We start from the raw sequence: 288,358 nt of genomic DNA on the forward strand, positions 1-288,358 counted from the left end.
TAATTGTGGTTGTCACCCATTTAGCGAGTTTTCCCCTCACTCCTGGCTCTCTCTTCTCCTGTAGCTCTAAGGCATAGCGATTGGTCTCCTCAACTATCTCTCCCACCAGCTCCTCTGTCAGAAACAACTTGAAGCACTCTGCCTCAGTTGGAAATGGCAAGGGGCGTTGCACTCCAGACTGGGACTCGTCAAAGCAGACAGCAGGGCCAGGTGGGGTGAAATGACTGGTGGCCTTCCAGCTACCACAGAACTCCTGTACTTCATCCACTGTCCGTCTGCCTCCATCACCACCAGCATCTTCAAAGGGACCTGGTACTTCCTCAGTTGACAAGGGAAATTCAGATTCAGGGTTCTCAATGGCTACAAGGTTGAGGGGCAGCTCCTCACTGTCACTGTCAGAATCTGATTCCTGACTTTCATACTCAGACTCATTGTCAGAATTTTAAAAAATCTCCAGAATTTCCACATTTGTGAGTTGTCTCCTTTTGAAAGACATTGTTAATGCTACAGTTTAGCTCACTAGCTACATACATAAACAACAACACTGAATGGCGCAGAGTGGGAGGTTACGTGGTTGACTGCCGGCACGCGCCACTTGTATCAATAAATCACTATCAGAAAATGTTTTGCGTGGTAATTATTTGTGTATTTACGATTTTATTCACATGTTTTCAATTCTAGGTGACAACTCATGCATTCCGATTCAAGCACAGATTGTAATGTGCACATATTATGTGTGTAAAATACTTTTTTGAAGGTTGTACTGATTATGATGAGCTAAGCTAATTCCAGCTGTGTAGCCATGTTTGTTGACATACAATGCATTCTGGGATTCACGTCTGTTTGACCAAATATGTTATAACAAAATGAGGCGAGTAAGAGTTCACAAATTTTTTGAGGACTTCCGGGAAATTAATGGTGGGATGTGAACGACGGTAGATGACACACCCCTTCAACATGCAATACTACAAACAGACCAAACTCATCTCCTCTTCTCTTATTATCTTCGGTTTCTGTGAGGAAAAAATGCATGGCTGCGCGCTGAAACTAATCGTTGGATTACTTTCGATTTCTATAAAGTGTTTTACCTAGTTATTTCGATCAATGGTGAGCTCACCCGTGATGTGATTAATTATATATAGTAATTGCTATTAGCTAATTCATATTGTAGTTTGTAGTCAGCTGAGAGTTAGAAAATATGACTGCTTGTGTTGGGTCAATCTTTCCTCAGCGCTAGGACAAATGTAGCCTACATTTTTTCCGGTTAGGATGATTGTGTTATGCTATATTTACTTCTGTGAATATCTGAACAATGCATCCAAAAATAAACTGCTGACATTCTGGACATAACTTTGTAAGGACTGTGTTTGTGTAAATAGTTTCTGAAAAAAGTGGCCAGCTCAAACGCTGATTGTTGCGTCATTCGAAACTGCCGTTCTAAACGAGCATTCTAAATGAGTGTTCTAAACACATGGGTGTGATCGTACGCTTCAGGGACCACTGTAGAACGATCACACCCGTGTGATGGTACGTGTGAAAGGGTTAATTCCATGTATAACACTTGTATTTTCATCAACATTTACGATGAGTATTTCTGTAAATTGATTTGGCTCTCTGCAAAATCACCAGATGTTTTGAAAGCAAAACATTACTTAACGCGCCAATGTAAACTGAGATGTTTAGATATAAATATGAACTTTATCAAAACATACATGTATTGTGTAACATGAAGTCCTATGAGTGTCATCTGATGAAGATCATCAAAGGTTGGTAATTACTTTTATCTCTATTTCTGCTTTTTGTGACTCCTCTCTTTGGCTGGAAAAATGGCTGTGTTTTTCTGTGATTAGGTGCTGACCTAACATAATCGCATGGTATGCTTTCATCGTAAAGCCTTTTTGAAATCGGACACTGTGGTGGGATTAACAACAAGTTTATCTTTAAAATGGTGTATAACACTTGTATGTTTGAGGAATTTTAATTATGAGATTTCTGTTGTTTGAATTTGGCGCCCTGCACTTTCACTGGTTGTTGTCAAATCGATCCCGTTAACGGGATTTCAGCCGTAAGAAGTTAATGGTTTGAACAATTGAATATGGCAACTTTTAGAATGAATCAAACTGTAATTTGTTTTATTCAGGAATATATTTTGTGTGTAAGGCTCTCCAAACCTGTTTCTTTATGATTCATAACTACTTTGCTAACCCTAAATGATCTACAAGATGAGAGTATTTTTTACATCTACCAATTGCTACTGAAACAAAAATGAATATACAAATATTTAGATGGTTTTCTTTCATTGATCCCTAATATTCGGAACCTGTTCTCTCTATATGTTATATTGAGTCTGTTGGGAAAATTCTAATTAATAAGCTACACAGTATTTAAAGTGATGGCTTTAGATAAATGTTCTGAAAACACCCATAAGAAAGGCATACATTTCCTATGTCTGAATCGGGCCCCAAAAGCATAGATGGAAATAAAATGTGTTCTGATGACTGAAGAAGCATCTTCAATGCTCTTAAACAATAACTTCATAATATAATATTCGGAATCCTGTACTGTGTTGCGGGTAATACATTACAAAAGCTAATGCTAAGTAGTCAGATCACTCTTATGAGTAACAGAGTAAATTAACTCATTACTTTTCCAAATTGGGTAATAATATTACCCCTCGATCACACCTACAAATGTTATTGCGTTTTGGTACACCAGAAATAAATTAATTTCCAATGGAACTCTTGCGTTTACCTTGCAGCGTTGCAGAGGCAGTTGCAGTGTGTTCTGTGTGGTGCATTCTTGGATATATGGAACATATGCATCAAATTGCATTCGTAGGCGGTTTGACAGAAATGGTAGCAGAAGGCGAATTTTGAGCTTTTGTTGCACACATATCCAGATGATGCTGCGTACTATTTTGTGCAATGACACTGTACAGTAGGTGTGTTCGAGGCATTACAGTTTTTTGTCAATCAACGTGTGGGTTTCTTTCAGAATCATATCTCTACCGGGTGCGTGTTTCCATGATCTGATCTCAACTTGTTTCCTCATTAGTTGTCAAGCGAGCGGAGAAAGGCTAGAAATGTCATGACCGCTTCTGTCCATATAAAATGTATAGTGGGCACACCTCTGATATTTTCCATTGATCACTTCTGTGATAGCAAAGCCCATGGAGCGATTTTCCGTCTAGTGGCAAGTGTGCCCTCTATACATCTCTCGGGGTCCGTGTACGTGTAGTCTATCACCAGAACTGCCGGCTCGAGAGAAAGATTTTGAATGAAAAGATAGGAAATCTGTACATATGTTTGGCTTACAGTACATATGGCTAATTAAGCTGCCCATATGATAGCGCAGCACTTGTAGACGAGCACAGAAGAGCACAGCTACAGATGGAAGGAGAGACTTGTTATCAAACCTTTATCTTCTGCAGATTTTATATGGCGGTTGCAACCAACTATAAGGTGCATTACCACCATCAACTGGACTTGAGTGTGGATGTGAGACAGGGAAGGTCTAAGTCCTACCCATTATTTTTGTCTCCCTAAGGAAACAAAATACATAATTAAATCCTGAAGATTCTTTTTGCAGTTCTCTTGAGCTTGGCTCTTCAAAACCATCACTCATTAAATCTAATAACAATCTCTCACGTTCTCTCCCATATTGCAGGCACTGAAATAGAACGTGTTCCACAGTCTCAATCTCCTCCTGACTGGTACAGTCAGTATCTGGATAACATGTGTGAAATGTTTGATAATGTATGGGATATCAACAGAGAGGTATATTTTCTGGGTGATTTAAATATTGACTGGCTTTCATCAAGCTGCCCACTCAAAAAAAGCTTCAAACTGTAACCAGTGCCTGCAACCAGCTTCAGATTATCCGTCAACCTACCAGGGTAGTTACAAACATCGCAGGAATTAAATCATCAACATGTATTGATCACATCTTTACTAATGCTGCATAAATGAGCTTGAAAGCAGTATCCAGCTCCATTGTGTGACATGGTGAGGTTGGACCCAGGCGCAGAGAAGAGACCAGACAAGGAATCAGTGGTTAAGGATAAACTTTGTCTTTGACATTTAGTCTGGCAGTCTTTATCCCAGTCTAGAAGGTGTCCCATGGACCAGGAGAATTGTGGGTTATGTAGTGCTAGCCACGGGTACCCTAGTATAAGGGAGTTCTCCCCGGGAGCAGTGATCAAAAGAAAACTAATAGTCTCAGTGGTTCAGCCCAACCTGCAGTAGAATGGGCTTGGTCCGATATTCCACCCAACCGATGCCAATGTGCCGTCCATTGAGGCCTTGAATCTGCAGAGGAATGGGACATTTCACGCAGTGATCTGAAATTCTCTGGCTAAGTCCTGATCAATTATATGTTCTGCTGCCCCGGAGTCCACCGAAGGCTTGAATCTTGTGCTGACGTTTGTCCCAGTGGAGGGTTGCAGGTAGTGACAGACGGTGACTGGGTTGCCGGGAGGTAACTGCACAGCTCGTCAGGGTCTCCCCTTGTCCTGGCGAGCCCTGGCGTTTCCCGTCAGCTCTGGGCATGTAACACGGAGATGGCCGAGACCTCCGCAGTAGAGGCAGCAGCCTTCGCTCATGCGCCTGTCATGCTCCTGTGGGCTCACATGTGTGCATCCCATCTGCTTGGGCTTCAGGGGCTTGGGGTGCTCAGGCAACAGGGATACTGGGGTGGTGTCAAAAAGGCCATTGTCAATCCTGATTGCCAGCGTTATCAAGGACTCAAGGTCCTCTCCCAGTTCCTGAGAGGCTAGTTCATCCTTGATGGAGTTAGATAAACCCTGGTGGAAAGCGGTGACCAGGGCCTGCATATGCCACCCACTCTCGACGGCAAGGGTGCTGAACTCAATGGCGAAGTCAGCCACTGGTCCGTTTCCTTGGCTGGTGTTGAACAGTCGGTTGGCCGCTTCTCGTCCGCCAACTAGGGGGTTGAAGACTCGTCGCAGCTCGGCAGTGAAGGCTAATATGGAGATGCAGGATGGTGGCTGTTGTCAAAACCCTTGATTGTAAAATGTCATGGTCAAACTATATTGATACAACAGTAGCAAAGATGGGGAGAAGTCTGTCCATAATATAGGGCTAGTCTACCTTCTTAACAGCTCTATCAAAAAGGCAGGTCCTACAGGCAGGTCCTAGTTTTGTCGCCCCTGGACTACTGTTCAGTCATGTGGAGAAGTGTCACAAAAAGGGACTTAGGAAAATTGCAATTGTCACAGAACAGGGCAGTACGGCTGGCCCTTGGATGTACACAGAGAGCTAACGTTAATAATATGCATGTCAATCTCTCCTGGCTCAAAGTGGAGGAGAGATTGACTTAATCACTACTTGTGAAGTCTCGTTTACATAAAGAACCACCCTAAATGAACATTTATGGTCACAAACCTTCTCTTTAAAGCTGCAAGAAATGTCCCAAATTTCTGTCCGCCAACATGGAGAAATCATGGAAGACAAAGAAAAAAAAACATTTCGAACACAGAAATAGAACTTTTGCAAAACAAGCCCTACTTTTTGGAGCCCTCAGCAATGGCTTGACAAATAAGAGAAATAAATATTGCTTGGGAGCAGGTTAGAGCTGTGGTAAATTCTGCCTCATCTGCAGAACAGCGTATTGGCAACGCATTGGCAGCATAATTGGAGAGACCTCTCTCCCAGACCCTGAAGGAATACCAGACACACCAACTGATGGTAAGTCAAGCTTTATTTTCGCAACCATATTCAGACATGGGTGTGTGTGTGTGTGTGCGTGTGTGTGTGACAAAATGAATATAACAAAATATGAAATCTTCACAGATGTCGGTGATTTGCCTGACCCCTCAGCCATCCCCAAGCCTACCAGAAGGGTGTCCCTCTTTGGCGAAGCGCTTCAGCTGCGCCACATGTTTTGACTGACGCAGTCCTGAAACAACAAGAAGAGATCAACACATCAATTCTTGGACTCAAACAGCAGCTGGGGGATGTATGCAATGGCCTGAGAGAGAGAGAGAAATCAATCATTGAAAGAACTTGTTGATTGTGTCAACATGTGAGACAATAAATTCTTGTGCAATGTAAATGTGTTTTCCTTGTTGATTTGATTACAATATTTGGAAGAACAGATACCTAAAACAGTAGTATGATATTGACTCTTGTCCTCAGTGCCAGAGCCATAGGTGGTGGGAAACACACCCTGTCAGGCATGGGCTCATCGGGTCTGGGTAGATCATTCAGTGGAATGCCATTTTTGATTGCAATGTTGTGGAGCACATTGCAAGCCTTGACAATGTAGCAAACCTAAAAAGGAATTTGCACATTGTATTACATTCACGTAACGGCATTTAAAGTAATGTCATTTCAGAGGCAAACCTTGCTAGGCTGATATTGCAATGTGCCTCCTGTCCCAGACAAGCACAGCCAATGGGGATCTTGTGCTTGCGTGGGCTTGGTTGTACCTTGCCTCTTGTTGGTTTGAGGGGTTTGTGAGTGGAGTCATCAGCCATGTTTTTAATGGGTAGCCCCGGTCTCCTGCAGTTATGAACACAATTCAGATATTGTTTCCCAGTAGAGGTCTAACATGGCAAATAAACCTTGCAAATAAAACAAGTCACTTACCAATAAGCCATCCATCCTCAACAGCTCCTTCCTGGAGGTTAAGGCCGACTGAACGGTTCTGCACAATGAATGAATCGTGTGTCCCACCTGGCCGTTTGGCCGCTACATTCAACAAAGCCAAATGTGAATCACAGATGACCTGCACATTGCCAGAATGGAAACATTTTCTGTTGAATTTGTTAAATGATAGTGTTTTTATTGTGATGTGGGTGCAGTCACTTGCTCCTGCGACATTGTGAAATCCAGCTATGGTATGGAAATCTCTTTTCACTCTGGCCTGTTGCACAGCAGTGTACGGAAACTGTATGTATTGTGGGGTCAATGAAATAATGCCATGAAGGACTGCAGGCAATATTCGGCTCATGGTTGGTTGTGAAATGCCAGACCGATCCGCAATCTCGCATGGAATGTTCCAGTGGCCAAAAATCCCAGGGTGGAAACGACTTGGGTATGCACTGGGATGGCATTGCTGCATTTCATCTCCCTTACTCATACAGGAGAGAGTTGGTTGCAGAGATACAATAAAATATGCCTTGGAAAATGAAATATACTAATAAGCCCAGCGTCGCTCTCAGCAAAGAAATCTGCACGCTCATTGAAAACATGCTCCCCGCTAGATGCAGCTTGTGCCAGATGCTCCAGCAATGCAAGATTTGCCATTTTGGACAAGTCACAATGCCTCTGTGTTGCCTTTTAATATTATTCAACTGGTTTAACTAAATTGCCTCCAAACTTACATTCCGCTCTCTTTCAGATTGACTTTATTATTCAATTAGGCATAAATGGTTTCACGTTTATAAATCCAACAGCACCATGAGAAAACTTTAAGTAGCTTAAGTGTCTATAAAAGAAATACATGAATAGACTGTGAATGTATTATCTTTTTTCTTTCATGGTTTATGATTTTGTCTAGTATGTCAAACCTTTCTCCATTTGGTGGATGATAATTTCACTAGCAGTTTGACTTTTCTACAGGTGCTGTGTGTACGCAGGGTCAGAGGTGTGCTAAATTTACACACATTCTCAGTACAAATGGATAAATCCCACACTTTGCTTAGAAATGATCGCACGTATGGTTTACGAACATTTCTGTTCATACGCAACATTGAGAAATGAGGGCCCTGAATTATATATGCCACACAATACTTTAACTGGACCCTGTCTCCACATTCCCCATATTCATCTTCTCACCCACATCACGCTGCCACATGCGCAAACCTTTGACAGTTATAGCCACGCAATGGTTTCGGAAACATAAATTCGCACATAGTAACTCATATACCCAATCCTAACTTTTTCTGGCAGTACCAGATCCTCAAAGTTTAGTAGCACTGACAGGCTATCCATCTCGTGTCATCTGGAGGCGCTTTGCCTCAATAAGAAAGCCTCCCTTCAAGTGGTCCTTTATTTACTTCACGTTGAGATTTTCTGGAACTCCCGTAATAACTCCCTTTACCCAATTCCATCCGGTTTGATCAACCACACGTTTACATACCTGTTTGAGTTTGAGAGCCTATTCATGCTGTTTATCATCGATACACAACACTACTAAACTTCCATCACAAAGACTTTAATAGACACAACCTCCCCGAATTTACTCTTCAAAACACTGGTCAACGCGATCGGACTCACTTCACCAACACTTAGAACACTCATCACCACTCTCCCCTGACGAGACCTGCAAAAGATCATCCATATTCCTCTTCTTCACATCTACTCGCACAACCCTTTCTCCACCTTTTCCCCCTCCATCGCTACACTCCATCCAATCCTCCTCAACCCCTAACCCCTCTACCTTTCCATCCATCTCTGCTCCAGTCCCAGCCTAGCGTTGCTCAACCACCTCTACTTCAACACTACGCCTTCCCTTTCTAAACTTTTGCTCACCGAATAGCGGTGATCAAAACTGATTTAGTTAGTGTCCTGTCTGTGGTAGAGCACATGCAGCTCGCCTTGCTCCCTATAACAGCCAAACCAACGGTCAGATTTAGAGATTCATTTTTTTGATGAAAGTAACGCAAAGAGATCTCACTAGTAATATAACGCATTTATTTTGTTCAATGCAATGAGTAGTATGTAATATATTACTTTTCCAAGTAACTCATCCCAACACTGATCTTCTAACTCATGACATATGGCTAGTGGCTTGTGTGGATATTTTTGTATATGGTGGTTAGACTACCTGTGTTGCTGCTGGCCTGACATACGTGCACCTCCCAACTGAAGAACAAATGGAGTTAGGTCGGAGATGCAGCCCCTCCTCTCTCTTTCTGCCGCTCTCTGCCATGTGCAGGCTATCAGCCAATCAAACTGAATATTGATGATGATGTAAATGATGCCAGTCTTATCAAGTGTTAATAAAATGTTATGCTGCTGTGGCAGTACTGTTGATACAGTGAGCTCCAAAAGTATTAGGGACAGGGACAAATGTTTTGTTGTTTTGGCTCTATACTCCAGTACTTTGGATTTGAAATGATACAATGACTACGAGGTTAAAGTGCAGACTGTCAGCATTAATTTGACTGTGTTTTCATCCATATTCATAGTACCCAATGATTACATCAAGCTTGTGACTCTACAAACTTGTTGGATACATTTACTGTTTGAGATTATTTTGTGCCCAATAGAAATTAATGGTGAACAATGTATTGTGTCATTTTGAAGTCACTTTTATTGTAAAGACGAATAGAATGTTTCTAAACAATTCTACATTAATGCGGATGCTAACATGATTATGGATATAACTGAATGAATCGTGAATAATGATGAGTGAGAAAGTTACAGACGCACAAATATCATACCCCCAAGACAACCTCTCACCATTACAAAAAAAACGATTCATTCAGGATTATCTGTAATCATTATAGCATCCACATTAACGTATAAGTGTTTAGAAAAGTATTATACTCTGCATGATCAAAGATTTTATATAATGGACTTTGGCCAAAACAAAGAGGGAAATGTGGACTAAACTAGATATGAACTGGTTAATGACTTGGCAGAGACTCTTTATCCACATTATCTTTTAAACTCAGCAAAAAAGAAACATCCTCTCACTGTCAACTGCGTTTATTTTCAGCAAATATTTGTGTGAACATAACCAGATTCAACAACTGAGACATAAACTGAACAAGTTTCACAGACATGTGACTAATAGAAATGGAATATTGTGTCCCTGAGCAAAGGGGGGGTCGAAATCAAAAGTAACAGTCAGTATCTGGTGTGGCCACCAGCTGCATTAAGTACTGCAGTGCATCTCCTCATGGACTGCACCAGATTTTCCAGTTCTTGCTGTGAGATGTTACCCCACTCTTCCACCAAGGCACCTGCAAGTTCTTTGACATTTCTCAGGGGAATGGCCCTAGCCCTCACCCTCCGATCCAACAGGTCCCAGATGTGCTCAATGGGATTGAGATCCGGGCTCTTCACTGGCCATGGTAGAACACTGACATTCCTGTCTTGCAGGAGTTCACGCACAGAATGGGCAGTATGGCTGGTGGCATTATCATGCTGGAGGGTCATGTCAGGATGAGCCTGCAGGAAGGGTACCACATGAGGGAGGAGGATGTCTTCCCTGTAACGCACAGCGTTGAGATTGCCTGCAATGACATCAAGCTCAGTCTGATGATGCTGTGACACACCGCCCCAGACCATGACGGACTCTCCACCTCAAAATCGATCCCGCTCCAGAGTACAGGCCTCGGTGTAACGCTCATTCCTTCGACAATAAACGCGAATCCGACCATCACCCCTGGTGAGACAAAACCTGACTCGTCAGTGAAGAGCACGTTTTGCCAGTTCTGTCTGGTCCAGCGACGGTGGGTTTGTGCCCGTTGTTGCCTGTGATGTCTAGTGAGGAACTGCCTTACAACAGGCCTACAAGCCCTCAGTCCAGTCTCTCTCAACCTATTGCGGACAGTCTGAGCACTGTTGGAGAGATTGTGCATTCTTGGTGTAACTCGGGCAGTTGTTGTTGCCATCCTGTACCTGTCCCGCAGGTGTGATGTTCGGATGTACCGATCCTGTGCAGGTGTTGTTACACGTGGTCTGCCACTGCGAGGATGATCAGCTGTCCGTCCTGTCTCCCTGTAGCTCTGCCTTAGGCATCTCACAGTACGGACATTGCAATTTAATGCCCTGGTAACATCTACAGTCCTCATGCCTCTTTGCAGCATGCCTAAGGCATGTTCATGCAGATGAGCAGGGACCCTGGGCATCTTTCTTTTGGTGTTTTTCAGAGTCAGTAGAAAGGCCTCTTTAGTGTCCTAAGTTTTCAAAACTGTGACCTTAATTGCCTACCGTCTGTAAGCTGTTAGTGTTGCCTACCGTCTGTAAGCTGTTAGTGTCTTAACGACCGTTCCACAGGTGCATGTTCATTACTTGTTTGTTTCATTGAACAGGCATGGTGTTCATTGTAGTGTTTAAACCCTTTACAATGAAGGTCTGTGAAGTTATTTTGATTTTTACTAATTATCTTTGAAAGACAGGGTCCTGAAGAAGGGACGTTTCTTTTTTTGCTGAGTTTACATACACATCTGGTACATAGAGTAGAACATTTCGAACACACACGTCTTACGGTAATAGGCCTATACTTTAGGCTGAAAACACAGTAGGTGCTCAGCCTAATTCTTGAGTTGTTGTTTGTTTCCACAAAGTGATAGGCTAATTCAGATTCCTTGAACAAATTACAGTCTCTGCCACCCATTAGTGAACAGGATTGGCTTGTAACTCTGGATGTCTCTTCTCTACATGTCTATACCTCACAAAGGAATCCTTTTAAAATCTTAATAGGATCTGTGTGTCTTCAAAGCTTACTGAGTGAAACACATGATCGATCAGAGGAGATTGTTTTGAAATAAGAGGATTGAAAAATACATCAAGAAGCTCTTACTTTGACAGCTTAACCTTTGTGCCAATATGTTTAACCGGCTAGCCACTCTTTCACAGATGAAAAAGGCATAGATCTGAAAATTGAAATAAAACTAACATTCACGTTAGCCTAAAAGCCACAGACACAATATTGTCTGGGATCTATGTACAATGAGTGTACAAAACATTAGGAACACCTTCCTATTGTTGAGTTGCACCGCCTTTGGCCCTCAGAACAGCCTCAGTTCGACTGGCCATGGACTCTACAAGGTGTCGAAAGCGTTCCACAGGGATGCTGGCCCATGTTGATTCCAATGCTTCCAACAGTTGTGTCAAGTTGGCTGGATGTCCTTTGGTTGGGTGGACCATTCTTTATACACACAGGAAACTTTTGAGCATGACAAACCCAGCAGCGTTGCAATTCTTGACACACTCAAACTGGTGCGCCTTGCAGGTACTACCATACCCCATTCAAAGGCACTTAAATCTTTTGTCTTGCCAATTAAACCTTCTGAATGGTAAGCATACACAATCCATGTCTTAAATGTCTCAATTGCTTAAAAATCATTCTTTAACCTGTCTCAATCTCTTCATCTACACTGATAACAGCTTCTTGTCACACCTGCTTCCGCTCCCCCTCGTAATGAAGGGCAACAGGCTGCCCTTCATTACGCACACCTGTCACCATCATTACACACATCAGTGCTCATTGGACTCACCTGGACCCCTCTATCTGTCAGTTCCTCAGTTTTGTTTCCCGTGTCAGCATTATTGTCATGATGTTGTTTGGTTCCCTCTGTCCAGACGCTGTTCTTATTTTGTTTGATGTTCAATCCCTGTACTTGCTTCTCGTCTCCAGCATCGGCCCTTACACTTCTACCCCCAAACTATAAGAATGCTGAACAATTGATCAAATCCCCCTTTGTTTTTACACTGCTGCTACTCGCTTTCCCAGTGTGTGAACCCGTGAATCTATCACAGCTCATCCGAGCTGAGTTTTTTTCATTCCATGGCCATGTAATGACCGTTACTCCCATGAAGCCCCCTCATGGTCCTGTCAGTCAATATATCTACAGTGACAGACACTGATTCTGTCTTCTCCCCAATTGAAATAGATATGTCGTTGTCTGCCAATTTTTTGCAGAACGCAGACGTTCTAGAACACTTTTCAGCCCTCTGTATTAAACTACTTGCTCCATGTTATCTGACAGAATGCACAACAAACACTGACTTGCCCAGTACTGACTTGCATTGTTCACAAATCTCTCATCTAGAGTCCAAGTCAAGTCTCAAGTCAATTAATCACGAGTCTAAGTCAAGTCGCATGTCATTTTCTTTGCGACTTCAGTGTGACTCGAGTCCGACTCTCAGACTCGAGTTTCCATCTCTGGTTTACATATTACAGCATATCAAATGTATATGAATGTGTTTTCTTTAAAATCACTTGCACTTCTAGAGGCCTTAACAAAGGCTTCAAAACCTGCAGTGACTACAGGGTAAAACAGACCAAGGGTTGCTGCCCCTCCAATATGTCCCCTATACACATGTAACTGTTGGGACACTACTACCAAGTCTGGCTGCACAACTGATTGGCAAATAAAAAGAAGAAGAAACTACACTATGAAACAAAGATAAATTGCATAAAGAATGATAGTAAAAAACTTTGGAGCTCCATCATTCTGTCACAGGTGACAGAGGTGTCACTACAGACATCTGTTTCACCTGTCTTTGTTCTTGTCTCCACCCCCCTCCAGGTGTTGCCAATCTTCCCCATTATCCCCAGTGTATTTATACCTGTGTTCTTTGTTTGTCTGTTGCCAGTTCGTTTTGTTTTGTAAAACCTACCAGCGTTTTTCCCCTTGCGCCTGTCTGTTCTAGTTCCTGTTTTGCCTGCCCCGGCCCTGAGCCTGCCTGCCGTTCTGTACCTTGCCCCACCACATTGGATTATTGACCACTGCCTGCTCTGACCCTAAGACTGCCTGCCGTTCTGGACCTTTGCACCCTATCTGGATTACTGACCTCTGCCTGCCCTTGACCTGTCATTTTGCCTGCCCCTGTATTAGTAATACACTTTTGTTACTTCAACACTGTCTGCATCTTGGTCTTACCTGAAACGTGATACATTCATTGAATCAGATGGCACATTCATCACAAAACCCACTGATATTGCCAACTACTTTAATGATTTTTTCATTGGCAAGATGTGCAAACTTAGGCCTGACATGCCAACAACAAACGTTGACAGTACACATTCAAGTATATCTAACCAAAATATGAAAGACAAGCATTATCTTGGGCTCCCGAGTGGCTCAGCGGTTTAAAGCACTGCATCTCAGTGTTTGAGGTGTCACTACAGACCCTGGTTTGATTCCAGGCTGTCTCACAACTGGCCGTGATTGGGAGTCCCATAGATTGGCACACAATTGGCCCAGTGTCGTCCGGGTTAGATACAAGGGATGCATGTCTAGATACAATGCCATTTTACAATAAACATATTGACAACAGACTTTTAGCACACATAGGGAAGGACATTCAACAAGCACAGCACTTACACAAATTACTGATGATTGGCTGAGAGAAATTGATGATAAAAATATTGTGGTGGCTGTTTTGTTAGACTTCAGTGTGTTTTTTTACATTAGCATCAAAGTCTGCTGCTGGAAAAATACATATGTGTTATGGCTTTACACCACCTGCTATATTGTGGATAACAAGTTACCTGTCTAACAGAACACAGCTGGTGTTCTTTAATGGAAGCCTATCCAACATAATCCAGGTAGAATCAGGAATTCCCCAGGGCAGCTATCTAGGCCCCTTACTTTTTTCAATCTTTACTAACAACATGCTTTGAGTAAAGCCAGTGTGTCTATGTACACAGATGACTCAACACTATACACATCAGCTTCTACAGCAACTGAAATAACTGCAAAACTTAACGAAGAGTTGCAGTTAGTTTCAGAATGGGTGGCAAGGAATAAGTCAGACCTACATTTTTCTAAAACTAAAAGCATTGTATTTGGGACAAATCATTCACTAAACCCAAAACCTCAACTACATATTGTAATGAATAATGTTGGAGGGACAAAACTGCTTGGCGTAACCCTGGATTTTCAACTGTCATGGTCAAAACATACTGATACAATAGTAGCTAAGATGGACAGGCACAGATACATGCATACAAACACACAATAACTATGCACACAGGTACATGTGGATTTTGTGTTGTAAATATGTGGTAGTAGTGTAGGGGGCACACTGAGGGCACACACTTAATGTGTTGTGAAATCTGTTGTGAATGTATTGTAATGTTTTAAAAATAGTATAACTGTTCTTCCTGGATCCCAGGAAGAGCAGCTGCTGCCTTGGCAGCAGCAAATGGGGATCCATATCAAATACAAATACCACCTTAATGGAAAATGTTTATGTACAAATCGGTCTATGGGGGAAACTAGTGCATAGCCAGCTGAATAGATTCCCTTTGGACAGTAAGATGACACGACTCAATATCGTCATCTGCCGGCCTTTGGGCTAAGTCAACACTGACTCCTGTTACAGTGCAACGGTATCCCAGATTTTAGGGCTAGATTCAATCAGTTCTGCCTTAACCCGCGATAACCAGCAGTTGCATAGCAGTTTCATTGTTTTTATTTAGACGATGTCAGAGGTGTAACTGTGTTGGAGCTATCAAATCGGCAAAAGCTCCCGGTGTTATACCTATACTGGAATGTGTATGGCTTAGTGACAACCACAGGAGCAGCTGCTCACCGATTTGACAGCTCTAATGCAGTTACAACCCCGACACAGCCAAAACCCCCGGCTGTGGAGATGTCGGCTACCGCCGGTTAACTGATTTGAATCTAGGCCTTAATAAGTGTGTAGTCTATGGTGAGACTAATAGACAGGGATCAATAAAAGTGTAAACTCCATTTACACTCAGGGTAGCCGTTGATGACTATCCAGCAGTCTGGCCAAAATACATAAAAATAGCCCCAGGGACGTCCTTTACCGAAACAAATGGCACCCTATTCCATATTAAGTGCACTACATTTGACCGGGACTGATAGGTCTCCGGTGAAAAATAGCACACTATATAGGGAATAGGGTGCCATTTGAGTTGCACACCAAGACTGAAGAGCAGAGGTTTCACTGAAGGTAACTTCAATCTGCAATAAAAGTACTTTAACATTTTAAGGGGTCCATTAATTATTGTCGAGCACCAGAGAGAGCCGTATATAAAGATGGCTCTGGCTGAGGCCCAAATGGCACCCTATTCCCTATATAGTGCACTACAGACACCAGTCATATGTAAGGCACAATCCATTCTGAGGAACTCCCAGCATCCCTTGTTTGATGAATTTATGTTGCTTCCCCCAGGGCGCAGCTACAGTACACACTCCCCAAGTTTAAAATGGCTCAAAACTCTCCTTCATGCCAGCTGCTATCAGCTTTCTCAATAAGCTGAAGGACTACTGTTAGTTGTGTACATATTGCTGTATTTATTTGTCTGTGTTCAATGTGTTTTTACTATGTGCTGCAAAATGAATTGCCCCATGGGTTAATAAAGACTCTACACTACTCTACACTACACTACTCTGCTCTACTCTAGTCTACTTTACTTTTGACCAGGGCCGATACGTCCCCCGTCAAAAGTAGTGCACTATATAGGGAATAGGGTACGATTTGGGATGCAGCCTCTGTCTAGCATTCGGGTTTGACAGGTGAAGTGGGTCATAAAGGGAACCAACATTAATAGCAACTGGTTTGGCAAGTTACAACATGATGTGCTTAGTGGAAGCCGCTCAAATCAGTTCCGTCTGACAGGGAGAAGAGCCCATCTTCTAGGACACAACATATGATACCATTAGATGATGCTATTATAGGTCAAAGTCGAAGCCAGACAAACACCCTGACAGAGAGCAGACCAGTAGTACCCCATCTCATTATAAACTGTGAGGGAGAGGAGAGCAAGTTATCCCCACATCACTGAGAGGAAGGGGATTTGTGTCACCAGGCCAAGCCATGATAAATCCTGGGATATACAGCCATTTTCAGGACGAAGGAGCTGCAAGTCTCAGTGAGAGAAGATTGGGTTTTTACAATGGAACAGTAGTTCATTATTTAATGCAGCCAACACATACTTGTGCATAAAATACTATACCTATGGGAAAATTTTACATTACAGCACATAATAAAATGGTAATAACATGGTAATTGTATAGTAACAAGTGATAGTTACTCAAAAAGAAAGAAAGCCCATGAAGCGACAGGCACACTCACCTGCCTGCTGTCTGTGTGAATGTGAAGGAGTTCTGGCGATGCTCTGTGCTGCACGTTGCCACCAGTCTAAATTATCTCCGTGACTCACACAAGAGCAGATCATTAGCTCTGAAAAAAGTTCCGTAAACACTAATTATAATGGCAGTCGTCTGGTGAGGCTATCTCTGTCTGTCTCCATCTCGCTCTCTTTGATCTCAGTCTCTCTTTTCCAGCCCTCTTACTCTCTTCCCCTCTGCCTGCTTCACTCCCCCGCTCTGACTCTCCTCACCAAGGTGTCACTGTGTCTGCACATACACTGCTTCTCATTTGTTGTCAGTTTTTCCCTCTCCTGACTCTCCTCCCCCTTCCAGACGTTTGGTCTTAAAGTGACAACACATTGTAATGCATCCCTCAGCCTCAACTCGTGGCTCGAGATACCCATCTGTCAGTTAGACTGAGAGATTTAAACCAATCCAAAAAATACGGCCTAAGAGCATACTAAGGTCATAAGAGGCAATCAGCAGTTGTTACATCCATTCATGGACTTAATGATTAATTAAATGGATGATATGTACCCATTTATTCTTGAAGAATATAACCTGTAAATACCTCACGAGCTTAGTTTAACTGTCGTATCCCATCAGAACCCAAGATATAAGCCTCGATACATGGTTAAAACTATAATTTTTATATTATGGATGGTCAGTCCTTGCATCCATAGCTCTGTCTATGAATTTGAGAGTATTTACATTTCTCTAGGCCCATTCCTCAACGTTTTACCGGAACAGTGGTGGGGAAGATGCTTTGTTATTGTGACAACTGCTGATTGGCCCTTTAAGGCTGCAATCCCATTACCGGGATGATATGACAACAGCCACTGAAAGTATGTATGTATTCTTGTTGTTAATCGCACCACAGTGTCCGATTTCAAATAGGATTTACGGCAAAAGAACCACAAACGATTAAGTTAGGTCAGCACCTAGTGACAATAAAACACAGCCATTTTTCCAGCCAAAGAGATGAGTCACAAAAACCACAAATAGAGATAAAATGAATCACTAACCTTTGATGATCTTCATCAGATGACAATCATGGGACTTCATGTTACACAATACATTTATGTTTTGTTTGATAAAGTTCATATTTATATAAAAAAATCGGAGTTGACATTGGCACGTTACATTCACTAGTTCCAAACACATCCAGTGATTTTGCATAGCCACATTGATTCAACAGAAATACTCATCCTAAATGTAGATGATAATACAAGTTATACACATGGAATTATAGATATACTTGTCCTTAATGCAACCGCTGTGTCAGATTTAAAAAATACTTTACTGAAAAAGCAAACCATGCAATAATCTGAGATGGCGCTCAAAACAATCAAGTCAAAATAGCTGCCATGTTGTAGTCAACATAAACCATAAATTACATGCTAAATATTCCCTTACCTTTGATCTTCATCAGAATGCACTCCAAGGAATCCCAGGTCCACAATAAATGCTTGATTTGTTCGATAATGTCCGTTATTTATGTCCAATTAGCTACTTTTGGTAGCGCGTTTGGTATACATATCCAAACGCTCGTTCTGGTCAGCGTTAAGTCAGACAAAAACTTCAAAAAGTTTTAATACAGGTCGAAGAAACATTTCAAACTAAGTACAGAATCAATCATTAGGATGTTTTTAACTTTCCTCTTCAATAAAGTTCCAACCAGAGTATTCCTTTGTGTTTTCGGGAGCCATGGAACACAAGTCGCTATCATGTGCAATGCGCTTGACCAGAATGGCTGACTGCCAGACACCTGATTCATTCTGCTGTCATTCAGTCCCACAACACAGTAGAAGCCTCATTCAAATTTCTATAGACGGTTGACATCTAGTGGAAGCCCTAAGAAGTGCAACATCATTAATATCTCAAGCGGATTTCAATGGGAACTGTGTTGAGTACATACCAGCCTCAGATTTCTCACTTCCTGTTTTGATTTCTCCTCAGGTTTTTGCCTGCCATATGATTTCTGTTATACTAACAGACATCATTCAAACAGTTTTAGAAACATTACAGTGTTTGCTGTCCAATACTAATAATAATATGCATATATTAGCAACTGAGACTGAGGAACAAGCCGTTTACTTTGGGCACCTTATTCATCCAAGCTACTCAATACTGCCCCCCCAGCCAAGGACAGATTTCAGTAAGTGTTGATCCTCTCTCAAAGAGAGTGGGTACAAAGTGTACTGGTCCATTAGTGAAAACAAGGGGGCCAAGAGTCATGGACCCCCTGTATTTATTTGCAATTAAATGAGACTTGCTGCATCTGAAAATGTAGATACATACAGTACATAGTATACTGTGCCCTTCATGGTGCTCTCTTTCATGCAATATTTCTAATGCCTAGACATGAATCATAAATTAATTAATGAATAATAACATTGCCAGTGGTGGAGCTTTGTGGTGTGAAGTGCTTGGTGCCCTGCATACTTGTGATGTTAATAAAGCATTTCAAGGGTGGCTGCTGCAGTTTAAATGGAACACTCTAAATCATCTACACCAACACATCACTTCATCTTGGTGTGTTGGGGTTCACTGTTCACTGTTGTAAGCATGAACTCAATTCAACTGTGCTCCATTTGATCTGCACAAGAGACCAATAGACCATTCCTACAACTAGGAACATGCCTTTCCCATCGTTGTGTAAAGAATACTCACTGATAAAATCCAACCCAGAGATGACCGACACAAGTTCGAAAACATCCTGAGTTAAAACACCAGGTTGAGCCTAGGGGCAACTCACCCTGGCGTGAAATTGCCAGCAGAGTCAAAAAATTATACTTTGTCTGCACTCTGCAGCAATGTCACCCTCCTCTACAGTAGCAAACAAGCTCCAAACAATTCCCATCTCTGATTTTTAGAGACATTCTGCTCTGAGGTTAATCTGAAGTTAAGTTGTAGTTAAATTGGTTAAACTGGGGCTCTATGTGTACTTTAGATATTCACATGTACTGTACTTTGGAAATGAGCTTGCCTAAATTAATGAATATTAATAAAAATGTATGTTGTGATATCAAGTGCTCTTCCAAGGATAGCTTCTCCCTTATCTTTCACCAACAACGTCATATGGTAAAGGATGGAGGAGGAGAGAAACACTGACAATAAAGGATGGCTTGGCCAACAAACATGAAACGACTATGAAAAAATCTGTACTTCACTGACCTGTGAAGTGCCTTATTATGAGGGTCATTTATGATTTTGACAATTCTTACAATGCATTTATAACAGCATCATAATGCATTACACATGCAGCCTAAGCAAAGCCTTACCAAACACATTGATTTGATTGCTTGACAACACTGAGTGAACCTTAGCCTTCTCGGCAAACAGGTGGTAGATTATAGGTATAGAGGGTCAGACATTAAAAAGTTGGAGGTATCGGAGAGATTACAAATGCCTCAACTTCTCCACGACACCTGCCTCTGTTGTTCCTGGAATATATTAGTAATTCCTGGAATGTATTATTCATTCCTGGAATGCATGAATAATTCCTGGAATGCATGAATAATTCCTCAGTCAGACACAAGCAGTCTGACAACCTCGAGTCAACCCAATCATTCTCATAGTGTGGAGGGATGTAAACTAATTTACACACCATTCTCTCTGCCCGAAAGTCTTGCATATCAGCGTGTACAGCAATGTGATAACCATGGCCACTATCAAATGACAGGTAATAGTCACTCCTAGATGAAAATTGCCATGTAGAGGATCAGAGAACAGCTTCAGAGGGCACCCAGGTTGACAGAACAGATTGACAGGTCCTTAAATCTTACTGGCAGAATCATGCAGCATTGTAGGGCCATTCAACTTTTCAGAAAGAGACAAGTTTGTCAGATGAAATGTTTAAAAAAATCGTCCTGCTTCATCCATGTTTCATGAACTGAAATTAAAGATCCCCAAAATGTTCCATATGCACAACAAGCTTATTTCGCTCAAATGTTGTGCACAAATTTGTTTACATCCCTGTTAGTGAGCATTTTATCCTTTGTCAAGATAATCCATCCACCTGACAGGTGCAAAAAAAATTGAAGCGGATTAAACAGCATTATCATTACACAGGTGCACCTTGTGCTGGGGACAATAAAAGGCCACTCTAAAATGTGAAGTTTTGTCACACAACATAATGCCACCGATGTCTTAAGTTCTGAGGGAGCTAGCAATTGCCATGCTGACTGCAGGAATATCCACCAGAGCTGCTGCCAGGGAATTTAATGTTAATTTCTCTACCATAAGCCACCAATTGTATTTATATCTGTAACAATGCCCTTGTGTGGGTAAAAACTCATTCTGATTGACTGGGACTGGCTCCCCAGTGGGTCACCTTGACTCCCAAGTGTGTGGGCCACCCATGGTTGATGGCTGCACTCCTGCCCAGTCATGTGAAATACATAGATTAGGGCCTAATGAATTTATTTAAATGTACTGATTTCCTTATATGCACTGTAATGTACACAAAGTCAAGGTTATGCTTCGCTGATGCTAATTACTGTCTATTTGCATGCTCTGTGATTACATGCTTGGCTTGACAGGCATCAATGTTATCATTTAGTGAGGTTCGTCAAAGGTGAATGTGCGTGTGTGTGTGTGTGTGTGTGCGCGTGCAATTTATTGAGAGCAAAGGACTTCTTCTTTCATAGGTTGTCACTCAAATCAGCCTGCCAACCTGCCATGTAGGCTCAGGCTGGCTATCCCCGTGGGGTTGGAAGAGTCTGAATTTTTCATATCCTCTAATTTGAGGTGTTGTGGGGAATCCCAGTTTCACTGAAAATTCAATGAACCAGTGTGGCACCCAGATTCAGATTTCACCCAAGTGGAACAAGAAGGGCAGACAAGGAAGAGCAGATGCTAAAGAGAAAGAGAAGGCATGAGCTACATGATCCTCTCAACTGTTATCGCACAGATCAGATGCCCTCAGTGTGGGGGGTCTGATTCACAGAAATACGGTGAAATATACAATACATAGCACTGATGAGCTAAAACAGTGAGAGTGAATGGGGCACCATCCCAAATCACCGCAAAGAAAGTGGCAGCAAACCAGGTCGTTAAGCAACACAAGCACCTTGGGACCTGATTGTGTGTGTAATAGGAAAGCATACAATTTCCTTTTCTTGAACCTCATTTCGAAGACAAAACAACACTGCCAAAACTAAATGACTTGGCTTGACTTTAGCTTATTTAGCAGGAATATGTACATTCGATTCAGAGCATGGCTGAACCATCTAGTTGTAGAGGTTTGAGGTTGAGCTCAAAAAGGTTACTTGAGGCACTATTCAACCAGAACCCCTTACCCAGTTTCAGCTGTTTTTTTTGCAATTATGCAAAATCTGTCTGTTGCATAATTCCATTAATTATTTCTTCCATTCAAATGCAGATTATTACTCAGTTGTATTATTTAAATAGGTGTATTACTTAGTTTTAGGAGCAGCATTTCCCTCTTAAACAGCCATTCATGGTCGATGCAAGTTCACATCGTGTTGGTTTGAACACGATGTCAACTTGCATCGACCCACGAATAGCTGTTTAAGAGGGAAATGTTGCTCCTAAAACTAAGTAATACAACTGTATAAATCATAAAACTGAGTAATAATCTGCATTTGAAATAATGAATATTCCAAATCAGGCTTTGTTCAATAGAGCACGCTCCAACTGCAAGTGCTTCAACGTCATTATGGTCGCATTACATTAAGTTGTTCCTCCTACCCATATTTTGGGTGTTGTTCTCACTGATGTATTCAAGTCCATCTAAATCCAATTTCTGTGTTAATTATGAATAATAAGGGCAGAGCCCAGTGACAAGTTCATTCTGAAGTGGGGTCAGTAAACGCTCACGACTTCAACTTATGTTATTACAGGGTCAGAATAACCTATATATCAAGACAAACATGACAATCACGTCTGACAGGATGGGCTGCTATTGGCAACACAAAACATATTTTTGTTGTAACACATTGTCTTTTTCATGTATTAATATAGCATATAAAAAAAGTAGAGCTTGGCCTACCATGTGCATGGTTTTGGAAAAATGTTATACTAAAGTAGGCTATTCGATATGTTCTGGTCTTAATAAAACTGACTCAATATTGTCCTGCATTATGTTCAAAATCTAGTAAAAAAAGGTAGACTTTTATTTATCAAAACTATTCCGTATCACAAGAAGACTTCAGGGGCACTACAGTATTTGAACATCAGAGATGACTGACCTCCAGTAGAAAAACTCCTGGGGGCTTGACTGACTCCGTTGTCTTGGTGAATAACACAAAGAGACTCTGCCAGACATGAGTCCTGTCATGTGGAGCTTCTTCCACTCTCCTACAGTAAAGTGATAGTTCATGCACTGAATTCAGCCTAACATGACCTTCACAGAAAAGAGCAGTGGTGTAGTGGAGTTTATCGTCTCCACCTCATGTTGAGATTCAAAGTTCAGACCACTTTAAACGTGCAGCTGCAGCTTAACACTTTTCTAGTCCAATGTGTTTTTTTTCTTAACCTATCATTTATACAATTTGTTCGAAAGGGGCTGTTCCGGCAGGCTGGCACACTCCCTGACCTCACGGCAGGTAGCCTAGTGGTTAGAGCATTGGGCCAGTAACCGAAAGGTTGCTGGATCGAATTCCCGAACTGACAAGGTAAAAATCTGTCATTCTGCCTCTGAGCAAGGCAGTTAACCCACTGTTCTCCGAGCGCTGTAGATGTCGATTATGGCAGCCCCCTAGACCTCTCTGATTCAGAGGGGTTGGGTTAAATGCGGAAGACACATTTCAGTTGAATACATTCAGTTGGACAACTGACTAGGTATCCCCCTTTCCCTAACTACTCACTGTGCAAAGTTAGGTAAAACTCGTATAGCTTCTCAAATCACATCCCTCTCTTAACAAAAACATGGAAACTTCATACATACAGTGGGTATACTTCCAAGTTACAGTATTTCCTTTATAAAATGTTTCATGATATTAGTGTTCTATAGCTCGCCTCTGACCATTCCCCACGTTCTGTGTTAGAAATATTGAACGTGTTCGTTTCAGCGGGAAAAAGTAAGTTGAAACAAAGCACATTCCTTTGGTGAATCTTGAGAGCGCATGCCTGAATCTTCTCCCTTGATTTACAACAGGGCGTGAGTTGCTAACCCCCACTAGTTACTTCCTTCCCCCTCTAGGGTGAGAGGGGGTCTGATTGAAGTTATTCATTGCAAACCTGATCTGACCTATTTGGATTCTCGTGGACAGTCATGACAATGTCTTGGGTGTATGATATTTGTGACATGGTGACATGCAAGTAGAAATTAGGTAAAATGGATTTCAGTTTCTCTGCATTAAAATCACCAGCCACTAGGAGCGTCACCTCTGGATGAGCATGTTCTTGTTTGCTTATGGCCCTATACAGCTGGTTGAGTGCGGTCTTAGCTCCAGCACCAGTTTATGGTGGTAAATAGACAGCTACAAAAAATATATATGAAAACTATAGTATGATCTACAGTTTATCATGAGGTATTCTAACTTCCTTAATATTAGAGATGGTGCACAATCTGTTGATAACAAAGACACACCCCTTCTCCCTAACTTTACACAATGCTGCCGTACAGTCTTGACGATGCATTGAAAAACCAGCTAGATGTATATTTTCAATGTTCTTGTTCAGTCACGACTCTGAGAAACATAGGATATTACAGTTCTTCAGGTCCCGTTGATAGGATAATCTCAAACAGACCCTGTCCAGTTTCCTCTCCAGGGGTTGTACGTTCACCAGTACAACGGCGGGTAGAGACTGATTATTTATTTGCCAACGTAGTTTTGTCAGGGTCAAGATATATAACCTTTGAGTTAATAAAGCCGGAAACAAACTTGGTCTCTTTTTTTGCTTTCTTGAGTAAGTCAGCCCCAAAATGCAGGTGTTTCAGTCTAGCTCAGTGCTTTCTGTGGCGGTGGGGCAGCCAGTGGAAAATACAGAGCGTAGCGGTTGGTAATGTTCTCTAGTTGCGCCGTGATTGGCTCAGTGTTCTGTCACTCATGGGGACACTACGTCACTGCCAAATCTAAAAAATTCAAGCCCCTTGGGTGCTGCCATAGAGTTACATTAGAGGTTACCATCCAAGAAGGCTCAAGGTCATTGGCCACATATAAAATTACATCAAATCATGTTATATTTACAGCAGCTTTGATTGGACTGATATCAACATCATGCTTTCAAAATCTTAGCTTCCAAGCGAGCAGTCATCATCATGAATCAAGTCAACAATCTACTGGCAAATCTTTTTTAATCCTTGTCATATGAAGAGAAATAATGAAGAAAAATTATAGATAAAACGTATTGGTGCTCAACGGCCATTGGACATAAACATTACACAACATTGAGTGGTTTGGAAGGAATCTGTGGCTAACTGCAAGCATTGCAAAGCAATCACTAGCCTGCTATTCAGTGGAGTGGGTGTGTGGTCCCAAGTCTGGGTTTAAGGGTTTCTTTTCCAAGCGTAAAAGGATAAACATTCAACATTGGCCATGGTGTCAATACAGCATGACTTCTGCCTTGCTCAAAACAACTGGGAGCTCTGAATTGGGAAATCTGATTTCAGTGAGTTCAAGACAACTGGGAACTCGGGAAAAAACGAGATCCGACTGGGAAAATACATTTTGAACGGTCATCCAACTTGGAAATGCAAGTCGGGAAATCTGGCCTCTTTCTAGAGTTCCGACCTGAAGATTACTGACGTCATCATGAGTCAACCTTGTTTTTTTTTCCGAGTTCCCAGTTGTCTTGAAAGCACAATAAATCCAGAGAATGCCAGACTTTGATGACGAAGTTTGATGAAAAAAATTGCCCACAAAAGGACCGCCGCACCACCTTCCTATTCAAGTGAGAACAGCACAAGGTGAGTCCAAAAATGTCTTGTATGCTGCTGCATAAACAATGTAATATGCCAGGGAGATATGTACACTGTAGCTAAGAAAGTAATACTAAGTGTTAGTAGCCCATGTGCCTCACCCTGATAATTTAGTCCTGTTTCCCCTCCTAAATTCACCTACTGTTCTGACTTGGTGGTGCATGTGTAGCCTGTTTTAGAGAAATGTAATCGAATATTGTAAGAGCTTTCATTGTCTGCTTATATGACCCCTTTATTATCATATGGTTCTGACTTGGTGTAAATAAAATACTGTAAAAACGGCCCATGTTCTGAATTCTGTCGCTGTACATTTCAAAAGTGCTGAATAAGTAGTTATATTGACTACGTCCATCCTAGCTCACTCATTAATGTCTTAATCGAAATTACACATTGTCTCTTATCCGCTCATCGTCCCCTTATGCCATAGTTTGTACATCTCAATTGTCAGTAGAAACCACTTTGTTTAAACAAGTCAGCCATATCAGCAATGTTTTTTAAAAAGGCAGTAAATGAGGCTGAATGAACTGTTTCGCTGCCAGACAAGGCTCCGCTGATAGCCAGGTGGAGCAGTGGTAAGGTGTTGGGACTGCTGTTGGGACTCTGCTGTAGGGACAGCTTTATGTAGACCCTAATAGTGTGTGGGCACCGTTTGTCACTGTTATAGTGCAATTAATGTATTGTTTAGTGTTGTGTTTTTTTTTGCCCCACCAAGATTTACATGCTAATATTGCCACTGGTCAGGGTGCCCGCACGTCAGTCTCTCTTACACCGTCTTTTCCTAACAATTTAGACAAAAAGTTAGACGGTATGACATCTTGGTCTACTTCTCTGCTATTCAAATCTGAAATAATAACAGAAATATCCATTACGGATCTAACAATATGGCTGTTTTAGTTACCGCATCAACAACATTTTCTGTAACTTTTTCCGCAAACAGCTCCCGTTTTGACCACTACCCCGACAAGTTAGACAAAAGAAGTTAGAGGGTATGACATCTTCCTCTACTTCTCTGCTATTCATATGTTTGTGGGACCAACATTTTCACTTCAGATCAGTACAGCTGTTTTAGTAACTGCATTCCCACATTTTCCACAAACTTGTTACAAACAACTGCCATTTTTTTTTTACCACTAACCCAACAAGTCAGACAAAGACATAGAGGTTATGAAATCTTCCCCTATTTTTCTTCTTGTCAAATTAGGAATAACGTTTACCAATCTGTAGATGGAGCCGTTTTAGTAACCCATCAACTGCTCTCTTTCTTGATGCAGTAAATCATGTCAAAAGCTAGCAGATTAATTATTTACCAACAGCTGTTAATTCCAATAAAACTACATCACGTTTTGAAGTTAACTTTCCTTGCTTTGTCTAACACTATCACGCATCTAGCAAATCCATTTTGTGGCTCAGAGTGCAGTATTTAGTTAATATTAAAAGCACAAACTTACTGTATGTAACCATGCTTCTCACACTTGCTTTAGCCAAAAGGGAGCAGTGTTGCCAAGGCTACTGTTACCTAGCAACGCTTGACTCACAGGAATGAATGACTTCATAGCTCTTCAAATTCCCATGATTTGTCAGTCTTTTTCAGACCGAACAGCTAGTGCTAAGATTTAGACTACCTTCCCAGTCTGGACGACCTGGAATGAGAAAGATAAGATTTCTAATGCTTACTAGCTTCGTCCTCCTTTTCCAGGATCATGCTCCGTTCTCTAAATACCTTAACTGTCTCTAAAGAGAAGGGTGGGCTGTACCCCACTGATTGGATAGAGTTTCTACCAATAAAAACGTTTTGGCTGTTTGTTGAAGTTGAGTGACAAAACGTGGCTAGCTAACATCTACTAACAGCTCTCTGCGTCATCATTGAGAAGCCCAAACAAAGCAATTCTCAGGTCTAACCATGCCACGTGTGTATCAAGCCATTTTTTGTGACAGTGCTTCCTCTTATTTGACACACAGTCTTATTCTCCAACTGAAACCCATACAGTCGATAGGCCTACTACGGGCACAGTTGTCTGATGTTTCATTCCTCTTCTAGAAATGAATTGCAACCCAATACATAAGACAGAACATGAAGGTACAGCCTGTTCAGAGAAACATTGAATACTTATCCATTCTGAAATTATAATCATAACCACAAGGTAGTTGATTTAGAACGCTTCTCTACAACAGCAGAGTTTTCAGGCAGCTAATAGCTCTGCTCATTAGTATGCACCTAGTCAGGCCTCAGAGAAAGAATCAGGATTCTGTACTTTACAGCAGGACATTTCAACAGATGAGAATCTCCTCCCACTCACTGTCCTAGCTATGGATCGATTCGGAATACAGAAACAAAAAAGAAAAGTATAAAAACTGTCCCTTTGATTTATATTCAAAAGAGCAGTAGGCCTATGTGTGGAAATTGGATTTCTCAGAAATGAATTTCCTGATGGCAAATTGTATTGGATCATCTTGCTGTATTAATATCCAGGCTATGAGGATCATCAGCCTAGGCCTATTCTTCATTTCACAGTACAAAGGTAGGTTGAATTAGAACCCTCCAACCACAAAGGAGCTCTGCACAAGAATTAACATTAGCTCTCTGTCTGTGTGCAGACTGACTCACATTTCCATTCCAGTTTCCATGTTCAAACAATTCCCCCTAAGCAATTTTGGGGATTTCGTCCTTGTTCATTTACATGTGAAAGGCGATCATATTTCAAGTCCCAACATTAGAATTCAAAAGGCGCATACATTGAAAGTTACAGAGGCGAGGGAGAGAACTTTTCTCCACAATGCTAATGAAGTATTTACGCTGAGATTGAAATTCAATGGCCACATCCTCACTGAATAAGTGAAAACTAAAATGATTGGCACCCTCCCGATAAAGATGAGCTAAAAAATACTTTAAAATAAATCATACAAATTCTGCACTATATTGTATGAAAATATACACAGTACCAGTCAATAGTTTGGACACACCTACTCATTCCAAGGTTTTTCTTTATTTAAAAAAAAAAAATTCACATTGTAGAATAATAGTGAAGACATGAAACTGTGAAATAACCAGTGGTGTAAAGTACTTCACTAAATACTTTAAAGTACTACTTTAGTAGTTTTTTGGGGGTATCTGTACTTTACTTAACTTTTATTTCACTACATTCCTAAAGAAAAAAATGTACTTTTTACTCCATATATTTTCCATGACACCCAAAAGTACTTAAATTTTGACAGGAAAATGGTCCAATTCACACAACTATCAAGAAAACATCCCTAATGCCTCTGATCTGGTGGACTCACTAAACACATGCTTTGTTTGGAAATGAATGTCAGGGTGTTGTAGTGTACCCCTGGTTATCCATAAATAGAAAGAAAAAAGAAAAAAAGATAGTTGTGATGTCTGGTATGACTTTTGAGTACTTTTTCCACCACTGGAAATAACACATATGGAATCATATATTAAACAACAAAGTCTTAAACAAACAAAGAAAAACATTTGTATATTTTTTGTGAGACGCAAAGTAGGTAAACAGAGGATCTCCGCATGTGTGGTTCCCTGTTGGAAAAGCATTCCAGGTGAAGCTGGTTGAGAGAATGCCAAGAGTGTGCAAAGCTGTCACCAAGGCAAAGGGTGGCTACTTTGAAGAATTTAAATATATTTTGATTTGTTTAACACTTTTTTGGTAACTACGTGATTCCATATGTGTTATTTCATAGTTCTGATGTCTTCACTATTATTCCACAATGTAGAACATAATAAAAAGAAAAGAAAAACCCTGGAATGAGTAGGTGTGTCCAATCTTTTGACTGGTACTGTATATATTATTTTATACTAATACAATGGCTCAGAGAAAGAGATATTGTTTAAAGCGGCACTCAGCACTTGAAACAATATCAAAGCGTTCTCCCCACCACTATTTATTCTTCAAGAATCAATGGGTACATATCATTAGTTTAAGTCCAAACATGGATTTAGCAACTACTGATTGCCCCTTTAACAAGTAATAATAGTACAAATTATTCACACCCCTGTTTCAATATACCTGCAAAAATGATTGGTACCCCTGTTTTCAATACTACTGCAGCCTCCCCTTGCGAGGATAACGACACAGCCTTTTCCTAAAATGTTTTATGAAATTGGAAAACACATTGTGAGGGATTTTAAGCCATTCCTTCAAACAGAATCTTTCCAGATCCTTGATATCCTTCATCTTTGCTTATGGACTGTCCTCTACATTTCAAAACACAGTCCGGCCATTGCAATTTATGGCCATTGCAATTCATTTATTTTGTGGTCAATTAAACATCTCTTTGTGAATTTTCTTGTATGCTTTGGGTTATTGTCTTGCTGGAAGATCCATTTGCAGCCAAGTTTCAGCCTCCAGGCAGAGGCAACCATGTTTTTGGCAAAAATGTCCAGATACTTGGTAATGTTCATGATGCTGTTGACCTTAAAAGGACCAATATATCTGTTTTTATCTCCATATCAAATCATTTCTGAGTACCTTACTGTGAATTGTTCAATTAAAATGGTCAAAAATAAATAAAAATAACCTCTTAGCAAAGAGCAATTTCTCAAGCAAAGAGTTTTGCTAGGACTGTCTGGGAATGGCCTGAGTGGGGAGCAGAACAATTAAAACTAGCTGTTATTGGCAGAGAACTTTGGAACTCACTTTCTTATTGTTTTACTACTGGTGATATCATATCACCAGGCAAGCCAAAACTCCTTCCCACTAAAAGAGGCTGATATTTCAGGCAGTTTGTTCAAACAGCTCTTACACTAAAATCACATTTTTGACCACACTGGGCCTTAAACAAGAACAGTGGAAGCAAAATAGCCTCATGACATCAAAGATTCACCATCATATTTAAAATAGCCTCATGACATCAAAGATTCACCATCATATTTATTTTCCTGCTGATGCCTCCATTTTATTTTAAAAAATTAACCTCTTTGGCCATGCAGGCCTGGTTCCACAAGGGGGCAAAGGGGGGCTTAGCCCCCTCAGTTTTAATTTTATGTCCCTATATAAAAATAGCAAAAATATTCAAAGGATATGTGAAAGGTGGCGCAAAATATGTATCTCCTCTGCGCTGTCAGGCCAATGGACAGAGCGTACCGCAGTGTGTAGGGTGGCTATGGAAAGCAAATGAGGTGGTTAGGTATGGCTCCTTTGGGTTTCCATAAAAATAATGAAAAAAACACTTCTCATCTGTGATAGGATAAGTGAATAACGTGATACGATTCTGTGTTGCACAGATTTGGATTTAGAAGGGCGGGATCAAGTTTACTGCTTCACTCAACTCTGCCTCACACCCCACCACTGAGCTAGCTGTAGAACAGTGTTAGTGTTATTAGCCTTAGCATATTTAGCTAGCTCGAACCAGCTAATCTGCCATGATGGTTATCAGAAATAGGCTTCGCTAAAGTAACAAAACAAAGCCAAAAGGAGGAAAGCAATGAGCAGCAGGAGCATCAAACCATGAGGCCGACATCAAGCCCAGCAGCGATGATGCTGACGGGCTCCAGCTAGCGCCAAGTGCAGAGCCTACCCACCCTTCCACAAGCTCTGCCAGGATAATGGCTCTACAGCCCTCTCCACCTCCGACTGTTTCTGACGAGGAGCCAGCCCAGGTTAGCCTAGAATCTTAACCTAGCTGCAGGTTCTGTTCAAAAACATTAATTTAATAGCAACTGGTTCATAGAAGAGTGGGTGGAATATTTGATTACTGCAGAATTCAATATAATTCCAATGCAAAAATCCAAATGACGCCCCTGGGTATAGCTACATATCGGTATGTTTCATCATAGAAATATAATGATCAAAAAATGTAAATGCAACATGCAACAATTTCAATGATTTTAATTAGTTAATTGAAGGAAATTAATGAATTAGTCCCTAATCTATGGTTTTCACATGACTGGGCAGCCATGGTTGGGCCTGGGAGGGCATAGGCCCACCCACTGGGGAGCCAGGCACAGCAAATCAGAATTAGTTTTCCCCCACAAAAAGGGCTTTATTACAGACAGAAATACTCCTCCTTCATCAGCTGTCCAGGTGGCTGGTCTCCAACGATTCCGCAAGTGAAGAAACCGGATGTGGAGGTCCTGGGCTGACGTGGTTACACGTTGACTGTGGTTGTGAGGCTGGTTGGACGTACTGTTAAATTCTCTAAAACAATGTTGGAGGCGGCTTATGGTAGAAATTAACATTAAATTATCTGGCAACCGCTTTGCTGGAAATTCCTGCAGTCAGCATGCCAATTGCACGCTCCCTCAAAACGTGGCATATCTGTGGCATTGTGTTGTGTGACAAAATGAAGGTTACGTATATAACCACAGTTATGTGAGCTATATGGATCACTCCAATATATTGGTATCACTCCACGGCGGTGGGATACATCCGAGGTGTGGATTTACAGATTTACTCCCTTGTACACCTGTGTCACGGCTGGGGTCCGCCCCTATATATAGACCCCATGGCCATGACACACGTTCTCTATATAATTTCTGAGGCGCCTCTAACACCGTAGAGGATTGGAGTGATCCATACAGCTCACATAACCGTGGTTACATATGTAACCTTCTTTATGTTTCACTCCAATATATTGGTTTACCCATACCAGATTTAGCCGGTGCTAGAGGGACCTGGCCAGCAAGCGGTGAAGTCCCAGCGCGGGACCGAGACGCGGGGGCCGTCAATGTGGAAGGGGGGTCCTGGCACATTCCCCGGAAGGAGAGGCGACGCCCAGGACCATTAAATCAACCGCAGAGGGAGGTGCCACATTTACCCAATAGTACCTAGCAAGGGTGCAAGAGGAAGCCCAGCTGGCCACAGCACAGATATCAGCGAGGGGCACTCCACTCAGTAGAGCCAAGGACGCAGCCACACCTCGTGTTGAATGTGCCACCACAGATCCCAGCACTGGCCTGCCAGCCAGGTAGTTTTTTTATTTTTTTATTTCACCTTTATTTAACCAGGTAGGCTAGTTGAGAACAAGTTCTCATTTGCAACTGCGACCTGGCCAAGATAAAGCATAGCAGTGTGAACAGACAACACAGAGTTACACATGGAGTAAACAATTAACAAGTCAATAACACAGTAGAAAAAAAGGGGAGTCTATATACATTGTGTGCAAAAGGCATGAGGAGGTAGGCGAATAATTACAATTTTGCAGATTAACACTGGAGTGATAAATGATCAGATGGTCATGTACAGGTAGAGATATTGGTGTGCAAAAGAGCAGAAAAGTAAATGAATAAAAACAGTATGGGGATGAGGTAGGTAAAATGGGTGGGCTATTTACCGATAGACTATGTACAGCTGCAGCGATCGGTTAGCTGCTCAGATAGCAGATGTTTGAAGTTGGTGCGGGAGATAAAGGTCTCCAACTTCCGCGATTTTTGCAATTCGTTCCAGTCACAGGCAGCAGAGAACTGGAACGAAAGGCGGCCAAATGAGGTGTTGGCTTTAGGGATGATCAGTGAGATACACCTGCTGGAGCGCGTGCTACGGATGGGTGTTGCCATCGTGACCAGTGAACTGAGATAAGGCGGAGCTTTACCTAGCATGGACTTGTAGATAACCTGGAGCCAGTGGGTCTGGCGACGAATATGTAGCGAGGGCCAGCTGACTAGAGCATACAGGTCGCAGTGGTGGGTGGTATAAGGTGCTTTAGTGACAAAACGGATGGCACTGTGATAAACTGCATCCAGTTTGCTGAGTAGTATGGCATTGAAGCTCGTTTGGAGGTTAGATAGCACAGTGTCCAAGGACGGGCCGGAAGTATATAGAATGGTGTTGTCTGCGTAGAGGTGAATCAGGGAATCGCCCGCAGCAAGAGCAACATCATTGATATATACAGAGAAAAGAGTCGGCCCGAGGATTGAACCCTGTGGCACCCCCATAGAGACTGCCAGAGGACCGGACAGCATGCCCTCCGATTTGACACACTGAACTCTGTCTGCAAAGTAGTTGGTGAACCAGGCAAGGCAGTCATCTGAAAAACCGAGGCTACTGAGTCTGCCGATAAGAATATGGTGATTGACAGAGTCGAAAGCCTTGGCAAGGTTGATGAAGACGGCTGCACAGTACTGTCTTTTATCGATGGCGGTTATGATATCGTTTATGATATCATTTAGTATGCTGTTGTAATCTTGTACACGATCCAGAGAGAGCCTCTGCTTTGATAACCCAGCCCCCAGGACTCTTTCTCACTCACTGTGTCCACTCCACATAGGCAGTCAGTGCCCGCATGCCGGAGGGAGACATGACATAAGCAGACATGTCGGTCAGACAGAACCTTTGGGAGGAATGAAAGGTTGGGGCTGAGAGATATACTACTCCCACCTGGGTTCTTCCGGTAGCACTCAGAACTTTCCCGGAAGAGCATGGAGCTCACCCACCCTCTTCATGGAAGTAATCGCTACCAAGAAAGCCACCTGTATATAGAGGAGTTTCAGGGAGGCAGACTCCAATGGTTCGAAAGGCGGCTTTGCCAAAGCTGCTAAGAACGCATCCAGATCCCAGCTCGCCATTGAGTGGGTCGTAGCTAGACGAAGGCGACGAACCCCCTTCATAAACCTGGAGACCAAGGGATGGTGCTCTTCTGGCCTGTCCATCCACCCCACACGGCAGGCAGATATAGCGGCCAAATACCCTCTCAGTGTACAGGCTGCGAAGCCTTCATCCAAGTGAGACTGCAGGTATTGGAGGACATACTGCAAGACAAGGGGCTGGCCATGTCGCCAGCTGTAAACAGCCAGTGAGAATACTTCCACGCAAGATATTCCACTTACCAGTGACTTACCAAGCGAACTTCAGAAAGTTTGTACCTCAAACCATAATGAAAGAGAACGTGTGCTGCGGCCATGGGGTCTATATATAGGGGTGGACCCCAACCGTGACACAGGTGTACACGAGAGTAAATCTGCAAATCCTCACCTTGGATGTATCCCTCCGCCGTGGAGTGATACCAATATATTGGAGTGATCCAACATAGTGAAACATAACTGCACACTTTAGAGTGGCCTATTATTGTCCCCAGCATATCGTGTACCTGTGTAATGATCATGCTGTTTAATAAGCTTATTGATATGCCACATGTCAGGAGGATGGATTATCTTGGCAAAGGAGACATGTTCACTAACAGGGATGTAACCCAAGTTGTGCACAAAAGTTGAGAGAAATAAGATTTTTGTGCATTTGGAAAAATTCTGGGATCTTTTATTTCAGCTCATGAAACATCGGATGAACACTTTACATGTTGCGTTTATATTTTTGTTCACTATAGATACGTCCTATTATGTTTTTTTGTGGATGTAAATGAAACTGTACTTATTGGAAACATGTTTATGGTAGGCTGGCATTGCATAATTGATTACGTGGATGATCCGAATTTGATCCGTGTTGCTGTACTCGTGGTACGCATGGTTTTTCATGTTTGAAGCAGGCCTATAGGCCTATTTGTTTGACAAGACAACTGTGCATGGCTGCATCTCACTATAGAAGCCTGTTTTGGTTATTTTTATATTTTTACTGCGTTTGTTTATTGTTATTGTAACGAGCTTAAATACAGATTGTATCATGCCACTGGCTGTTTTGTTCTGTTCATTCATTCGTTTCTTATTCACAGTTGTGTCGGTATTCTAAACCAAACTGCTATTCAGTATTTTGGTTTGCATGCATTAATTACTAGGCTTCAACTTTCAGCATTTAGTTGCATTATTTTGGGAAGACAGCTGTATTCACATAGTGTTATTCACCTATTATAAACAACCTATCTTGTGCCCTATATTCATTACCAACACAGCCTTGCTTTAATGTGTAGGGCGCTGTTCATTGTGCTGATACAACAGAGCGCAGATAGCCTATTGATTTCGCACCAATAATCCCAAACTCACAACAAAATCCACAATTTTTTTAATTTTTTTTTTTATTGAAAACAAAACTCTCAGTCTCCGGACTTGAACCCTATTGAAAATCTGTTGTTTGAATTGAAGAGGGAAGTCCATAAGAGCAGATGAAGCATATCAAGGATCTGGAATGATTCTTTATGGAGGAATGGTTTAAGATCTCTCCCAATGTGTTCTTCAATCTCGTTAAAAAAATAGACAAAAAGGCTCAGTGCCGTTATCCTCGCAAGGGGAGGGTGCTAGAGTACTGACACAATCTCTTTCTCCGAGCAATTTATCAAGGGTGCCAATAAATTTGGACCTGACTATGTGATAACACCCAATGTCAATATCCTATAACCAAACATCACATCCAATTGAGAGGGTAAGTATCTAAACAGAACAGTATAAGCACCTTTATACATTTTGCAAGAAATTCAAATGATTCAAATTCCTTTCCTAAATACACATCTTTGTTATGTAAACCATTTGAAACTCTCAGAGAAGCCAAAATATTCAAGCATCTAACACTCATACCTTTCACAAAATTCAAGCAGATTACTATCGATGGTTTGAAGTGATATCCATAGATTATCTTCCACAAAGCTGTAGCTATGTGTAGGCCTAATTTGCACAATATGCCAAATTTGAAACTACTAGGTTTCTCACATGCTGCACAGTGCAACACAGAATCTATAGGTCTGTTGCAAGATCTGAATAATAAGCTAAAGTTTATTAGCTAATAAGTTAGTTCCTTTTACGAGAGTCTTCTGAGCTCATCTTTGACCAATATTACTTCTAGTGATGAAGTCATTTTTGGAAGTCATTTTGTCACCACACTTCGAGTGGTGTCTTCAAAGTACCAGTAGTCCAAGAAGGTTCCCTTCAGTGCATCATCATGTAAAATTCTGTTTTGCAGTCTTCCAATTCAGTGACTGAAGATGGTTAACACTCACTGACATGTAAACCCCAGTGTGGGGTGCAGCTGTCCCTGTACCCCACTGCTTCTGCTGGATGGGGTGGGAAGTGTTTATGGCTTATGGTGAGGGGCTGAGCTGTGAGTTGTGGACGTGAAGGGTTCAGGATGGCTTGGGGAGCTGGTGGGGCAGCATTCTTTCTTTTGCTCACTCCCTCCCTCCCTCTCTCTCTCTCTCTCTCTCTCTCTCTCTCTAAATGGTTCAATAAAGAGCTTTCAGAAGTCTCTCTGGAGTGGTGATTGGCAGGGGCATGGGAGGTAAGACTAGAGGTCCATGACAGTGAGTGTATCAGCGTACCCCGGCAATGCTGCTGCTGCTACTACTATTACTTGGCTGCAGCGTCCCCCTCCGGCCTCATGCTGAAGGGCTCCAGGCGTTCGCTCTCCGGCAGCAGGTTGTTGAGCCTCTCCATCAGAGGGATGGTCTGGTTGATGCCCATCTGGATACGCCGCAAGATCATGGACATCTCGTTCACCTTCTGGATCTGCTCAGCGTACTTAGAGTAGCGCTTCTGACGGTCCTGCATGATGCTGAACAAAGTCTCCACCGATATGTCCATCTGGGAGGAAGAGTGAGGAAAGAATATGCCTTTCGGGCTGTGGTACACAAGTGACAAACGTTGTGGTGATATGGCATGTATTTCAATAGCCTAAAGTGCCTTCCTCTCCTCCTTTCCTACATCTGTGAGTTCAGTGCAGATGAAGGAAACGAGACAAGGAGAGGAGGCCACTTTCGTCTATCTATAGGGATGCAGACAGTTAATTACGGCATTAGTTACCTATTTGATCCCCTTGACCAGGGCGTTCTGGTCGAAGGCCATGGCCTCAGAACACTGGTGTAGGTGGTCCTGGTAGCGGATGCAGAGCTGCAGCACCTGGGCATAGTCCAGCCGCTCCAGACACACACTGCTGGGGGATGTCTGGCCACTCAGCACACCTAGAGACATGGACAGACTGACCCTCAAAACACTGGACATTATCAGTCTTGCTTTAGACTTCATGGTCATAAAGGAATGTCTAGACCTATTCATACTTTTACACATTCTCCCAATATGATTTTCCTGGACTATTATGTAGCGTATTCAAACTTGTCTACTTTCTTCTCCGAATCTCTGCAATACTGTAAAGGCAGAGAAGAGGTCTAGATCCAGGTTAGAGGCCGTTGAGCTTACCTTTCAACAATGGCTGAAAAGTTGGGATTTCCCAAAGCTTGATGACATCAGGGTCATTGTGGATGTTGCGCAATGACTGTGTCCCCTGGGCCACCACCACAATGTCATCCATTTTAGCCTTCTGCTTTGCTGGTGAGGGCACCACTGCAACAACAAAGCAATACATTTTTTTTAAATGGCCAACTATAAGTAATACAAATCAAAAGTATTTGTCACATGCTCCGAATACAACAAGTACCGTGAAATGCTTACTTACGAGCCCTTTCCCAACAATGCTAAGTTAAAAAGAATAATTTCAACAAAAAAAAAAAATGGGAATAGTAACACAATAAAATAACAATAATGGAGTTAGAAAGATGGCTGTCAGAAGTTTTACAATGTAACAACTTTTAATCTACATAGTGTATTTCAAAACACGGCATGTCAGGGTGCGGTGAGATACACAATGGGTTGGACCATGCTTATCTCAGTCATTCTGAAAAAAACTTTTTACTTCAAAAATTGAAATCAAATGATCCTCCATCATTAAGACAGCGCATGAATCAAATACATTATTATTTAAAATATAGAAAAAATGTTGGCTACAGAGAGAAACAAAAGAGTGCAATTTGTGTTGCAAGCACTGGAGATATCCAAAAGATGAAAAAAGGACAGGGATGTTATTGTGAGACGGACGGGATGGGTATGGATACGGTGTGAGCATGTGGGTCTAAGCAAGTGTGATGTCATTAATATTTGTTGAGATTTATGTACGTCTGAGTTGGTGTTTTTTGTATTTTTTTTTCTTTATGTTGAAGGTTTGCGCATTGAGTCCCAGTCAACGTCATGTCTATTTAGTGGATCTGTTTGTGGAATGTTAAATTGTCTTTGTACACCGAGTGTACAAAACATTAGGAACATTTGCTCTTTCCTTGACAGACTGACCAGGTGAAAGCTATGATCCCTTATTGATTTCACCTGCTAAATCCACTTCAATCAGTCTAGATGAAGGGGAGGAGACTGCTTAAAGAATCCTTTTTAAGCCATGAGACAATTGAGACATTGATTGTGTGTGCTGTTCAGAGGGTGAACAGGCAAGACAAAAGATTTGTGCCTTTGAATGGGGTATGGTAGCATGTGCTAGTTTCACTCAATAGTTTCCCGTGTGCATCAAGAATGGTCCACCACTCAAAGGACATCCAGCCAATTTGACACAACCGTAGGAAGCATTGGAGTCAACATGTGCCAGCGTCCCTGTGGAACGCTTTCGACACCTTGTAGAGTCCATGCCCAGATGAATTGAGGCTGTTCTGAGGGCAGAAAGTGGTGCAACTCAATATTAGGAAGGTGTTCCTAATGTTTTATACACTCAGTGTATATGTATATTTGTGTATTGTCTAAAATCCAAAATAAATGACAGAAAAAAAAACATTTAAATAACAAGGCTATATACAAGGAGTACCGGTACCGAGTCAACGTGCAGGGGCATGAGGTAGTTGAGGTAGAATGTACATGTAGATAGGAGTAAAAGTGACTAGGCAATAAGGATAGATAATAAAACAGAGTAGAAGAGTGTAAAATAGTGTATAAAGTGTGAGTGTGTTTGTGTGGTGTCAATATGCATGAGGCTGGCTAGCCATGTGATTAACTAGAGGACCGAATGGCGCAGCGGTCTAAGGCACTGCGTTGCAGTGCTAAAGGCTTCACTACAGACTCGGGTTTGATCCCGGGCTGTATCACAACCGGCCGTGATTGGCAGTACCATAGGGCAATTGGCCCAGGATCGTCTGGGTTAGGGGAGGGTTTGGCCGTCATTGTAAATAACAATTTGTTCGTAACTGACTTGCCTAGTTACATTTTAAAAATGTACTGTTCACCAGTCTCATGGCTTGGGGGTTGAAGCCTTTTGGTACCAGACTTGGCGCTCAGGTCCAAACACACCAACACATTTGTGAAGAGGGCTCGACAATGCCCTCTTCCCCCTCAGGAGATTGAAAATATTTGGCATTTGGTACCACAGTACCACTTGCTGTACGGTAGCAGAGAGAACAGTCTATGACTTGGGTGGCTGGAGTCTTTTGACCATTTTTAGGGCCTTCCTCTGACACTGCCTGGTATAGAGGTCCTGGATGCCAGGGAGCTCGGCTCCTGTGATGCATTGGGCCATATACACTACCCTCTGTAGCGCCTTGCGGTCAGATGCTAAGCAGTTGCCATACCAAGTGGTGCTGCAGGCAGTCAAGATGCACTCTACTTTGAGGATCTGAGGTGACATGCCAAATCTGTTCAGCCTCCTGAAGGGGAAGAGGCATTGTCGTGCCCTCTTCTTGACTGTGTTGGTGTGTTTGGACCATGATAGGTCCTTAATGTGGACACAGAGAAAATTAAACCTCTCAACCCTCTCCACGACTGCCCCGTCATGCCCGTCGATGTGAATTAAGGTGTGCTCGGTCCTTCGTTAACTGTAGCCCACGATCAGCTCCCTTGTCTCCTTTTGTAATTGTTTTATGTTGAACGATTGCCAACTAGAGAGCTCCTAAACAATGACCTATGACTATGGGCCCTGGTCAAACGTAATGGTCTATATAGCAAAATAGGGTCATTTGGGACACATCATAGGTCACCCTGCTAATATGAAACACTGTCGTTTTGTAGTTTACATCCTGCAACCACCATTTTTTTCAGTATCCTATGTGTAAAAGAGGGCAAGGAATAATGTAGGGTAGGAACTTTGCGAGTCACCTACTAGACCGACAATGCGTGTCCTCCCTTACCCGAGGTGCTGTAGTCAGAGTGCTTGTGCTCAGAATCACCACTTTGCTCGGCCCCCATCGTGTCGGTTATCCTATGGCTTCAATTCACCACCTCAGGAGACCTAAACCCAAACAGTTAAGTTATCAAGCTAACGTTAGCTGTACCACGCAAACAGACGGTTGAATGATAAACAAGCTCCGCTAGCTAACTTAGCTAGCACATCTCTTAGCTTAGTTTGCTTTTTCTTGCTCTATTAGACCGCATCTGTTCGATTTCTATGAGATCTTTACCGTCATGATGCTGTCATGATGTAGCAAAACAATATTTAACTTAAGTAAATGATGCTAACAAACTTTAAAGACAGCTAGCGTTTCCCGAGCTAGCTACTTCTGTAAACAAACGTTCTCTTCTTCACTAGTAGTCTGCCAGCAGCACAAACAATGTTTCTTCTGTGGGTTTTATGGCGGACCAAAAAAGGTGTATTGCCGCCACCATCTGGACGGGTTGAAACCAAAACAAGGTAAAAAGAAAATCCATACGTGATAGGGACACTAAAATAATCAGACAAAATAAAACTCACACTTTTCCCAAGTGTCCATATCTCCCTTCTCAAGAGGGTGATACGGCTTGTGACAATATTCCATGTAACTCCGTCGCGAAAAATCTTTCAGCCCCAGGAACCGCTCCACCGATTCCACATTGATTTCTATCTTCCTGGACCTTCTCTCCACCTTGGCAGTGCCATTTATCACCATAGCTATAAAAGGCCACCAAGTCCACCTTCCTAACCTTTAAAATGTCAGGATCCTGCTGGTGAAAAGCAACCCCTGCAGCCTGCAGTAAAGGCCTATCCACCACCATTGCCTCTTCAAGTGCACCATTCAAACCCTCAACCCTTTTAACAGTTGCTGCATATGATATGCTCTGGATAGCCCTGACTTTGTCCACCTCATTCTCTTTCATCCATGTTGGGGAATCAAAACACGTAGCTTCATGGTTCCCACCACAATCGCAAAATGTCACATTTCCCCCACTTTTAAAACACATTACATGATATTTTCCACAACTTGGACATCTCCTTTCTACAAACACTTGAAACATGACAACTTTACAATGATCACACTGCATTGGTCTTAGTTTATATACCCCAACTGCACTTGAGTAGAGAGACTCCATATCAAAAAACAAATGAACAGATACTCTTCACGTTTTCACCATTCACCACACGATTCATTCGACGTGCATCAATCGCTCCAGAAATATTTTTAATCTCTTCACAATCGACTTCCAAGGAGACGCACACGACTCATCAAATCGGGGGAGACGCAACGCACGTTCCTTCTGTTCCTCAGAAGCAGAAAACAATCCAAACATGCCAGCCTTCACTTTACCCAGCACGCTCTCCTTCTTCTTTGGTTGGGTTTATCGGCGGTTGGCATCCAACGTTTTGGTGCATTACCGCCACCTACTGTACTGGCGTGAGGGCCAGAGACAGGGAGAAACGAAATCCTACCTGCCAGCCCCGTTGCTCTTTAAAAAGATAACACAATATTTGAGACTATATCTAATGAAGTTCTACTCAATATACTTTTAAAACCAATTTCCTGTGTACCCTTCTCCCTCATACTATATCTCAGCCTCTCTCTTTCCCTCTGATACTGCTTACACTGTAGCAATACAGTACATGCTCCATGGTCTGTTTCCTGGCAATAATCACACTTTCCTGTTGGATGCTTTCCTATCACATTTAAAGTCTTATTCAACTGGCTGTGTCCCACCCTTAATTTGGTAAAAAATACCCTCCTCTCTTCTGTCCCTTCCTACCGTCCTCCCCAACTTTCCTCTGGACTTGAAATAAATGCCTGCCCTTAGTACCTCTATTCCACTGCCTCTGCCATCTCTGTCCATATCAGGCTTTTCGCCTCTGCCTTGCTCATTGAAACTATATACTATATAACAATATCAACATCGCCACTACTAAGTGGTTGTTTAGCCAGTACATCAACTGCCTCGTTCCCCTCCACCAGCACTCTCTCCACCAGTTTGGATATCTCAAATGTTTTTTTCAAGATTGGTAATCTGCTCAACTGCTGCTCACTAACAAACCGTACTCCTATTAGATACGGAGGGGCATTATCTTCACTGTACACTACTTTGCTCCATTTTCCATTATTTTGGACAATACTCAAATTCTCCTTGATTCTACCGCCATTTAGATTCAGAATCCTCTTCATCGTCCTCTTCCGCCATCTTTTTCCTTTCACCGGGAAACACAACTCAGCTTCCCACAAATGAAAGAATACCATGTTAAGACTGGTATGTTGAGAATATTGGGCTGTAGAGAGAACCTTTCTACCTGTCTAAACTAAACTGGGGTTGAAAGTACTCAGTAGGTTCTCTAATAACCAAATGTGTGTATTTTTGGAGGGGGGGGGGGTGTGTCGTACATACCCAGCAAAGCTTTGTTCTCCACCATCTCCATAGTCCCCAATGCAATACACTGTAATAGACTGTACATGGGACACATATTGGCTTGCAGACAGAAAACGTTGCAACCTTTCTCAGCTAAAGTAGGATGGGAAATACTCAGGATGGTCGCCCGAGTGGCACAGCGGTCTAAGGCACTGCATCTCACTGCTAGAGGCATCACTACAGACCCCGGTTTATTTCCAGGCTGTATCACAACCGGCCGTGATTGGGAGTCCCATAGGGCGGTGCACAATTGCGCCAGCGTCGTCCGGGTTAGGGTTTGGCCAGGGTAGGCCGTCATTGTAAATAAGAATTTGTTCTTAACTGACTTACCTAGTTAACAAAGGTGACATTTTTAAAACAAATATATGTGTAGTTTTGGAGGGGGACTGTGGCGCACATATCCAGCAACAAAGCTTTAAATGGCTGGGTACTATCCATGGTCCTGAAATAAATACACAGTCATAAAAAGCTAACCTTTAAAAAAAATCTAAAACAAAATCTAATTTGAAATGTAAATGAAAATTAACCAGCCTATTTGGACACAGTATAATCACACTTTCTGAACAGCCACAGAGAAAATTATTCACAAGTTGTAGGCCGATATATGCTTCTTATCTATCAAGGTTTGCAGTATACAGTAAAGGCATAGGCCTTGTTACCTAGTTTGAAAGAATAATAACAGAGAAAAGATTATTTACAAGCTATATTGTCATGATTTATCAATCAAGGTCAGCCAAGACACTTTTGTAGAGTTAGAAATGGCTTACAACAGGCAACAAAGCTACAAGGCTAACAGTACACAGCGTAATCAAGCTTTCAGAACAATAATGGAGAACATTATTTAGAAGTTATAGGCCTCTATGTGTTGCTTTTCCATCCAAGGTTAGCAGTATACTGTAAAGTCATATTAACCAAGTTTTCAAAACCAATAACAGAGACAAGATTGAAAGATAATAAACACGTCTCTGTATTATCTACCATGGTCAGCAAAGGCATTTTCTGTAGAGTTTCAAATGTATTACATAGTATTTTTCTCTCTGATCACTCATATAAAACCTACTCTCGCATGCCATTGTGACAAAGCGTATTCACATTGCCCTCCAACAAGACTGCTTTAGTGAATAAGCACACAAACTTACCTCAACTACTACCATCTGACTGTTTTCTAAAATGAGGGCACCAATGAGAAAATTCATAGTTTAGTGTCACATCTACCACAAATCCATGAACTGCCAGATTCTGTCATGCCAGGTATTTCTTAAGTGGAAGTAGTGTATCCTTTAATTCTCTTTCAAACAGACTTAAGGAATCCATAATTGTTAGATTTCATCTAGAACTGTCCAATGTGACTTTAAGTTCACAGGAACTGTCACATGCTCAAAACCCCATCAATTGTGCACCCGTTCCAGGCACATTTGGCATGACCTCTTTGTTTTGTCACAGCAGACTCTGTAATTCCTGACTCGCAAAAGACGCAGGAGACGTTAACACAAATTGTTCATTCAGATGTGACTTCAAAAGAGCATTATACCTGTCAATTATTCGGTCACTGAACCACTTGTCGTCATTGCTTAATATGTTATAATCATCTTAAGTAAGTGAAGATGGAAGAGTTTTGGTTGTATTTAGAATTTGAAGTTTAGACCCAGATGAGTCATTCCTTGTGCATTTGTCAGAGCACAGATGGCTTTTGTCTTTCTGAAGAAAATGTAGTACCTTTTCACAGTATTTATTTTCGTATGATACCATATAGAACACAGCTTGATTCAATAATTATTGGACCTTCTCTAAGGTAAAGCCCACACTTGATTTTGATACTTGAGTGCAGTCGATATAAACAGAGCTTGCTATGTCGTGTGTACAATTTGACAAATAGGTAATTGTTTGAAAATTCTAAAATACTAGATAATTCTTAGAGGTGTATGTAATACTGTATATGTAGGATAGTTTCAAGCGCTTGGGTAAACAGCTGTCTACCTTCACAAGGAATGTCTCTGGAGCATGAAAGACATTAAAGCTTGACCTCTGAAAGTTGTTAGCATTATTACATGTTTTACTAATCTTGTTTTCTTGAGATGCGTGCTGTGAAAATAATTATTTAATGGCTCTTTCTGAAATGTCACTTGGTTCAAATATGATTTTTTCCCCTGGCTATACATGGCTTTTTGCTTTGGCTGCTATTTTGACAGCAAGAAATTTGTAGGTAGCATTTCCTTCACAGAAGATTCTAGAAGGTCACACATCGCTGTTTTGAAGCCTCTGTTGAAGCAATGGTTGTGTAGCCTGTCCTGTTTTCACTGCATCCAACTGTGAAACGACTTTGCTGATTTGGACTCCTGATATTTGTTCCATGTAATCTTTTGTGACATTCTTTGAAAGTGGATGTTTTCTTCCGAAATGTCAAAACAGGAAAGGCTTTAACCTCAAGATGATTGGGGAAATAGTAACATGTTGGAATAACATCAATATCGTAATCTGGCTCACAGGGATGTACTTGCTCACTGATATCAGAGATTCTGTGAAGTCCCATTTTTGGCAGGCCAAGCAATTGACCTGATGCATTTTTGGGACACGTCAAGGCTGGCCCCTTTGTGCTGATTTAAATGTTACCGTCACCATTAGGGTAATCTAGGTCGTTAACAGGTATGCCAGTCCATCATTGTGTCTTTGTCTTTGTTTACATTTTATTTCACACTAAAAGGTAAACACGGTAAGCAAAAAAATAAAAAAAATAAAGTTAAATTGTTTTGTCTTTACAACTGATATTCAACACATAACTACACATATTTGGTGAGTAGAGACCCTACTGAGTATTTCAAACCCCAGTTTATAAGACAGGTGGAAAAGGTTACTCTCAACAAGCCAATATATATCCCATGTACAGTCTATTAAAGCGTATTACATTGGGCGCTAAGCACATAGTGCTGCTGGATATGTACGACACAGTCTCCTTCCAAAACTAACCATATTTGGTTGGGAGAGACCCTACTGAGTTTTTCCCACCCCACTTTAGCTGAGACAGGTAGAACAGTTCTCTCTACAAGCCAATATGTATCCCATATACATACCGTGTATTGCATTGCAGTGAATGAAGTGTGTGGAGTAAGGAGTCACCAGTACTCTGTATTAAACATGTTGCCTAACAAGAGACCCATTTAAGTATTGAGAAATTCCAAAAACATATATTTGTATTTTCTTTTAAAAAGGGAATTTCTTTAAATATAGCTGACACAATAGCTTTCAACATACCAGTATTTGTGTAAACTTTCCAAATAAATGCTGGTATAAATAATACAATATTAGATATAAAATATGTCAAATTATGCATTGCTGTGGAAAACAGTTGTGCTAAAACAAATATTCCCACAGTTCAGCATATCTATTTCTCTTATTTAAAAAATAAAAAGCAAATGCGGAAGTGCAACGTCAGCGGATGCGGTTGATTGAGACGCATCACATGCAAAACAAAACTGATATCTCTCGTTAAACTCACCGAATTTTACTGGGATTGTTCATTTTAATAATTTTACTGTGAATGTTTGACCAGCATAGGAAAACCATCTTCTTCAATTGCATTTTGGCGGTCCGCAAACATGAATTAGACAGAAAAGCAGAGAGGAATAAGGGAAGAGGTTTTACTCCACCCAAAATCTGTCCACGAAAATAAGACCACGAAGTGAGGGATATTTGTATGGAGGACAACAAGAGTGTCATTTGGTCAACAAAAACATTTAATTGGTCACTTGCTACGCAAGGCTTATTTTATGAAATAAGAGTTTCGTAATGGTTAGGTTGTTTACGAATGCACTGATATAGGTGAACCACTTGGCATCTCGGCAACTTACCCCAAGTATTTACTAAAATAAACTGAAGTAAAACAATATATATATATATATATATATATATATATATATATATATATGTAAACATAAAAAATAAGACATATAAAAATAACAAATTATTAAGGAGCAACAATAAAATAACAGTAGCGAGGCTATATACAGGGGGTCGAGGTAATATGTACATGTCAGTAGAGGTAAAGTCACGATGCATGGATAATAAAAAGAGAGTAGCAGCGGTGTAAAAAACGGGTGGGAGGGACAATACAAATAGCCTTTTGGACCTAGACTTGGCGCTCCGGTACCGCTTGCCGTGCGGTTGCAGAGCGAACAGTCCATGACTTGGGTGGCTGGAGTCGTTGGCAATATTTGGGCCTTCCTCTGACATTGCCTGGTATATAGCTTCTGGATGTCAGGAAGCTTGGCCCCAGTGATGTACTGGGCCGTACAAACAACTCTCTGTAGCGCCTTGAGGTTGGAGGCCGAGCAGTTGCCATACCAGGCGGTAATGCTCTCGATGGTGTAGCTGTAGAACGTTTTGAGGATCTGAAGACACATGCCAAATCTTTTCAGTCTCCTGAGGGGGACTAGGTGTGGTCGTGCTCTCTTCACGACTGTCTTGGTGTGTTTGGACGATGATAGTTTGTTGGTGATGTGGTACCCACGGAACTTGAACCTCTCAATCTGCTCCACTATAGCCCTGTCGATGAGAATAGGGGCGTGCTCGGTCCTCCTTTTCCTACAGTCCACAATCATGTCCTTTGTTTTGATCATGTTGAGGAAGAGGTTGTTATCCTGGCACCACACTGCCAGATCTCTGACCTCCTCCCTATAGGCTGTCTCATCGTTGTCAGTGATCAGACCTACCACAGTTGAGTCGTTGGCAAACTTAATGATGGTTTTGGAGTCGTGCTTCGCCATGCAGTCATGGGTGAACAGGGAGTACTGGAGGGGACTGAGCATGCACCCCTGAGGTCCCCTGTGTTGAGGATCAGCGAGGCAGACGTGTTGTTACCTACCCTTACCACCTGGGGGCGGCCCGTGAGTAAGTCCAGGATCCAGTTGCAGATGGAGGTGTTTAGTGTTTAGTCCCAGGGTCCTTAGCTTATTTATGAGCTTTGAGAGCAGTATGGTGTTGAACGCTGAGCTGTAGTCAATGAATAACATTCTCACGTAGGTGTTCCTTTTGTCCAGGTGGGAAAGGGCAGTGTGGAGTGCATTAGAGATTGCATCATCTGTGGATCTGTTGGGGCGGTATGCTAATTGGAGTGGGTCTAGGGTTTCTGGGATAATGGTGTTGATGTGAGCCATGAGCAGCCTTTCAAAGCACATCATGGCTACAGACGTGAGTGCTGAGTCGGTAGTCATTTAGGCAGGTTACCTTCGTGTTCTTGGGCATAGGGACTATGGTAGTCTGCTTGAAACATGTTGTTATTACAGACCCTGAAAATTTCAGTGAAGGCACTTGACAGTTGGTCAGTGCATGCTTGGAGTACACGTCCTGGTAATCCATCTGGCCCTGCAGCCTTGTGAATGTTGACCTGTTTAAAGGTCTTACTCACATCGTCTATGGAGAGCGTGATCACACAGTCGTCCGGAACAGCTGATGCTCTTATGCACGCTTCGGTGTTGCATGCTTCAAAGCGAGCATAGAAGTTATTTAGCTCGTCTAGTAGGCTCGTGTAACTTGGCAGCTCACGGCTGTGCTTGTAGACCGTAATAGTTTGCAAACCCTGCCACATCCGACGAGCCTCAGAGCCGGTGTAGTACGATTCAATCTTAGTCCCGAATTGACGCTTTGCCTGTTTGATGGTTCGTCAGAGGGCATAGCGGGACTTCTTATAAGTGTCCAGGTAAGAGTCCCACTTTAGCTCAGTGCAGATGCTGTCTGTAATCCATGGCTTCTGGTTGGGGTATGTACGTACAGTCACTGTGGGGACGACGTCATCAATGCACTTATTGATGAAGCCAGTGATTGATGTGGTGAAAATCCCAGAACTTATTCCAGTCTGTGCTAGCAAAACAATCCTGTAGCTTAGCATCTGCGTCATGACCACTTCCTTATTGAGCGAGTCACTGGTACTTCCTGCTTTAGTTTTTGCTTGTAAGCAGGAATCAGAATTATGGTCAGATTTGCCAAAAGGGAGAGGGAGAGTTTTGTACAAGTCTCTGTGTGTGGAGTAAAAGTGGTCTAGTGTTTTTTTTCTTCACATATAACATGCTGGTAGAAATTAGGTAAAAAATATTTTCGGTCATAAGAGACTGTGGCAGAAACATTACATACAAAGTAAGTTACAAATAACATTAAAAAAACACACACAATGGCACAATTGGTTAGGAGCCAGTAAAACAGCACCCATCTCTTCCGGCGCCATCATCAGGACTCATCATGGATATAACCCATTTTAGCATGAACATTGCCATTGAGGGCTTCCACCATTTTAAAGTCGTCAACTGGGTGGGGATTCCTATAAGTTGGGAGCAAGCAGTCAATGAAGAAGAAAATTGATTACTTTCAATGGCGCTGCCCATGCTGTCACAGGCGCGATAATGGCAAAGATGTGTCCCCTATACATCTCTTTCACAGGAGGTTGGTGGCACCTTAAGGAGGACAGGTTTGTGGTAATAGCTGGAGAGGAATTTGTGGAATGGTATCAAATAATGGCTGGAACGGAGCTAATGGAATGGAACGCATGTGTTCAATGCCATTCCATTTACTCCGTTCCAGCCATTATAATGAGCCATCCTCCCCTCAGCGCCTCCACTGATCTCCATGCCGGTTGTACACACGCATATCTGCCCTTTTATTGTCTAGAAAGGTTCCACTTGATCTTGTTTCCTCCCGCCTGCCTTCTATATTGAAGAACATGTATTTCCATTGTTAGAGCGGTCACTCGAATTTCTTGTCAACATAGTCTTTGAGAAAACGCAGGCCGATAGGAAGTAAAACGGAAGCGCGTCACTGCTGAGCTTCTTCTTCTTCGGTGGGGTTCAACGACGGTTGGCATCCAATGTTAATGGTGCACTACTGCCACCAATTGGACGGGTTACTGCTGATCTGACCAATCGACAAGGAGTTATACATTTGGTAGCCAATCACACACGACAACACAGTGTCTTTAAAACATTGGCGGTCGAAGCAGACGACAGTGTAACGTTTGCTTTCAGAATTATCGTAATAACGTTTTGCTTTATGTCACATACATCAGTATGATGCAGGTACGAGTTTAATTGTTCATTTATCAAGGTTCTTCCCACATTGCTGTTGTCTCTAGCTAATAGCTAGCTATCCAGCGTTGTTTGAGAATGCTTTGGCTAGCTAAAATTAGCTTAATGGTGGAGCTAACTTGAAGTACTTGATAAACTATTAAATCTCTTTGCAGAATAAGGAGAATTGTGATCCTAAAGGGCTACATAGACCGGTAGGTTTTGCTACAAATATGTTTTCTCTATTTTTGCTTCCATCCTTTCCATCTGAAATTTGAGCGCGTTGTGTCTAATGTTGGCTAGTTAACGCTAATGTCCGTTTTAGCTGTCTAGCTAGTTAGCTACCATTTTAATTAATTTATTACATTCAAATGACAATTCAGAACGTTGTACCAGTACTGGGGAGTTTGGGGCAATTGGGTTTAATCTAGGATCTTTTTTTCTATACGATAGATGGCAACTCCAATGGTTTCTTTGGGTCCTCAGCGAGTTCAGATGCCCTCTGCACCAGACGCTACAGACAAAAAAGCAATTACAGGTACATTTCTGTAGCTACTATTTTTGCCTGCGGTGTTTCTATAACTTTTCAGATGCCACATCACACCACCTCAATATAATACACCACTTTTGTTGCAAAATTCTGTATCCCTATCTCCTTAGGTCCTGGGAGAGAGCTTGCCACGTCTTCATCCAGTGCAGCTCTAGCAAAGTAAATATTATATCAAAACACATCACCTGACACTAAATGTGTTTAATCTAAAATACCCATTTTCTTATGTAAAATATTTGTACATTCAAGTTGTGGTTTAGCAGCATCTGTTTCTTTTAAGCAGGAAATTCACCATCGATGACTTTGACATTGGGCGGCCACTCGGAAAAGGCAAGTTTGGGAACGTTTACCTGGCCCGGGATAAGAAGCTGGACTTCATCGTGGCGCTGAAGGTGCTCTTCAAGTCTCAGATGGAGAAAGAGGGTGTGGAGCACCAGCTCAGGAGGGAGATCGAGATTCAGTCCCACCTTAGGTCAATAGTTTTGTTTTAGACTTTTATTCCATTTTTGAAGGGGTGGTTTCTGAGTCACAGGTTGAAACATAATACTGGAATGAAATGTATTTTCAATGGATATTTTGTGGAAAACCAGCCCTTTTGAATGTAGTGGTATGGGTTGATGTTGCCTTACTATTCTGTTTCTGCAGGCAATGTTGTGGCATGTTGATTACTACCAACATTATGTCTGGAACAATACCTGTATTGTGATTCTCGTTAGTTTTGTGGCAAGGAAACAAAACAAGAAGGGGATTTAACTTCTTTAGGAAAACTGCCCTGATGTTGGAAACAAACATCATTATGTTGTCATCCACAGTCAAATTTATTTTCTGAGCTACAGCACACTATTTTACATGTGTGGTCTGCTTTGTGTTTTCATTTTTGCCATGAAAGAAAAAAAGTGCGTCCAAGCCCTAACCAATATCATGCAATGTACTTAATTTGGTTCACTTTTGAAACTGACCATAAATTCCTTTAGTTCATTGTGTTAAATTGTTCCGATTATGGGAAAACTGAGATTAAATCCTTGCTCTCTCCGCCCTCCTTTAGACACCCCAACATCCTGCACTTCTACAACTACTTTCATGACCGCACCAGGGTCTTCCTGATCCTGGAGTACGCGCCGCGGGGGGAGATGTACAAAGAGCTGCAGAAATGTGGTCGCTTTGATGACCAGCGCACTGCTACAGTAAGACCGGGATCAGTGTTGCGGGCTATTTATAATTAATCTATTCTTACTAATCCTTTGTTTTATTTCACTCTGTATTTGCCCAAGAACCCCTCCAATCATAACATTTTGTAACTGAAAGGTGTTTTTTGGTTTATAGATGCTAAAATAATTAACTTGATATGAATATTCCTACAATGGACTAGTTTTGGCAGGTAGATTCATGAGGCTGACATGACTTTCTTAGCATTTTAAATCCATTGTAATAATCAAATATGTGTCAAATGTTCTTTGTCAGTACATGGAGGAGTTGTCTGATGCGCTGTTGTACTGCCATGAGAGAAAGGTGATCCATCGGGACATCAAGCCCGAGAACCTGCTGCTGGGATTCCGGGGGGAGCTGAAGATAGCAGACTTTGGCTGGTCTGTCCACGCACCATCCCTAAGGTGAGGGAACACTGAACAGAACCCTCTCCAGCCTAATATGTTTGCCTTCACAGCATTTACTTTTGGTACAATGTGTGTTTTATGTTGTAGGCAGATTGTGCAGAATTGCTAATCGACAAATCACCTTGTGTTCCAAATACCTACTCATTATGAGATCAGGCGATTAGTGATGTGATTCTTAGCCTCGTCTTGCTCAAACGGATCCCAGCAAAACAAACTGAATGTGACCGTACTCAATATGGCTGTCCCTGACAAATCTTGGTCGACTGAAAGTCGCCTGATTTGCCACTTTTAAAATGTGTATTTTTCTATAGACAAACTGTTTGTAATAAAAATCAACTAAACTCAGCAACAACAAAAAGTCCTCGCTGTCAACTGTTTATTTTCAGCAAACTTAACGTGTAAATATTTATGAACAGATTCAACAGACAAACTGAACAAGTTCCACAGAAATGGAATAATGTGTCCCTGAACAGGGGGGGGGGTGTCAAAATAAAAAATAAGTCAGTATCTGGTGTGGCCACCAGTTGCATTAAGTACTGCAGTGTGTCTCCTCATGGGCTGCACCAGATTTGCCAGTTCGTGCTGTGAGATGTTACCCCACTCTTCCTCCAAGGCACCTGCAAGTTCCCGGATGTTTCTAGGGGGGGGGGGGGGTGTGTCTTCCCTGTAACGCACAGCATTGATTGCCTGCAATGACGACGAGCTCAGTCCGATGATGCTGTGACACACCGCCCCAGACCATGACGGACCCTCCACCTCGATCCTGCTCCAGAGTACAGGCCTCGGTGTAACGCTCATTCCTTCGACGATAAACGCGACTCCGACCATCACCCCTGTTGAGACACAACCTTGACTTGACTTATCAGTGAAGAGCACTTTTTACCAGTCCTGTCTGGTCCAGCAACGGTGGGTTTGTGCCCATAGGTGACGTTGTTGCCGGTGATGTCTGGTGAGGACCTGCCTTACAACAGGCCTACAGGCCTACAAGCCCTCAGTCCAGCCTCTCTCAGCCTATTGTGGACAGTCTGAGTACTGATGGGGGGATTGTGTGTTCCTGATGTAACTAGGGCAGTTCCCTTGCAGGGTCTGCCACTGCGAGGACGATCAGCTGTCCTTCCTGTCTCCCTGTAGCACTGTCTTAGGCGTCTCATAGTACGGACATTTCAATGCATTTCCCTGGCCACATCTGCAGTCTTCATGCCTCCTTGCAGCATACCAAATGCACGTTCACGCAGATGAGCAGGGACCCTGGGCATCTTTCCTTTTGGTGTGTTTCAGTAGAAAGGCCTCTTTAGTGTCCTAAGTTTTCATAACTGTGACCTTAAGACACTAACAGATGGTAGGAAACCTTTCCACAGATGCATGTACATTGTTTATGGTTCATTGAACAAGCATGGGAAATGGTGTTTAAACCCTTTACAATGAAGATCTGAAGTTATTTGGATTTTTAAGAGTTGTGTTTGAAAGATGGGGTCCTGAAAAATGGGGCCCCCCCCCTTTTTTTCATTTTTTGTTGTTGCTGGGTTTATATATTTGCTACTGCCTGACAAAAAAATCTTCCTCCACCAACATCAACCAGTCAAATAATTAGGGTCAGCCTTTGTATTCATTAATTCACTGAGACATGTTTTTCCTTCATCTTGACAGTCTCTTTTGTACATATGGGTCAGTCTAAAAACCCTATCACTTATGTAATTTGTTGATTTGCCCCTCTAGGCGCCATACAATGTGTGGAACACTGGACTACCTGCCCCCAGAGATGATTGAGGGAAAGCCCCACGATGAGAAGGTGGACTTGTGGTGCATCGGGGTGCTCTGCTATGAGTGCCTAGTTGGAAACCCCCCTTTTGAAACCGCCAGCAACTCTGAAACGTACAAGCGCATCACAAAGGTTTGCATTTTTAGATGGTCGTTAACTTGTTGGCAGAGGCTGTGGATCTGACTTTTCCTGACCCCTCTTCCTAACAGCTAAAGATCCGGACGCTTCTGTGCATGTGCGAGATTCTCTACTTTACACACAATCTCTGCTCTACTCTGTCAAGAACCTGCCATCACATTTCTCACTGTCAATCGTGAATGCTAATTTAAATTTTACCGGTGACTAGTCCATGCAGCATCTGCATACCAACCATTTGATCTTAATCAATTTCGTGGGGATATATATGCATTTAGATCTTGAGTTAGTGTTTTTGAAGTAGCCTACAGGGTTTTGACTGATGTGCAGCGAGCAACCATAGAGTAGCCTGTTCTCTACAAGTAGAGCAGAGACTGCGTAAAGAATCATGCACAGAAGCTTCAGGGCCTTTAGCGGTCTAAATCGCTGTGACCATATATTTTTCATTAACAAAAAATATAGTTTTTACTGCTGTTTGACACTGGTGGACCAAAAATAGACATGGATGATATTAATCAATGAACTAAATGCAGTGAGTGAACAGAGATCTAAATCAAATCCATATTTGGTGTGACCACCCGTTGCCTTCAAAACAGCATAAATTCTTCTAGGTACACTTGCACAAAGTCGGGTTTTGTAGGCATATTGTCAGGCGTATGATTTAAACAATTATACCAAACCGGTGCTAATGATCATCAATTCAATATGTAGGTTGAAACACGATCATTAACAGAAACAGCTGTGTAGGAGGAATAAAACTGGTTGAGGAACAGCCAAACTCTGCTAACAAGGTGAGGTTGCTGTAGACGGATTACTGTCAAAAATCATACACCACGGCAAGACTGAGCCCAGCAACAAGACACAAGGTAGTTATCAGAAATGTCAAGGCAGAATGCTTTCCAGATGTGATGTCCAAGCTCTTTTGAAGAAGCACAAAGGAAACCGGCAACGTTGAGGGCCGTAGACACAGTGGTCGGCCAAGGAAACATACTGCAGCAGATGAGACCTCATGCTTACTTCCCTTCGCAATCAGAAGATGTCCAGCAGTGCCATCAGCTCAGAATTGACAGAAAACCGTGGGACCCTGGTACACCCATCTACTGTCCAGAGAAGTCTGGTCAGAAGTGGCCTTCATGGAAGACATGCGGCCAAAAAGTCATACCTCCAATGTGGAAACGAGGCCAATTGACTCAACTATGCAAGAAAACACAGGCACGGGGATGCAGAAAAATGGCAACATGTGCTCTTGCCTGATGAGTCCATTTGAAACCGTTCAGCAAATAAACTGCCTTCTGCTACAGCCAAAGGGCTGGACAACGGTACACGAATGAGTGTCTGCGGGTAACAGTGACTCGTGGTGGAGGCTCTTTGCAAGTTTGGGGCTGCATTTCTGTTTACATACACCTTAGCCAAATACATTTAAACTCTGTTTTTCACAGTTCCTGACATTTTAATTCTAGTAAAACTCCCCTGTCTTAGGTCAGTTAGGATCACCACTTTTATTTTAAGACTGTGAAATGTCAGAATAAGTGATTTATTTCAGCTTTCTATTTCTTAATCACATTCCCAGTGTGTCAGTCATTTTAAATGCACTCAATTAGTATTTGGTAGCATTGCCTTTAAATAGTTTAACTTGGGTCAAATGTTTCGCATAGCCTTCCACAAGCTTCCCACAATAAGTTGGGTGAATTTTGGCCCATTCCTCCTGACAGAGCTGGTGTAACTTAGTGAGGTTTGTAGACCTTGCTCGCAAACGCTTTTTCAGTTCTGCCCACAAATCGTCTATGGGATTGAGATCAGGGCTTTGTTGTGGCCACTCCAATACATTAAATGTGTTGTCCTTACGCCATTTTGCCACAACTTTGGAAGTATGCTTGGGGTCATTGTCCATTTGGAAGACCCATTTGCGACCAAGCTTTGACTTCCTGACTGTCTCGATGTTACTTCAATTATATCCACAGTTTCTCCCTCATGATGCCATCTATTTTGAAGTGCACCAGTCCCTCCTGCAGCAAAGCACCCCCACCACATGATGCTGCCACCCCCCATGCTTCACGGTTGGGATGGTGTTCTTCAGCTTGCAAGCATCCCCCATTTTCCTCCAAACATAACGATGGTCATTAAGGCCAAACAATTCTATTTTTGTTTCATCAGACCAGAGGATATTTCACCAGAAAGTATGATCTTTGTCCCCATGTGCAGTTGCAAACCGTATTCTGGCTTTTTTTTATGGTGGTTTTGAAGCATTGGTTTCTTCCTTGCTGAGTGGCCTTTCAGGTTATGTGGATATAGATACTTTTGTACCTGTTTCCTCCAGCATCTTCACAAGGTCCTTTGCTGCTGTTCTGGGATTGATTTGCACTTTTCGCACCAAGTACGTTCATCTCTAGGAGAAAGAACCCATCTCCTTCCTGAGCGGTATGACAGCTGCGTGGTCCCATAGTGTTTGTACTTGCATACTATTGTTTGTTCAAATGAATGTGGTACCTTCAGGCATTTGGAAATTGCTCCCAAGGATGAACCAGACTTGTGGAGGTCTACAATTATTTTTCTGATGTCTTGGCTGATTTATTTTGATTTTCCCATGATGTCAAGCAAAGATGCATAGTTTGAAGGTAGGCCTTGAAATACATCCACAGGTACACCAATTGACTCATTATGCCAATTAGCCTAACGGAAGCTTCTAAAGCCATGACAACATTTCTGGGGAATTTTCCAAGCTCTTTAAAGGCAGTCAACTTAGTGTATGTAATCTTCTGACCCACTGGAATTGTGGTACAGTGAAATAATCTGTCTATAAACAATTGTTGGAAAAATTACTTGTGTCATGCACAAAGTAGATGTCCTAACCGTCTTTCCAAAACTATAGTTTCTTAACAAGAAATGTGTGGGGTGGTTGAGAACTAATATTAATGACGACAACTTAAAGTGTATGTAAACTTCTGACTTCAACTGTATGTACGAAAGATAGTTAATGGTACAATGATTCCTACACTAGCAATTTAGCAACCAGGAAATGACAGCAATTTCCACTAAGGGAAACCGCCACAGTCAGAACAGCTTTCCCAGTTTGACAACCGATACCTTGAGAGAAATCAATAGCCGAATATCACCGCCAGTCACAACACTGGAGGATAAGCTATACTATGAAACACCATCATTCCACTGTTAGTGCCAGAGATGGACATTTTCTGAAATCACAATGCAAAAAATGTGTAGCAACTTTTTTAAGTATCTGCTATATAGAAAATGCTTTTATGAAACCTAGTTGTAATTTATTCAGAGAATGATTGATCAATTCATCCAGTAACCAATGCATAGGTATGAACGGTGATTAAGGACATCTCCCTCAATGTCTCAGGTGGACCTGCAGTTCCCCGAAGTGGTGTCCGACGGGGCTAGGGACCTGATCTCTAAGCTGCTCCGCCACAGCCCCTCCAAGCGGCTGCCGCTGCGGAATGTAATTGACCACCCATGGGTGAAAAACAACTCACGGCGGGTCCTACCTCCTGTCTTTCCTCTCAAGAAACCCTAACGTCAGTTGTTCCAGCCTGTTACAAACTGCTAAGAAACCCTAAAAGCACCAAAGAGACAAATCTATTTACGGTTCCAGTCTACCTTCTACCTGAGTGAGGGACTATGTCTTGCACTGTTGATTGGGAGGGACTATGGTGATATGTTTTGTTTATTTTTTTCCTTCTCCACTTTCAAGGGTTTCACATTTTTGTTACCCGGGAAATCTTCATCCACAGGGTTTAGAGTGGTCTTAACTTCAAATATTTTTTTTTGTTTTTTTTTTATGGATCTGAGAGGGTCAGGGGGGGAGTTTGGGAAAACCTGAACTAGATTACTGTCATTTATATTTCAATTTACACCAAGAACAGGTTAAGGCTGCTCTCTACTGGTAGAAATGAGGAAGGCCATTGAGAATAAGGATGATTCCTTTATAATTCTTAAATGGATTTCAAGAAGAGGATGTCTGTCTACTAACTAAAGTCTTTTCAGTTTTTGTACAGCATGTGTATATAACGGCATCTACAAGCAAAGTTTATGTATCTGAAATTTCCTTGTGCAACTGTTTTGAAATAAAAATCATCCCAACTGTGAGGGAACCTTAAACTCTCCTGCCTGATGTTTGCGCCACAAATAAATACCGTGAAGTCAGTGTTTTGAGATGGCGCAAAAGTGTGTCATGGTTTAATTGAAGTTATGCAATTTTACCTGCCAAAATGCATATCTTACCACCTTGGAAAGGCTGGTCATGGATCACATCAACAGCATCGTCCCGGATACCCTAGACCCACTCCAACTCGCATACTGCGCCAACAGATCCAAAAATGAATCAATCGCACTGCCCTTTCCCACCTGGACAAAAGGAACATCTATGTGAGAACCTCCCTCTGCAACTGGATCCTGGACTTCCTGACGCGTCCGCCCCGAGGTGGTAAGGGTAGGCATCAACATGTCTGCCACGCTTTACTCCTTAATCACCCGCGACTGGCTAAACACGACACCCAACACCTTCATTATGTTTGCTGACGACACAACTATTTGCATGCCGCTGCTCTTATCTATGCATAGTCCCTTTAATAACTACCTACATGGACATATTATGTCAATTACCTCGACACCGATGCCCCTTTTCACACCAAGTACGTTCATCTCTAGGAGAAAGAACCCATCTCCTTCCTGAGCGGTATGACAGCTGCGTGGTCCCATGGTGTTTATACTTGCATACTATTGTTTGTTCAGATGAATGTGGTACCTTCAGGCGTTTGGAAATTGCTCCCAAGGATGAACCAGACTTGTGGAGGTCTACAATTATTTTTCTGATGGCTTGGCTGATTTCTTTTGATTTTCCCATGATGTCAAGCAAAGATGCACAGAGTTTGAAGGTAGGCCTTAAAATACACCCACAGGTAAACCAATTGACTCAAATTATGCCAATTAGCCTAACAGAAGCTTCTAAAGCCATGACAACATTTCGGTGGAATTTCCCAAGCTGTTTAAAGGCAGTCAACTTATGTATGTAATCTTCTGACCCACTACATATTACGTCAATTACCTCGACACCGGTGCCCCCTGTATATAGCCCCGTTATTTTACTTAATTATTTATGTCTTTTTTACATATTTGTGGTATTTTCTTAACTGCATTGTTGGATAAGGGCTTGTAAAGTAACCATTTCACTGTAAGGTATACTACACCTGTTGCATACGATTAGATTTTTTTAAATAATGAACGGGAGCATTACATTGCAGTTTTTCAAAGCACCCATACATATTGCGGACAAGTTTGTACCGGCGTGCAGATCAGTAGATTGCAGTTTGTAGGAGGGTCGAAGAACCCCAGGATTTTGTGGGTCATGTTAGCAATAAACAATGAAGCCCAGCTCTCACTGCTTTCAATAAGCCTGTGGCCTCAAATCTCACATCTGTGCCATATGCACGAGAAAATTTCACCGAGCATCTGTGATGGGACTTGATTTCATGACTGACAGTAGCGAGGTGGCCAGTCCATCGCTGATCAAGAAGTATTTTCAGTTTTTCCCCAGTGTACTGTGCCGCCACCATGGGCTTTCTACATTTATTATACAGGGAGCTACACGCACTGAAAAAGTCCTCTCAGTTCCTCAGACATAGCGTGCACCACAACCAAATGCAGACCTTCAACCAGGCGTTACAAAGGGCCTGCTTTCTCCCACTTAAAATGAGGCTCAGGTAAATGTCAAGACAAGCCTGCGCTGGCTCCTTCCTCCAACACCAATGTTGTCAGGCGCTAGGGGCTGGCTGTGATGTTACCCTCGTGCTTAGCCAACTAGCTATAAATTATTCAGTGCGCCAGGACCACAATTTAAAGAAGCTAGCTGTCTGCAAAAGTGAACCTCTGTGAGGGGAGGGGGGGGGGGGGGGGGGGAACAGTTTGACCCCGTCCTGGGATCCAATGAGCTTCCTAAATAAGGTAAGGAAGGCAATACCGAATGACATTGCATGGCTAGGTGCCCAATCAGAATGCCTTTTGGGATTTGAACCACTACATTTTACATTATTACATCACCCTTTCTCCCCACTCTTCAGATCATGAGCACACACCGGCATATAGCCTTTGTCCCGGTCTGCGCTACTGGCCACCAGGCATGGTAATTAATATACCAATTGTTATGTTTATGGGAAACAAACCTGGGGGTGGGCACAAATTCTAGCTGGGGATCCATACCTGGCTTTGCCACCCGTAGAGCCGGTGTTGTGCCGAAAATCTCCCCCCTGCCAGAACCCCCCCCCCCCTTCGCGTGAACGCGTACACACACACAATTCTTCATCATGCAGTTTTCGGTTTGGCTATTTGTTTCAAGTGTATTAGTCTATAAATAAATCTCTTTGCCAAAATTCGTCATCTCTCCCATGTCCTATTCGACTAGTAGATGTCCTGAAATGTTTATTTGCTTGCCTACATTTTACTCCCTCTATGTTTAATATAACACACATACATTAGTTATTCAATTCGGTTGCCAATCCTGATGTGAAGTTTGTTCTATAGAAAGTATTTGACTCTGATGTGTGCCACAGAAAGTATTTGAATCTAGACACAAAATTAAGGATATTAGAAGGGGGGTATTTCGGCAAGGCTATTTTCTTGCCTGCTGAAATCCCCCCCACCCCCCTTCTCTTGGTACTGTTGACCAGTACTGTGTGCTACAGAAAGCAAAAGTAGAGGATAAAGAAACATAAACACTTATTTTAGAAACATATTGTAATGTTTAAGATAATAAAGATAATACACAAATCACACAGTAACATAAAAACATCACATGAAGTTAAGTTAGTTAATAAACATTAAATAGGAAATACACATTTTGATCTTTGCACAATAAGATATAAAATGACAAATCAAATATAAAAAGACAAATAACAAACAAATACTGGAAAGCTGCAACAGCTCGACTGAACATTTAGTCCACTTTTTATGGAAAGATTTCAGGTGATGCCGTCGCCTGGAACTCAAGCCTAACCTAGTCCTGACAGGCAGCGCATACAGAATCATCCAATGATGGGATGGTTTTCATACAGGACTGGTGGAACCATCGTGGGCAGAGTGGTCAGAACCACTCTGAAATGTATGATGAAAAATGTTAAGATATTTTAAACATTGAATACATTTTCTTGAATTACAATTATTTCATTATCAGACAAAGCAGATAATACTACCTCTAGAAATATTACTGCTTATACAAATTCGTACTTGTAAAAATGTGCCTTTTAGAAGTGTACAAGCAATTACCCAGTAAGTGTTTTCCTCATTATTGTCCACCTCCCCACAGAAGTGGCACAGTTGGCTCAGGTCATCTAGCAAAACATAATGTCAAGTAGTCTATACATCTTTACATGTATTTTTCAGAGCAAACAGGGAACAAGGGAATAGTATAGGTTTCTAGTAACACAATTATTTAAATACATGTGTTTTAGTGGCCATCTAGTCAGAAGTTGGATCAAAGGTAACCTTGAAAGATCCATATAAATGTTTTTTTTATTTTATCTACAATTATATTAAATTAGAAATTGAACATACCAGTGTTTTGGAGGAGAGTGACTGCTATTTCTTTTTTCATGATGTTAACATCTTTGTCTGTATTTGAAAAGACAATCGACTCCTCCTTCAGAACACATTCAGCAAACTGGGGAAAAATTTGATGGGCATTTCAGTCTTCCCCAACGAAATTATGTTTACACTTAAGATTCTAATTCGTAAGTATACAACGACACAGCTATAATATAATTTGACAGTTCTGTTTTGCCTTTTTAGTCAGTATACTTTCAGTAGGTTAATTGTGCATTACTTATACTCTCATTCTTACTTTCAAGGCAAAGACCCCACAAGAAGTAACATCTTGTTTCCATGGGTGAGGAAGGGTACCACACACCCATCTGGAGATATTACCCCCCTTCTCTCTCTCAGGAATGATCTGAACATCTATGTTAATAAAAGTACAGCATTTTGACACTTTATTGATTACAATATAGAGATTAATAGTATAGCATTTCAAAGACTTTATTGATTCCATTGTAAAAAATTATATTAAAAGCAGTTTTTACCTTGTCACCCCTTGGCATCTTTTTATCTTTCTGGCACTTTCCTCCATTGGGTTGAGGAACAGAGCCCTCTTTTGGGATGGCAGCATAACCTTTCAAGTTTAGACAGACACACAGATCACATATTACATTCACACATATTACACACACATAAATATACACATATGGCACACACACATTTTACACACGTGTATTATTTCACATGTGTTCCGTATTATGTATGTATTTCTTAGTTCTTAGTACTGCCTTAGCGGCTCTTATCGTCACAGTCCGGTGGTTGTGTTCATTGATGATGGCAATAATGTACTTGTACATCATTGGATCAATCTGAATTTTAAAAGAGCAGTTGCTTGAGTTCAAAATATTCTCATATTATGAGAATAATCCAACCAACCTTAAGTTTTGATTTCTTGCTCACCCAAATGCCAGTCATTTCAAAGGTGTCAATGTAGAAAGCTTGCTCGGTTGACTGCCTGTTAAAATTCCGCATCAGATGGAACATGTAGGCATTGATGGTCTGACAGAAATAAAGAAAGACAATGAAGGTAAATCTGTTACATGGAAAAACAACTATTTAGGTTTTCCTTATAAATACACAGATTAATCACATACATACAGTGTTTACATATACTGTATGTGCAACACAGTCTTACCTCACTTTCCAGCTCCATATTTGGACCAGTTCTGTGGAGATCCTGATAAAAGATTTATATGGGCCGATTCTAGACAACAGCACATATACATATTTTCCTCCCCAAGCCTCTGCAACACCTGGAAAAATATACATGTAAGTGTACTGAGATATATAAATGGATCAACCTGACGAGTACATACATGCATTTGTTTTTATCAGTAGCTGCTGCTGCTGCTGCTGCTGCTGCTGGTGAGGTGTCTGAGGAGGTGGAGGCCGCTGGTTTGGTGGCTGTGGAGGCAGCACCTGCTGATGTGGTGGGCTGTGGAGGTGGAGGCTGTTGGTGTAGTGGCTGTGGAGGCTGCACCTGCTGGTGTGGTTAAATAAAGGTGAAATAAAACCTGCTGGTGTGGTGGTTGTTGGGGTGGAGGCCGCTGGTGTGGTGGCTGTGGAGGCTGCACCTGCTGGTGTGGTGGTTTTGGTGGTGGAGGCTGTTGGTATGGTGGCTGTAGAGGCTGTACCTGCTGGTGTGGTGTTTGTGGAGGCCATTGGTGTGGTGGCTGTGGAGGCTGCACCTGCTGGTGTGGTGGTTTTGGAGGTGGAGGCTGTGGTGGTTCTGGTGTGGTGGTTCTGTGGTGGTTCTGGAGGCTGCTGATTTAATTTTATGAGGGATCTGACGAGTCTCCTCTACATGAGGTCTCAGGTGACCCATGCTTATTTTAGGGAAGATAAACCCCTAGTCATCTTCCAAGTCCACACTTTTCCCTTCGAGACCTCTAATCGTATATGGGCCAAGATAGTTGGGATCTAGTTTAACCCCGTTCCTCTGCTGGCTTCAGATATTTACCCTCCACACTCTGTCACCCACATTAAGTTTTGGCACTGTGCCTCTAGTTTTTTTGGAGGATTTCCTCTGGACCTCAGCAGTCCATGTCCATGGCAGTCTGGAGAACCTCATTGAGCTTCAGCATATCTTCATTTAAGTCTTCCACTGCTAAGACCTTCTCGACACTGCTGTCAATCTATAACATACATATCTGATATGAATTTAAACTTACAAGGACAGTCTGCACTTCTCAAATCAACTAGAATGTAAAATGATGTACACCAACCCTGTAATGTTCTGGAACGAGCCTCTCTACCGAACATCAGGTAGAAGGGGGAGTATTTTGTTGACATTTGATTCTTGGTTCTTAAACCATACATTACGGCATCAAGGTGCTTGTCCCACTCTTTTGGTTTTTGGCCCACTAATTTAGAGATGGATCTGAAAATGTGATTGAATAGAAAATGTTATGCCACAAGTTATGATATTATGAGAATAATCCAACCAACCTTAAGTTTTGATTTCTTGCACACCCAGATGCCAGTCATTTTAAAGGTGTCAATGTAGAAAGCTTGCTTGGTTGACTGGCTGTTGGTCTGGCAGAAAAAAAGAAAGACAATGATGTTAAATCTGACACAAGTTATTCTTAGAATGTGATTTTATTTTATAACATTGTAGTTGATGAACTCAGTCTACAGATGTTGCTTATACCTCTGTATTGTCCCGTTCATCCTTTCTACCAATCCATTCATCTGGGGATGGTACGGTGAGCAGAGACTTCTTCGGGTCGCCAGACATTTTTTGTTGATATTTTATTATAAAAGGGGAAAAAAACTTTTAGAAAGCTGAAGACATTTAAATAAATATTAAAGTTGAGTAACACAGTTACTATTTACTTAATTGACAAACTCCTTCCCTTGGTCTGTGAGTATACGTTTGGGTGCCTCAAACTGACAGAAAAATTTGATTAATGCAGACTGACCACCTTAGCAGACTTTGTGTGGGGGGGTTATGCCTGTGGCCATTTAGTGAGGTAGTCAATCATAACACAGATATACTGGTGTCCGCTGTCTGTCTGTGTCAGTTTGCCGATAAGGTCCATCCCAAGTAGTTCAAATGGCTGCGTGACCTTGAGGAAACATTGAACACACTTTACATTAAGTGTGTATTAGCTATGCTGTAGGTATATATCAACACCTGTAGTAACAACATTGTAGATTGAATTGCTATGTAATTAACCTATCTGTTATGTTAGGGTCACCTACATCACATGCGCTAAGACACACACAAACTTAAATGCACCAAGTTATGTGAAAATTTGCTAGCAACAGCAAGCTAGCTAAATAGGACAAATTAGCTAGCAACTGCAAACTAGCTAGCTCGATTGCCATAAATGTTTAATGCTTTTTGACCTGTCCACAAATTAATATAATTGGTTCAGAGTTTGTTTTTATATTTCAACCTGCGTGTCGTGATCACGTTTGGTGTGGGGGGACAAAATCAATTTGCGTAGCAAGAGATGGAAATAGAAATCAATCCTAATTCAGGCAACTGACTGTATGCAATATTCAATCAGTGAGCAGAACAGTTTACATGACTCTTCATAGCTTTCTGTTTGGAAATCAGACCCAGTTGTCATGTCAGCACAGCTGTAAGTACTGCTGCATACCACAACAAAAAAGACATGCCGAGGGGGCCAGGCTTCCAGTCTGGAAACACGTTTTCTACGCTCGTTGGCTTAAAGATTTGAAGACAGAAATCTGTGGAAAGCTTGATATACTGCCATTAAATGTTCAATTTGATCAATGTTTTCCTGCATGTGTATGCCACATCTTCCATTATCCATTGGCCTTTTTAGAATATTGCATGGAATAGAAAAATAGCTTGTCAAATGTCTAAAATGTTGTGTGTCCTTTTGGCACTTTATCATTGAGACACTACCGCAGATTGTATATTTATGTACACAAATGCAATTTATGTATATTTGCCTTTATTGTAACTTATGAACCAATGAGCTGAAGTTCTGAAATGCGTTAATATAAATGTATATCACTCAACATGTGGTGCAGTGATGTGTTCAATCGAGCAAGAATAAAATGCAAAACGTATACACATTAGGTAGTTTGTTAAAAAAAAAAAACTTTATTGCCATTTCACTATCGATTATACACTTAAAACCCAGAAGAGCAACAATTTAAGACTACTTCCATTTGAATTAAATACAAAAACAATGCATCAGAATTATCGACATTCTGCTACAGAACGCAAGATGGGAGTATTATTAAACCAATGACTTAAACATATTTTAGTAATGCAAACTTTATTACAAAAACAATTACTTCATGCCATGCTCCTTGCTTTACTTCGAGAACAGAATCAATCCTTCAAGTTTTACAAGTCTTAACTTCATAGATGGAAAAGCAAAATAGCAAGTTTAGCAAACAGTCGTATGAACTGACAGGGCCTGAAAACAGGGTCGGGGTCAATTCCAGAAGTAAACTGACATTCCAATTCCTACTCAGATTTTCCTAAATGCTTCTCTATGAGGAAACATTTGTTTTTTTGTTTACTTCCAGAAATAACTGAATTAAAATGGAATTGACCCCAACCCTGCTTGGAGGCCCAGAGAAGAGACATGTCATGGTTTGACTATGAAATTCAAAACCTTCCAAAAAAAAATGAAAAAAGCTAGATTAAGTAACACATATTACAGCATTCTGCACATGGAAACTGTACACTGTAACCCTAACTTGACACTTAAAAGCATTGAGTGGTTAGCATCCATGAGTATATACACACACAATTGTGCCACGATACTCAACAAAAAAAATTGTCCACTTACAGAATATTATACAATGAGACAGGTGCTTTTTCAATTTACACAGAAGAGGGGGTTACCCAGAAAAAGAAAGCCAGGATAAGAGCAGGGTTTTGGGGTGGGTAAAGCCAAGGCTGGGTGGGTATCGGGTCGAGGCTGGCTAACACATTGGATAGACTGGGTATAGAGATGAGCTTGGGGGTCAGGGGTCGTTTATTGGCGGTTGCTCTTTATCCGTTCCAGCCTCTTCTTGAGGTCGTCGAGGTTGGCGGAGGGGGACGAGCATCGAGTGGGGCTGTGGGAGTGGGACTGCTCCTGCTGGAAGTGGGACTCGCGGGACTCTTTGAGCTGAGACAGTTTGCTTTGGAGCATGTCTGTAGAGGAGGCCACCGAGGGCTTGGACAGAAGGGACGTGATGGGACGCATCGGTCCACTGTCCCCCTCCTCCTGCTGCAACAGCTGAGCCTGCTATTAGGGTGGAGATGAGAGAGGAGAGAGAAGAGAAAATGAGGGACGGGAAAGAGAAGGAGAGAAAGGAGGGGAAAGAGAACAGGTGATCAGCTTTCAAATTTAAAGTAAGCAAGCCAAGAAACGATGCTACATTACTGTGGGTATGACAAGCTATAATATAATGGGGACACTCATTAATACAGCAAGTATTCAATTTCTACATCATCATAATATGAAATTGTAAACTGAGTGGCACCAATGTGATCGACATTAAACTAACCCTGGAGTTGTTCTCCAGTCCTTGTCTCTGTCTCAGAATCTTCAGTCTCTCGTAGTACACTGCAGGTTTCATCTCCTCTCCGTTCAGAGGCACTGAGCCAGAGTCTAGGCCATGTTGGGGAATCACTGGAACAGAGAAACATTTAACTTCAACAGAACTCGTCACAGCAACTGAAGCGCTTTTCAAGCAGTCCAGCACATGCATATACAGTAATATCAATGAATGCATTCGTCAAGTATTCAAACACCTTGACTTTTCCCACTTCAATCAAATAATATTTTATTGGTCACATACACATGGTTAGCAGATGTTAATGCGAGTGTAGCGAAATGCTTGTGCTTCTTTTGGTTACTAGCCTAACGCTTTAACCACTAGGTTTCCTGCCGCCCATATATTAAAGTGTCCAGTGATTGGGTCTCAATGTAGGCGGCAGCCTCTCTAAGTTAGTGATTGCTGTTTAGCAGTTTTACGGCCTTGAGGTTGAAAAACAGCTTCTATCTCTTGGTCCCAGCTTTGATGCACCTGTACGGACCTCGCCTTCTGGATGATAGCGGGGTAAATAGGCAGTTTGTTGTCCTTGATGATCTTTTTGGCCTTCCTGTGACATCAAGTGCTGTAGGTGTCATGGACGGCAGGTAGTGTGCCCCCGGTGATGCTCACCCTGCGGAGAGCCTTGCGGTTGAGGGCGGTGCAGTTGCCGTACCAGGCTATGATACAGCCCGACAGCATGCTCTCGATTGTGCATCTGTAAAAGTTTGTAAGGGTTTTGGGTGACAAGCCAAATTCCTTCAGCCTCCTGAGGTTGAAGAGGCGCTGTTGCGCCTTCTTCACCACACTGTTTGTGTGGATGGACCATTTCAGTTTGTCTGATGTGTATGCCTAGGAGCTTGAAATTTTGTTTTCCTGACACCACACTCCGAGTGCTCACCTCCTCCCTGTAGGCTGTCTTGTCGTTGTTGGTTATCAAGCCAACTACTGTTGTCGTCTGCAAACTTGATGATTGAGTTGCATGGCCACGCAGTTGTGGGTAAACAGGGAGTACAGGAGAGGGCTGAGCACACAGTCTTGTGGGGCCCGAGTGTTGAGGGTCAGCGAAGTAGAGATGTTGTTTCCTACCTTCACCACCTGGGGGTGGCCCATCAGAAAGTCCAGGACTCAGTTGCATAGGGTGGGGTTGGAGGGTACTATGGTGTTGAATGCTGAGCTGTAGTCGATGAACAACATTCTTATAGGTATTATTTTTGTCCAGATGGGATAGGGCAGTATGCAGTGTGATGGCGATTATGTCGTCTGTGGACCTGTTGGGGCGGTGGGAATAAATATATCTGAATGACAGTATGAGGACTGGTCTTAATAAATCAATCCGATTTTTCTGGCAATGTAAGGATTATTTTGCTCTTCACTCGCAGTCAGTAGCCTAGACCTCCGCCTGACTGGTCAGGTTGTACAGCGCCATATTTTCCTAACAGAAACCCTTAATTAAAATTGCTTTAGCCGTGATAATTTTTTTAATCAATGCTCCCTTTGTCATTTAGTTTTATAACTAAAATGCTTGACTGCATTTAAAGACATAGATGACTTGTATGCTATTTGATGACGTGCACAAATTAATTGATTGATGTACTGTATATTTAAGTAGGCCTTTATGCCAATAAGTAAGTTACACTAAAACAGCTACAGTAACAAATGCACTTTTGTTTTCTTGGAATAGAAACACGTTGTATAGTGCCATATCTTCCTAACGGAAACCCTTAGGCCCACAGTACACGGCTACAGTAAGAAATGCATTTGTTTTTTTGGAAATAGAAAAACCACAATATTCATTCATTTAATTAAGCTACATTTTAAAATTGTATAAAAGCCCCTTAGATATTAATTTAGAATCCTCTGAATTGAATTAGATCTACAAGGACATTTTATTGATATGCCAGTATTTTCATTTAGAGATTCTGGTAAACTCTGATGTTTCCTTTTATGTGTCCTACCAACTATTATTGGATTATTCACCATGGCAACCAACAAAATGTATTTCTTAGTTAGTTTGGCTTTTGTGCAGATCAGACCGTTTATTTGCGCTTTTTTGACAAATGTAAGTAAAAACAAATACTTTTCACTTTCATAATATTCCTGTTGCTATTGTTATTTGTAAATACAAGAAATGTGCATGTAGTGGGTTAACTTCACCAGTTCTCTTACCATTCTGTAACTATGTTAATTCTCTTGAGATGAATTATGGTGTGTTATTTCTCTTGTCAATTGTGTATAGAGATTGTTGACATTAGTGCTTAATGTAATATTGTTTATTTGATTTACATTGTAGTAATGTTATATTTCTTTTATTCGGTTTCTCTCTGTACACAGACCACATGTATACTCTGCTTCATCATTAAACACCTAGACTGGGCTTCTGTCTGTCATCACTCTTTGACCAGAGTGCAGTCCGGTATCCGTTTACTCCCAGTGGCCTATCCACACAGAGAGCACCAGACTCCGTTTTAATAATATACAGTGGCAAGAAAAAGTATCTCAAATCAGGTTGAGGTCAGGACTCTGACTGGGCCACTCCAGAAGGCGTATTTTCTTCTGTTGAACCATTCCATTGTTGATTTACTTCTGTATTTTGAGTCGTTGTCCTATTGCATCACCAAACTTCTGTTGAGCTTCAATTGGCGGACAGATTGCAGGAGAATGTTAAGCTAAATGTCTTGATAAACTCCGTAGATGATAGCAAGCTGTTCAGGCCCTGAGGCAGAAAAAAAACTTTACAGTTGGGATGAGGTTGATGTTGGTGTGCCTTTTTTTCCCCACACAGTGTTGTGTTCCTGTGCTGTGTTCCAATGTTTTGTTTGGACAGCAGTGGCTTCTTCCGTGGTGTCCTCCCATGAACAACATTCTTGTTTAGTGTTTTACGTATCATAGACTTGTCAACAGAGATGTTATCATGTTCCAGAGATTTGTATAAGGCTTTAGCTGACACTCTAGGATTCTTCTTAACCTCATTGAGCATTCTGCACTCTTGCAGTCATCTTTGCAAGATGGCTATTCCTAGGGAGAGTAGCAACCATGCTGAACTTTCTCCATTTATAGACAATTTGTCTTACTGTATACTATTGAACATAAAGGCTTTTAGAGATACTTTTGTAACCATTTCCAGCTTTATGCAAGTGAACAATTCTTAATCTTAGGTCTTCTGAGATCTCTTTTGTTTGAGGCATAGTTCACATCAGGCAGTGCTTCTTGTGAATTGCAAACTCAAATTTTGTGAGTTATTTTTATAGGGCATGGCAGCTCTAAACAACATATCCAATCTCATCTCATTGATTGGAGTCTAGGTTAGCTGACTCCTGACTCCAATTAGCTTTTGGAGAAGTCATTAGCCTAGGGGTTCACATACTTTCCCCCAACCTACACTGTGAATGTTTAAATTATGTATTCAATATAGACAAGAAAAATACAAGAATGTATGTGTTATAAGTTTAAGTACACTATGTTTGTCTATTGCTTGTGATGAAGATCAGATCACATTTGATGACCAATTTATGCAGAATTCCAGGTAATTCCAAAGTGTTCACATACTTGCCAAACTTATTTTGAACAAAAGCCAGCAATGAGAAAGTCACTCAGCCCTATTCTGTTCCTGCTTCTGTTGCCTATTCTCATTGTCTTGTTGGTTTTGTCAGACTACACAGTAGCCTAATAAACATATACATAAAATAAAAAAATAAAAAAATCTAATTCAATACAGTTCCCGGTTTACAGTAGTGATGGACAGCAGGAGGCATTTTGAAAACATGTTTTCAAACACTTGTTTTTCACACAAGTGTGGCAGGTTGTAAAATTCTGCAAACAATGTTTCCACTCCGAGAATGAGAATGGTAAATGACTGTAATTAATACATTCATTCATTCAAGACATTGGAATACGAAAGAAGCCATCTACCTATGATGGGCTATTAGCAGGACAATATGAAAGGAGGGTTGGGGGAGCATTGTATTTAAAGACACTGCACATTAGCCTAATAAACCTGCATTTTTTAAATAGTAAAAATAAAACTAATCAAATTCAATAACATATATTTCTACCACAGTAGATGCTGTGTTTCTGGTTGCTGGCCAATATTAAAAACAGTCAAATGCATTCGTGAATTCAATCGCTTTAGCTGACATGTTGCGGTTTATTAATCGTTTAATTATTTAAAGGCTCCTTTCTCTTCTCTGTGCTAGTTCGTTTAAGAATACAAAAGAAGCATCCCACCCTTGATGGACTATCAGCAGGACAATAGACTCTTGCCGAGTTTAGGGACTTTAAATGTATTCATGGGTGTTTGCGAGGCATGTCACTTCTCTCACACTATTGCATAGCCCACCACATGCACTGTTTTCGAACCACATCTGGATGTATCCATAACGAATTACTATGGGAATAAACATCACTGAATAACATAAAATATTGGAATAAAGTAGGCTAACGATGGCAACAAATTGTTGCTTACTGAAACTCCCAAAGTCATCAATTGTTATAGTGGGATTTGAAGCAATAGCCTACCCGCATGTGGTCAACTATTTCAGCACCGTTTTGTGCTGCTCTGAGACAAGCATGGTCTTGATAAATCAATGAGATTTTTATTTTCACTGAATCTCAATTTGGATATTGGTTAGTCTACAATTAGGGTGTGGAAAGTTAGGATTATTTTGATCTTCACTCGCAGTCACTTAGTAGCCTAGGCCTACTCCCGACTGGGCACATTGTTTTAATATGAGGAAAATATGCCGCTGTACAGTCAAATGCATTCCTGAAATCAATCGCTTTAGCCGACATTCATTTTTTAAATATTCAAGGCTCCCTTTGTTATTTCATTTTATAACTAAAATGCTTGAATAGATTTAAAATACATTTAAAGACATCAATCATTCAGTCATTTGTGCATATACTGTATATTGAAGTAGGCCTGTATTACAATAAGTAAGTTATGCAAAAACCGCTACAGTAAATAGGATTCTTAAGTCTACAGCTCCATGTCATTTCAATAACTTAACTTCTCAAAGACGCTTCCTGGTGGTCAAACTAGCATTAATTGTAACAATGGCTAACATGTAAATAACGTGCCATAGAATTCTGCGGCACCACGCAAGCTGCGCTGCAGTATGACGCAACTTTTAAAGGAAGAACCACTGTAGGTGTCCAAACTTTTGACTGGTACTGTAAGTATTCAGACCATTTACTCAGTACTTTGTTGAAGCACCTTTGGCAGCGATTACAGCCTTGAGTCTTCTTGGGTATGACGCTACAAGCTTGGCACATCTGTATTTGGGGAGTTTCTCCCATTCTTCTCTGCAGATCCTCTCAAGCTCTGTCAGGTTGGATGTGGAGTGTCGCTGCACAGCTATTTCCAGGTCTCTCCAGAGATGTTAAATTGGGTTCAAGTCCGGGCTCTGGCTGGGCCACTCAAAGACATTCATAGACTTGTCCCGAAGCCACTCCTGTATTGTCTTTGCTGTGTGCTTAGGGTCGTTGTCCTGTTGGAAAGTAAACCTTCACCCCAGTCTGAGGTCCTGAGCTCAGTCTCCCATTCCCTGCCGCTGAAAAACATCTCCACAGCATGCTGGCACCACCATGCTTCACCGTAGTGATGGTGCCAGGTTTCCTCCAGATGTGACTCTTGGCATTCAGGCCAAAGAGTTCAATCTTGGTTTCATCAGAACAGAAAATCTTGTTTCTCATGATCTGAGAGTCCTTTTAGGTGCCTTTTGGCAAACTCCAAGCTGTCATGTGCTTTTTACTGAGGAGTGGCTTCAGTCTGGTCACTACCAAAAAAGCCTGATTGGTGAAGTGCTGCAGAGATGGGAGAACCTGCCAGAAGGACAACCATCTCCACAGACGAACTCTGGAGTTCTGTCAGAGTGACCATTGGGTTCTTGGTCACCTTCTTGACCAAGGCCCTTCTCCCCCTATTGCTCAGTTTGGCCAGGCAGCCAGCTCTAGGAAGAGTCTTGGTGACTACACACTTCTTCCATTTAAGAATGATGGAGGCCATTGTGTTCTTGGGGACCTTCAATGCTGCAGAAATATTTTGGTACCTTTTCCCAGATCTGTGCCTCAACACAATCCTGTCTTTGAGCACATGGCTTTGTTTTTGATTTGACATGCACTGTCAATTGTGGGACCTTATGTAGACAGGTGTGTGCCTTTCCAAATCATGTCCAATCAATTGAATTTACCACGGGTGGACTCTAATTAAGTTGTAGAAACATTAAGGATGATCAATGGAAACAGGATGCACCTGAGCTCAATTTCGAGTCTCATCGTAAAGTGTCTGAATACTTAAAAAAGGTATTGCTGTATTTCTTTTTTATAAATGTGCATAAATGTCTAAAAATGATGGCGTATTATGTGTAGATTGATGAGGAACATTATTTAATCAATTTTAGAATAAGGCTGTAACGTAACAAAATGTGGAAAAGGGGAAGGGGCCTGAATACTTTCCGAATGCACTGTACATACAGTAGTTAGCTACTCGTAATCCTCAATAGTAATTCAAACAATACTAACACGGCTTATACCAAAGCACTAGAGCTGATGTCAGGATTGCATTTCCTATTACTCTGCTACAGATTTGTACAATCTCTGGGTTAGACACATGGTAGACAGTCATATCAGATCAAATATTACAAGGCATAGAACAAAACTTAACATTTAAACTTTTGAGTGGAATTCCCCTTTAATCGTTCAGGGTTTAGTACCTGTGCTAGAAGGCTGGATCCTGCCTTTGCCCTCTCTCTCAGACTCGATCACGCGGAGGCCTCTCTCCACGTAGCTCTGAAAGAACTGAGACGTGTTCCTCAGGAAGGGCTCCAGGTCAGCGTCGGAGTACTTCTGCTTATACTCATACAGCTCCGTCAGGCCCTGGGGGAAACAACAAATAGTTAACTCACTCAATTCTGGATTGGTACTGTAAATTAGTTTAGCCAGTCACTGAGAACACCATCTTTTACAATTACGACCTTGACAAGAGGGTGCACACCGTAAAATTAAAGGTGTGACTACATTAACGACCAAGGAAATAAAGAAAAATAAATCACCTCTTTTGTGTTTTCCTTGGAGCCAATCTTCTTGAATATCTCAGAGAGGATATCGCTCACTTTAGCTTTCGACATCCTGTCATCCTGGAAGCGTCAAGAACACATTAGAAGTGGACTCACGTTGCACTACAGACATGTTTGTAATAACTTTGTGTTATCCACAACTATTTTAAAAGCAGTGTATTCACTTGAATGAAGTTAAATAAATCAAGTAATTAGAGGTTAGGTTAACAACGCACCTGGCCTTTCTCTGTGCCCCGGTCAGACTTCATGCCCGAGAAGTTTCCAGAGTGTTTGACCACTCGTCTCAGGTGGGCCTCCAGCTCAGAATCATTCTTGTTCTCTATCATGGACATGTGGTCCAGGATCTAGACACGGCAAAGCAACAGGGTCAAAACAACAACAGCCTAGTAGCCTCACTATGGTCTACTTAAATCAAAACCACAGACAACAATCACTCAACTATTGGATGTGAATGTGCTTTGGGTATGTATAGTACGTACCTTGGCTCCAGTGAGTTTACACAGTGTGTGCAGCAGTGTCTTGAGTGTCCTGTGGGGCACGTCAGACTTCAGCTGCTTCAGCTTCTCCTTGGGGAACACCTTCATAAAGTTGTGGACATCCAACAGGATGCGGTCCAGGTTGATGCTGTTGATGGTCTCTGGCAGGAACCGGATCATACGCCACAGGCACTAAAGAGACAGCGAGAACCAGAGGGTTAAATATATTACATTTCAAATTTGTTCATTGAGCCTTAAAATAATTATTCATAATGATTTTGATTGGAAATAGGTCATCATTTGTTTTAGGAGCTAAAAATAATTTAAAAAGAAGGTAAAATGTCCCAAAGAACAGGGAATACACATTTGACTAGCTCATGTGCAAACACCATACATATCATGCATAGACAAAAGTAAACAGTCCCATAACAAATTAAATAGCAATACCTTCATGACCAGTTCAGAGAACATAGGAGACCCTGATGAGGTGGTAAGGCTGTCCTGTAGCAGTACTAGAAGAGCACTGGGGGAAGAGAAAAAGACAGACAGAAAATACTAGATACACTATTCTGGAAATACCTTTAGCTGTATCACCCTTAACCAGGGTGCATTCTACTTCTCAGAGGTTCTCTGAAGTACACGAGCCATCATCGCTAACATTCCTCAGGACAAGGCATTTAGAGTAATGTTAGTTTAATGTGCACTGTCCCAGTAAAACTAAATGTAATTTAAAAAAAATTTAAGTCAATGTTCTGAGTTCTGACCTGAGGATGTTGGTCTGGTCAGACTTCTCCAGTACTCTGACCACCAGCAGGTTGACGGAGCGAATGAGCTGCTGTCCGTCCTCGATGTCCTCCACCCGGGCATCCAGCATCAGGGTGATCAGACCGTGCATCAGGTCCTTTAGAACCCCCATAGATGCCTCTCGCGCCAGGCTCTCCATAGAGAACAACTGCAGTACACAGGTGACACACAAACACAGCTGTGGCACAGATGTCCACACCAGTCCACTACGCCTACTCGGGTGTGATTTTAGATGTTAAAACAAAACCTCTTTAGAGACTGAGCCGACTCTTTGAAACAACAGACCAGTATCACCCCTTAGTGGTGTGAATGTGTAGTCGCTACTCACCGAGAGCATGTTGCCGATGATACAGCTGTAGAGCTTGAAGATGTCCTTCTTGTCGAGGCGGTCGTCGGCCATGTGTGTGTTGTAGATGAGGCGCAGCTGCATGAAGGTGGCGATGAGGAACTGGTCGATATGACCTGACATGGCCTCCGCCTTGTCCTCCTGCCTCAACACCTCATCAATCTTGGGGGAAGGGGAGAGACAGAGGTTAATACACACAGAGACACTGTCCACTGCTTGCGCTCTTCTCGTTTCTAACTAGAGCAGAGTACTGCAGGTAGATAGGTCGAAGTTCGATGTTCCCTAGTCTCCCATTTCCAGACTCCCAAGTACCCTTCACTCAACTATTGGAAGACGGCAATCGAGGTTTGATGTTCCCTAACCTCTTTTTCAATAAAAGACTACGTACAGGAGAGCCTGCTATTGCACCATGGTGTACCTGAGCCTATACTACAGTGATGTACCAACCTGTGCCAGCGCCTGGATGCTGGTGTTGATGTCTCCACTGGCCACCTGGGAGATGACAAAGTTGATGGTGGAAGCGGTGCTGTTGTGAAGATCATCAAAGTGGGGCGAGACAGAACGGATCCTGGGGAAACACACACAACTAATTACATAACCACTCACTGTCATTAGTCTTGGGATGCCACAAGTCTCTTGGATCTTAGAAATTCTAAAAAAGAACTTCTACAGTAGATCAATGCACATCCCTCCCAGCCAGTTGGTATAATGCTCAGACAGTTTAACCATGTATCCATACTTTAAAGATCATCCCTCTACTGTTCATCCCAACGCTATTTCAGAACTACTGTTGAAATGGAAGTTCAGGCCAGCCAGGCCAGCGTTGGTCTAAGACTTGGGACAAGTCGGTATGAAGTTTGGCTCCGTTCAAACAGACACTCACTTGGGCTCTGGCATCATGATGGGCTCCAGCAGTTCGTCCAGTTTGTGTTGGACCAGGTCGGGCAGCTCACTGACCCGTGTGTGGTCGTTCTCAATCATGTCCAGGTCCAGCTGAAACTCCTTGGGGATGGACGGGTGTGAGTGTTCCCGTACAGCGTTCTGAGCCCGCGCTTGGCTGGGGGAGAACAGAAGAGGATCATTCAGAACAAATGTCATCGAAACCAACACAGACAGACAGGTTGGGGTCACATCTCCGTTCCAATATACCCGCACCGGCATACTATTTGGAATGGCTGTGGAATACATTGCTTCACCCTAAGTGGTTTGCTAGTATGGAAGGTTGCCATTAACACAGTACGACAAGGAAGGGGGGGGGGGGGGGGCACACCAACTGAACTATTTAGTTTAGACTGGTGAGTGTTACGTTTAGATTCATCTACATTACATCCCAATTCTGAGTGCTTCTGGAGGAGAGCAGAGTGCACACTGTGTCTGGGAGAGGCACGGCGGTACTCACATCCTATAAGTGCGATACATTATTCTGTCCATGGAGAGCAGAGCAGCGATAAGAGAAGAGCAATTATAAAGGAGAAGAGAGGCTCAGGATTAAGAGACCACACACACACACACACACACACACACACACACACACACACACACACCATGCAATGAAACCAAACAGAATAGGAGAAGGAAAGAACATGCAAATACTCTTTTCACACCCTCGTGCCAACCCAAACCGTGCAAACCAATTTCCCGATTTTTTTAAATGATCATCTCACTGTGCCGGCTCAGATATTTTTCTTTCAAATTGTTGTTTAAGCGCGTATGATGGATGCGAAACCTGGCCAGTGCAGTAGAGCTCGGCACGGTTCGGCTCATCTCGTCAGTGTGAGAAGAGTAAAAGACGGACATTGAGGTCCGTATAAAGAGGCATAAAAGAGGCCTTAACCTTACGAGGGTTTTGTAGGTAAGGTCTTAAGACATGGACAGAATGTTTACAGCGGCACTTGTAACTGCTCAATCACCAGACTAAAAGTTAAAAACCCCCATAGATCCGTTAGAATAGAGAGCCATGCTTTGGTAGGTAGGTAGTTGAGGAGGCACTAGGTCAGGGATTTTGACCCATCCCATACTTGAGCTTGTTGGGCACATCCTCCTGAGGTTGCTGAGCAGGCTTCCTCATGAAGGTAGCGTTGGGGTTGGAGGGGTGCTCTCTCTGGGGCCTCTCCCTCTCTGCAGCCTGTCTGGCAGGTGGTGGGGCTGCTGCAGGGGTCTTCTTAGCAGAGCGCTTGACCCTCTCCTCTAACATACTCATCTCCTTCTCAGACAGCTGCAGAAGAAAGACCGACAGGGTGTTTGAGATAAACACCGGAGATGACATCTCCAGAGATGTATACTCTAAAGCAGGATACTAAGTTAGCTAACTTTAAGAAACATTCACATTTTCTGGTTCGTTAATAAAGTGAATGTTGACTACGGGTTGTTGGTTGAAACAGTCCATGGCCATTTCAAGCATATTAAAAAAAATATATATATATATTAATTTCTGAACATTTAAGCAAGTTTGCTGGCTAACTCATTGATCCTGCTTTGTGACATAACCTCTATTGCAGTATATTGTAGTAGTATCTTACATTGCCAATGAGTTTGTAGACTTGGTCCCCACAGACATTGTACACAGCCAACACTGTGTTGAGGGCAGCGTTGCGTACTGAATTGTCCCTGTCTCCGATGTGAACAGCGATCTCTTTCATGGATTTGGCCGGTGTTGGCTGACAGACGTTCATTCCATAGTTCTCTATCAGACAGCCCAGCTCCTCAAGACATTCTAGGGGAATACAGGGAGAGAATGGTTAGTTCGTGCCACAACGAGGAGATACAAATAAGGATATTGAAGCACAGGAAGTTTACACTCAAGAGAAGGTTCTTACTCTCCCCCTGCTTACTGTTGCTTGGCGATATTAATATTCACGTGGACTCACTAAAAACCTGTCTCAGATTTAATTGGTGTTCTATTTCAATATTACCCAACATGTACATTTTTCCACTCTCATCAAGGGACACCTCGTCTGCTCTTTTGGCCTCAACCTAACTCATATTTCCCCCTCCCTGTTCTCACTCTGACAACAAGATCCTTAATTTCTCTCTTCCCGCATACTCACCCCACAACACTGACAAGCTTGAGTTTAAGTTTATTTTTATTTTTACAGGGACAGTGCACATTAATCAACATTTCAGTAAAAGTGCCGGTTTTAGCCAACCGGCTAATTTTCAACCGCAGTCCCTGGGCAGGTTATTAAAAACAATTACAATATAGACAATAGCAACATAGAACAAGCAAGACATAGCAACATAGGACAAGCAAGACATAGCATACAGACAGAGCAACATAGGACAAGCAAGACGTAGCATACAGACAGAGCAACATAGGACAAGCAAGACGTAGCATACAGACAGAGCAACATAGGACAAGCAAGACGTAGCATACAGACAGAGCAGCATAAAACAAAAAGCAGCAAGAAAAAATTCATAAAAGCAACAAAGTGTTTCCACACCTCACAAGCTACAGACAACAGACAACATGGAGAGCGGCAACAAGCGCCTCATCTCCTTCCGCAACATCAAAGCTGTCAATCCCCTCCAACGCTCTGATGCCATTTGCTCTGCCCCTTGACCATGCCCACCAATTCACCTGATGAACTAGCTGCCCAATTCAACACAGTTCGGTTTCCCTCAACTCTCTGGCCTGTCTCCAAACTAAACTCTGCAATTCATTCCTTCAGTTTGTCAAGGACAAGTTCACCAAAATAGACTCATCACGGACTGATCAATCTCCCTCAGCTGCCCATCCCAGTCAACCACCACCCCTGAAACCCGGCTCTATGAATTCACCCCCCCCCATTGACCATCCCTTTATCTGTCATCCAAGACTACAACTTGCACCCTGGATCCTCTCCCCATTGTTCTCATCAAAGCCTGCCTGCATGCTCTCTGTCCATATATCACACACAACGTCAACAGGAACGGTTCCCTCCAGCTACAGCTGCAGTCACCCCCCATAACTTCCACCCCATTTCCAACCTCTCCTTCCTTGCCAAGGAATGGACTGTTGCCTCCCAATTACAAACCCACCTGCTACGACAACAACATATTCGAGCCCCTTCAGTCTGGTTTCCTCCCCTCCACAGTAATGAAACTGCACTCGAAGTTGTCAATGACCTTCTCACCTATGCTGATTCCCTCTACATCCATATTCTCCTTGACCGGAGGGCTACTTTTGACACAGCGAGCCATCAGATCCTCCTCACCAGACATGAGGGTCTGGGTGTTGAGGACTCTGCACTCTCCTGGCTACACTCATACCTCACAAATCGGACCCCCTACATCTGCCTCAATGGCCACACCTCAGACTAAGCTGCAGTTACACAGGCTGTCCCCCAATGCTCTGTACTGGGTCCCTTACTCATAATCTACATCCTCCCCCTTTGGTCAGATCCTCAGGTCACTTCAACCGAGACTCACACTGCTATGCAGATGACACCCAGATCTACCGCAGTGCTAAAACGCTACTCCTCATTAGGTATCAAATCCACCCTACCAAAGCTCGCAACTTTACCGTTCACCATTGACGACAACTGTCTCTTCCTTGGCATCACCCTGGATTCCACTCTCTCCTTTTATCACCACTAGAGACAGACGGTCAAATCCTCTTCCCACCTCGCAACATCAGGTCCTCAAGCCCTGCCACTGAAACCCTCATACATGCATTCATCTCCTCCAGTCTTGACTACTGCAACTCACTACTCAAGCTCTCTCCATAAGCTCCAAATGGTTCAAAACTCTGCAGCCCGACTCCTCACGCACACTAAGTCCTGGCAGCACACCCCTCGTGTCCTCCGTGAACTCCACTGGTTCCCTGTCTCCCAGCGCATTGACTACAAGATCCTGCATCTGACCTACAAAGCACTTCACCACCTGGACCCCCCCTTACCTCTCAGACCTTCTCCCCTACCAACCCACACGCTCACTCCATTCTACCACAGCAGGCCACCTTGTCATCCCCAGGTCGAAGCTCCAGAGCTTCGGTGACAGGGCCTTCTCCAGGGTTGCTCCTAGGCTCTGGAACACCCTCCTTCCAGCTATCCGAGTCCTTCACCCTCTTTCAGTCCCTCCTAAAGCCCCACCTCTTTGACAAGGCCTACCCTTAAAGGAGAATTTTACCCAAAATCCGGAAACTCCCAAGTGATCCCATACACTGAAACTAGTTCAGTGGAGTTGGCCCTCTCCCCCTCCTTGGATTGCAGAACTGAGATAGCCGCAAAAATGGGTCATGTGACATTGCTGGATGCAGGCCTCACTCTGCATGATTCACAAATAGTGTGTTACTAAAAAGAGTACGGACGAATTAGCTAAGTTTGAGTTAGGAAATGTGCCACAGCAGCAGAGACGGGTAACAACTGAGCATGTGCGCCCTCGTGGGGGAAACGCTGCTCATGATATGCCCTTATATGAGGGTTGAAGTCAACGCATACGAGCGAGATATGCAATCTGAAATTACGGGGGCAGAAAACTAAGGGATGATAAAAGGTACAACTGCTGCTACTGTAATTCCATGGACTGGATCTGGCGCAGTGCGTTTCGAAAGAGAAAGCGACAAAGAAAGCATGCGGCGGTATCGTATGTGGCCTAAGCTGATCCTTGAAGTGCAGTGTGTTCTTATTACCATTGCACCATATCATGCAGACATAGGCCTAGGTGCTCGACAGGTTAGCATACAGTGTACTCGGGGAAAGTATTCAGACCCCTTGAATTTTTCCACGTTTTGTTACGTTACAGGCTTATTCTGAAATTAATTAAACAAAACATTTCCTTATCAATCTACACACAATACCGTATAATGACAAAGCGAAAACAGATTTGCCACCTGTGATAAATTCAACTGATTAGACATAACTTGGCACACACACACACACCTGTCTATTTAAGGTCACACAATTGACAGTGTATGTCAGAGCAAAAAGCAAGCCAGGAGGTTGAAGGAATTGTCCGTGGAGCTCCAAGACAAGATTGTGTCTGGACACAGATCTGGGGAAGGGTACCAAAAAATGTCTGCAGCATTTAAGGTCCCCAAGAACACAGTGGCCTCCACCAGAGTTACAAAGAAAAAGCCATCTCTCAGACTGGCCAATATAAAGAAAAGATTAAGATGGGCAAAGGAACACAGACACTGGACAGCGGAAGATTGGGAAAAAAGTGTTAAAGATACATCTGTCCAAGTTTGAGGTGTTTGGATCACAAAGAACAACATTGGTGAGACGCAGAAAAAATGAAAAGATGCTAGAGTGCTTGACAATGTGATGGTCTGGGGGTGCTTTGGTGGTGGTAAAGTGGGAGATTTGTACAAGGTAAAAGGGATCTTGAAGAAGGAAGGCTCTCACTCCAAATTGCAATGCCATGCCCCGTGGATGGCGCTTAATCGGAGCCAATTTCCTCCTAAAACAGCACAATGACCCAAAGCACAGCTCCAAACTATGCAAGAACTATTTCAAGAAGAAGCAGTCAGCTGGTATTCTGTCTATAATGGAGTGGCCAGCACAGTCACCGGATCTCAACCCTATTGAGCTGTTCTGGGAGCAGCCCATCAAGCCAATCCAACTTGTGGGAGGTACTTCAGGAAGCATGGGGTGAAATCTCTTCAGATTGATAACTAGAATGCCAAAGGTCTGCAAGGTTGTAATTGCTGCAAATGGAGGATTCTTTGACAAAAGCAAAGTTTGAAAGACACAATTATTATCTCAATTAAAAATCATTATTTATAACCTTGTCAATATCTTGACTATATTCCTATTCATTTTGCAACACATTTCATGCATGTTTTCATGGAAAACAAGGACATTTCTAAGTGACCCCAAACTTTTGAACAGTAGTGTACATTTCCGGAGTCAAAATTCAGCCTTATGCTTTCAATAAAACAATGAATGTCACAGTTAGCAGATTTGTGAATCATGCATTCACTGACAACGGAGCGGAGTGAAGCCTGCATCTAGCAACGTCACAAGTGACATGACCCGTTTTTGCAGCATTCTCAGTTCTGCACTCCAGAGAAAGAGAGGGCAAACTCAACTAGTTTCAATGAATGGAATCACTTGTGAGTTTCTGGATTTTGGGTAAATTTCTCTTTTAAAAGAAACTTTGGGTCGTTGAAAAATGACTATATAAGTCCCATGTATTAGTATTATTACAATGAACATAAGATTTGACAATGCAATAAATGATATTGTCTCGTTCTTTATTCTAGCCTTGGTCCACTTGGTCTTACCAGCTCTTTGTTTGGAGTTCTTGGACTTGGTCCCGTCCATGAGGAAAGGGAAGACTTTGCTTGCAGGGTAGACCTTACACAGCATGGTGAGGATGGCACGCACGTCTTTACGCACCACATCCTTTGATTCCCCAACCTGTCAGGTGAAAAGAGGATGTTAAAAAAAATTATGGTTAGTCACACAAACAATAGCTTCTATAAAACAAAGACCACACCACATGGAGAAAGTGTGTGGTGGTCCCAGACCTAGGTTCAAATAGTATTTGAAATATTTGTAATACTTTGAATATTTGCTTAAGTCTACCCTGAGTGCCAGATAGGTTGTACTCAAAATGTGGGACTTTCCTACTTCGCCAAGGGAGCTCAATCAAGCAGAGTTTAAGTATTTGAAAGACTTCAAACATAATTTTAACACTGGTCGGGGTGGTGGAAGAGGTGACTTATGTTGAGGTAGGGGATGAAGGATAAGATGACTTAGTTTGAGGATGAGGTAGGAGATGGAGGTGACTAACTTTTTTGTATACAGTGGGGCAAAAAAGTATTTAGTCAGCCACCAATTGTGCAAGTTCTCCCACTTAAAAAGATGAGAGGCCTGTAATTTTCATCATAGGTACACTTCAACTATGACAGACAAAATGAGAAGGAAAAAAATCCAGAAAATCACATTGTAGGATTTTTAATGAATTTATTTGCAAATTATGGTGGAAAATAAGTATTTGGTCAATAACAAAAATGTATCTCAATACTTTGTTATATACCCTTTGTTGGCAATGACAGAGGTCAAACGTTTTCTGTAAGTCTTCACAAGGTTTGATCTTGCGTGGAGCCCCAGATCGAGGGAGATTATCAGTGGTCTTGTATGTCTTCCATTTCCTAATAATTGCTCCCCCAGTTGATTTCTTCAAACCAAGCTGCTTACCTATTGCAGATTCAGTCTTCCCAGCCTGGTGCAGGTCTACAATTTTGTTTCTGGTATCCTCTGACAGCTCTTTGGTCTTGGCCATAGTGGAGTTTGGAGTGTGGCTGTTTGAGGTTGTGGACAGGTGTCTTTTATACTGATAACAAGTTCAAACAGGTGCCATTAATACAGGTAACGAGTGGAGGACAGAGGAGCCTCTTAAAGAAGAAGTTACAGGTCTGTGAGAGCCAGAAATCTTGCTTGTTTGTAGGTGACCAAATACTTATTTTCCACCATAATTTGCAAATAAATTCATTAGAATCCTACAACGTGATTTTCTGGATTTTTTCCCCCTCATTTTGTCTGTCATAGTTGAAGTGTACCCATGATGAAAATTACAGGCCTCTCTCATCTTTTTAAGTGGGAGAACTTGCACAATTGGTGGCTGACTAAATACTTTTTTGCCCCACTGTATGTATGTATGTATGTGTATATCTATCTATCTATCTATAGTGTATGTGGACACCACTTCAAATTTGTGGTTTCGGCTATTTCAGGCACACCTGTTGCTGACATGCATATAAAATCGAGCACACATCCATGCAGTCTCCATAGACACACTTTGGCAGTAGAATGTCCTTACTGAAGAGTTCAGTGACTTTCAACGTGGCTCTGTCATAGGATGCCACCTTTCAAACAAGTTAGTTCATCATATTTCTGCCTTGGTCAACTCTAAGTGCTCTTATTGTGAAGTGTAAACGTCTAGGAACAACAACAGCTCAACCGCGAAGCGGTAGGCCACACAAGCTCACAGAACCGGACCACCAAGGGCTGAAGTGTGTAAAATGTGTGTCCTCGATTGCAACACTCACTAACGAGTTCCAAACTGCCTCTGGAAGCAACGCCAGCACAAGAACTGTTCGTTGGGAGCTTCATGAAAATAGTTTCCATGGCCGAGCAGTCGCACACAAGCCTAAGATCACCATGTGTAATGCCAAGCGTCGGCTGGAGGGGTGTAAAGCTTGGAGAAGTGGAAACGCTATCCTAGAAATGATGTATCACGCTTCACCATCTGGCAGTCCGACGGACGAATCTGGGTTTGGTGGATGCCAGGAGAACGCTACCTGCCCCAATGCATAGTGCCAACTGTAAAGTTTGGTGGAGGAGGAATAATGGCCTGGGGCTGTTTTTCATGGTTCGAGCAAGGCCCATTATTCCAGTGAAGGGAAATCTTAATGCTACAGCATACAATGACATCCTAGATGATTCTGTACTTCCAACTTTGTGGCAACAGTTTGGGAAAGGACCATGCCTGTTTCAGCATGACAATTCCCCAGTGCAAAAAGCGAGGTCCATACAGAAATGTTTTGTCGAGATCGGTGTGGAAGAACTTGACTGGCCTGCACAGAGCCCTGACCTCAACCCCATCAAACACCTTTGGGATGAATTAGAACGCTGACTGCGAGCCAGGCCTAATTGCCCAACATCGGTGCCCGACCTCACTAATGCTCATGGCTGAATGGAAGCAAGTCCCCGCAGCAATGTTCCAACATCTAGTAGGAAGCCTTCAAAGAAGAGTGGAGGTTGTTATAGCAGCAAAGGGAGGACCAGCTCCATATTGATGGCCATTATTTTGGAATGGCATGTTCGATGAGCAGGTGTTCACATACTTTTGGTAATGTAGTGTACTTTGAGGACGAGATAGGTGACTTACTTTGAGTATGAGGTAGGGGATGAAGGAGGAAGCCTCGTATTCGTTGAGGTGGTAGTTCTCTCTGCTCAGTGTGGGGAAGAGCAGCTTGAGGTACTCCAGAACCTTCATCAACACAGTGCTGTTGGTCTCAAAGAAACGCAGTGTGAACCACTTCAGGATCAGGTCCAAGCAGCTGACTGTGCCCTCAAGCTCATCCTCCATCCGCTAATGAGTGGAAACATAACATCGTAGTCAGTCAAGTAAACAAACGCCCTTACGTTTCAAAGAAACACTAAATGGTTTTAGTCTAAATTAAACATGTATATAATAGGCAGAATCTACCACACGGCCTTGGCTGATTTGTGAAGGTGCTGGAGGCAAAAAGGCAATACTGGAGAAACAGGAGACTTTCTCCTGTTACTCCCGTCTAAAATAAACTAAAAATAAGATTGTATATTTGAATCCTTTTCACTCTTCTGAGTATAGTTCTCTATTGCAAAAAATATATATAATCTCAATAACACAAGCCTGTATGAATAAGAAAGAGCCCTTGGTGAGTCTATCATAAATGTGTTTCGCCGTCTCCTGCGGGGTTCTTACCTCTCCCATGACCCCAATAGCCTTGACCTGGCGTTGGAAGTCAGAAGCGTGGAAGAGTTCGTCCTGGAGCCATCTGGCGAAGCAGGTGGACATCTGAGTCTTCAACTGGTCCACATACTCATCTCGCGGGGTGTTGAAATTCCATTTCAACACCTGCATCACAAGTGAGATGATTATTCAAGCACTATATCAGCGTTATTTGCTCACATTACCGGGGGGGGGGGGGTATATGTTTTAAGATGGTCATACCAAGGATCATTTAGATATGACATTTTTTACTTTTAGAACCACTTTAGGTATCCCAAAAATAATAATCATTGCTGAAACAAAGGAGTTTTTAAAAATGTATTATGCCAATTCGAGTTTCCGCAAATTTACTCGGTTTAACTGACTCGCCAGGTTAAACAAAGGATAAAATAAAACAATATTTCTTCCTCAGCAAACAGTCTCATCTTGGACATCCAAAATGACACAAAAAAATATATAAAACTGTCAGGGAGCAGATGAAACACATGACATGACTCATTTTGATACTGTCCTTTTGATCAACCTTGAGTTTCCTTCAACACTGCACAACCTCCCCTGACAACAAAGAGACACCTCAGCCACTCCTTTTATCAAAGTGAAAAGCTGCAAGTTGACAAACTGAATAGCTAAAAAGGTGAAGTGACTTCTCTGTAGCTCAGTTGGTAGAGCATGGAGATTGCCACGTCAAGATATAGGTTTGATTGCCGGGACCACCCATAAATGAAATGCATGCATGATTAAGTCGCTTATATTATTATATATTACTTGCCTTCAGACCTTTTTCCTCCTTTATCCTCTGTTCCTTGCCGTTGGGTACCAGAATAAAGATAACACCAGACCTGTCCTCCTCATCCTTGGCAGTGGCCTTAGTGACCGGGGCCTTCTTCCCAAGCACACCCTGACAATGGGACAGAGGAGAGAAATGGGGAGGTTTACAAGACAGCACAGAGACATTATCAGAACAAGATACAAAGCTACAGGTAACTGCCAAAATAAAGGAAACACCAACATAAAGTGTCTTAATAGGGCGTTGGGCCACCACGAGCCAGAACAGCTTCAATGCACATTGGTACAGACTCTACAAGTGTCTGGAACTCTATTGGAGGGATGCAACTACATTTTTCCACAATCAATTCCATCATTCTGTGTTTTGTTGATGGTGGTTTCAGGCGCCACTCCAGAATCTCCCATAAGTGTTCATTTGGGTTGATATCTGGTGACGTGAGACATCCATGGCATATGGTTTACATCGTTTTCATGCTCATCAAATGATTCAGTGACAACTTGTGCCCTGTGGATGGCGGCATTGTCATAGGATGACAATGCCGCCATCCAGGCATAGCCACGGTAACCAAAATAATGGCCTGCCCAGCATTTTTGTACATGACCTTAAGCATAATGGGATGTCAATGGCTTAATTATCTAAGGAACCACACCTGTGTGGAAGCACTTGCTTTCATTTACGCAAATGTTTCCATCATTTTGGCAATTTCCTGTATATAAACACTAGAGATCTATATTGCGCTCAGAATATGTGGTAGAGAAACGGGGAGGTTTAAAAAGACAGTTCGGAAACATAAGACATAAAAGCTATACACAAAAGTTGTAAAACTCATTTATAGCATGGTCAGACAAACACAGAAAGGTTTAAAAGACTACATTATAAACCTGTGTTTATAATGTAAAGAACTCAGATTTCAGCCTGTAAATGAGAATAAGTCAAGGGGTATGAGAAGCTAGACAAAATATTACAGCAAGATAATACGAAATATAAAAGCAAAAACATACATCAGTTCGATATTGTGTTCAGCCTCACACAGTGTGTGGGGGTGTGCGTTAATACCCACAAAACATGCTTTAAAAAAATAATTTAAAAAAAAACATAGTTTTAGAGACAGACACACGTGCAGTGTCTCAACAACAGCCGGTGCAAGGCTCAGTCCACCCACCCAGTTAGTAATTCCCGAGTCACATATTAGCAACACAGTGGTGGTCGACTCCAACCATGTACCTGCTGGCTGCTAGGCTTCCCCTTTGTAAGTCTTTTAGGACTACTGACACTATCTTTATCCGAGCTCGCAACAGATTCCTGGGGGGTGTTCTATTAAATGCAGAATGAAATATCCAGTTCACAGAGAGAAAAGCTGGCACATAGTAGTAGCTTAGTGTGCCAAGTGCCAAATGAGATTGTCATGAAAAATCTAATTCGGTACAGTGGCAGGTAAGATTCCCAGGGACTGGAGCTGAGCATTATCGGTCTAGCCACAGAGCCTTCAAAAAGCATTACACCCCTTTACTTTTTCCACATTTTGTTGTGTTACAGCTTGAATTTAAAAATTGAGATTGTGTATAGGCCAGTGACAAACAATACCCCATAATGTCAAAGGGGAATTATGTTTTTAGAAAATTTTACTAATAAATTTAAAAAAAGCTGAAATGTCTTGAGTCAATAAGTATTCAACCCCTTTGTTATGGCAAACCTAATTAAGTTCAGGAGTAAACATGTGCTTAACAAGTCACATAAGTTGCATGGACTCACTGTGTGCAATAATAGTGTTTTTGAATGACTACCTCATCTCTGTACCCCACTCACAATTATATGCAAGGTCCCTCAGTCGCACAGTGAATTTCAAACACAGATTCAACCACAAAGACCTGGGAGGTTTTCCAATGCCTAGCAAATACTGGCATTGTTAGATGGGTAAAAATAAAAAAGCAGACATTGAATATCTCTGAGCATGGTGAAGTTGTTAATTACACTTTGGATGGTGTATCAATATGCCCAGTCACTACAAAGATACAGGCGTCCTTCCTAACTCAGTTGCCGGAGAGGAAGGAAACCACTCAGGGATTTCACCATGAGGCCAATGGTGACATTGAAACAGTTACAGATATTTGTAATGGCTGTGATAGGAGAAAACTGAGGATGGATCAACAGCATTGTAGTTACTCCACAATACCAAGTGCAAAGCAATTAACTTTTTGTCATGTTTGGGGCAAATCCAATAATCTCCATATTTTCAAGCAGAGTGGTGGCTGCATCATGTTATGGATATGCTTGTAATCCTTAAGGACTGGGGAGATTTTCAGGATAAAAAAATTAAAACAGAATGGAGCTAAGCACAGGAAGAATCCTAGAGGAAAACCTGTTTCATTCTGCTTTCCACTAGACACTGGGAGATGAACTCACCATTCATCAGGACCAATAACCTAAAACACAAGGCCAAATCTACACTGGAGTTGCTTACCAAGATGCCAGTGAATGTTCCCGAGTGGCTGAGTTCCTGTTTGACTTAAATCTACAGCAAGACCTGAAAATGGTTGTCTAGCAATGATCAAAAACCAATTTGACAGAGCTTGAAGAATTAAATAAATATTTATATATTTTTTTAAATGGGCAAATGTTGTACAAGCCAAGCGTGTAAAGTTCTTAAACTTAACCAGAAAGACTCTCAGCTGTCATTGCTGCCAAAGGTGCTTCTACAAAGTATTGACTCAGGCATGTGAATACTTAAGTAAATTAGATATCTTTATTTCACTTTCAATACATTTGCTAACATTTCTAAAAACATGTTGTTTTCACTTTGTCATTATGGGGCATTGCATGTAGATGAGTGAGAAAAAAAAAACCTAGTATATTTTGAATTCAGGCTGTAACAACAAAATGTAGAATAAGTCAAGGGGTATGAATACTTTCTGAAGGCACTGTATATCTGGAAAAATGCATAAAATGTATGTTTTAATTGTACATGGTGCCAGACAAATAAACACTTAAGATGAATAAATGCATACCTTTTTAGCAGCTCCAGGCTTAACCACTTTCTTAGTCTTCGTTTCGGGCTCAGGCTCGTCGTCGTCATCATCATCATCATCATAGTCATCAATAACAGGTTTAGGTTTAGGTTTAGATGAAGCTGCACAACACCAACAGAGTGGTTAGGAAGTTCTGGGATGAACACAGCTTATATAAACAATACTCTATTATAGAAGACATTTTTATATAGATTTACAGACAAAGTCGACATTTTACAAAACAGGCTACCCGTCCAAGGGAGGTAGAGAAATGTTTGCTTGCTCAAGATGATGGGTTGAGAATCTGAAATATACTTATTCATGTCACTGAGGGAGTGCTGAGGTTTAGAGGGTCTACACCAGAAGTGAATGGTTATAGGAAGAAGGTATATAGTGTGTGCAATTAAGCTTGGAATGTGTTGAGTGCAGGGAAGTGATTACATGTGGCAGGCATTGATAAGGGGAGAGAGTCATGGATTAGTGATGGAGGGGTGGGGTTGAGGTCAGGTCACCTTAAGGGAGAAATAAAAGTTTATGGCCCATATCACTAGGGTCCTGCCTAGCAGTAAAGAACGATGTTTGTACAGATAGGTAGGAGGAGACTCAGCCTATGGGGATACGTTAAATATCTGTGCTTGTGTGAAAATGTTTGTCTAATGCAGCTGTATTGATCCTCTGGGCAGAATAAACTTGGTTTCATAGTGTCCGTAGAGTTTTTTACTCTGAGAATTAGAACCTAACAAAGATAAGACGATTGGAAAAGATATAGCCACATGAAAAGGCGCATACTACTGAACCTGGTCAAAAGTACTGCGTATTTAATTAGGTAATAGGGTGCCATTTGGGATGCACACTCATAGTTCTACAGCTGCACCATCGAGAGCATCCTGAACGGTTGCATCACCGCCTGTTACGGCAACTGCTCGGCATCAGACAGTAAGGCGCTACAGAGTGTAGTGCGCACGGTCCAGTATATCACTGGGACCAAACTTCCTGCCATCCAGGACCTATATAATATAGGCGATATCAGGCTCCCCCAAAAATTCTTAAAGACTCCAGTAACCCATGTCATAGACTTATCTCTGCTACCGCATGGCAAGCGGTACCGGAGTGCCAGGTCTACGTTCAAAAGGCTAATTATGAGCTTCTACCGTGCTGTATGATCAAATCGTATGTCACATGCATCAAATACAACAGGTGTAGACCTTACCATGAAATGCTTACTTACAAGCCCTTAAACAATGCAGAGTTAAGAAAATAATAAAGTAACTAATGTAATAAAAAGTAACACAAAATAACAATAACGAGGCTACATACACAGAGTGTACTGGTACCAAGCTCCAGGTGGTATCCGATTTTAAGTACCTTGGCATCATACTTGATTCCAACCTCTCTTTTAAAAAGCATGTGAAAAAGGTCATTCAAATAACCAAATTCAACCTAGCTAATTTCCGATTTATACGAAATTGTTTGACTACAGAGGTAGCAAAACTGTACTTCAAATCTATGATACTCCCCCACTTAACATACTGCTTGACTAGTTGGGCCCAAGCTTGCTGTACAACATTAAAACCGATTCAGTCTGTCTACAAACAGGCTCTCAAAGTGCTTGATAGGAAGCCCAATAGCCATCATCATTGTCACATCCTTAGAAAGCATGAGCTCGAGTTGGGAAAATCTTGTGCAATACACCGACGCATGTCTTGTATTCAAGATCCTCAATGGCCTGGCTCCCCCTCCACTCAATATTTTTGTTAAACAGAAAACCCAGACATATGGCAGCAGATCCACAAGGTCTGCCATGAGAGGTGACTGTATAGTTCCCCTAAGGAAAAGCACCTTTAGTAAATCTGCATTCTCTGTGAGAGCTTCCCATGTCTGGAATACACTGCCATCAGACACACATAACTGCACCACATATCACACTTTCACAAAATGCTTGAAGACATGGCTAAAGGTCAATCAGATTTGTGAACATGGTCCCTAGCTGTGTGTTGCCACTCCATGTTGTCTGTTGTCTGTAGCTTGTGAGGTGTGGAAACACTTTGTTGCTTTTATGAATTTTGTCTTGCTGCTTTTTGTTTTATGCTGCTCTGTCTGTATGCTACGTCTTGCTTGTCCTATGTTGCTCTGTCTGTATGCTGTGTCTTGCTTGTCCTATGTTGCTATGTCTTGCTTGTTCTATGTTGCTATTGTCTATATTGTAATTGTTTTTAATAACCTGCCCAGGGACTGCGGTTGAAAATTAGCCGGTTGGCTAAAACCGGCACTTTTACTGAAATGTTGATTAATGTGCACTGTCCCTGTAAAAATAAAAATAAACTCTAACTCAAACTCAAACCAAGTCAAAGTGCGGGGTACAGGTTAGTCGAGGGGGGCGGGGGTTCAATGTAAATAGTCCGGGTGACCATTTGACTAATTGTTCAGCAGTCTTACTTACGGCTTAGAAGACTGCTGAACAATTAATCAAATGGGAGCGACCATTTGTGTATTCGGCGCATGTGACAAGTACAATTTGATCACCCATCATTCAGACAGTAACTGAGAAGGAAGCCAACCTGACTTTGCAGCAGGGGCACCGCCACTGACAGACTTGGCTGCGCCAGCTTTGCCAGGAGGTGGAGCGAGCTTGGCTGGCATCACTGCCCGGGCCTTCTCCAGCAGGGCAGACACAGGCTCCTTGGAGGAGGGCTGCAGGGAGAGTGGGACACAGAGTCACGACAGAACAACAATACAAGCCCATTGGTTTCCGAAAATTAAGACAATGTTCTCTAGCCTGGGAATCCAGCTCCATTTCACTTTCTTTCACTCCACTATCAAGTACTCATTCAGTCATCTTTTATATCTTTACATTTAGCCTGTCCAAGTCATCTCCTCCGTGGCAGGGCGTACCTTGAGTTTGCCAGTGGCCTTTAACATCTTCTCGTAGCCCAGGTGCATCATAAAGATGGGCAGGGCGTCCTGGGCCTTCTTCCTCACATCTCCGTTGCGGTCCTCCAGACAGGAGTACAGGTAGGGCACACACAGCATCAGGTCAGAGGGCACCGTACGCATGGCGGGGAGCTTCTCTGCCAGCCAGCCCAGCACCTGGGGGGGGGGGCATGTTATAGGGGTCTTTCTCAATCAAATGCATTTATAAAGCCCTTTTTACGTCAGCGGATGTCACAAAGTCCTTATACAGAGACACAGCCTAAAACCCCAAACAGCAAGCAATGCAGAAGCACAGTGGCGAGGGAAAAACTCCCTAGAAAGGCAGAAACCTAGAGGAACCAGGCTCTAAGGGGTGGCCAGTCCTCTTCTGGCTGTGCCGGGGGGAGATTCTAAACGTACATGGCCATCAAACATGGTTGGGAGGTATTACGCTTCCCATTCCAGATGCCCCCAATGTTTCAACCTTGTGCTCAGATTCCACACAATACCAGCACCTAACCACATCCTTATTACACATTACTGCCAGCTACAAGAGGCAGGCTTTAAGAGATGGGCTGTGTTTATACCTCCTGCCTAAGGAAGGGGTTCTCTCTCTTGAGCTCTTCAGACAGGTCCTCTCCCTCCAGCCAGTCCTTCATGCCGGTCTGTTCTACCCAGGCCTGCAGGGTTGTCATGGCAGCAGCACGCACGTTGGTCTACAGGGAAGAGGGGGTTACACAGAGTCAGTCAACACCAATTATTCACTCAATACAATACTGAGTGACAACTGATACTGAGAACAACAAACAGTCATTCAGTCTATCACTTGTACGAGATTGTTATGCTCATCATATGTGTGTACTATGCGTACAGTATAATATTCTCTATCACACTAATCATAATAACTACCTATGCCTTTGTGCATGCATGTCAGAGTATGATAGTCTTTACCTTGCCGTCTCCCAGTACAGTGATGATGGGCATGCCCAGGTTCTTGACATGTTGCTTCAGAGCTGGGCCCATCGCTACGGCGATCTGCTGAAGAATGGTCAGGGTTTGCTGGACCTGGGGAGAGAAGAGATACTTTGGTGTCAGAAAAAGCTACAATAATCATATAACATTCTACTATCAGACAGAAGAAAATATACTTTAGACTTAACATACTAGAGTGCCTGGCAAAATATTTGAAGACTTTGTCGTAAAATAACTGCCTTTAAAACAATCCACGTCTTCATCATGCTTTATATTGAATTTGAAACTGAAAAAATTAAAATAAAATTTAAAAAAAAAAAAGACAGGTAGCTCTTCAGTCAGAGCCCAGCACACTTCTTACCAGGATCTTGTTGGAGTCGTTGAGGCGTCCCTTCAGTGCCATGGGTAGCTCTCCGATGCTGGGCTGGATAAACTTGGCCTCAGAGATGACCGCTGCCACCTCGTCCAGACCCTCCTTACGAATCTTCCAATTCTTGTCACCTACCTTATCCACTATGTCTTGTGTGATCTTATCACTGCACAGGACGGAAGAATGGAGTGGATTAATGAGGTGGAAACAGAGCGGGAAAAAACATCTAAATAGCCAAAGTAGTACAGGGTTTCTTCACACTACTGAGCTGAACAGAGCTGGCCTGATTACGCATCCATCATAGTTGCTGAAAATACGGAACAGCACCGACAAGGTAGTGTGAAAAAGGGTATGAGCGTAAAGTCAAACCTGATGTCGGTTCTAGGTAGCAGATCCATGACGTCAGGTGCTCCTCCCCCATCCTCCTCCTGCTCGTCTGCCTCCTCTCCATCCTCCTCCGCTCCTCCTTTCCTTGCTCCTCTGAACGCAGTTGGAGGAGACTGGCCTTGCATCTGAAGCAGCAATTTCATCAGTCCCATTGAAAATATATACATGTACATACAATATATACATTTCTTATATGCCTTCCTGACAATCTTATGTAGAGCGGAAAGATAGCAGATGAAATCAACCTGTAGCTAGCGATTTCAAAAAGAGAGCCAGAGAGGCCATTCATTAGAAAATACAAATACACAATTGTATACATACTACACATATTAGATACGGCCATATTGCCGGGTTCTTCAAAATCAACCTATTCCTCACCCATGTTTTTCTTACCTTTTCAAACTCATCGTCTATCTGTTTCAGCAGGGCAGGTTTCTCATCCTCGAAGAACATGCGCAGAGGAGCTCCCATGTACAGGTACATGACTCCTAGGAGGGTGATGGCTGCGGTCCGCACCGCAGGGTTGGTCGCTCCCAACGCCGTCTTGACGTTGTTAATGAAACCCTTCACATTGATGCTGCAGGGGATAAACATGCACATTATCATACATATTTAGAACAAGTTATAAAGCATTATACTGGCAGACTTGTGTTACCATGATGGTTGCGTGAATTAGAACATCTTATCATAGGACACCGAATGCTTTGATATGGTCATTGGTGAATGAATACACCGACAATAATGGGAAGTAAGACACTTACCCAGCAAATCCAAATTCCTTCATGGCATTAGCTAACCAGTTGAGGGTTTCAGCTTGATTTTTAGGATTCTTCTGTGCAAAAACCATGGAAACCACCTGAGGGATGAAGAACGCTTGTGAACAACTGATATTTCTTACCTGTGTTTAATTCAAAGACACAGGAGGAAAAAAATGGAATAGCAGAACCACAGTGTCAATTAGAAATGTCGTCAGAAAGACAACAGACCTGTTCAGCAGTCCAGGGTAGGGAGCAGGCTTCAGCAGTAGCAGTCAGGCCCTCCTTGGCTTTGCCGCCACACTTCACGTCTCCTATTTTATCCACCAGGCCGTCCAACACCACGAAGGCTGACGTCTTGGAGAATGATCCCTTCTGGGCTATCAGACCCACAATGTGAAGCTTCATCTGCATCACCTGAACCATGACCCAACCCCAGAACCAAAAGTCAGTTGTGACGACAGAGCAAGGTGGATCCATCTAGTGAAAATAGTTTTTTTATTTTACACAATCCACAATAATGACAGGCACTGGACAAATAGAAGGTCCAATGCATAGGTCTAAGCCGTAAAAAAAAAAAAAACTCAGGTGATATAATTAACATTTGTATCTATGCATCCATTTTAGAGCTTGTTGTTGCAGTAAGTGTTTTAAAACTTTGGTATGATGTACCTGGAAGTTGGTCTCTTTCCAGCCTGGTTTCTTGGCAAGCATCCTAACCAGAGCCTGGCAAGGCATCTCACTCTTGTCCATCTGCTCCACAGCCTGATGACAATCATGTGACAAGAATTTAACATAAAAGTACCTAACTCCACTAATGAATCTATTTACAGGTTCGCAATACGAGCAAGACCACAGAATTAAATAGAACACAAACGGGTTCCATTTAATGAGATACGAGTAAGACAATACTAAAGAAGTCAGATTATACAGTCAAAACTAGTCACCTTCTGAAACTCCTCCATGCTGGCCAGTCTCTCCTTCCAGTTAGCAGAGTCCAGCAGCTGCATGCAGGAGGCAGGGAGCACCGCGGCGGACCTCTCCTCACACACCTCAATCTAGTGGACACAAACAGAAGGGAGATTAAAGAGTTCACTGCACAAAAAACTGGTTCGCTCATTCAAATCAGACCCATAAAGCATGAGTATTCCTACGGTTAAAACGCTGCACATAGCAGTCCTCTTAAACAGTCGACTCACTGATAGCTCGGTCTCTACAAATTCCTTCGTTTCAGGACATTTCTTTCCTTTCGCACTCGGAGCGGAGGCAGGTTTCCCTTTCTTAGGAGGTCCACCCAACTGCAAAATAACGAACACAAATACAAATTTTTAGTAGTTTCTTTACATACGCCTACAATGGTTACAGTTTGTCATCGGGGACAGTGCAGCGAGCCTGGTGAATAAGACTGACAGCCTGGGCACCTCGTCTCAGGCGGAAGTGGCTTTAATATGCATTTTAACTGCCAAATCAATTAAATCAATCAAACCTTAGCTGCTGGGGCCTTCTTGGGCGGTCCAGAGGATCTAGCTGGAGCCACAGCAGGCGGTGCTGCCTTTGCAGCAGGTGCCTTCTTCTCTGCCCCAACACCACCACCTTTCTTTCCAGGCAGCTCCACTTTATCGGCACTTTCTTTAATCTGTTCATTTAGAGATGGATGGTCAGGTCATTTCATTTGTTGTCTACTCTTCCAAATGGGTCAACTTTAAAGTATACATTCTCATTTACTCATAATAATACAACCCTGTATCCGATAAAGAACTCATCTACATTGGCATTAGATCACCTTTAGTTTCAAGAGATAAACTAGTTTTACACAGGATACACAATATAACACGGCACACAAGATCGACTGATACCAACGATAAGGTAATGCTGTATATTGACGATAGACTAACACACTGATATTAATGATAAGATATACTGATAGCAATCCTCACCTTGTCAAGCTTGAGTTTGTCCAGATCAGCCAGGAATGGGTTGACAGCCTTCTCCCCCACCACCTTCATGGCTGTCCCCAAAGCTTCATACGCAGCGTCTCTCACCTCTGGGGCCGAATCATTCACTTGCTGAGAGGGTTAATCAAGAGATGGGGAAGTAGGAGTATAATTCCACACGCATTCACAAAATGGCAGACAAAACATTAGCACTTGTGAACACAGAGGGACGTTTTCCCCAGGCACAGATGAAGCCTAGTCCTGGACTAAAAAGTACTTTCAATCCAGATTCTCAACTAAGCATGCTTTTTTTAGTCTAGGGGGCTAGGCTTAATCTGTGTCTGGGAAACCAGCCTGTTGCCCATTTATGAATATGAAATGTTTTCGGGAACCTTGAGAAATGCAGGACAGAAAGCTTTGAGCATGCTCTTTGGCAACGTGGCTTGGGTGCAGTGGCGGAAGCTTCTGGCCAGGAACAGAGAGGCCTGCTGTTTGATGGAAGGGTTCTTGTTGTCCATCACACCCAACACATCCTCACTAATATTCTGGAGAGTTGTCTGCAAAACAATAAGAAGACATGGAAAATATTAATGTTAGGCCCAGAAAATATAGGCAGTCCCTTGACCAAGTCAAAGAATATCTGAAAACAGTACCGACATTCCAGATCTCACAAAATCAGCTTGATATGAATCACATAGCAACAAAGCCCAAACTATTACCAGTGAATCCACATAGTACAGTTCACTCACAGTAAGGAAGATTGCATCAATAGCCTCTTGCAGGGCCTGGACCACTTGGGGTTTCTTCTCTTTAAACTTTTCTAAAATTGTTGGCACCACCTTGAAACACAGAGCATAATATAAGCACAGTGTTTCTGGCACAGTAAATCAGGATGTACAAGGACATGTTGCCACTGCTCCCTACTGTTAACCCACTCAGCTTGTTCATGCATCAGCTCCCACATTCACTGCTCTTGGCTTAGCATAACTGTTGTGAACACAATTCTATACCACTGCCTTGAAGGTAACTTACATGTCCTGCGTACGTTCCAAACTTCTTCCGAAGCCCAGCTGCTAGTCCAGCCACACATTTGGCAGCTAGGGTCACCAACATAACATTTGCATCTTTACCAATAACCTGAGAAACAAGAAATCATTCTTTACAGGACGTTTATCATTGTCCTACTTCCTGGAGACACATTCCATTACCCGGTATCCCCATTAGTGGTGTTCCCATGAAGCATAAATGTTACAGTACCTTTCTTAGTGCTCTGACTAAGTCACCAAAGTCCCCATTCTCCAATTTAGGGTTTTTAGCCAAGGTCTCCACTGCTTCCAGGGCCTCTTTCCTCTCCTGCCATTTTTTGGCCTCCTAAGGACAGATATGATGATAGATGGTTTGCCTTATGACATGGATTCCACACAATACAAGAAACAGATAATAGCTCAACTTTTACTTTCAAAAAATAATACTACACATGTTTAGCAATATATTAATTCAATAGATACACTTAAGGCCTTTTTAGTTTAAGGGTCATGTCCCTTAAAAGAGTGGTGCCCAAACGTACAATTTTGTCGTAGAAGTCTTTAGGTAGTTTCGAGAGGATCTCCACTGCTTCCAGCAGCTCGTAAGGGTCTACCTGAGGTGCAGGTTCATCATCCTTATCTCCTGAAAGAGAGAGTTTACAGTGTTAGACCTTCAATTAGATAATGTAGGCCGGCCTACCCATCTCATCATCAACATGATTATAGAAAAAAAACAAGACTATACAGTACCAGTCAAACGTTTGGACACACCTACTCATTCAAGGGTTTTTCTTTATTTTTTACTATTTTCTACATTGTAGAATATTAGCGAAGACATCAAAACTATGAAATAACATAACCAGCTTCATGAGGTAGTCACCTGGAATGCATTTCAACTAACAGGTGTGCATTCTTAAAAGTTCATTTGTGGAATTTCTTTCCCTCCTAATGCGTTTGAGCTAATCCCTTGTGTTGCGACAAGGTAACACTTTTAACACTTTTTTGGTTACTACATGATTCCATGTGTTGTTATTTCATAGTTTTGATGTCTTCACCATTATTCTAGAATGTAGAAAATAGTAAAAATAAAGAAAAATCCTTGTGTCCAAACTTTTGACTGGTACTGTATGCTTAAGACTTTGTGATGACGACGCTTCAGCAAAGGTTTTTCACAAGACCAGTTTCCATCAACAAGATAACATGGCACATTTACATGCATCTTCCACAAAGACATAAAGCGTTGCGCAAATTCAAAAAAAAAAAACCATTGACGAAGATCAATTGTTTCACAAATGGAATTAAGCTGCTGAGGAGAAGCCTAGTCACAGATCTGTTGGTGCCATCTCGTCAACAACTCCTTAAGGAGTTCCATAAGACAGCGCAAAGACTACCATCCAGGCTAGGGGGGGGGAAGAAAATAGGTAAAGTGCCTTAAAATGTGAACTTCAAAACTATAGGCTAAATCCGATAAAGTATACCATCCGCCTCGTCTCCTCCAGCTGCCTGCTGCTGTTCAAACTTGGCCTTGAGGGCCTGCTGTGAGCGGAGGAAGCGGCTCTGTTTGGGGGCTGCAGTCGGCAGCTTCACCCACTCTTCCTCCAGTTCCTTCAACTGTGAAAGAAAGAAGAGGAAAGACCGCTGTTAGACATCCCACTCATCAGTTGTTCCAGCATTTACAGAGACCCATGTTGCATATGAGCATAAGCAAACTCTGGCTGCATCTCAATTGGTCTTTTGAAGATTCCATGCATCAATCCTATTATTGAAGAAGATCCAAAGTCCCTCCCCTCAGACCTACTTATCCTATGTGTTTTGAGAAGGTAGCGAGGATGTAAGAAATCGAGGAAAGATGAACTGAAAAAGAGCCTCTGTATCAACTTTTTCAGAAGCCTCATCTCACCTGAACAGAGTTGATGCCCTGGAGAGGAGGTCGAAGAGCATCCCGGATCCATTTATAGATCTCTACTGCTAGTAGTTTGGCCTCATCTCGAACTGCCTTTTCTCTCGACTCAAACTGTTTGGGCAAGACTTTCACCACTGGCTTCAGAGTAATAATTTTGGAGCCAAACTCACTGGAAATTGGAAAAAAAAGTGTTACATTTCAGGATTTAGGCCTATGTAATGACATAATAGCTATGGTAAAAAAGTGGCTGAATTAATTGGTTGGAGAAATCTTTAGGAAAACTATGAAGTAGAAAAACTCACCTAAGTGCTTTCCTTAAAGTTTCAATACAGGTGACAACAATCTTGGGGTTTTTGTTATCGAGGCCTTTGATGAGCTCGTCCTGAACCACCTCAGCCCTCTCAATCTCCATGTACATGAGGCAGATGTCTGAGCCCAGCTCTTTGGCCCGAGCTTTAGGCTGGTTGAACACTTTACTGACCACTCCCGACACCACCTCTCCTGATGTTCTGGAACACATGCAAAACACTTAAGCCGAAACCACACAGAAAGATACCGTCAAAATGTCCGTGCGAGAGTAGATGATCAATTCACAGACACTGCGTAGCGTATACCAACTTAATTGTCATTAACAGTCCATAATAAACAGTTGAATGATAAGTTTGCTACGTAGCCCTTACGAATTATTGTTGCGTGTTCCTTTTGACTCACCTTATATGTCCTACGGGAGCCACTGTACCTGCCTTCTGTTATGTTAGCTCACAAACGTGAGGAGAGTTATAGCTAATACAACCTAGCCGTTTATTTTTTTTTCCGCTAGTCTCGTTCTTTCCACATAACAGTATTCTCTCTTGAACGGAGTTCCCCAGACGTAGGCTATATGCCTGTGCTCGAAATCAACAAAGGCAGGCATAAAGTTATTGTTTTCAAATATGTATTATTGGCACTGGCATCTACACAAACACTAAATAGACGCGTTTTAACTATACATGTCACAACTACAGACTTTTTATCCGCTCACTTTACCAGCATTGCTTCGGATAGACACGAGGAAAATAGACTTGCTTTCCAATTTGAAACGCATAACCCCGTTGATGCTCGCGGCCGTCTTCTCTCATTCACTACCGGGTAGTCTAATTCCAGCATGTTCACACACGTAAAAAAAAAAAGAGCTTTTTGTTTGACTTCAAATATAGGTTAGGCTTTGATATCTTGTACAACGTGCAAATATCAACCTAGACTAATCACCACATAGTAGACATCATCCGGGTGGAATCTTGAAGTGTCAACTCTGAGATAGACTCAAAGTCCCTACTAGTCATTCAATAGTGTAATCCTTGCTTGATAGGCTGCACACAATATACAGCTCTGATGTCAGACTGTCTCTTTCCATAAATAAATATCAGGCAGGCTTAAAATGTATCCTGACGGCGTTGCAGCTCACTGGAGCTTCCACAACTAGCCCAGTTTCACACAGAGAGCAGCACTTAAAACAGACAAAGCTTTCATTGGGAGATGTAGATGTATTAATCCATCTAATTACAATGAGTCTCTTGTATTACAATTGTATGCATTCACCTAACCTGTTAACCAAGGCTATGAGTTAGGCCTTTTCATGACTTATTTTCAACTAGCCTAAAGATCTAGGCAATGAGTTACTATTACATCTTCTTGTATTCACAAAGTTCAGTTTGTGTCGTCAGATGAGATCTAGGTCTAATACTTACTTGCCAGCCACATGAGCATTCTCGATGTAGGCAAGTGCTGCCTCAAGGCCCTTAAGCTGGGCCACTGCGTTTGAGTCTGTCACAAACTTCTTAAGCAGGCCCAGGTATTTGCCCCATTCTGGGCTCTTCTCATCCTCTATCCTCTTGAAGAGCTTCAGGGCTTCTTCATAGCCATTTAGTCTGGCTTTCCATACCTTGGTTGGGATGAAGCAGGAGAATAGTGAGCCTTGTGATGAGAGGGAGTCATTGTACATTTTAGTTCATAACTAAGGGATTTGATGTGACCCAGATTCTAGTTGTACAGCCAGAGTAAGAAACAAATTTATAATGGGCCTTCTTTTGATGTTACGTACAGAGGGCAGTTGTTTGGCCTAGCATATCTTCCATTGTGATTGAAGCAGTCAGTGAGTGTAAATCATTTGAGAGAGACTGAAGACAGGGATAGGAAACTTTAAAATCATAAGCTTCACTGCATGTTAGGCTATCCTTTTGGAAAATCCATTGAGTAGTCTTCAGTCTAGCTCTTTGCTGTGGGAAACGTAGTCCAAATGAGCTGTTTTTGTGGGGGAAACGGTGTTCAAGAAAAGCTGCTCCTTAAATGAGCTTACCAGTGTTTTTCACAAGTACACAGAGTAGCCACCAAAGACAAACATTTGCCAGCCAGGCACCCCCGGGCCAGTAGTGCGAAATGATTGAATTGGCTACTTTATAGAGTTTACCTCCAAGATCGGAAAAATGTATTGTGTAGAAAGACATGACAATTTAAATGACTGAAAATGTATGAATTCAGTGCATTGGTAGTAGTTCTGGATTTTGTCTAGGTCTATATGATAAGGGCTATTTTCTAAGTATAAGAATATGAAACATTTCATATTTAACCTGTATTCGAGATTAAAGTCTTATTTCGTTTTACTGCAAAATATGCATTGCCACGTTTCTTTTTCAAATGATGTATTTTCTTAGAATAGAAAAATTAAGTAAATAGCCCACAATATCTTGAAAAATAAATTAAAAGGGTTCAACGGAAAACATCAAAGGCTTACGTCAGTCTTAAGTATTATACCCGACACAAAATAAAAAAAAACTCAACATGTTTCATACGAACCATGCAAATTAGGGAGCCAAATTAATGGCTCCCTCACCTATGCGATAGGCTACACTGACTGATGAGACCAGAGTCACTCACTTTAGCGCCACTGTCTGGCAAGCCCGGACATCCTAGGAAAGGAAAACCTTTGGTTTAGTTGTCCCGATGCGATACCATGTACATAACCACGCTGCATGATTTATGAATGGCAAAGGGATATAGGACATCGACTTTATTCAGTCGGTTCGACACCTTTTATAACAAGTCAACACTTGCTTTTCAGTTGTCCAATAAAGCACAGTAAATAGTTTATGCGTCACGACTCTGTGTCGCTGGCTATGTGAAAGACGCGAAAGAAAATGCATTGTTGCAGAAAATAATAATTAGGCTAAGTGGATTTCAACTCATTGTTACAACTTACATTACATGGGCTGTACAAACCCACGAGCATCATGCTCTCTCCCTCCTCCATGTAAAGAAATTCAACTGCAACCAACCACAGCGCACACAAATTATACAGGGGATGGGACAGACGGCGCTTCCGTCGTCGCTCGCTTTGTGTATAATAGGCGCCTATCCTATCAATAGATTGCTAGAAACTGCATGTCATTCATTCTAGTGGGAGAGGGCTCGAGGGACTAGCCAATTTAAACTTTTAAATGAAAAGTAGCCTTGTTAATAGGAAGTGGAAAAGGTAACCGGCTGATTAGCCGACGGCTGGCACTAATGGAAAACACTGGCTTATAATGCGAGTTCAGGGTGTGCTATTGGATAACATTTTCTGAAACAAAACCACAGCTGCTGAAACACATCCAGCTAGGATTCAACACTGTGGAAAGTCAGATTTGTCTTCAGTGTGTGTGTGTGTGTGTGTGTGTGTGTAAGGGGTAATCACCTTGTGTTCACACTTCTGGTCGATGGGCAACTTCATCCACTCACTGTCATCACCCATGATGACCTCTGTTTTCGCCTTACAAATTCAACTGTAACAACAATATCAAAACAAAGTGGGAGTCACCAGTTTTGCTATCCATTCTCAGAACATCCAGTTGGAATGAGTGCTGGTATGTCAATAGTACAGTCATAACATACAATGCCTTCAGGAAGTAGTCATACCCCTTGACTTATTCCACATTTTGTTGTTAAAAGCCTGAATTCAAATATTACTGCACACTGAGTGAGTCCGTGCAACTTATGTGATTTGTAAAGCAGATTTTTACCCCTGAACTTATTTAGGCTTGCCATAACAAAGGGGTTGAATACTTAAGACATTTCAGCTTTTCATTTGTAAAAATGTTGAAAAACATATGGCCTATTGTGTGTAGACCAGTGACAAAATCTCCATTTTAAGTTCAGGCTGTAAGAACAAAATACGGAAAAAGTCAAGGGGTGCGAATACTTTATGAAGGCACTGTACATTTCCGATTCAATTAAATGTGTATTTCACTTCCTTTCATCCAAGACACATAACCTACTATGCATGCATCAAAAGATTGAGAAGATCATTCCAATAGTGAATTTAGAAAACAACAAGGCACTCACAAAAGCATCAGTGTGAGATGCTCTGGCCTGCACCAATAACACTTGTGTGGAGAGTGCCGACATAATTCAGTTAAACAATTAGCTTGTCGAATGCACTGTGGGTGGAGAACTGAAGACAAAACTTGCCGTTACAATATAGCCAGCTAGTTAAGTAGTTAAAAACGGCCGTACTAGGTGCTACAGCTCTATTTGAACGGACAAGCATGTCATTCCCTCCTAATGCCCGTCAGATTTCATATTGACCAATGCACGTTGGGGTAAACAGCTTTCAGAAATTACATTTACCGGTACCACTATCATGTCATGTGTAACGGTATTCCTCAACATGTTAGCTATCCATCTATCTAGCTAGGCAAATTAACTACTTGCAAATAGCTGAGCGATATGTAAAGATTTGCCAAAAAGCATGGCAACAGATTCTGGCAAGCTACATCAAGTACATTACTGGGGGCTGTGTTCCCACCCATCCAGAACAGCTACTTGAAACGGTGCCTGAGGAAGTCCTGCAGCATAATCAAAAGGACCCCACACCCCAGTTCACTCCCTTACCGTCTGGCAGACGCATCTGAGCATGAGGTCTGATACCAACAGGCTCAGAGACAGTTTATATCTACAAGCCATCAAGCTGCTGGACTGACCACCTGCACCGACTCCCCACACCCACACAATGTAAATACTTGGCCCCCAATTCCCCCCTTTCGTCGATACATGTCTAGCGTTAGCTTAAATATTGTACTACAAATTGTGCCTTCCTGTATTATACAAAAATGTTTATTCTACTTCCATTCACTTGTTCCTATTTTTATATTGTATTATATTTGATTGTTGTTGCATTGTCGAAAGGGAGCATGCAAGTACGAATGTCGTTGTATCCTGTACATACGACCGAATACAACTTGAAACGTATGTGTGACTGGCTGGGACGAGTTCAGTATCTTGGCTGGGCAGAATGAACTAGCGAGCTACATTACAACCTAACGTTAGGTTGCTAGTTACAGTAACATGATGAACATTGCTGGCAGAGCCCCGCTCGCAACTAGTTAGCGCGCTAATATTTCGAGAGAGAAAAAAAACTGTTAGTTATGAAACTAGATTTGGTTGGAATCAAATAACGATACAAATGTGTGGCACACGTCTTAAACGTCAACGCAGTCAGCTTGCTAAAACTGATGCCGTTGCAAGCTGCAGCTGACAGCGTCAAGCTAACCTGGCTAGTAACCGTAACGTTAGCTAGTAACTGCTAGCTGGACCTGTCAACACCACCAAAACCCAACAACCACGTTAACTATTTACAACGATGCTTTCTCACCAACCGATGTAACGTAGAGCAAATATAGAAGTTACGACATTGCATTAAGCTGGGATGTGTACAAAATAAGACTTGTCTAACGTTACCTGACATTTAAAAAAAACAGCTATTTCATCTCCACCACAGCCAGGCCCAGACAACGCAGCAGTGAGCGAAATGAATGAGGTCTGTCTGAGTGAACATCAAAGCGCGAACTCTCCTTTCATTAGCTAGCTAAGAAGCAGAACAATGAATAGTGGCTTTTTAAAAATTACCTGTGGTCTTTCTGTTAGGCAAAATGGTGTTATCTATTTTGATGGAGCCGATATTCGATCATTACTTTCTCCAGTCCAAGCTTTGAAAACGCCTCCAAGGGCGGGGAACCAGAGGGAGGGTCATAACTAGAGTAACGTACCACAGCCACAAATGGCCACAAACCCCGCCTTTTTCTACAATTCTCTTCGTTCAAATCGTAACCCTAACCTTAACCACACTACTGACATTATGCCCAAACCTTAAATTAAGCAGTCCCCCTAGGTAACTGTCAATCAAAATATATTGACTTTTAGACCTCAACAATACATATTGTATTGCCAATATGGCAAACGACATATCTGCACATGGCATATGGAATGAAAACATGTGTGAGCCCTGAAATTATAAAGTTATAGAGTCAGCATGAGCATGGTCTCAACTCTCTTCTGTCTATTTCATCGCCAGTATTTCCCCTTACTGTCCCTACCTGCCCTGAGGTCAGCTTGGTGCTCTACTGTCTCCAGTCCTCCCCTGCCCCTTCCTTCCTTTTCTCTGCCTGCCTCCTGTTGCTTGCCCTGGCTTGCTCCAGCCTTAATCTTTGGCACATGATGCCCTCTTTCTGGGGCTATACCTGACACAGGACATACTGCCTTGTCTTCACAATTTGGATTATTGTTTGACCTGGTTGGCCTACACTGTTTATTCTATTCGTGTTAAAGGGATACTTCATGACTTTGGAAATGCATGCTAGCAGTTACCATAGATCTCCAGACATTGCGCTAACGCTAGTTAGCAATTACGCTAACTCTAGTTAGCAACTTCTTTCAAACTGAACCTAAAATGGTACAGTATCCACAAATTCATCTGACTCTGGGGAAGTAGATAAAGGGCTTCATTACCAAAATAGTATCCCTTTAATGTATTTGACTAGGGACAGATACAATAAAAACATGTACACATTGAATAACAGTCAGATACCTTGCACCATCACACTTTAGGTTGAACTCATTTCCAGTGGTGTGCAGGGAGTAATATTCTAGTGATTATGCTATTTCCAAGGATGATGACATTCTGAGTTCTTGTAGAATTCTGTGACAAATGAACTTAAATGTAGAAAGGATTACAGTACATAAAGTTGAGGATTCCACTGATTTATTTATACAGCATAGACTAGAATATATTCCTATGGTATGCTCTATGTCCGCAGCAAGGATGAACAGAGAGCAGTGGAGGATCTGCTGCGGCGCAGCGACCTGCCCTCCCTCACCCCCCCACTGTGGCTGGGCCTTCGCAGGTATTTACAGATTTGATGAGAACCTATTTGCCACACCCTGATGAAGGCTTTTAGGAAATGTTGGCAATAAATCCACAAGCAAGGAGAGATGAGTGTGTGACTTTTGTTATTCATTCTATGACAGGTACATCATCACAGACAGGTGGTGCTGGATGACCGGGGACCACATGGACTACAGACACTGGGAGGGAGTCACACCACCTAAGAAGGACTTCTCCAACCCCTGTGGAGCATTAACCAACAGGTGAGGCTTCCTATGGGTGGAGCTGCGCTATGATGACCATCACCCCTTCCTCTGCTACTCAGGTGAAGATGACAGAAATGCACTGCCTTACTGCCCCATGGTCACTCAGTGAACCTCAACAAACCTCTTTTCATCCTGTGTTTCATATGACTTACTGTACCTCCAATACTTTAACTATGTGTTATGATGCTGTGTCTGAATGTTTAGTACCAAGATACCACGATTCCAAAATCCCTGTCTCACCTTCCTCCTGAGTAACATCTCTCCTTTTCACTCCCTCTCTCAGATGCAGCACATACAGATGCCTCATACAGATGCTTCAAAATGTAGATAATAGAGAGATAATAATAGAGAGAGATCAAATCCAATGTATTTATAAAGCCCTTTTTACATCAGCAGATGTCACATAGTGCTAATACAGAAACCCAGCCTAAAACCCCAAAGATCAAGCCTTTTTGTCAATCCTTTGTCTCTCTCTCTCCCTCAGGTGCTGAGGAAGGGGTCTAAAGAGTGTGGTTCTACAGCACCTACAGAGACAAACGGCCAGAGACAGGGTCTGTGGAAAGATAGTCCATCCATTGATTCAACCGGCAGTGGAGTAGTAGTGTTTGATAAAGATCTGTTGATAGATGCAGACAAGAGTGATTTATTATCTTTTTTAATGTACTTAGATGTTTTGTGTTGTCTTTAACTAAACATGGCCCTTAATTTAAATGTTAATATGACAAGCGGCAAAGGACGGTTTTAATAAAGTGATTGAAATTAGACGATTGAGGCTACTCAGGCCAACATACTTCATAGCTTGATGTATTGCATATACGGACTGCTTTAATAAATGTGTAATAAGCTATTTGAATTATTGTCCATTACATTAATAGTTCATCAATCACTTATTGTCCATTACATCAATAGACCCATGATTGTTGCCTTCTGTTTGTGGGTTACACTAGGAACCTTTCAGTGAATACCGATGTTCCATGGGGGTTTAGTTGATAAAACGCAAAACATCCGGTACTGTTTCCCATGGAAACGAAGTCTGTGCCGAAACCTACCAAGGCTAGATCGCCACAGTAACATGAACATGCAATGTCAGCTATAAAATTCAAGTAGTGAATACATTAAAATATAAATATATAACCTTATAATTACGGACGCAGCAATGTGCACGAAAATGAATCCTGATCGTTTCAACCCTACCCTCTCAGTTGATGAGTACCTTGGTGAGTAGCTAACGTTAGCTAAACCAGGCAGCAGAGCCGTTAGGCCTATGGGTAGAGATATGCTGCTCTGCATTACACTTCTTTGTTAGCTAGCAACACCTGCATAAAAGGGCACCAATATTGGTTGGCCCAATGTTAAAAAATTGTTTGTAGCTACTCACCCTCTCTCCTCTGGCAGCTGAGACCAACGTGCTTTTCTACCTGAACGATGCTGTGACCCAGCTTCTGGAGCACAAGGAGGAATACACCCAGTTTGGCATCGTCCGTTACTTTGCAGAATAGTACGTTTCTATTCTATTCTACCAGTCTTGTTTCTTCAGAGCAGATCATGTTGTTGGTGGAATACGTTTCCCTGCTACTTTCCTCAAATCAATTCATCTTATTTCAAAGTTACTACATTGTAGCTACAGTGTAGCTATGTAGGTAGATATACATTCTTACATTAAACTGCTTATAGCCATCTCCTGTTTATGGAATATTATTATGTTTTTGTCAAATAATTGGACCTTATGTTGTATTTCACTTCCTTTGTGATTGGTTGACAGCTTTAGCAGTGTGAAGAACGGAAACCACGTACTGTTCAGAGAGTTCGGCTACATCAAGGCCACAGCTCATAACAGGGCCTCCTTCATTCGTGTCCTCTGGAGGTGCTTCCGACAGATCGGGAAGAATGGAGGTAGGTAATGAGTGTGTGTGGGTGTCTGTCTGTATGTGTGATGAGGTAACACTGTCTTTGAACATTTGGAAACTGTGAAAACAATTGAGTGAAAAAGTTACGATTAAAAACACAATGCTTATGGAATTATACTCGAGCTTCAGCTTCCTGCAAGGACCTCCTGTGTGTGTGTCAAATCAAAATCAAATCAAATTTATTTGTCACATGCGCTGAGTACAACAGGTGTAGATCTTACGGTGAAATGCTTACTTACAAGCCCTTAACCAACAATGCAGTTTTAAGAAAAATAAGTTTGAAGTAAAAAATTAAATACCAAAAAATAAAAGCAGCAGTAAAATACCAGTAGCGAGGCTATATACAGGGTTACCGTTACAGAGTCGATGTGAGGAGCACCGGTTAGTTGAGGTAATTGAGGTAATACGTACATGTAGGTAGAATTAAAGTGACTATGCATAGATAATAAACAGAGAGTTGCAGCAGCGTGGGGGGCAATGCAAATAGTCTGGGTAGCAATTTGATTAGCTGTTCAGAAGTTATGGCTTTGGGGGTAGAAGCTGTTAAGAAGTCTTTTGGACCAAGACTTGGAGCTCCGGTACCGCTTGCTGTGCGGTAGTAGAGAGAACAGTCTATGAATAGGGTGGCTGGAGTCTTGACAATTTTTGGGGCCTTCCACTGACACCGCCTGGTATAGTGGTCCTGAATGGCAGGAATCTTGGCCCCAGTGATGTACAGGGCCGTACGCACTACCCTCTGTAAGTGCCTTGCGGTCGTGCCTTGCCATACCAGGCAGTGATGCAACCAGTCATGCTCTTGATGGTGCAGCGTTAGTACTTTTTGAGGATCTGAGGACCCATGCCAAATCTTTTCAGTCTCCTGAGAAAGAATAGGTTTTGTGCCCACTTCACGACTGTCTTGCTGTGTTTGGACCATGATAGTTTGTTGGTGATATGGACACCAAGGAACTTGAAGCTCTCAACCTGCTCCACTATAGCCCCGTCGATGAGAATGGGGGCGTGCTCGGTCCTCCTTTTCCTGTAGTCCACGATCATCTCCTTTGTCTTGATCACATTGAGGGAGAGGCTGTTATCCTGGCACGACACGGCCAGGTCTCTGACCTCCTCCCTATAGTAGCCTAGTGGTAAGAGTGTTGGGCCAGTAACCAAAACGGTTGCTTGATCAAATCCCTGAGCTGACAAGGTAAAAATCAGTTGTTCTGCCCCTGAGCAAGGCAGTTAACCCACTGTTCCCGGGGCGCCAAAGACATGGATGTTGATTAAGGCAGCCTCCCGCACTTCTCAGATTCAGAGGGATTGGGTTAAATGAGGAAGACACATTTCAGTTGAAGGCATTCAGTTGTACAACTGACTAGGTATCCCCCTTTCCCTTTATATTGTTGTCGGTGATCAGGCCTACCACTGTTGTGTCGTCGGCAAACTTAATGATGGTGTTGGAGTCGTGCCTGGCCATGCAGTCCTGAGTGAACAGGGAGTACAGGAGGGGACTGAGCACACACCCCTGAGGGGCCCACGTTTTGAGGATCAGGGTGGTGGATGTGTTGTTACCTACTCTTACCACTTGGGGGCGGCCCGTCAGGAAGTCCTGGATCCAATTGCAGAGGGAGGTGTTTTGTCCCAGGGTCCTTAGCTTAGTGATGAACTTTAAGGGTACTATGTTGTTGAATGCTGAGCTGTAGTCAATGAATAGCATTCTCACATAGGTGTTCCTTTTGTCCAAGTGGGAAAGGGTAGTGTGGAGTTGCAATAGAGATTACATCATCTGTGGATCTGTTGGGGCGGTATGCAAATTGGAGTGGGTCTAGGGTTTCTGGCATAATGTTGTTGATGTGAGCCATTACCAGCCTTTCAAAACATGGCTACAGAAGTGAGTTCTACGGGTTGGTAGTCATTTAGGCAGGTTACCTTAGTGTTCTTGGGCACAGGGACTATGGTGGTCTGCTTGAAGCATGTTGGTATTACAGACTCAGTCAGGGACAGGTTGAAAATGTCAGTGAAGACACTTGCCACTTGGTCAGCGCATGCTCGGAGTACACATCCTGGTAATGTGAGTGTTGACCTGTATAAAAGGTCTTACTCATCGGCTACGGAGAGCGTGATCACACAGTCTTCCGGAACAGCTGATGCTCTCAAGCATGTTTCAGTGTTGCTTGCCTCGAAGCGAGCATAGAAGTAATTTAGGTGGTCTAGTAGGCTCGTGTCACTGGGCAGCTTGCGGCTGTGCTTCCCTTTGTAGTCTGCAATAGTTTGCAAGCTCTGCCACATCCAACGAGCTTTGGAGCCGGTGTTGTACAATTCGATTTTAGTCCTGTATTGACGCTTTGCCTGTTTGAGGGTATAGTGCGATTTCTAATAAGCTTCTGGGTTAGAGTCCCGCTCCTTGAAGCGGCAGCTCTACCCTTTACCTCAGTGTGGATGTTGCCTGTAATACATGGCTTCTGGTTGGGGTATGTACAGTCACTGTGGGGACGACGTCATCGATTCACTTATTGATGAAGCCAGTGACTGATGTGGTGTACTCCTCATTGCCATTGGTAGAATCCTGGAACATATTCCAGTCTTTGGCCACTAGGAGTGCCGCCTCTGGATGAGCTTTTTCCTGTTTGCTTATGGGCGTATACAGCTCATTGATGCGGTCTTAGTGCCAGCATCGGTTTGTGGTGCTAAATAGACAGCTACAAAGAATATAGATTAAAACTCTCTTGGTATAAATAGTGTGGTCTACAGCTTATCATGAGATACTCTACCTCAGGTGAGCAAAACCTTGTCATTGAGTTATATAGATTAATGAATACCTCTGGTGTTGCTTGTCAGTGTTTATATATTTTATGTGCTTTTGTATGCTTGCTATAGACCTCCTGGCCATGTTGGAGTACAGCTCCCTTCTGCAGCTCCTCTGTCCAGACTTCCCAGTGGAGATGGTACAACATGCAGCAAGGTCTGATTTGGCATAATTTATTGATATTGTACAATATGTTAATTTAGCTACATTTAAGTTACATTATGTTCAGTTTGTTTCCATCTCTGTGAAATGGAATGCCAACACATGATTGTAAGTATTTAAAGTATACACTATTTGTATTTGTATTTATTATGGATCACTTTTCGCTGCTGCCAAGGCACTTATACAATTTTAAAAACATTACAGTACATTCACAGATTTCACAACGCACTGTGTGCCCCTCAGGCCACTACTCCACTCCACATATCTACAGTACAAAATCCATGTGTACCTGTTGTGGTAAACCGTGGAGTGTTGGGTTGAGCGTGCAGAGATTGACACAGAGACAGGGAGGCTTTAGTCTGGAAAAACAACTTTACTTAAGACAGAAAATTAATATAGCAAAGAAATAACTCAGGTTTGCGCGGTCTTCCATCTCTCTCTTCTCTGGTGTCCGTCTCTCTCCCTTCTCTCCCGCGGTGTGCCATCGTGCTCCTTTTATTTAGCCTCCACGGCTGGTTGGCACTTTCATCTAATTACCTCCACTTAGCTGTCAGTGTCGGGGAGCTCAGCTCCCGTATTCCCAGCAGAGGGAGCCAACGTCGCCTCACGTACCTCCCCTCTATTACCATCCCCCGGGGTAGACCTCCTGGGATACCACAGTGTGTGTTTAGTGCGTATGTTATCGTGAGTGCGTGTAAAATCAAATCAAATCCAAGTTTATTTGTCACGTGCGCCGAATACAACAGGTGTAAACCTTACAGTGAAATCCTTACAGTGAAAAAAAGGCATGTGTGTGTGTGTGTAGGTAAGTAACGAAATAAAACAACAGTAAAAAGACATTTGAAAAAAGAGTAGCAAGGCTATATACAGACACCTGTTAGTCAGACTTATTGAGGTAGTATGTACATGTAGGTATCGTTAAAGTGACTATGCATATATGATGAACAGAGAGTAGCAGAAGCGTAAAAAGAGGGGTTGGTGGGTGGTGGGACACAATGCAGATAGCCCGGTTAGCCAATGTGTGGGAGCACTGGTTGGTCGGGCCAATTTAGGGAGTATGTACATGAATGTATAGTTAAAGTGACTATGCATATAAGATAAACAGAGAGTAGCAGCAGCGTAAAAGAGGGGTTGGGGGGGCAGACAATGCAAATAGTCCGGGTAACCATTTGGTTACCTGTTCAGGAGTCTTATGGCTTGGGGGTAAAAACTGTTGAGAAGCCTTTTTGTCCTAGACTTGGCACTCCGGTACCGCTTGCCATGCGGTAGTAGAGAGAACAGTCTGTGGCTGGGGTCTTTGACAATTTTTAGGGCCTTCCTCTGACACCGCCTGGTGTAGAGGTCCTGGATGGCAGGCAGCTTTGCCACAGTGATGTACTGGGCCGTACGCACTACTCTCAGAAGTGCCTTGCGGTTGGAGGCCGAGCAATTGCCGTACCAGGCAGTGATGCAACCGGTCAGGATGCTCTCGATGTTGCAGCTGTAGAACCTTTTGAGGATTTCAGGTCCCATGCCAAATCTTTTTAGTTTCCTGAGGGGGAATAGGCTTTGTCGTGCCCTCTTCATGACTGTTTTGGTGTGTTTGGACCAATCTAGTTTGTTGTTGATGTGGACACCAAGGAATTTGAAGCTCTCAACCTGCTCCACTACTGCCCTGTCGATGAGAATGGGGACGTGCTCGGTGCTCCTTTTCCTGTAGTCCACAATCATCTCCTTAGTCTTGGTTATGTTGAGGGATAGGTTGTTATTCTGGCAACAACCGGTCTGACCTCCTCCCTATAGGCTGTCTCGTCATTGTTGGTGATCAGGCCTACCACTGTTGTGTCGTCAGCAAACTTAATGATGGTGTTGGAGTCGTGCCTGGCCATGCAGTCGTGGGTGAACAGGGAGTACAGGAGGGGACTGAGCACGCACCCCTGGGGAGCTCCAGTGTTGAGGATCAGCGTGGCAGATGTGTTGCTACCTACCCTCACCACCTGGGGGCGGCCTGTCAGGAAGTCCAGGATCCAGTTGCAGAGGGAGGTGCTTAGTCCCAGGATCCTTAGCTTGGTGATGAGCTTTGAGGGTACTATGGTGTTGAACGCTGAGCTGTAGTCAATGAACAGCATTCTCAGTGTTCATTTTGTCCAGATGGGAAAGAGCAGTGTGGAGTGCAATAGAGATTGCATCATCTGTGGATCTGTTTGGGCGGTATGCAAATTGGAGTGGGTCTAGGGTTTCTGGGATAATGGGGTTGATGTGAGCCATTACCAGCCTTTCAAAGCACTTCATGGTCTGTAGTCATTGAAGCAGGTTGTCTTTGTGTTCTTGGGCACTGCTTGAAGGATGTTGGTATTACAGACTCAATCAGGGACATGTTGAAAATGTCAGTGAAGACACCTGCCAGTTGGTCAGCACATGCCCGTAGCACATGTCCTGGTAATCCTTCTGGCCCCGCAGCCTTGTGTATGTTGACCTGTTTAAAGGTCTTACTCACGTCGGCTACGGAGAGCATGATCACACAGTCGTCCGGAACAGCTGATGCTCTCATGCATGCCTCAGTGTTGCTTGCCTCAAAGCGAGCATAGAAGTGATTTAGCTCGTCTGGTAGGCTCGTGTCACAGCTTGCGGCTGTGCTTCCCTTTGTAGTCTGTAATAGCCCTGCCACAGCATACGAGTGTCGGAGCCGGTGTAGTATGATTCAATCTTAGCCCTGTATTGACGCTTTGCCTGTTTGATGGTTCGTCGCAGGGCATAGCGGGATTTCTTGTAAGCGTCCGGGTTAGAGTCCCGCACCTTGAAAACATTAGCTCTACCCTTTAGCTCAGTGCGAATGTTGCCTGTAGTCCATAGCTTCTGGTTGGGGTATGTACGTACAGTCACTGTGGGGATGACGTCCTGCACTTATTGATAAAGCCAGTGACTGATGTGGTGTATTCCTCAATGTCATCGGAAGAATTCCGGAACATGTTCCAGTCTGTGATAGCAAAGCAGTCCTGTAGTTTAGCATCTGCTTCATCTGACCATTTTTTTATAGACCGAGTCACTGGTGCTTCCTGCTTTAATTTTTGCTTGTAAGCAGGAATCAGGAGGATAGAGTTGTGGTCGGATTTACCAAATGGAGGGCGAGGGAGAGCTTTGTACGCGTCTCTGTGTGTGGAGTACAGTTGATCTAGAATTGTTTCCTCCTCTGGTTGCACATTTAACATGTTGATAGAGATTTGGTAGAACTGATTTAAGTTTCCCTGCATTAAAGTCTCCGGCCACTAGGAGCGCCGCCTCTGTGTGAGTGGTTTTCTGTTTGCTTATTTCCTTATACAGCTGACTTAGTGTGGTCTTAGTGCCAGCATCTGTCTGTGGTGGTAAATAAACAGCCACGAAAAGTATAGCTGAGAACTCTTTAGGCAAGTAGTGTGGCCTGCAGTTTATCACAATATACTCAACTTCAGGCGAGCAAAATCTAGAGACTTCCTTAGATTTTGTGCACCAGCTGTTGTTTACAAATATGCACAGCTGTCTTCTGCGGGTCCGGACGAGGCATTCGGCTCTTCGTCCTCTGCGTCGCTTCCTTTTGCGAATAATTGGGATGTCTGCCCTGTGGGGTGTTTGGAGAATATCGTGTGAGTCCTGCTGTTGAAGAAATCTTCGTCTAATCCGAGGTGAGTGATCGCTGTCCTGATATCCAGAAGCTCTTTTCTTCTGTAAGATACGGTTGCAGAAACATTATGTACAAAATCATTTACAAATATTGCGGAAAAAACCCCCACATAACAGCACAATTGGTTAGGAGACCGTAAAATGGCGGCCAACTCTTCGGTGGCCATCTCCTCCGGCGCCATTTTTTATGTGTGTGTGTGTGTGTATACATATGTCTGTGCCTATGTTTGTGTTGCTTCACAGTCCCTGCTGTTCCATAATGTGTTTATTTCATCTGTTTTTGAAATCTAATTGTACTGCTTGTGTCAGTTACTTGATGGGGAATAGAGTTACTGTACATGTAGTCATGGCTCTATGTAGTACTGTGCGCCTCCCATAGTCTGTTCTGGACTTGGGGACTGTGAAGACACCTCTTGTGGCATGTGTTGTGGGGTATGCATGGGTGTCCGAGCTGTGCGCCAGTAGTTCAAACAGACAGCTCGGGTGCATTCAACATTCAACACCTCTCATAAATACAAGTAGTGATGAAGCCAATCTCTCCTCCACTTTGAGCCAGGAGAGATTGACATGGATATTATTAATATTAGCTCTCTGTGTACATCCAAGGGCCAGCCGTGCTGCCCTGTTCTGAACCAATTGCAATTTTCCTAATTCCTTTTTTTGTGGCCCCTGACTACACGACTGAACAGTAGTCCAGGTGCGACAAAACTAAGGCCTGTAGGAGCTTAACTCTTTGTTAAGTGTTGCAGTAATTTCAGTTGCTGTAGTAGCTGACATGTATTGTTGAGTCATCTTCATACATAGACACGCTGGCTTTACTCAAAGCCAGTGGCATGTCATTAGTAAAGATTGAAAAAAGTAATGAGCCTAGACAGTTGCCCTGGGGAATTCCTGATTCTACCTGGATTATGTTGGAGGCTTCCATTAAAGAACACCCTCTGTGTTCTGTTAGGCAGGTAACTCTTTATCCACAATATAGCAGGGGGTGTAAAGCCATAACACATACGTTTTTCCAGCAGCAGACTATGATCGATAATGTCAAAAGCCGCACTGAAGTCTAACAAAACAGCCCCCACAATCATCTTTTTATCATCAACACTATGACTATATCCAACTGATATCTCTTTCAACATAGGATAGTGCTAATGGATGATGCCATGGACTGCCTCATGTCCTTCTCGGATTTCCTCTTCTCTTTCCAAATCCAGTTCTACTTCGAAGGTAAGTACATCTGTACAAACCAATGACGAGAGAACTTGGTTTACCACTCTGTACCTGACATGATGATCAAATCAAACTTTATTTGTCACATACAACAGGTGTAGACCTTACCGTGAAATGCTTACTTACAAGTCCTTAACCAACAGTGCAGTTCAAGAAAGAGGGACGAAAATATTTACCAAATAAACTAAAGTAAAAAAGAATAACAAGTAACACAATGTATATAGTCCGGTGGCCATTTGATTAATTGTTCAGCAGCCTTATGGCTTGGGGGTAGAAGCTGTTAAGAAGCCTTTTGGTCCTAGACTTGGCGCTCCGGTACCGCTTGCCGTGCGGTAGCAGAGAGAACAGTCTTATGACTTCGGTGACTGGAGTCTTTGACAATTTTTGGGGCTTTCCTCTGACACCGCCTAGTATATAGGTCCTGGATGGCAGGAATCTTGGCCCCAGTGATGTACTGGGCTGTACGCACTACTCTCTGCAGCGCCTTATAGTCCGATGCAGAGAGCAGTTGCCATACCAGGCGGTGCTGCAACCGGTTACATAAACTCTAATGCTAGAGCACTAGATCCTTTTCAGACTTTAACTGGGTAGACTCTAGGTTGTACTGTGTCACCTGAAATCCTGTATTCCTTTTACTTTCCACTAACAGAGTTCCTGGAGAGTATTGCTGTGATCTACCAGGACCTGCTGTCAGGGAAAAGCCCCAACACTGTGATCGTCCCAACCTCTACCTCAGTGGAACAGCTCCCCCAGGTGGCCACAGAGGAAACTGAAGCCCAGGAAGGAGTGGACTCCTCTGTCTTTGGAGAGTGCATCGAGGTGCTTTGTGAAAGGTTCAAACACAAGTATGAAATAGTTCCATGATTACAATACATCTAAATAAATATTGTGACTAGCCTACAATGACAATATAAACAAACATTCAATGATTCTCAGGTAACACCAGCACTCGGGAGAAGATCATACCGGGGGGTCAAATTAAGTTATATTGAACTACTAGGGTACATAACTCCTGATTAGAGATGCTCTATGTTGAAATCACTCCACCATTTCCTGGTTGCTAAAAATCTAATAGTTTGCCTAATATCAGTTTATGTGATAAAACAAGCAAGTATAGTGTAGAGAATCATTGTACCATCTAAACAGCTTTTAAATATATTTTCCAAACCCAAAAATGTTGTAATTTCAGCTGTTTGAAGCTTTTGTACAAAACTGAAAGTAAAGGACGCAAAAACTAAACTTAAAAACAGGAAGTATAGAAATAGTGCTCATAGAACAGATCTACTGCATCTTAGACTTTCTTTCATTTGGGAATGACAGATCTATAACACACATTTCTATGTGAATTTGGTCAGGTCACCGAAAAAGTTACATATTGCCGCTTTAAGTTAGAGTGATTTATTGATCTTGTGTATTTCTCCATAGCCATCCTTCTACATCTGCCATTAGAGAGGTTCTGGAGCTAACACAGAGAGTGACATTCTATGGCTTTGTGATGGCTCTGGTCAGACATGAGGGCATCAACCAGGACATTGGTGAGAACTAGCCTACTGTGTCGTTATCTATTGATAACAAAGACTATTGTTCCAATAATGAAATAGAACTACAATGCATTACAATAAATGTACCCAAAAAGGCTTTTCATTTAATCACTGTTTATCTAGTGTTTGTAATTGAGTTGACCTTGCTAGGTGCCCTACCAAACAAGTCAGAGCTTCTCATTGACCCTGAGATGGACCAGGAAGTGGAAAAACTGTGAGTAAACTGGAGCACATAATGTACCATAATCAAAACCTAAATTTGCCCATGTTTCTACTACACTGTTAAAAATGGCTAATAGATCATGTTGCATGCCTTCATTGCCTTGACACAACTTGACTATGAACCTTCAGTCACCCTCTGGTTGGAAGCTCAGTCAGTTCCGTAATACTGTGTATCCTCTCCTCTCAACAGGATTAAATAATATTATATTGTAATATGTTATTATATCTCTATGCCCTCTACAGCATTGCCCAGATCGCTATCAGTCCTACGTCCAACAGCAGCAGCAGTGTACCAGGACACAAGGAGCCCCCAAGGAAGGCCTCCCCACGCAAGTCCCTTCACCACCGCAAGAGGATCGAGATGGAGAGTGACGGATCCACCGAGGAGACTGACTCCTCAGAGAACTGAGCCTGGACTGAGGCTGACCTCCCAATGGCCCCTTGGCCTCCCATTAACACACTTATACTTCCACTGGCAGACTAAACTTGTCATTAACCCTGTTACAACTATAGTGTCTGTGTTACAACGGTGTAGGCTTATTACTCTAGGCGAATTTCTGTAGAACTGATATATATTTAGTACTACGAGAACCTGTCTGTCTGAGAAGTGTGAAAGTTTTATTTTACGATAACATCTCTTCAGGTTGGAACTGTAATTCAGTGTTCCCTACCTGGTAACACTCATTCTTGTATGTAGTTATTTATGATGTGATATATCTGTATGTAATTTATGATTACCAACCCTGTATCACCTAATATAAAAATTGTTGCTGTGTGTCACAATGTCGCCCATGGCAATAATGTCTCACTGCATGGCCAGGAAGTTTTTACACCTCAGGCTACCTCTTAGAGGGTTGTTTAGAGATGGAATCATCAAGGAAAATATAAATCATAAAGTTCAGAGAGGATGTAAACACCTTCACATTTAATGACAAGAATTGACATCCTGTGTTTTTTTCTTTACAACGTTTTGTTTGACATTGATATCATGCAATACACACCCGGTTTGATCAAACTAACTGTAGGACATTTCATTTACAAACAGCATATTTATATTGTACAGGTATTACATCTGTCCCACAGTGCCAGGATAACCTTCTTAAATAAAAAGGAAATACATCATGTATACAGTAACCACAATAATTAGAAAATAGGCACTACTTGTGGTTTGAAAACATGATTTTAGAACACATGCCTTCTGGGTGACTTTTAAAGTGGAAAGACCACAGTGATTCCAAGATCATATTTATTAAAGTATTTTCCTTATACAGGAATTCCACCTTACAATTTGGGCCAAAAATATTGTTTCCAAGTTAAAGTTAAAGTAGGAGTATGGGCTCTATTAAATCATATCCGCTTTGGCCGACATCCACATAGCAGTTGTTTTGGAGGTGTCAGAGGTGGAACTGCGTTAAGAGTTGTCAAATCCACAAGCCTAAAGCGGACATGGCCATTGGCTGTACGGAGTCACATTAAGAGAAAAATAAAAGTGAATTCACCTTTTTGGTATTGGAAGATAGATGACAGGCCCTAGTCAGAGTTCATTGGTGAGAATGATGAACGGGACTTCATTTAAAGCCTGTTATGATGTGATGGGGACCATTAATCCATTAATACACTTTCCCATCCAACATACATACTAACTGATTCTGAAATCAAACACAGTGTGATTTTAAAAACAGTCCAGGGACACATACGGACAGATTGAAATCACTGCCTCTCTGTCTTCCTCTGTGCAAAGACAAGGTTTCCAGGTGACTTGATATCGTGATCTCATATCATTTGGAATTGCTCGTGAAGCCACACACATAGAAACATATTCTATCTTGATTTTGAGTGATATTGAATTAGATCTGAAATCTGTAACTACTTTTGGGATTTTCTGTACTGTAGTGCCGGTACTTAAATTTGGCTGCACACTTTACATTTAAAAGTACTGTACTTTTGGCCAATTACCTTCTTTTTTTTTTTTAAGGAAGATACATGTTTGCTCTTTTGGATAGGATTGGTAATGCTTTAGTTTGGGTATTTCTGTTTGTGCTGTGGAAACACGACAGTGAATAGGAAGACCGCACCAAGTAGACCTGTGTGACAGATCAATATTACTATAAGTTAGTTACCATTCAATGCAGTAATCCACCAATGCAAGTTGTTTCATCATGACACAACATTGGAGAAATGTACTATAGCGAGAAGAAAGCTACTCAATGAAGATGTCCTCCGTTGGGCATGAGTAGCCCACCGTTTCCTTGTAGTACAATTGGAAGGCTTTCCTATAGGTAGGAACAACAAAAGAGGGGTTAGGTACAAATAGTGAGTAGCAGTTTGTGACTAGAAAGATGTATTATTATAAACAGTATGATATTCATATTCATGAGCGTATTTGGATAGCAAGAAGAGATGAGTGGTAGAGAGAAAGGAGGAGAGAGAAACGCTAGAGAGCTTACCCAACAGACTGAGCCAGAGGCATCATGGAGTCGTCTGACATAAACACATGGCAAGCAAACCTCTGGTGATCAGGATGTTTGGTGATGAATCCAAAATACCTGGAATCAATGGGAGAGATGTGGTACAACCTGCTCCAGATACAGTAGCTGCTACTTGCTAGTCTTTCTGCCCTTGAGAAACAGCTCTTTTAATTTTTGTTAAAATAAGTTACCCACTGGGCACAGACGTCAGTTTTGATTTACATTTGGTTGAGTTGTCAACGAACATGGATTCAACATGGAATCAACAAAAAATTGAACCATGTCATTGGATTTAGGTTCAAAGTTAAAAGTGAAAAAGAAGAAATTCCCTTTCGTTGATGACTGCAAATTCAATCAGTTTCCCACATTGATTCAACGTCATCACATCATTTCGGGGGGGGGGGGGGGGGGGGGGGGAAATGACATGGAAAGTTGATTGAACCAGTTTTTGCCAAGTGGGTGAGGTTGCCATCAATCTGATGTGGTATTTATAGGCCTGTAGCCTGGAGTTGAATGACTTCCTTAGTTAAGTACGTGTCATTTACTCACTTGTTATGTTTTGGGTGACAGCCGCAAAAGGAGATGTTCTTAAGCTGAAAAAAGTGAAAGCACTTATCCCCCTGTGAAAATATACATAGAGATGAGAGATAGTCACGGTGAGTTCCTGCACTAGCATGTGATGTCATAGAATTAGAGAGTACTTATAGAATGTGCTAATTCTATTTCTATGGGTACAGTAGTTGTTGGGCCTGAGTGAATGCATCATACTAGCGTAGCCTGGGTCCCAGCCTGTTTCCGCTCATGCTTGCCATGGCAATTCAATAAAGAGTTGTCAAGAGAGCAGAAACAGACTGACTCTCAGGCCACACCACACCATACACCACACCTCGGTAAGAACAGAACATAATGTTAGGCTCAGACCCTATCGTCTGTGTCTGAGAGTGTACTCATACAGTAAGCCAGTCCAATGGGACACACGGGTGGAACCACGAGTGAGGAGGATTAAAAAGTCTTAAGACTAAGTGGTCATTATGCAAGAGGGGTTATGCCACCGACCACAGGACCACAGTATCCCATGAGGGAAATGTCCACCCTGCTAAATGACTGCTGCTTTCCACCCAAGACTGTTTTGAAAAGATCTAGTCATACTTAACCTCGTTTTGAACCTTGTTTGAACCCTGCTTTAAAAAGGTCTAGTTATACTGTATTTTCCATGCCTACAGAAATACTCCAGACTTGTATTTTCCAATGTATGACAAACGCATTAGGGACTATGACTAATGTATGACTTACAGGATTAACTTTGGTCTGACTGGAACATTCCTTATCACAACCTGTATCTAGCTAATCGAAATGAGAATCTACATACGCCTTGAACACGGATGCATAAACTAATAAGAGTGAGGCATTGTGAACACGGATATCAATAAAAAGGGCATTTGAGTGTGTAAGAGAGGACATACTCTTTCCGAGGTCCTACATTCATCTTGCACAATGATTTTCACCCCCTTCAGGTTGATTTCCAGAATACATGCAGAGGGGGGCTGCATGGTCATCCGGCGGTTGTTAGCAACCTGTTGACGAAAACAATAGCACAGCTTGATTGCTTACATGTGCACGTCAGCATATCCACTCAGGTTTTAAAGAAGCCAGTCCGTTCTCAGACTTTGCTGTAAGTACAATAGGCATTCTAATCCCCTTCCGTCTGTGTTGTTCTTCCAATTGAGGATTGTGAAATTATGGTTTAGATTACCAACCCCAACACACCACCTTGGGGGGGCGGATACTGTACCTTTTGCATAGCAGCACAAAGCACATCGTTGCCTTTGTGGTAGGGTACGTTAACAGAACCCAGGAACTTCACTCGGAACCTGTCTACCCAGTCATCTTTGTTATCTAACGGAGATAGGGTAAGACAAAGGCAAGGGCAAAGACACACTTAGAGTTCTATTTGTCAGCATATTATTCAGTAGAGGTTCATTCAAAGCCAAATCAGGCTATTTAAAGAGCCTATCCATCCTATACTGTTTGAACTCTCTTGCCAAAATGCCTACTCCTATGGGCAAACATGTTTGGCATGACAATAAGGGACAAGGAGTTGGCAAGAGGGCACAGACTTGCACTCAGGCTAATGAATTGAATGCATTTCATAGAACGTCTATATTGATCCTATAACCAAACACTGATGCCCAAAGTGTATTGATGACAGTACCCTTGCTGTGTTCAAAGCCTGTCTAATGGATTAAATAAACGATCATAAACAGTGTAAACCATATTTAATACCTTTGATGGGTTCCTGGGTGACCTTGGCAGCGTAGTAGGCAGGGAAGATGCCGCAGGCCCCAGTTCTCATGTTGTAGGCCTTACACCACAGATCATCAGCCTGAACCACCATAAGCAGAGGGTCATCCACTTCTAGCTCCAGCTCATCGCTATGGCGAGGGACAAACCTGTTAATCACACAGACAGCATGGTTAATCATTCAATCAATAAATCAATCAAATGTATTTACAAAGTGTGTTTTGCAATATCTTGCTTAAAGAGGTGTTAATCACACTGACCACTATGATGTTATGTTTGATATTAGTCCATGTAATGAATCTCTAATGTGTTTGTTCGGTACTTGAAGGAGGACCCTATGTAAGATTGCTTCAAGCATTTATAAATATTTATATCACAGCGTTGTTGAGTACTCGTCTTTGATTGGCTAGAAGTCCATTCTAGGGCTTGAGCCGGTGTTTGGAGGGGATATATTGGCACGGTATTGTTAGGCCCAAGACAAAGTAATTCCAATAATTTTTTACCATAGCATTGTTGAATAGTCGTTTATGATTGGCTGGAAGGGCATTCTAGAGTGGACATTTAAACCAGATGGGACAGTTGGAAAATATATCGGGACAGTTGGAAAAGATGTTGGGACACCTTGCAATCATGGCACAATAAGCGCAGATACATTCGGACCGTACTTGCTACAAACAACCACTCAAACTGAAGTTGGAAACATTGTAAACGCGGGTCCAACAGGGAAAAAACATAGCTAGCTAGCATTGATTTCTTTTTGCAGAGACACATTTTTGGGTACATCTCATGACCTAACGTGGTGAGTGATAAACATGAATTTACATTTTTTGGGTACATCTCATGATGTGGTGAGTGATAAACATGAATTCCTCTGGTCCCGGCTACTGTTGCACGCAAGTGCTGTCAAATCCTCCCACGTTTCAAGTTTGACCAGCTGTTTTCAGCAACTGATATTTTTAGAATTTGGTTGTCATATTGGCAGGTTTGCTAGCAACAAACTATTTAGCTAGCTTCTAGCTTAGTGTTTGATGCAATCCGATCTCCTTGTAATGAACAGCGTCGAGTGTCCTGACGAGAAGGCAAACTTTCCTAGCTATATGCCAGGCAAAATTGGTCATTATCAGCTCATTGTTATGGATGTATCCAAATGAATGTCAATAGAAAACAGCTACTTTGCTGTTATTCTGGCTGCAGAGGTCATGACTGTGTTAGCGGGATAAGAACGCTGCCAGCAGCAGGATGGCAACGGAACATAAAGAATGAATGAACTAATCGAATGAACGACTGGATGGCGTCTCTAGCAACCAAAAAAATAGAAAGTTTGCTTATATAAATGAAGATATCAACGGAAAAATGTATTTACTTGTTACTCCCAAACTTTGGGATATCTAATTGGTAGTTACAGTCTTGTCCCATTGCTGCAACTTCCGTATGGACTCGGGAGAGGCAAAGGTCGAGAGCCATGCGTCCTCCGAAACACGACCCTGCCAAGCTGCACTGCTTACCCAACCCGGAAGCCAGCTGCACCAATGTGTCGGAGGAAACACCGTACAACATGCGACCATGTCAGCATGCATGCGCCCAGCAAACCACAGGAGTCGCTAGAGCACGATGGGACAAGGATATCCCTGCCGGCCAAACCCTCCCCTAAACCAGAAACAATTGTGCAATTGACCCCATGGGTCTCCCGGTCGTGGCCAGCTGTGACAGAGCCTGGACTCAAACCCAGAATCTCTAGTGGTACAGCTAGCACTGCGATGCAGTGCCTTAGACCACTACACTATCCCTTGCTTGCTAGCTAGCTACAGCTAACACAGTCACGACCTCTTCAGCCAGAATAACAGCAAAGTAGCTGTTTTCTATTGACATTCATTTGGATACATCCATGACAATGAGCTGAAAACGCTAGATTTTGCCTGGCATAGCTAGGAAAGTTTGCCTTCTTCTCAGGACATTTGGCACTGGTCATTACAAGTAGATCTCAATACATATCAAACACTAGGCTAGAAGCTAGCTAAATTAGAAGCTAGCTAAATTAGAAGCTAGCTAAATCGTTTTTTGCTACAAACCTGCCAATATGACAACCAAATAAAAAAATATAATTTGCTGAAAACAACTGGTCAAATTAGTCTAGAACTGTGGGAGTATTTGACAGCATACAGTTGAAGTAGGGACGTTTACATACACTTATGTTGGAGTCATTAAAACTCATTTTTCAAACACTCCATAAATTTCTTGTTAGCAAACTATAGTTTTGGCAAGTTGGTTAGGACATCTACTTTGTGCGTTATGCACAATGTCCTGATTATGCACAAGTCATTTTTACAACAATTGTTTACAGACAGATTATTTCACTTATAATTCACTGTATCACAATTCCAGTGGGCCAAAAGTGTACACACGCTAAGTTGACTGTGCCTATAAACAGCTTGGAAAATTCCAGAAAATGATGTTATGGCTTTAGAAGCTTCTGATAGGCTAATTGATATAATTTGAGTCAATTGGAGTTGTACCTGTGGATGTATTTCAAGGCCTACCTTCAAACTCAGTGCCTCTTTGCTTGACATCATGGGAAAATCAAAAGAAATCAGCCAAGATCTCAGAAAAGAATGTGCAGACCTCCACAAGTCTGGTTCATCCTTGGGAGCAATTTCCAAATGCCTGAAGATACCATCTGTGCAAACAATAGTACGCAAGTATAAACACCATGGGACCAAGCAGTCATTATACCGCTCAGGAAGGAGATGCGTTCTGTCTCCTAGAGATGAACGTACTTTGGTGCGAAAAGTGCAAATCAATCCCAGAACAACAGCAAAGGACCTTGTGAAGATGCTGGAGGAAACATGTACAGAAGTATCTATATCCACAGTAAAACGAGTCCTATATCGACATAACCTGAAAGGCCGCTCAGCAGAAGCCACTGCTCCAAAACCGCCATAAAAAAGCCAGACTACGGCTCGCAACTGCACATGGGGACAAAGATCATACTTTTTGGAGAAATGTTCTCTAGTCTGATGAAACAAAAATATAACTGTTTGGCCATAATGACCATCGTTATGTTTGGAGGAAAAAGGGGGAGGCTTGCAAGCCGAAGAACACTATCCCAACCATGAAGCACGGGAGTCGCAGCATCATGTTGTGGGGGTGCTTTGCTGCAGGAGGGACTGGTGCACTTCACAAAATAGATGGCATCATGAGGAAATAAAATTATGTGTGTATATTGAAGCAACATCTCAAGACATCAGTCAGGAATTTAAAGCTTGGTCGCAAATGGGTCTTCCAAATGGACAATGACCCCAAGCATACTTACAAAGTTCTGGCAAAATGGTTTAAAGACAACAAAGTCAAGGTATTGGAGTGGCCATCACAACGCTCTGACCTCAATCCAATAGAACATTTGTGGGCAGAACTGAAAAAGCGTGTGCGAGCAAGGAGGCCTACAAACCTGACTCAGTTACACCAGCTCTGTCAGGAGGAATGGGCCAAAGTTCACCCAACTTACTGTGGGAAGCTTGTGGAACGGCTACCCGAAACATTTGACCCAAGTTTAACTATTTAAATGCAATGCTACCAAATACTAATATAGCGTATGTAAACTTCTGACCCACTGGGAATGTGATGAAAGAAATAAAAGCTGAAATAAATGATTCTCTCTAATATTATTCTAACATTTCACATTCTTAAAATAGAGTGGTGATCCTAACTGACCTAAGACAGGGAATATTTACTAGGATTAAATGTCAGGAATTGTGAAAAACGTCCGATTTCAACTGTAGCTCCACATGCCTCAAGACTGCAACAGTAGGATTCGTGTTCATCACTCACCACGATAAGGTGATCAGATGCTCCCTGCAAAACAAATCAATGCTAGCTAGTTAGCTAAGTTTTTTCCTCGTTGGACCTGCTTTTACATTGTATCCAATTTCGGTTTGTTCGGTTGTTGGTTTAGCTTTCTGTAACTTTGTACGGTTTGCATGTGTAGGTGCTTATTGTGTCGTGATTGCAAGGTGTCCTGATATCTTTTCCAACTGTTCCGTTATATGGTTAAATATGCTTTTATTGTCCATTCTATAATGCTCTTCTAACTAATCAGAGCCAGTATTCATCAACGCTGTGGTATAAATATATATACATGTCATTTACCAGACGATCTTATCCTAAACGACCTGCAGGAGCAATTATGGTTATGTGCCTTGCTCAAGGGCACATCGATAGATTTTTCACGTAGTCAGCTTGGGGATTCAAATCAGTGAAGTTTCAGTTACTGGACCAATGCTCTTAACCACTAGGCTAGCTGCCGTGGCTCTATGCACTCTCTGGCAAATAATGTAACTTTTTCCATAGAACGCTCATCGTTGATTATCACTTACGTATAACTCATTTATAATGGCTTGTTCATGAGTTTTTATATAAACCAAGTTTTTATAAAGAGTAAAACCGTACAACGTCTCACCTAAACACAGCTCTGTGGCTCTGCTCTTGCTCTACTCCATCCAACACACAGGAGAACAGGCCAAAGGACTCCGCACCTGGAGGACACAAGGCAGGAGAGGAGCTTTAGGTCATTGTGATAAAAATGGAATAACAAAGTGCCAAAACAAGATTACCATACAGGAGTAACTTTGCTGAATTTAGTGCCTTTCAATCATCTTAAATGGGGCATTCTAACTTCTGTAATTCCTTTGAATTAAGAAAGTAAGTTCAGCTCTTTGTCTTCAGAAAGGTAAACATGGTTTCAATGAATTTACAACACAATTGAGTATGAGCATTATCCTGAGCCAGGTCTGCCTCAGGAGGAAAAGAGGGTAATTGGCAGCAGCCAGCCACACAAAACTCACCAGAAGAGTGTAAATGTCTGTTCACAAACACATTGCGGAACTTGCGTGTTCGAGGTCCCCCGCCAACTCCTGCCTCAGAGGACGAAGAAGCCCTCGACAGACGTGATGACTTCCTTTCTCTCTTCAGCTCGTTGTGATCCACCTCATAGTCCTCTTCCTCGTTGGCTGACTCATATACCGTCTCTGTGTCGCTTTCATCACTGTAGCTCTGGTAGCACTGCTTCAAGCTCACCAGTTCTAACTTGGCGTGCTCGTCCACCACTAGGGTGTACTTAACAGAGTCATAGGAGAGGCCGTCGGCCTCGGAGCTCTGAGCGTGTGCAGTCCGCAGGGCCCCCAATCCCCCCGACTCACCCTTAGAGCTAGACTTAGAGCCCCTGTCCCACAACCCCCTTTCCCGCTCCCCTCCCTCACTGTCAGATGGCCTAAAGCATGAGGAGATGGAGAAGGAACGTGGAGGAGGTGCAGGGGGGTGCAGGTAGACCTCGTCCTCCTCGCTGATAGAGGGGTTTGTTCGGTTGGGGAGGGCAGTGTTTGTGTACGCTGGGGGTCCCTCCGCGTCAGAGCTGATTGACATGCGATTGCCCTCGCTGCTCTGAGACAGGAAGGGACGGTCAGAGTCTGGACGGTCAGTGTCTGTGTTCTTCTGGTGTACCGGTGTCAGGTAGATCTCCTCCGTGGCTTCCGGCTGGCGCTCCTCCTCACTGCAGCACCCCCGCCCATGCCCCTGTCCTCCTCGCCCCCTGCTCCCATCCCTATCCCCATCCACAGCTTTGTCTCTCACGCTGTCTGCTTTCGGCTTTGCTGCTGTCGTCCGGTTGTGTGGAGCAGTGGAGGACTTCTTCTCCCGCTGCTTTGCATCACGCCGCCTGCCCCGTGATTCTGTCGGTCCATGTGAGATGAACGTGGAGTAGTCCTTGCTGTATGTCTTGACTGCCTTCTCTGGTACTCTACCTCTGTGTTGGGGTTGTTTGGCCACAGAGCCATCGTTGTGCTGCTGGACTTTAGACTCATCATTGACCTGCTCATTAGTGGGTGTCAGATCGCCTTTTTTAACACACACAAACAAAACAACAACACAAGCAAAAACAAAAGATGATTAACTAGGCCTCAAACTGCTGAAGGATCATAAGGGATGTAGCTACAGTAACAGTATCCGTGCTGCATGGGAAAGAGTTACAGGATGAGAGCCATTTGTTGGGTTTCCGGGCCAACATGTTCTTATTGTATGTATCATACTGAACGCCGAAGATGTTGGGCTTTTAATATTTTCTATTTCTTGAACATTTGAAGGATTGTGACTGTGAGTGTTCATGTCAGGGTCACCTTATGAAGGGATTAGCAGATTGGAGTTGAATAAAATACTGTACTGTAGTGTTGACATATGTGCAATTACATTGTGCACATTGACACAAATGAAATAAAAATATTGAGAAAAATGCCACTGAAAGTTGTCATTTTCTAAACGCTTCCACTTCTGCCGGTCAGAAACGTTGATGCCTTGTTCAAAGTTAATGTTGGTATTACTCTCACAAGAAAGTACAGTAAATGGTTTAAACCAGTGAATATCCCATTCTCACCTGTTATGTGGGGGGAGGAGGAGTTTGAGTTTGACAGATTCTCCTTCCATGTGTCCTTCTTTCCAAATGAGTTGTTGTTAATTGTATCCTTGTCCTACAACGATATTACAGACAGAGAGAGGTAAAGATCGAGAGATAGGAAGAGCGAGAGAGGAGAGAAAGATAGTTAGATGTAACTTTTATTTGATCAACTTTACATCACCCTTTAAGAGTGTGTGTACACACACAGTCTGTACAGCTAACCTTGTAGGGACACACAATTCAGTCACATTCAAAATCCTATTTTCCCAAACCCCTAACCCTAAACCTAATCTGTACTCTCACCCTTACCCTAACCCCAACCTTAACCCTAACCTAAAAACCTAACCCTCAAATGAACCCTAGCTCCTAACCCTAAACATAATTCTAACCCTAATTCTAACCTTAACCCTAAACCCCATAGAAATAGCATTAGACTTCTGGTCCCCACAAGAATAGTTAGACACGTCCACACACACACACACACACACACACACACACACACACACACACACACACACACACACACACACACACACACACACACACACACACACACACACACACACACACACACACACACACACACACACACACACACACACACACACACACACACACACACACAAAGGAGTGGCTGTTAAAACGCATGAGTGGTTGTTCTGCCTAAGAAGACGGCTGTTCTCTATTCTCTATTATTACCACACAGTCCAGCCCAGTCAGTCCACAGCCCTTTTCTAGCCAAGCAGGCTCTATGATCAACAACTTGTCTCAGCTGTCAATCACATCTACCCAGTCCTAGCCTCTGTTCCAGGCTTCCTGCAGCCAAGTGATGAACGAGGCTTTGGACTACGGTTAACGCAAGATCACAGCCATCTAAATATATGGTTGCTGGCTTCACCAAGCCCCGATGACATCATCTCACATACCATCACAATTTGATCCGGCTGCCAGGAAGAGGAATCAGGAGCTAGCCAATAAAGAGGAAATCAAGACTGTTACACTACACAGCAGCACACTGTCATAGAGACCATTCACAGTGATGATGCTGACTCACAGTCGTGATGCAGCTGCTGCTGGGCACTGGAACGGGCTCTGTTACCATGGTTACCGTGGCCAGGAACTGGAGGAGAGCGAAACTGTGTGTAGGTGTGTGTGTGTGTGTTTCTTTGGTGCGTCGGGTTTGTGTTGATAGAACGGTTTGATGTTGAAATGCTCCAAGTTCTATTTATGAAATGAAAATAAGACATTTTGGAATTCATGGGACTGACTGTTTATCAAGACTGTGTTATCATTTTGGTAGCTGTTATCCCTTTGGTTGAAGTCTTCAGGTCTCAGGTAAGGTTACTCCTCATGTAGCTTCACAAACTTTGGTACACTTCACCCTCCCCCTTGGCCTCCTGTCCACAGTAACCAACCCCGGCAACTGATAACCATCCACTGTGTAATCCGATTCACGACACCACCATAATCAGTCATATTGCTCTGAGAGATTCAGGTCTCTTCAGGCCTCAGGCAACATGGCACCGGCATAGTTTAGAGTAGTATCATCACGTCTAATAGCCTAATTGTCAGAAAAGTGTTCAGCCCAAATAAACAACCGTGATGACTGTAATGATAATTGAACTGCCGTGTGCGCCATAAGCTGCATGTGGCCAATGCAGCTTACATACATACTCAAGCATACACACACACACACACACACACACACGGCTCAACCCATCCATCACAACAGCGTGATGTAACAAGGTGGGACACATAGTGACAGCAACAGCCATGGTGACATATGGCTGGCAAATGTTGTTCACAATCAAACTAATCAGTTTTTTTTGTCTCAACAAAGGGGCTAAAGTTTCTAAGTAATCGTTCACCTTGATCACATTAGAAACCTGAGTGGGTGTGATATAGTATAGAGCAGGGCTCTACAACCCTGTTGCTGGAGAGCTAGCCTCCTGTTGGTTTTCACTCCGCCCCAGTTGTAACTAACCTGATTCAGTTTATCAACCAGCTAACTATTACTAGAATCAGGGGCGCTAGACTAGGTTTGGAGCTAAAACCTACAGAAACAGGGTTGGAGAGCCCTGCTATAGTCACTTGATCTTGAGGGGGGATGTAATCTCAAGGACTGTGAAAATAGGCCTTGCTACAGCACAAACAGATCTGGGACCAGAATATCTGAATCAAGCTTTCACTACCTGTTTCCCCAGTCCTTGAGCTCAAGTGTCTCTGTCATCTGTACCAGGCTAACACTCAGACAGAGTAGGAGCGAGACATCAAACATAGTTCGCCTAATCCTTCCCAACACAGTGTGAGACCACGAGCAGCAGCAGGGCTCTGAGGTCAGGTCGTGTTGTGGTGCCATACACAGAGACGTTAGTCACGTGATCATGTCTGACATGTCCAGAAGTAGGAATTACACCTCCTAGAGGGGAATAACATCCCGGGCCTCCCTCTTTCCTCCGCAGGCCACACCTGGGTTCAAAAACACATACTTTCAAAATCCTTTGAATACTTTTTAGCATTTGCTTTAGTCTGCCTAGAGTGCCAGACGGACAGAGTCTGAGTCTAAAGTGGATGTGGTGTTAGGTTATTTGATGGGAAGGGACCTTGACAGGGTAAGGATTAACCAGTCAGTGTAGCAGTTTATCCAAACCGACATCTGGTCACACACCTTATCCTGATCTTCTTTGAATTGAATCAGAAGTCTGCCATAAAGACATTGTGCTCATCATTCGTGAATGTCCTTGTGAAACAGATTCTCTGAAACATTTCCTTGTTTAGCATCTTGATGTTTTGGTGACAACTGATTATAAGCGGTTATGTCTGATTATCACCGGTTTCAACTGGTTCCACCTGATTTGAACTAGTTATAACTGGGTGGAGTTGTTTGGGTGGGTACATATATCATACATACAGTACATACACTACAATAATCCTACCAATGGCTTAGGTTAAAAGATGAAATCGTCAAACATTCAAACTGCAGTCTGCACTCTACTACTAGAGACTGTAGAGTATTTGGTCGTGCAGAGCATTGTGGGCAATTACTAAGATCATTCCAAATCTCCTCCAGAGAAATGACAGCCCTCTCCCCGTCGCATACGTCTTCAATGAAGACAGGTCTGAAGCTCACTGGACTGTATCAAAGCATCCAAGCAATAATAAACCCTTTTTTTTATTTTACTACAAAATAATAACCTACAAAATCTAATTCTGGCAAGAGGTCTATTCTGAGGGAAAGATCAAAGACGTTTCATAAAGATCAACATGAGGATGCAATGGATGAAAGATGAGTGAACAGATCCTCACTCGTTTAGACACTCTACATAGGATTGCCATTGTAAACGGCCCTATCCTTGGACTGACACTGATGTACCTGTCCTTTCCATCGTAATCCCTAGTCAGCAGAGCACACACACCCTTCCTTCCCTGTCTGATGCCATTCAGCTGGCGGGGAAGCCGACAGACTCACAGAGGGACAGAAGGGTGCGCTGTTTACAGACAGCAAAGATCCAGGACAGCAGTCACACGGAGCACATGCCACAAACACAGTCGTAAGCATGGGCTTCGTCGAGAGAGAAAGAGCACATTCATTATCACACGCATTAACATTTCCTCTACTGTTACAATGCTTCGATCGAGAACCACAACCGTCCCAGCTTTATGATTTTCTGATATACAGTGGCTGCAAATGTGAAAGGAAAATATTTCCATTTAACGACACAAATACACACTGTAGACATATTGCTTACATTACATTAAAAGGGAATCCATATTTATATTGGTGCCTGGGTAAGGCATGCTGCCTCGACATAGATACCATTCTATACCGATTCAATTCTATCTGGTCTCCCATTAATTATTTAAACCAAACAGACGATCTGTAAAAACAGAGGAGAAAATAAGCAGGATCTTTACTGTAAATTGGTGCTGCGTGTAAGCTACCAGCTTCTATACTGCTCTTATACAGATCCCATCCTATCGAATCTCATATTTCAAACAAACCTAATATGATCTATGATACAGTACATGATCTGCCTGTCATCCCAGGGAAGATATAGAAGCAGCCCCTTTAATGCCTCTTTACAGATCCCATTCTATAGCTAATCCAATATTATATGAACCAAACAGATGATGTGATGATGTCGTGTCATCACAGAGGGTAGAAATAAACAGTCCCCACCTGAGTCCTGGGAGGCTGAGGAGGCTGAGGCTGCACCTGTGGAAACAGCGCTAGTGTGGTGGGTCTCTTGGGCCTGTACGTATCCATAGCGACTGGATATTCAGCAGATTTGAATTCTATCACATTGGGCTGCTGCTGTCTGACAGGAGTTAGAACGACGGCCCCTCTCTCTTCCTGGTTGAGTCTGTGGTCGCCGAGGGAACCATGGATCAGGCCCCAGTGCTCCTCTTCCTCCTGGATCTCCCCCTCAGCATCGATCAGGTCCAAGTGGAGCATCTCCGCCTGCACTTCCCTGAACCCCCGCCCGTCTGCCTTCCCCGCCTCGCTACTGGCTGGCCACGTCACATGGTCCTGGGAAGAGCCAAGCAGCAGTGTTGCAGCAGATAGAGAGAGAATAATTCAGTGAGGTCGAGGGGGAGAGGGATGGAGGCGGAGAAAGCAAGAATGAGAGCGAGTGGAGAGAGAGAGAGAGAAAAGGATTCAGTGAGGAGAAAAGGAAGGGAGGGGAAGAGGAGGAGGAGAGCAGAGAGGGAGCTAGTCAATCACGGCCTGGCAATGACATCAGCAGCCTGAGCCCGTGGCTCGTTCTCTGCTCATGCTCACTGTAATGCCATTCTAATTCAATCATACTGTAGTAGGATAAACCTCCCTGAAAACAAACACAGGCAAAGCTAGGCTACTGTTCTGTTCTGTGAGGTATACAACAGCAGCATGTAACACCCTTACTGTCTTTACACTGACGTCAAATCTAAAGATAATGTTAATACGGAATCATTTCTTTAACCACAAAATACTAAGATGCACACAGACCTGCTGTACGGTACATCAACGTCATACAACCTTCCCCTGAGCTAATGTATGGTCTGACGTTCTCCGTTTGACTCATACTAAAATGACAGTTCACCCTAGCAGCTAGTTGAGTAGAATACCTGCAGGGCTGAAGGCGGAGGCCAGTGATGCGATGACCAGGCTTTAATGGCATGTGGCATGTTAGATCTACTCGGCTCTGGAACACATGTGTACCAAGACCATCCCCACCTGCAGTCATTAATCTGATTAGTGACTTTGGACTACTAACTCTGGATTCTACTGCCTCTTCTGTTTCTGCTGCGGCTACTATCTCATAGCGACAGCCCCAAAATAACATCAAGCATACAAATGGGGAGCGACATTTATCTCAATATCTCAACCTTCTGTTATGAATATTCATATTATGAAAAACAGGACTGCAACAGAGTGAAGTCAGGCAGTGTGTTGTCCGAGAAGGGAGGGAGGAGTTTGTTGAGGGGAAACTGGTGCAGAGGAGCTTACTTGGTCATTCCGGTTGTCGTAGTTGAGGCTGGCACCCCGCTGTGCACTGGGTTCATATACTATTCAAAATCATTTCAAATACTTGATCTGTGCTTGATTGAGCTTGCCTGGCTTAATGGACCAATAGAAAAGTCGCAAAATTGCGATCCGAGCACATTTGACACTTTGAAACTGTGTGTGTACATGTAGATTAGCTTACTTGAGAGTCAAGGTCGTCGAAGTTAAGGCTGGCTCCAGCCTCATCAGTGATCTCTGTGACCTGAGAAAGGTCCTCGTCCTCAAACTCCTCCAGGCTGATGTCATGGGTCAGCCTGAGGACACGACATACACACCGCATCACACCACACTACAGAAAACAAACCACGCCGTCACTCAACATCTCTGAGAGCCGAGGGCAGAGCACACGGTTTTACACACATCAATGAGAGAGTAAACACATGGGTGTCGCTCTCTGCAGACAAACGACTTGGTCACACTTTCACCTTAGTGAGGTACTGCTTGATACTCCTGATGGTAGGTGGCAGTTGCACAACCAGGTGGACAACCATCTGTGCTGACATCAAAAAGCTCTAAACCCTTTAATAAAAAGGCGTGCATTGGGGTTTGCATGAAGGCCCGAGAGAGACAGGAAAAAGTGTGCTCTCTTACATTAGCATTACTGTACGTCACTGCCAGGAAGTCTAGACCTTTATGGCAAATAAACGCTTGTCTGGTAAACACTTGTTTTAGTTATCCTTTGAAAAACATTTAGTTACTTTTTACCCTAATGAATGTGACCCTGGTTTAACTCTACAGTATATAAATACTACTGTACCATTTCTCCCACTGGTCCTCCATCCACTTCTCTCCATTCTCCTCCTCCCTCCAATTCTCCCCATCCTCGTTGGACTCCATGGCCAGACTGAGGTAGAGCAACATCAGCTGGGCTGGGCAGGGTAGGCAGATGGACCAGGAACTGGTCGATTCAACAGGCAATTACAGCACTTCCGCCTTTCAACAGAGCATCATTCACAGTCCTGACTTTTCAATCTCCATCCGCTCTGGCCCACACGTCAGCAACAGCATCAGCAACAAAAAACAACAACAACACCACCACACCACTGATAGAGAGGGACCCTGAAGCTAAAGACAGCTTATTTTTCCTTTTCCCCACACACAGTATAGAGCTCTCTTCTCTTCACCACGGGCTCCACCCAGGCACTTATCTCCTCTCTGTGTATTTGTACTCCCCCTCTGGTCCAGAATAATGACTGGAGGAGGATGGGAGGATGGGGGGAGGTGCAGGCTGCAGGTGGACAGTAAAGAGACTGGCGATAGGGTGACTCAATCACTCGCTCAAGCCCCAGCCCATCAGCCCTAGCTGGGTAGGTTCTCCTCCTGTAAGTCCCTGCCTCCTGTATGATGGGTGGCTTGAATCGATGCAGCTCTACTCCGTTTGCCTGCCTCCTCCTCCGCAGGCCAGGCAGCCGTATACAGGGAGGGCCAGACTGAGGGAAGGGAAGTGGTGACTGCTAGGATCAATGGAGCCGCTGTAGTGCTGAACTAGAACCTTCTTCCCTTTTATCCCTGGTCTGAGGGAGGGAGGATTTGGAAGGTCCCTGGCCCTGCTTAGAACATCATGGCTTCCATTGTGTTGTTGTTTAGGTTGGTTCTCACGCCATGGAATGACCCACGCCTTCTTCTCTTCACTCTGAACAGACTGTGACGTGATGTGTGAGCCGGTGCAGCAGAGAGAATTAACAGCTTACGTATGTCGGCGGTATAATTTTTTTAAATGGCGGAGGAGGTCAAGTGTGCTAAGCGGTCATTACATTATTACCTCTAATGTGATTTGCTGTCCCTGTGGACATGTCCACACATTACACACTAAAATACTGTTTAAGACATGATATGCACACACATTTTACACACTACAACCCTGGCCACTAACACGCATACCACGCCAGGGGTGGGTGTGTACATCACAGTTCATTTATAACTGGACACACCAAAAAGAAAGGAGGGCAAAATCTCAGTAAGAAGTTTGACAACCCGGGCCTGTGTACATTCATAGACACAATATCCTATTCTTGGTATCCTAATCCTGTCCTCACTTTATCAAGTTACAAACCAGGATAATTATACTGTACGGGAAAGCTAGAATGTCACTTTCACTGGGCCAGGTCTGTATCAGATAGCTTAAAGACAGCCAGGTCTGTATCAGATAGCTTAAAGACAGCCAGGTCTGTATCAGATAGCTTAAAGACAGCCAGGTCTGTATCAGATAGCTTAAAGACAGCCAGGTCTGTATCAGATAGCTTAAAGACAGCCTTTAGCTCGTTTCTCCCTCCTCATCCTTCTATTCTTTACTGTTCACCGCAACAGACGGGTCGTCAGAACCATTCAGGAATTTGTTTCTATCAGAGTTGATATCAGGGAGCGAGGCGAGAGAGTGTGAGATGGAGAGACAGACACAGAGAGGAGGGAGAGACACACACACACAGACAGAGAGAGAGACGGAGAGAGAGAAAGAGAGAGAGAGAGAGAGAGAGAGAGAGAGAGAGAGAGAGAGAGAGAGAGAGAGAGAGAGAGAGAGAGAGAAATAGATAAGAGAGAGGGAGAGAGAGGACTCAGACCATTAGCAGTGATCCCTGAGGAGATGGCATAAGGGTTACTGCTGGTCAACAAAGCACTGTTAAACTTTATCCTTCTCATCCTCCTCCCAGACTACAACCTGTACAGTATTACATAACAAGCCTCTATTGCTATAACTGACCTGAGATTACCACTTCAATAAACCAAAGTTTGGCCCTAAAGTGTTGATGGATTGTTGATTAATTGAGTCTATTAATTAGTCTATTAATGATACATAACCATTGATGAGCCACAATCATTTTCAGAAAATAAGGGTTGTTCGAGTGAAGTGCAGATGACCTGCGGTCCAAGTTCAGTTCCAGACCTCCTGCACTGTACAAAGCTTTCAGCACATTCTGTGCTAAGAACCTACTGCATGTGGCCCTCCAGTGGTGAAACACAGTACTGAAAAAGTGGTACTGTAACTACCTACTACCAATTATAAACTGGGTGGTTCGAGCCCTGAATGTTGATTGGCTGACAGCTGTGGTATATCAGACCATGGGTATGAAAAAACAGTTATTTTTACTTCTCTAATTACGTTGGTAAACCGTTTATAGTAGCATTAAGGCACCTCGGAGGTTTGTGAAATATGGCCAATATACCACGGCTAAGGGCTGTATCCAGGCACTCCGCGTTGTGTCGTGTGTAAGAATAGCCCTTAGCCGTGGTATATTAGCCATATACCATACCTCCTCGGGCCTTATTGCTTAAATACAATGCTATGAATTAACTATATTTATTACCATCGACAGTGAAGTCCAGCATCAGGTATAGAGGTTCATATACAGATACAATCACGAAGACTGAGTGGATCACTATTCTATCAGCGCTTTAATGAAAATAAAACTATTTTGTACTATACAAAACAAATAAATACAACTACATACACGTTTCACAAAGCTCATCATGGGATTTTTTTATTTATTATAGTGAATGTACTCTTTTTTGGCATGGAATGTACAATATTTGGTGACTGACAAATAATGACAAGCTTTAGATGTTAACGGGAAATATAAATGAAGTTGACCTCTGTCAGTATATCCTAAAGACTTATTTATAGCCAATTTAAGTATGCAACGCAAGAATGCAAAATGGCTGTCCTGATGTACTTAATACATTAGGCAAAACTCATCCCTTTCTGGGCAGATCCACAGACAGAACAGTGCAAACAAAGAAAACGTGTATTATGGTAATATATACAGTATAATATACACACAGGGCTGATAGATGTGCAAATATAAACAGAATATAGCGGGAATTAATACAAATCTTTTATACACATGGTACTTTGCGGAACTAGTTCTTATTGTATTAGTATAGACACTATTATCATTACGGGATCTTTCGGCAAAATATTTGTTTCTAAACCAACGACATGGTTGTGATCGAAGTCAAAATATCATACAGAGGACAAACAGATGAATGACAGTAGAAGCTCAGATCACGAATGGAGGTTGTTAGAAACACTGAAATTTATAGAACATATGAATTGCGTATTTTACATGAATGTGTTATTGTTTTAATGTGTTTTTTTTATGGGGGGGTGGGGGGGGGGGGGGATAACAAAAAAAACATCCATGTTAATATTGCCTGCTCGCTTGACCGGTCAGTTGGTAAATCTAAGGTTTGTATCTTTGAGGTTTTACTGTAGTCCTAAGGCAGTTTTTCACTCACGAATCAAAGTGTCTGGTGGTGCAAAAAACTATAGCCAAAAAAAAACGTGGAATATGGCACCACAACAAACATGCCAAGAGAGGGTCGCCCACCAAAACTCACAGACCAGGCAAGGAGGGGATTAATCAGAGAGGCAACAAAGAGACCAAAGATAACCCTGGAGGAGCTGCAAAGCTCCACAGCGGAGATTGTAGTATCTGTCCATAGGACCACTTTAAGCCTTACACTCCACAGAGCTGGGCTTTATGGAAGAGTGGCCAGAAAAAAGCCATTGTTTAAAGAAAAAGAATAAGCAAACACATTTGGTGTTCATCAAAAGGCCTGTGGGAGACTCCCCAAACATATTGATGAAGGTACTCTGGTCAGATGAGACTAAAATGTAGCTTTTTGGTCATCAAGGAAAACGCTATGTCTGGTGCAAACTCAACACCTCTCATCACCCGAGAACACCATGTTTTTCATCGGCAGGGACTGGGAAACTGGTCAGAATTGAAGGAATGATGGATGGCGCTAAATACAGGGAAATTCGTTAAGGAAACCTGTTTCAGTCTTCCAGAGATTTGAGACTGGGATGGAGGGTCCACCTTCCAGCAGGACAATGACCCTAAGCATACTGCTAAAGCAACACTCAAGTGGTTTAAGGGGAAACATTTAAATGTCTTGGAATGGCCTAGTCAAAGCCCAGACCTCAATCCAATTGAGAATCTGTGGTATGACTTAAAGATTGCTGTACACTAGCGGATCCCATCCAACTCGAAGGAGCTGGAGCAGTTTTGCCTTGAAGAATGGACACAAATCCCAGTGGCTAGATGTGCCAAGCTTATAGAGACATGCCACAAGAGACTTTCAGCGATAATTGCTGCAAAAGGTGGCTCTACTAAGTATTGACTTAGGGGGGGGGGGGGGGGGGGGGGGGTGAATAGTTATGCACGCTCAAGCACATTTTTTTTGCCTTATTTCTTGTTTGTTTCACAATGACAAATATTTTGCATCTTCAAAGTCGTAGGTATGTTGTGTAAATCAAATGATACAACCCCCCCCAAAAATCTATTTTAATTCCAGGTTGTAAGGCAGCAAAATAGGAAAAATGCCAAGGGGGGTGAATACTTTTGCAAGCCACTGTATTTGTTTGGGCTTTTTGCGGTCAATTTGCAGCCTACAAATGATTTGTAATTATGTTCCGGCCCCCCAACCATCCACTCAAGACAAAAATTGGCACATGGCTGAATCTCGTTGATGATCCCTGGCCTACAGAAAGAGTATTGAAAGATTTTATTTGACAGAAATGTGATAACTTCTGAAGAGGTTCCAGTAAAATGTCTCACATTTCAGAATAAAGAACAACCCAGTGTCTTGTTATCGTGTGCCACTGCAGATCCATTGGCTGTTCAACAGCCTGCTGCTCTGACTGTTCCTCCCACTGCTCCTGTGCTGTTCCTGTTGTTGCCTCTTGTCTCCTTGGGCAGTGATGGTGTGCTGGTGTTTCGGGTGGGTGCACTTCTGGGTGCTCTATGGTTCGGAGGGCCTGCCTCTCTTCAGAGTGTTGGACTGGGCAGACCACGTGTGTGTGGGTGACTGCATTAAATAGAGTTTAGATTGGTCATGTCTTTTTCCTGTACATGTATCCTTCACTTTCTGTTAGACGACATGTATTTGTTTAGCTGATACATTGAAACTTTGAAAAAAGAAAACTAATGCATTCAATTTCAAATCATAGGTTGTTTTTTTTACGTGAATCTAAAGCAGCAACTAAAACCTGGAAAATGCTGCTTTCTTGACCAGGACTTTCCTGGTTAATTAAATTATAAATGAAAAAAAACTACATACCACAGGTGCTGCTGCTTATCTAAAAGTCGTCTGTTGGGGGCGGCACTGCCTCTTCCTGGATGGTGGGCACAGAGGCCATGAGACCTGATGGACACACACACACACACACACACACACGTTACATCATTGTTACCATGGCAGCAACTGACTGGAAATAGCCTACATAACGTCTGATGGCAGAATGAAAACATAAAGCGGAAAAAATGGTAATGCAGGACACCCAAAGAAAAAAACAACAACAACATTTAACCACTAGGTGGCTCTCTCTACGTCCATAGATTAAGCCAGGAGAAGTGCTTTGTAAAAACAGGATGCAAAAAGAGTCAAATGACTAGCTAGAGGATTGTGGTGGAGTTGTGGGCCGAATCAAGAGCCAAATTGCTTCAGTTCTCAATAGGAACTGTGAGAGAGAACCATGATGTGGAATCAGAAGAGAACGAGTGGGAGAGTTGCTGGAAGACCTTCATCTTTTCTATGTTGAGTGTAATATTTGTGTTGTGGAGAAATGACCAGACAGGAGACGGGAGTACAGTTAGTTTTCGTTTAGTCAAAACCCCTCGAGCTCTACAGTTCCCGGCATTCCAGTGCGCATGTGTATTTCCTATTAGGTGTAGTAACGTAACACTGCCGTAATGCATTACTGCTTAGTAACAGCACAGTAACTAATATAAACAGATGTAGATCCCAGATACTACACTCCTCCCCCATAGTGTTTAACTCCCAGAGAACAAGGTAAATATGTTAGGTAACTACTAATGCAATATCTGAACAATGCATTCTTAAACATTTTTCAACTACTGGGTTGAAGCAGACTTTTCAGAGCCCAGCACAAATCCAGTTTGTGTCCTAATAACTAACCCAGGTAATGTCCTTTTTCTTTCCTTTTATCTAGGACATATTAAAGTGTTTGTTTTACTGTCCGTTACCTCCTTAACCAGCTCAACTCACAGGTCAAGCTTTTGAGGTGCCCTTCGCTGTCGAATAGGATATCTCCGCTCCTCCTGGGCTTCCTGTGGTGGGCCAGGTTCGGGTGGAAGGTCAGGCTCTGTCTCTCCCGTACGTCCACAGTCAGGAGATTAGTCCTGGGGGTCGTTATTGTTCTTGTTCTCTCGGCATGTCTTCTGCTGGGGCATTGGACCGTAGCAGATGATCCACATGAACGTTGACCTGGCGATGACCAATTTGGACTTGGTAAGTCAAAGGTCCTCTGCGTTGCAAGATCACACCTGAGTTCCACAGGCGCTTGGGGTGTCTGAAATCACGTACCATCACCCTCTCTTCCTCTTTGAATTCTCTGACAGTCTTTGAGTGTCTGTCATGAGCTTTCTTCTGCTGTAGCTGGTTCTTTGCCACAGTGCTTGACAAGTCTGGTTTCAACAATGTCAGGCGGGTACGTGGTTAGCGTTTCAGAAACAGTTCAGCTGGTGTACATTCCGTTACTGTGTGTGGGGTGTTACGGTAAGTAAACAGGAACCGGGGAAGCCTTTGGTGGATGGGCACAGACTGAACCTCGAGTCTAGTCCAGGCCTTCTTAAAGGTTTGCACGGCTCTCTCCACTGCTCCATTTGATGCCGGATGGTAAGGTGGTGACAGGATGTGCCTTACTCCGTTGTTCTTGAGAAACATTTCAAAATCGTTTGACGTGAACGGGGGGGCATTGTCCGATACGAGCTCCTTGACTAGTCCAAAGGATGCAAACAGGTGTCTGAGAAGATTGATGGTCTTCTCAGCTGTGGTCAGTTGAGTAGGGAACACTTCCATCCACTTGGAATGGACATCGACGACAACAAGGAAATGTTGCTTGTCAATTTCGGCGTAATCCACATGGATGCGTTCCCAAGGTGTAGCAGCCCAGGACCATGGATGAAGAGGTGCAGCAGCAGGCTTGTTGCGAACAGCTTCACAAGGTGAGCAGTGGCCTACATGCTGTTGAATGTCCTGATCCAGTCCAGGCCACCACAGATAACTGCGAGCGAGTGCATTCATTCGAGTGATCCCTGGATGTCCCTCATGCAGGTCAGATAGCAGTCTCCTCTGGAATTTGTGAGGTACCACCACCCTTGATCCCCACAGAACACACCCTTGATCAGTGGACAACTGGTCTTTCTTGTCGATGAATGGACGAAGGTTATCGTCATTTACGAAGGTTGGCCAACCACCTAATGTTAAGTCCAAGACTTTGGAAAGCACTGGGTCTTTCCTTGTTTCCTCTGCTATGTCAGAAGCAGATATGGGCAGTTCATCAATGAGAGAGATCTGGAAGACTGCTCTATCATCTTCACTGTCGGAGTCACTATTGCATGGTAGTCTTGATAGTGCATCGGCATTTGCGTGATCACTGGATCGTCTGTACTCAATCTCGTAGTCGTAGGCTAACAATATCAGAGCCCAACGTTGCATTTGAAGTGCAGCAAGGGTTGGTATAGCTGATTTTGGTCCAAGGATGGCCAACAGAGGCTTGTGATCTGTCAGCAGTTGGAACTTCCTTCCGTAGAGGTATTTGTGAAACTTCTTCACTCCGAATATTATGCTCAGGGCTTCCTTCTCAATTTGAGCGTAATTTTTCTCACTTGGTGACAGAGTCCGTGATGCAAATGCAATAGGGTGTTCTTCACCTGACGGTAGAACATGTGAGATGACGGCTCCTACTCCGTATGGAGATGCATCACACGCAAGTCTCAGCTTCATCTCTGTGTTATAGTGGGCAAGCCACTTGCTCTTTAGCAGACGCTGTTTGCAAGTCTTGAATGCTTCTTCGCATTGTGGGGACCAATTCCACTTTGTAACGTCCTGCAGCAGTTGGTGAAGCGGATGCAACAATGTGGACAAGTTTGCCACAAACTTTCCATAATAGTTCAGGAGCCCCAAAAATGAGATATTTGTGGGTGCTGGAGCATTTACGATTGCTTCCACCTTGCTGTTGGTTGGGTGCAGGCCTTGTGCATCAATCTTGTATCCGAGATACTCCACTGAGTCCTGGAGGAACACACACTTGCTGCGTTTCATTCTCACTCCGTATTTCTCCAGTCTTGACATCACTTTGTCCAGCACTACAAGGTGCTCTCCAATGGTTGGTGCTGACACGAGGATGTCGTCCATGAAGCACACAACATGGTCTATACCGTCCAAGATCTGATCCATTGTTTGTTGGAATATCGCTGGAGCTGTCGAGATTCCATAGGCCAAGCGATTGAATCTGAATAGCCCCTTGTGTGTATTGATGGTCAGATACTGTTCTGACTCCGGATCCAGCTTCAGTTGCTGATAAGCGAATGCCAGGTCCAGCTTACTGAAAACCTTCCCACCAGCTAGAGTGGCAAACAGATCTTCAGCGTTTGGTAGTGGATATTCCTCTGGTAGTATGCAGCGATTTACTGTGACCTTGTAGTCAACGCACATTCTGACGGTCTTGTCTTTCTTTGGGACTACAACAATCGGAGCGGCCCAGTCGCTCCTCGCTACTTTCGTGATTATGTTATTCTTCTGTAGGCGGTCCTGTGAAAGATAGGCTTGGTTCCTTCTTGCACTCTGACTTTTGCTGTGAAGTCTTGTATTTCAACGTAGCCATCTTTGAAAAGTTCTTTGTGCGTCTCCAGCATGTTAGTGAGTGTTGCCTGACTCACTGGTTGTCATTTCTGAGACTGAAGATTTCTCCCCAGTTCAACTTGATCTTTTGTAGCCAGTTTCTGCCTAGCAAGGCTGATTTTTCTTCTTTAACAATGACAAGCGGTAGCGTCCACTCCTTCCCCTCATACCGGACTGGTACCTGGATCTGCCCTAACACAGGAATAGTGTCACCAGTGTATGAAGAAAGGTGGATGGACGCGGGCTGAAGAGGGCACTCTTTCAGTTTTTCTTTGTAGAGTCTCTCTGGAACCAGAGATACAGACGCTCCGATGTCCAGCTGCATTTTTACTGGTTTTCCCGCTAACTCCATGTTGAGATGGAATCTATCTTTTAGTTGTTGAGCTGTGTACACTGTGAACAGTTCCACTACTGTTTCAGTTGTACCTTCCTCTTCTTGTTCCTCGTCTGACACTTTGTGCGCTCTTGCTGTGCGTTTCGAGGCTTTACACACTCTCTGTATATGTCCAACCTTTCCACAATTGTGGCACTTTTCCTTTTGGAATCGACATTCACCGTGCTGATGATTATCTCCCCCACATCTGTAGCAACTTGGCTTAGACCTTTGAGATGTGGGCTGCTTTGTTCTTGTGTAACCTTGAGGACGGGACTGAAAAAAGTGTGACTTTTGTGAGCTTTTTTTACCACGTGCATCACTGACCTTGTGAACACCTTTCTGACATTCTGCATGTCCCGATAGCTCAATAGTATCCCTGTGGGCAAGCTCGAGTCCAAGTGCTATATCACAGGCTTTCTTAAAGGTCAGGTCCTTCTCTGACAGGAGCCTTCTGTGATATGCTTCACCTGTGAGACCACATACAAACTTGTCTCTGAGAGCATCATCAAGAAATCGTGCAAACTCACATGTACTTGCCAGCCTTTTCAAAGCAAGGATGTAGTCAGCCACGGTTTCCCCTTGACTCTGGTGATGTTGGTAAAATCTGAAACGTTCTGCAATGAGAATTGGCTTAGGCTTGAAATACCTTGAAAGAGTTTCAGTCAGTTCTGCATAGTTCAATTCCACTGCTTTCATTGGTTCAATGAGACCTTTCAGCAATCCATACTCAGTTGGACCCAAAACACTGAGAAATACGTCTGCTTTCTTTCCATCTTTAATTTCATTTGCAGCCAGCCAACGCTCAAAACGCTCCAAATAGGAATCAAAATCCTCTTTTGTAGCCTCAAACTCTGGTACTCGACCAATGGTTGCCATTTTCAGTTAATTGTTCAGTTTCCTTATATTCCTTAATTTTCTGAATATTCATCTACTTCTTCACTTCAGATGTTTCTGCAATTACTTCATTCACTGCACTCATTTGTAATAATGTACACACCGTGTTACGTTCCTTCTTCCTTTTTTTTGGACAATATTTCTCCACTGAGATCAACTAATTCCAATGAGTTCAATGACAGTTTCTTTTATTTAACCACCAGAGGGCAGTGTCGCTATTCTGGACTCCAATAGTCTTGCTACTTGGCAGCTCCAGTGCTAGCAGTGCTTAGCCTTCTCTACTGGCGAAAGAAAATAAAAAATAACTGACGAATTACATAATTATTTTGAGTTTCATTACTCACGCAACATTCTTCCCTTCAAGCAATGTCCGTTTATGTAGTTTAATCACCTCGTCGCCACTGTAATATTTGTGTTGTGGAGAAATGACCAGGCAGGAGACGGGAGTACAGTTAGTTTTCGTTTAGTCAAAACCCCTCGAGCTCTACAGTTCCTGGCATTCCAGTGCGCATGTGCATTTCCTATTAGGTGTAGTAACGTAACACTGCCGTAATGCATTACTGCTTAGTAACAGCACAGTAACTAACATAAACAGATGTAGATCCCAGATACTACATTGAGCCTGCTGACCTCTGCGTGGTTGATCATGGGCTTAGGGTAGTCCATTCATCACTCCACGGCTCATAGATGTAGTAGTTGGGATAGTCCTTTAGCGTAAGGATGTAGCGCCTGTGAGATAGACAATCACAGATATGTTAGGGACAGGCATTGTTATTAGGGATGTGCATCTCTCCCTCCTTACAAGCACGATTTGATACACATCTAGATACGTGGGCTCTGATACGATACAGGAACGATACTTTTAGTTTGAAACGATTCGGTGCGATTCGATGTACTAACAATTGTTGCATGAACCTATTCATGTTCTATTCAAAATGTTAATACGGTACTGATGGAGCTCAGGAGCTGACCTGTATCTATCTGAATTGACTTCTCTGAGCTGAGTGGCTCTGTGTGTTTGTGTGTGTGTGTGTGTGTACATCTACCACAAACAGATTAGGGGGGGGAATGTCTGTTTTTTTGTGCCCCCACCTTGTTATCCAACATCCTCATCACCCACTGATGAACTTGTCATATAGCAGATTCAAATGCTTTGAGCTAGTAATATGTCAAAATCTATTTTTAGAAATGAGCTATGACATAACTAGGGAATTAATATAACACAGTTTTGGATTTGACCCCCATCTCAAAAGCAAATAGTTGTGACCGTTTGGAGGTTTATGGAGGAGAGCTGCTCTCTCCCCAAAAAATGGTTGATTTCCTTGTTATGAAAATGATCATGTAAAAGTTACCAAATGCACTGACTGTTGAAAGCAGACAAAAACCCACATCTGTTTACAATGAACCTGGCAATCAAAAAGCCCCAATCAGCAGTAAGATGTTTTCTACACCGCATTTGGTGACAATGACCCAGAAACTTACGTTGGTTGTCACTCAACGAATAAAGACTATGATTGAATATTGCGAAAGCCATTTTACAAACATCTAAATTCTGAAGGTGCCGCGCAGATGAAGCCTACGGATGTCAGAGCAGGGAAAGAGGGTAGGCCTCGTTGACACAAGCAGCTGCATCAATTATTCTGCCAAAGCACAAACGTTGTGGTAATCACGGACCAATCACCGTCTTTTATCTGAAGCCCAGGAGGGCAGTAAGTGAGTGTCTGTGTTTGTGTGTAGTGTGGGTGTCTATGTGAGTACCTGATGTAGTGTGTGTGTAGTGTGTACCGGATTTAGTGTGCATGTGTGTGTGTCTACGTGTGTGCCTATGTGTGTGTATGTGTCTACGTGTGTCTATGTGTCTACGTGAGTGTGTATGTGTGTGTGGTGTGTACCCTGCTTTAGTGTGTGTGTGTGTGTGGGCGGGTGTGTGCGCGTGCGTGCGTGTGTGTGTGTGTACCTGATGTAGTCTCCTCTGGGGTCTTTCCTTCGTCCGAAGCCTACAGGAGAGTAGCAGTGGAAGAACTGCTGGAAGAAAGACACTGCAGGAGAGCCACATCCAGTGCCTGAGTTTATACTCCCGTCTGCATCCAGAGGCACCTCCTCAAATACCTGACAGGCAAAACCAACCAGCACAGAATACAGTTAGTCAGATTCTAGTGAAGCGGCACCACTACTGTCTCTCTTAAGCGTCTATCATAGTCCAAAAACGTGTATGTGTATGCACAGCAGTGTTTAGAGTATATTGGACCGTTGGCTTTCGTGCTTTTAAAATTCTCAGAGCAGCTCAAGCTATTTCTCCATTAAAATGAATAGAGGATGTGTAGCGGAGCCGCGTTGGTTGGGAATTGTGGGGAGGTGAGCGTTTGTGATTTGCATCCCCCGCAGATGGTGTTCTCAAAGCAGTTTAGCTATGCATTGCGTCTTATCGTCTGTGGACTATGATTTACGCTCGGTTGTCTTTATGCCATGCTTTGTATATTAAGTAAATCCCCATGTCCCCCAATGCTTTTATGTGTGTTTAACTGTCTTGTATTTGTGAGAAACATATTGGACTGTTATGTGGAAGTAATAGGCCAAGGTAAAGAAAACACTGCGTTGACATTCTGTATTTGGTAAAAGCTCTTTAAACACATGGACAAGGGGAAAACGCCCCAATAGGGAAAAGCCCCAATAGGGAAAAGCCCCTATAGGGAAAAGCCCCAATAGGGAAAAGCCCCAATAGGGAAAAGCCCCAATAGGGAAAAGCCCCAATAGGGAAAAGCCCCTATAGGGAAAAGCACCAATAGGGAAAAGCCCCTATAGGGAAAAGCACCAATAGGGAAAAGCCCCTATAGGGAAAAGCCCCAGTGTTACATGCTCTAAGACACTGGCTGACTGATAACATGCTTTGTGGCTTAGCCCAGATACTGTATATTTGCAACGGGCTTATGACAAGCTTTACAGGTTACTTTTAAATGTCCTCCTAACAAATGTAAGGTTTGAAATTATTACGTTTTAGCCAAACTATATCTGTTTGGGTTTCTTGCAGTCAATTTGCAGTCTACAAATGATTTGTAATTCTGTTGACATTTTATATATTTTATATATTTAGTAGACGCTCTTATTCAGGCTTGGGGATTTGAATCAGTGCCTATTTACCTGATTTGTTTAATATTCATATTTAACAGTTAATATGCTTAACAATGGTATAGACATGTCTTTAGTGCCAATGCTGTGCTTCTGAGAAAGGATGGTTCATTTCTTCCACGTTCACTCCCCACAGCTGGTCTAGGCGTGTAGTCAGGGACATGGGATAGAGATCAGCTGGTCTATGTGTGGAGTCAGGGACATGAGATAGAGATCAGCTGGTCTAGGCGTGTAGTCAGGGACATGGGATAGAGATCAGGCGGTCTAGGCGTATAGTCAGGGACATGGGATAGAGAGCAGCTGGTCTAGGCGTGGAGTCAGGGACATGAGATAGAGATCAGCTGGTCTAGGCGTGTAGTCAGGGACATGGGATAGAGATCAGCTGGTCTAGGCATGTAGTCAGGGACATGGGATAGAGAGCAGCTGGTCTAGGCGTGTAGTCAGGGACATGGGATAGAGATCAGCTGGTCTATGCGTGGAGTCAGGGACATGAGATAGAGATCAGCTGGTCTAGGCGTGTAGTCAGGGACATGGGATAGAGATCAGCTGGTCTAGGCGTGTAGTCAGGGATATGGGATAGAGATCAGGCGGTCTAGGCGTGTAGTCAGGGACATGGGATAGAGAGCAGCTGGTCTAGGCGTGGAGTCAGGGACATGGGACAGAGATCAGCTGGTCTAGGCATGGAGTCAGGGACATGGGATAGAGATCAGCTGGTCTAGGTGTGTAGTCAGGGACATGGGATAGAGATCAGCTGGTCTAGGCGTGTAGTCAGGGACATGGGACAGAGATCAGCTGGTCTAGGTGTGTAGTCAGGGACATGGGATAGAGAGCAGCTGGTCTATGCGTGGAGTCAGGGACATGAGATAGAGATCAGCTGGTCTAGGCATGGAGTCAGGGACATGGGATAGAGATCAGCTGGTCTAGGTGTGTAGTCAGGGACATGAGATAGAGATCAGCTGGTCTAGGCGTGTAGTCAGGGACATGGGATAGAGATCAGCTGGTCTAGGCATGTAGTCAGGGACATGGGATAGAGAGCAGCTGGTCTAGGCGTGTAGTCAGGGACATGGGACAGAGATCAGCTGGTCTAGGCGTGGAGTCAGGGACATGGGATAGAGATCAGCTGGTCTAGGCGTGTAGTCAGGGACATGGGATAGAGAGCAGCTGGTCTATGTGTGTAGTCAGGGACATGGGATAGAGATCAGCTTGAAAAACAGATAGACCTGTATTATTTCCATTTCTCTTTGCTTCTGAATAAGCTGGTCACACGGCATAAGACAAAGAGCCTCTGAGAAGTGACCACTGTACTTCGGCCCATCCTGTTCTTTTACTGTCTTCCAAGGGCACAGCTGTGGGGAGAGAGAAGAGAACGGAGGCTAGCCTGGTAGAGAAGGGAGTAAACGGAACCAACGTCTGCTATGACCCGATACACATAGCCACAAGATGAAAACAAGGTAGCTTAAATTGCCCTGATCTGCCAGGGAGGGTGGAACCAACCATGACTAAGGAGTTTTGTGTTTCAATATAAACCCCTTGCTTCTCTGTATTATTAGAGCACTCAATCGATTCACCTTGTATGTGTGTGTTGTATTGACCTGCTCCCTTACTAATAAGTGAATAAAGAAGTATAACTCTGACTTGTGTGATAAGCTTGTCTTTCCTCATTTGATAATACAGAAAACAACACTACACGGTCCACGGCTGACTCTAGTTGATGATGATTTCAACCTCTCTTTCGTGTCGTCTGAGATTCCCAAAGATTGGAAAGCAGCTGCGGTCATCCCCCTCTTCAAAGGGGGGGACACTCTTGACCCAAACTGCTACAGACCTATATCTATCCTACCGTGCCTTTCTAAGGTCTTCGAAAGCCAAGTCAACAAACAGATTACCGACCATTTCGAATCTCACCATACCTTCTCTGCTATGCAATCCGGTTTCAGAGCTGGTCATGGGTGCACCTCAGCCACGCTCAAGGTCCTAAACGATATCTTAACCGCCATCGATAAGAAACATTACTGTGCAGCCGTATTCATTGATCTGGCCAAGGCTTTCGACTCTGTCAATCACCATATCCTCATCGGCAGACTCGACAGCCTTGGTTTCTCAAATGATTGCCTCGCCTGGTTCACCAACTACTTCTCTGATAGAGTTCAGTGTGTCAAATCGGAGGGTCTGCTGTCCGGACCTCTGGCAGTCTCTATGGGGGTGCCACAGGGTTCAATTCTTGGACCGACTCTCTTCTCTGTATACATCAATGAGGTCGCTCTTGCTGCTGGTGAGTCCCTGATCCACCTCTACGCAGACGACACCATTCTGTATACTTCCGGCCCTTCTTTGGACACTGTGTTAACAACCCTCCAGGCAAGCTTCAATGCCATACAACTCTCCTTCCGTGGCCTCCAATTGCTCTTAAATACAAGTAAAACTAAATGCATGCTCTTCAACCGATCGCTACCTGCACCTACCCGCCTGTCTAACATCACTACTCTGGACGGCTCTGACTTAGAATACGTGGACAACTACAAATACTTAGGTGTCTGGTTAGACTGTAAACTCTCCTTCCAGACCCATATCAAACATCTCCAATCCAAAGTTAAATCTAGAATTGGCTTCCTATTTCGCAACAAAGCATCCTTCACTCATGCTGCCAAACATACCCTTGTAAAACTGACCATCCTACCAATCCTCGACTTTGGCGATGTCATTTACAAAATAGCCTCCAATACCCTACTCAACAAATTGGATGCAGTCTATCACAGTGCAATCCGTTTTATCACCAAAGCCCCATATACTACCCACCATTGCGACCTGTACGCTCTCGTTGGCTGGCCCTCGCTTCATACTCGTCGCCAAACCCACTGGCTCCATGTCATCTACAAGACCCTGCTAGGTAAAGTCCCCCCTTATCTCAGCTCGCTGGTCACCATAGCATCTCCCACCTGTAGCACACGCTCCAGCAGGTATATCTCTCTAGTCACCCCCAAAACCAATTCTTTCTTTGGCCGCCTCTCCTTCCAGTTCTCTGCTGCCAATGACTGGAACGAACTACAAAAATCTCTGAAACTGGAAACACTTATCTCCCTCACTAGCTTTAAGCACCAACTGTCAGAGCAGCTCACAGATTACTGCACCTGTACATAGCCCACCTATAATTTAGCCCAAACAACTACCTCTTTCCCAACTGTATTTAATTTTAATTTATTTATTTATTTTGCTCCTTTGCACCCCATTATTTTTTATTTCTACTTTGCACATTCTTCCATTGCAAAACTACCATTCCAGTATTTTACTTGCTATATTGTATTTACTTTGCCATCATGGCCTTTTTTGCCTTTACCTCCCTTCTCACCTCATTTGCTCACATTGTATATAGACTTGTTTATACTGCATTATTGACTGTATGTTTGTTTTTACTCCATGTGTAACTCTGTGTCGTTTTATCTGTCGAACTGCTTTGCTTTATCTTGGCCAGGTCGCAATTGTAAATGAGAACTTGTTCTCAACTTGCCTACCTGGTTAAATAAAGGTAAAAAAAAAAAAAAAAAATTAAAATCCCTGCTGTATAGGCTACTTGCTCAGCCCATAAAATGAAATATAAAATCACCTGCTATTGAAATTATGCTCTCATCATTCACTTTCCTGTCAGATCGACTCGGGGCAGTATTTGTTTCATTCGGGCCAGTAGCTTTCAGTTGAATGTTGAGCCCTGCTGTGTGCGGTGTGCTGTGTGCTCCAAAAGAATGTTGCAGGAATGGTAATCTTATCGGTTTCCAACGGAAACGACATCAGAACAATCTGAGATGATGTGTGTCAAAATTCTCTTTCTTGTGCTTTTGGAGGTGGAACAACCCACATCCAATTCTGTTGTTTTAATACATTTTCAAAGTGTGATTTTGAGAGCAAAAACCTGACAAAATGTGTTAAAATCACTTGCTTTCTCCCTGTTTTTTGTTTGTTTGTTGCCATGGTATCATTTTGGTATCAAGTCTAGTTTTTTCAAATTCTATTGTTTTACATGAATATTACATGGCGATCAGCGAACACGTGTTGATCCTGGTCCACTGAAAGTTAGCCACCCAGGCTTTTCTGTCTAAGTGTTTGTAGAGTCTCCAGTGCTTCAGACTCCTCACCCTTCCACATCGCTGGGTCCAGTCCTTGAGTCTTGAATCCCGGAGAACGGAGTACAAGTATAGCACAGTCAGATTACAAGCACCAAATGTACATGGACACTGTGACTCTCTATTTCTCCTTGTCAACGGACAGTACTGCAAACAGTACTGCACACAGTACATGAGGAATAACAGGATGTAACAGTTCTGGATATCACAATGGTGGAAATGTGTCAAGCACTATATTATACTGTACAATCACACTGTTGTTCCACCGGGTGTTAATGAAACAAAAAGAGTAGATTTCAGGTCAAAGTTAAAATGACCTTCCATTAAAAAAAGACTCCACTTCCATATGGTCGGAGTCCCTTCTCTCTAGTCTGGATTACCCTTTCTGACAACTGCTGATGTAAAAGGGGATTTATACAGTGCCTTCAGAAAGTCTTGACTTTTTCTACATTTTGTTGCGTTACAAAGTGGGATTAAAATGGATTTTAACGCTGTCGGTGTGATCGAGGCGAAAGAGCTTTGCACACCTAGATTGTACAATATTTGGGCATTATTCTTCAAACGTTTCTTTAAGCTCTGTCAAGTTGGTTGTTGATCATTACTAGACAACCATTTTCAGGTCTTGCAATATATTTTCAAGCAGATTTAAGTCAACCCGGTAACTCGGCCACTCAGGAACATTCCCTGTCATTCTTGGTAAGCAACTCCAGTGTAGATTTGGCCTTGTGTCTTAGGTTATTGTCCCACTGAAAGGTTAATTCATCTCCCAGTCTTTGGTGGAAAGCAGACTGAACCAGGTTTTCCCAAGGATTTTGCCTGTGCTTAGCTCCATTCCGTTTATTTTTTATCCTGGAAAAACTCCCCAGTCCTTAACAATTACAAGCATACCCATAACATGATGCAGTCACCACTATGCTTGAACATTTGGAGTGTGGTACTCAGTAACGTGTTGTATTGGATTTGCCCAAAACATAACACTGTATTCAGGACAAAAAGGTAATTGCTTTGCCACATTTCTTGCAATATTACTTTAGTGCCTTGTTGCAAACAGCATGCATGTAAAGGTGAAATAAAAAAAATTGAAAAATGTTTTGGAATATTTGTATTCTGTACAGGCTTCCTTCTTTTCACTCTGTCAATTAGGTTAGTTTTGTGGAGTAACTATAATCTTGTTGATTCATCCTCAGTTTTCTCCTATCACAGCCATTAAAGTCTGTTTTAAAGTCACCATAGGCCTCATTGTGAAATCCCTGAGCGGTTTCCAGAAACGGAGTTAGGAAGGACGCCTGTATCTTTTTAGTGACGGGGTGTATTGATACACCATCCAAAGCATAATGCATGCACCAAGGGTTAACCCCCTAGATTTGATGTCTGTGCCCCACAAAAACAAAAAAAATCCCCATCAAAATCAGTCTAAGCTAGAGATATCCACCGCATGCACCAATGGCGACCTTCCACATCTGCGGAACATGAGACATCCCGAAAATCAATCCTCTCACCAAAATGTCTGCAGGGTTCAAACGAATACGAAAGGAATGGAAAGATGAAGCTCTCACGAACACGATGGTGTTCTCAGTTTTGCTCTACAGACCCCACAAGCGTCACGGGAAACATCTGAAGCTAGCCCGGTACCCGTTTAAAATGTTTTATTCAATGCGTTTCTGTGGGTTAATAGCAGTAAGGCCAAATTCAATGTTTCATCAAATAATTGTTTCGATACCTAAAAAGGGTCCTGAAATTCTAAATCAAATGCCTTAAATGATCCTTGGTATGACCATCTTAAAACAACTCCATATGTTAGCTTTGTAGAACCTCCCCCATACCAAAGGGGTTTGAATACTTATTGACTCAAGCCATTTAAGCTTACATTATGGGATATTGAGTGTAGGCCAGTGGCACAAAATATAAATGCAATCCATTTTAAATTCAGGCTGTAACAACAAAATGTGGAAAAAGTCCAGGGTTTTGAATACTTTCCGAAGGCACTGTAAAATACATCTGATTGATTGATTACCCAGCTCTTCCAGAACAGAGGACGCTGTAGTGTCGGTCTGTGGTTGTCTGCGGTCTTCGTCTGACAGCTGTCCAGTTGTTCTTGTGTGATGGTGGGCATGGATTTCCTATGCAGCTCTAGCCTGTTCCCTAAGGCCTGGAACTTCTTGAAGGTCAGCGGAGGACTGCCGTTGTCCTGCTCAATTATCCTGATAACAGCAGAAACATGAGGGACAGTGAGATTAAAACATTGACATCTGGGCCCATATTCATGAAACTAATCAGAGTAAGTGATGATCTAAGAGCAGGTCCTTTAGGTAAGGTCTACACTTGTTGTGACAAATACAGTTTGACTTGATTTGATTATATGTGACAAAAAAGTTTGATTTGATTTGATTATCCTGTTCTTGTGATCTTACTCATTATTTATCTCAAAGGCATAACTGATCCTAGATTAGCACTTCTACTCTGAGACAGTTTCTGAATACTTAGCCCGAGGTAACTTTGTAGAAATGTCAATAATAATAATGTTGGTGTGGGGAAATGATGCTGTTAATAAAAATGTCTTCTTTGGTATAACGCTACAAGCTTGGCACACCTTTATTTGAGGAGTTTCTCCCATTCTTCTCTGCAGATTCTCTCAAGCTCTGTCAGGTTGGATAGGGAGCGTTGCTGCACAGCCATTTTCAGGTCTCTCCAGAGATGTTTGATCGTGTTCAAGTCTGTCTGTTGTCTGTGTGCTTAGGGTTGTTGTCCTGTTGGAAGGTGAACCTTCACCGCAGTCTGAGGTCCTGAGCAGTCCGGAGCAGGTTTTCATCGAGGATCTGTCTGTACTTTGCTCCATTCATCTTTGCCTCGATCCTGACTAGTCTCCCAGTTCCCGCCGCTGAAAAACATCCCCACAGCATGATGCTGCCACCACCATGCTTCACCGTAGGGATGGTGCCAGGTTTCCTCCAGAGGTGACGCTTGGCATTCAGACCAAAGAGTTCAATCTTGGTTTCATCAGACCAGAGAATCTTGTTTCTCATGGTCTGAGAGTCTTTAGGTGCCTTTTGTCATACTCCAAGCGGGCTGTCATGTGCCTTTTACTGAGGAGTGGCTTCCGTCTGGCCACTCTACCATATAGGCCTGATTGGTAGAGTGCTGCAGAGATGGTTGTCTTTCTGGAAGGTTCTCTCATCTCCACAGAGGAAGTCTGGAACTCTGTCAGAGTGACCACCGGGTTCTTGGTCACCTTCCTGATGAAGGCCCTCCCCCGAATGCTCAGTTTGGCTGGACAGCCAGTTCTAGGAAGAGCTTGATGGGTTCAAACTTCATCCATTTAAGAATGATGGAGGCCACTGTGTTCTTGGGGACCTTTAATGCTGCATAATTTATTTGGTACCCTTCCCCAGATCTGTGCCTCGACACAATCCTGTCTTGGAGCTCTACAGACAATTCCTTCGACCTCATGGCTTGGTTTTTGCGCTGACATGCACTGTCAACTGTCGGACTTATATAGACAGGTGTGTGCCTTTCTAAATCATGTACAATCAATTGGACTCCAATCAATGTAATGTATCAAAATGTGGAAAAAGTCAAGTGGTCTGAATACTTTTTGAAGGCACTGTAAATGTAGAGGTAGAAATTATTAAAACATAATTTCAAGATTAAAATAGAGCATAACTTTTTGAAATGCCAATTGATTCTGATCTGGCAATCTTTGCACACAAACAAACTGGTTGTTTCAAGTTAACTACACAGTACATAATTTCTCAGCACAATTCAAAACATCATAATACCAATACAGTTTTACTTTTCAGTCTTTGAAATTCTGTCATTTTTACATTTAGTAAAATCTAAAATCCTACTGTATAAATGATTTATAGTCAACTTGTAAAGTAAACATAGTCATGGTACTTGATTTGATCATAGTTATCAAGTTGTTATTCATCTTCTCCATTACTCATGTACAGGATGTACAACAAAGTACATATAAAATATATATTTTACAAATTATAATAAAATGGCAGCATCATGACTCATTATAGAACAGCGGGCAGTATCTACATAGCCATTCCCTAACCATGCCCTGATGAAGTTACAGCACGTCATCTATATCGGTGCTGGCTGGCGCCTTTCAGACCTTCCTATTGGATCATTCCCTGTTGTGGGCCGGGCCAAACAGGCGTATCAAGAGCCCCCATGAGTCTCCAGCAGAAACATGGTTTGTAATGGCTGAGCACTGCCACCCTACCGGGCCGCCACTCGCAAGTCTGCCACGGTGACTGCCTCCCTGCTTAGCTATTTCATCTCCTCACTGCTTGGAGCCTGCACACGTTGTGTGGTGTGACAGCACTGAGCTATGGGACTCTCTGCTGTAGGAAGTAAAACATCAAAACTCTTTCAGTTGGTTCTACATCAGTGAGAGCTTTTTCCCCCTTGACCTCCGGAGCTTTGCTCGCAGCATGCGTGTCTTTCGAGCATCGATCACATTTATGTAACCCACTGTGCTCTAGTTTAGTTACAGTAACATACTGACATCGGTTAGCCTACTGGATAGTAAGAAATAGGCTGAATGGAAGCTACTGTGCTGGACAACAGAAGTTGTGGAAATGTGAAAGTAGAAATTATAATCTTATTGATCCCTCCCGGGCAAAATACCCCACCAATGCTGCCTTTTACACTGTCCTGGGGTTCCGGATTTTCTGGAACCTGACTTGCTGTTCTGGATTTTTCTGCTCAGTGCTCCCACTGCTCCCCTGCCACTTCCCTTTTATTGACATGGAGGGAGAATGATAAAGATATGGTTGACATGTTCAAACTATGTATTCCGTGCGTCCTCCTCCTCTCCGAAAAGTCAGTGTTCATGGCCTATAATTGAAGATGTTCTTAGATGTGCCGTTTCCCTACCAGCGAGCATTTTCTCAATTTACACTCTTATTTTCCAGTTGGCTCTTCTCTATCCAGCAAGCAACCGTGTTGAATATGCCACCGGAAACAGTTTGAGCTCAAAATTCAAAGACTATTCAAATCATTATTGAATGTACAGTTATCGGACTAATCAGAAATGTGAGACATAACTTCAAATGACATGGGTAGGTAAGCACTAGCATGGTCCCAGATCTGTTTATGTCGTCTTACTAACTCCTATGGTCATTGTCAAACAGATTTGTGACTAGGTTTTTTAAAATTATTTTAAAAATGTTTAATTTTACCTTTATTTAACCGGGTAGGCTAGTTGAGAACATTTACAACTGCGACCTGGCCAAGATAAAGCAAAGCAGTGTGACACAAACAACAACACAGAGTTACACATGGAATTAACAAGTGTACAGTCAATAACACAATAGAAAAAAAGAAAGTCTATATACAGTGTGTGCAAATGGCGTGAGGAGGTCAGGCAATAAATAGGCCATAGTAGCAAGTAATTACAACGTAGAAAATGAACACTGGAGAGATAGATGTGCAGATGATGATGTGCAAGTAGAAATACTGGTGTGCAAAAGAGCAGAAAAGTAAATAAAAACAATATGGGGATGAGGTAGGCTATGTACAGCTGCAGCGATCGGTTAGCTGCTCGGATAGCTGATGTTTAAAGTTAGTGAGGGAAATAGAAGTCTCCAGCTTCAGCGATTTTTGCAGGTAAGCACTATCGCGGAGAGAAGCATTTCACTTATTGGACCCTTCCTACTGAGTGTGACAGTGAGTGACTAACCTGTCCAAGTTGTAGAGTGTTAGAATTCCCAACTATTGTCTCCACTACAAACTCCTGGGCCATTTTAATGATGGATTCATCTCTCTCCTTCCCAAAGGTCACCCGGGTGATGTTCCACTCCTACAGAGAATACAAAGGCAGGAGGAGGGATAGAGACGGGTATAGAGGTGGAAATTGGGGCGGCAGGGTAGTCTAGTGGTTAGAGCTGTTGGGCTAGTAACCGAAAGGTTAGAAGTTCATATTCCAGAGCTGACAAGGTACAAATCTGTTGTTCTGTCCCTGAACAGGCAGTTAACCCACTGTTCCTAGGCCGTCATTGAAAATAAGAATTTGTTCTTAACTGACTTGCCTAGTTAAATAAAGGTTAAAAAAAATGAGAGAGGATGAGAAATGATAACATGACATATTTTATGTACTGGGGTTGAGATCATTATTCAGTGAGGTTTTTGGGACTATCTGTTGACAGATATGCCAGACTAGCCATATCTCCCAGACATACAGATCAGAACCTAACAATACTGTTTGCGCCTGCATGATATTGACACAATTTTGTACCTACTAGGGCAGAGAAATCAATCTTAATGCGTGTTCAGGAAAACACATTTTGTATTCACCTATTGGGCCTCTATATCTACTGTGTGCCCAGGCAGCATGACAGGTTGCCAGAGTGTACACGTAAGTCAATGTGTTTATTAAGATGAGGGAAAACAGAGTATTCTCCATCAGTGCTTGTTGCAACCAGTGGTTTCTTACTAGTCACAGAACCTTCTAAACATCCTCCAGGGATTGTTCTGCCATTGAAATCCTTGCGATTTCAAAATGCTGGAATGGGAAAATGCTAAAACCTGATATATACGATATGTAGAAAAGATCATGTACCCATATGTTTTAAATAAATATATATAATCTTAGAGAACTATGTTGGAGCAAAAGAATACAGCTTTAACCAAAATGTTCTCTCAGCTCCATGGCAAAATGTGTAGAATTGCAAGAAATTTGCCGACAGCACCCATTGCCTCGCCCCACGCCACGCCCACCACCTAAGCCCCTTTTTGATCCAATAAAACCCTGCTTATCTGTTGAAGCAGTGGCTGAATAGATGCAGCAATCTCCTATAGTGATCACATCTCTGTGCAGAACAATTTCATCACTATCACTGCATTCACTATCAAAATAGGCAGCAGTGTGCATTGTATCTGTACTTCTGAAGAGGGGCTGTTATTGGAGTTTTATAGACATCTGATGTTGATGGCTATTCAACCATCTAGGCCCTGCTGCTATACACACAATGGTGATAAGAGCTTACAGCTGAATGTGAAATGTGCTGACTGCTCTCAGACCTGAAGGATTCTTGCATAAGCAACTCTTTCTCTAACCGGCTGGTCGGTGCTTCACCCACTACACGTTCACAACATGTCATCTAGCGCTGTCAATTGGACGTCTCAAAGTTTGGCAAAGTGGTTGTTCACAAGCACATAACTTCTGAATTATTGTATTATGACAATCAGACTAAAATTCTGTGAGACAATCTTTGCCCAACTGTCAAAATAGTGATGTTTTCTCTCTCCTCTTAGTTATCAACCTTTCAGAGATTAATTGAGACATACAAAAGTGCCATTTCTTAGAACAGGTGACTGGCATCAGAACACTTAGTTCTTTACAGATTGTTCAGTGTGGCTTGATTTATTTATTAACCATAGGCTCTATTTCTGAAAGGTGGAAAACATTTTCTTCTCATAGGCACCTCACAAGACTAATGGTGATTCATCATCTTGTCTCATGCATGAACAAACTCATTGCGTGGTAGAAAATATGGGTAATTAAGCAGGTTGATGCATAATTCTCAGTGTTCAGTTTATTTCTTTGTGGAGGAAATGAAGGTGTCTGAGTTGTAGGCTGTGTTGTGTTAGGCCAGGCATAGTCATTGCACAGCTCGCAGAGACTTGATTGGTGACTCGCGGTAATATTTCGATTTTACATGTGCAGACTACCAAATACAGCACAATTTCAAATAGTTTCAGAGGAGTCAAATTCCACAAACTCCCAACAGGTGGCAGTATAAGACAGATGTTGAGCTTTTGCATTAACATGTGCAGTCGAATTACCTTGCAATTAAGATTTAAAATTGAGCGATTTGTAGTACTCAAGCAGAAGCAAAAAATGCAATAATGAGAAACTTGCTAGCAGGGTGTGGATAAAATCACGGGGGAAGTCAATGTCCCCGCCCCCCATAAAACAAATCCATATTACAACCTATATGTTGTGGTAGTTGCGTTATTTGCTCTATAACCTGTTAATTCATATCCCTTGCGACGTGATATATATATATATATATATATATATATATATATATATATATATATATGTACAATAGGCCTACAGGCCGAGACAATAAGAAGACACAGTCGCAGAATAAATTCAACCACACCTTTTGTTTTAGCACAAAACCGAATAGCAAGCTTTGGCCAGTGAAGTCCACATAGCATATTGCATGTAGAGTAACAGACAGATACATGACCTACAGCAGGGTCAACCAAGTTAATGTTTCCAACACTTTTGGACCACAAAACAACTATTGATTTAGACCCTTACGAAAAAAGATTGCAGTTTTGAAACTGCAGTAAAAGTGCAGTGACTGCAGTCGACTGTGGTATTTTGGACGCCAGTGTACTGCAGTTTAACTGCAGTTATACTGCACTGTAACTGCAACATTACTGCAGTAAAAAAACTAGTTTTTTTGGACGCAGTATTTACAGCCTGCTGCAGTTATACTGTATTCTAACTCCAGTTAGATGACAGTGTACTGCAGATATACTGTATTCTAACTCCAGTTAGATGACAGTGTACTGCAGACATACTGTATTCTAACTCCAGTTAGATTACAGTGTACTGCAGTTATACTGCACTCTGACTGCAATCTTTTCTTGTAAGGGGAACCACAGAAAAAGAACAGGAGCTACCTCCACTATTCCAGCACCATTTCAACTTCATCAAATCACCTCTGCTTAGTCTAATGCATTGACAACTAAAAGACACCAAAGAAAATCAACGTAAGCTAAATATGATGTGGCTGTCCATGGTTCTGATTTCTGTCTGCGTGTGTATGTGTGTGCATTCGTGCAAGTAGAAAAACATGTTGACTTACACTACTTGAAGAGAAACGCCAATGCCATCCTCCTCTCATTCATGTTGACAAAATGGTCTATACCTCCGTCATACAGTACACACTTTTAGGCTTCCTGACTAAAATACCAACTCACTAGCCTAACTTCCACTTATGGGCAATGTTAGCTAGTTAACATTAGCCTTCTACAGCTAGCTACATATTGAACTTCCATCCTCTCAGACCAGGGGTACAACAATGTATGATAGATCAATACCAATGGCTCAATACCACATATGGGCAACAATGAGACATACCCACCTGGCAATGACCTATGGAAAACAAATATCAGCAACTTACTGCTTTGCTGAAAGTACAGTAAGAGCTGATGAACAGAACAACTTCTGCTGCAGAGAAATTGTCTTGGTGGGGCAAACAATTGTTATTTTTTTTCAGATGCATGCCAGTAAAGCCACTACACTACACAACACAACACTAAACAATACATTAATTGCACTGTAAAGGTGACAAACGGTGCCCACAAACTGTTAGGGCCTACATAGAGCTGTCCCAACAGCAGAGTTCCAACACCTTACCACTGCTACACCTGGCTATCAGCGGAGACTTGTCTGGTAGCAAAACAGTTCATTCAGCCTCATTTACTGCCTTTAAAAAAACATAGCTGATATGGCTGACTTGCTTAAACAAATGTGGTTTCTACTGACAATTGAGATGTACAAACTATGGCATAAGTGGATGAGGAGTGGATAAGAGGCAATCCATAATTTCGATTAAGACAGTAATGAGCGAGCTAGGATGGACGTAGTCAATATAACTATTTGTTTGGCACTTTTGAAATGGACATGACATAATTCAGAACATGGGTCATTCTTACAGTTATCTCCCTGTACACCAAGTCAGAACTGTAGGATAAATACAGCAGACAATGAAAACTCTTACAATATTCGATGATGACATTTCTCTAACCCGGACTATAGGCTAAATGTGCACCACCAAGTAAGAACAGTTGGCTAAGTTATGAGGGGAAAATAGACCAAATTATTAGGGTGAGGCACATGGGCTACTAACAGCTTACTACACAATATACACTTAGTATTACTTTCTTAGCTACAGTATACATATCTCCCTGGCATATTACATAATTTATGCAGCAGCATACAAGACATTTTTGGACTCTTTTGGACTCTCAGGAAGGTGCACGGCAGTCCTTCATGGGCAAATGTTGTCATCAAAGTCTGTCATTCACTGGATTTATGGTGCTTTCAATACAACTGTGAACATAAAAAAACAAAGGTCGAATTATGATGTCAGTGATCTTCAGGTCGGAGCTCTAGAAAGAGGCCAGAGTTGGATGACCGTTCAAAACGCATTTTCCCAGTCTGAGTTCCCAATTGTCTTGAACTCACTGAAGTCTGAGATTTCCCAGTTCTGAGTTTTCAGTTGTTTTGAACACAGCAGAAGTCATGCTGGATTGACAGCATGGTCAATGTTGAATGTTTATTATTTTAAACTTGGAAAAGATACCTTTAAACCCAGACTTGGACTACACACACACTCCACTGAATAGCAGGCTAGTGATTGCTTTCCATACCACTCATTTTTGTATTTGCGATTTCCAACTTGTTGTGTAATGTTTATGTCCAATGGCTGATGAGCACAGATACGTTTTATCTATATTTTCTCTTCATATGACAACAATTGAAAATGATTTGCCAGAAGACTGTTGACTTGATTCAGGATGATGACTGCTAGCTTGCGAACTAAGATTTTGAAAGTATGATTTTGACATGATCAGTCCAATCAACGCTACTGTAGATATAACTTCATTTGATGTCATTTTATCTGTGGCCAATGACCTTGAGCCTTCTTGAAATGGCACTGCTAATGTAACTCTCCCTGTAGATTTTGCAGTGACGTAGTGTCCCCATGAGTGACAGAACACTGAGCCAATCACGGCGCAACTAGAGAACATTACCAACCCCTACACTCCGTATTCTGCCACACCACCACAGAAAGCACTGAGCTAGGCTGAAACACATACATTTTGGAGCTGTCTTACTCAAGAAAGCAAAAAAGAGACCAAGTTTGTATCTGATGCTGCCTGAACCAAAATAGTATAAAGTGTTTTCTCCGTAGAATTTGATTGATCAATGCCAGCAAGCATTTGCTCAACTGTGGGTTGTACTGGTGCAGCAATATGTCCCCCGAGGGAGGCCAGATTGGATTTGGCTTCAGACCAATCAAATCATTTCCTAAGCAAAACCTATTTTTTTTGTTTCTGGGCTGCTTGTGTTGATGTCCTGCATAGATGGGGATGTGGATTTGTGGTTTTGACTTAATTCTCTGTACAGGTCAATGATTATGATGGCGAAGCCGATCAAACCATAAATTTATATGTTGTGCCACTGGCCTGAGACGATAGAAGTTAAATATGTAGCCTAGATGTAACCTAGTAGGCTCACCTTAGCTAGCTAGACAACTTAGCTGGTTGATTGTTGCCAATGCCAGGAAGTTAGGCTTACAAGCCCCTGACCGACAATGGAGTTGTAAAAATCTGAATAAGAATAAGAAATAAAAGGATCAAGTAATTAAAGAGCAGCAATAAAATATCAATAGCGAGTCTATATACAGAGGTACCGGCACAGAGTAAATATGCCGGAGCACCGGTTAGTCGAGGTAATATGTACATGTAGCTATAGTAATTAAAGTGACTATGCATAGATAATAACAGAGAGTAGCAGTGGCGTAAATGCAAATAGTCTGGGTAGCCATTGATTAGATGTTCAGGAGTCTTATGGCTTGGGGGTTGAAGCTGTTTAGAAGCCTCGTGGACCTAGACTTGGCGCTCCGGTACCGCCTTCCATGCGGTAGCAGAGAGAACAGTCTATGACTAGGGTGGCTGGAGTCTTTGACCATTTATAGGGCCTTCCTCTGACATCGCCTGGTATAGAGGTCCTGGATGGCAGGAAGCTTGGCCCCAGTGATGACTGTATTGGTGTGCTTGGACCATGTTAGTTTGTTGATGTAGACACCAAGGAACTTGAAGCTCTCAACCTGCTCCACTACAGCCATGTTGATGAGAATGGGGGTGTGCTCGGTCCTCATTTTCCTGTAGTGCACAATCATCTCCTTTGTCATGATCACGTTGAGGGAGCGGTTGTTGTCCTGGCACCTGGAGGTGTTTAGTCCCAGGGTCCTTTGCTTATTGATGAGCTTTGAGGGCACTATGGTGTTGAATGCTGAGCTGTAGTCAATGAATAGCATTCTCACATAGGTGTTCCTTTTGTCCAGGTGGGAAAGGGCAGTGTGGAGTGCAATAGAGATTGCATCATCTGTGGATCTGTTAGGGCGGTATGAAAATTGGAGTGGGTCTAGGGTTTCTGGGATAATGGTGTTGACGTGAGCCATGACCACTTTTCAAAGCACTTCATGGCTTCAAACGTGAGTGCTGCGGATTGGTAGTCATTTAGGCAGGTTACCTTAGCGTTCTTGGGCACAGGGACTATGGTGGTCTGCTTAAAACATGTTGGTATTATATCTCAGACAGGGAGAGGTTGAAAATGTCAGTGAAGACACTTGCCAGTTGGTCAGCGCATGCTCGCAGTACACGTCCCGGTAATCCATCTGGCCCTGTGGCCTTGTGAATGTTGACCTGTTTAAAGGTCTTACTCACATTGGCTGCGGAGAGAGTGATCACACAGTCATCTGGAACAGCTGCTGCTCTCATGCATGTTTCAGTGTTATTTGCCTCGAAGCGAAGAAAGAAGTAATTTAGCTCGTCTGGTAGGATCGTGTCACTGGGCAGCTCTCAGCTGTGCTTCCCTTTGTAGTCTGTAATGGTTTGCAAGCCCTGCCACATCCGATGAGCGTCGGAGCTGGTGTAGTGCGAGTCGATCTTAGTCCTGTATTGATGCTTTGCCTGTTTGATGGTTCGTCGGAGGGCATAGCAGGATTTCTTATCAGCTTCTGATTTTAGAGTCCTGCTCCTTGTAAGCGGCAGCTCTAGCATTTAGCTCAGTGCGGATGTTGCCTGTAATCCATGGCTTCTGGTTGGGGTATGTACATACTGTCACTGTGGGGACGACGTCATCGATGCACTTATTGATGAAGCCAATGACTGATGTGGTGTACTCCGCAATGCCATCGGAAGAATCCCAGAACACATTCCAGTGTGTGCTAGCAAAACAGTCCTGTAGCTTAGCATCTGCTTCATCTGACCACTTTTTTATTGATGGTGATTGCTGCTTGAGCTATGTACGCGTCTCTGTGTGTGGAGTAAAGGTGGTCTAGAGTTGTTTTCCCTCTGGTTGCACATTTAACATGCTGATAGAAATTTGATAAAATGGATTTAAGATTCCCTGCATTAAAGTCCCCGGCCACGAGGAGAGCCGCCTCTGGATGAGCGTTTTCCTGTTATGGAGGAATACAGCTCATTGAGTGCGGTCTTAGTGCCAGCATCGGTCTGTGGTGGTACTGTATGTAGACAGCTACGAAAAATACAGATGAAATCTCTCTTAGTAGATAGAGTATCTCATGATAAGCTCTAGACCACACTAGACACACAGGAAAGCCCTTTCCTGTTTCAGCATGACAATGCCCCAGTGCACAAAGCGAGGTCCATACAGAAATGGTTTGTCGAGGTGGGGAAGAACTTCACAGGCCTGCACAGAGTCCTGATCTCAACCACATCGAACACCTTTGGGATGAATTGGAACACTGACTGCGAGCCATAACTAATCTCCCAACATCAGTGCCCGACCTCACTAATGCTCTTGTGGCTGAATGTAAGCATGTCCCCTCAACAATGTTCCAACATCTAGTGGAAAGCCTTCCCAGAAGATTGGAGGCTGTTATAGAAGCTACGGGGGGACCAACTCTATATTGATGCCTACAATTTTGGAATGAGATGTTCAACCAGCAGGTGTCCACATTCTTTTGGTCATGTAGTGTATGTACAGTTGAAGTCGGAAGTTTACATACACCTTAGCCAAATACATTTAAACTCAGTTTTTCACAATTCCTGACATTTAATCCTAGTAAACATTCCCTGTCTTAGGTCAGTTAGGATCACCAGTTTATTTTAAGAATGTGAAATGTCAGAATAATAGTAGAGAGAATTATTTATTTCTGATTTGATCTCTTTCATCACATTCCCAGTAGGTCAGAAGTTACACTCAATTCGTATTTGGTAGCAATGCCTTTAAATTGATTAACTTGGGTCAAATGTTTCTGGTAGCTTTCCACAAGCTTCCCACAATATGTTGGGTGAATTTTGGCCCATTCCTCCTGACAGAGCTGGTGTAACTTAATCAGGTTTGTAGGCCTCCTTGCATGCACACGCTTTTCCAGTTCTGCCAACAAATTTTCTATTGGATTGAGGTCAGGGCATTGTGATGGCCACTCCAATACCTTGACTTTGTTGTCCTGAAGCCATTTTGCCACAACTTTGGAAGTACGCTTGGGGTCATTGTCCATTTGGAAGACCCATTTAAAACCAAACTTTAACTTCCTGACTGATGTCTTGAGATGGTGCTTCAATATATCCACATAATTTTCGTGTCTCATGATGCCATCTATTTTATGAAGTGCACCAGTCCCTCCTGCAGCAAAGCACCCCCACAACGTGATGCTGCCACCCCCATGATTCACGGTTGGGATGGTGTTCTTCGGCTTGCAAGCCTCCCCCTTTTTCCTCCACACATAACGATGGTCATTATGGCCAAACAGATCTATTTTTGTTTCATTGGGCCAGAGGAAATGACTCCAAAAAGTACGATCTTTATCCCCATGTGCAGTTGCAAACAGTAGTCTGGCTTTTTTTATGGTGGTTTTGGAGCAGTGGCTTCTTCCTTGCTGAGCGGCCTTTCAGGTTATGACGATATAGGACTCGTTTTACTGTTGATAAAGACTTTTGTACCTGTTTCCTCCAGCATCTTCACAAGGTCCTTTGCTGTTGTTCTGGGATTGATTTGAACTTTTTGCACCAAAGTATGTTCATCTCTAGGAGACAGAACGTGTCTCCTTTCTGAGTGGTGTCATGACGTTGGCCTGGGTGTAGTTTTATGACAGTAATAAATACCTCTTCCCCCCTTTTTCCTCTCTCTACCCTACTGATGTTACCTTTGCAAATCCTTTGGTTAACAAAGAAATTCTGGGAACATCAGAAGGTGGGGAGAAATGAACTATATTCTGGTAATCCGACCAATTGAACATATGCAGTGGTACTTAATGAATATTATGTCAGTTTGGTTGTCATCTGAGACATTCTCATCAATGATAAAATGACATAAATTCTACAGTGTAAAGTCTACACATCAGAGTTATCGGATTCACATGGAATTGTTGTTCAATTTAAATGTTTGAATATGAAATTATTCGTGATGGGATGAAATGTGATTTTAGCTTAAAAAATTAGAGATTTGGGTTTTCATAAGGTAGGGCTCTGCTCAATCAGTGGCCCACCCTTGTGAAGGGTCATGGGCTATAAAACTTTTTCAAACACGCCCTCCTCTCCCTTCCTATATAAGCCAGCAGATGCAAACGCAGGTTAGGATGGAACAGACAGAGTATCCCGTCTACCACACAACAACGTTACTACAACGTATTTACCAGCAGAGACATTCTTCAAAGGACTCACGGCCTTCCATCTACCACCAACCTACTGAAGCACAGCTCAGAGTAAATATTTATTGCATTTTCCTTTTCCGAATGGGCGGTAATTTAGAATGCATAAGATACTGTATTTACGATAGCACAGCTTCGCTCTTTGTTCCTCAGCCTTCCCGCTCTTTCACTCAAACCCAGCTCCTTTTCGTTTGTGTAACCATCTGTCATATCTATTCCGTCCGCTAGGGACGTTTTCCTTTATGACGGAATTTGTAATCAAGTTGACTAATTATGTGTATGTGTAATTCTGTGTGATTAGTTAGGTATTTAGTAAATAAATCATTAAACCCAATTTTATGTTGCTGATTCAACTTGTTAGCCAGGGTTCGTTACATGATTAGCTCAGTCAGGTAGTATTAATTATGGATAAATGATTTTAAAGAATAGCATGTCATATCACTTAATCCGGCATAGCCAAAGACTATACAGTGGTGTGACGGCTGCGTGGTCCCATGGTGTTTATACTTGCATACTATTGTTTGTACAGATGAACGTGGCACCTTCAGGCATTTGAAAATTGCTTCCAAGGATGAACCAGACTTGTGGAGGTCTACAATTTTTTCTGAGGTCTTGGCTGATTTCTTTAGATTTTTCCATGATGTCAAGCAAAGAGGCACTGAGTTTGAAGGTCTTGAAATACATCCACAGATACACCTCCAATAGACTCAAATGATGTCAATTAGCTTATCAGAAGCTTCTAAAGCCATTACATCATTTTCTGGAATGTTCCAAGCTATTCAAAGGCACAGTCAACTTGTGTATGTAAACTTCTGACCCACTGGAATTGTGATACAGTGAATTATAATTGAAATAATCTGTCTGTAAACAATTGTTGGAAAAATGACCTTTGTCATGCACAAAGTAGATGTCCTAACCGACTTGCCAAAACTATAGTTTGTTAAAACGAAATGTGTGGAGTGGTTGAAAAACAAGTTTTAATTATTCCAACCTAAGTGTATGTAAACTTCTGATTTCAACTGTTCATATAAGTAGCGTTAATACTAGGCAACAGGATAGATGCAGTAGCAGGTAGCCAGCTATTTGATTAGCTATTTAGCAGTCTTGTTTAGCTGTCATGTCTCTGACTGATTAAATGAGATGATAGGCTATTCTATCAAATCGATTAGCTAACGTTTAATTGTTTATGTAATTTAATTAAACCATGCAATAATGAACTCATTAATAACATGGGGCACCACGGAGGGGTGTTTATTAGTGCTACTGTCTTCCGAATAAACTCTCTTAAAGATCTGAAGATCCTTTATATCAATAGCAGTCAAACTAACCTCTTGACAATCAAAGAGTGGGAAGACTGAGGGACAAAGGAATTGGGTCTCTATCGGACCTTGAGAAGCTATTTTACCGTAAATACAGAATCTTATGCATTCTAATAACTGAAAATGCAAGATATACTATATTTACTCTGAGTTGCACTTTGATAGATGGGAGAGAGAGAATAAAGTAGATGTCACGGGTCAAAATTTTGATTGATGACCCTATGTGAACCTATGTGAACTCTATGTGAACCCTATGTAGTGATGACGTGTGCATGTCTTCTGGTCAGGCAAGCCTGGTTAGGTGGGGGCTATGGGGTGAGTAAGGGTCCATTTGACAGGCCGTTAATGATTGATGACCCAAGCCTGATAGACAAGCCTGGTTAGGTGGGGGCTATGGGGTGAGTAAGGGTCCCTTTGACAGGTCGTTAATGATTGATGACCCAAGCCTGATTTATGACCCTATGTAATGATTTATGACCCTATGTCATGTAGAAGGGTGCATGCCCTGGGTTGAGTAAGTGACCATGTGTCAGGTCAACCTGTTACTGTTTCTCACGGTTTGGGTTGGTTAAGGCCCCTTATAAAGCCGCTGAACAATACCTGTTTAAGACTGTACATGATAACCCCCCTGAATATTAAACAAAAATGACACCTATGCCAATTTTAGGGATGTTATGCTCGGCTTGTCATGAACCCAGTGACCAAAGCCTTGAAGAAGTTCTGTGTGAAGCTCCAGAATGTTTTAAAGGATTTTTGGGTACGAGTGAGGGCCACATGTCTTACATATTCCACCCGGAGGATTCTACGGTAAAGATATTCACAGACCGTGGACCCAAACCCCTTTATCCTGCAAAACCTGGGAGTTTTCCCCCGGCTCTGGGGATGAGAGAATGGCTAAACATCAGGCTGGCTCTTTGTAAAATTGAACAGGTCCTAAGTGTTACAAATGTGCCAGGATATGCGTTGGAAGAACAGGTCTGCGGCCGCAGTGATCTCAAGGCTCTAAGAATTGCTTCAATGGACTATAGCCCTGACAACAAAGTGACAATTTTAGCCTGTGACCTTTATGATAAGGCTAATGCTACAAAGTCTGTCAATTCTCCGGTAGCTTCCAGAGCCCGCAAACATGTAAACTTTTTTATTCCTGTGTTTAGTTTTAAATGGGTGGATTATCCAATTTTCATAACACTTATGAATAAGCTGGACATTCTCTTCCAAAATGGGGAACAGTTAAAGCGCTGGGCGAGGCTTTCCTTGAGACAGAGTCAAGACCAAAAGGCCCGACGGCGGATCTACCCCTGGAGTGAAAACTTACCATGTGTTGATGGACATAGCAAGAGAGCCTTGCCTTTTGAGGGTGAACTCGACACGGACAATGGCGGTTGGTTGCATAAGCTCCCAGGATCTGTAAGAAAGGCATCGTAAAATACCTTAAGAATGTAACGATATAAAATGTATGTACTAAATATTTTGAATGAAATAAATGGTTTTAAAATCAGAATCTCACCACGTTATGAACTCTCGCGTTTGTTCACTCTTAGCGCAGTCTGTCCCTGAGAAAAATCTTGCGGAAAAAGCCATGTGCGCGCGCATGTGCGTGAGGGAGTTTTCTGTAGTGGCTGTGTGTGTGTGTGTGTGTGTGTGTGTTTCAAAAACAGAAAAAGGGGGGCGGGTTGTTTGTTAAAAAAATACCCATGCATGCCTGGTGGGTCGTTTGAAACCAAGGTTTACACTAGCCTGCAAAACAGATGCCTACCCCCCAACAATAATATTGTGTCTTACGACTCCTAATCTTAAAGGCCTTTCATAAAACTATTTTTTTTAGGTGGGCTAAAAAGTCATTCATCCCAGCGATGTCGAGAACAACACACCCCCATGCATCTAGGTGCTAGCACCCCGGAGATTTTAGAAGCTCCAAAAGGATCCTAATGTTTAGACACACCCAATACCATGTGTTTGAAATGTGTCAAATATACCAGGGGCGGGGGTATAGCCCGAAAAAAACGACAAACCCCAAATGCTATGTAAAAAAATCATTCAGGGGTTTTTCTCTAGGTCGTAGGGTACAAAAGCGCTAGAAACCATGGGCAATGTTAGCAGCGTTTTAGTTCCGATGCAAACAGCACCTCCAGAAACTCCAAGAATCGTTATCGGACTGAAGCGTTAAAAAAGATAATCGGGGAAAACAGGCTAATGGATCTATCGCAAGGTGAGTTCTTGAAATAAATCTTTATTAGATTTGATTGTTGTGGGGAATTGTTTGAAAAGCGTGGGATGTTATAGAAATATTAAACAATCATTAGGATCAGTATGCTTACCGTATAACAAGGCAATATTAGCTAAAGTGATTATAGCTTTAATATTGTCGAATGTTTTATAGATTCTGAAGCATTCACGCAGATACTCCGAGGTATAACTGAGCTCGAATCATCCCATGGGGCTCCGAAACAAACGCCTGCCCTGAATTGTCAACGTAAGTAAGCTCCAAGAATTCCATACATAAAAATATTTATACCTTAAAAACAAAAAGTGTGGGCATCTTATATTAAAAGTTATTTTATATGTTTACAGAGGACCTAAAGCCTAGAAGGTTAAACGATGCCCTATGGAGCCTGAACGGTTTCTGCGAAGCATATGACTACGAGACAATTCTGCCCTACTCCCAGGATGTATTTACCCAAAAGCAGCGAACAGAGACTTTAAACGGCAGGTCAACTCCCCTTGGCCAGGACAACGTTGTCCCCCATATTTCTAAACACCAAAGGATAATTAGTGCTCAGATCCACAGTTCCGCTTCACCCGAACAATTCTACTTGGCCGATATTCACGAGACGTCGTTCCAAGGACTAGGTATGAATCAATTATATATTATTATTTATATATATTATTATTTTAATATTTATATATTTTTTTTTATGCCGGAATATGTTAAAACAAGGCCTAATGCTGTTTTTTTGTTTGTTTTTTCAGGCTCCCCATCTACCGGACCTGCAGATGTTGTAATACAGGTTGAACAAACACAACAGCCCTTGGTTTCAGAGCTTCTTCAGAACAGCCCTCGTCAAAAAAGCCGAGGTATTTAATTAATGTATTGTTAATATATAGGCTTATATCTGAAATGTATTTGGCATTTTTAACATATTTTAGGGTTAATAACCTATTTGTGTATGTATTATTTTTATTTCAGACTCCTCACCGGCTTATGAACACAACGCACAAACATCGGAGGATGCCCAGACAAGCATCCCCGAGGAGGCTCCAAAGACACCAGAGAAACCTGATGATGTCAAAGATTTAAATGACATTTCTGAGGTAGACGATTTGATGTTCTGTGAAGCTGCCAACCTTCTTGAATCGGCCAATTCTGTGGGGGAAACAGCAGATTCTGAAATAGACCAAGAACGTTTTTTCAAAGCGTTTACCCTGGGTTTAAAATCACGAAAGGCTCTACTCCAGAGGCGCATGTGTATTCTACTCGAGCATCAATACAATCAGGATGTGTCATTCTGGCGTAGCGAGCTACCCCGTATGTTAAAAAACATTAGGGCTAAAACAAGCAAATACCGCCGTTAAAAAACACACATGTAAACACACACACACACACACACACACATCCTTAATTAGACAGATGGCGCCCCCTATAGACCAAAGTGAGACAATTGAAACACTCTTAGCCAGGATCCCTACAGAGCTCCAAGATATAGTTAACCATATGAATGATTCGGGGGTAATTGACATAATGACAATAGATGAAAATCTATTATCCCAGATTCCCTCCGAACTCATAGACATTATTACACGTATGAATGAGTCAGGGCCTTCCGAGGAAAACATGTTAACACAGATTCCCGAAACCATCATATCTCTAATTACCCAGCTTAACGCGAGCCCTAGGTTTAATTCGGCCCCACAGACACCTCTAAGACAGCCTTTAACAACATTGTCCGAAGAGTCTGAAAGTCAATATGATGTTTTTGAACAGTTGGACAAATGTCTAGCAAATCTGGAGGGGGGCGGTCTTGAGATCAGTGTACAGAACGAGAGCGCTAGGTTTAATTCGGCACCCCAGACACCTATAAATCAGCCTTTAACACCAATGTCCGAAGAGTCTGAAACCCAATACGATGTTTTTGAACAGTTGGACAATTGCCTAGTAAATCTGGAGGGGGGAGGTCTTGATCGAAGTGTACATGTTTTGCGTCGAAATAAATTCAACAATATTGAGGTTCGCCAGTTTTTCAATTTCGCATGGGGGGGTCAGATTCGGGAATATGCTGTGTTTTACGTAATGCTTATGGACACTTTGAATGAACTGTTAGCTAGGATCAGAGATTATAGCGAACCTAGGGATCTCTTACAGTTGGAAATTTGTGGAGACAGTCTACAGAGCAAGGTATCGCTTATTTTACAGAATGGTGAAGCAGAGCTTGAACAATTTGTTAAACTGCTAGAACGCCTTGTACAGTCAAATTTAAACGTGCTAGCAGATAGGACCCTCGAACTTGTAGTACAATTAGTACGCCAACCACAAGGGGGCGGGGGTCAGAGACGAAAGCTCGAGAGTTTAATGCAGTCCGAAATCATAAGCAATAAAAGGGCCTATCTCATAAACGTTCACAATCCAGGTAATAAGCTATGTTTTGCCATAGGTTTGGCCCACTTACTCAGCCCCGGATGTACTGATCAAGCCGCGTTACATAAAGCTCTCGAGCTACAAACTGCGGTGGGTCTCGGTATACAGGATGCTGTGGCTTTCTCAGACATAGTCAAATTTGAAAACTTTCTGAACATCAAGATTGTGGTTTTGTACCACAGTAGGGCTAATGACGCTCTCCTCAAGTTCCAAAATATACCCGAACCACATCCTAAGACTATGTACTTTTATGTGCAAAATGAGCATTACTATGCCGTAACTAACATCACAGCCTTTTTAGGCGCGCCATATGTCTGTCCAGCCTGTCATACCGGCTACACACGCATGGGGGGGCACTCGTGCCGTTACAACTGTTCAGTATGTCTGGATAAACATTGCCCTATGCAGCCGCTAAACTTGACCCCCTGTGCGGATTGTCACCGCACATGTCGTTCGGCCTACTGTTACGAAAAACACAAAACTGAAACATGGCATCCCAAGGCATGTAAATCTGTAAGCAGTTGTGACATTAACAAGAAATGTCCAAAATGTCATTGCAATTACAACCTTAAAATAGATAGCCCTAAACCTCATGTTTGTGGAATTATACACTGCCCAATCTGTAAAGGTCCTTTGAAAAGCAGAGACGCGGAAGCGGTTCAAGAAGTAACACATGAGTGTTACATTCAGCCCTTGGCTGAAGATGAACATACAGAGAAATATGTGTTTTATGATTTTGAGACAACTCAGCAATCAGGGGTTCATTTGCCTATTTTTGTGTCAACCATGACTTTCAAGGGTGAAAAATGGTCGGCCGAGGGACCCGATTGTGCCCGACTCTTTCTAAAACATTTTAGAAAAGCCCAGTACAGAAACTTCACGTTTATAGCTCACAATGCTAGGGCCTATGACTCCTATCTGCTTCTGAACCCTTTGATACAGCAAGGCGTGGCACCCAGTGTCATAGCTCAAGGGAGTAAAATATTATGCTTTGTTGACCCCGCCTTCAAACAGAGATACATTGACAGCTTAAGCTTCTTACCCATGAGATTGGCTCAAATGCCAGAGGCCTTGGGTTTTGAAAACTCTGTCAAAGGCTATTTCCCTCATTTCTTCACATCTGAGGAGAATCTACATTATATAGGATCTTATCCAGCCCCCGAAATGTACGGGTGTGATCAAATGTCTCCCAAAGAGCGTGAGAGATTCATGACATGGTACGAGACCGTAAGACATGGCACTTTTGATTTCCATAAAGAGATGGAATCATACTGTGACAATGACGTTGTTATACTTCGTGAAGGATGCCTCAGATTCAGAGAAGAGGTAATCAAAGATGCGGGCATTGACCCCTGGAGCTGTACAACTATTGCATCAGCGTGCATGAAAACCTATCGTACACACTATCTAACTCCTGAATCTATAGCTATCCCATCGCCAGACAACTACCGACGCCAATTCAAGGCCTACTCTAGTGGTTCCATTCAATGGTTGGAGTACTTGGCCCAGGATAAAGATATTTTTATCCAACATGCTTTGAATCGGGGGGAGAAGGCTTTTGGGCCTTACCATGTAGATGGATACACACAGATTGACGGGGTTGAGACAGTGTATGAGTACAACGGTTGTTTCTTCCACGGTTGTAAATTATGCTTTGTCCCCCACACCTTGTGTGTCCTAACCCAAAAGACTTTTGGGGAAATGTACCAAGAGTTTCAAGACAAACTGAATTCTTTAAAGGCTACTTACGGGTTAAAAGTTGTGGTTTTGTGGGAGCACGAATGGACAGCCCTCAAAAAGGCAGATCCTAGTGTTAAGGCCTTCCTTACCCATTATGACCCTCCAGAGCCCCTGGAACCGCGACAGGCCTTGTTTGGAGGCCGGACCAATGCTTTGACATTGCGTTATGTAGCTCAACCCGACGAGACAATAGGCTATGTAGATTTTACATCCCTATATCCTCATGTAATGAGTTCCTCATTCTATCCTATAGGGCATCCTGAAATTATTCACAGCGACTTTGACGAACCCCAAAATTATTTTGGTTTAATCAAAGCGACTGTCTACCCTCCTAGGGGGCTGTTTATACCTGTGTTGCCTTACAAGGGTCCTAAAGGAAAACTTTTCTTTCCCCTTTGTCGCACATGCTGTGAAAACCACAACCAGGAAAACCCCTGTGATCACACAGATCAAGAAAGAGCCCTGACCGGTGTATGGGTCACTGTAGAATTCTCTAAGGCTTTAGAGAAGGGGTATCGTGTGGCCAAAATCTTTGAAGTGTGGAACTTTTCCAGGAAATCAGACACACTTTTTAAAGAGTACATCAAAACCTTCTTGAGATGCAAGCAGATGGCTTCAGGCTATCCTGCATCGGTCACAGATCAAGAAAGTAAAGACCAGTACATTCAAGACTACCATGACAGAGAAGGCATACTTCTTGACCCTGACAGAATAGAGGTCAACAAAACCAAAAGAAATGTGTCGAAATTGTACTTGAACTCCCTTTGGGGGAAATTAGCGCAGAGATGCAATATGCTAACAACTTCGATCATTAAAGACCCCGAAGAATTTTTGGAATTTGTTTTTTCGGACCAATACGAAATTTCACATTTTTCCTTCTTGAGTCAAGACATTGCCTTGGTGCAATGGAGGCGCCACCAAAAGTGGGTTCTACCCCCGGGTAATGTAAATGTGTTTCTTGCAGCATTTACCACAGCCTATGGCCGCCTTGAACTGTACACCCTCATGGAACAGCTTCAGAGGCGGGTTCTTTACCACGACACAGACTCTGTGGTCTATGTAAGCAAACCGGGGGATTGGACCCCCCCACTTAGCAACTATCTTGGGGGTTTAACGAGTGAACTCGAAGAGGGTGACCATATTACAGAATGGTCCTCATGTGGTCCAAAAAGCTATGCTTTTAGGACTAAAGCCAATCACGTGGTGTTGAAAGCCAAAGGCGTGACTCAAAACTATGAAAATGCACCGCGTGTAAACTTGGAATCAATCACGCGCTTGGTCGAGGGGTTCGTAAAGGACAAGAATAGTGACTTGGAGATTTTGAGCTCCTACAACAAAATAGTGAGGGATAAAAAGGGGTTCCATCTAAGAAACGCACCACTCACTAAAAGATTCAGGGTAGTCTATGACAAGAGACAGCTATTGCCTGACGGTACCACATTGCCCTTTGGCTACTGACTTATGCTACAAGCCCCAGTGTGTCTTAAAGCTTAAGATATTATGACTGCTGTCGAGGGTTTTGACCCCCGGCTACAATTGCCTTTTTCAGCATTAATTGCCGGCCCTTCAAACAGTGGCAAAACTTTTTTTGTAAAAAGTATTTTAGAGAATTCTGAACATGTGTTATCTCAAAAGCCTGACAATATTGTATGGTGTTATTCATGTTACCAACCTCTGTATGATGAATTATTGAAGACAATAAAAATCAAGTTTGTTGAAGGAATACCCGATTCTCTGTCTGATGATGAACTTCTCCCCCCACATGTAAATAATCTGCTGGTTTTGGACGATATGCTATTTGCTGGTAGCGAACACCCTGAAATTGCACGAGCTTTTACCCAATATACTCATCATAGAAACCTGTCCGTGCTTTACTTGGTCCAGAATGTGTTTCACCAAGGTAAAAATAGTCGGACCATTAGCTTGAATGCCAACTACATGGTATTGTTTAAAAATCCTAGAGACAAACTGCAAATTAGCACTCTAGCTCAGCAGATGTACCCTGGACGGAAATCATACTTTATGGAGAGCTATGAGGACGCTACCAAAGAGCCATTTTCTTATTTAATCGTGGATTTAAAAGCAAATACTCCAGAACACCTTAGGCTACGTACAGGGCTGTTTCCGGGGGAGAGGCCTGCTGCATACCTTCCTAAAAAGTAAACGCTATGTCTCTGCGTTTAAAAAGAAACCTCCCCCTCTTGAGAAGGCTAGTAGGTTCTACAGCTAAAGAACGGAAGGCCATCTTGGGTCGCTGTTCTTCAGATCTCATATTAGCCCTATGTGAGATTGCTTTGAATCTTCTCAAAGGACGCATTCCACTCACCCTGAACCAATTGAAAAAATTAAGGAGACAAAAGACAGCGATCAAACTCTTTGCCAATAAAAGGGCCAGTCTTCAAAAGAAAAGACATAGTATACAACAGTCTGGGGGTTTTCTTCTACCTTTACTCAGTATAGCCGTGCCCTTCATCACCAGCCTTATTGCGGCCAGACGTGGTGGTTGAACACGTGGGTGTGATGGCCACTAAAATGTACTTGGTGCCTCAACAAGAGTTGGATAGACTTAAAAAACAAATGCAGGGTCCTGAAGATATCAGACAAACAGCGGAAAATGATTTGGATACGGCCATGAAGGATGTTTTGAACCGAAAAGGATTGAACCCCTATGATAAGATTCAAAAATACACAAACCTAATGCAAAGGTATTTGACTCGGGTAAAGCAAGGGGAGAGAGAGACTAACCATTTAACCCTTTCCCTACCGGACCCTTTAACAGATGTCGAACCTAACGATAGCCATGCCCCTGTAAGGCCTGTACCGTCGATCTTACCTAGTGGCGATAATATGTCGGGTGAAGCTCAAATGCCATTTGAAGATAAAGTTATGCATGACCTACTGACACATGTGCCTTTACGTAACAGGAAGAATGTTAAATACATTATGAACAAGATAAAAGACTCAAAGGGGATAGCTGCTTGGAACGACTCTGGAGAGTTTATCCTTCAGGGCTCTGTGGTTAGGGGGTCCCATATGCAGGACTTGCTTAAAAGTACCACGGCTGCCCACAAGGTTGCTGATGACCGAAGGCCTCCCGGCTGGCGTCAGTTTCTTAAGGCCCTGGCAATCCTCAACATCCCCCTCTCCGGTGTACCCAACCATAAGCTTCGTCAACAGATTCAAGCTTTAAAACAAAAGCCTTCAACGAGATACAGCACCCCTAAAGATGCCCCAACGACACCGGCCCCATATGAAAGCGATGATGCTAACTCATTTACTCCCATGAACGTCTCAGGACCTTTTCCTAAACCCGATCTCTCGGCGTGGTTAGACTTTTGAAAATGACTTTTGAATGACTATGATTAAATTCAATAAATTTTTTATTTGAAAAATAAGCAAGTTAACATTTGTGGCATTCTTGAAACATATGACGTGAGCATACGCCTTGATTACGCGTTCTTAAAGGACACACATTTGAACACTTTTGATATTTTCTAACAAAACAAGATACAAGGTTATCATTACTTCTTAAATCATCCTTATAAAGAGACATAACATCTTCAAAAGAAACTCCCCGGGCTCTTTGGCACAGGTAAAATACACAGTGGTGACCGCATGTAGTGGAAAGGTTATCTTGCACTTGTTTGATGTTGTAGTAGATCTTTGTACCGTTTAGGGTCAAAAAATCTTTAATAGATTTAGGGAAATGTGAAAAACCGGGGGGAAAGCCATAGGAATCAAAAAAAGTTGAGATTTTTCGTCCACCTTCCTGTTCTAATGTCATAGCTAGCCAATGTTCACCAGGCATGTGTTTAGGATGGGTATTGACAATAAACATTGCAGGCCTCTCAGACCATATCTCCATAGGTAATTCATCACAAGCCAACACTCCACAAAATTGTTTTCCAATCAAGCGGCTCATGAGCCCGTCCAACTCTTGGGTATTCATGTCTTTGTTCAAAGGTCCTTAATAATAATCCACTAAGACCTGTCTTCGGGCATTCACTTCCAAGATTGAATCAGAGCATGCGTAAACAATCATGCTAACTGTACAGGCTAAAGGTGTACGGAAACGCATTTCCAGCCTGAGGTTACCTTGGGACACCACAGACAGATTTCCTGAGGTGTCATCATCAGGTGATAAATTGAAAGCATACAATGTGTAACCCTCTGCAAAATCATTTCTGTCAATAGGTAAAGAGAGATCTTTTAGATGTCGCCCTGTAGCCAGGAATAGATTGTAAAATTCTCGCACAGATATGTTGTTATTAAATTGTGGTTGGAAAGCCTTCGCCGGAACCTGACGTCCGTCCTGACAGAGCGCTACATACTCTGCATTGAAGTGCTGAAAATTAAAGGGGTTTTTATCTAAACTTCCCGTATTAGAGGCGTGATCAACCAGACCTATAACCACATATCTAGGTAAAGGGCCTAGAAATAGGTTTTCTTGACTGCAGATTCTACTGCCCACAGGTATGCTAAAGGTTTTCATGGTAATTCTTTGGAGAGGGTAAAGGGCATTTCCTTTCATCAAAGCATGTGAGTGACCCAGGCGCACGGCCGGAGATACAGATACTTTTTTAATAAAAAGGGTTGCCCCCAACACTTTCAAACTAAAATCCCCGTCTTGGGGAGACATCAGGCAAAAATCATCCTTGGCCCTGGTTAATTTTAATCTTAAATCAACCGAATTTAAGAGTAACCGTTCTTGAAAGAAAATGTCAGAGTGTATAGGGCCTAGCAAATGAAACTCTCGAGATTCGGCGCAGTAGCGAGCTCGTGCCGCTAGTCCTTTGTTTGCACCGGTGGAAGGGTCTGTCGATTCCATAGAGGCTCCTGCAGTATCCTTGCTAAACAGCCCGGCGCTAAATTGGGTTTTGAGAGTGTCTTCGGAGTAGTTTAGTAAACACTCCATGATGGCTCTATAAGGGTATGTAGCGCTGCTTTGACTGATTAGGCGTTCACCCAAAGTCACATCAACTTGGGAGAAAATGGTGGCCAAGGGGTAATTAATGAGACTCACTTTGGCATCGTCTGCAATATTAGACCCATCTCTTTTGGTCACTTTTAGACGTAAATGCACCAAGGTGTTGTTGAGGTCCAGATAGTTGTCACCATGGCCTGGTATGAAAAATTCGATAGGCCCGTTATCGGTAATAGCAGAGAGAGGGGCTATCTCCACATAACTGGATCTATCTATTGAATGCTGCGTTAACGGTGCCGTGAAAAGATCAAGTTCTGTCTTTATAGCTTCAGAGGACATTCGATGTAAAAGAGCCATGTCACTTATTCTTTTAGAAAATACTTCCTAGTATTCTTTTAGCCTGTTTTGGTACAGACCTCCTCACTTTACCCCGTCTTTGACTTACTGAGGTTCTTTTAACAGTTAACCGACGCTTTTTAGGTGCAGGTCTACGCCTTAAACCAGGAGGTCTCTTTTTTGGCCTTCGTGACAATATCATAAGCCCCGAGCCTTCTTGATGCTCCACCTCTGGTGACGCCCTTCGGGTCATAGCATTGGCTACAACCTCACTTACTATATTTTTAGCCGCTGATTTTAAATGTGGTTTGGCTATGCTGAAGCCTCTCTTCATAAACGGTAAAACCATCCTGAAGAGGTTACGGAATATACCTCCTATCCCCGAACCATACATTGTCGGCGCTCCATGATATCCTGGTAGTCCATTACCCACTTGATCCACATAGTATGAAACATAACGGTTAGGGTCGAGCTGATGGAGCTCCATAACCCTTTTATTTGTATTATGTTTATAAATATAATACAGCTATTATATATGTAGAGAGGTTTTGGTGGGTCTAAAGTGGAGTTTTACAATCGTTTTACCATAAGTAAATTCAATGTTTTCGTTCTGATCCGTTTTAAGCTCAACCAGAATGTTTTCAATATAGTTCTTGCTGACATGTACGTAGTGCGGCTTGTCATAATTGACAGTGACGATGTCCCCATCCTTGCCGTCTATATGAACTGTTCGCAGGAGGGGGACACAGCTGTCTCCGACCCTTTGATAGGTTATGATGTCGGTATAGACAAATATGTTGTAAAAGCCTGCATGTATATCCGCAGGGAATGGGAATAATTTATCGTTCACATACGTCCATTTATTGGGACCCATCCCCAACATGTAGGATAAATTACCGCTGGTCTTTATACCTCCGTTAGCAGGCCCTGAGATTTGTATCCTTTTATGGATTGGATTGTAGAATAGGAATATTTCCATCTTGTTCAGGGTTAGGTGTTCATTCAACTCTGAGACGATCCTGTCGACGGTTCTATAGAAACCTTTTTTAAGCTTAATAAGTTTCGCAGGTTCCGAGAACCTTTTGCAATAAAAATCACGGTCCTTAGCTTTGATATTATACCAACTATGGGGGTATGTAATCTCGCTGAGACCTACTTCCCAAGCCTCTGATAACTCTATAGGCTTTGGAAAATTGGTTGTATACTTCGAACTCTGATTATTACGATATATCTGTGCCGACGCATTACTGGGGAGAGTCAGGTAGAAGCCGCTGTGTTCCATGATGCCCAACTGTGTACACGCGAATGATGCGCTAGTTATCATGACTAGGGGTTTAAATTAACCCCCGTTGCCTCCACCACATCCTGCTCCAATACCCAACTGTTGAACTTTTGAGGCCAGTTTTTCCAGCGGACCAGCAACCATTTTTTACCCTTTTCTCTCTTCTGATCTAGAATCTCCTCCACGTGAAAGACTTTGTCTTTACCCAACTGGACCTTCTGTAATTCCTTCTCATAAAAAGATCCCTCTATAAGATCCCCGTCATAATCTTTTAATTTGTAGACCGGCGGAATGCGTGGCAGACATTCGGTAACGGTAAACAACTCCGAGCTAAAGCCTTGTTCGTATTTTTTGTCGAAAACACCCCTCAACTTTGATATACGCACCAAGTCACCCACTAGGAATTTAAAAGTCATTTTTTTCTTACGGCGAAGTGGGAACAAACCATACATATTTTTAAAGACTTGAAAAGAGTTTTCCGAAGAGACCTCCGAGGGCTTCATACGTATAGTCTTATGGTAGCTGTGGTTGTAACCGTTTACTAAATCCTGAACTATGTCTGTATATCGGTTGGTGTTGTGAGCTGTAAAATAGCGCCACATCCGCTCTTTCAAAGTCCTATTAAAGCGTTCCACAACCGAAGCTTTCAAATCAGAGCCTGTAGCAAAATGTACTATATTATACTTATTCATTAGCTTCTGAAATGTTTGATTAAAAAATTCTTTTCCGCCATCCGTCTGCACTTTCTTGGGGGCGCCTCCTGCCTTCAAGATCGATTCAAAGGCCCTGGTCACCTCTGCCCCGCTCTTATTTTTTAACACCCTTACATAGGCTAATTTAGAGAAAATATCTATAACCGTTAGCATGTAGCGATTTCCATCATTTTTATCGGCAAGGGACTGCATGTCACATAGATCCGCCTGAAATTGGGATAATGGATGCGTAGAAAAAACTCTATTTCTTGGAAAATGTTTTCTTACAGGTTTATGTAGAGTGTAGGCATCTTGCTCTGATAACCATTCATTCACTTTAGCATCGCTTAACAGACTACCTGTTTCTTCGACTATAGCTCTCTGTAAACGCTCTTTACCCCCATAAGACCCGGGGTTAGAGGGATTATAATATATGTTTTTCAACAGCTGCTCAGCCATCCTTCTTGCCTCTCTGAGGTACAATAACTGTAATGAGCCACTTTCATATAACGACAACATTTCAGTTTGTGAATTTTTATTTTAAGAATGCAACAATTATTACGTATACAGACAATTCAGGATTTGTTGCAAGATACAAGTCCCCGTTTTCTCAACAATCACAGCATGCAACACCCTGTATATATTGTTTAGATTTACAGGTTTGTTTCGCTGAATTTTTAAAACACACACGTCTGATATATAAGTATATAAACAACAAATATGATACACATTCACATTAAAGGGTGGTTCAAACAAATAATGTAAAATCTTAGCCAAAGTTATTTCTAGTTCTTCAGAATCCTCAACAAGCCTTGATACCATATGTGACCATTGTAAACTCTCGCCCGTATGTCGGACATGTTTCATGATTTGCTCCATTTTTAACACACGCTCTACAATAACCCCTGTATTGTGGGTTGTGTAGAACTTTACATTGTTCACTTTATTTTCAATAATCTGATGCATAACATTTGTAAGGTCTCTCAAAAGAAAAAATGTATTTATTCGCTCAAACATCGTAGACACATAGTTACCCATAGCTCTAAATAAACAAAATGTCACTCGGTCTCTTGGGATTTATTGAGCCAGAAAAGCATCACATCAGCCATCACAGCTTCCCTGTATTTGTTGTCGTCCACCAGGGTGTGTCGGATTTCTTTGAGTTTCTCATGGATGAAGAGGGCCTCCTTCAGTTCATGTAGGAAGGCTTCGGTTACCCCGTAAACTCTAGGGATAGACGGCGCAATACCCATAGACTCCAGGGCGATGACCAGCGCTGGTATAAAACGGCAGGACCACAGTCTTTTCACCAGCTCCTCAAAATGATTGAAAAAGTAGTATCTAGGAGGGTCGTAGAGGCAAGGATGACGACGCTGGCTGGGATGATTGATCTCACAGCCGATGCATTTTTCTCGTATATATTCGCCAATCACCACGTTTAAAAGTGTAGCTACAGAGGCCTTGATTGTATCCACAAAAACAGTACTGGCCACCCCATCAAACACATCCTCAGGCTGGGTAAATGTCGGGGGTGTCACGGGTCTTGCCAGGGGTGCGTAGAGTGTAGGGCTTCGTGGCATAGAGTCTTTAGTGTCGGGCCCCCATGACGTAGTGGCTTCCTCGTAGATGGTCTGGAGATCCATGGTGTATGCTGAAATGAAGAACTGTCTGCTTTTTTTCTTTTTATTGTAGAACAAGGCCCTTGGGTATCTGGGGGGGCGGGGTTAAAGCATCCGCTTACTTAGTTTTCTTCTGACGCTGTATCTTCTTGAGGCTCTTTTGCATCGTAATCTTTACGATTCGTATATATTATGCACTTCTTTAAATGAACAAGGCTCTGACGCTGTTGGCTCTGTACAAAGAGAGCATCCAACGGTTGCAACATTTTCAATTCCAGTACATCCCAACTGTTAAAAGGAATAAGCAGACGCAGTCGGGTATCCCCAGTCAGGCCACCACCCCTAAGTTTGTGGTTTCGGATTGCCTCGGTGCCGATATAGAACTCCACGCTGCCGCACGGTCGGCCATTCTTTCTTTGTATTTTCACCCTGTGAAATATTTGTCCTGAGGAGTCCGGGGTACCTTCCCAACGGGTCTCGTGGCCCGTGAACACACTATACCCCTTGGTGATAAGGCTCAGTTCAGGACACACAACCTTGCGAAAAACCGACCAGTCTTCAACACCATATTCCAAGCCTACAGTCTGGTCTGTATATTCTTCTCCTTCATCTACCGTATAGAGGGTCACTCTACAGGCCAGGTAATCAAACCGATACCCCCACTGCTGGCCATTAGACATCAACACTTGATCTGTCAGAGCATTTGTTGGCGGTATTTGGGTTCTATACACATTTAAAAAACGTTTTTTTGGCGCATCATATATTGCTGGTTGATACTTTGCCCTTGCTCTATGGGCAACCCGAAGGCCTGTTTCAGTTGTTACAGTCATCACTGCTTTGGTACCGATCCCAAATTCCATGGTTATTCTTAAGATCTTGTGCACTCTTAAACAGGTATTGTTCAGCGGCTTTATAAGGGGCCTTAACCAACCCAAACCGTGAGAAACAGTAACAGGTTGACCTGACACATGGTCACTTACTCAACCCAGGGCATGCACCCTTCTACATGACATAGGGTCATAAATCATTACATAGGGTCATAAATCAGGCTTGGGTCATCAATCATTAACGGCCTGTCAAAGGGACCCTTACTCACCCCATAGCCCCCACCTAACCAGGCTTGTCTATCAGGCTTGGGTCATCAATCATTAACGGCCTGTCAAATGGACCCTTACTCACCCCATAGCCCCCACCTAACCAGGCTTGCCTGACCAGAAGACATGCACACGTCATCACTACATAGGGTTCACATAGAGTTCACATAGGTTCACATAGGGTCATCAATCAAAATTTTGACCCGTGACATCTACTTTATTCTCTCTGATGGGTTGAAGATGGAAGACTGGTTTGCCCAGCAGAGATCGCCATTGTCATTTGAAGAATATTTCTGGTCGCAGTGATGTAGAGCGGATATGTTGAAGTACCCTGTTGTTCTTAGGAGATTTTCTGTGCTTTCCTAGGCCACGTACATTTACAGCTGCAGTTGATAACTTGACATCTAGGATGTATCACTTCTTATTTAGTGAATAATAGTTCATAGTTCATACCAAGTTGCCATAATTAGCTTGTGCTGTATTCTGGCTGGTCTAGTCGAAATTCATCATTCCAGCATGGTGATCGTCGCCTCCACGTTGAAATTCGCCCTTCTAAACAGTAGGACAGCAGTCCTCATATTTCTGGAACTAAGGTTGACTTCCGTCAACAGGCTTTTGTACCGAGGGAGAGAAGGGCGTGTTTCATAGTTCTCAACCAGTGTCTGTTCACTTCTCTTATTTGAAACTACATTTCACCTTTTCACAAATAGTTTAATTTTTAAACATTTCAATTGCACAACAATTCTATGTGAATCTGATAACTAGAATGTGTAGACTTTCCAAGATACAATTTATGTCATCCTATCATCAAATATAATGTCCCAGACAACAACTGATCTGACATCATATTCTTTAAGTACCAACGGACACTTTCAACTAGAGGTCGACCGATTATGATTTTTCAACGGCGATACCGATAATTGGAGGACCAACAAAAGCGGATACCGATTAGTCAGACGATTTTTATATATATATTTGTAATACTGACAATTACAACAATACTGAATGAACAATGAACACTTTTATTTTAACTTAATATAATACATCAATAAAATCTATTTAGTCTCAAATAAATAATTTGCCCTTTGCCTTGATGACAGCTTTGCACAATCTTGGCATTCTCTCAACCAGCTCCCCACATATGCTGAGCACTTGTTAACTGCTTTTCCTTCACTCTGCAGCCTGGAGGTGTGTTGGGTCATTATCCTGTTGAAAAACAAATTATAGTACCACTAAGCGAAAACCAGATGGGATGGCATATCGCTGCAGAATGCTGTGGTCGCAATGCTGGTTAAGTGTGCCTTGAATTCTAAATAAATCACAGACAGTGTGACCAGCAAAGCACACCTCCTCCTCCATGCTTCACGGTGGGAACCACACATGCGGTCACCTACTCTGCATCTTACAAAGACAAGGCAGTCGGAACCAAAAATGAATGTCCATTGCTCGTGTTTCTTGGCCCAACAAGTCTCTTCTTACTATTGGTGTCCTTTAGTATTGGTTTCTTTGCAACAATTCGACCATGAAGGCCTGATTCACTTAGTCTGCTATGAACAGTTGATGTTGAGATGTTTCTATTACTTGAACTCAGTGAAGCATTTATTTGGGCTGCAATCTGAGGTGCAGTTATCTCCAATGAATGTGTCCTCTGCAGCAGAGGTAACTCTGGGTCTTGCTTTCCTGTGGTGGTGCTCATGAGAGCCAGTTTCATCACAGCGCTTGAGGGTTTTTGCAACTGCACTTGAAGAAACTTTCAAAGATCTTGAAATTTTCCAGATTGACAGACCTTCTTGTCTTAAAGTAATAATGGATGGTCGTTTCTCTTTGCTTATTTGAGCTGTTCTTGCCATAATACGGACTTGGTCTTTTTGGACTTTTGTATATCTTCTGTATACCACCCCTACCTTGTCACAACACAGCTGATTGTCTCAAACACATTAAGGAAAGAAATTCACCAATTAACTTTTAACAAGGCACAACTGATAATTGAAATGCATTCCATGTGACTACCTCATGATGCTGGTTGAGAGAATGCCAAGAGTGTGCAAAGCTGTCATCTAGGCAAAGGGTAGCTACATTGAAGAATCTAAAATATATTTTTATTTGTTTAACACTTTTTTAGTTACTACATGATTCCATATGTGTTATTTCATAGTTTTGATGTCTTCACTATAATTTTTTTTTTTGTAAATAGTAAAAACATTTAAGTAGAAAAACCCTGGAATGAGTAGGTGTGTCCAAACTTTTGACTGGTACTGTAGATTTTCATTACATGTGGTGCCAGGTCCTGCATGACATCACCCCCTTCAGCTTCCTGTAAAAAAATAAAACAAAAATACAGATATATTCTTTCAATGTTGGGATAAAATCTTCCAGGCAATTTTCCATTAAATCAAACCGGATTATGAGATGCTCTTATTTTTATCAGAATGCAGTGAACATTCTCTGTCTCTCTCTCTCTCAGACACACACACACACACACACACACACACACACACACACACACACACACACACACACACACACACACACACACACACACACACACACACACACACAATAGAATATACAGGTCAGAAAAGACTTTATTGCCCTCACATGGTAGTCTTTAATGAGGTCACCTCCATCTTCAGCCAGGTAGTCAATTAAGCAACGTAAAACCACTTCTCTTGTCTTCTCAAATGGGGGTACTGTTTGGGTTCTGAAATGAGGTATTCAACACAAACCACATACCATTCATTGCTCATTGCTCAGTAACACCGAACAAAAATTCCTCACTGAACTCACTTCGTGACCCTGATGTAGGATAAAATCACTGTTTTCATTGGATTGAATCTGTGCATATGTGAAGGGTTGAAGTCTATGCATCCACTGTTCCAAGTATCCCATATTATTAAAAGGCGTATAGTGCTTGGGTATTAAAGCAGGGGCTATGACTTAAATTGCAGAACCAAACATCAGCCAGCTAAATATAAAACAATGAATTTTTCCTGAGAATACTTTACCTGGAGTAACACATCCAGCATGACCCGCAATCTGTGTCCAAGTGCTCCTCCCTTGGAATGGAATAAGGACAGCAGCTTAGGGATGTACTGGTCCAACATGGCCATAAACCTTGGCTCAAGATGCTTTGTGGTGATCCTCTGGAATCTTCATTTATCTGAAAGACAAATACTCAAATATTATCAATTAAGAGGTTTGTAGTGGTACAGATATTTCATTTGGTACTGTATATTTTGGCTGCTGACTCACCTGAGAGGTTTCAAACAGAGCAGGCCATCTGCCTTTCATGTCTTTAACACTGGGACACTGGTTGAGGAAGTCCTGTCTTCGGTGCACAATGTTTTGGTCCACAATCTTGCAGTCTTAGATGGTAGCTAGTCCAATTAGTCAAAAGCTACTTTTAAAGATGCGGTGTGCGAAGTTTGGCCACTGGTTGAGAAAGTGGCACTCACAAGCCAAATGTGGTACCCGAAAATTGCATACTACATCACACATGTGCACCACGTCTTTGCCATCGCTCTCTTTTTGCTCTCCCTCGGAGAGCCATTGAGCCTGCCTTGCAAACTGAGTGGTTCTCCACCTTATTGAAAAGTGCTGGGCAAATGCCAACTCGCCACACTTCTGCCGTCAGCTCTGGTAATGCTGGGCAGTGCGTTATTCTAGTTAGTCTGGCTCATATAACAGGAAATCAGTGTTCCTTGTATCCAAAATGGCTGACCACAAAATTATATGGATTCAACTAAAGATTGTATCTAATTGATGTAAGACATTAATTATGCATGTATTGAATGCTTATTGACGAATTCCAGCCAAAGCGAGAGGTTTCTAAAATATTTAGTCACCAACATTGCGGTCGGCATCTTTAATATTAAGATAAATTATGGCTTATGTTGCTGACAGATTAGACATCATAGATTTCTAAATCCATTTCATAATCATGGTCCTACAGTTGTCACGATCGTTTGTAGAAACGGACCAAGGTGCAGCGTGATTATAGTTCCACCTAATTTATTAATAGTGAAACTTAACAAAAACAATAAACAATAAATGAACAACGAACCATGACTACAGAGGTGCTACATACACTTACTCAAAATACAAAATTCAATATCCCAAAACACAGGTGTCACGCCTTGGTCTTAGGTTTTTGTGTTTTCGTTATATATTTTGGTCAGGCCAGGGTGTGACATGGGTTTACGTGTTGTGTTTCGTATTGGGGTTTTATAGGATTTGGGATTGTTAGGTTTAGGGGTGTGTCTAGTTAGGCTTGGCTGCCTGAGGCGGTTCTTGATCAGAGTCAGGTGCTTCTCGTTGCCTCTGATTGGGAACCGTATTTAGGTAGCCTGAGTTCGCTTTGTCTTTCGTGGGTGATTGTTCCTGTCTCTGTGTAGTTTCACCAGATAGGCTGTAATTAGGTTTCACGTTCCGTTTGTTGTTTTGTATTTATTATAGTTATTTCATGTATCGTCACTTTTGTTCATTAAAGACATGAGTAACCACCACGCTGCATTTCGGTCCGACTCTCTTTCGACAAACGAAGAACGACGTTACAACAGGTGGAAAAAAGGCTACCTAAATATGATCCCCAAATAGAGACAACGATTACCAGCTGCCTCAAATTGGGAACCATATCAAGCACACCAACATAGAAATATGAAAACTAGAACGCTTTTTCCGTAACGTAAAAAAAAATTGGACACAGCGGTTGCAATAAGAACCAGTGTATCTTTAATTATATGTGGAACATGTATCTTTAGTCAAAGTTTATGATGAGTATTTCTGTTATCTGGCGTAGCTTTCTATAATTCCTCCGGATATTTCCAAAACTGATAGAGACATACCCCAAGCGACTTACAGCTGTAATCGCAGCAAAAGGTGGCGCTACAAAATATTAACTTAAGGGGGCTGAATAATTTTGCACGCCCAATTTTTCAGTTTATGATTTGTTAAAAAAGTTTGAAATATCCAATAAATGTCGTTCCACTTCATGATTGTGTCCCACTTGTTGTTGATTCTTCACAAAAAAATACAGTTTTATATCTTTATGTTTGAAGCCTGAAATGTGGCAAAAGGTCGCAAAGTTCAAGGGGGCCGAATACTTTCGCAAGGCACTGTATATATATTTTTCCTGTTTTGCATGTTATTTTAGTATTAGTACGTGTCACATATCAGTTTGCAAACAATGTAAAAAATATTACGGGGAGAGCTCGACAATTCAAGCCCTTTGGATGCTGCCATAGAGTTTGGCCCAGTTTGACTTGGTGATTTCATGGGCATGTACCTCAAGTGCTTGGTTCGTCCCAAATCACCCACCAATCTTCAAATTATACACTGCTCAAAAAAATAAAGGGAACACTAAAATAACACATCCTAGATCTGAATGAATGAAATATTATTATTAAATACTTTTTTCTTTACATAGTTGAATGTGCTGACAACAAAATCACACAAAAATTATCAATGGAAATCAAATTTAGCAACCCATGGAGTTCTGGATTTGGAGTCACACTCAAAATTAAAGTGGAAAACCACACTACAGGCTGGTCCAACTTAAAACAAGTCAAAATGAGGCTCAGTAGTGTGTGTGGCCTCCACGTGCCTGTATGACATCCATACAACGCCTGGGCATGCTCCTGATGAGGTGGCGGATGGTCTCCTGAGGGGTCTCCTCCCAGACCTGGACTAAAGCATCCGCTAACTCCTGGACAGTCTGTGGTGCAACGTGGCGTTGGTGGATGGTGCGAGACATGATGTCCCAGATGTGCTCAATTGGATTCAGGTCTGGGGAACGGGCAGCCCAGTCCATAGCATCAATTTCTTCCTCTTGCAGGAACTGCTGATACACTCCAGCCACATGAGGTCTAGCATTGTCTTGCATTAGGAGGAACCCATGGCCAACCGCACCAGCATATGGTCTCACAAGGCGTCTGAGGATCTCATCTCGGTACTTAATGGCAGTCAGGCTACCTCTGGCGAGCACATGGAGGGCTGTGCGGCCCCCCAAAGAAATGCCACCCCACACCATGACTGACCCACCGCCAAAACGGTCATGCTGGAGGATGTTGCAGGCAGCAGAACGTTCTCCACCACGTCTCCAGACTCTGTCACATGTGCTCAGTGTGAACCTGCTTTCATCTGTGAAGAGCACAGGGCGCCAGTGGCAAATTTGCCATTCTTGGTGTTCTCTGGCAAATGCCAAACGTCCTGCACGGTGTTGGGCTGTAAGCACAACCCCCACCTGTGGACATCGGGCCCTCATACCACCCTGATGGAGTCTGTTTCTGATCGTTTGAGCAGACACATGCACATTTGTGGCCTGCTGGAGGTCATTTTGCAGGGCTCTGGCAGTGCTCCTCCTTGCACAAAGGTGGAGGTAGCGGTCCTGCTGCTGGGTTGTTGCCCTCCTACGGCCTCCTCTACGTCTCCTGATGTACTGGCCTGTCTCCTGGTAGTGCCTCCATGCTCTGGACACTACGCTGACAGACACAGCAAACCTTCTTGCCACAGCTCGAAGGCTGGATGAGCTGCACTACCTGAGCCACTTGTGTGGGTTGTAGACTCCGTCTCATGCTACCACTAGAGTGAAAGCACCGCAGCATTAAAAAATGACCAAAACATCAGCCAGGAAGCATAGGAACTGAGAAGTGGTCTGTGGTCCCCACCTGCAGAACCACTCCTTTATTGGGGGTGTCTTGCTAATTGCCTATAATTTCCACCTGTCTATTCCATTTGCACAACAGCATGTGAAATGTATTGTCAATCAGTGTTGCTTCCTAAGTGCACAGTTTGATTTCACGGAAGTGTGATTGACTTGGAGTTACATTGTGTAACAGCACATTTCCATTTTGGAGCGCTTCACAATTATCTTTTAGGATTGCACTAGCAGTCAAGATAACATAATTCTAAGTCATTTTTAGATATTCATGATGAAAGGAACAGAAAAGGACCAAATCCTCTAACAAATAATGCTTCAGTGCAGCACATCAAAATCATTCCTTACAAATGTTATTTATATGTCCCTTTTCATAACAATGATTGTCGCAGAGTGCTTTACAACAACCTGTTCTAGACACCCAAAGAATAAGCAGCAGTTATGTGGCAAAGGAAAATCAGGAAAAGTGGTAACTTACGATATTTTTCATGCCAATGCCCTATGATATGACATGCTAATACTTTTAAGTCTACGTTTCTTTTCAGGGCTGGATTTTATTTTCACTAAATGCTTATGACAAATCCAGTCCCAGAACCAGCCTAACCTAGCCAGCTGGCTAATCTTTTGAATATGATTTAGCAACAACAGATAAATCAAATCAAATCAAAGTTTATTTGTCACGTGCGCCGGACACAGCAGGTGTAGGTAGACCTTACAGTGAAATGCTTACTTACAGGCTCTAACCAATAGTGCAAAAAAGGTGTTAGGTGAACAATAGGTAAGTAAAGAAGTAAAAAGACAGGCTATATACAGTAGCGAGGCTATAAAAGTAGTGAGGCTACATACAGACACCGGTTAATCAGGCTGATTGAGGTAGTATGTACATGTAGATATGGTTAAAATGACTATGCATATATGATGACCAGAGAGTAGCAGTAGCGTAAAAGAGGGGTTGGCGGGTGGTGGGTGGCGGGACACAATGCAGATTAGCCAAGGTTAGCCAATGTGCGGGAGCACTGGTTGGTCGGCCCAACTGAGGAAGTATGTACATGAATGTATAGTTAAAGTGACTATTCATATATGATAAACAGAGAGTAGCAGCAGCGTAAAAAGAGGGGTTGGGGGGTGGCACACAATGCAAAATAGTCTGGGTAGCCATTTGATTACCTGTTCAGGAGTCTTATGGCTTGGGGGTAAAAACTGTTGAGAATACTTTTTTGTCCTAGACTTGGCACTATGGCACTGCTTGCCATGCGGAGTAGAGAGAACAGTCTATGACTGGGGTGGCTTTGACAATTTTTAGGGCCTTCTTCTTCTTCCGACGAGTTCCTGGATGGCAGGCAGCGTAGCCCCAGTGATGTACTGGGCCGTACGCAGTAGTGCCTTGCGGTCGGAGGTGCCTTGCGGTCGGAGGCCGAGCAATTGCCGTACAAGGCAGTGATGCAACTAGTCAGAATGCTCTCGATGGTGCAGCTGTAGAACCTTTTGAGGATCTCAGGATCCATGCCAAATCTTTTTAGTTTCCTGAGGGGGAATAGGCTTTATCGTATATCGTATATATATTTATCAGTATATCTCTCTGGTCACCCCCAAATCCAATTCTTTCTTTGGCCGCCTCTCCTTCCAATTCTCTGCTGCCAATGACTGGAACGAACTACAAAAATCTCTGAAACTGGAAATACTTATCTCCCTCACTAGCTTTAAGCACCAACTGTCAGAGCAGCTCACAGATTACTGCACCTGTACATAGCCCACCTATAATTTAGCCCAAACAACTACCTCTTTCCCTACTGTATTTATTTTATTTATTTATTTTGCTCCTTTGCACCCCATTATTTTTATTTCTATTTTTCACATTCTTCCACTGCAAATCTACCATTCCAGTGTTTTACTTGCTATATTGTATTTACTTTGCCACCATGGCCTTTTTTTGCCTTTACCTCCCTTATCTCACCTCATTTGCTCACATCGTATATAGACTTGTTTATACTGTATTACTGACTGTATGTTTGTTTTACTCCATGTGTAACTCTGTGTCGTTGTATGTGTCGAACTTAAATGAGAACTTGTTCTCAACTTGCCTACTGTTACGGTTTTCTTCCGTCGAAGGAGAGTCGGACCAAAATGCAGCGTGGTTAAATCGAGACATTAAATCGAGACATCAAAATAATAAGACCAGGGCGTGACAGAACCCCCCCCCCCAAGGTGCGGACTCCCGGCCGCACACTAAAACCCATAGGGGAGGGTCCGGGTGGGCGTCTGTCCACGGTGGCGGCTCCGGCTCGGGACGTGGACCCCACTCCAACCAAGTCTTAGTCCCCCTGTAACGCGTTCTTTGATTGGCGCCGACCTTGGCCTAATAACCCTCACCAAGGACCCCACTGGACTGAGGGGCAGCTCGGGACTGAGGTAGAAGCTCGGGACTGAGGGGAAGCTCGGGACTGAGGGGAAGCTCGGGACTGAGGGGAAGCTCGGGACTGAGGGGAAGCTCGGGACTGAGGGGTAGCTCGGGACTGAGGGGTAGCTCGGGACTGAGGGGTAGCTCGGCACTGAGGGGAAGCTCAGCACTGAGAGGATGCCTAGTACCGAGAGGAAGCCCAGTACTGAGAGGAAACTCAGGCAGGTAGTAGGCTCTGGCAGATCTTGGCTAGCTGGTGGTTCTGGCAGATCCTGGCTGACTGGCGGATCTGGAAGATTATGGCTGACTGGCGGATCCTGGCTGACTAGCGGATCTGGAAGATCCTGGCTGGCTGGTGGATCCTGGCTGACTGGCGGATCTGGAAGATCATGGCTGACTGGCGGATCCTGGCTGACTGGCGGATCTGGAAGATCATGGCTGACTGGCGGATCCTGGCTGACTGGCGGATCCTGGCTGAATGGTGGTTCCTGGCTGAATGGCGGATCTGGAAGATCCTGGCTGACTGGCGGATCCTGGCTGACTGGCAGATCTGGAAGATCCTGGCTGACTGGCGTCTCTAGCTGCTCTGGCTGCTCCATGCAAAAGAAAAGCTCTGGCAGCGCTAAACAGGCGGGAGACTCCGGCAGCGCTGGAGAGGAGGAAGGCTCTGGTAGCGCTAAACAGGTGGGAGACTCCGACAGCGCTGGAGAGGAGAAAGGCTCTGGCAGCGCTGAACAGGCGAGGCGCACTGAAGGCCTGGTGCGTGGTGCTGGCACTGGTGGTACTGGGCTGAGGACATGCACAGGAAGCCTGGTGCGAGGAGCTGCCACCGGAGGACTGGTGTGTGAAGGTGGCACAGGATGGACCGGACCGTGAAGGTGTACTGGAGAGCCTGAGAGCAGGACTGGCACAGGATGTGCAAGGCTAGGTAGGTACACAGGAGGCCTAGTGCGTGAGGCTGGCACACTCTTCACCAGCCGACTAACACGCACCTCAGGACGAGTATGGAGCGCTGACCCAGGTGCCATCAAATCCCCGACACGCTCCGTCGGGCGAATATCGCACCAACCTAGCATCTCCCTCATAACTCTCTCCTCCACTTTCCACATTAACTCCTTCACAGTCTCTGCTTCACTCACCTCCAACACCGGCTCTGGTTCTGGTCTCCTCCTTGGCTCCTCACGATAAACAGGGGGAGTTGGCTCAGGTCTGAACCCTGACTCTGCCACACTCTCCCTGAGCCCCCCCCAATAAATTTTTTCTCTCGGGCTTCCTTCTGCGCCACCGTGCTTTTCTCTTCAACTCCATTCTCCTATAGCCCCCCTCGCACTGCTCCAGCGAATCCCAGGCGGGCTCCGGCACTCTCTCTGGGTCGACCGCCCACCTGTCTATTTCCTCCCAAGTCGTATAATCCAACCTTGGTTGCTCCTGCTGCCGCTGCCTGTCACCATGCTGCTTGGTCCTGGTGTGGTGGGTGATTCTGTTACGGTTTTCCTCCGTCGAAAGAGAGTCGGACCAAAATGCAGCGTGGTTAAATCGAGACATCTTTAATGACGATGAATACGAACAATACAAAACAACAAATGGAAAGTGAAAACCTATACAGCCTGTCTGGTGACAACTAACACAGAGACAGGAACAATCACACACGAAACACTCAAAGAATATGGCTGCCTAAATATGGTTCCCAATCAGAGACAACGAGAATCACCTGCCTCTGATTGAGAACCGCCTCAGGCAACCATAGACTTTGCTAGAACACCCCACTAAGCCACAATCCCAAAACCTATGAAAAACCCCCATACATAAACACAACACAAAATAAACCCATGTCACACCCTGGCCTGACCAAATAAATAAAGAAAACACAAAATACTAAGACCAGGGCGTGACACCTACCTGGTTAAATAAAGGTGAAAAAAAAATTGTGCCCTCTTCACAACTGTCTTGGTGCGCTTGGACCATTCTAGTTTGTTGTTGATGTGGAGACCAAGAAACTTGAAGCTCTCAACCTGCTCCACTATAGCCCCGCCAATGAGAATGGGGGCATGCTCTGCCCTCCTTTTCCTGTAGTCCACGATCATCTCCTTAGTCTTGGTTACGTTGGAGGGATAGGTTGTTATTCTGGCACCACCCGGCCAGTTCTATGACCTCCTCCCTATAGGCTGTCTCGTCGTTGTCGGTGATCAGGCCTACCACTGTTGTGTCGTCTGGAAACTTAATGATGGTGTTGGAGTCGTGCCTGGCCATGCAGTCGTGGGTGAACAGGGAGTACAGGAGGGGACTGAGCACGCACCCCTGTGGAGCTCCATTGTTGAGGATCAGCGTGGCAGATGTGTTGCTACCTACCCTCACCACCTGGGGGCAGCCCGTCAGGAAGTCCAGGATCCAGTTGCAGAGGGAGATGTTTAGTCCCAGGGTCCTTAGCTTAGTGATGAGCTTTGAGGGTACCTTGGTGTTAAACGCTGAGATGTAGTCAATGAATAGCATTCTCACATAGGTGTTCCTTTTGTCCAGGTGAGAAAGGGCATTGTGGAGTGCAATAGAAATCTCTCTCATCTCTATCATCTGTGGATCTGTTGTGGCAGTATGCGAAATTGGAGTGGGTCTAGGGTTTCTGTGATAATGGTGTTGATGTGAGCGGTATGCATGTGTGTGTTATGTCTGTATGTGCGCATATGAAGTGTATGTGAACGTGTGTGACTTTTGTGTGAGTATATTGTGTAGTGTGTGAGTATGTATATAGTGTGTATATAAGTCGTGAGTGTGCATAGAGTGCAAGATAGGCGCTGGGTGTGTGTGGACCAAGTCCTTAGTGATGTGGACGACAAGAAACTTGAAACTGCTTAAAGGTTTTACTCACATTGGCCACAGAGTGCAATAAATGAGGCTGGTTACCTTGGAGTTATTGGGAAAAAGGGACAATAGTGGTCAGCTTAAACATGTTGGGATTACAGACTGTAACAAGGAAAGAATGAAAATGTCTGTGAAGACACTTGCCAGCTGGTCTGCACATGGTTCGAGTACACATCCTAGCCCGGCAGCCTTGCGAGTGTTAACCTTTTAAAAGGTTTTTCTCACATCGGCCATGGAGAGCGAGATCACACAGTCATCCGGAACAACAGGGGCTTTCACGCAAGACTCAGTGTTGTATTCCTCGAAGTGAGCATTAATGGCGTTTATCTTGTTTGGGAGTTCTGCATCACTGGGCATCTTATGGTTGGTTTTCCCTTTGTAATCCGTTATCGTCTGACGCGCGTCAGAGCCGGTGTAATAGGATTCCACCCTCCTATATTGTCCTTTTGCATTTTTGGTGTCTCGTTGGAGGTCATAGCGTTCTTTCTTGTATGTGTCCATGTCTATGTGTTATTTATTGTAAGCGGTAGCTCTAGCCTTTTGCCCAGTACAGATATTTCCTATAATCCATGGTTTTGGTTTGGATATGTTCGTATAGTCATTGTTGGGACGACGTCGTCTATGCACTTATTGATGAAGCCAGTAACTGATGTGGTAAACTCCTCAATGTTATCAGATGAATCCTGGAACATATACCAGTCTGTACTCGCAAAAAGCATTATAGCCTCGCGTCTGCTTCATCGGACATTGAGCACATCACTGGTACTTCCTGTTTGAGCTTTTGTTTGTAAACAGGAAGCAGGAGAATAGACTCATGGTCAGATATGCAGAACGCAGGATGATTAAGGGCCTTATGCGTTTCTGTGGGTAGAATAAAAGTAGTCTAGAGTTTTAACGCACCTAGTGGTGCAGGAGACGTGTGTTATAACATGGGTGGCCCATCCACCACCTCACCACCCCCCATCTTTGTAGGACAAAATAAGCATTGTTTTTACAGCTTTTTCTTTTGTTGTTACATGTACATTCTACACACATTTTACGTACATGGCATTTAGAAAACAAAATATTGACAGTAGTTACGTAGTAAGAATAAAGTAATTGGATATTTGATGTACATTATATATCACGTTTTGGGGAAGACCCAGATGCAGACAGTGTCGAAGTAACGCAAGTTTATTACTAGAACAGGTCAATAATACTATGTGGTGGGGCAAGGTACAGGACAGCAGGTAGGCTCAGGTAGGCTCAGAGTCAGGGCAGACAGAATGGTCAAAAACTGGGAAAACTAGAAAACAGTAACTATAGACAAGACCGGAGCAAGAGGAAAACCGCTGGTAGGCTTGATGAACAAAACTAACTGGCAACAGACAGAGCACATAGGTATAAATACACAGGGGATAATGAGGGGATATGGGACACACCTGGTGGGGGGTGGAGACAAGCACAAAGACAGGTGAAACCCACCCCTCAGCTACTCTCAGTCCATTCCACCTTTCTCCGTAAACTGCCCTCTATATTTTTCAACAGTGCTGTGATGTTTTGCATAAATCCTGAACCAGTCAAATTGCCTAGTAAGTTAAAGATAAATATTTTTACTAAAAGTATGATTATATTGTTGATTGATAGACTGTGGTTTTCCAAATATCTCAACAGTGCTATTTGTAGTGTTCATTTTATATACATGACGTGATTTTTCAGCCATTCCTGAACCAGTGACCAAAAACAAGCTACAGTGCATTCAGAAAGTATTCAGACCCCTTCCCTTTTTCTATTATTCAGATCCCATCAAGAGAGAAAATGATGGAGGAATGTACAGTTACAGTATTTTGATTTCAGGTGTGAGTTGATTTAACCACCAGGTGGCGAGTGTATCCAATTTATGGGGACAGCTTATTGATATGATCTGAGTAAATGTGACTGTGGTTGGGCAGAGCTTCACACAGAAAGAACTAATAGATGTGGCAGCATTGAGGTGGATGTGCTGCTCTAACTTCACATCCAGCATGAGCCTGCATGCCAGCTGCTGTCGGTGTCATCTACTGCAAGAGAAATATATGGCTTTTGTGATTGTGACAGTATACAGTCCCTTCAGAAAGTATTCACACCCCTTGACCTTTTTCCACATTTTGCTGTGTTACAAGGTGGGATTTAGTCAACGGTCTACACAACATACTCTGTAAAGTTAATGGGGTGAAGAAAAATGTGAACTACTGTAAAAAATTTATGAAAAATAAAACAGTAATATATCTTGATTAGATAAGTATTCAACCCCCTGAGTCAATACATGTTAGAATCACCTTTGGCAATGATTACAGCTGTGAGTCTTTTGGGGGTAAATCTCTAAGAGCTTTGCACACCTAGTGTACAATATTTGGTCATTATTCTTTTAAAAACCCTTCAAGCTCTGTCAAGTTGGTTGTTGTTCATTACTAGACAGCCATTTTCAATTCTTGCCATAGATTCTCAAGCCGATTTAAGTCAAATCTGTGACTAGGCCACTCAGGAATATTCAATGTCGTCTTCGTAAGCAACTCCAGTGTATATTTGGCCTTGTGATTTAGGTTATTGTCCTGCTGAAAGGTGAATTTGTCTCCCAGTGTCTGTTGGAAAGCAGACTGAAACAGGTTTTCCTCTAGGATTTTGGTTGTGCTTAGCTCCCTAGTCCTTGCAGATGACAAGCATACCCATAACATGATTCAACCACCACCATGCTTGAAAATATGAAGAGTGGTACTCAGTGATGTACCTAAAAATATCTTTGCCACATTTTTTTCTGTTTTACTTTAGAGCTTTATTACAAACAGGATGCATATTTTTTTACAGGCTTCCTTCTGTTCACTCTGTCATTTATGTTAGTATTGTGCAGTAGTTACAATGTTGTTGATCCACCCTCAGTTTTCTCTTATCACAGTCATTAAACTCTGTAACTGTTTTAAAGTCACCATTGGCCTCATGGTGAAATCCCTAAACGGTTTCCTTCCTCTCCGGCAACTGAATTAGGTGCATTGATACGCCATCCAAAGTGTAATTAATACATTTGTCATATTTAAACCAATAGGTGCCCTTCTTTGCGATGCATTGGAAAACTGTTTGAATATGTGTTTGAAATTCACTCTAAACACTATTATTGCACAAAGAGGGAGTCCATGCGACGTGTTAAGCACATTAATTTGACTCTTGAACTTATTTAAGCTTGTCATATCAAAGGCGTTGAATATTGGTCCTGCCGTACATACCTACACGTACGCTACGGTCACAAGACGCCGGCCTCCTTACTGTCCCTAGAATTTCTAAGCAAACAGTGGGAGGCAGGGCTTTCTCCTATAGAGCTCCACTTTTATGGAATGGTCTGCCTATCCATGTGAGAGACGCAGACTTGGTCTCAACCTTTAAGTCTTTATTGAAGACTCATCTCTTCAGTACGTCCTATGATTGAGTGTAGTCTGGCCCAGGGGTGTGAAGGTGAACGGAAAGGCACTGGAGCGACTAACCGCCCTTGCTGTCACTGCCTAGCCGGTTCCACTCTCTCCACTGGGATTCTCTGCCTCTAACCCTATTATGGGCGCTGAGTCACTGGCTTACTGGTGCTCTTCCATGCCATCCCTACGAGGGGTGCGTCACTTGAGTGGGTTGAGTCACTGACGTGATCTTGCTGTCCGGGTTGGTGCCCCCCTCGGGTTCATGCCGTGAGGGAGATCTTCGTGGGCTATACTCGGCCTTGACACAGGGTAGTAGGTTGGTGGTTGAAGATATCCCTCTAGTGGTGTGGGGGCTGTGCTTTGTCAAAGTGGGTGGGGTTATATCCTGCCTGTTTGGCCCTGTCCTGGGGTATTGTCAGACAGGGACACAGTGTCACCCGACCTCTCCTGTCTCAGCCTCCAGTATTTATGCTGCAGTAGTTTGTGTCGGGGGGCTAGGGTCAGTCTGTTATATCTGGAGTATTTCTCCAAGAAATACCTGGAGAAATCTGGTATATCTGTTATATCTGGAGAAATACTCCAGATATAACAGACTGACCCTAGCCCCCCGAGGATATAACCATTGGGGAGTTTATGGGAGGACACCAATAAACTCCCAAATGGGCTCAGGAACATGACCCGCACCAAGGAAACACCACTCAACAGCTTGCAGGTGCCCAGACCGCCACAAAGAGTCACTAGATGAGCCAAGGAAACCCCCCTGGCCAAATCCTCCCCTAACCTGGAGCAAGGCCAATTGTACGCCGCCTTATGTGCCTCCCGGTGACGGCCGGATGTGACACAGCCTGGGATCAAACCCCAGGCTTTAGTCATGCCTCAACACTGCGATGTAATGCCTTAGACTGCTGCGCCAGTCGGGAGGTCTCAGCTTTTCATTTTTAATAATTGTGTAAATAAATTCAATATAACAATTTCACTTTAACGTGTTTCCACTGCTCCAGAGTCCAATGGTGGCGAGCTTTACACCACTCCAGCCGACACATGGCATTGCACATCATTATCTTAGGCTTGTGTGCGGCTGCTCGGCCATGGAAAGCCATTTGATGAAGCTCCTGACAAACATTTCTTGTCTGGAATTTTCTTCCATAGGCAGTTTGGAACTTGGTAATGAGTGTTGCAATGGAGGACAGACGATTTTTACGCGCTACGTGCTTCCGCATTCCCGTTCTGTGAGCTTTTTTGGCCTACCACTTTGTGGCTGAGCCATTGTTGCTCCTAGGTGTTTCCACTTCATAATAACAGCACTTACAGTACAGTTGACCGGGGCAGCTCTAGCAGTGCAGAAATTTGACTAACTGACTTGTTAGAAAAGGTGGCATCCTTTGACGGTGCCACTTTGAAAGTCACTGAGCTCTTCAGTAAGGCCATTCTACTGCCAATGTTTGTCTATGGATATTTGGCTGTGTCTGTGTGCTCAATGCATGGCTGTGTGCTCAATTTTATACAATTGTCAGCAATGGGTGTGGCGGAAAATGTCCTCATACTTTTCTGTATATAGTGTACATTGTGCCCCCTCAGATTTTGGGGGTGCATGACACCCCTGCTATGAATATAGTTTGCTCAAAAACCAATGTAATCACAAATGCAAATCTACTGTATAATCACTGGCTGTATAACTATATGACTTGATGGCCCACTTAGGCCCCCTTATATGACAGTGTTCCTCTGTTGAGATTCATTATTAACAATGAAAACAGAGCATGCTGATTGTCACTGTTTAATTACTAAACAAGGATGCCTCAAACTGTCAATCAAATGTTGTCTAATGCATTCAGTTTAAGCATATATATTTTTTGTGTATATGTGTATTTTAGCGTATTTTATGATGTATTTCAGGTCCATGTGTATTTTATATGCATTTTTATATGACTTTGTCTTCATCATTGAAACTTAACTTTTTTTGTGTATTTGAACTATCAGGGATGATGATATCTCTTCAATTTTGTTAATCCTTCAATTTCGGTAATCCCTTTTTAATGCATTGGGCTATATCAAGAGTGAACAGAAAGTACAGTATCTTTCAATGCATGCTAATACTGTGATTCCACATAATCTCTCTGAGATTGGCAAAATGGAGAATGAAAAGTACACAGTCACAACCTCTCTGCTTCTTTGCAAATATATTTTTAATACCAAAAATGAATTCCCCAAAAATTCCTATCTTGAACCATAAGATGTTATTGATTTTCAGACTGTGCCCTTTTCCTACACTTCAAAGAGGGAAACATTTGAGGGATATTGATCCCATTTAGTAACTATATTCCTCCCACCTATTCCCTCCATCCTGAACTAATAATATATTCCACGGTGGATTATGATGAATAGCTTGTCATATAAAGTTAGGAGATAAGGCGGTCTCCTTCTTTCTGTAACACAGTTATTTTTTTCAGAGCAGCTAAACAGTGTGAATTAAACTTGATTTCACAGATCCTGGAACTGATGACATTTGGACTTTTATCTGAGATGCGATCACATTATATAATAGTAAATGCAACTTCTTTGAATGTAGTAGATGAAAGGCAGAGTTTAAGGTACCTTGGGCTGCCCTGTACGACAAGATAAGCATAGATCAAATTTAGTGCAGAGCTGTCTAAGAATTCAGTAATACTCAACAATCGGTGCATTTGGCTAGTCTTCTTTATGTATTTTTGTTATGTAAAAGCAATCAGTATGCGGGGAATATTGCAAGCCTATGCATGCGCTATGCAGGTTTCTATTGTTCCTTTTGCGAGACAATCTGCTGTAGATCAAAGAGTATATGCAAAGCAAAAATATTCCCTTATCTCAGCAAGAAAAATCACTGATGACAATCACATATTATATGAAATTATGCATAATTAGATTTTATTACAGGAAACAGTGTGTGATTTTCAAAGAACAATGTGATTGAACACAAAATGACCTTGAATTCCACACCTTAAAGTTAAGATTCCTCCAACTTCTCTCCTCTTTCTTCCTTCTACCTCCTCTAACACCTCCTCCTTGTGGGAGAACAGGTGCTAGTGTTTCCATGCTAGATTAGCTGTATTTCATGTCTTGCCAGGGTTGGGTTGTCTTTGCCAGGGAACACATAGAGACATGTAATAAATCACCTATGACAGAGGTTGTCTATCACTAAAAACGTATGCCGTTTCCAGTGGTTAAATTGAGACGGACCATACGGTGGAGCACAATTGGCCCAGCGTCGTCCGGGTTAGGGAAGGGTTTGGCCGGGGTAGGCCTCATTGTAAAATAAGAATTTGTTCTTAAACTGACTTGCCTAGTTAAATTAAGGTTCAATAAAAAAAAGAGAAAAAAGAAAAGGAAAGCCAGGCAGAGGCAAGCTCCAGCACCTTACAGGTCTCAAGAGAAAAGTAGGTTGAACCGTGATCTGGATATGAAGCTAGGATTATAGTGTAAGGGTTGTGGTTGAGGCTAGGGTTAGGGCTGTGGTTGAGGCTAGGGTTAGGGTTGAACCAGGATGTGAATGTGAAGCCTCTGATAGTAAAGATCAGGTGACAGTCTTATTACCATGTTTTTGTTGTAAAGATGGACAGTTCAAGGTAAGTCCAGTTTACATTAAACCAGATATTAGTGGGCTAGAGTGTGGTGAGTAACCATGACTACAGAGAAAGTCAGTATGTTAGCCTCAGGGGGGAACGACTGCCCCCTCTCATTGAAGCCATGGAGGTACTAGGCTGACCATGATACTGCAGACATTGTTAGTAGGAACAGGATCCCCTGAGAGTTTCTATTGGACAAATTCAGGTATTTTTATCCCCATTTCTTTTGCTTCTGTTTAAGAAACATTTTTCGACAGAATTGGCAGAATGAATATACCCCTGATCACGCATATATTCTACCGTGGCCAATAATCTGCTACTTTTACTCTCTGTTCCGAACGTACTAGACAACCAATTCTTATAGCCTTTAGCTGTACCCTTATCCTACCCCTCCACTGTTCCTCTGGTGATGTAGAGGTTCATCCAGGCCCTGCAGTGCCTAGCTCCACTCCCATTCTCCAAGCACTCTCATTTGTTGACTTCTGTAACCGTAAAAGCCTTGGTTTCATGCATGTTAACATTAGAAGCCTTCTCCCTAAGTTTGTTTTATTCACTACTTTAGCACACTCTGCCAACCCGAATGTCCAAGCCGTGTCTGAATCATGGCTTAGGAAAACCACCAAAAACCCTGAAATCTCCATCCCTAACTATTACATTCTCCGACAAGATAGAACTGCCAAAGGGGGCGGAGTTGCAATCTACTGTAGAGATAGCCTGCAGAGTTCTGTCTTACTATCCAGGTCTGTGCCCAAACAATTTGAGCTTCTACTTTTAAAAATACACCATTTCAGAAACAAGTCTCTCACCATTGCCACTTGCTATAGACCACCTCCTGCCCCCAGCTGTGCCCTGGATACCATATGTGAATTGATTGACTCCAATCTATCTTCAGAGCTCGTGCTGCTAGGTGACCTAAACTGGGACATGCTTAACATCCCAGCCATCCAACAATCTAAGCTTGATGCCCTCAATCTCACACAAATGATCAATGAACCTACCAGGTACAACCACAAATCCGTAAACATGTGCAACCTGATTGATATCATCCTAACCAACCTGCCCTCCAAATACACCTCTGCTGTCTTCAACCAGGATCTCAGCGATCACTGCCTCATTGCCTGCGTTCGTAATGTGTCTGGGGTCAAACGACAACCCCTCTTCCCTGTCAAATGCTCCCTAAAACACTTCAGCGAGCAGGCCTTTCTAATCGACCTGGAAGGATATTGACCTCATTCTGTCAGTAGAGGATGCCTGGTTATTCTTCAAAAAACATTTGAACCAGGAACAGATATAGCCCTTGGTTCACTACAGACCTGACTGTCCTTAACCAGCACAAAAATATCCTGTGGCGTACTGCATTTGCATCGAAAAGCCCCCGCGATATGCAACTTTTCAAGGAAGTTAGGAAAGCAAAGGCTAGCTTTTTCAAATAGAAATTGGCAGTTCTGGGACACTGTAAAATCCATGGAGAATAAGAGCACCTCCTCCCAGCTGCCCACTGCCCTGAGGCTAGGAAACACTGTCACCACCGATAAATCCACGATAATTGAGAATTTCAATAAGCATTTTTCTACAGCTGGCCATGCTTTCCACCTGGCTACCCCTACCATGGTCAACAGCCCTGCTCCCCCCAAAGCAACTTGCACAAGCCTCCCCCATTTCTCCAGATAGCTGATGTTCTGAAAGAGCTGCAAAATCTGGACCCTTACAAATCAGCCGGGCTAGACAATCTGGACCCTCTCTTTCTAAAATGATCCGCAGAAATTGTTGCAACCCCTATTACTAGAATGTTCAACCTCTCTTCTGTATCGTCTGAGATCCCCAAAGATTGGAATGCTGCCGCGGTCATCCCCCCCTTCAAAGAGGGCGACACTCTAGACCCAAACTGCTACAGACCTATTTCTATCCTACCCTGCCTTTCAAAGGTCTTCGAAAGCCAAGTCAACAAACAGATCACCGACCATTTCAAATCCCACCGTACCTTCTCCGCTATGTAATCTGGTTTCAGAGCTGGTCATGGGTGCACTTCAGCCTTGCTCAAGGTCCTAAATGATATCATAACCGCCATCAAAAAGAGACAATACTGTGCAGCTGTATTCATTGACCTGGCCAAGGCTTTCGACTCTGTCAATCACCACATTCTTATCGGCAGACTCAATAGCCTAGGTTTCTCAAATGACTGCTGCGCCTGGCTCACCAGGTTCACTTCTCAGACAGAGTTCAGTGTGTCTAATCGAAGGGCCTGTTGTCCAGACCTCTGACAGTCTCTATGTGGGTGACACAGGGATCAATACTCGGGCCGACTCTTTTCTCTGTATACATCAATGCTGCTGGTGATTCTCTGATCCACCTCTACGCAGACGACACCATTCTGTGTACTTCTGCCTTTCCTTGGACACTGTGTTAACTAACCTCCAGACGAGCTTCAATGCCATACAACACTCCTTCCGTGGACTCCAACTGCTCTTAAATGCAAGTAAAACTAAATGCATGCTCTTCAATCGATCGCTACCCACACCTGCCCGCCCGTCCAGCATCACTACTCTAGACGGTTCTGACTTAGAATATGTGAACAACTACAAATACCTAGGTGTCTGGTTAGACTGTAAACTCTCCTTTCAGACTCACATTAAACATCTCCAATCCAAAATTAAATCTAGAATCGGCTTTCTATTTCGCAACAAAGCATCCTTCACTCATGCTGCCAAACATACCCTTGTAAATCTGACTATCCTACCAATTCTTGACTTCGGCGATGTCATTTACAAAATAGCCTCCAACACTCTACTCAGCAAACTGAATGTAGTCAATCACAGTGCCATCCGTTTTGTCACCAAAGCCCCATATACTACCCACCACTGAGACCTGTATGCTTTCATTAGCTGGCCCTTGCTTCATATTCGTCGCCAAACCCACTGGCTCAAGGTCATCTGTAAGTCTTTGCTAGGTAAAGCCCCATCTTATCTTCTTTGGGATAGGGGGCAGCATTTTCACTTTTGGATGAATAGTGTGCCCAGAGTAAACTGCCTCCTACTCAGTCCCAGATGCTAATATATGCATATTATTATTAGTAGTATTGGAAGGAAAACACTCTGAAGTTTCTAAAACTGTTTGAATGACGTCTGTGAGTATAACAGAACTCATATGGCAGGCAGAAACATGAGCAAAAATCCAAACAGGGAGTGGGAAATCTGAGGTTTGTAGTTTTTGAACACAGCCCCTATCGAATTCACAGTGGGATATGGGTTATTTTGCACTTCCTAAGGCTTCCACTAGATATCAACTGTCTTTAGAACGTTGTTTCAGGCTGGTCCTGTGTAGGTGGGCCAGATGAGAGCTGTTTGACTAAGGGATCTGGCAGCAGCCTCGTTCTCAGTCACGTGCATTTCACATGAGAGAGATCTCTCGTTCCATTGCTTTTCTACAGACAATGGGATTCTCCGGTTGGAACATTATTGAACATTTATGATAAAAACTTCCTAAAGATTGATTCTATTCTATGCAAATGAATTACTTAAAAATCATACAAATGTGATTTTCTGGAATTTTGTTCTCTCACCATTGAAGTGTACCTATGATAAAAAATTACAGACCTCTACATGCTTTGTAAGTAGGAAAACCTGCAAAATCGGCAGTGTATCAAATACTTGTTCTCCCCACTGTATATACAGTGCCTTGCGAAAGTATTCGGCCCCCTTGAACTTTGCGACCTTTTGCCACATTTCAGGCTTCAAACATAAAGATATAAAACTGTATTTTTTTGTGAAGAATAAACAACAAGTGGGACACAATCATGAAGTGGAACGACATTTATTGGATATTTCAAACTTTTTTAACAAATCAAAAACTGAAAAATTGGGCGTGCAAAATTATTCAGCCTCCTTAAGTTAATACTTTGTAGCGCCACCTTTTGCTGCGATTACAGCTGTAAGTCGCTTGGGGTATGTCTCTATCAGTTTTGCACATCGAGAGACTGACATTTTTTTCCCATTCCTCCTTGCAAAACAGCTCGAGCTCAGTGAGGTTGGATGGAGAGCATTTGTGAACAGCAGTTTTCAGTTCTTTCCACAGATTCTCGATTGGATTCAGGTCTGGACTTTGACTTGGCCATTCTAACACCTGGATATGTTTATTTTTGAACCATTCCATTGTAGATTTTGCTTTATGTTTTGGATCATTGTCTTGTTGGAAGACAAATCTCCGTCCCAGTCTCAGGTCTTTTGCAGACTCCATCAGGTTTTCTTCCAGAATGGTCCTGTATTTGGCTCCATCCATCTTCCCATCAATTTTAACCATCTTCCCTGTCCCTGCTGAAGAAAAGCAGGCTCAAACCATGATGCTGCCACCACCATGTTTGACAGTGGGGATGGTGTGTTCAGGGTGATGAGCTGTGTTGCTTTTACGCCAAACATAACGTTTTGCATTGTTGCCAAAAAGTTCAATTTTGGTTTCATCTGACCAGAGCACCATGTTTGGTGTGGATTATGGATATCTTTAAGAAATGGCTTTCTTCTTGCCACTCTTCCATAAAGGCCAGATTTGTGCAATATACGACTGATTGTTGTCCTATGGACAGAGTCTCCCACCTCAGCTGTAGATCTCTGCAGTTCATCCAGAGTGATCATGGGCCTCTTGACTGCATCTCTGATCAGTCTTCTCCTTGTATGAGCTGAAAGTTTAGAGGGACGGCCAGGTCTTGGTAGATTTGCAGTGGTCTGATACTCCTTCCATTTCAATATTATCGCTTGCACAGTGCTCCTTGGGATGTTTAAAGCTTGGGAAATCTTTTTGTATCCAAATCCGGCTTTAAACTTCTTCACAACAGTATCTCGGACCTGCCTGGTGTGTTCCTTGTTCTTCATGATGCTCTCTGCGCTTTTAACGGACCTCTGAGACTATCACAGTGCAGGTGCATTTATACGGAGACTTGATTACACACAGGTGGATTGTATTTATCATCATTAGTCATTTAGGTCAACATTGGATCATTCAGAGATCCTCACTGAACTTCTGGAGAGAGTTTGCTGCACTGAAAGTAAAGGGGCTGAATAATTTTGCACGCCCAATTTTTCCGTTTTTGACTTGTTAAAAAAGTTTGAAATATCCAATAAATGTCGTTCCACTTCATGATTGTGTCCCACTTGTTGTTGATTCTTCACAAAAAATACAGTTTTATATCTTTATGTTTGAAGCCTGAAATGTTGCAAAAGGTCGCAAAGTTCAAAGGGGCCGAATACTTTCGCAAGGCACTGTATATTTCCCCTTTATTTAACCATGGAAGGGTTCCAGACCTTGGTGGAACGCCACGACTGTGCATTCCATACATTGCTGGAGCAAGTCCACAGATTGTCTGTTAGACAGCCAGACACTACCGTAACCTCCCAGCCTCTCAGTACCCCTGCTGTCAGCAGCGCATCCCCCCAGCCCACCACAACTTCCCGAGAACTCCACTCACCTCGTCCGGAATGCTTCGCTGGAGATTCAGGGACCTGTCGGTTGTTTCTCTCTCAGTGCTCCCTATTCTTTGAGCTACAGCTCTTTTCTTTTCCCCAGGACTGCTCGAAGGTAGCGTACCTTATAACACTGTTGTCCGGGAGAGCTCTAGCCTGGGCTACTGCGGTGTGGGAGCAACATGCCACTGTGTGTTTCAGTCCAGAGTAGTTTATTGTGGGGGTGAAGAAAGTGTTTGATTCTCCATTATCAGGGAGAGAGGCTGCTCAGAAGCTACTCCGGCTACGCCAAGACTCCCATAGTGTGGCAGACTATGTGGTCGATATCTGCAATTTGGCCGCCGAGAGTGCCTGGAACCTGGAAGCCATTCGATAACCATTAAATTCTTCATAGGTTATCGGAGGAGGTGAAAGATGAGCTCACAGCCCAGGAGCTGCCCATCAATCTCGACTCTCTCATCGCCATGATCATCCTGATCGATGGGAGGGAGAGGAGGTCTGTTCCCACTCCCCTTCGCTCATCCCATCTCATATCGAGGAATCCCGGAAGCCCTTGGCGTCTACATTGCGAATCCGAGGTAACCCGAGATCATCCGGGAATCAACTAGGTCTGCCGACTCGCCTCCTCCGGAGCCTATGCAACATGGGAGAGCTAGATTGTCTTCTGCCAAACGGTTACACAGACTGAACACCAACAGCTGTCTGTATTGTAGGACTACAGGACTTCACATTTCTACCTGTCCTGTAAAAAGACCTGGCTCATCAGGAGGTGTGAGTACGCAGATGGGCATTATGGAGGATGTCCAGTCTCCCCTTACTTGTATCCCTCTCCATGCCATCCTGCTGTGTGGTGACCGGTCCAAATCTCTCCGAGTACTCATTGACTATGGGACCGATAACAGTTTTATGGACGCTACCCTAGTGCCTGAGCTGGGAATCCCCACTCAGCCCCTCTCTATTCCCATGGACATCAGAGCGCTGTATGGGCGTTAGTTTGGCAGAGTGTTAAAGGAATTATATTCCTATTTGTTCATCAACCAATTCAATTAAAACACTCTGCCCATTTCTAAGAATTTGTAAGATACTTATTTGTATAAAATGGACAGAGACCAGCCTCAAAATCAATCAATAGCGTTTATTCTCGAGAGTACTGATCATAATATAATGTACATTGGTTTATATCACATTTCGTCATAGCGTTTTGAATGCTGCTCCTCCTTCTCTCCGATATAATGGCAATATAGTTCACAAGCCTTCCCACATTGTCTGCCGCCTGTTAAACAATCTACTACAAGCCCAAGGTCTCTCCACTCCCTGGGTAGAGACAGGATGTCCTGTAAGGAACACAGCATTCCAGCCAGTCTGACGATAGCTCCATTCGTTTCTAACAAGGAACAGACAGTCCCTCTAATTCTGGACGAAAACTACACACATTGCATTCAGTATTATGATTAGAATAAGATTAATACATCCATACAGTAACATAGTAGTATTCTGTTTAGTCATAGTTCTGATTTAAAATGTATACATAATTTAGTCATTATTCATAAAAATCGTCTTAACACAGAGTCACCCAAAACACGGTTCCTATCAACCTGCGAGTGTCAGGCAACCACAGCGAGTCGATACAGTTTCTACTTATCGAATCCCCTCAGGTACCAGTGGTGTTGGGGTTTTCATGGCTCAAGAGACACAATCCCCTTGTTGACTGGACTGGGGGTTTGATCAAGGGTTGGAGCCCATTCTGCCATGCTCATTACCTGAAGTCAGCGCAGCCTGCCCTGGGACGTCTTCCTGTGGGCCTGGCAAAAGCCCCGGACTTCTCCGCCATTCCTGCGGAAGTATCCAGGACCTCCAGGAGGTTTTCAGCAAGGCCCATGCCACCTCGCTAACTCCACATCGGCCCTATGACTGTGCCATCTACCTTCTACCGGGCGATGGAGACATACATTGAGGACTCCCTGGCTGCAGGGGGGTATCGATCCTTCAGCCTCTTCAACCGGCACAGGGTTCTTCTTTGTGGAGAAGAAGGACAAAGCCCTTAGCCTGTGTATCGTCTACCGGGAAGTGAATGACATCACAGTTAAAAAACGTTACCTGCCTCCACTTATCACCTTGGCTTTCAAGCTTCTCCATGGGGCTACCATTTTCTCCAAGTTGGATCTTCGGAACGCCTATCATCTGGTACGGCTATGGGAAGGGGACGAATGGAAGATCGCCTTTAACACGGCTAGTGGGCACTATGAGTACTTGGTGATGCCATTCAGACTGACCAGACTCCTGGAGGTCCAACATTCCTCTGTTCCAGGCCCTGGTTAACCATGTTCTCCGTGACATGTTGAACCGGTTCGTGTTTGTCTACCTCGATGACATTCTCCTTTTTTCCCACTCCCACTCGACTCAAGAACATGTCCTCCATGTCCGACAAGTCCTCCAGCGTCTTCTGGAGAAGCAGCTGTTCGTCAAAGTGAAGAAATGTGAATTCCATCGCTCCACCATCTCCTTCCTTGGATACATCATAACTGCAGGCAACATACAGGTGGATCCTGGAAAGGTGAGAGCGGTTGTGGATTGGCCGCAACCCAGCCCCAGAGTGCAGTTGCAACGCTTCCTGGGGTTTGCCAATTTCTACCGCCGGTTCATCTGAGTTACAGTACCCTGGCTTCCCCCCTTTCAGCACTCACCTCTCCAAAGGTCCTGTTTATGTGGTCTCCAGCTGCATACCGGACACACCTCAAGTACAAATTCATTACCGCCCCACCCTAATCCATCCGGATCTGTCCCGGCAGTTCGTGGTGGAGGTCGACGTCTCAGCCAAATTGCATCCCTGCGCTTTTCTCTCCAATTGTCTCAATACAGCGGAAAGGAGTTACGACATGGATAACCAAAAACTACTCACTGCGAAGATGGCATTGGGGGAGTGGAGGCACTGGTTAGAATGGGCGGAACACCCATTCATAGTATGGACATATCACAAGAACCTGGAATATCTCCGCACCCCCAAGTGCCTCAACTCCACGCAAGCTCGAAGGGCCCTGCTATTCACCCGATTCAACTTCATCATCTCCTACCGCCCGGGATCCAAGAATGTGAAGCCGGATGCGCTGTCATGCCTCTATAGCCCCGCTGCTACACCATCGGACCCAAGACAATCCTCCCTACCGCTTGTCTCGCGGCTGCATTCATCTGGGATATAGAGAACCAGGTCCGTGAGGCACAGCATTTTCCAGACGGTGGTGTCCGACTAACTCTGATCGTTTCCCGTTTCTGGAATGGGCTTATTCCTCTCGACTGGACTGCCATCCTGGCTCCCATTGGACCCTGGCCTTTGTACAACAATGTTTTTGGTGGCCCACCTTGGTTCCTGACGTTTCCGCGATCATTGCCGCCTGCATCGTGTGTGCCCAGAATAAGACTCCTCGGCAATCTCCGGCTAGCCTCGTTCAACCACATCCTGTCCCTCACCGTCCCTGGTCACATATACACTACCGCTAAAAATGTTGGGGTCACTTAGAAATGTCATTGTTTCCCATAAAAACCTACATGAAGTGAGTTTCAAAATGAATAGGAAAGACGGTGACAAGGTTATAAATAATGATTTTTAATTAAAATAATAATTGTGTCCTTCAAACTTTGCTTTCGTCAAAGGGTTATCAGTGGGTTATCAGCCCCCGCTCTTCCCTGAGCAAGAGGTCAGCATCCCCTCTACGCAGATGTTCATCTGCCGCTGTCACTGTACATGGAAGAGGTCTGCTCTTCTCAAGACCACCTCCAGGTATCGACAACAGGCGGACCACCACCGGACCCCGGCTCCCTGTTATTGTCTCAGGCAGAGGGTATGGTTGTCCACTCGGGACCTGCCCCTCCGGGGGGAGTCCACCAAACGTTCCCCCCATTTTATCTACCCTTTCCCCATCTCTAAGATCCTTAGCCTCTTTGCTGTTCGTCTTCTGTTGCCCCGCACCCTTCGTATACATCCCACGTTTCATGAATCAAGGATTAAACCTCTGTCTCACAGCCCTCTGTCTCCTCTTTCCATTTATACCTGTGTTTTCTTTTTATCTGTTGCCAGTTCGTCTTGTCTCGTCAAGCCTACCAGCGTGTTTTCCACGTACTCCTGTTTCTCTCTTGCCCTTGTTTTTCTGTTTTTCCGGTTTTAAGAACTCTGCCTGCCCTGACACTGCCCTGGATTACTGCCCTCTGCCTGCCTTGACCCCGAGCCTGCCTGCCGTTCTGTACCTTATTGTCACGTTCTGACCTTAGTTCCTTTGTTATGTCTTTGTTTTAGTTTGGTCAGGGAGTGAGTTGGGGTGGGTAGTCTATGTTCGTTTTTCTATGTTGCGTTTATGTGTTTGGCCTGGTATGGTTCTCAATCAGAGGCAGGTGTCGTTTGTTGTCTCTGATTGAGAATCATACTTAGGTAGCCTTTTCCCACCGGTGTTTTGTGGGTGATTATTTTCTTTTCAATGTTTTTTCATTCACCGTACAGGACTGTTCGTTTGTCATTTTGCTCAGTGTTCAGTTATTTTATAAAAAATATGGACACTTACCAGGCTGCGCTTTGGTCCTCCTCTCCTTCTCACGACGAATATCGTTACACTTATTGGCTCTGCGTTAGATTACAGACCTCTACCTGTCTTTTGCCTGCTCCCTGTTTGGTCAATAAACATCTGTGACTCGAACTGTCTGCATCTGAGTCTTGATACCTCCACAGAGTGTTACCTACAGTGGGGCAAAACAGTATTTAGTCAGCCACCAATTGTGCAAGCTCTCCCACTTAAAAAGATGAGATAGGCCAGTAATTTTCATCATAGGAACAATTCAACTATGACAGACAAAATAAGAAAAAAAAATCACAAAAATCACATTGTAGGATTTTTAACAAATTTATTTGCAAATTATGGTGGAAAATAAGTATTTGGTCAATAACAAAAGTTTCTCAATACTTTGTTATATACCCTTTATTGGCAATGACAGAGGTCAAAGGTTTTCTGTAAGTCTTCACAAGGTTTTCACACACTGTTGCTGGTATTTTGGCCCATTCCTCCATGCAGCTCTCCTCTAGAGCAGTGATGTTTTGGGGCTGTTGCTGGGCAACACAGACTTTCAACTCCCTCCAAAGATTTTCTATGGGGTTGAGATCTGGAGACTGGCTAGGCTACTCCAGGACCTTGAAATGCTTCTTACGAAGCCACTCCTTCGTTGCCCAGGCGGTGTGTTTGGGATCATTGTCATGCTGAAAGACCCAGCCACATTTCATCTTCAATGCCCTTACTAATGGAAGGAGGTTTTCACTCAAAATCTCACGATACATGGCCCCATTCATTCTTTCCTTTACACGGATCAGTCGTCCTGGTCCCTTTGAAGAAAAACAGCCCCAAAGCATGATGTTTCCACCCCCATGATTCACAGTAGGTATGGTGTTCTTTGGATGCAACTCAGCATTCTTTGTCCTCCAAACACGACGAGTTGAGTTTTTACCAAAAAGTTCTATTTTGGTTTCATCTGACCATATGACATTCTCCCAATCTTTTTCTGGATCATCCAAATGCTCTCTAGCAAACTTCAGACGGGCCTGGACATGTACTGGCTTAAGCAGGGGGACACGTCTGGCACTGCAGGATTTGAGGTCTTGGCCATAGTGGAGATTGGAGTGTGACTGTTTGAGGTTGTGGACAGGAGTCTTTCATACTGATAACGAGTTCAAACATGGGCCATTAATACAGGTAACGAGTGGAGGACCGAGGAGCCTCTTAAAGAAGAAGTTACAGGTCTGTGAGAGCCAGAAATCTTGCTTGTTTGTAGGTGACCAAATACTTATTTTCCACCATAATTTACAAATAAATTCATAAAAAATTCTACAATGGGATTTTCTGGATTTGTTTTCTCATTTTGTCTGTCATGGTCGAAGTGTACCTATGATGAAAATTACAGGCCTCTCTCATCTTTTTAAGTGGGAGAACTTGCACAATTGGTGGCTGACTAAATACTTTTTTGCCCCACTGTATGTAGCAGTGGCAAGTGGCAACATTTTGATCACAGAACACTGTCTAAGAAATTACATCATCATTGCTCTTTTTAACACTGGATAAATGTACAAAGTCAACTTTTCAAAGAAAGTCTTTGTATTGGCAATATAATAGCACATTGGAAATAGTCGAAGGGTTTGATGTAACAACAAACAATGTTCTTTGAGCAAACAGCCTTATTAGTCTGCTGTTTTTCAAATACCAGACAGAACTAACCACTGCCATTCAATGTATTTTTCTACAAATTGTTTCAATGCAGAAACAATATGAGTGTGGTGATAGCTAGTCATTATTTCGAAAGTGTTGCCATTCTTCTATCCATTACTTTTTACAGCAGCATGTATTGAAAGGAATAACTTAAGTAGAGAGATGTATCAATGCTTACATGTGGGACAACAACACAGTGCAACAAATTCTTCGGTAACACTTTACTAGACACCCAGTGTCATAACATGTTATGTCAAAATATGTAATAACAGCTGACATAATTTGTCATAAACTGTCATAATATGGTCATAACAGTGTCATGACCAATATATTTACTGTTGGGACATATATTATTTTATGGCTGGTTATGACACCAACCAAAGAGAGTCAAAACCCACAATTTTTTTAGACAATATGTTCAGATAAAACACCATGCCACAAGCCAATCGGATATCTCTCACCCCCCCCCCCCCCCCACATGCACACAAATCATAGTACATAACCCAGAGATCCCTTCATTAGCCAATATTTCACCCACATCACTCTGATCAACAAAATCCCCAAAATGGTCCCCAAACCTTTTCAAAAGTGTCTCGTTTAGCCTTAACCGTACATGTTATCCTTTCCATTGTTAGGCAAGACGACATTTCCCTAAGCCATTGGGCAATACTAGGCCTGCTCACACTTTTCCAGGCATGAGCTATCAGGAGTTTCGCTTGCAACAAGCACATATCTGTAAGTGTTCGTACTTGGTTCTTTAGATGAGGATTGATTGGGTACAACCCCAGGATAAACACTTTGGGATGGAGAGGCAATTTTTCTGATACTATTTGGGATATCATATGTGATACCTACTTCCAAAAATCTTGAATTTTCTCACAGTCCCACAGACAATGAAACAGAGTCCCTTTAGGGTGATTGCACTTGTAGCATATCTCTGGAATTGTACTATTAAATGCATTTAACTTAGCATATGTTTGCATCAACCAATTGTATTGCAATAGTTTTAACCGAGTATTCACAGTCTGTGTCTGAGCCTTAGTACATATACTACTCCATTCATCCAAGACTATGTCCTCCCGAATATCTTCCTTTCAAGAGTTCAGTTTGTGTGCAGAGGATTTGGTTGAGCCAGACTCTAGCTAATTGTATAGAGCTGAAAATCTACCCTTACCATTACAATGGGTTGAGATCGTAATTTTCTAAAGTGGACAGATGGGGTTCTGTTACGTTTTGGTTTTGGGCAGCCGTGGGGAAGCTCCTTAAACTGTAAATATTTGTAAAAAAAATTCTAGGATGTTCCTATTTAGGTTCTTCAAATGACGTAAAAATACCTTCTTTATACAAGTCTTGAACTTTCCTTAAACCCTTGCTGGCCCGTAAACCGGATCAGCTCTCCCAGGAGTGAAACTGTGGTTACCCCAGATAGGACAAAAACATGACAAAGAATCCATTTCACCAAGGAGCTTCCGCACCTCATACCATATGTTGATCGTATTAAAAACAAATGGATTATGTTTAAAAAAAATGTGTGTCTTGAAATCAACTGAGTAAATGTAGAGGTTAAGGGGTAATTTGGGTACAACTGGAGAAATTTAAATCTCCATCCACGAAGGGAGAGACTCGGTGGTAAAATAGTACACAGCAGTGCGAAGCTGAGCTGCCCAGTAGTACCACTGGATATTAGGCAAATGGAGCCCCCCTCTGTCACACGGTAGGTACAATAAGGACAAGTGAACTCTGGGACATCTGTTATTCCAGATAAATATAGTGAGCATATTTTTAAGCCTTGTAAAGAGGGATGGTGGCAGCGGCAAGCAAGGGAATGTTCTGAAATAGATACAACAGTTTTGGGAGGACATTCATTTTCAGAATGCCAATCCGGGACAATTAAAAATATAGGTAAAGATGACCATCTATCTATTGATTGAGTTTTTGAATCTACAACAGGGTCCTAATTAGTTACAAATGCCGAGATATGTAAAGCATCCCGTTGCATTAAAAAATAAGTCAGAGGTGTAGGTCTACGTCTTTCCTCCTTTAGCATCATAATGGAGGATTTTGCAGTAATTATTTAGTTTATTTAGTTTGTTTGTTTATTTTATTTTGTATCACGAAAACACCCCAAAACATTTAGATTAGGTCCATAAGTGCGGGTATGGAATTTCACAAGTCTGTAAGAAACACATGACATCATCTGCATAAAGGGCAATTCGATGTTCCATCTGATCTATTCTGATACCTGAAATATTTGGGTGGGACCTAACAGCTATGGCTAGAGGCTCAATGGCTAGGATAAACAGGAGAGGGGAAAGTGTGCAGCCCTGCCTAGAACCCTTGCAAATGTCAAAAGGTTTCGATACCGTATTAGTAGTAAGGATCTCTGCAGTGGGATTTGAATATAGTATCTTTATCCATTTACAAAAGCTTTCACCACAAGCAAAACGACTCGAAGGCCTTCTCTGGTCTAACGACAGGATCTGACGACCCAATTCAAGCATGTAGAACATTTAGCACTCTCCTAACATCCTTGACGACCTTTAATAAAGCCATTTTGGTCTCTACCCACCACATCCAGGAGAAAACCCTCCAACCTCTTCGCAAGTGCTTCACAAAGAACCTTAGTGTCAGAATGAAAAAGTGAAATGGCACGATAGGAATCAGATTTGGTATGCATCTTTCCAGATTTTAGGAGCAGTGATCAGAGCTCCTCTCAAAGAAGGGAGCAGGAGACCATTTTCATAAGATTCCAAAAAAGACAGTTTGTTCTTAAATCTATTGTAGATGTCAATGGGCAGCCCATCTGGGCCAGATACCCCCACCCTCATACTATCAATTGCATTGGAAATTTCCTTCACAGTTAGCTCACCTGAATAATTGGGAAACTCCAACGTATCTAAAACGCTAGCCTGTGTATCAGTTTCAGGAGGATACTCTTATGCGTATAATTATTCATACAAGGATTTAAAGGTATTGTTTATCTCCCGAGGGTCTACTGTCACAGCTCCCCCTGCATCCTGAATTGAATTGATTGCTCTCTCTGCTTGCTGCTGTTTGATTCGCCAGGGTAACAGCTTCCCAGGATTTTCACCCTGGTCATAATATGATTGATTTAGTCTCAATAAGCTTGCTGCAGCTCTACCCGCAGAAATTATGTCATATTTGAGCCCTGAGCAAGAGCAACTCCTTGTATGCACCTGTGGAATTAGTGAGGAAAATTTCTCTCTCCAGTTTTAATTTTGTTTTCAGGTAATTTCATTTTTTGATGAGTATTTTTTGACTTGGAGCTAGTGAAATGTATAATTTGACCACTTATGAAAGCTTTAAAGGCTTTCTATCTAGTACAAGCTGAAGTCTGTATTGTATTAATTGAAAATTATTGAAAATTTGCTGTCCAATGTATTCTGTAAAACTTGCATCTTACAGCCATTTAGGTTGGAGGCGCCATTTTGGTGGGTCACCTGCTAAATTAGAATCTGAATACATAAGAGATGCTGGCGCATGGTCAGAGATGACAATGCTATCATGAAAACAATCCCAATGCTGCTGAGATTGTTGAAAACAAATTGTTGATTCGGGAATAGGTCTGGTGAGTGCTAGAGTAACAGGAGTATTCCACATCATCTGGTTTCATTTATCTCCAAATCTCTGTTAAGACTAAATCCTTCATAAAAGGCTGTAATGATCTGCCCACGCCACATCTTGTAAGGAAGCGACGAAGGAGATGAGAAGCAGGTACAGGGAGTGAAGGTGTACAGGAACAGGAACAGCGTCTGGACAGGAACACATAACAAACACAATACCGAATAATGCGGACACAGGGAACACAACCAAGGAACAGACAGATATACAGGGGGTAATCAACAAAGTGAAGGAATCCAGGTGAGTCCAATGAGCGCAGCTGCGTGTAATGTTGGTATGTAACGATGACGGGTAGCCTGGCGCCCTCGAGCGCCAGGGAGGGGGAGAGGGAGCACCTTATGCGTACCTTATGAATGTCGCCAGATAATAGATGATAATAGATGTGATTCTTACAAAAATATGATCTTCACCTGAAGTTGTTTTTAATCTACTTATTACCTGTTTTATTTAGGAGATATTGTTTAATCTCCTACAGTTCCAGCATGTATATTTAACCTTAACACTATGAGTCATCGAATTTACCAGGGACACTTGAACTAAAACATTGCCCCATAAGAGCACATTGGATCAGCCTAATATACCAATAGACCTCTGTCACCACCATAAACAAACACACAAAAGCACGTCATTGTACAAAAACACATGTCCAACAATCAACCATGAATGTGTGATTAACCCTCTTACCCCAAAGTCTGAATCAGACTTCCCCCTCTCCACCTCAGTGACACTCCGTATAAGGTGCTCAACAGATCCACACACGTGAGGAACCGCATCTGCCTCTGCGTTTGTTCCCCCTCTGTACACCTTCTACTTGTCATTACACTATATTGTGTTCACCATTTAACAAAGAACCAAACAAAATACCAGGAGTGAGCCAGAATATAAGACCACCGTGATCTAGCTTCATATAGGCCTAAATTGAACAAACCCTCACCCAGAAGTTCCGATGCATAAAAGCTAAGTTTCATGGTACATAAAATTATGATAAGGCTTACTTGTAAACTGGGCATGTTATTATAGTTCAATAGACAGTGCTACTACAGTGGCAATAAAAAGTATGTGAACCCTTTGGAATTACCTGGATTTCTGCATAAATTGGTCATCAAATTTGATCTGAACTTCTTCTAAGTAGCAACAATAGACAAATGCAGTGTGCTTCCACGAATAACACAAAAATTATTGTATTTTTCTTGTCTAAATTGAATACATAATTTAAACACAGTGTAGGTTGGAAAAAGTATGTGAACCCATAGGCTAATGACTTCTCCAAAAGCTAATTGAAGTCAGGAGTCAGCTAACCTGGAGTCTAATCGGTGAGATGAGATTGGAGATCTTGGTTAGAGCTGCCTTGCCCTATAAAAATCACTCACCAAATTTGAATTTGCTATTCACAAGAAGCATTGCCTGATGTGAACCATACCTCGAGGAAAAGAGATCTCAATAGACTTAAAACTAAGAATTGTTGACTTGCATAAAACATGCTAGCATCTCTGTTGACTTAACAAGAATATGTTGTTCATGGGAGGACACCACGGAAGAAGCCTCTGCTGTCCAAAAAAATCATTGCTGCATGTCTGAAGTTTGCAAAAGTGCACCTGGATGTTCCACAGCAAAATGGCAAAATATTCTGTAGACAGATGAAACTACAGTTGAGTTGTTTGGAAGGAACACACAACACTATGTGTGGAGAAAAAAAGGCACAGCACACCAACATCAAATCCTCATCCCAACTGTAAAGTATGGTGGAGGGAGCATCATGGTTTAGGGCTGCTTTGCTTCCTCAGGACCTGGACAGCTTGCTATCATTGTCGGAAAAATGAATTCCCAAGTTTATCAATAGATTTTGAAAGTTAAGCTATCTGTCCGCCAATTGAAGTTCAACAGAAGTTGAGTGATGCAACAGGACAACGACCCAAAACACAGAAGTAAATCAACAACAGAATGGCTTCAACAGAAGAAAATACCCCTTCTGGAGTGGCCCAGTCAGAGTCCTGAACTCAACCCGATTGAGATGCTGTGGCATGACCTCAAGAGAGAAGTTCACACCAGACATCCCAAGAATACTGCTGAACTGAAACAGTTTTGTAAAGAGGAATGGTCCAACATTACACCTGATCGTGCAGGTCTGATCCGCAACTACAGAAAAACGTTTGGTTGAGGTTATTGCTGCCAAAGGATGGTCAACCAGTTTTTAAATCCAAGGGTTCACATTCTTTTCCTACACTGCACTGTGAATGTTTACACATTGTTTTCAGTAAAGACATGAAAACGTCTAATTGTTAGTGTGTTATTAGTTTTAAGCAGACTGTGTTTGTTAATTGTTGTGACCTAAATGAAGATCAGATCAAATTTGATGACCAATTTATGTCCAGGTATTTCCATAGGGTTCACATACTTTTTCTTACCACTGTATGTTACTAGGTAAATTATAACACGGTGAACTGGCTTAAACTTGAAATACCTGCTTAGACAAAACTGAAAGCAACAGTTCGAAAAATGCTATTGCATTTTTTTTGTTGCTATTGCCTCTTCAAGGTTGCTCCGCTTCCACACCTCTGCCTAGCTTCTCAAGAAACTGCTCCGCTGTTTCAGAAATGTAGGAACGATCGCCGTGGGAGACCCTCAGGCGTGCTGGAAAGATGATTTCATGCCGGATAGCCTTAGCCTGTAGCCGCTGCTTGACACTATCGAAGCGTTTCTGCTGCTTGTGGACTTCCAATGAGAGATCTGGGAAGAACATCACTTGCCAATTATTGTAGAGTACTCTCCCTTTCACCCTGGCTGCATTCACCACGTGGATCTTATCTTTATAGTTTAAGAACATCATTATCAGAGCTCTCGGGGTGCGTTGGGGTCGGCTCGTGGGCCAGAAATACGATGTGCTCTCTCAATGATCAAAGGAGAGTGGAGTGGCTCCATCTCCAGAGTCTCGGGAAGCCACAGCTCTAGGAATGAGCAAGCATCGCTCCCATCAGCGCCTTCGTGGAGATGTACTAGTCTCAAGTTCGATCTCCTGCTGCGGCCCTCCAAATCAACTAGTTTAGAGGTAAACGATTCAACCTTTTTCTTAAGAGCGGGGGTCGTTGCTATAATGTTGTCTTGGGTTCCAGAGATGCGTACCTCAGCCTGAGAGATTTGCCCAGCACATTCTTTGACTTCCTTTTTAACGTTGTCCACTGCAGACAGTACCTTTTCGAATTTAATAGAGAATTCTGCATTCATATCTTTGATGGCCTTGAGGATATATTCGGAGCTAATGTCACTGCACGTGTTTATTGCCTCAGTCCTGCTTTTGGTGTGATTTTTCTTTGTCGGCATTGTGGGTTTCGGAAGCTAATAAACTATTACTGCCTTTCCTGGTACATTAAGGTTAAGGTTGAAGGTTGACATTTTTCAGGATTTATTTCAAATGTGTAACGGAGCTAAAAAAAGATCAGACTGATTAGCTCTGCGTCATACTGGAAGCCCAAAAGTTTTTTCCCTGCCAAGAAGTTTCCTTAAATCCTTTGTTGTTGTTGAAATGAATTATTTTCATATTTTAATTATTTTCATATTTTAAATAATTTGTAGGAAATACACTTCATGACACTGTCAAGAAGCATTATGACCATCATGACCATATAAGCCAGATATGCCAATCACATTCCCTCATGTCAGTCATCAGTCAAAAAGAGGGTGTCTTGTCCTACTCCTGAAATCTGCTCCGGCATTCATCCAAGTCATCAGCAACAGAGCTGGTATGTGCCGCATGTCTGACATCAATGTGTGGACCATTACAATGATAATTTAAAATGATCAATTTATGTGGGTGTCATAAACAGCCATAGAATAACTACCGTGGTGGTTTTTGTGGGTTTTGTCGATCTTATGTAGGTGTCATAACCAGCCATAAAATAAAACAATATATGTCACAACAGGTGATGATATATGTGTCATGACAGTGGTATGGTCGTATTATAACAGATTATGACAAGTTATGACATGGTTATGACATGACGCTGGGCGTCAAGTAAAGTGTTACCAATTATTCTAAAGCCTTGTGAGACACAAATAACTGAGATTGTATAATGGACCATTGTTTGCCTTTCAATGATGATGATTTTATCAATGTCTTAGAGTGTTTTGTGTCACATCCAGGGCTATGGCTGATACAGTACGTACAGCTAGATCGATACCATCTGTGTTCAATAATTCTTCTTGTTCCCAGATCCTCCAGGAGGGAAAGGGATGGCGGGTTGGAGGGATGGAGGAAGAAAGGGAAAGAGAGAGAGAGAGAGAGAGAGAGAGAGGAGAGAGAGAGAGCAGTTATTAGGTGTGGAGCTCTGGAGCAGATGGTACAAAGCCAGACTCTGGAGATGTCTGTCTGGCTGCTGTGTGTGTGCGTGCCTGCGAGCATGGCTGCTGTGTGTGTGTGCGTGCCTGCGAGCATGGCTGCTGTGTGTGTGTGCGTAAGCCTGCGAGCATGGCTGCTGTGTGTGTTTGCGTGCCTGCGAGCATGCCTGCAGGCGTGCATGCGCATGTGTGTGGGGTGGACCTGCGAAATAGAACAGAACCATCTCTACAATGACTCACAATAATGGTCTGGTGATGAATGGAGTTTTACCCTGGTCCCTGGGACTGCTAAACGGCCACACCATCTGGATAGGGCCAGAGGTATTGGTCTCCTTCCTCTGGCTTTCTCTGTACCATCTTCATCTCTGTCAATTTTTTTCTGAAAAGTCAATGGCCTCCAAGGCCTTTACCCCTTTCCTGGTTGGTTCCTACACTGGCTGCAGGGTGCTACCCAAGCAAGACTGGCAAGCAAGACTATCGTCCATGTCAAATCTCGATGTAGGACAAGGATGCTGTTGTATAGGCTTCTCTTACATGGCAGGGGTTGCGGTTGGGGGTTTGAAGAGGACTGTCCTTTTATGTTGTGTCCAGAACATTGAGCCCAAAGCCTAACACTCTGAGGCACAGCACAGTCAGATATCCCTCCCCAACATCGGACTAGGCACTGATACTATCCTACTGGGTCAACCAAACTCGTTGGAAACTTTTAAAAACAGCACAATAGCAATCAAATTTGAAAGTGTTTCAATACTTTCCACTGATATGGCTTGAGGGAGGTGTGGCTTGTGAACAATGTTGCCTCTAAGCTGCACCCGTGTGCCGTATCAGACCACGGAGAGAAGCACAAGATTGAACCAAGCTTTCCCTCTTAGTTAACACTATCAGCGTTTCCCTCTAATGTGGCAATTGTGATCTAATCAACACAATATTATCCGCTTTCAATGCAACATACCGAAAACAAAAAAAACTATGCAAGGGATTTTGTTCTAGGCAGGAGACATAGGAGTGGGATTCTATTGCGCACGACTCAGCTTGTACTATACAGACCGGTGTGGCGTAGCCTATCAGAGCTCCAGTAAGGCCTATATGCAAATAGACCATTGCCATATATGGATCTGTGCCATTTACTTTGAACTGGACTGTGTTTGCAGCTGTGGTCGTAAGTGGATGCACTTTTTTCGAGATCAAAGCAAGAGCTGCATGTAGCCACGTGTGAACATTTTGTTCATGTCCTTTGCTAAATTAGTTAGTTAGTTATTTGCCCAGATCATTTGTAGTCAGCTATAGGGGAGTGCTTGCTTCCGACAAGAGCACAAAACGTGTACATTTCTAGACATCTTTGAAAAGCGAGTCAGGTAAAGAGCTTTTTTTTGTCTTAAAGGGGCAGTGTTGTATTTTGAGACAGGCTTGAATAAGCTAAGTAGCCAACAGGCAGAGGGTAGGATCATTTATCTGACTCTCTGTGATAAGGGTATGGAAATTATAATGCATTTTAATTTGTAAAGTGGTTCCTTGCATCAAACAACAAAACAACATTTTCAGTCATAAACAGGTTAATGTTAGTTAAGCCCTGCATGTTTTTTTCAAAAGTCTAATGTAATGTAAGGCTACATTGAACACCACACATTGGCTGCTACTGTAGGGTGAATGATAGAACAGCTATTTTCCTGTTAAAAAGTTATGGGTGCATTTTCTCCAATGTTTTTGATGGTAGGTCACTCTGGTAGGCCCACATTATGATCAAATAGACACATGGGCCTACTTGGCCACTGTTGAAACTGTAACTTAAAGCGGGTACAGCCTCAGTGTTCACAGTAAACGCCCGCTGGAAGTTGCACAGATTTTCCACAACGTTCAAGTTTGCCCTCGACAGACCTGAAATATGCTGAGAAACGTGGTGAGGGAACATTTCTCGTGAGTGTTCAGGGAGGCCCAGCTAGTTAGGCATTTCTCTCCAGCTCTTTAATGAATCCGGTCATGCTGAGGTTTTAAAGCCACTGCACAGCAGACCAACGATTAAGGCGTCAGTACAAAGGCCGGGATTCCAGAATGCAGTATTGGAATTGGAATTTCCCATTTGCAGAATTAGAATGAGCAAACCTGGCTCGCCTTGGGCAGGCTATTGGTCTACTTGTGGCTTGTGATAATGAGGAAGCATGCACGTTGAATGTGAACTCTTGAAGATGATGTAAAAAATAAAACATTGTCAATCAACCAAGCTCTGTTTCTCCTCACCCCTATGTGTGTAATTTCATTATGTGTTTCTTAAAATGATGCTTGTGACCCTTTTGGAGGTTGCTTGCAGCATTCCGACTTCTCATAGTTGCCCATTCAATACCTAGAACACATAACTGTTTGACTTCAATAGAGGAAACCTTGAATAGCTAATGTGTCTGTCCAGAGACAATGGGGTTCATTGGTTGCCTTTAAACATGGTTATAACACTTTGAAATCAAAACGATCCTTGACACAACCTTCAAAATATTGTCACAATAATACTTGAGAACTAGCCTTGATGGCAGAACCTTTTCCACAAACAAAATATTCTCTCTCGTTGCTCATTGAGTCACGTTTTTTCAGAGCATGGTAAGTAAAAGCATGTATCAATTTCAGGTAATAAAGTTCATTCGGATTGAGAAAAAAAAAGAGGTTCTCTGAGTCCTTTGGTCCCCTCTCAATCTCTGGTAACAGACACGGTGCCCAAAAAGAAGGGGTATTTATTCCACGCAGTAAATACTCATCCTCTACTATAACACAGACTCTTCTGTCTCAATCACTCGATTCCATGACAACCTGTAATACAGTGGACTTGAAAGGGGATGGGATTTCCCGGCAGCACAGGCTGTTTTTTGTTGTTGAGTTTAGTCATTGGCCTCCTCTGTGGAGAAACTCACGGGAGTCTATGACTGCATTCCAAATGGCACCCCATGAACAGAGAAGCATGATGTTGTCCTTTCCTGCAGAGACCTCAATTGGCCATGTGGTGCTCTCTCTGCAATCAGATGCTGTATGCACTCATAAAAAAAGTACTACTGAATAACAACTCAACCCTACTACACAGCAGCTACACAAAACCAACGGGTTTTACTGCTTGATTGTTATTGATATGTGTAGTTAACCAGTGGTGATTTATGTAGTCATTTAAGTAGTAATGCGTGATAAAATGGGACATTTCACTACTGGTGAACACTTTTTCCTATTCAAATCACAACATAATTCTCCCTGAATGACTGCTATGTAACTACTGAGCTTTTGGGTATCTACTACTTACAGTTGAAGTCGGAAGTTTGCATACACTTAGGTTGGCGTCATTAAAACTCGTTTTTCAACCACTCAACAAATTTCTTGTCAACAAACTATAGTTTTAAGCAAGTCGGTTAGGACATCTACTTTGCGCATGACACAAGTAATTTTTCCAACAATTGTTTACAGACAGATTATTTCACTTATAATTCACTGTATCACAATTCCAATGGGTCAGAAGTTTACATACACTAAGTTGACTGTGCCTTTGAACAGCTTGGAAAATTCCAGGAAATGATGTTGTGGCTTTAGAAGCTTCTGATAGGCTAATTGACATCATTTGAGTCAATTGGACGTGTACCTGTGGATGTATTTCAAGGCCTATCTTTAAACTCAGTGCCTCTTTGCTTGCCATCATGGGAAAATCAAAATAAATCAGCCAGGACCTCAGGAAACATTGTAGACCTCCACAAGTCTGGTTCATCCATGGGAGCAATTTCCAAATGCCTAATGGTAACATGTTCATCTGTACAAACAATAGTACGCAAGTATAAACACCATGGGACCACACAGCCGTCATACCACTCAGGAAGGAGACTTGTTCTGTCTTCTAGAAATGAACGGACTTTGGTGCGAAAGGACCTTGTGTCTTATATCGACATAACCTGAAAGGCCGCTCAGCAAGGAAGAAGCCACTGCTCCAAAACTGCCATTAAAAAGCCAAACTACAGTTTGCAACTGCACATGGAGACAAAGATCACACTTTCTGGAGAAATGTCCTCTGGTCTGATGAAACAAAAATAGAACTGTTTGGCCATAATGACCATCGTTATGTTTGGAGGAGAAAGGGGGAGGCTTGCAAGCCAAAGAACACCATCCCAACCTTGAAGCACGGGGGTGGCAGCTTCATGTTGTGGGGGTGCTTTGCTGCGGGAGGGACTGGGGCACTTCACAAAATAGATGGCATCATGAGGCACGAAAATTATGTGGATATATTGAAGCAACATCTCAAGACATCAGCCAGGAACTTAAAACTTGGTCACAAATGGGTCTTTCCAAATGGACAATAACCCCAAGCATACTTCCAAAGTTGTGGCAAAATGGCTTAAGGACAACAAAGTCAAGGTATTGAAGTGGCCATCACAAAGCCCTGACCTCAACCCTATAGAACATTTGTTGGCAGAACTGAAAAAGTGTGTGGAAGCAAGGAGGCCTACAAACCTGACTCAGTTACACCAGCTCTGTCAAGAAGAATGGGCCAAAATTCACCCAACTTATTGTGGGAGGCTTGTGGAAGGCTACTCAAAACGTTCGACCCGAGTTAAACAATTTAAAGGCAATGCTACCAAACACTAATTGAGTGTATGTAAACTTCTTACCCACTGCGAATGTGATGAAATAAATAAAAGCTGAAATAAATCACTCTCTACTATTGTTCTGACATTTCACATTCTTAAAATAAAGTGGTGATCCTAACTGACCTAAGACAGGGATTTTTTACGAGGATGAAATGTCAGGAATTGTGAAAAACTAAGTTTCAATTTGCTTGGCTAAGGTGTATGTAAACTTCAGACTTCAACTATACAGCTAGCTATCAATAACCAACTACTTCCTGCATTGTCTTTTTCTGCAGTCGCAAAAAGCCGGTGTGACTATTTATTTACTACCAACATCAAGCAGTAAAAACTATACCTGCTTAGAACTGGAAACACTACTGTTTTCCTACTGAACACTACAAAACTCTACTTGTGTGTCTTGAGTAGTGCATAAACTACACACTCACTACACAATCATTACACGTCTCTACATAGTCACAACTGCGCGAATAGGTTTTGTGTAGTAATTCAGTAGTACCTTTTAATAAGGGTGGTGGCTATATTACATGTTTTAATGAGCAGAGTGTAGGACCTCTGTGAAAAGCTCCTCTGTTTGAAGTTAGGGAGACAAAGAGACCTCACTGCTCTGTCCAAACCTCCTATAGCTCTCTCTTTCATGGTAGTACACTACTGTACTCATGCTGTGTGGAAGTATATCATGCCTCTATAGTACTCAAGGGACAGAGAGAACCAAATCCTTGAAATCTGAGTAGGTCCTGCAGTGATTTGTTGGTTTGAACATCTATAGTATTGTAGCGACCTTAACCAAACACCAAGCAACCTCGTCAAGGGAGTTTGATCCCTTGGCGCAACGGTTAAGGTTGACAGTAACTAGACCTGGGTTTGAGTCCCAGTTGGGGCTACCCCTGAATTTGCTGCAGTTAATGTATTATAAAACAAGTATAATATCCCATGGAACTACTCACTCATTAGTCTAACTGTCTGATTGTACGGTGGTCTATCTATCGGCCTATACATTACCCAACTACCTGGCAGTCTGCTCAGCTGTCAGTTAATCCATCAGGTTGCCTTATAGCAACCTGATGTCTTGACCCCGCCCTGTGCAACTGGGTACTGGACTTCCTGACGGGCCGCCCCCAGGTGGTGAGGGTAGGCAACAACATCTCCTCCCCGCTGATCCTCAACACTGGGGCCCCACAAGGGTGCGTTCTGAGCCCTCTCCTGTACTCCCTGTTCACCCACGACTGCGTGGCCACGCACGCCTCCAACTCAATCATCAAGTTTGCGGACAACACAACAGTGGTAGGCTTGATTACCAACAACGACGAGACGGCCTACAGGGAGGAGGTGAGGGCCCTCGGAGTGTGGTGTCAGGAAAATAACCTCACACTCAATGTCAACAAAACTAAGGAGATGATTGTGGACTTCAGGAAACAGCAGAGGGAACACCCCCCCATCCACATCGATGGAACAGTAGTGGAGAGGGTAGCAAGTTTTAAGTTCCTCGGCATACACATCACAGACAAACTGAATTGGTCCACTCACACAGACAGCATCGTGAGGAAGGCGCAGCAGCGCCTCTTCAACCTCAGGAGGCTGAAGAAATTCGGCTTGTCACCAAAAGCACTCACAAACTTCTACAGATGCACAATCGAGAGCATCCTGGCGGGCTGTATCACCGCCTGGTATGGCAACTGCACCGCCCTCAACCGTAAGGCTCTCCAGAGGGTAGTGAGGTCTGCACAACGCATCACCGGGGGCAAACTACCTGCCCTCCAGGACACCTACACCACCCGATGCTACAGGAAGGCCATAAAGATCATCAAGGACATCAACCACCCGAGCCACTGCCTGTTCACCCCGCTGTCATCCAGAAGGCGAGGTCAGTACAGGTGCATCAAAGCTGGGACCGAGAGACTGAAAAACAGCTTCTATATCAAGGCCATCAGACTGTTAAACAGCCACCACTAACATTGAGTGGCTACTGCCAACACACTGTCAATGACACTTACTCTACTCCAGCCACTTTAATCATGGGAATTGATGGGAAATGATGTAAATATATCACTAGCCACTTTAAACAATGCTACCTTATATAATGTTACTTACCCTACATTATTCATCTCATATGCATACGTAGATACTGTACTCTATATCATCAACTGCATCCTTATGTAATACATGTATCACTAGCCACTTTAACTATGCCACTTGGTTTACATACTCATCTCATATGTATATACTGTACTCAATATCATCTACTGTATCTTGCCTATGCTGCTCTGTACCATCACTCATTCATATATCCTTATGTACATATTCTTTATCCCCTTACACTGTGTATAAGACAGTAGTTTTTTTTTTGAATTGTTAGTTAGATTACTTGTTCGTTATTACTGCATTGTCGGAACTAGAAGCACAAGCATTTCGGTACACTCGCATTAACATCTGCTAACCATGTGTATGTGACAAATACATTTGATTTGATTTGATTTGATTTTAGCAGTTGCAGTTGGACGGGTCTAGCAGTAACAGATGCTGTTGTCTATGGACAGACGAGGTGGCAGATGTTGGGTGCCAATAAAGATACTTGATGTGGATCTGTTCTGCTTAAAGGAGAGTAATATGCATGGGATTTTATCACCACCATTATTACAATGAACTGCTTTATAAAGGGAAATGGGAATTGCCCCAATGGTGAGAGAGATATAACAGGCCTCCTTCAAGGGCTTATTATTTTTTTATAAGCCTTTTTAACACCAGGGTAAAAAGGCATCAAGAGAGTTGACTATGCCTGGTCTATTTAAGTTTAATCTTAATAAGACCAAGCCTGCTTTCATGGTGATTCAATGGGAAAGGGGAAAGAAGGAGAACAGAACATGTAAAAGCTCTGCTTACAATAACCTGTTTCTATTGGCTCATTGTAATGCCAACCATTGATTGTGTCATAGAATGCTGTTTTCTGATCCGTCCTCAACTTAACTCATGTAAAAACAGAGATCCACTTATGTCAGTACAGAGAGTTGGGTTGAACCAATTTGCAAGGACACGGGCTTGCTAGAGGGAAATACGGTGGTGTGTTGTACTTAGACACACAGAGGTGAGAAGGAACATGATTTTCAGCCTGAGTGTCTCAGCTTACCACCTATCTACAGTATTTCAGAGAGCTGACCCACTGGGCACAAACTGGTTGAATCAAAGTTGTTTCAATGTAATTTGTCAATTTATTGTTGAATCTACGTGGAAAATATATTGGGTTTGAAAAAGGTAATCAATGGTTTGATTTGAGCATGACCTTTCAACCACAGGATTATGTCATCATGGTAACCACTTTTTAACATAGACAAACGTATGCATAACATACTGTATGTTGAATTTGTACCTTTGAAACAAGGTCAGATATTTAACGTTCTATCCAGTATCAGAAAAAAATGTCTGGGCAACACCTCCTACAGGTTAATCTTTCTACAGCTATTCATTTGGACGCACATCCAGGGTTTTAACCAAGCCCAGCTCTGCTAAGATTTGATATTTGTCACTGACTATTACCAATGTGCTATCAAGAAAATTATTATTGAGAGATCTCATAATAACTAAATAGATTCCCTGTTGCTATCAAAGTCATTCCAAAAGGGAAAGTCTAACAGAGCAAATGCAACTGAACCATACTTTATAAGTGAGATATCATGTTGATGATATTTAGGCCTATATAGCATTTTACAATGTCATCAACAGCTATTGTTTCAATTCAACCCAGGGTTCATTTAAAAACCAACAACACATATAGGCCTAGAGTTTCACGCTTTGGTTGATTTCTAATTTAATCTTCCAAGTTAATAATTCATATGTTGGATTCACATCTCCATCTCAACCGAAAATCTAAGTCAAAGATGAAATCAAATGCACTTTAAATAAAGTTTGATTTGATTTAGTCCTATTCCATAACTTCGACATTTGGTTGAGATGGAGACGTGAATCTAACATTTTATATGATATTAAATAGACAACACATAAAGTCCTAGGGTTTCAACCTTTGGCTTATTTCTAATTTGACCTTAAAGTTAATAATGTAATCCTCAGGTCTCCATCTCAACCAAAAATCTAAGTTAAAAACTAAGACTAAATCAAAACCATTTTTAAATTCACTTTAAATCAAATTTGATTTGATTTAGTCCTTTTGTTTAGCCCTTATTTTTGTTTGAGATGGAGACGTGAATCCAACATATCAATTATTAATTAGAAGACAAATTCAAATTAAAGCTAGACTAAGTCAGTGGCACAGATGGAACTATCCAAGCAGAAGATGCATCTCCTTCAAATGTTGATATTTGGTTGTTTTGACAACCAAACACAATTCAATATCAATAAACATCATTACATTTGAAATCAACCAGAGCTTGAAACCCTATCGTCTATTTTTAGTTGAATTATGTGGTGAATTGAAACAACAGTTGTTGATGACTTTGTAAATCCTATATAGACCTAAATAGTATCAGTGATGATATATTAGGGAAAAAGTATGGTCACATTTCACTTGCTCTGCTAAACCTACCCTTTGGATTGACTTCGATAGCATTTTTAAGAGATCTCTCAACAGTCATTATCTCAACAACCATTCTCACGATAGCACATTGGTAATAGTCCGTGACAGATTTCATAGCTGGGTTTGGTTAAAACCCTGATGACATGTCTGGTGAGTATGCAGGCCATGGAAGAACTGGGACACTTTCAGCTTCAAGGAATTGTGTACAGATCCTTGCGACATTTAAAAATAAAGTTTCCTCATTATCATGCTGAAACATGAGGTGATGGCGGAGGATGAATGGCATGACAATGGGCCTCAGGGTCTCATCACGGTATCTCTGTGCATTCAAATTGCCATCAATAAAATGCAACTGTGTTTATTGTAAGTAGCTAATGCCTGGCCATACCATAACCCCACCACCATGGGATTTATGTTCACAAAATTAATATCAGCAAACCGCTCGCCCACACGTCACCATACTCGCTGTCTGCCATCTGCCTGGTACAGTTGAAACCGGGATTCAACCGTGAAGAGCACACTTCTCCACCGTGCCAGTGGCCATCGAAGGTGAGCATATTCCCATTGAAGTCAGTTACTACGCCGAATTGCAGTCAGGTCAAGACCCTGGTGAGGACGACTAGCGTGTAGATGAGCTGCCTTGAGATGGTTTTTGACAGTTTGTGACAAAATTCTTTGGTTGTGCAAACCCACAGTTTCCGGGTGGTTGGTCTCAGACAATCACGCAGGTGAAGAAGCCAGAAGTGGCTTCCTGGGCAGGCGTAGTTACACAGAGTCTGCGGTTGTGAGGCCGGTTGGACTTATTGCCTAATTCTCTAAAATGACGTTGAAGGTGGCTTATGGTAGTGAAATGAACATTCAATTATCTGGCAACAGCTCTGGTGGACATTCCTGCAGTCTGCATGCCAATTGCACCCTCCCTCAAAAATTGAGACATCTGTGGCATTGTGTTGTGTGACAAAACTGCACATTTTAGAATGGCCTTTTATTGCCCCCTGCAAAAGGTGCACCTGTGTAATAATCATGCTCTTCATCAGCTTCTTGATATGCCACACCTGTCAGGTGGATGGATTATCTTGGCAAAGGACAAATGCTTACTAACAGGGATGTAAACAAATTTGTGCCCAAAATTTGAGAGAAATAAGCTTTTTGTATATAAGGAAAATGTCTGCGATCTTTCACTTAAGCTCGTGAAACATGGGGCCAACACTTTACATGTTGCGTTTATATTTTTGTTCGGTGTAGATACTGTAGATAAATATAGATCACTTTTATCCATCCTCATGTAGATATTCATTCATTCAAGCAATTCGGTCATCACTGTACCCCTGTTGCGATTGTGTTGGTACGGCTGAGCACTACTCCACAGTACCTCAGTTATCATATCTATAATGCACACACTCCCCAGCATTATACTGTGGCTCGGGCTATTGCCTGTTACAAAGACCAACCAATGTCATCAAGACAAACCGCCGACTGATGCTCATTTCAAACTATCCTCATGTCATGCCCCATTTGGCTCTGAACATATGCAAACACCTCCTGAAATTAGCCATTCACACTCCCACTGCATACATAAGTTGATCTCTTGGTTGTGGTTGATGGACCTTCAACTGCAGGAAATGGGGGGAGGAATAACCACAAACAGACCCAGGGTAATTCAAAGTCAAGAGCCCTTTGGAGAGGAGATGAGCTGCCATGCCACATTATTGCACTGACTACCAAGATGGTAGAGGTTTCATTATAAAGGACCTGTCACCCAAACCCGGATGAAATGACACACGTTGAGAGGATCCAACAGCTACAAAAATGATCTGACATATTGTTATTCTCCTTTATCAAAAGGCATTGTTAGTAAACGTATTGAGAACATATTGAGAACATGGATTAGAAAATGCTACTGACTGTACCAAGGTTGCTACGGTATGTAACATGCATGTAGAATGTTGCCATGGTCCCTATAGTAACAATCCCCTGGTTTACATTAGAAACGCTAATCGATTAGTCTATTGGACACTATTCCAGGAGGTCATGATGCTCAGCTGTTGAGTTGTTGTGCAGTCCAGATCCAAAGATGCAGTAGCACAGTTTTTTTCCCCCAGAGTCATGGGTTTGTTGTGCTTTTGCCTACGGTGCCATCAACTATGCAGATTGTCAATACACCCACACCCACACCCACACCAACACCAACACCCACACTAAAATCATGCATCTCTCCAGTTTGTGAGTTTGAGAGTTCAGCATAGTATCGTCTTGGCTCAGTGAATTAGACTACTTAGTTCTGTCTCTGCAGTCTGCTGTTGAAGAAAACCTTCAGTGTTACACCCTGTGTATGTCCCAAATGCCATGGGCCCTGGTTAAAAGTAATGCACTACAAAGGGAATAGGGTGCCGTTTGGGATGTAGACCTGATCGCGCTCTAAAATAAGTAATACTGTACGAAGGCGTGTGTGAAAATAGTCTGTGCTCATTCCTGTCATATTGAGGTTGCAGGAGTCAGTGCTATGAGGCAGTGATATGAATAATGTATCTCTTTATAAGTGTCATAACCTCTATAGATTTCACACTGTTCCTTAACCACGGTGATCAATAAGGTTTCCTGGGAAATAAGTAGCTATTGATCATAGCTGGGATGAGAAGTGTTCCCTGGAGTGGACTGGAGGGGGTGAGAGTGTTGAGACCTTCCAGGGCTCTGCACAGCAGGAGCAGCCCCCCTCCGTGCCCCACTCCACACAAGACCTCTTCATCCCTCCATCCCTATATCTACCTCCAGACCTCCCTTTATCCCTCCCCCATCTCCATCCAACCCCATCCAGCCACCTCTATCCTCTCAATCCACCCCCTCCCCTCAGCCACACATCCACACAGGCACTGATGGATCACATAGCCAGACCAACTTATTTCCCCAAGATGCCCAATCCTATTTGAGGGAATAAAGCTCTGGAAGATTTATGTGGCTGGGAGAGTGAAGGCTACACAGCAGTTTCGTCTAGGCAAGTTAGGTCACAGAGAGGAACACACTCATCTCGTATTCATTTATTATGAATGTATTAGGGGAGTCTAAAGTGTGCCTAGGGATATTACATGTACAACCACATTACAACCTAGTCTGAAAATGTTGTTTGAACGATGGAACGCTCTCAATTAAAAAGGAATGTTCCATTGCTATAACAGTAAATATCCACTCTGCTTCGTTCAGAAGCACTAAGAGCAGCAGACAAGGCAATCCAATTGAGCTATTCTTATTATCCATGGAACCCCTGGCCTAGGCAATTCGTCAATCGAAGGAAACAACACATCGTTTTCTCAAATCTACTGACCACTTCATCTCATTATATGCAGACACTATTTTTCTTTATCTAGACAATGTATCTCAATCACTCCCAAACTAAGTGAAGATCATAGATTCATTTTATAACTTGAGATGAAGCTGAATTTATCTAAGTAAGCCACCCTTTGCCTTGATGACAGCTTTGCACACTCTTGGCATTCTCTAAACCAGCTTCACCTGGAATGCTTTTCCAACCGTCTTGAATGGGTTCTCACATATGCTGAGCACTTCTTGGCTGCTTTTCTTTCACTCTGCAGTCCAACACATCCCAAACCATCTCAATTAGGTTGATTGTGGAGGCCAGGTCATCTGATGCAGCACTCCATCACTCTCCTTCTTGGTCAAAAAGCCCTTACACAGCCTGGATGTGTGTTGGGTCATTGTCCTCTTGAAAAACAAATGATAGTCCCACTAAGCGCAAACCAGATGGGATGGTTTATCGTTGCAGAATGCTGTGGTAGCCATGGTGGTTAAGTGTGCCTTGAATTCTAAACAAATCACAGACAGTGTCACCAGCAAAGCACCCCCACACCATCACACCTCCTCCTCCATGCTTCACGATGGGAACCACACATGCGGAGATCATCCATTCACCTACCTTGTGCGTCTCACAAAGACACTGCGGTTGGAACCAAAAATCTCAAAATTGGACTCATCAGGACAACTTTCCACCAGTCTAATGTCCATTGCTTGTGTCTCTTGGCCCAAGCAAGTCTCTCCTTATTATTGGTGTCCTTTAGTAGTGGTTTCTTTGCAGAAATTTGACCATGAAGGCCTGATTCACGCAGTCTCCTCTGAACAGTTGATGTTGAGATGTGTCTGTGAAAGTCCTCATGAGAGCCAAATTCATCATAGCGCTTGATGGTTTTTGCGACTACACTTGAAGAAACTTTCAAAGTTCCTGAAATTTTATGGACTTGTTGACCTCCATGTCTTATAGTAAAGATGGACTGTCTTTCTCTTTGCCTATTTGAGCTGTTCTTGCCATTTGAAAAATTTGAATTTACCAAATAAGGCTATCTTCTCTATCAAATAAAATAAAATCAAGTTGTATTTGTCACATTCCCCCGAATACAACAGGAAATACCGTGACATTCTTACTTACAAGCCCTTAACCAACAAGGCAGTTCGAGAAAGAGATTTAATCTAATATTTTATAAATAAAATTATAAATAAACTAAAGCAAAAAAAATATATATATATATATCAAAAAGTAACAATGTAAATAGTCTGGGTGGCCATTTGATTAGTTTAGTTGTTTAGCAGTCACATGGCTTGGGGATAGAAGCTGTTAAGGAACCTTTTGGTCCTAGACTTGGTGCTTTGGTACCGCTTGCCATGTGGTAGCTAAGATTAAAGTCTATGATGTGGGTGGCTGGAGTCTTTTACAATTTTGGGGGGCCTTCCTCTGATCCTGCCTGGTATGGAGGTCCTGGATGGCAGGAAGGTTGGCCCCAGTGATGAACTGGGCTGTACGCACCACCCTCTGTAGGTTCGATGCTGAGCAGTTGCCATACCAAGCGGTGATGCAACCATGCTCTTGATGGTACAGCTGTAGAACTTTTTGAAAATGCCAAATCTTTTCAGCCTTCTGTGGGGGAATAGTCATTGTCATGCTTTCTTCACGACTGTCTTTGTGTGTTTGGATAATCCTTAGTGATTTGGACACCAATGAACTTGAAGCTCTCGACCTGCTCCACTGCAGCCCCGTTGATGTGAATGGGGGCATGCTCGGCCATCCTTTTCCTGTATTCCACAATCAGCTCCTTTGTCTTGGTCACATTGAGGGAGAGGCTGTCGTGTCGTCAGCAACTTGATGGTGTTGGAGTTGTGCATGGCCATGCAGTCGTGGGTGAACAGGGAGTATAGGAGGGGAATAATAAACACTGTTGGGGTGGTATGCAAATTGGAGTGGGTCTAGTGTTTCTGAGATGATGGTTTGGATGTGAGCCATGACTTGCCTTTTCAAAGCATTTCATAGCTACAGATATGAGTACTACGGGGCGATAGTCATTTAGTCAGGTTACCTTGGCGTTCTTGAGCAAAGGGTCTATGGTAGTCTCCATGAAACATTTACTTATTACAGACTAGGTCAGGGACAGATTGAAAATGTCAGTGAAGACACTTGCCAGCTGGCCAGCACATGCTTTGAGTATGCTTCCTGGTAATCTGCTTGAATGTTAAACATGTTAAAGGTCTTACTCACATCGGCTATGGAGAGCATGATCACACAGTTGTCCGGAACAGCTGGTGCTCTCATGCATGGTTCAGTGTTGGTTGCCTCGAAGCGAGCATAGAAGGCATTTAGCTTGTCTGGTAGGTTTGCGTCATTGGACAGCTCACGGCTGTGAGCAATTCCACATCCGACAAGCGATTCCACATCCGACAAGCATCAGAAGCGGTGTAGTAGGATTTGGTCTTGGTATTTTTCTCTAGTTGCATATGTGACATGCTGGTAGAAATTAGGTAAAACCAATTGCAGATTTCATGCATTAAAGTCCCCTGGCCATGAGCAGGGCCACTTTTGGATGAGCATTTTCTTGTTTGCTTATGACCTTAAACAGCTTGTTGAGTGCGGTCTTAGTGCCAGCATCAGTTTGTGGTGGTAAATAGACAGCTACGAAAAATATAGATGAAAACTCTTGGTAAATAGTGTGGTCTACAGCTTATCAACTCAGGTGAGCAAAACCTCAAGACTTCCTTAATATTAGAGATCGCGCACCAGCTGTTGTTGAAAAAGAGACACACACCATGCTTGTCATTTTCACGGACTAGGGAGTTTTTTAGGATAAGAATAGAGCTAAGTACAGGCAAAATCATAGATGACAACCAGGTTCAGTCTGTTTGGTAGACAAAATTCACCATTCAACAGGACAATAACCTAAAACACAAGGCCAAATATACACTGGAGGTGCTTACCAAGATGACATTGAATGTTCCTTAGTGGCCTTAGTTACAGTTTTGCTTAAATCTTCTTGGAAGTCTATGGCAAGACTGGAAAATGGCTGGCTAGCGATGATCAACAATCAATTTGACAGAGCTTGAAGAATTATTTAAATAATAATGTGCAAATATTGTACAATCCAGGTGTGCACAACTTCCCCAGAAGGACCGCTTTATTCACTACCAAAGGTGATCCTAAAATGTATTGGCTCAGGGGTGTGATACTTATGCAAATGAGATATATCTATGTGCTGTATAGCCTGACTAAAGAGCCATATGACACTAGTCTGGTCCCATATCTATGTGCTGTATAGCCTGACAATGACCATACATTGACCAAAATAATTTGGACTTGATGTAGTGTCCCTAAATTCCTCCATACTCCTCTAATATCTGATAAATCACATCCATTATGTTTTAAATTCCTTCCATGAGTCAACAATAATAGGAATTTAAACTTTATAGCTCACTAATAGGACTTATCACCAGCCCAGTCAGTGTAATCCTGTAACACACTGTGAAATGAGTTTCTCTTTGCTATTTAAATGCAAATGCAGAAGCAATGCTGCGTGGAGAGAATCGTGAGAGAGAGAGAGAGGTTCATAACTTGGACCAGGGAGAGCAGCGAAGCATCCAAACAAACCACCAGATTTGTAGACTCAATCCACCTTTAATGTGATTTCCTACGAGAGTTAATTAGAAAAACCTGATATCAGATCTGTAATTAACCACGTAGATAATGTTGTCTCTAATAAGAGTTGTTAGTTAAGAGCTGGTCTCAGACCTGTAAACACCAGCACGATTAATGTTGTAGTTTATAACAGTAAATCATTAGTAGATGGTCTTAGATCAGTGACTTTACTCTGGAGGAGGACAGGCCTTTTTGTTTGAGATCCTATCCTACATTGGATATACAGAAAACATGCCTTTGTAAAATTGAATTAAATGTACAAATAATTATTTTGCATATTTTCCATCTATTGATGTGACAATTCCTTTTATCATTCTTACACTACTCGATTAAGAATCTAGGTAGAACAGAGTGTTTTCAGTTTGTTCAGTACTATGATCTCTAGTTACAAGCAAATGCGTTTTCTGATTGCAACATCCTCCTTGGATATTGTAAAATGAGATTGTCTGAAGCACCTGTCCCTGGGAGAAGATGGGAAGAGAGAGAAGAGAGTCACTTTATTCTGAAGTATACCTGGGGGATAACATGATTTACAGTATACGACAACAACAAAACCAGCACAGGCAGGCAACAAACTTTCCAAAGCATCAATGTGTATTTCTGCTGCATCCAGAGAGGATAAACAGCTTTTATTTTACTGAAGTGAATTTGTAACTTGTCATGAGTTTAGAGTACATGGAAGTTGAAAAATGACTGTATTCATTGAGTTGATATGAGCATATCTACGTTTCTATTTTAGAAACCAAATACATAAACTGCTCAAACGTTAGACAACTAAAATGTGTATCTGCTGTCTGAAAGGACATACAGTTTAAGACTTGAATTCAAGTTTTAAATGACATTTTCTTCACAGTACTTTCCATCTCTGTATCATTGTATAGCTGCCTAACTCATTTTCATACATTTCTTATGAAATGGCCTTTTCCAAATAACTCCTTTTTAGTGTCCCTGCTTGCAGACAGTAATTCTGAGATGATGAAGACAGACCGCCAGCTGTCAGCTGTTGGATAATAAAGGTATTTAATGAATTCATTGGCTGATTGGCTGCCGCTATCGAGGAGACACATGCAGCCACAGTTTATGACCATTGAGCTGATTCCTGCCAACTAAATTGGCTTTTCAATGTTCTGTTCGGAACGGTGCGAGAATCAGGAAGAGAATACATCCCACTGATTGGTCGTGTATGATTGGTTGAGGTGGCCAAGTGCTGGATTAATTGCTATTGTCATAATGCGATGGCAACGCAAGGCTATTATCCTGATGGTGAGCATTCATCATGCACCAGCCCACAGCTTGAGGCATGAGGCATCAGGCCTTAGCGGCAGAGTAGTGTAGCATGCGCTACAGTACTTGCAACACTAATCATTCCTCTTGTGTGTATGCTGTTTTACATAGCAATTCTCCATTCGTGCTCCTTCATCAAGCTGAGCCCAGCCACTCAGGACGACAGACAATGCTGGATTTAGTCTTCACTGATGTCCTTATTTAAAAAAAATATATATTATTTATTAATTTTAATTTTTACAAACAGACACCCCCCATCCCTGACAGAAGACAGAATAACAAAACAAGGGGAAAAAAAGAAAAGAAAAACAGCACAGAAAGAAATCAGCACCACGCTTCAGTGATATTTGATATGTAAGGAACATACTCCATTAAAAATAATTACTGTGGATCAGGGTGGGTTGCTAGTTGTATGTTGTGTTGCCCATTATCAGGTGACAGACAAGCTAAAAAGGGCAACCACATCTTAAACGAATGTATTAGATTTGCCAGAGATATCATGGCTAATCCTTTTCATATGTAGCAAACTAGGGACTTCGGATTTACACACAGGTACAGTCTCCTTATTCCAAAGGCTTTTGTTTTTGCATTTACCATGCCATATTGTACAGTATTTTGTTTCCAGTGGGTTCAAGTCATCAGGTGCTGTGACCGACCTAAAGCAGCAGTATCCAGGGCTTGTGCGAGGTTTCAGCTGTATACTTCTGAGTAACCCTTAAAAATATCCAGCCAGAGTGCATTCAATTATGAGCATCACCAGAAGAGATGAGCTCCGGTACCTTCGGCAGATTTGCACTTTCGGCACATTGGAGAAACCGAGGGATAAAACAAATGCGATTTGTTACAGGAATATTTTAGTCTGTGAATCACTTTATATTGAATAAATTGGTGCCGGGTGTTTATTGAGCAAAAGTGAATATCCCTAAGGAAATCAGCCCAGCTATCATCAGTAATCTCCACACCAATGTCTTCCTCCCAGAATTCCTTCAAATATTGTGTGGATACAGAGTAATATGCTGTAAATCAATCTACAAATCTGGAGACCAGACTCTTGGATTCAGGGACGAGATTCATTCAAATATACAGTTTGCGGGCAAGTGTAATTGCTTAAAAATGTTGAATATTTAAGCAAACCTCATTTATTTTCTGAAGCTATATCATAAGAAATGAGATGCGGGGAGGTTGTACTCTTCCCTCGATTGCCCAAATGTTGCAAAAATTATAAATAATATAAAGGTCTGCAATAGTAGTAAGAAAAGAAACGTATTGTCAGTTAGTGAGGGAGTGAAAGCATGGTTATGGAAAATAGGATTACAGACTGAGGTCTCCAGGAGGCTGAAAGTTTCCCTTATTCGATGCCAAATTTGTTATGATTTTTTTTGCATAAAGTTATTGCCAGTAATAACTGTGGGGGATTTAGTTGATGAGAAAATGAGCGCAGGAAGAGAGGTGTTGTGGATATCTTGTTCAATAGCGAACCATGAAGGGGTGGAGGAATCTACCACACCAGGATATGCATTCTGCCAATAAACCGGTGCTCTAGCATTTGCTGCCCAATAATAATGCAGACAATTTGGCAGGCTCAGGCCTCCTAACTCTTTGGGCTTGATTATGTTTTTTTTTAGATACAGTATACTTTGCATCCCCACACAAAAGGCAGGATGATAGAATCCAAGGATTTGAAAAAAAAATAGGCAGATTCTGAAAGAGATAAATACATCTGGGGAGTGTATCCATTTTAATAGCGTTAACAGGGCCTATCATAGATAGAGGCAACACTCTCCAGGACTCAATGTCACAATTCAACATCTTTATCATGCCGAGATTGTTCAATTTATAAATCCATTAAGGGTCCTTGGTGAAAACAACACCCAAATATTTGATTTTAAAAGGTATATTCTGGGTTTAGATCACCTTTAAGAGTTATCAATTCACTTTTATCCCAGTTTATGGTGTACCCAGAGCTCTCCAAATGATTTACTGAGCTCCAACAGATGTGGGAATGAATCTTTGAGACATGAAAGAAGCAAAATGACGTCATCCACATAGAGTGAGATGCGGTGATCAACCTTACGCATGTTTAGTGGAGCAATGTGAGGATCGTTACTGATACCAGAGATACTGGATAAAATGACAATAGGCCTATGTCTACGCCCTAACAATGGAATTCGTTGTCGACAGAGCGGAACGGCGGGCTGTCAATCCCTTTCGATTGGTGGATACACATCGTTATTTGAATACTCTTTTGAGGGGTGATCATGTCAACCACCTGTATTCAATGGAGAGTGAAATGCTATGCTAGCCTCCTGAATATGAATCACATTTCATCAGGGACAATTTTGATATAAAGTGTTTTTTCTCAAAGTTACCGGGATGTCACATACATCACTCTTATATCACCAAACGTGTAACAACCTAAGCATCATGAAACTTCTATTAGATCAAATAAACCTCAGGTATCAAAATAGCGATTCATTTTTATCTTCACTAAATTCAACAATCTCTGGTTGCCGCCCATACAAAAACTCCTCAATTGCTTAATCATGAATGATCTGCTTAATGTGGACAGATTTTGGGTGGACATTTCAACCCAAAAGGCAACACTCTTGCCCAAACCAAAATCCTTTATTACTGTCAGAATGTAGGTTCCGGACTGTGGACCGTTGTTGGAGGTTCCGGACTGTGAAACGTCGCAGCTCTGGACTGGGAACTGTCGCCGGAAGCTCTGGACTGTGGACGCGCACTGGAGGCCTGATGCGTGGTGCTGGCACAGGTGGCACCGGGCGGATGACACGCAACTCAGGGCGAGTGCGGGGAGGAGGCACAGGACGTACTGGACTGTGGGGGAGCCCTGGCGGTCTGGTGCGTGGTGCCGGCACTGGTGGTACCGAGTTGGTGACACGCACCTCAGAGCGAGTGCGGGAAGCAGGCACAGGACGTACTGGACTGTGGAGGCGCACTGGAGATCTGGAGCGTAGAGCTGGCACAATGCGTCCTGGCTGGATGCTCACTTGAGCCGGACAAGTGCGGGGGGCTAGCACAGGATTCACTGGGCTGTGCAGACGCACCGGAGACACAGTACGCAGATCCGGCGCAGGATATCCTGGTCCAAGGAAGTGTACTGGAGACCAGGAGCGCTGAGCCGACACCATCCGTCCTGGCTGGATGCCCATTCTAGCCCGGCAAATGTGAGAAGCTGGAATAGAGCGCACCGGACTTTGAATGCGAACTGGAGACACCGTGCGCATCTCTGCATAACACGGTACCTGACCAGTCACACGCTCCCCACGGTTAGCACGAGGAGTTGGCTCAGGTCTCCAACCTGACTCTGCCAATCAGCCAATCAGAAGAATCGGGTGGATTCGTCTGTCACGTTCTTCATATGAAGGAGACCAAGGTGCAGAGTGGTATACGTACATTCTCTATTTATTAAATGAAAGCCGAACAAAAACAATAAAGAACAAATGAAACGTGAAGCTATCCAAACTAGTGCTGACAGGCAACTAAACATAGACAAGAAGCCACGAACACAAAAGGGAAAAGGGCTACCTAAATATGATCCCCAATCAGAAACAACGATAAACAGCTGGCTCTAATTGGGAACCATATCAGGCCACCCTAGACATACGAAAACCCTAGACATACAAAAACCCTAGACAATACAGAAACTAGCATACCCACCCTCGTCGCACCCTGACCAAACCAAAATATAAAGAAAAAAGAGATATCTAAAGTCAGAGCGTGACAGGCGGGGTGTTTCATGATTAACTACTCATGGTGTGATTGTGATAACATACAGGAACTCAAGTCCTTTTGTTCACCCAGCCTATAATACCTTACAATCAAATGCTGACCGCATTTCCTCCCAAGATAATTATCTTTGGTTATAGTCACAAGCCAATACCACGACGGCCCTCAAAAACTTGGACTGTATGCAAAGAAACCGTATGTCCCGAGGATGCATTTATTGTAGCTGGGGATTATAACAAAGCAAATTAGAGAAAAACGTTACCAAAGTAACTATCAACACATGAACTGTGGTACTCTCGCTGCTAAAACACTCGACCACTGCTACTCCAACTTCCGGGAGGCCTACAGGGTCCTTCCCAGCCCTCCCTTGGGCAAATCTGATCATGATTCCATTTTACTCCTCCCTTCCTATAGGCAGAAACTCATACAGGAAGAACCCGTGGTGAGGACTATTCAACACTGGTCTGACCAATTGGAATCCACACTTCAATATTGTTTTGATCATGCGGACTGGGATATGTTCTGAGAAAAACATAGACGAATACACTGATACGGTGACTGAGTTTATCAGGAAGTGTACCCACTGTGTACCCACTGTGACTAATTAAACCAATCCTAACCAGAAACCATGGATAGATGGCAGCATTTGCACAAAATTAAGTGCAAACCATCACATTTAACCATTGCAAGGTGACTGGGAATATGGCCGAATACAAGCAGTGTAGTGATTCCTTCCGGAAGCCAATCAACACATCAGTTTTGAAACAAAGTAGAGTCTTAATTAAATCGCTCAGACACAAGACTTATGTGTCTACAGACAATCATGGACTAGGGGAAACCAACCACGTCGCGGACACCGACTTTTTGCTTCCTGACAAGCTAAACACCTTCTTTGCCCGCTTTGAGGATAACACAGTGCCACCGACCCGGACCGTACCAAGGGCTGTGGGCTCTCCTTCTCCGTGGCCGACGTGAGTAAGACATTTAAGCGTGTTAACCCTCGCAAGGCTGCCGGCCCAGACGGCATCCCAAGCCGCGTCCTCAGAGTATGTGCAGACCAGCTGGCAGGAGTGTTTACGGACATACTCAATTTCTCCCTATCCCAGTCTGCGTCCCCACATGCTTCAAGACATCCACCATTGTTCCTGTACCCAAGAAAGCAAAGTTAACTGAACTAAATGACTATCACCCCGTAGCACTCACTTTTGTCATCATGAAGTGCTAAGAGACTAGTGCTGAAGTGCTGAGAGACATTGAGAGACTAGTCAAGGATCATATCACCTCTACCTTACCTGACCACCTAGACACACTCCAATTTGCTTACCGCCCCAATAGATCCGCAGACGATGCAATTGCCATTGCACTGCACACTGTCCTATCCCATCTCGACAAGAGGAAGACCTATGTAAGAATGTTGTTCTCCAAGCTCATCATTACGCTTGAGGCCCTGCGTCTTAACACTGGGTCCTGGATTTCCTGACGGGCCGCCCCCAGATGTGAAGGTAGGAAACAACACCTCCACTTCGCTGATCCTGAACACTGGGGCCCCACAAGGATGCGTGCTTAGCCCCCTCCTGTACTCCCTGTTCACCCATGACTGCCTGGCCGTGCACGCCTCCAACTCAATCATCAAGTTTGCAGACGACACAACAGTAGTAGGTCTGATTACCAACAATGACGAGACAGCCTACAGGGAGGAGGTGAGGGCCCTGGGAGTGTGGTGCCAGGAAAATAACCTCACCCAATATCAACAAAACCAAGGAGCTGATCGTGGACTTCAGGAAAGCACATCGACAGGACCGCAGTGGAGAAGGTGGAAATCTTCAAGTTCCTCGGCGTACACATCACTGACAAACTGAAATGGTCCACCCACACAGAGTGTGGTGAAAAAGGCACATCAGCGCCTCTTCAACCTCAGGAGGCTTTACAAATTCGGCTTGGAACTTAAAACCCACAAACTTTTACAGATGCATAATCGAGAGCATCCTGTCTGGCTGTATCACCGCCTGGTACGGCAACTGCACCACCTGCAACCACAGGGCTCTCCAGAGGTTTGTGCTGTCTGCCCAACCGTGGGCAAACTACCTGCCCTCCAGGACACCTACAGCACCCGATGTCACATGAAGGCCAAAAAGATCATCAAGGACAACAACCACCCGAGCCACTGCCTGTTCACCCCGCTATCATCCAGAAGGCGAGGTCAATACAGGTGCATCAAAGCTGGGACTGAGAGACTGAAAAACAGTTTCTATCTCAAGGCCATCAGACTGTTAAATATCCATCACCAGCACATTAGAGGCTGCTGCCCTATCTACATAGAATAAAACCACTGGTCACTTTAATAATGGAACACTAGTGACTTTAATAATGTTTACATATTTTGCATTACACATCTCATATGTGCAGTATATACTGTATTCTATACAATTCTACTGTATCTTAGTCTATGCTTCTCTGACTTTGCGCGTCCAAATATTTATATATTTTTAATTCCATTCCTTTACTTTAGATCTGTGTGTATTGTTTTGAATTTGTTCGACATTACTTGTTAGATGTTACTGCACTGTTGAAGCTAGAAACACAAGCGTTTCGCTACACCCGTAATAACATCTGCTAAACATGTGTATGTGACAAATTTTATTTGATTTGAGGGTAAGTGGAGGAGGGTGTGTCTTTTATGTGTTTGAAACGCAGCCATAGTCCGTAATTAAGGTGAGGCACCACACCCTAATCCCTTTAATCACATCACAATGAACTTTTACCAGTTGAATATAGACACCAATTTAACACTTTTTGGCACTACAACTTTTCTAAAATATTGTATTAAAATATGCAAATGAGGCAATATGTGCAATATGCATATACTGCCAATCCGTTTTTATGGACACCGGATGAAGTCGGCCTAAATATTTTCATTTCATTTTGTTAAGACACTCCAGGACCGGACTTGCATAGAGCAGATTGTGGATATTAAAAATGTTCAACTTTCTATCTGTAAAGCACAAAAGACATACTGTACATCAAAAGCATTTTTGGCAAATATTTACAAAGACATTGTTATACAGAATCAAATTGTTATAACATACCAACAATTCCCTCTATACAAGTCTGGAGAATATAGAGTGCCTTCGGAAAGTATTCAGACACCTTAACTTTTTCCACATATTGTTACGTTACAGCCTTATTCTAAAATGGATTCAATAAAAAATATCCCCAGAAATCAAATAATAATAATGACAAAGCAAAAACTGGTTTTTAGTAATGTTTGCAAATGCATTCAACATTTTAAAAAACCGAAAAGCATTTTTTACATAAGTATTCAGACCCTTTGCTATGAGACTCGAAATTGAGCTCAGGTGCATCGTGTTTAAATCAAATCAAATCAAATGTATTTATATAGCCCTTCGTACATCAGCTGATATCTCAAAGTGCTCAAATTAGGAGGCCTGCGTCTTGTGACCGTAGCGTACGTGTAGGTATGTATGGCAGGACCAAATCAGAGAGATAGGTAGGAGCAAGCCCATGTAATGCTTTGTAGGTTTACATTTTTTCATCATTTAGATGTTTCTACAACTTGACTGGAGTCCAGCTGTGGTAAATTGAATTGATTTTTACATGTTTTGGAAAGGTACACACCTGTCTATATAAGGTCCCACAGTTGAAAGTGCATGTCAGAGCAAAAAACAAGCTCTGTGGTTGAAGGAATTGACAATAGAGCTCCAAGACAGGATTGTGTCGAGGCACAGATTTGGGGAACGGTACCAAAACATTTCTGCAGCATTGAAGGTCCCCAAGAACACAGTAGCCTCCATCATTCTTATTTAAAAAATATGTTTTTACCACCTTTCTTCCCAATTTGTGGAATCCAATTGGTAGTTACAGTCTTGTCTCATCACTGCAACTCCCGTACGGACTTGGGAGAGGAGAAGGTTGAAAGCCGTGCATCCTCCGAAACACAACCCAGCCAAGCCGCACTGCTTACGTATTAACAAAATGCCCGCTTCACCCGGAAACCAGCCACACCAATGTGTCGGGAGGAAATACTGTACACCTGGCGAAAATGTCAGTGTGCATTGCCTGCCACAGGAGTCCCTAAAGTGCGATGGGACAAGAACATCCTTGCCGGCCAAACCCTCCCCTAATCCGGACAACGCTGGGCCAATTGTGCCCCGCCCCATGGGTCTCCCAGTCGTGGCCGGCTGCGACAGAGCCTGGACTCAAACCAGGATCTCCAGTTGCACAGCTAGCACAGCATTACAATGCCTTAGAAAACTGTGCCACTCGGGAGGCCCTGGCCTCCATCATTCTTAAATGGTAGAAATTTGGAACAACCAAGAATCTTCCGAGAGCTGGCCGTCTGGCCAAACTGAGCAATCGGGGGAGAAGGGTCTTGGTCACTCTGACAGGAGAAACAGATGGTCACTCTGACAGGACTCTAGAATTTCTCTGTGGAAATGGGAGAACTTTCCAGAAGGACCACCATCTCTGCAGCACTCCACCAATCAGGGCTTTACGGTAGAGTGACCAGATTGAAGCGACTCCTCAGTAAAAGGCATATGACAGTCCACTCAGAGTTTGCCAAAAGGCACCTTAAGACTCTCAGACCATGAGAGACACGATTCTCTGGTCTGATGAAACCAAGACTGAACTCCTTGGCCTGAATGCAAAGTGTCACGTCTGGAGGAAACCAGGCACCAGCCCTACGGTGAAACATGGTGGTGGCAGCATCATCCTGTGGAGATGTTTTTCAGCAGCAGGCTGGAAGACTAGTCAGGATCGAGGCAAAGATGAACGGAGAAAAGTACAGAGAAATCCTTGATAAAAACCTGCTCCAGAGCTCTCATGACCTCAGACTGGGATGAAGGTTCACCTTCCAAGATGACAATGACCCCAAGCACACAACCAAGACAATGCAGGAGTGGCTTTGGGACAAGTCTCTGAATGTCCTTAAGTGGCCCCGGGAGAGTCTGGACTTGAGCCTGATCGAACATCTCTGGAGAGAACTGAAAATAGCTGTGCAGCGATGCTCCCCATCCAACCTGACTGAGCTTGAGAGGATCTGCAGAGAAGAATGGGAGAAACTCCCCAAATACTGTTGTACCAAGCTTGTAGCATCATAACCAAGAACACTCGAGGTTGTAATCGCTGAAAAAGGTGTTTCAACAAAGTACTGAGTAAAGGGTCTGCATAATTATATAAACATGATATTTCAGTTTTTTATTTTTAGACATTTGCAAAAGTGTAAAAAAAAATGAGGTAACATTTTTTTAAAAAATTGAATAAAGCTGTAACCTAACAAAATGTGGAAAAAGTCAATGTGTCTGAATATTTTCCGAAGGCACTGTATCTAATAATAACCACAAGAAATGTGGTGAATGCAGATGCTTCTGAAGAGTTGAAATGGGATTTGGCATGTGGGAAGAGTCTGACTTTTGGGAAATGTAAGATAAAGAGAACCTACCAATCACCGAATGCCTATTTAGATCCAATTACTATCTCTTCAAAGTAAGTTGCCATATACACTGAGTGTATAGCACATTAAGGACACCTGCTCTTTCCATGATATAGACTGAACAGTTGAATCCAGGTTAAGGATATGATCTCTTACATACCGTTGAAATCGGAAGTTTACATACACTTACATTGGAGAAAAGTGCAAATCAATCCCAGAACAACAGAAAGGACCTGGTGAAGATGCTGGAGGAAACAGGTACAAGCGTATCTATATCCACAGAAAAACAAGTCCTGTATTGACATAACCTGAAAGGCAGCTCAGCAAGGAAGAAGCCACTGCTTGCTCCAAAACCGCCATTAAAAAGCCAGACTACGATTTGCAACGGCACGTGGGGACAACTATTGTACTTTTGGAGAAATGTCCTCTGGTCTGATGAAACAAAAATAGAACTGTTTGGCCATAATGACCATTGTTGTGTTTGGAGGAAAAAGGGGGAGGCTTACAAGCCGAAGAACATCATCCCAACCATGAAGCACGGGGGTGGCAGCATCATGTTGTGGGGTTGCTTTGCTGCAGGGGGGTCTGCTGCACTTCACAAAATAGATGGGATCATGAGGAAGGACATTTATGTGGATATATTAAAGCAACTCAACTCAACTCATCTCAAGACATCTGTCAGGAAGTTAAAGCTTGGTCGCAAATGGGTCTTCCAAATGGACAATGACCCCAAGCATAATTCCAATATTGTGGCAAAAGGGCCATCACAAAGCCCTGACCTCAATCACATAGAACACCTTTGGGCAGAACTGAAAAAGCGTGTGCGAGCAAGGAGGCCTACAAACCTGACTCGGTTACACCAGCTCTGTCAGGAGGAATGGGCCAAAATTCACCCAACTTATTGTGGGAAGCTTGTGGAAGGCTACCCAAAACGTTTCCCCCAAGTTAAACTATTTAAAGGCAATGCTTCCAAATACTAATTGAGTGTATGCAAACTTCTGACCCACTGGGAATATGATGAAAGAATTAAAAGCTGAAAGTAATCAATCACTCTACTATTATTCTGACATTTCACATTCTTAAAATAAAGTGGTGATCCTAACTGACCTAAAACAGGGACTTTTTCTAAGGTTAAATATCAGGAATTGTGAAAACCTGAGTTTAAATGTATTTGACTAAGGTGTATTTAAAATTCCAACTTCAACTGTACGTTTATGTATACTTCCGACACCAACTGTATAGTGTATCTATACTGGTTAACAGCTACTCCCGATGGCATTATTGATCCTCGGCTTCGATGGATTTAGCACGAACCCCGTTAATGAAAGTCTCGGTGTCTTGTGGCTTCTTGAACACCTTCTCTACCCTACCGTACTGTACTATGGGTAAGAATCAGTCGAACAGAGAAGAGGAGGCCATGTGATTCCCAGGTCTCTGAGTTTCTTCCTTGCTCCAGTGAATGTGCTGCTTGGTTACCTCGGTGGTGTAGTCTGGGTATATATTAATCTGCACCCTGTTGAAGGACTGGGGGAAATTGCTGGGGCCGCGTTGAGGAGAGCATGCTGATACGGTGTCCTCGATCCACTTTTAGGCCTTGGGGGAAATTGTCATTCCCCAACAGTTTTTGTAGAGGTCTTCCACAAACTGAGTCGGTCTGCTCTTCTCAAAACATTTTTCCAATCCTGTGACTGTTACCTGTATATTTGAACGCCTTGAATGTCCTTCAAGGTCAATTAGCTTGAGTTTCATGGCTTTGTTTGCTGTTAGTAACTCTTCTCTTCTCTTTTTTTTATAGCAGCCAGAATGTTAGCTGGTAAAGGCTCCAGCCAGGGTTAGCCATGCTAGTCATTTCAGCTGGGCTAATGTTAGCATTGCCATCTTCGTGTTGTGCGGTGGTCAGTTCAGACTGGACGGCAGTAACTTTGACGTATTTCATGCCGGTTGGTTTTGGGTTATTTTGTTCTGCCTTGGCCATGTTTCTTGTAGATTTGTTCATTGTAGCAGTTTGGCCTCGTATAATTTTGCATATATAAAGTAGAATTTAAATCTAATTTTAGCATGAGGTCGTCAGAAAAGCATCTACCCTGTGAGGTGCTCACTAGCACCCCCTTAGTCATTCATGTCTAAATGAAATAGAGTTCCATGCAGACTAACAGCAGGGATCAACAATGGCCAGAATAAAGTATGTATATACTGCTCACAAACTTTGGCTCAAATACTATTTGAAATCTTTCAAATACTTTGAGCGTTTGCTGAAGCCTAGTTCCAGATGGGTGGGGCTTGCAGTTTTGGGACCCTTCTATTGGCCCATCAAACTAAGCAAGCTCGATCAGGCACAGATAAGTCTTTGAAATCATGTCATTTGTCAAATAGTATTTGAACCCAGGTCTGGCTGCCCAGTTTGAAGGACATAATATTTACACTGAGCAGGTAATTGGGCTCAGAGCTACTAAACCTAACATGGCAACAACTCAGGAATAATAAGCAGGAACTCTGCGGCCTGTGATCACCAAGCTTTAAGAGGCCAATCATACTGCTTCAGAACTATTGTATAAGTGCTGTCTCTCTCTTTAAAACATAACACATAAAGCTAAAGCTATATGCTTCACAGTACAGAGCTATTGTATAAGTGCTCTCTCTTCAGAACAGAAAATAAAGCTTTATGCTTTGTTCCACACATAGTGTGATTAATATGCAGCCTTTTGTGATCCTCTGAACAATAGACCTCACTTTGTGTGAAAGCACATGTTTGGGGAGCGTGTTATAGAATAAACGATGTCAACAACAGAACAGAATTGAATAGTGGGTCCTCTATTTCTGGTGAACGATTGCTCCTCTTTGAGAAGAAACTGTCCCCTTTATATATCCCCTAGTTCTGATTAGATTACAGGGCAACTTTTTTTGGGAGTGGGCCATTAAGTACAGTCATGAATCTTATTCTTTTCCCCAAATGGGGCTCCGTCAGGGCGCCTTGGATTAATGATCTTCGCTGCTGTGTTACCCTTTCTCTTCCAAGGCCCGCGTTCCCATTCACCCTGGGCTAATGCAAATTAATTTCCACTCTCCCAGCAAATGAGTCCTTGGGACTTGGCCTCTCACTAGGGCTGGAATAAGAGAGAGTTGTAAGGCACCAATACTTCATTTGCTATTCCTCACAGCTGTAATGGATATATAGGAATGGTTGTTTTCCCAAATGGCACCCTACAGTATATGCCCTAATCCCTATGGACCCTGGTCAAAAGTAGTGCACTATGTAGGGAATACAATGCAATTTGGGATGTTGCCAGGATTTCAGCACAAATTTTATGGTGCATTGTTCTCTAATAGGTTTTAAACCAAATGATTTATTTGCACAGGTGTTTTTTTTCCAACCATGGGTGGTTGACTGAACTCATAATGCTCAACATACTCCTCATTGGATTTCAACTTCAAAGTTAATATTAGGACACTCTTCTCCCATATTTGAAAAAAACATTATTTTCAAACATTTTTAGGATACATATAATATTTATAATTGGCCAAATAATGTATTTAACATTTTTATTTAATACATTTAACATACATTTGTATATACATTACCGTAATAGATGTTGGAATGTATGTAAAATGTACATAACCAGTCAAAAGTTTGGACACACCTACTCATTCAAGGGTTTTTCTTTATTTTGAAAATTTTCTACATTGTAGAATAATAGTGAGACAACAAAACTATGAAATAACACACATATGGAATCATGTAATAACCCCCCAAAAAGTGTTAAACATGTCACGCCCTGATCTGTTTCACCTGTTCCTGTGATTGTCTCCACCCCCTCCAGGTGTCGCTTATTTCCCCCCAGTGTATTTATCCATGTGTTTCTCTCTGTGCCAGTTCGTCTTGTATGTTTAGTCAAGTCAAGTTGACTAAACTTGACTTGCACTCCTTTTCTATTCTCTTTTTATAGTCCTCCCGGTTCTGACCCCTGCCTGACTCTGGACTACTTTCCTGCCTGCCTGATCATCCTGCCTGCCCTGACTTTGATTCTGCCTGCCCTTCGGTACCTATTGGACTCTGATCTGGTTTTGACCTTTTTGCCTGTCCACGACCATTCTCTTGCCTAGCCCTTTGGATTAATAAACATTGTAAGACTCCAACCATCTGCCTCCTGTGTCTGCATCTGGGTCTCACCTTGAGCCTTGATAAAAACAAATGTATTTAAATGTATATTTTAGATTCTCATCCCAAACCATCTCAATTGGGTTGATTGTAAAGGGCAGGTCATCTGATGCAGCACTCCATCACTCTGCTTCTTGGTCATAAAGCGCTTACACAGCCTGAAGGTGTGTTGGTTCAATTTCCTGTTGAAAAACAAATGATAGTCCCACTAAGCACAAACCAGATGTGATAGCGTATAGCTGCAGAATGCTGATGTTGCAATACTGGTTAAGTGTGCCTTGAATTCTAAATAAATCACAGACAGTGTCACGAGCAAAGGACCCCCACACCATCACACCTCCTCTGTGCTGCAATCGCAGCAGAGTTAAGTCCGGGTCTTCCTTATCTGTGGCGGTCCTCATGAGAGCCAGTTTCATCGTAACACTTGATGGTTTTTGCGACTACACTAGAAACTTTCAAAGTTCATGTAATTTCCGTATTGACTGACCTTCATGTCTTAAAGTAATGATGGACTGTCGTTTCTCTTTGCTTATTTGAGCTGTTCTTGAGCTGGTCTTTTACCAGGTAGGGCTATCTTCTGTATTACCACCCCTACCTTGTCACAACACAACTGTGTTGGAAAGGCATTCCACAAATTGTCACACCTGTTAATTGCACCTGTCAATTCCAGCTGCCTACCTCATGAAGCTGGGAGAAGTTGAGAGAATTTCAAGAGTGTGCAAAGTGTAGCTACTTTTGAGAATCTCAAATATGAAATATATTTAGATTTGTGTAATCATTTTTTTGTTTATTACATGCTTCCATATGTGCTATTTCATAGTTTTGATGTTTTCACTATTATACTACAATGTAGAAAATAGAAAAACCCTCGAATGAGTAGGTGTGTCCAAACCTTTGACTGGTACTGTATATCACAACATACAGCTGAAGTCGGAAGTTTACATACACCTTAGCCAACTACATTTAAACTCAGGTTTTCACAATTCCTGACATTTAATCCTAGGAAAAATTCCCTGGCTTAAGTCAGTTAGGATCACCACTTTATTTTAAGAATGTGAAATGTCAGAATAATAGTAGAGAGAATGACTTATTTAAGCTTTTATTTCTTTCATCACATTCCCAGTGGGTCAGAAGTTTACATACACTCAATTAGTATTTGGTAGCATTGCCTTTAAATGTTTTAACTTGGGTCAAACGTTTCGAGTAGCATTTTGTGAAGTGCACAAGTCCCTCCTGCAGCAAAGCATCCCCACAACATGTTGCCACCCCCGTGCTTCACGGTTGGGATGGTGATCTTCGGCTTGCAAGCATCCCCCCTTTTCCTCCAAACATAATGATGGCCATCATAGCCAAACAGTTCTATTTTTGTTTCATCAGACCAGAGGACATTTCTCCAAAAAGTACGATCTCTGCCCCCATGTGCAGTTGTAAACCGTAGTCTGGCTTTATGGCGGTTTTGGAGCAGTGGCTTCTTCCTTGCTGAGCGGCATTTCAGGTTATGTCGATATAGGGACTCGTTTTACTGTGGATATAGATACTTTTGTACCTGTTTCCTCCAGCATCTTCACAAGGTCCTTTGCTGTTGTTCTGGGATTAATTTGCACTTTTCGCACCAAAGTACGTTCATCTCTAGGAGGTCGGAACGTGTCTCCTTCCTGAGTGGTATGACGGCTGTGTGGTCCATGGTGTTTTTACTTGCGTGCTATTGTTTGTACAGATGAACGTGGTACCTTCAGGTGTTTGGAAATTGCTCCCAAGGATGAACCAGACCTGTGGAGGTCTACAATTTTTTGGGGAGGTCTTGGCTGATTTCTTTTGATTTTCCCATGATGTCAAGCAAAGAGCCACTGAGTTTGAAGGTAGGTCTTGAAATACATCCACAGGTACACCTCCAATTGAATCAAATGATTTCAACTAGCCTATCAGAAGCTTCTAAAGCCATGACATGACATTTTCTGGAATTTTCCAAGCTATTCAAAGGCACAGTCAACTTAGTGTATGTAAACTTCTGACCCACTGGAATTGTGATACAATGAATTATGAGTGAAATAATCTGTCTGTAAACAATTGTTGGAAAAATTACTTGTGTCATGCACAAAGTAGATGTCCTAACCGACTTGCCAAAACTATAGTTTGTTAACAAGACATTTGTGGAGGGGTTGAAACCTAAGTGTATGTAAACTTCTGACTTCAACTGTATGTTAAATGTACCGGAAATGTATTTAATGTATTTCAAAATGTATTGTATTCTAACATTGTTGATATTGAACCAAAATGTTTTGCAAGTCAGCGAATTAGTTTTCAAGATATGTAACTTTCAAAATACAGAAATTCGGCCCATATGATGATGCAAAATGTATCATAGGGGCCAGCTTTCTGAATTTTGAAAGTTACAAATCTTGAAAACTTGATTGCTGACATGCATAACATTTTAGGACAATATCAACAATGTTACAATATTCTAATAATTAAATCATATTGTAAAATCAGGGGAGCTGGTTCTACTCTTTGTTGCCATTTTCTGTTTTGTTTTTGTGGTGAAACTGAGCTGGTCGAGCATATTACGTCAACACTGTTACCCATAGACAGGCTAGAAATGTTTTAACATTGTACTCATTTTTTGTGAATGGCGCATTCAATTGCCTCACCCTGTTGCACAAAACAAGCTTAAATTTCCCCTGTCAAAAAGGGATTCATGGCTACTTTAACTGGTTATTACCAGTTGATGGGTGGTTCAAGAGGATCTTTCCCAGATGTGGTAAATTCCCACTTCCCACTTGTTTGGGAATGCACCATAACACCGCTAACTATCCACTGTAGAACCGTATAATACCACTGATTGGAAACACAAGACCTAGACATATAGTTTGACATATTGCGGAGCGTTGTACAATATATAGTTTTTGTTTAAATTGATAAAGAAAATATCTAATAATAAAAACAGCCACTAGATTCATTATTTAATTACGCTAAAGAGAGGCACTTACTACAGTGATTTGTTTTTACTTCTTGAGATGGGAAAACTGTTTTTTTATTAAGTAAAAAAATTTGCTCTTTATTACAGAATGATACAATTACTTGAAATCAAAGCATTTTCAATTGAAATTACTATATATCACTGCCAAAGTTTTTTGCTTGGTGGACAAAAATATTACCTCCATTGATCAATACCTAAAGGTTAATTTAAGAAGCTGAATTAGGAACCACTTTGGCCACCCTGTGGACTAGATGTCATAGCCATGCATTTCTGGAATACTGTCAGGCATTACATGCATTTGAGCAAAGATGCATATGTATGTCCATGTATTTTTTCCTCATATTGTAACCTAGACACAGGGAGTCTGGAAGCAAGTGCAGTGTGAGTTTAATAATAACAAACATGGACCGAAAACAAAACAGGAGACTCGTCTAACAAGGACAATATAACCAATACTACCTGAAGAGTGATGCTAGGAAATGCTAGATAAAGGGGGAGTAATCAGGGTAGTGATGGAGTCCAGGTGCATCTGATTATGAGGCGTACTGTAGGTGTGCGTAATGAAGGTTGCCAGGTGTGCGTAATGATGGGTTGCCAGGACCGGTGATTAGTAAACCCGGCAACGTCGAGCGCCGGTGAGGGGGAGTAGATGTGACACATGGGCTACCTTAAGAAACCTCGTTTCTTTTGTGGAACCAGACTGGAGTGTATTGCTACTGAACAGAAATTAACTGACTGAAAAATAATGAGTCTGACCTACGTAGAGTGGGTTGGAATCCAGACAAGTCCATCCAGGCTATGCATAAACTCTGTAGATTTAAAGCCTCTTTCTTCATAAAAACCAGCTACGATTCACAGTGTGAGGCTTCATTCAGGTAGGTTTCCCTGGTGAAACAGAATCACATTTCCACACAAATATAATTTTACCTCAGGTACTCATGAAGGAATGACAAAGAAGAAAATCCTAAATTATGTAAAAATATCTATGGCAAATCCTAATTTCTTCCTTGTTTATACTTAACGCAACCAAGTAAATGTCTTCTATTTCTCATACGGACTCCACATCATAAAATAAGCATTATGCCTACTGCCGTCAAGGTATTTGCTCAAATGAGCAATTTAGCATTTATCCTTTAGTCATCTTCAGTTTAATAAAGCCTTCTTTGACACTGTGGTTACAGAGCATTGTGTATCTAAGCATCACAACCTGCTTTGAGCATGTGAAATATTTCCCTGATCAAATAAGAAAGGTATTCAAGGAACTCCAGCACAGATGCAATAAACTAAAGGAACGGCCCTTGATGAAATGCATTTTAAGTAGTTCGTTTGAAACACCCAAGAGAAGAGGTAGCAACCCCATGCTCTGATAAGAATGTTATGTTTAAGGCCAGGTCCTTATGGAGTCTCAAGCCTGTTTGTCAAACAGTGATTATTCTTTCTGTTCTCCCACATCCCCCCTTTCTGTCCTCCCTCATCCCTCCTTGCCGTTTACGCACATTCCCTCTGCGCTCTGTTATCAAGGAACTTCCACGGCTCTACTCTGTTTTACTCTAAGTTTCTAATTCCAATCATAAAAGTTGTTGAATTTTCTATGTCTCCTGATAAAGCTGCTCTGATAAATAGCACTTGGATTTGTCTACACTCTTTAAAAAAAGGTTTCCAAAAGGGTTCTTGGAGGAAGGATAGGGTTCTACCAAGAACCTTTTTCATCTGAAGAACACTTTTTTTGGAAGACAAGGGTTTTTTGTAAGGCAAAGAGTTCTACCTAGAACCTTTTCCATCCTAAGAACCGTTTTTGTCAGAAAGGTTTCTTTGACGATTGTTTGGAAGGCAAGAAGGAATGCTTGAAAGGCACGAAGTGTTCTATATGGAACGCTTTGGAATCTGAACACGTTTTTCAAGGATTCCTTTCTTCATTCTTTCTATTCAAAAGTGCCTTCAGCATTACTGTTTACGTTAATGTTTAAAATTTACCATCAGGAGTTGATGAGTAATCTGATACGTTTTAAAGATATGTGTGAGAATGTTCTGAATTGGACCTACAGTATGTTTCACATGTGTCTAGTAATCCCTTAATCATTTTACATACAGTACTGACATTGCTGATATCTTTGCCATTATTATATGAGAGATGGGAGTCAGAGTTAAACAGTAGAGGGTTGAATTTGAAACCATGCATATTCTGGTACATGATTTGTACTGGAATCATCAACACTGACCACTAGACCATACAGGCCACTCTTTCACATCATTTTCGGGGTGAGGGGAGGTTAATTGGTCAGCCACTCCCTCCCTTTGACTTAGATAATGTGTGCAAGATCATACGACTAGTACTGTTGATTTCATAATTAGCCTACATTATTGATGTTAACTGTATGTCTTTTAGTAAACCTTATTGGCCTAGTAACCAATGTACCGCATTGTGATTTCACCATGGAAAGCCTAAACGTACGTCTATGCAAGCCTGCTGATTAGTTCCTGTGTAGATTGTATTTTCAACCAGCAACTATCAGGAAATAACACAGTTCAAATGTTTTCACACTTTTAAAGCATTAGTTTCATCAGCCGTTGTACAGTGTGATATAAAGCACAGGAAAAAAACTGACTATTGACTGCATTGGACCTTTAAGGACAGCACACCTCCCTCCTTAACACACTAAGAAACATAGGAAGAGTGTCCTGTGTGGTCCAGTGGTTGCAGCCGCTGACCCCGGCACACAGGTATGTCAGAACGGCTTTGAATACTGTCCATTGACTCACCTTCCCCATCTTTCTAAAACTTATATCTAGTCAATAAAGCAAAATAAGATGGAGTGGGACTGCCACACTCAAAAAAAAATACCTTCAAAGAAAGAAACACAGGAAGAAACTAAAGAACATTTCCAATAACTTTATTAAGGAATAGCAGCTTTTCGTAAGTTTCTTCATAAACTTAAGGGAAAAAATGGCACTTGCGTAGAAACGGCTTAAGGTTTTGTGAATTCAGGCCCAGGTTTCACAAATCAGCAGTTGTCTGCACTGAACTCAGTGTAAGAATTTATCCGCTGGATTTTACAAGAAGAGTTAATTACTCAATTAAATGTCCTTGATAAACGGTAAGCTATCAGCATTGGTGACCTGTGAACTTCTTTTGATCTGTGTGCTTTGTGGGTATTTGTGAAATGTACTCAGATTACAGCAAATGAGGCTCATTGCATTTTTACCCCCGTCAAGTTCTGTTTTTCACATTTTGTGAAAGTACACATTCAAAGCTCTAAAATTATGTATCATGCATTTTTGAATGTTGATCAACTTTAAAAAGCAACTTTTGAAGACGTGGACTCTAAAGTTTCTAATGCTATTATTTGTGTCCTGACTTGTCTATGCAGCAACTTCCCAGGTTTCGTCAAGGAGTCACTTTAGGTGTGGCAGGTAGCCTAGTGGTTAGAGCGTTGGGCCAGTACCCAAAAGATTGCTGGATTGAATCCCCAAGCGGACAAGGTAAAAAAAATCTGTCCTTCTCCCCCTGCACAAGGCTGTGATTCCCGGTTGGTTATTGTAAATAAGAATTTGTTCTTTTCTGACTTGCCTAGTTAAATAAAGGTTAAATACAACAACTACAAAAAAAATACAGAAATGGATTTCATGAACTGGACAAGTATAGAACTGTGCCAGTGGTTTGAAAGAGAGGGGTTAGGGGATCATACACAGGCCTTTTCTGGTGAGATTTCTAATGCACTACCAATGTCCTTGCTGTGCTATTAAATGCAGGATGTTCAACAAATACCTAAATCACCTTCAGAAATATCATCAAAGTGAAGCCAATGTTGTAGTTCAATGTGGCCATAATGGATGCCATAAGCAACATAGTAACACATCATCTCTGAGAAAACGTGTGAATCAGAAGCCCAGGATCACGTTAATAGTATTAGTGAAGATGAAGAAGAAACACCTCTTTTTTTGGAGAAACTAACAGAAGCTAAAACAAATACGAAAAGAGACCTAAGTCTTTCTTTGCTTAAGCTTCAGGAAGGTCACATAGTACCTAATGTGGTTCAAACAAGTGTTGTTCAAGATGTTAGGCATCTATTGAATAATTTCAGTGAGAATGATTCACATCTCAAAAAAATATAAAATATAAAATATCCATGGCTTATTGGTGAATTTGGGCCCCTCAGAGCACAGTGGTGCATTCGGTTTGAAGCCAAACATATGTTTTTCACAGGCCTATCATCTGTTGTATGCAACTTCCAGTGTATTTCTCTTGCATTTGCAAAGAGATACCAGACGCGCCAGTGTTAAGACTTCTTAGTTGACAGCACCACATACAAAGTTGGAGATTTTTTTAAATCCTTAATATAGTCCATGCAGAAGAGATCTCACTTCTTGTCAAAGTCCAGGATCAATAGCTGTTCTGTGGAAGTGTGTATACAGCTACATATTTTGAGAAACGCCTACATGCCTACAGCATCCAAGACACAAGGAAGTGGGTTTCCTTCAAGCCAGGGGACGATACTGATTATCACCCACTACATGTTTATGCTGATGACAGCGATGACCAGTTCATCACTCTACACCACAGGCCAATAGGAAAATGTGAGGTGTACAAATGTGCTAATGTAAGGTATTCAGGAATTGATAAGCACATTCAAACAGCTAGTTGGGATTTGCAAATATAAGTATTTGTGTATTCTTTTTATATAGAGAATGACAAATGGTAAAGATTTTGACAGATATGGCTGATTGTCTTATCCCCTCGATAAAGATCCAAGCACAATTCCTGAAGTGCTTGGAGGAATTAAAAGTCCATACAACTAATGACAAGAGGTAATATATGTGCTGTGATGATGGCACAGTTCTGGGAAAACAAAAGTGAATCTCACTGATCAAGGCATTGCTTTTTCATCCAGCAATCTACAAGCACCAGGAAGCAGAGCAAGGAGTGGGGCCTGCCCCTTTGGGTGCGTTCCTCTTCCCCAACAGCCTTAGCAATGCACTTCAGGAAAAAGACCCTGCCATTTTGGCTCCTCAAAGAATCAAATTGAAAATGACACTCAGTCAGGCGCTGTATGACACACCAAGCAGCCAAACTATGTAATTCAACTGTATTATTCTTATAGACTGTATGTTTGTAATGCGTACGTACTGGCGGCAGAGAAGTCAGGCGCAGGAGAGCAAAGACTGTGTTCAACGTAGTAACAGTGCAGTTATAACGGTGCAGTTTAATAAGAAAATCACCGTGAACAAATTCAATAAATAAATACAATGGGATGAAACCCTTTGCACGCCAGACATAACGTGCACAAACTCTTACAATCAACAACACCTCTTCCGGACCGTACCCCTCCCACTCCACGAGATACTGAAGGCCCATCGCCCGGTGCCTCGAATCCAGTATGGAGCAAACGGAGTACGCCGGGGCCCTCCCGATGTCCAGAGGGGGTGGAGGAACCTCCCCCACCTCAGACTGCTGGAGCGGACCAGCCACCACCGGCCTGAGGAGAGTCACATGGAACGAGGGGTTAATACGGTAATCGGGTGGAAGTTGTAACCTATAACAAACCGTTCACTCTCCTCAGAACTTTAAATGGCCCACAAACCGTGGACCCAGCTTCAGGGAGGGCAGGGGCAGGTTTCTGGTCCATAGACAGACCCAGTCCCCCGGTGCGAATACCGGGGCCCCACTCCAGTGGCGATCTGCGTTTTCCTTTTGGCGCGTCACGGCCTGCTGAAGGTGAACACGGACAGCCTCCCATGTCTCCTCCACGCGCCTGAACCAGTCGCCCACCGCAGGAACCTCGGTTTGACTCTGATGCCAAGGTGCCAGAACCGACTGGTACCCCAGTACGCACTGGAAGGGAGATAGGTTAGTGGCGGAGTGGCGAAGCGAGTTCTGTGCCATCTCAGCCCAGGGCACGAATGCCGCCCACTCCCCCGGCCGGTCCTGGCAATAGGACCGCAGAAACCTGCCCACATCCCAGTTTACTCTCTCCACCTGTCCATTACTCTCGGGGTGAAACCCTGAAGTAAGGCTGATTGAGACCCCCAGACATTCCATGAACGCCTTCCAGACCCTAGACGTGAACTGGGGGACCTTGATCAGACACTATATCCGCAGGCACCCCGTAGTGCCGGAAGACGGGCGTAAACAAGGCCTCCACAGTCTGTAGGGCCGTAGGGTGACCGGGCAGAGGGAGGAGATGACAGGACTTAGAGAAATTATCCACAACGACCAGGATCGCGGTGTTACCCTGTGAGAGTGGAAGATCAGTAAGAAAATCCACCGACACGTGCGACCAAGGCCGTTGTGGAACGGGTAAGGGGTGTAGAGGAAACATAAACCCTCACGTCCTTAGCCAAGGTAGGCCCCCAGTACCTCCCGCTCAAACAGAGCACTGTCAACCGATCCCGGGATGACCAGAGGAGGGTGACGTGTGGGCCCAATAGATCAACCGGTCACAAACAGCAGACGGGACGTACAGACGCCCAGCGTCTGGACGGGAGCGGGCTCTGCACGTAACACCTGATCAATGTCCGTGTATAGCTCCCACATTACCGGCACCACCAGGCAGTATGGGAGTGGGATCCATGGGCCGCTCCTCTGTGTCATACAGCCGAGACAATGCGTCTGCCTTCACGTTCTGCGAGCCTGGTCTGTAGGAAAGGGTAAACACAAAACGGGTGAAAACATGGCCCACCTTGCCTGGCGAGGGTTCAGTCTCCTCGCCGCCCGGAGGTACTCCTGATTACGGTGGTCAGTCCAGATGAGAAAAGGGTGTCTAGCCCCCTCAAGGCCTTGACGACAGCCAACAGCTCCCGGTCCGCCATGTCATAGTTTCGCTCCGCAGGGCTGAGCTTCTTCGAGAAGAATGCACAGAGGCGGAGCGTCGGTGGCGTACCCGAGCGCTGAGAGAGCACAGCTCCTATCCCAGTCTCGGAAGCGTCCACCTCCACTATGAACACCAAAGAGGGTGGGCCAACACGGGAGCCGAGGTAAACGGAGCCCTCAGGTGACTAAAAGCCCTGTCCGCCTCAGCTGACCACTGCAAGCGTACCAGGGCCCCCCTTCAGCAGTGAGGTAATGGGAGCCGCTACCTGACCAAAACTCCAGATAAATCTCTGGTAGTAGTTGGCAAACCCTAAGGACCGCTGCACCTCTTTTACCGTGGTGGGAGTTGGCCAATTACGCACTGCTGAAATGCGGTCACTCTCCAGCTCCACCCCTGAGGTGGAAATGCGATACCCTAGGAAGGAGACGGACTGTTGGAAGAACAGGCATTTCTCATACTTGACGTACAGGTCATGTTCCAACAGGCAACCAAGCACCCTGTGCACCAGGAACACATGCTTGGCGCGTGTAGCGGAGTATATCAAAATGTCATCAATATATACACCACTTCACCCTCACAGTGCAGGTCCCTGAAAATCTTGTCTACAAAGGCTTGGAAGACTGATGGCGCATTCATCAACCCGTACGGCATGACAAGGTACTCATAGTGCCCTGAGGTGGTACTGAAAGCCGTCTTCCACTCGTCTCCCTCCTGGATACGCAGCAGGTGGTAAGCGCTCTTGAGATCTAATTTGGTGAAGAAGCGCGCCCCGTGCATTGACTCAATCACTGTGGCTATGAGCGGTAGCGGGTAACTATACCTCACAGTGATCTGGTTTAGACCCCGATAGTCAATACACGGGCGCAGACCTCCCTCCTTCACAAAAAAGAAACTAGAGGAGGCGGGTGAAGTGGAGGACCGAATGTACCCCTGACGCAGGGATTCGGAGACATATGTTTCCATTGCCTCGGTCTGTGAGAGGGGATACACGTGAGTCCTGGGAAGTGCAGCGTCTACCAGGAGATTTATCGCACAATCGCCCCGTCGACTGGGTGGTAATTGAGCCAAATCTGCATATTCAGGGGGAATGCGCACGGTGGAGACCTAGTCTGGACTCGGAAACCCCTAAAGCACCAACGGAAACCCCTAAACACCTACCAGAGCACTCTCGCAACCACCCCGTGAGAGCCCTCTGTGGCCAAGAAACAGTGGGGTTATTACAAGCTAACCAGGGTAGGCCCAGCACCACGGGAAACGCAGGAGAGTCAAGAATTAGTCAATAAGAGACTAATTCTCTCCGTATGACCCCCCTGCGTCACCATGTCCAGAGGAGCAGTGACCTCCATAATCAACCCTGACCCTAATGGTTGACTATCTAATGCGTGAATGGGAAGGGCACAGCCACAGGAACAATGGGGATTCCTAAACTATCAATAAAATTCCCAGCCATGCCTTAAAATCGACGAGCGCCTTATGCTGGGATTGAGGGGAAAACTCAGGGAAAGTGACATACAAACATATGTGCAACAGAGGGCTCTGGGTGAGAATGGTGCCGGCTCACCTGGGGTGATGCCAGAGCGCCCTGCCTGCTGCCTCGATACCTAGAGGGACAAACCCGGCACCGACCGACAGTGTGACCTCTGCGGCCACAGATGGTGCACGAGCTGGAACCCCCTCCGTTCTCCCTGTGCACCGCCCCTCCCAGCTCCATGGGTATCGGAGAGGGGGTGCGTGGGGATGGAACTAACAGACCCCGATCTGAACGTCCGCGGGTAGCCAGCAGGTTGTCCAGCCGGATGGACAGGTCCACCAGCTGGTCGAACGTGAGGGTGGTGTCTCTGCAGGCCAAATACCGACGGACGTCCTCGAGCATACTGCAACGATAATGGCGATCAGGGCCCTGTCACTCCATCACAGTGATCAAAAACAATAAATAAATACAATGGGACGAAACCCTTCTCACGCCAGACATAGCGTGCACAAACTCTTACAATCAACAATACCGGACAAGGACATATGGGGAACAGAGGGTTAAATACACATGTAATTGATTGGATTGAAACCAGGTGTGTGGAAGACAAGACAAAACAAATGGAAAATGAAAGGTGGGTCGGCGATGGCTAGAAGACTGGTGACGTCGACCGCCGAACGTCGCTCAAACAAGCAGAGGGACCGACTTCGGAGGAAGTTGTGACAATGTAGGTTTTATTGGAAAATGGACATACTATTATGTAGCCTACCATACATAATATTCAATTTTGTACAGGTTTCACTAATTGTATATTTTCCCCCAAGGTATCCAAGCGGCAAGCAATACACAGAGGTTATTTTCCTGTTTGTCACCAGATATCCCTTCATGAAGGAACAAATTAGATCTGGTTATGTAAGTACAGAGAAATATAGTATGTATGTTTCATAATGTCTAAAAAACGGAATTAATTTCAGATGCACTAAGTTAACTATTCCTTGGTTAATGGACGCTTTGCTTCAGTCTTTGAAAAATACATTCAAGAAGGTGAGTCGCCCACTGATCCATGACCAGAACGTGCAAGGAATGAGGGCCAAGTTTGCTGTGACAGGGTCTGGCAGGATGCGCCGCATGTCACATCCGCCGACTGAGCCGAGACAGCGTGTGCATATAACTAGGCCAGCTGTACGTAACATGAGTAATGTTGTGTCACCATCTAGGATATCTTCTTGTGTTAAAATCTGATTTGAAGAAACTATACAAGAAATGGTACATACACCTATTAATTCTTATAACTTAAATAAATATAGACAATACATTACAAATAAATGCTTACTGATCATCATAAGCCAAATACGAAGTGTCATTCCATTGTTTGTTTTTAAACAAATGTGTCTTTTTAAAAACAAAGTATAGCTTCAAAATCTGTTTGAAACACATCCTACCAGAGTCATGGATTATCAGTCCTTGCATCGAATAAGTGTTTATGCATTTGAAAGTGATTGCATTTCTCCAGCCCCATGTCCCTTGATTTAGTGCCTAACCTTGGTGGTGTCCTGTCATTGGCACTCTGCTGACATACACACTTGCTTGTGTCATTTTGTTGAATCCCTTACAGGTCGAAAAGGACAGTCTGTGGAGAGGATGAGAGGAGCATCCAGGCTCATCTTCCAAAAATCTCCACAGGGATAACTAAGGTGCTCCCAGATGTGAAACTTTCACAGGAGGAAATTAACAGGATGAGATTTTACAGGAGAACGTTTATGGTGGATGCCCAGACTACTGAAATCCTGGAAAAGTTTCCATCACCTCAGCTTCCAAAAGTGGAAGCAAGTCTACCAGGTGGAGACCAACTGCAAAATCCTAACAGAGCTGGCACCAATGACAGCTAATATCCTTCAGCAGGCACCAAAGGGGAGATGAAGGACCGCTGCCAAAGGGCAATTGATGACTGTCTGGAGGAATCAGAGAGACGAGGTAGCTTGTTGTTGGTTTTAAAATAAACTGATCATTAAAATAAACTGATCTTAATGTATGTTCTTACAATCTATGTTTGTTTGTTATGGTTGACATGAGGACAATTGTTATCTTTCATCAGGACTCATTCTGGCTGCAGCCATCCTCCTGTTAAAAATTAAGGAAGACCCCTCCTTTCTGTTCTGCGTGGTAATGCTATTAATGGAATTAGAATGAGCATCTCACACATCTCACACACTGTGTGTATTACCACGTGACATTTTAGATTAGCTTTATTTGGTGATATGTAACACCACTGGTGAATATGTTGATTATGCTGTTTCTCTGGAGCCAAACTTGCCTACCCTTGTCATGTCCCTGCAGCAGATCGAGGAAGGCAACCCACTTCTGCCTGAAATGGTGTCTGTCCACTTTGGCGGTAGCGAAATGTTCAAGGACAACACCACGGACATACATACATACATAATACCATGAGTTCCATTTTTCATCTTACTTTGTTTTTGGAGTTAAATATCCATAGGAGCTGTTGGAGAGATTTGGTTTTTGGGGATCAAAGATCATAGCACCATCCCGATATCAGTGAAGAGGCTATATAGCTGTGGATTACAACTATATTTTTGCTTTGCGGCCTGGGAGGCCAGCAACCTCCTGGATTTGAAAGGTAAAAAAATAAATAATTGAAATGTACATTTCAATGTCTTAGTGAAGACATCAAAACGATGAAATACTACACATGAAATCATGCAAAGGGTGGCTACTTTGAAGAATCTAAAATCTATTCTGATTTGTTTAACACTTTTTTTGGTTACTACATGATTCCATATGTATTATTTCATAATTTTGATGTCTTCACTATTATTCTACAATGAAGAAATTAAAAAATAAAGAAAAACCCTTAAATGAGTAGGTGTGTCCAAACTTTTGACTGGTATTGTATATGAATGCTGTATCTTATAAACTTGACATTAATTATTCTAGGAAGAACCCTTTAAAGATAAGGGTTATAGGAAGAGCCCTTCATAGAGTGTTCAAGGTAGAACCACCTGCAAAGGGTTTTAACTAGCACTAAAAACGGTTACCCTATGGGGACAAACCGAAGAACCCTCTCTATTCTACATATCACATATTTTTCTAAGAGTGCAGTAGTTGGTTGGTAAATCAAATCAAATATAATTTATCACATGCGCCAAAAACAATAGGTGTTTTACAGTGAAATGCTTACTTACAAGCCCTTAACCAACAACGCAGTTTTAAGAAAATACCCCCCAAAAAGTAAGAGATAAGAATGACAAATAATTAAAGAGCAGCAGGAAATAACAATAGCTGGGTTATATACAGCGGGTACGGTTACAGAGTCAATGTGCGGGGGCACCGGTGTCCAGTTAATTGAGGTAGTATCTACATGTAGGTAGACTTATTAAAGTAACTATGCATAGATAATAACAGAGAGTAGCGGCAGCATAGAAGAGTTGCGGGGAGACAATGCAAATAGTCTGGGTAGCCATTTGAATAGATGTTTAGAAGTCTTATGGCTTAGGGGTAGAAGCTGTTTAGAAGCCTCTTGGACCTGGACTCGGCACTCCGGTACCGCTTGCCGTGCAGTAGCAGAAAGAACAGTCTATGACTAGGGTGGATGGAGTCTCTGAAACTTTTTAGGGCCTTCTTCTGACACCGCCTGGTATAGAGGTCCTGGATGGCGGGAAGCTTGGCCCCGGTGATGTACTGGACCGTACGCACTACCCTCTGTAGTGCCTTGCGGTCGGAGGCCGAGCAGTTGCCATACCAGGCAGTGATGCAACCAGTCAGGATGCTCTCGATGGTGCAGCTGTAAAACCTTTTGAGGATCTGAGGACCCATGCCAAATCTTTTCAGTCTCCTGAGGGGGAATAGGTTTTGTCATGCCCTCTTCACGACTGTCTTGGTGTGTTTGGACCATGTTAGTTTGTTGGTGATGTGGACGCCAAGGAACTTGACGCTCTCAACCAGCTCCACTGCAGCCCCGTCGATGAGAATAGGGTGTGCTCGGTCCTCCTTTTCCTGTAGTCCACAATAATCTCCTTTTTCTTGATCACGTTGAGGGAGGGGTTGTTGTCCTGGTAGCATACGTCTAGGGTCTCTGACCTCCTCCCTATAGACTGTCTCGTCGTTGATCACTGTTGTGTCATCAGCAAACTTAATGGTGTTGGAGTTGTGCCTGGCTATGCAGTCATGAGTGAACAGGGAGTACAGGAAGGCACTGAGCATGCACCCCTGAGGGACCCCCGTGTTGAGGATCAGCGTGGCGGATGTGTTGTTACCTGCCCTTACCACCTGGGGGCTGCCCGTCAGGAAATCCAGTTGCAGAGGGAGGTGTTTAGTCCCAGGGTCCTTAGCTTAGTGATGAGGTTTGAGGGCATTATGGCGTTGAAAGCTGAGCTGTAGTCAGTGAATAGCATTCTCACACATGTATTTATTTTGTCCAGGTGTGAAAGGGCATTGTTGAGTGCACTAGAGATTGCTTTATCTGTGGATCTGTTGGGATGGAATGCAAATTGGAGTGGGTCTAGGGTTTGTAGGATAATGGTGTTGATGTTGTCATGCTCTGATATTTTTCACCTTTCCTTGTGACGGTCTCCACCCACCCTCCAGGCGTCGCCCATCTTACCCATTATCCCCTGTGTATTTCTACCTGTGTTCTCTGTTTGTCTGTTGCCAATTCATCTTGTTTGTCAAGTCAACCAGAGTTTCTCAGCTTTTGCTTTTCCCCTGTCTCTCTTTTTCTCGCCCTCCTGGTTTTGACCCTTGCCTGTCCGGACTCTGAACCCGTCTGCCTGACCACTCTGACTGCCCCTGAACCTGCCTGCTGTCCTCAACCTTTGCCCCACCACTCTGGATTATCGACCCCTACCTGCCTTGACCTGTCATTTGTCTGCCCCTGTTGCTCTAATAAACATTGCTACTTCAATACAGTCTGCACTTGGATCTTACCTGAATCATTATAGTACGAACTGGCCATGACTGACTCAGCAGACATGGACCAGCTCCCCCACGCCATCTCTTCCCAAGGAGCCACCATTGGTAAGCACAAGGAGTTGCTTCACGGTCTGATGGAAGGGTTCCAGGTCGTGACATTTTGGATGGATTGCAGGAGTAATTCCATGGGTTGCCTTCTAGGCAGCCTACCATGACGGTAACCTCCCAGCCCCTCAGTAACCTGGCTGGTAGCAGCGCTGTCACCCCGGTTTCCTGGGGCCCTGCGTATCTCCCCCGGGGAGCTACGATGGAGATTCCAGAACTTTCCGGGCCATTCTCTCCCAGTGGACCCTCGGTTTAGAGTTGCAGCCTTCGTTGTTCCTCTCGGACCACTCGAGGATAGTGTTGATCATTACGCTGGTGTCCAGGAGGGCACTCGCCTGGGCCACGGCGATGTGGGAGCAGGAATCCGCCGTCTGCCTCAGTCTGGAGGTATTCGTGGAGGAGGTGAGAAAGGTTTAAGGCTCGGGTGTCCAGGAGAGAGGTTTCCTGGAGGTTACTCCAGCTTCGGCAGGACTCAATCAGTGTGGCAGACTATGCGGTGGATTTCCGCACACTAGCAGCGAAGGGTGCCTGGAAACCGGAAGCGCTATTCGATACATTTCTGCACGGAGTATCGGAGGAAGTAAAGTACGACGGATGTCCACTCACTCATCGCTTTGACCATCCAGATCGATGGACGGCTACGGGAACATAAGAGGGAGAAGAGGTCTGAGTGTGGTCCCAATCGCTCACTCAAGGATCCCTCCTTGCATCTGATGGACTCCATAAGTTCCCGGCATCTAACGCCCCTTTAGAGGATCCGAGCTTACCCGAGTTCCTCCAAGAGCCTCCAAAGACTGCCGATTTACCTCTTCCCAAGCCGATGTAGCACGGCAGGGCTAGGCTGTCTCCAGCCGTATGTGTATGCAGACTTAACACCCAGAGTTGTCTGTATTGTGGTACTGCCAGTCATTAAGTGCCCACCTGTCCCTTCAAGAGACCTAACTCATTGGTAGGAATGAGTACTCTGGTGGGTCCTAAGAACAATTTATCTTCTCCCTCTACTCGCCCCCCCTCTCCATGCCACCCTGCTGTGGGGCGACCAGTCCAAGTCTCACCAGATACGCATCGACTTGAGGGCCGATATGAGTCTTATGGATGTTACCCTGGCATCCAAGCTGGGCATCCCCTCTCAACACCTCGTTTCCCATGAACATTAGAGCGCTGTATGGGCGTTCTATAGGCCGGGTCACCCACCATACCACCCCCATCAACCTACGAGTGTCGGGGAACCACGGCGAGATGATCCAATTCCTGCTAATTGAGTCTCTGCAGGTTCCTGTGGTATTGGGATTCTCTTGGCTTCAGTGACACAATCCCTCGATTGATTGGTCTACTGGAGCCATCGTGGGCTGGAGCCCGTTCTGCCACACTCATTGTCTGAAATCACCTCTGCCTGCCTCAGACGACCTTGAGCCTTCCTTAGATATCGTGCACCAGCTGTTGTTTACAAATATGCATAGGTCCCCGCTCCGTGTGTTACCAGAGGCTGCTGTTCTATCCAGCCGATAGTGTGTAACCCACCAGCTGTATGTTATTAATGTCGTCGTTCAGCCACGACTCTGTGAAAAATAAGATATTACAGTTTAATGTCCCATTGGTATGATTTATGCTTTCAGTTCGTCCCATTTATTTTCCAGCGATTGAACATTTGCCATCTGTACTGTTAGCTAAGGCAGATTAGCCACTCGTCGCCTGAGCCTCACAAGGCACCCCAATCTCATTCCACAAAATCTCAGTTTCTTTCTCCAGCGAATGACGGGGATGAGGGCCTGTTCGGGTGTTTGGAGTATATGCCGTCCGACTCATTAAAGAAAAATTCTTCATCCAATTCGAGGTGTGTAATCGCTGTTCTGATGTCCAGAAGCTCTTTCGGTCATAAGAGACAGTACAAGCAACATTGTGCACAAAATAAGTTATAAACAATGCGAAAAAGCAAACAAAATATCATGGTTGGTGAGGAGCCAATAAAATGGCAGCCATCCTCTCCGGCGCCATCTTCCTTCTGCGTATGTGTTTTGGACAGTGCTTTTTTACGTTGATGAGATACAAAAAAATGACATGAGGTGTGGAGAGGTCATAGCCGGTTATGAGTTCTGATCTAGGACCAGTTTTTTGATTGAGTTTGTAATGAGTAGACAGGAAGGACCTGGCCCTAGATTAGAACTCATGCTCTGAAACGCTTTATGAATACAGGCCTAGATCTTTAGAGAGAGCCCCTGCATTGTTGAAGCAGAGATGCAGCACCATGGACAGCTCCACTAATGGCACAGAGCAGAAACCCATCAAATAAGCCCATTGCTCTGATACCTTCTCAAGTTTCATGGTTTGATTTTCAAATAGGTGGAGAGCACAGCATGAGAGATAAGATAATAGGGTGGGAGATGATAGGGTTGAATTCTAAAACACATTTCAGTGTGTTTGGATGTGACAGATGTTGGGCTGAGTCCAAAATGGAACCATATTCCCCTCGTTTATTCCTTTTGGGCCCATAGGCCTCTGGTCAAAAGTTTTTTTTACTTTCTAGGGTGCCGTTTGGGACACACACATACTACACAATGTTAAATCCAAGTCTGGAAAGATTTAGTTCTACAGTATTTGGATAATGGTATTAGAGCAATTGACAAACAGTGTTTTGGATCATTGCCTCTGAATTTGCTGAGGTTTGCAAAAGCTGCTTATACTGTACAGTAGTCTCTAAGCACAATCCAAACTCGAAACACACTGGACATGTTACCATACTCCAATAGTTCATTTGGAGGACTATTTGAAATTTCTAGACGAAAAGCCCGTCAACAGTCGCGTCCTACTAGACAGAGACACAATGCATTATGCTACTATCAGGAATTCAGTATAAAAATAATAATTCATGGGTTTTAAATAACGCTTTCCCTGGACCCCAAGTTGCTTTTCAATGGTTTCAGTAGGAACCCTGAACTGTGGAAAACATCATATTTATTTAAACTATTGCCTTCTGCATTGAACTATACAATTATGCATTTAAAAATTAAATATATTTTCAATGGGTTGTTATACTCAATCAAATGTATTCATAAAGCCCTTCTTACATCAGCTGATGTCACAAAGTGCTGTACAGAAACCCGGCCTAAAACCCCAGGTGTAGAAGCTAAGGCATGCTTGGTTATAGCCATTCATTCCTTGCTTAATAGCTACATATTCATATACCTCATATAATATTATGTCCAGCAACATTTGCATATGATTACCCACTCAGTCATGATAAAATCCTTTCACAGACAGAGCCTGCGGAGTGGAGGCCCTTATTGTTACATATTGAACACCTGTACTGGTCTGTAAAGAGGCCCATTAGTCGCAAGTCTCTCTCCACACTGAGAATGTGTCCCAAATGGCACCCTATTCCCTATTTAGTGCACTACTTTTGACCAGAGCCCATAAGGTTATAGGTTTTAAATAGGGAACACAATTTGGAACACAATCTGAGTGGTGATAGCATACTGAATCAGTGTTGTATTCTGTACTGGGGCTTTAGTTACCCAGCAGCAGCCACATTATTACAATGATTTTCCCTTTGAAAAAGTCTGCATCCCAAATGGAACCCTATTCGCTACAAATTTCAATACTTTGGACCAGAGTCCTACATACAGTATGTGCCCTGGTCAAAAGTAGTGCACTAGATAGGGAATAAGGTGCCATTTTTAATGCACAAAACAAAAAGGCTATTCTGAGAAAAGCAAAAAGGGGAAAATTGGTTTATATTCAAATAAAAATTTGCCAGAGAAAAAAAAAGTAGGTTAGAATCCAATACCTATTCAAATGCAAATTCCGGTACATTTGTCTGAAGAGCGCTGGCCCATATTATTTCACTTGGGTGCAGTCATCGCAAGTGGCTAACTCATGCAGGAGATTAGCAGCTTGAGGAAGAAGTGCAGTGATTGGGAGGGAGGGAGGGAGGGAGGGAGGGAGGGAGGGAGGGAGGGAGGGAGGGAGGGAGGGAGGGAGGGAGGGAGGGAGGGAGGGAGGGAGGGAGGGAGGGAGGGAGGGAGGGAGGGAGGGAGGGAGGGAGCGAGGGAGGGAGGGAGACTGTGCCATTCCCTATATAATGCACAACTTTTGACCCAGACCCATAGGGCTCTGGCCAAAGGAGTGCTCTACTGTATGTAGCGAATAGGGTGCCATTTGGGATTCAAATGTTGGTTTTACACAGACAGACAGAGGGGCTATCTTTAATGGTTAATAACAGATATTTATGTCCCTTAGCCTTTCTAGCGCAGGCGTTCCGCTAGCGGAACCCCTCGACAACATTCCGCTGAAAAGGCAGCGCACGAAATTCATATTTTTGGGGGGGAAATATGAAACTTTCACACATTAACAAGTCCAATACAGCAAATGAAAGATAAACATCTTGTTAATCTACCCATCGTGTCCATCAAAAATGCTTTACAGCAAAAGCACAACATATGATTATGTTAGGTCATAGCCAAGTAAAAAAAACAGACATTTTTCCAGCCAAAGATAGGAGTCACAAAAAGCAGAAATATAGATCAAATGAATCACTAACCTTTGATGATATTCATCAGATGACACTCATAGGACATCATGTTACACAATACATGTATGTTTTGTTCGATAATGTGCATATTTATATCCAAACATTTCAGTTTACATTGGCACCTTACGTGCAGTAATGTTTTGATTCCAAAACATCCGGTGATTTTGCAGAAATACTCATAATAAACATTGATAAAAGATACAACTGTTATTCACAGAATTAAAGATAGACTTCTCCTTAATGCAACTGCTGTGTCAGATTTCAATTTTTTTAAACGGAAAAAGCATTATCTGAAAACGGCGCTCACAGCCAGAGAAATATCTGCCATTTTGGAGTCAACAGAAATAACACGTAAATATTCACTTACCTTTGATGATCTTCATCAGAAGGCACTCCCAGGAATCGACAATAAATGACTGATTTGTTCCATAAAGGCCATCATTTATGTCCAAATAGCCACTTGTTGTAGCGTGTTCAGCCCACTAATTCATCTTCATGAGGCGCAAGCACTTCGTCCAGACAAAAACTCGAAAAAGTTCCGTTACAGTCCTTTAGAAACATGTCAAACAATGTATGAAATCAATCGTTAGGATGTTAACATAAAACATCAATAATGTTCCAACTGGAGAATTCCTATGTCTGAAGAAAAGCACTGGAATGAGAGGTAACTCTGTCGGGAGCGCGCGTCATGAGACCAAGCAACTCTGCCAGACCACTGACTCAAAGAGGTCTCATGAGCCCCTCCTTTATAGTTGAATCCTCATTCAAGTTTCTAAAGATGGTTGACATCTATTGGAAGCCATAGGAAGTGCAATTTGACTCCATAGACACTGTGTATTCGGTAGGCCAAGCTTTGAAAAACTGAAAACCTTAGATGTCCCACTTCCTGGTTGGATTTTTCTCAGGTTTTCGCCTGCCATGTGAGTTCTGTTATATTCACAGACATCATTCAAACAGTTTTAGAAACTTCAGAGTGTTTTCTATTCAATATTAACAACAATATGCATATATTAGCACCTGGGAGGCAGTTCACTCTGGGCACGCTATTCATCCACAAGTGAAAATGCTGCCCCCTATCCGTACCCGTCATTCCATTCTCTTTGAGCATCGGACTGTAATGCTGTTTGAATGCATGTTATTATGCCAATTCCGATTTAGGAAATCGCATGGCTTTCCTTCCTACGCACGCCTTCCCTACGCATTTCTCAGTAGTTGGTTTTCAGACGTACTTTATGCTAGTGCATAACGAGCTTTGCAGGCGTGCTTCCCTTGTGCACGCTGAATATATTTAATTCAACTGCTGAAAACACTCTGATTTGGAGTTTTCATTCAATGAGGTTTCCAGGACTTTTACCTATGGTGTACCTTTAATTAATTATAATTGTTTTCAGACTGCCTAGAATGCATTGAGAGAACAGGTTAAGAATATAGGGATCAATTAAAGTAAGTCATCTAAATACACACATATTCATTTCCGTTTCAGCACCAACTGGTATATATAAAATACTCTGATCTTGTGGATTATTTTGGAACATTTTAGAGTAAGGAAAGTATGTATGAATCTTTTTTTTGTTGTACATGTTTGGAGATCCTTTACACAGTAAAGATATTGATGAATCAAGGACACAATGGATTGGTTCATCCTGAAAGCTGTCAAGGCTCAGATCAACATGGCAGCGTTGCCGTTGTTTATAAAAGGTTTTCGAATGTCGAAATAAACATGTCTTCAACACCCATATCACATACTCACAAACCAAAAATCATGTATGTCTGTCTATATTTTGCAATCAATTAGGGATATGTTAACACCACTCATTCGTTAGAGGACATTAACACCACCGTATGTAATGCCAAGCGTCAGCTGGAGTAGTGTAAAGCTCACCGCCAATGGTATCTGGAGCGCTGGAAACATGTTCTCTTGAGTGACGAATCACACTTCACCATCTGGCAGTCCAACGACGAATCTGGGTTTGGCGGATGCCAGGAAAACGCTACCTGCCCCAATGCATAATGCCAACTGTAAAGTTTGGTGGATGAGGAATAATGGTCTGGGGCTGTGTTTCATGGTTCAGGCTAGGCCCCTTAGTTCCAGTGAAGGGAAATCTTAATGCTACAGCATAGAATGATATTCTAGATGATTCTGTGCTTCCAACTTTGTGGCAACAGTGTGGGGAAGGCTCTTTCCTGTTTCAGCATGACAATGCCCCAGTGCACAAAGCGAGGTCCATACACAAATGGTTTTGTCAAGATCTGTGTGGAAGAACTGGACTGGCCTGCACAGAGCCCTGACCTCAACCCCACTGAACACCTTTGGGATTAATTGTTTTTCCGACTTTGAACCAGGCCTAATCGCTCAAAATCAAAACCCGACCTCACTACTGCTCGTGGCTGAATGGAAGCAAGTCCCCACAGCAATGTTCCAACATCTAGGGGCTGTTATAGCAGCAAAGTGGGACCAACTCCATATTAATGCCCATGATTTTGTAATGAGATGTTCAATGAGCTGGTGTCCACATACTTTTGGTAGTGGGTATTACTGACTGTGGCTCCCAATAGTGGCCCATATCTACAAATTGTAAAATAAACGGACGAAAGGCATACAATTAAGATATTCTAAAGCGCATACATTAACTCGGAAGGATCAACCCTATAGAAGCCTATAACTTGGGTCTCCAAATTTCATCCACGCAAATTATGAAGGCACACAATTCAAATTCTGAATAACAGAGCAGCTATTTATAGCCTACATCACTGTGGAAAAGGGGCTGCAATACAGTACATGTCATGCTGATAGGATTTCCAATTTACTGTACAAACAATCATAAAACAAAAACGTATAATGAACTCCTGGGGCTACTGAACCATAGTCCAACAGTTTTGGATAATGAAAAGTAACTGTCATAAAGGTAAATTAACATAGATTCTGCCCACCACCTCTCAGATTCTCCTGCTCTACTCCAAAACATGGAGCATTAAAGATGAAATCCGGAGAGAAGTTTTAGGTTCAGCCTGAGGAATAATTGTTATCAGAACGATGTGCAATAACTTATTGCTCCACATGTGAAAAGCTGTAAATTAAATGTAATTGTGCTCCTAGTTATACTTTAGCGTGATATTACTCTCCTGACTTCAGAAGAGAGGAACTGAGATTTCCATTTTTATTCAAAATGTATTTTTATTGCTACATTATTCCATTCAGCATCTATTTAAACTGTAGCTTTTAAACTGAGGAGATTATCCCAATAGCAAATTGAAGTTCCTTTTTTGCATTAGAACATTTTGCTGAAGGACATAAAATGTTCATAGTTCACTGAATGGTCATCATTTGTAGACTGCAAATTGCCCGCAAGGAGCTCAAACAGATATACACTGAACAAAAATATAAACGCAACGTGCAACAAGTTCAAAGATTTTACAGAGTTACAGTTCATATAAGGATATCAATAAATTGAAATAAATTTCTTAGGCCTAATTTATGGATTTCACATGACTGGGAATACAGATATGCATTTGTTGGTCACAGATATCTTGAAAAAAAAGTAGGGTGTGGATCAGACAACCAGTCAGTATCTGGTGTGACCACCATTTGCATAGACTGCTGATTGTGGCCTGTGGAATGTTGTCCCACTCCTCTTCAATGGCTGTGCGATGTTTCTGGATATTGGAGGGAACTGGAACACCCTGTCTTACACATTGATCCAGAGCATCCCAAACATGCTCAACGGGTGACATGTGATAATTAAAATTCCTCAAACATACACTATTTAAAGTATGTTAATAGTATTATACACTATTTAAAGATAAACTTGTTGTTAATCCCACCACAGTGTCCGACGAAAGCATACCATGCAATTGTTAGGTCAGCGCCTAGTCACAAAAAACACACACATTTTCCAGCCAAAGAGAGGAGTCACAAAAAGCTGAAATAGAGATAAAAATTCATCACTAACCTTTGATCTTCATCAGATGGCACTCATAGTACTTCATGTTACACAATACATGTATGTTTTGTTCAATAAAGATCATATTTATATAAAAAAATCTCAGTTTACATTGGCGCGTTATGTTCAGTAATGTTTTGCCTCCAAAACATTTTGCAGAGAGCCACATCAATTTACAGGAATACTCATCATAAACGTTGATGAAAGATACAAGTGTTATGCATAGAATTAACGATATACTTCTCCTTAATGCAACCGCTGTCAGATTTCAGAAAAGCTTTACGGCAAAAGCACACCATGCAATAATCTGAGTACAGCGCTCAGCCACCATACAGATACCCGCCATGTTGTGGAGTCAACAAAAGTCAGAAATAGCATTATAAATATTCACTTACCTTTGATGATCGTCATCGGAATGCACTCCCAGGAATCCCAGTTTCACAATAAATGTTTGTTTTGTTCGATAAAGTCCATCATTTATGCCCAAATACCTCCTTTTTGTTCGCGCGTTTGGCCAGTAATCCTAATGCACAAGGCGCGAGCACTAAGTCCAGACGAAAAGTCAAAAAGTTCTATTACAGTTCGTAGAAACATGTCAAACGATGTATAGAATCAATCTTTGGGATGTTTTATCATAAATCTTCAATAATGTTTCAACCGGACAATTCCTTTGTCTTTAGAAATGAAAAGGAACTGAGCTCGTGCTTGTGGCCGTGCTCGTGACTAAACTAAAGGCTTTCTGCCAGACCCCTGATTCAAACTGCTCTTATTCTCACCCCTTTCTAGTAGAAAACTGAAACAACGTTCTAAAGACTGGACTAGTGGAATCTAGTCGGAAGCCTTAGGAAGTGCAATCGGACCAAATTTACACTGTATATTGGATAGGCAATCACTTGAAAAACTACAAACCTCAGATTTCCCACTTCCTGGTTGGATTTTTCTCAGGTTTTTGTCTGCCATATGAGTTCTGTTATACTCACAGACATCATTCAAACAGTTTTAGAAACGTCAGACTGTTTTCTATTCAAATCTACTATGTGCATAGCTATATGCATAGCTTAGCTTCTGGGCTTGAGTAGCAGGCAGTTTACTCTGGGCACGCTTTTCATGCGAATGCTGAAATATCGCCTCCCAGCCATAAGAATTAAGCATCTCCAATCCAAAATTAAATCTAGAATCGGCTTCCTATTTCGCGACAAAGCATCCTTCACTCATGCTGCCAAACTTACCCTCGTAAAACTGACTATCCTGCAGATCCTTGACTTCGGCTATGTCATTTACAAAATAGCCTCCAACACTCTACTCAGCAAATTGGATGCAGTCTATCACAGTGCCATCCATTTTCTCACCAAAGCCCCATATACTATCCACCAGTGCAACCTGTATGCTCTCGTTGGCTGGTCCTCGCTACATATTCGTCGCCAAACCCACTGGCTCCAGGTCATCTAAAAGTCTTTGCTAGGTAAAGCTCTGCCTTATCTTAGTTCACTGGTCACCATAGCAACACCCACCGCATAGCATGCACTCCAGAAGGTATATATCACTGGTCATCCCCAAAGCCAACACCTCCTTTGGCTGCTTTTCCTTCCAGTTCTCTGCTGCCACTGACTGTAACGAATTGCAAAATCTCTGAAGTTGGACTTGTATCCCCCTCACTAACTTTAAACTTCAGTTGTCAGAGCAGCTTACCGATCGTGGCAGCTGTACGCAGCCCATCTGTATATAGCAAATCCAACTACCTACCTCATCCCCATATTCGTTTTTGTTTTTATGCAAACCAGTATTTCTACTTGCACATCCTCATTGCACCTCTGCACATATACCACTCCAGTGTTAATTGCTAAATTGTAATTACTTCACCGCTATGGCCTATTTATTGCCTTACCTCCTTACTTAATTTGCACACTGTCATGTTCTGACCTTTATTTCCTTTGTTTTGTATTTATTTAGTATGGTCAGGGCGTGAGTTGGGGTGGGCAGTCTGTTTTTCTATGATTTGGGGATTTGTATGTTTCGGCCTAGTATGGTTCTCAATCAGAGGTAGGTATCATTAGTTGTCTCTGATTGAGAATCATACTTAGGTAGCCTGGGTTGCACTGTTTGTTTGTGGGTGATTGTCTATGTTAGTTGCTTGTGTCAGCACAGTCCTTATGATAGCTTCACGTTCGTTATTTGTTTATTGTTTTTTATAGTGTGTTTCAGTGTTTTCTTTATTCAATTTCATCATGAACACATACCACGCCGCATTTTGGTCCTCCGATCCTTCTCGCCTCTCCTCTTCAGATGAAGAGGAGGACGCCCATGACACACACACTGTACACAGATTTTTTATATTGTGTTATTGACTGTACGTTTGTTTATCCCTTGTGTAACTGTGTTGTTTTTGTTGCACTGTTTTGCTTATCTTGGCCAGGTCGCAGTCGTAAATGAGAACTTGTTCTCAACTGGCCTACCTGGTTAAATTATATAATGAAAAATACTGAATCTCTATTACGCAAGGGAACACTTTGGAACAGATTTCAGAAATTCTTGTCACGCTCTGAACATAGAGAGCCCTTGTTTCTCTATAGTGTAGTAGGTCAGGGAGTGACGAGCGGGTGTTAGAGGCAGCTGGTAATCGTTGCCTCTAATTGCGGATCATATTTAGGTAGCATTTTCCCCACCTGTGTTTGTGGGATATTGTTTGTGTTAAGTGTGTTTGAGCACTATGTTGTTACAGTCTTTGTAAGTTTTGATATTTTGTTTTATTAGTTTCACTTAAATATGTGGAACTGTACTCACGCTGCCCCTTGGTCTGCTCATTTCCAAGACCGTGACAATTCTAATAACTTGGAGATGATCATATCCCACAATTAAACTTGAGGGGCCAAATAAAATCACCCACCATTTGGGGAAGCCTTCTGTACATGTACAGAATGTCGAGAAATATCTGTTCTCACTGACGCTACGTACCATTTCTTTGGACTACGCTTGTATTTTATAGGTGATTTCAAATAGCACTGGATTGCCTGGCTTTTAGTTCGTAGTTGCTAGACATCGCTTTTCTATTCTAAATCATACTATTATCATTGTCATTGACTGACCTCTTCTTATTCCCTTGAGCCTATTGCTGTAGGCATAGTTAATATTTTATTTCATGCAGTATGTTTGATAACTTTTTCACAGACCCACACTGACTCATAAGAGGGCTAAGATATAATCAGAGAACGTAAGGGACAATAACACAATGTCATTTCACACACTCCATTAGTTTTGGCACATAATATAAATCACATGACAGAGTAGTCACCCACCTCCCAAATGTCTTGGCTCAGCTTTTGGGTTTGCTATAACATGCAATGACTGGTTCTCCCAATAGAGGGCCCTGGCACATACTCCGAACACCGTTTTTAAAAGTGCAAAACTAGCGCATGAATAGGCAACTTTGATGGGGGTGACGGCCACAAAAAAAATCTGAACTCATCATGAGGGGCCGCAGTGGCTCACGGGACTGCGTACTCACACCTATACCCACACATACTGATTTGTGCAATCAATCCATTTGTGCAGTTAAATTCCATAACTAAGTAAATGTATTATACAGTACCAGTAGCAAGAGGGGCCCCCACCTAGCTGGCAAAACATGTCATGTCTGACCTTGTCTTGATGGCGTAGATACACTGTAACGGTTGTGGTCTGGAGAAAGAGAGGACCAATGCGCAGCATGGTAAGTGTCCATTATTTTAATAAAATAACTGAACACCGTACAAAACAACAAAAAAAAGACAAACGAACAGTCCTGTAACGTGATGAAGAAAACACTAAACAGAAAATAATCACCCACAACCAAAATGGGGAAAACAGGCTACCTAAGTATGATTCTCAATCAGAGACAACGATCGACAGCTGCCTCTGATTGAGAACCATACCAGGCCAAACACAGAAATACAACAAAGAAAAAAGAACATAGACTACCCACCCCAACTCAATCCCTGACCAAACTAACACAAAGACATAACAAAGGAACTAAGGTCAGAAGGTGACATACACATTTAAGTTTCAAAGTACATTTCCATCAATTCTACACATTTTGCCATAGGGCACAGAGAAAATGTTACAGTTGTACAACAATTTTCCTGCAATTCCACACATTTTGCCATGACCAATTTCATGTTAATATGATATTAGAGTGAGTGACTAACAAAATCAATGGAGGCACCCTGGAGGTCAGGGCCCCTAGGCACGTGCCCTGCATGCCTGGCAGGTATTCGGCCATAATTACTTCAAGTTTAGATACTGTAGCTGGCTAGACTAACTTACCAATCTAAAAATGTTTAAATAACATGGCTAACTGAGTGAATGTCAGTGACTGAAATAAAAAATACCAAAACTGGGTCCCTGACCTCCAGGGGACCCACATTGAATATAATTTTTTTTAGGAACTCAGTCTGGGTCTCAACTTACTATTGAGAGTTATAATAGTAGAATAAACAAGGTGCAATTTCGAAATTTGGTTGTGCATCAGCAGTTTTTCTCTTGTTATGTCAGTTACTAACAGCCTTTTAATTAGCCAATGTCAGCTAACATTTTTTAGATTGGTAAATTAGTCTAGCCCGCTATCTAACCATGTAGTAATCAGGGCTTAATTATCGTCCTGGCGCAATGGAACCCTGACCACCATGATGAAATGTGTTGAATTGCAGGAAATTAGCTGTAAAACTACAAAATATTCTCTCCACCAATGGCAAAATGGGTAGAAATGCATAAAATGTGTTCTAAAATTGCAAAATGTTCTCTACGCCCTATGGCAAAATGTGTATGATTGCTAAAAACATGCTTTAAATTGCTAAATTTTCTCTACACCCCAACTAACATATAGAATTGTTTTAAGACGGTCATACCATGGATCATTTAGATATTTGATGTAACATATTAGGTATAAAAAAAGATGAGGAAATTACTGAATTTCGCCTTCAGTACTATAGCCCATAGAAACGCATTGTTAAACAACATTCATAAATGACCAAAAAAGACAGTCAAAAAATAAATAATAAGGAATAAGGTTTTGAAGTGTCTGTCGTATATCTAGGAGATATAAGAAAGCTCAGGAAATATATATACAGTGCCTTGCGAAAGTATTCGGCCCCCTTGAACTTTGCGACCTTTTGCCACATTTCAGGCTTCAAACATAAAGATATAAAACTGTATTTTTTTGTGAAGAATCAACAACAAGTGGGACACAATCATGAAGTGGAATGACATTTTTTTGAACGCCCAATTTTTCAGTTTTTGATTTGTTAAAAAAGTTTGAAATATCCAAAAATGTCGTTCCACTTCATGATTGTGTCCCACTTGTTGTTGATTCTTCACAAAAAAATACAGTTTTATATCTTTATGTTTGAAGCCTGAAATGTGGCAAAAGATCGCAAAGTTCAAGGGGGCCGAATACTTTCGCAAGGCACTGTATATATATATATATATTTCCTGAGCTTTCTTATATATATATATATATATATATATATATATATATATATATATATATATATATATATATATATATCCATACTTCCACACAGGCGAGCCCTGTGACACTTGTGGTGTCCTCACACCACACCATCATGTCTGTGAGAGTTGCATCTTTCCATAGATTGGTCACACTACAGACATTCCGTGAGAAGACCTACAGTTGAAGTCGGAAGTTTACATACACCTAGGTTGGAGTCATTAAAACTCATTTTTCAACCACTCCACAAATGTATTGTAAACAAACTATAGTTCTAGCAAGTCGGGTTAGGACATCTACCTTATGCATGACGCAAGTCATTTTTCCAACAATTGTGTACAGACAGATTATTTCACTGTATCACAATTGCAGTGGGTCAGAAGTTTACATACACTAAGTTGACTGTGCCTTTAAACAGCTTGGAAAATTCCATAAAATGATGTCATGGCTAATTGACATAATTTGAGTCAATTGGAGGTGTACCTGTGGATGTATTACAAGGCCTACCTTCAAACACAGTGCCTCTTTGCTTGACACCATGGGAAAATCAAAAGACCTCAGAAAACACTTTGTAGACCTCCACAAGTCTGGTTCATCCTTGGGAGCAATTTCCAAATGTCTGAAGGTACCACGTTCATCTATACAAACAATAGTACGCAAGTATAAACACAGCCATCATACCGCTCAGGAAGGAGACGTGTTCTGTCTCCTAGAGAGGAACATACTTTGGTGCGAAAAGTGCAAAGGGACTACAGCCTCCAGTCTTCTTGGGTATGACGCTACAAGCTTGGCACACCTGTATTTGGTGAGTTTATCTCATTCTTCTTTGCAGATCCTCTCGAGCGCGGTCAGGTTGGATGGGGAGCCTCGCTTCGCAGCTATTTTCAGGTCTTCTCCAGAGATGTTCGGTCGGGTTCAAGTCCGGGCTCTGGCCGGGCCACTCAAGGACATTCGGAGACTTGTCTCAACGCCACTCCTGCATTGCCTTGGCTGTGTACTTAGGGTTGTTGTCCTATTGGAAAGTGAACCTTCACCCCAGTCTGAAGTCTAGAGCACTCTGGAGCAAGTTTTCATCAAGGATCTCTCTGTACTTTGCCATGCTTATCTTTCCCTCGATCCTGACGAGTCTACCAGTCCCTGCGCTGACAAAATCCCCACAGCATGATTGCTGCCACCACCATGCTTCACCGTAGGTATGGTGACAGATTTCCTCCAGACGTGACACTTGGCGCTAGGTTAAAGTTCAATCTTGGGCGCCAGTTAGCCTAGTGGTTAGAGCGTTGGGCCAGTAACGGAAAGGTTGCTAGATTGAATCCCTGAGCTGACAATGTAAAGATCTGTCGTTCTGCCCCTGAACAAGGCAGTTAACCCACTGTTCCTCCGGTAGGCCGTCATTTGGCAAACTCCAAGCGGGCTGTCATGTGCCTTTTACGAAGGAGTGTCTTCCGTCTGGCCACTCTACCATAAAGGCCTGATTGGTGGAGTGCTGCAGAGATGGTTGTCCTTCTGGAAGGTTCTCTCATCTCCACAGAGGAACTCTGGACCTCTGTCAGAGAGACCATCGGGATCTTGGTCACCACCCTGACCAAGGCCATTCTACCCCGATTGCCTAG

General features: G+C 42.8%; 4 protein-coding genes, 2 long non-coding RNA genes and 1 pseudogene across 9 annotated transcripts; 3 read left to right on the top strand and 4 right to left on the bottom strand.

The window, feature by feature from the left end:
• Positions 1–35,553: 35,553 nt before the first annotated feature.
• Positions 35,554–40,990, bottom strand: LOC109889636 (BLOC-1-related complex subunit 5-like; annotated as a pseudogene).
• Positions 40,991–49,813: 8,823 nt separating this feature from the next.
• LOC109889637 (aurora kinase B) lies at positions 49,814–58,110 on the top strand. Of its 2 annotated transcripts, none has more exons than XM_020481210.2 (9): positions 49,814–49,946; positions 50,111–50,149; positions 50,388–50,472; positions 50,595–50,643; positions 50,765–50,956; positions 51,530–51,668; positions 51,946–52,094; positions 53,814–53,988; positions 57,353–58,110. In XM_020481210.2, the coding sequence occupies exons 1-9, from the start codon at positions 49,938–49,940 to the stop codon at positions 57,524–57,526; spliced, it is 1,011 nt and encodes a 336-aa protein (XP_020336799.1). In that variant the 5' UTR covers positions 49,814–49,937; the 3' UTR covers positions 57,527–58,110. The 2 variants fall into 2 exon arrangements, with proteins under 2 accessions (XP_020336799.1, XP_020336800.1); XM_020481211.2 differs by having other exon boundaries at positions 49,815–49,946; positions 50,768–50,956.
• Positions 58,111–58,833: 723 nt separating this feature from the next.
• LOC116373672 (uncharacterized) lies at positions 58,834–62,088 on the top strand. The gene is made up of 3 exons (XR_004209597.1): positions 58,834–58,886; positions 61,629–61,733; positions 61,851–62,088. It is a non-coding gene; the product is annotated as an uncharacterized LOC116373672 (long non-coding RNA).
• A 3,566-nt stretch (positions 62,089–65,654) lies between these two features.
• LOC109889639 (cytoskeleton-associated protein 5-like) lies at positions 65,655–106,324 on the bottom strand. 3 transcript variants are annotated; one of them, XM_031823146.1, is made up of 44 exons: positions 106,202–106,324; positions 103,992–104,079; positions 102,010–102,203; positions 100,585–100,791; positions 100,280–100,451; positions 99,858–99,990; positions 98,922–99,022; positions 98,612–98,725; positions 98,387–98,491; positions 98,104–98,193; positions 97,747–97,911; positions 97,358–97,486; positions 96,907–97,056; positions 96,620–96,718; positions 96,368–96,478; positions 96,093–96,185; positions 95,652–95,837; positions 95,427–95,521; positions 95,059–95,242; positions 94,648–94,790; positions 94,270–94,444; positions 93,888–94,001; positions 93,524–93,652; positions 92,919–93,113; positions 92,585–92,717; positions 90,027–90,148; positions 87,004–87,132; positions 86,208–86,360; positions 85,629–85,832; positions 83,017–83,152; positions 78,332–78,525; positions 77,831–78,027; positions 77,212–77,235; positions 76,696–76,869; positions 76,260–76,380; positions 75,795–75,974; positions 75,427–75,614; positions 75,110–75,185; positions 74,666–74,854; positions 74,402–74,530; positions 74,163–74,246; positions 73,824–73,986; positions 67,084–67,208; positions 65,655–66,821 (listed from the first exon to the last, which is right to left on the bottom strand). In XM_031823146.1, the coding sequence occupies exons 2-44, from the start codon at positions 104,046–104,048 to the stop codon at positions 66,567–66,569; spliced, it is 6,117 nt and encodes a 2,038-aa protein (XP_031679006.1). In that variant the 5' UTR covers positions 104,049–104,079; positions 106,202–106,324; the 3' UTR covers positions 65,655–66,566. The 3 variants fall into 3 exon arrangements, with proteins under 3 accessions (XP_031679006.1, XP_031679005.1, XP_020336801.1); XM_031823145.1 differs by lacking the exon at positions 106,202–106,324 and adding an exon at positions 106,034–106,055 and having other exon boundaries at positions 66,300–66,821; XM_020481212.2 differs by lacking the exon at positions 77,212–77,235 and having other exon boundaries at positions 66,300–66,821.
• Positions 106,325–108,710: 2,386 nt separating this feature from the next.
• cstpp1 (centriolar satellite-associated tubulin polyglutamylase complex regulator 1) lies at positions 108,711–120,211 on the top strand. Its single transcript, XM_020481213.2, has 9 exons — positions 108,711–108,939; positions 109,118–109,220; positions 109,485–109,615; positions 112,483–112,567; positions 117,345–117,430; positions 118,083–118,278; positions 118,859–118,968; positions 119,125–119,188; positions 119,440–120,211. Exons 1-9 carry the CDS (start codon positions 108,879–108,881, stop codon positions 119,603–119,605), a joined length of 1,002 nt encoding a protein of 333 aa, XP_020336802.1. The 5' UTR covers positions 108,711–108,878; the 3' UTR covers positions 119,606–120,211.
• Positions 120,105–137,386, bottom strand: mapk8ip1a (mitogen-activated protein kinase 8 interacting protein 1a). The gene is made up of 12 exons (XM_020480066.2): positions 136,710–137,386; positions 136,095–136,206; positions 134,585–134,935; positions 130,384–130,477; positions 128,804–129,850; positions 128,419–128,494; positions 123,948–124,114; positions 123,457–123,560; positions 123,128–123,238; positions 122,214–122,284; positions 121,644–121,742; positions 120,105–121,469 (listed from the first exon to the last, which is right to left on the bottom strand). The coding sequence occupies exons 1-12, from the start codon at positions 136,811–136,813 to the stop codon at positions 121,397–121,399; spliced, it is 2,409 nt and encodes an 802-aa protein (XP_020335655.1). The 5' UTR covers positions 136,814–137,386; the 3' UTR covers positions 120,105–121,396.
• Positions 137,387–141,290: 3,904 nt separating this feature from the next.
• LOC109888721 (uncharacterized) lies at positions 141,291–147,343 on the bottom strand. The gene is made up of 3 exons (XR_002255189.2): positions 147,212–147,343; positions 142,013–142,096; positions 141,291–141,760 (listed from the first exon to the last, which is right to left on the bottom strand). It is a non-coding gene; the product is annotated as an uncharacterized LOC109888721 (long non-coding RNA).
• Between the last annotated feature and the right edge of the window lie 141,015 nt (positions 147,344–288,358).

Source organism: Oncorhynchus kisutch, linkage group LG4 (assembly GCF_002021735.2).
Source record: "Oncorhynchus kisutch isolate 150728-3 linkage group LG4, Okis_V2, whole genome shotgun sequence".
NCBI classification, from domain to species: domain Eukaryota; kingdom Metazoa; phylum Chordata; class Actinopteri; order Salmoniformes; family Salmonidae; genus Oncorhynchus; species Oncorhynchus kisutch.

Excerpts from the sequence above, each read along its gene's own strand:
- LOC109889639 (XM_031823146.1), bottom strand. The coding sequence starts at position 104,048 with ATGGGTGATGACAGTGAGTGGATGAAGTTGCCCATCGACCAGAAGTGT. Across the intron at positions 75,615-75,794 it reads TCATCGGCAACATGCTCTCG|TTGTTCTCTATGGAGAGCCT; the intron begins GTGAGTAGCGAC and ends TGTGTACTGCAG. Across the intron at positions 67,209-73,823 it reads GATCCAGCCTTCTAGCACAG|TGATTCCCCAACATGGCCTA; the intron begins GTACTAAACCCT and ends TCTCTGTTCCAG.
- LOC109889637 (XM_020481210.2), top strand. Across the intron at positions 50,957-51,529 it reads GAGATTCAGTCCCACCTTAG|ACACCCCAACATCCTGCACT; the intron begins GTCAATAGTTTT and ends GCCCTCCTTTAG. Across the intron at positions 53,989-57,352 it reads CGTACAAGCGCATCACAAAG|GTGGACCTGCAGTTCCCCGA; the intron begins GTTTGCATTTTT and ends TCAATGTCTCAG.
- cstpp1 (XM_020481213.2), top strand. The coding sequence starts at position 108,879 with ATGTGCACGAAAATGAATCCTGATCGTTTCAACCCTACCCTCTCAGTT. Across the intron at positions 109,616-112,482 it reads ACAGATCGGGAAGAATGGAG|ACCTCCTGGCCATGTTGGAG; the intron begins GTAGGTAATGAG and ends TGCTTGCTATAG. Across the intron at positions 119,189-119,439 it reads GACCAGGAAGTGGAAAAACT|CATTGCCCAGATCGCTATCA; the intron begins GTGAGTAAACTG and ends TGCCCTCTACAG.
- mapk8ip1a (XM_020480066.2), bottom strand. The coding sequence starts at position 136,813 with ATGTTGCTCTACCTCAGTCTGGCCATGGAGTCCAACGAGGATGGGGAG. Across the intron at positions 123,239-123,456 it reads TTTGTGCTGCTATGCAAAAG|GTTGCTAACAACCGCCGGAT; the intron begins GTACAGTATCCG and ends TTTCGTCAACAG. Across the intron at positions 121,470-121,643 it reads CCTCTGGCTCAGTCTGTTGG|GAAAGCCTTCCAATTGTACT; the intron begins GTAAGCTCTCTA and ends TCCTACCTATAG.